The following is a 249,778-nucleotide window of genomic DNA, read 5'->3' on the forward strand; positions in this document are numbered from 1 at the left end:
CACAACCTCCACACACATCTGCATGGCAACCAACTTGTTTGTCTCCTTCCGTCTCTTGTCTTTCCTCCATTTGTCTTTAACTCAGGGTCATAGCAAGCCAGTAGGGCTTTGATAGAGGGAGAATGTGTATGGATGTGCATGGTTCGATTCACTGAAATCCATAGTTATATCGCCAGGTATTTACTGAAAGGGCAGGTATGTCTTTTTTTCTACCCAGAACTTAAAACGTAAGTGTTGTTTACCATCATTTATGATGTTGCATAGCGCGCCTCGACCGGTAGCTTTCCTCTTCAGAAACTCACCGGTCTGCCTCTGCTGCTCAGTGGGCTTAATTAGTTCCCTCAAGGTGCGCACAGGGCTTTAACATCTTTCAGCTCATGTTTTTGCAACTTCACTATCATCAACCCACTTCAATCTGATGCAGGCAGCTATTTTCAGTAAAATAAACGCTGATTAACCTGTTGTACACTATGTGCACTGCAGCAAATGACAACACGTGAAGTAGGTGATTAGCTGGTGAAGCATTTAGCAGGTAAAGAGCCATATATTTTTCTCCAGAGATGCTGTAGACCAAAACAAAGTAAAAAGAGTGCTTATTGCACATTGATTTACCAGGTGGCCAGTAACATGAATGCTAATGTTGCTTCAGGTCTGCTGGATGTGTAAACAGGCAGCTGTTTGATAAGCATTTTCACTGAGATATTATCCCACTCTTATGTTTTCAGCTTCTTCAGCTGCCCCAAGTGGCAAAAATGGCAAAATAAAAGAACAATTGATGCAGCTTTAAACTGAATAAAAGAAGACAAAGATGATTGAAATAAGAGAAACGATTCTGAAAAGATGAGAGGGGAGACGGAGACATGCAGTAGCAGCATGGTGCTTCATCATTTCAGGGTTTCCTGTTTATGACTGCTTCTGTCTGCCTAAGTCAACAGCCAGACAAGGAAAAAGTAGACCTGTTATGTGTTCTTTTTCCATCATACTCACACTCTCCCTGTTTGGGTTTTAATTGGCTGTCCCTCTCCCTTCTCTCTGCACTCCTCTTTTTATGTCATCACCATTTCCTTATTTCTCCCTACCCATCTCTCTCTCTCTGTGTTTTTCTTATTGTTTATTCTCTTGCCTTTCACCCAGCTATGTCTGTCAGTCCGTCCGTCTTGGTTTCTCTCTCCCTTCTTCCTGCAGAGGCACTGTGTTTGTGTCAGGTCTTGGCATGGGTGGCATGCTTCCATATGGAAGTGTTCAGGAGATGATATAGAACATATGTGACCCAAGCTTGCTGGCTGAGGACTCCGTGGATATCACACCGTGTCATTAGTGGCAGTGAGAACGCCAGCACTGCAGTGCAAGGGAGGAGAAAGGAGGATAAGGGCAGATATAATTAGGTTAAGGAAGGGGGAAAGGGCGAAAAAGGAGTAAAAGAACAAGAGATGGTGCTGAGTACATTGTGTCCTTTATGGAGCTCAGGGCTTGTGTGTGTGCTCTGGCCCCTAGCTGGTTAGGTCTGAGCGCTGATGTAAGCTGAACTTGGCAGAAAGGCCAGGTACACTCTCACGCTTCAGTGTGCATTCAGTGTTTGCTTTGAACCTGACTCTGTTGGGACTAACTTCAACAAACAGATTTTTCTCTGAAGCTTTGCGGAACCAGATCTGTCAGGATCCATTAACATACTTTTGTAAAGAAAAACAGTGCTTAGTTTAAGACAATACTTTCATATTATTTCCTAAAATCATAGCTTACACAGTTGTGAAGACATGCTGATGTCATACAGCTTCCTCAGACCTCAAAATGAAAACCAAGACTCTCCACATCACTCCATCTCTCCACATCTCCACATTTTCCACATAACCCTTCACAGTGTATGAATCTGTTCTGATTGTTGCTGTCATAGCATGCCCATGGAATTATTTGGTCAAGCCACAGTTATTTTGGTTCAGCTTGTGAAAGTCAGCAGAGCCTAACTTTGTTTCTCACATTGGCCATTGTACGAGGAATATTGTTCATATAAACCTGATTAATTTTATTTTCTGTGCTTTTGTATGGACACAAACATGGAGGTCTGACTTGGAGAGATAACAGCTGGTCTTATAGTATACATAGTGGAGGGTGAATGTCCTTTAGGCAGCCATAATGATAATCAAACCAAGATCAAAGTTTAGTTTTGATAATCATCTTCCAAGGAAGTAGATATTGTCATAGTCATTTTGATCATATGCATGACACTGTACTTGCTACACACCACTCTTTTCTTCTGGCAACAATAGTACTCAATTGTGGCCGTGTAATTTGCATAAACCTTCTACTGGAGTGCCCTGGCCAAGACAGCAGCAGCAAAAAATCTGGATTTAATTTACTGAATGCATGCTTATCTGAAATGTCAGGCTGTATCTTCACTTTCTCCCTAAACACTGAAAAGTGAACCCCTCACACTAGTGCAGCTATATTGTCTAGCTGGTTATCTAACAACATTACTGTTTTACCACCCAAATATGATAATAAAACTGTATTCCTTTCCAGATTTCTTTACAACAACCTACTCCATTCTCCCTGGTGGGTAATTTTACCTCATTTGCCTACTGTACTGACCCTGTACCTTTGAAGCAGGACCATCATATCTTATGCTCCTTTTCTTGGATCTGAGTGAACCGACCAGTTTCAGGCATTTAACGCTCATAAATGATCTTAAATTTGGAGGAGAATCAGGAGAAAGAAAAGTTGTGAGATGTGTGTAAAGTAACAAAAACACAACTTATTCTAATGGAGTGAGTGGTTCTCTTTTCTTGGCAACTTTGAGGTCGAAAACTTAACTCCACAGCATACTACCTGCCTCGTACTTACAGCTTTTGTGAACACATCAAAGTAGATTTTGTTTTCACTATACCACTATCATTTACCTGACTTTCCTCAAGTCTTCCACCACATTTTCACATTAAATCCACTCCTTAAGCCAGTCTCATACCTTCTCTGCTCCCCTAACCGGCCCCCTTGCTGTTTTCTGACTGGACAGCTGCAGGTCTGTTTGTGTTGCTCTTTCTAACAAACTATTAAAATAATCTTGTAATGCCTCAGAACTCCACTACCCACATTATCACTGCCCTACCCGCTCATGTGTCTACATCACACACGTCCTCCATGACTATGACCAGCTTCTAATTGCATTAACTTCAGAAACCTGATACTTATATCAAATGTCTTGGTGCACTCGAACCCCAGTTTTCTCCTCCTCCATGAATATGTACCACCCAGATGCATCTGCTCCTCTACAGGTCCGCTCACCATCTCACTTCACTTCTTCTTAAGGACACAACAACTAATTCTTATTTTCAGTATTAAAGGTTACACGGGATCCAGAGGACCAAATAGTTCTTTGCTGCTATATTAATGATGTGGATATCATATATAGGACCTATAAGTCAGTGGTTAGATGCACTTTAATGACACATATTTGTTATTACAAAATGAAAACACCTGTATGCTACTTCTGTTAATGCAACATTCATGTTAATAATACTGCAATAATATAGAGATGTTACCATTATAAAGTAACTCAATGTCTATTCAACTGACTGGATCAGTCACTGCACTCACTGCTTTTGGTTTTACCACTTATATACTTACTGTATATAATATGTGTAATGTTTTACTTACCAGTAAAACCAACATAATCACCTGAACTGAGCCAGCTTTTAAAATGCCTGAATCTTTCTCTAAACACTGAACTCTCCTATCATACAGTCAATCAAGTCAACCAAGAACCAAGATCATACAGTCAACCAAGAACCATGTGACAGCTGCTTCTAAATATGTATAATAAAATGGTAATATGAAATAGGCCAACTAGTTACCGTCATTAATCACATTAAAGGAGCAAATCCTATAGCTAGTGTCCCGGTTGTATCTGCGTGCATAGAGTCGGTGTTTCATGGGAAACAGCAGCTAATAACAGAGACTCTGATCCCATTAGTTATAGTTTCAGTTAGACAGCAGTTGCTACAAAGCAATGGAAAAGAGAAATGTGGTTTTTATGTTATGAGACAAAATCCCTATTAATGGTGCAGGAACAGAAAAAAGAAGTGGGGAAGAAGAGAGAAAACGAATGGGTAAGTCAAAAGCCTGTAGGGAGAAACAGTAAGATGAATAATTTAGAGGAAATTAAGAACATTTTAAAGTAAAAATTGGAGTTAATTAGTTGACAGAGTGCATGTAAAATAGTAAAAATGGAATTAAAGACTATATGAAAGATAGCGGGTCAGAGAGAGCAAGACAGTGAAGCAAGTATTATCCAACGGAGAGGGAAAGATGGAGTCTGAGAGAGACAGACAGAGCTTGTTTGCTCAGGCACTGATTCAGGGCCCCTCGAGGCTGCGTCTTCCATTTACCAATTTGTGTCTTTCCTTCTCTCATCCTCACCTCCGCCCATCTTCCCTCTCTCTGGCGGATCATTCATAGGGAACAAACAGCGCCGCTCGGGAACACCGGACCCTCGGTTGCCGGGCAACCACACACTGACTTGATGGAGTGGAGGCAACTTCAGAGGCCTCTGTGAGAACAGTATCAAGGTTGTTATTAGACCTGAGTCCCGATAACCCCCACAACACACACATGCAAGGACACACATGTGCGCCCATATGTGTAGCACACGTACGCATGTAGACAAAAACAACACATGTGGAAACATGCTAGAAATATGTAACTATAGTTTAAAAGATATATAATCTGTGCTACGGTTACCATAAAGCAACTGCAAACAGATGCATGTACCCTTTTATCATATGTATTAGTGACAGAAAAAGCAACGGATATGCAAAACGTGTTGGATGACTGCTATTACTGTTCATATGTCTTGTATTTTACTCTCCTGTTGAGGACGTTAAACTTCTCTTTCGCCACCCTCTCTGGTTTTTTATGAGGTATAGAGGGAGGACTTCCTCTCTCCTCCCCGCTAAAGATGAGGGTGGCTTTGGTAATAACAGAGACAGTTATTAATTAAAGGGGGAAACTTCTCCCCTCTTTAATTCACCACATGAGGTTGAAATGAGGGTGGGGAAGATATACGTGCACATGTGTATGTTAGGGTGGAGACCAAATCTTTCCACTTTTTACTTGAGGGTTTTGCATTGAACATGGACAAGTATCTGTGTCCACACGTGTGTATGCGTGTGTGTCTTTATGATCGGGACTGGGTGTGCCAGCTATTTGTAAATCCATCACTAACTTCGTTCTTAAAATCCTTTCTAAGTTTTTAACTACCAGCTAGTATCAAACATTGTTCCGATGGTGACGCCTATAAAGTGATTGATTGACTTTTTATTATTTTGTTGTGAGTTTATCCCAAGTCCACTCCATGTACAAACCCTAGTATTATTTGACACCCATGTTTTAAAATATAAACAACATACCATTTATATATATCTACATATAAATTCCTATCTCCTCGTTTCAAGGTGAAGGTGTGTTTCACGTACCCACACAATATGACCGTTATATCTTGCAAGACCGTGCGTCACCTCGTCTCGCACTCAAGATTCAACATGAGAGAACATAGCGGGCACAACGGTGTGTGTATTTTATAATTTGGTGAGATTCAATAGAACTTCTGCAGGCATTTGCTGACATGATAGCTGCTATTTTTACATATTTTAGTATCGAAATGACACGTAGGTACAAAAACTTTTGAAACTGGTCAAATAGATCACCTCGACTGGCAGCTGCAAACAGGCTACAATGGCTGTAATGTTATTTTTGGGTGCCATCCTTGCGTGTAAAAGCACTTTCAATAAATGTGTTTGTTTCTGGCTCAGATTGTTATTCAATGTGTCTGAAAACATTATGGATAAGGTCTGTACTGAGATAGACATGTAAGATTACTTTTGTTTAACCAGAAACAGCTATTGCACCATTTTGGTTCAAAGCCACCAGACTTCATTGACAGAAATGGTCATTTTAGCTCTCAGGACACTGGAGTTGCAGGTCTAATTACTGTGATAGTGTGTTACTGACCTGTGTTAGTTCATATTTATTTGACTCTTCTCTCTAAACGGGTCAGATGTTAGCAAGCTGATGTTAGCTTTGTCAGTTGGTTCAGTTGGCTACATGACCTGGCAGCTACATATTGAATTATTAACACTTAGTGAAACTTAATGAAAGAAGTACACAGTAAGAACTAATCTCTACCACTTTATGTGGTGCAGTTTGTTTTAAGTTACTGATATCTATCTATCTCAGGCTACGTCCATGACTCCAACACACACACACACACACACACACACACACACACGCCTGTCAGAATAGTTGGGGATCTGTGAAAGCTTGTGCAAAAGACAGGCACAGAACACAGAAAGGGGCAAAGAAAGAGAGACAGGCATCACTTAACACTTGGTCACTGCTGAGTGCCTCTGTGCCACTGGGAATGCCCTCCATTCTCCCTTTTTCTGTTCTACTGAAAAATACTTCAGCTTTAACTTTTATTACAGTGTCTAAATACTCCTGCTGGGAAACACAGAAGCTAAAGTAGGCCTTTATGGGCAAGTTAATGCATTTGTTACTAGCCAGAGGGAGAAGTATGAGGAATCTTGGCAATAAAATAGTGCAAGTTTAAGTTTGGGAATGGTGATTAAAGGGATGTGAGGCTATATCTCACTCATCTATAAGACAAGAGGTGTGGTGAGAGAGACAGATAGAGAGAAATAGGGAGAGAGAGAGGGATACAGTACCATGAACATAGTCTCCTCTACACTTAAACAGCTAAAAGAACTGAAGCAAGATTTTAATTTGTTTCAATTACTGTAAAAAATGGAAGTCAACTCCAAAAGTAGAACATTATCAATCACTTCAAAGACAGTTTCAGCTGGGCTCATATTTAATCGAAATGGGTCCCTAAAGAAAACAATGCTCGGAGAATTTCTTTTTTCTCCAGAATAAAAGAGGTGGAGACAGAGAGCGGTTTTCTTTTGAAATGCCCAAAATATGAACAGTGTATAAATAAGAATTTCACCCCTAAAAATCCTGTCCTTTTCTTTTTTCCCAAGGATTGAGTTTGTTCAAACTTTCCTTGGCAAAACTATTCATGCAGAAGAGCTGGTAGAAGAATATATTACTGCTTGTTATGAAAGCTACTTGAATATTTAAAACCATTTTCTTCTTTATTTTTACATACTGAATGCACATAACTGTTTTTCTTTCTTTTTCTGGTTCTGGGTATTTCTTATTTTCTTAAATGTGTCATTGGTAACTAACTCTAAGTGTCACCAAAGTCACACAATAACACAGACAAACTACCTGTTCGAGATGGCAGTAGAACAGCAACAATTGAGAAAAATGAGTGCTTTTGTCTATGGAGTCTGGTGGGTTTGAGTAGTGAGAGTTGCTTCAGACTATTAGATAAGACTGAACACTTTTAGTGGACGTACTTTGATCTGGCACAATTCCGCTGAAGGATTTTCATTTCAGCTGTTGTAGCTTGTTTGCTGGTCATTCTCAGCTGCTGGTGGAGGCGATCTACTGGACCAGTTTTTTGTAAAATTAGGGCTCGGATTTAAGGTTCCTTTAAGACTGACCTTAATTGAGCCTAGCCCAAACCATGAATCACAGTCCGAGACTAAAAGTACACAAAAGGACACATCCACATACCCATATAGACATAGCACACCCCTCTAGTTTTACAATTTGTAACATGTTTTTTCAATCAAAATGTCTTGCCAATAAATATTCATTGAATTGAACTGACTTCAAATAAAAGAGAGAGAGAAAGTCAAATGGATGACACACACCTGCGGTCCAGCTGCCATGGTCGAGACACATGAGGAGCAAGTGGAACGAAAGGTTAGTAAGTAGTCGTATCCTTAAAGGCTGCTCTCATTATAAACACATAGACAAACATGCAGAGGTGTGTTTCTTGTGACTCTGTGTTACTATGCATGCATGAGTCCATGTGTTCATTGTATGTGTGTGACCCCCTGCCCCCTCACACAGAGGCAGCTTAGTTAATGCAGGTCAATCCTAATTCATGTGGATGAGACATTACCTTTTCCAATATGAGTGGTGTTGTTCCAGTGACCTGGTCTACCCAGGTATTTCTCTGCTCTCCTCTAATACCTCCCATCATCCTCTTAGTGGGCCAAAGGTAGATTAACCACAATGAAATGTTGATGTGTTGAGGAAGGCAGCTGTGTGAGGGGTTAGGGTGTTGATCTACAGTCTGCAGTGCTGTGTGTTTGTGTCTGTAGATGCTGATTCGTGTAGCCAATAGGGGGTGACAGATTTCATACACCATGCTTAGCTTTTTCAAACCATAAAAACATATTTTTTAGTTCCATTTTTCTTGTGCCTTCCTGAAACATTGTTATAAAGTATTGAGAAAATACAACATTAGATAAGCAACAATTATCCAAAAGCCACCCCACAGGAATAGGATTTTGGATGGGATATTTAAGAGTTTGTATTTGGCAACCTGACTTCTGCAAGATTTCCAAGCCCAAGGGCACTAATGGCAAAGTTATCTCAAAACAGGAACAATCAGGATGTCTTACCTTGTGATTTGACATCCCACACAATCTCGTTTGAGGTGTTTTATGTATTTAAGTACCAGACAAAAATATGTATTAATATTTCAAAAATAACCGATAAACTCTGAGTCAGTGGAATTCAATGATTGTGTTTCTGTCTTTTCTTTTCTTTGCACCAGTTGCTGCTGGTCCAGCTGCTGCTTTTGGAGCAAGTTGGAAAGGTGCCAGGAAAAGAAATGTGCCAAATCCACACTGTTATTACAGACATGTTTGAGTTGAGAATGGTCCCTCGGCTGACCAATTCATTTAGCCCTCGAACATCTACAGCTTATAGGAATTGGGATAAGTTGAAGGTGGGGATATGATACTTAGTTCAAAAGCATTTTCATTATATTTCTTGAAATTCTCATAACACCAATCAATAATTCAAATGGATGGTACCTGTGGATTTCACAGGCCCATCATAAGCCCATCCAGAGCTAAGCTAGTGACACCAAAAATTTGAGCCACGTGTCTCACCAGCAAGTGAAAATAAAATGTGTGTGAACAATAGATGACACAAAGCTAACATAAATTTACAGAACAAAACTGGTCCAAGAACTGATCCCAAGACCGTCCCACCAAAGATCCTGCTGGAAAGGCCCTGTAGACAGAGAAATGTTAGTTTGGACACAAACCAGTTTAAATGACTCCAACCGATGCAACAGAGTGATCAGCTGTTTTACATGCAGAGCAGAGGTCAAGGTGAACTAAAACTGATGAATGACCAGCATCAGCAGATAAAAGCAATCCATTCATCACACTAAGTAGCACAGTTGCAGTGTTATGATGAGCCCTAAAACCCAAGTGAAACATCTCAAAGAGACTATTCTTGTTCTTGTAACAATCAACTCTCACTCGGTCTGTGATTTTTTTTACATCCCATTTTGAAGAAGTGTGTTCTTACCATCAGATGCAAACCAGTGTGTGAAGTAGTACAGATAAAAATAACCACATATTTTGAGATGAAATATATGTAGATGACAGCATGCAGGATTTGTCCAGGGTTATGGCGGGGCTTTGAACCCACTGATCCCGAATCATCTGTTTTATGTCATCCACTCCCTCTGCATCCCTCATCCCTCTCTCTCATTTTCCTCCTCCTCTGATTTGCTGTAAGCTCAGGGACACATCCACTCAGGGACAGTGACAGTGTACTACACAAAGGTTCAGGTAGGGTATGATTATTAGATTGAAACGGGTTGAATGACAAAGAGAGAGAAAAAAAGAAGGGTGGAACAAGAAGAGCAGAGACAGAGACGGCAAGTTCCACCCTGAGTGTATTTCCTGAGCGGGACATATAGGACTTGTATTTGTGGGAGGCCTCCCAAAGAGCAATGTCCCCAGATTGCTCCTGACACCCTCTATTACAGGGTTATGTGGTTGTCAACAGTGGTTTGAAAAGGGGGTCGATGTGTGAATGGAGGTGTTATGACAGTGTGCTAAAAAACTGAGACTATTTCACACAAAACATGGAGGCGAGAGACCCTCCATTTACCACAAACTCATCTCGCACTTTCTCTCACCCAAACCTCAAATGAAGCAACACAGCTCTTTAGCTGCTGCTGAAAATGTTCCAGCGTGTGACAAAACGTTCTCAATTCTCGCTGTTATTTTATGGTGACAGACACAAAACTAATCACAGTATGATGTGTTGTTTATTGCATTTTTGGCTCCACATAGATCGGATCGACTCTGCCGCTAGGATGCCTGCGGCAGATCAGCCGTTTGGCGGGGCCTGTTTTACCATGGCGACCCTGTTCATTTGCTGCGGAGCCCTAGGGGAGGCAGGAGGTGCGAGGTCAGGAGGAATTGGAAAACTGATCCCCCTCCAAAAACAGAGAAATGACATTCCAATAACCCTGAGACCCTCGCTTGGACCTGCCTCAGATAAAGGCCTGGGGCCACTGTGTGTGTCTGTGTGTGTGTGTATTGCGTGTTTGCATGTTATTAATACAGTGAGTGTGCAGGAACATGCGTGTGTGTCCCTGAGTATATCTTGTGCATATGAAGCATGCACAGGCCACTGATCACTATCCACTTAAAGAATGCCTTTTTGGAGCACATTCAAATGTGCTGACCTAGAATGCTTTATGGGTGCCACTTATAAAACCAGGGATAGACAAGCAAGACAAAGCAGCATTTTTTTGGTTGTGGCTTTAACATAAAAGATAAATTACATGATGGGGGATGTAAAAACAGCAAGTTGTAAAACAACTAAAAGATCAAGAGCCAGACAGTTTATGGGTATAAAGGCAATAATGAGCAGTACAGTGCATTTTTTTCTCTACTGCTGTTACACTGAACTCTTGACACAGCTGCCTGGGATGTTTGACATTACCAGGACAGGCAGTATGTGGTGTTTATGTTGTGTTGGCTGGACATTTTCAGGAATGTAATTTGCCTGAAAAGCTTGCAAAAACAATGTCATCAGTGTCATTACATTGTTTGTCAAAGTAGTGTCCAAATGCTTAACAGTTGCACTGTTAATGGTTCCTCAAGAAAAGTGTGTGTGTGTGTGAGAGAGACAGAGAGAGAGAGAGAGAGAGCAGATGAAATGACATCTGTGATGTATTTTATGTATGCAGCACACATCTATGACCCAGTACACGGTCTGTTTTTCCATCTTACACGTGTGTATGTGTGTGTGTGTGTGTATTGAGTTCAGTATGTCCAGCTGGCAGAGGACTCTGGAGACTCTGGGAAGTTAGAGGTTGAGTAGGCGTCCATTTAATGCTTGAAGGTGGATTTGATGTGTGCGTATATTTGTGTGTGTGTGTGTGTGTGTGTGTTTAGCCCGCGGGTGGATTCCCCATCACCTCAGAAGCAGCATCAAGTGTTTTACAAAAGGGGAAAAAAAAGCTGTTTGTATGTTTACACCCACAAACATTGTGTTTAGGCACTTCTGCTGCACCAACTGTATGCCCACTAAAGAGCAAAAAAGAAATTCTTATTAAAAGAAGAAAAACAGCAGCAATTAGGCAGAATGAGCATAATATGTAAAACATCTTCTGCTTCATAATTTCCTCAACGCTGACCTAAAATTGCATAATCATGGCATTCCTCTGCTGGGATGTAAGCATCATTTTTCCCAGACTAGGTCAGGTTTCTGGTTGCCAGACGCGCCTGTGGATCGCTCCAATTTTCCAGTATGGTAAAGCCAGCAACACTTTCCCCTAATGGTTTATATGCTTCTTGGATTAAAAAGACATTTTATGGTTCCTTTAAGTGACAGTTCAATGTTTCTAAATGTCTTTCAGAACTGATATAAAAAGAAGTACATATACAAAGAGTACTTAAATAGATAAGTTACATCTCCACCCCACACTATTAGCTGAATGGAAGACGATGCTTATCTGATGTGGATGACCCACCACAATTGGCCAGAAGCAGACTTATTATTAGATATTTTGTTGCCTTCACATCTGACAACAACCGGGGGTCCTTTCAAGTTGGGAACTCCTACAACACATGCTTGAGGAGGTTTTGACACTTGATGTGAATTTAGTGATGTTGCTAATGAAGGTGATGAGGTAGCTTTCCTGTATTCATTGTGCAGCAGATGCATCAGGCAGGAGCCAAGCCCAACTGTGTAAATCCACTCCATTGCGGATCATTTACTCTCTAAATCATTAGGGGTGTCTGGAGAGGAGACAGGGTTCCCTAGACGGGAACAGCAGGCCGACAGAACACAAACTTCAGGCGAGGTAAGTGGCTTCTGCTGTATGTTTACCCTCCTCAATCGATGAGTGTTGCATAACTCTTGGTCGGGCACTTACCTAACCGCTTGTCCCTTTTTTCCTTCTCCCTGCTGAGGTGCTGCCTCTTCATCTGCAAGGAAAGCCAACAAATCACACGGCCCAGAGAGCTCAGACCACGCCACGCTGTTCCCTCATCCACGCATGAGTTCCTCCCTAATTGGCAGCTGAGACAACATGTGGTTCACACTGGTATCTAATTAACAGCTGCAATTGAATAATTGATTGGAGGGAAGGAAAGAGGTGCTGGAGAGTAAATTTTAAATGTTTAGATTCTCATTTTCAAAGTAATTTACATTATATTTTCTCTCCACAGCTGTCTGTCTGCCTTTGATATGCATCAGTCTGTCCAGTAGATCTTAACAGGAACCCATCTGCAAATGTTGGTAGAAGTTCCTTAACCATGCAGAGTCCAGTAATACTTAAAGGAGACATATTCTGCTAATTTTCAGGGTTATATTTGTATTTTGAGATCCTACAAGAATATGTTCAAAAAACACATTCTTTTTCTCATACTGTGCATACTGCATACAGCTCCTTTCAGCCTCTTCATAATGCTCCATTTTAGCTTTTTAGCAGCCAAGCACAATCTGCTCACTTTGCTCTACCTTCAAGATCTTATTACCAGAGCTAGTGTTAGCCACACAGCAATGGTGACAGCGAGGTGGACTCAGTTTTTCCAGGGGGCGGGACTGGCGGCCTGCTGAAGGACTGAAGGAGGTCACATGTTCAACACATTCCCATGTGAGACATCACATGCAGGGCTAAAACTAAATCAAGCATTTTCGCACACATTTACTGAAAGATAAAGCAGGAGAGAAAGAGAGAGGATGGTCTTTTCTCATAGTCTGAGGGTCTCTAGACACACCAGGAACATATATTTATGTTGAAAAGGCATTAAATAGTCAGTTTTGCATAATATATCCACTTTAGGTTTCATTGGAAAGAAAATTACCATGATCAGATTGGTGTAGTTATTTTGATTATTTTTGTGTATGCTAGTTATGTTTTACTCAAAGTATGTCATGTACACCATGTACACATTATTTATCCTAAAGGTCCTAAACAAAAGCCCAATGTAAGTTATGTAAATGATACATCACCTGCTCCTAACTGTTTAAGAATACATAAATGAAAATCAAATGTAATGGATAACCACACTGAAAAACATAACAACAGTGACAAATGTTATACCGACACCACTGGCTTTCTTCGAGACTTCCTTCAAAGAGAAGTCAATCAAGTCATCAAAATCCAACTTCAACAACACAGAACGGGTCTTAACTGACTTTTTCTGCACTTTAGTTTATTTTTGAAAAAGTATTTTGCTTGATCAACCATTGCTTGATTGACCCACCCACTCCAAATTAATGAATTTTGAAGTTAATGAATTAGCATAGTCATATTACATATTATATTTCAATGTAGAAACAACAAAATCAATTCCTAATCATTTTGGTAACTTTCCCAACATAGAAATGTTAACCATGCAAGTTATTTAGGGCAGCTAACCAAGACTATTCCCTGAGACAGTGACCACCCTCACCCCCCTGTTCTCTACTCAAAATGGTAGAGTCTGAGTTCCCTCTACTACAAAGCCCATTGGAAGCTCTCACTTCCTGTTTGGACTCATGACCAGCAGGTAAAATGGATGATACACACCTTTTGGTTGCTTAAACTCAATTGTGACCAGTAAATGATTTTGAAATGAATGTATTAATTGAAGAGGTGAGTGGTAATTTCATTAACAGTATACGTGATGACAGTGTGCACACAAGAATGACCACACATTACTTATGTTAGCAGGTTAGCAGGTTAGCATGCTTTATCCACCTGTTCTTACAGAAGTCAGCCACAGAGGCCAAGGCTGCACACCTGAGCGTGTGCAACCTCCTCTATAATGCACGAGTTAGCACTGTGACAGTGGTGTATACAGTGATATTCTTATTGATGATATGTTGCACTCCACTGTACATTAGGAGTCTATAGTCGAGTCATTATGGGGAGCCTTTTTCTGGGTCCAGTCGGTCATCTCCAGGGACATTTTGAGGTGTTTTCACCTTTAAGGAGATACCAGACACAGTGAGCTTGATAAATACAGGAGGTGTGCAGCTGAATACATTACTGGACAGCCAGCACAGACAGGCAGGGATTTCATTTGCTCTGTGTATGTGTGTGAGAGAGAGTCTACAAGAGAGTAGAGGGAGAGAGAGTATGTGCATTAACATGTTCTTTATGAGTGTTTGTGTACACTGTACATTTCTGTGGATAATTCATCCTTTGTGTGTCTATACATTTGTTGATCAATACAGAACATGTTCTTTGTGTAGTCCTGAGCGTTAGTGGAAATCAGCTCTGTGGCGAAATGTAAGATAGAGGTTTAAATTGGGTTTATTGATGTCAGACTCTAGAGCCGTCTGTCTAAATCCCTTCCCAATGTGCATACTGTATGTGTGTGTGTGCGAGCCTATGTGTAATTGTCACCTATCCTCTGCCTGCAGAAAGGGCTTTAAGGATTTTAATTGAACGGCGCCTGTAGATGCAAAGTGTATTTCTCCAGAGAGAGTCACAACCCCTTTAATGTTCCTTGTTTTCTATTTAAAGGTACTGGATTTCAAAACAGGAGGCTAGAAACCTAAATGACTCCCTATTTGATGGTAGGTGTTTTAATACACAGACTTACACTAGAGAAATGCTAAATCCATGTTACTAATGTTTTCTGATGCTGTTAAAGGCTTGTTTGCTTCAGTAATGTTTGTAGACACGGTGTTAAAACTGGGCTTTGTCTTTCATATGTGCTTGATCTGAATGTTAATGTGACAGTTATCCAACATAACTTAATCCCAGATTATCAAATCAATCCTACAGTCACACTGAAATAATTGAATTGGCTGTGAGAAATCATTTGAGCTAACATCATATGATATATATAGATATCAGATATTCATATATATGAAGAACGAGGCAGGGGTCCATAATTTCTATTGCGACTGGTAGAGTAACACACAAAATGTTGAGAATGTGGCTGCTATTTTTATAGTCAAACATAAATTAATGATTGCATTGAATCAGTGCACTCACTATACTTCCCTTGAGATATCTCAACATTTCACATGGAACTCTAAACACCATTTACTCTGCTTTGAAGGTACAAAGATGCCACAAGTTTTAATTGATTATTTTGCCACACATTGCACCTGGATTATTTTATGATGGGCATTATTTGTATCAATGACTATAATGACCAAAAACATGAAAAAAAGGATTGATTGTTCGATCACATACACACTGTCATTACCTTTGACAGTAGCAAAAATACATTAGAGCTCTCAACAATAGTGTAAGTGTGCTGTCGGCAGACCAGTGGATGAAAAATAGTCACATGGAGCTCGCAGTTCAAAAATGAACAGTAGCAAATTTGGAGTAAGTTTTACTTCAACGCAATCACTAGCTAAAAGACTCCCAGACCAGAAAAAGAACAGCTATATTCTTGGAAGACACAAAACTTTTGGAAATTATGCAAAATATAGAGGCCAAATTCATCTAGAAGGACTGGAAGACTATTTCTTTTTAATTAGTTTTTTTTAACTGCATTGCTGTAAGATTTTCTCATGGTGAGATGTGGTTTTGCTCTTTAGACAACATTTATCAGAATCATAAATGCTGTGCATGGAAACAAATGGCTCATGAGAATTGCTTAACCTCAAGGCCCGAGTTGCGAAAAAATGAGAAATAACCATGTAAGAAGTGGACTGTATCTACGAGCCTGTTGCTGCCTATTGAACCTATGTGTCCGTGTACAGCATGAGTTTCAGGCTGCGTTCTGTATATGTTGGCAGCAGTTAGATCATGATGAATGAGCATCAGGATTGACCCAGTGTTTTTACAGCTGGAGAGTATTGCATTTAGGAATGAGGAGTGTTTACAAAAACACCCAACCCTACTTTGTCTTCATTATACAAATAGATACCACTGATTCCATAGACAGCCAGTTAGTATCAGTTTACACACACATGCATGTGCGTGTATGTACAGTATACACACAATGACACACACCCACTTGACAACAACTGGTAACTAAACTATTAAGACCACCCCAGGGCGCAGCACTTTCAAATTTTGTTTAAAGATTCATGTATTTTCGAATTTCCTAATTTTTCCTCTGCAGATTCTGTTTGCGTGTGTGCGTGCTCTGCAGTAAGCAGTGGAAGGGGCCAGAGGTCATTTGGCAGTAGTGTCAGGTGTGTCTGGCAGACAGCCTGCACCCCACTGGGACAAACCCTGTCTCTAATTCAGGCCCAGTCTGTTATTGGCGCGTGGATATAAGCCAATAACAATAATGTAATACTTACCGCCTCACACCGTAGATATTACAGCAACTGACACAACATTATCACTTCTGATCTGGTAGCTTTTATTACCCATTTTTCATATTTCATGATATTTGGGAATGAAATCATGGCGGTGGGTTGGTGAAGGGAGGCGCTGAGGTGTGATTAAATCCCACAGATTTGTGGAGCATTTTTTGTTATCTGCTTTACTGTGCTGGGTGCCTGGAAAAATCACTTTTAATTTAAGTGTGTAACAATGTGTTTTCTCTGGTCAGCAAATTCCTGAGCAACATGACCTTACATAAACTCCAGGTTTGTTTGCGTCTGGATATCTTAGCATTTAATTGTTGAATCAAATAGATGGGTGGGGTGATGCCTGGGGCTGGGTATCATTTTGAAAAATATGGTCCGATCCTTAAAGTGATACCAACACCAAAAGAGTACCTCAATAGATACCTTTTCTTGGTGCTTGATGTGGTTCTTTATCATAAAATCATGATGGTTACACGTCAGTGTTCTGTCCTTCAAACAGATGTAGTTCTGTGATGTCATCATTCTATTTAATGCACACCTGCTACTTGTTAGCTTGTCTTTCACAACACTGTTGACTTCTCCTGATGGTGGTTTTAAAGTAAAACCAAAAGCTGGAAACAACAAATATGCATCATTTGTAAGTTACTCTTATGTGCTCTAAATATAAGTTAATGTCCCGGAAAGTGTCTCTATTTTTTCCAGATTTTGTTAAATTACAGGGTAATATGAAAAAATGATTTAAGCTCCCTCAGTGAATTTTGCTGTTGAAACATTTGTCTCTCTCTCTCATTAGCAAAGAGCAGAGTGCAAAACATTCAGGAAGATGCTTCTCAGTTTTAGTTGACGCCAACCGTAGCTTTCACCGGTTAAAAAGACAAATGTCTCTAGCGGCAACTCATGTGATAAAGGCAGGCCAATTTAAACTTGGCTTTTGTTGGGTTTGTGTGTTCCCTGCAGCTGAGTTCTATGCCCAGCCAAAGATCATTTGTGTCCACTGTAAAACTGCAACTGAACTAAGTGTTTTTTTGTGTTTTTCCCTGCATTCTCCAGGTCACATCAGATCAGGGCACTTAAACAGAAAAATTTAAGGTAAGATTAAGTGAAGTAAGTTACTATAGACATAGGACATCTTGCAGTTAACATTAGTATTAAGCTAGTAGGCTATTTAGACAGTGAAGTTTAAACATGGAGGTTTATTGTACATGAAGTATAAAAGATTGTGTATCCAGGGTTATGTGATAAAAATATATTATATTGTATACATGTCCTTCCTGTAAGAACGTATAGATAGTTCTCAGTGGAAACAATCGATCCTTTTCAATAACAGATATCCATAAACGCATCTGAAAACTGGACAGCAGAAGTTGTGGTGAGGTTTTATCACAACGCTGTTAGCAACTTCCTTTGGCCCCAATCAAATCCTGTATATCCAGCATCCAGTATAATATTTACAAATTAAGCTAATCTTGTTCAATTGTTGCTGTAAGCCTATCAGCATTTTGATATTTTCTCTCTTTCACCTTTATTGAATTATCTTTGCATATTATGCAAATGTACAGCTTGTGTAATCACAGCCAAATTAAAATGCTGGAAGTGAAATCAGAGAGGTGTTTAACAGTCAGTCAATTGTTTTGAAAATATGAAAATAAATTCAAGGGTTTTCTTAAAAGGTTGATCCATTAAAGACCTTTTATGGAATTTGAGATAAGAATGGTTTAGTTAATAAAATGATGGCGACAAAACGGTCGGAGTCTGTGATGCTTCCACATGTCCTACAGATCCAAGGATAACTGATGTAATCACCTAAACATAGTTTATGATGGGGAGGCGGATTAAGAGGCTGAAGAGGCATGGCCTTGATGAAACGTTCCTCAGAGAAGCATTCAGACAAAAAGTACTGAGGGCAAAGACAGAGTACATCTGTCCACAGTATGTGCTATGGCAAGGCTTGTGTTTAAGTGAACAGTAGGCCGTGCGTGTTGTGTTTGTGGTCTTTTCTTGTCGCTTCTAGCTGCCAAGTTATGTTCTTTAGTGCTACAAGACCCCAGTGATCTTTATCTATGGCCACAGTGTACGTATGTGTGTGTGAGATATTTTGTAAGGGTTAGTCTGTGAACTAATATGAACTCTGGATCTTCCCGAGCTTTTATGGATATGGAAAACTAAATGGGAGAAGTACTGCAGGACTTACCAGTTCATCTGTTTATATTTCCATGGTTCCTCCCTCTGTCTCATTCGCTCCATTTCACTTCCACTATACATGATCTTGAGAAGTCTGGGGTTGCTCAAGGATGCTGGTCTCACCTGTCAAGTGTCTTGCTTATAGAGAATGTGTTGTTGATGCTTGCAGTGGCTAAGTGATTGTGCTGAATTACAGTTACTACGACACACACACATCAAGGATTCTGAGAGAGAAAGGGAGGTAAGATTAGTCAGTAAAGGTATGTATGATTCATGCTGGTCTGTCTTTGAGTCAGGAGTACTTAGTGAACTCTGGCTGAACTCTTAGATCACGTATGTGTATCACCTGCCACGCCAATCTTTAAAGCTGGTCTTTACTCCACTCTGTCCAAACTTGCCATATTAGCAAACATTGGCACAGCACAGCTCATTAGCCTTTTAATCCTCAAGTCCAGGACATGCTGGTACTTATAACTTACCTATAGACCTCACTGGGATTTACATTGAGCTGACATGGTCCAGTGATGGGGTTTTGGCTCGTTTCTTCTCTTATATACTCTAAATGATATGTTGATGAAACTCAGGATCTCCACTTTACACAAACTTTACTTCTTGACACCTTGTAATGACTTGAACGTGGCTGTATCTGGTTATCTTGGTTTTCTTGTGGATAAAAGATAAGTGTGCTCTTGGTTTCAAACCTACGTACTGTTGTGCACATGCACGTGGCAAGTCTTTGACTGTTCATGAGTAGTGATTTTCAGTGACTTATTTTATGTGATTATTATGTATATATAGGGCAGCGTGGTGGTGCAGCGGTTAGCACCATGACCATTTCACAGCAAGAAGGCTCCAGGTTTGAACCTGCTGGGGGCCTTTCAGTTTGTTTGTTCTTTATGCTTGCATCAGTTCTCTCCTGCCTCCTCCCACAGTCCAAAGACATGCAGGTTAGGTTAAGTGGAGACTCTAAATTGCTAGTAGGTGTGAATGTAAGTGTAAATGGTTGTCTGTCTCTATGCGTTGGTCTCGTGATTGACTGGCGACCAGTCCAAGGTGTACCCCGCCCCTCGCCCAATGTCAGCTGGGATTGGCTCCAGCCCCCTTATGTTATCATTTCTAATTTTGAAGTGACAAATGCTGATTTCAAAGTTGTTTGATGGGTCTTAGAGCTGAAAACGGTAGTGGCTATATAAAAGTATAAGATGCGTTAAATTATCAGACTGGTCTGGACTGACTGTATATAAGCACTGACACAGTTGACACAATAACACTGAGGGGCAGGTTAATACTGATTAGCAGAATACCACAGAGGATTTGTGATTCTGCTGCTGACAAGGACGACTCCTTTAGGACCTCTTGCTGTCTTTTATTGGCATCTCCGTCAAATGAATCTAAACCAAAGAGATGGGAAACATACAAAATTGCATTACCACAAGGTTACGTTTGAGAGTTTATCATTTAGCTCTTTAACCGTCTCTTCACAGAAATCATCAAGACCATTGTTTGGCGTTAAGATCTACGAGTTCTTGGTATGAACTCTGGCTCAGCGTCGACAAGAGCGTGAGGAAGTTAGATTTTCCTGGAATGACTTGGTGATGTGCATTTAAAGAGTTCATCAGACTCTCCTGTTGTTTGCTGATATAAACACATACACACACATACAGGCACATACAAACACACATCTAAGTCTGTACAAAGTAGACAATGACACACTCACAGCTCACAAACACACTTGAATTGCAGCCTTGGCAACTGTTTTTCTTTCTTTTTTAATTAGAGCAAAAGATCAGAGAAATACCAAGTGTCAATACCACAGAGAATGAGAATATGGCAACGCCGACCTTTTAGAGCTCCCTGATCTTTTATAATGTCATGGATGGAGCAGCTTGTTCTTTTCTGTCATAAGTTTATGCCCCCTGTCACGCCCTCACATGGAAATATAGAGAACTGCAGACTAATAAGGACTGTAGCTATTTTTCACTGTCTATATTTAGTTTTCCTCATTGGCAGAAATAGCCATTTGGCATCAGACGTATGGCTGATCTCACCAGGTCTTGAACCCTCTTGTTAGACTGTGTCAACAGACTTTTTAGTGGTTGTCAACATTGTGTACATGCAACAGCAGAAAGACAAATTAATAAATATTTCATGTTTGCTATGAAATGCAGCTGTGAACACCGCAGATTTTATGTCCTTGTAAAATTGCCTCCATGCATGTTAATTTCTAAACAAAAGCCAGACTACCGCTGTTAAAGTAAAAAAAATGTGAGTTGTGTGGAAAAAGACTTCTTTCCTTCTTTTTCTGTATCTTTAATTGGATCCAGTTTGAAAACAACAGCGATGCTATGAGGCATTTTTGCCACACTCTGCCCCAGTGGCCACATGCTCCTTTCCCACATTCCCAAAGCAGCAGGCAGAGGATGAGATAAATCACCCAGCCTGAAGGCCCACTGGCTGGGATCATCTCTATCTGTGCAGCCCCCCCCTCTCCTTCCTGTGGATGAAGGTGTTAGCGGTTAGCACGAGTATTAGCCTCAGGGTGTGGGACAAGGGAGGATTTCTGTGTGGCGCTGGTGCCGTGGTCAAGTCCAAGGCAGCCTTATCTCCTAATCCTGTTAAATAAATGGGCTGCATTTATGTTGTCAGTAGGCTGGAATAAAGGACAAAGTAAAAAGATATATAATAGCCTGTGAGATAAATGTGCTCTTTGGCCTCCTTTGTAGATGGTGGTGGAGGTGGTGAAATGATAGCGAGGGAACTCTATGACCTCCACCAATGTGTTTGCTCATCTTTTGAGCCACTTATGACTTAAAGCGATACATTTAAGCCATAAAAAGTACTCCATCTCCAAATGCGCAAGAGATACTGTAGATTTTCTTGCTAACATGATGAGTGCAGCAGCTGGAGAAAGATCCAGTAGAAGAGATAAAGAAAACTACAGCAAAAAGGACAAATTTATCAAAGGCTGCATTCGAAAAATTGAGAGTGAAAGAAAGCATTGCTTGAGTAAACAGTAGACACAGAGAAGAGTAGCGCTTGTGAGTGAGTCTGTAACTGCTAGGTGTGTGCATGTGCTGATCCATGTGTAAAGCTCATACAGTATGCGTGCATGCTCATGTGCATACATGTGTATGTGATCTCATGTCCACGCATGGCTGCCAGTAGAGTGGGCTGGCCTGGCTGTTGGCCTACGTTTGTTTAGCTGTGAATTCTTCCTCCTGATCCAGTGACTCACAGCCTGTGGCTTAGGCACAGTTTGTGTGCCCAGAAAACACTAATCTGGAGCACACAGACCCAGGACCACAGCATCACTATTACTTCATCGCTTTCAATGGACGTTTGGTTGCCGAGAATGCAAACAGGATTTGCAAGCTTTGCCTATGAAAAGTTGAAACTGGTTTGAAATGTAATCATTCATTCAAATGCATTTGTTGGTTCATGCAAAGTAGTTTAGTCAGGATGAGCCTTTTACAATTATGTATCATTTCATATATCATGTCATGTCCAAAAACATCAGTGAGCTGCTCTTTTTCATGCACCTTTTACAAACTCCCTCCAGGACTTTCTCTGTCTTTGTCTGGGCTGAGGATGCTGTGCCAGCTAAATCTGAGTTATGTCTAGCTTTATGTGATGGCTTTCATAGATATATCTCTACCCAACTGCATTTTATTTGTAGAGTAACAACTGAGTTTATTCTATCCAAATACAGCTGTATTATCATCTACTGCAATAAGCAAGAGTTTCGATTTTATTAAAAGCGCAGACATTTTGCTCGGTAGATTATTGAGTAAATATGATAAACAGCTTCTGTGATTCCTTGACTATGACCTGATGCATTACCAAACTGTTCCCTGTGGGTTTAAAGGGAAATTCCAGTTTCTTAGAGCCTCAGTCTTAGTTTTGTGGGTTTGGCCATCATTCCTCTTGGTAATAACATCATTGCGCTACTACTCCAATCAAGGTAATTGCTGAATCCTGCAAACAAGGCAACATTCCTAACAAGAAGTCTGACAGGAAAAAACACAGATAATCAGACAAATCATCAATCCATCATCAAACTTGCTTGGAAGAGAAACAATGGGAAATGGTATTATAATAATGATGATGATGATGATGATGATGATGATGATGATGATAATAATAATAATACTAAGGATAATAGTTCCTTTTACATTATACCCTCTTGCTCCCCTGTATGATGTCACTGTCCTACACTACATCCCTCCCATTAGTCTGAAAGACTCTAGTCCAGCCTCTTGATTTTGACAACCAACCACAATAATCAACAGGCACTCGGTTCAGTTCAGAGGACAAAACACCCAGTTATGTCAACCGCAGAAATGATGCCACTTTTTGACAGGTGCATCTTGCCTCTGTTACACTTTGTTTATAATCGCGGACTGTTTTGAGCTCCCACACAGCAGTTGTGCTTAGACATCTCAGCCTCCCTTGCTGATGACAAGTCTTGCTGGTAATTTCCTAAACCTAACTGTAACAGCAGTGAACAAAGCCAGTCTGAGGAGCAGTCATAATGCTGCTCTCGCTGTCATAGCTGCACAGCCAAAAGTGTTTGCCTGCCTTGGAGTCGTATTGCACATGCAACTTGTAATTTCTGTCCAGCGCAACAGCACTGAATAACTATCATATATTAGGAGTGCATTATTATTTGGGAATTGCGTGACAGTCATAGGTGGAGCATATGAGTGACAGAGAGAGCGAGAGAGAGACAGGAAGGAATCAAGAAAAAGTGATTTTATAAATAGTGCGGTCGTGTGAGAAACAGACTTTGCAAGGCCAAAGGGACATGAAGGGGGTGTGAGGAGCCTTACTGGCAGTACACTTTGTTATTGTGTGTGTTTGTGTATGTGTGTGTGTGGGACCCAGATGGACTGTGCTGAGGTTACTTGGAGAGAAGAAAAGAGTCGTGTTGCTTGGGAAATGGACTCGCCTAAAAAAAAACCTGTTGAATTCGCTACATCCTTCAAGAAAAACACTTCTGCAAAAGATGCTGTGCTGCATTGTATGATGTCAAACTTAATTTGTACTGAAGTTAGGATTAGACTAAGGAAGAGTAGGAGAGAAAGTTAGAGCAAGAAATAAAGAATAGGAGTCAGGAAAAGAGTTTGAAAAGACAGTGATACAATGAAAACAATTTAAACCCATTTCGTACTTCATGCTTATATTCAGGATGTAGTAGAGGGAAAACTCCCCACCCAATAAATGTTATAGTAAAAAGTAAAACCTTACCCTAGATCTGTTAGAGCACACTGCACGCATGCTTTGACCACACACACACACACACACACACACACACAGGTATACACTCTTAAGTTCGGTGTTACAGAAGTGGCTAGCTGGGTGGAAATCAATCAGGTAAACTAGGTCAGGGGAGGAGAGGAGAGGGAGATGCGGGAGGTCTCTGAGGAGTGGGCCTTTGTTCCACATAGGAGGTGGATACAGAGAGATGCATCAACAAAATGCCTCTGGCCTTCCCCTGAGATGCAGAAAACACATCAGGTACCCAGTACGTGTCTGCATATGATGCATGAACACATGTAGACACATCATTCCTCCCATATGTTTGGCGGTACCCGTGGTGCAACACATGTGCAGGTTACACAACATCTGATCTAGGCTCAGTTGATCTCTCTGTCTCTGAGGCGATGCCTTCAGACCCTGAGCCCAGTATTACCGAGGCATTACTGTCCTGACCACTCCTTTTCCATGGAAACTCCAATAAGAATCCACCACGCTAAGCCCCATCCAGATAGACGGATGACCATGTTATGTCCTCGGTAACCTAATAGAAGAGCCACGTAACGCTCAGCAGCTATGAACAGACAGGAGCAGTGTTGGGTAAAATCTATTCAGAACCAATTTCTGTGTATCATTCCTAATAACTGGTGTTATTGCATCCACAGCATTTGCTCGTATACATGCAGACATAATGAAGCGCAGAATCAAATCAATGAAATCCACCCGCTTTCATGTAATAGAAGAGATGCATTATAAGTTTACATGGTTATTCATGCTGTTCTTTCAATTATGCACTGTCATGTTCTCAGGATTTATCAATATTTATTTCTAGGCGTTGAATTTTAAATCACAAGTTATATAATAATTTGATTATACATCGACACAAATTATTTTGCATCCTCAGTCTTTGTGTGTGTGTGTTTGTGCGAGCGTTTGTGCGTGCGTGTGTGTGTGTGTGTGAGAGACAATCTGCTTCTCCGCATGAGCTGCAGGGCAGTTCCATAAAGTTTAATTATATGTTGCATTCCCAGTGGAAAGGCTGAGATTAAACTAAATTAAATTGTGTTGGGGTGCATAAAATGTTTCTGTGCTGCGGAGGATATGCACACTCTCACACATAAGAGCACACACACACAAACGAAGCGTGCCATCCTACAAAAGGGGTGGAAGCTATAGCACCGTTGTTAGCAGTTATTCAGTAAAAGCAGTTCTGGTAGTGATTCTGATTGGCGCGTGGCCGCTGTCTGTTTTGTTTGCTATTGCTGGAAATGACCTATTGCAGTTATTTAATAGACGTCTGTGTGCCTGAGTGTGTGTAAAAAGTTCAGATTTATTTCTAAAGAGGGCTGTCATACCAAGTGAGACCTAATTATTCCACCTTTAAAGACCGACAAAAGAAAACGTATTCGCCATGACATTGTACACACCTGCTAACCCTGGATTACATTCAGTGATGTTTTTGAATGATAATTACTTATGTTTTCAGCTGCTTATATACAGTATCTGTCTCAGATAGTCACATTAGAAAGTTGTTGTGGTAAATATGTCAGCATACAGTTGCATATAAGCAGCCACAGTATATCATTAGCATTCAGTTGAAGTTGTGTATCTGGCCAACTGCCAAATGTTGGTCAAATATTCACTATTCTTTTAGCTCTGTTTTGGTCTCCACCACCTCCTGAGAAAAAAACATAAATGCTGCAAAATGCACCACTATGTTCAGCAGCTAGTTGGTGACCTTGTCTGCTGTTTGTTGCTGGACTGGTATTCTACAGTGGGTTTATCAGCTTTTTGGCTGAAAACAGCTGCTTGTTGTAGTTGGAAAGGGAGCTGATGAAAGTAATCCAGCAGAAAAGCTTCAAGCTGCAAAGACCAAAACAGTGAGCTGAAAGAAACGCTCCTCAGATCTGAGGGGGGCAGCAGAATCAGTTGATAATTCTCTATGTATTCATCACTCCCTTCAAATAAAATGTAGTTATTTGATCTTGACTACACTCTAATGTGTTGAGAATCTGACATAAGAACTTTTCAGCCCCGTTCTTCCTCCCACCCAGTCTCAACAACTCAAAATTTGAACAGGATCAGTGTTTGATAAACACTAGGATCACGATGTTTGGTCACCCTTGTGAAATGCTCTTTTGTTCAGTGGGTTTGGTCTGTTTTTGGTTTACTTTCATAAATACTGGTATTCAAAATATGGCACAGTGTGCAATGTGAATGTCCCACTATTTTGAAATGGTATCAAAACACGCCTGGAGCTTAATTAGGATTAGGACAGTGATTATGTTTTATTGTCATCGCAATAGTAGTATGACACATTTTACATTTAGCTATGTTAATCCGAGGATAAGTATTTTTAATACAGAGACAAATATGGATTGGAACATTGAGTGCCTTTCACCACACTCTGATTGTTTGCTGTCCTCCTGTTTTTTTTTTTTTTAATTTATGGCTGGACTGTGACTCTCTTCCATCTTTGAGGGGCTCTTTTACATATTACACGTGTGTTCATGCCCTGTGATTGACTGGCAACCAGTCCAGGGTGTCCGCCTCTTGCCCAAAATCAGGTGGGATTGGCTCCAGCGCCCCCGCAATCCTCAAGGATAAGCGGTATAGACAATGAATGAATGTGTGCTCATTTGAATGAGTGCCTGTGTGTCAGTGTATAATTATAGAGGATCATTTTTGATGTATTCCATGTGGGAAGCGTCTGGTCATGGTGGAAGTTCAGCCGCCTGACAGATTATAAATGTCTATTGGCAGAACAAAGTCATTCCCCTTTTATGACCCAACTGCATGACGTGGCTCCCAAAGAGCAACAAAATACAGATATATGTTCATATGTATTGTTTGAGTGACAGGCCACGTTTAAAGTTGGGATATAATCTCTCATAGTTTGTTCTAGACGACTGCACGGCCGCACTAAACCAGCTGATTTTTACAGTGCTGTTTCCATGTAAAATGATGATGTGCGAATTACAAATTACAGTTCACACTAAATTAAGTGAATAATGAATAAAAGTTACTCTGTGTGGTCTCAGGTTGATAAGCTCTGCACCCTGTGATCACCTCCACTGTGTTCTCTACAGTGAAGGTGTACTTGTACTGGGTGTTCAGTACTGAAGTCACACACTAAAAAACAAACACAAAACTGGATTAAAAGTGGACCCAGTGTGGGTCAATGAAACACAGACAGTACTGGATTACTGGACTAAATGAGCCCTTTTATTGGGGGGTTTTCTACTCGTGAACTGCGTAAGTTAACCCAGTATTGTTCTGGTGCTCTATTGAACCACACTGGGTCCATTTTTATCCCACTGTTTTTTAAATGCACATTAGTAATTCCGATTTACATATTTTGTGAGTGTGTTAATCACATAGAGGGTTACAGAGGTGACACACAGTTGTCTTTTTGACTTTACTGTGACACAGCCCCCACCCTGTAGGGGAAGGTGCATGTCATAGTTTCCATAGATGGCATTTTATGACTGACAAAAAATGCATAGCAGGTGTTTTAAGACGTATCCACTCTGGAAAACTTTTGTTTTTTAAAGTTCTGTTTTGGGAGTACGAAAGCTGCGCGTTTGGTTTGAACAGAAGGTCACAACAGAGAAAAGTTAAGTTGGGAAATTTTGTTGGCTTAGTGTGAATGTACTCTTGGTTTGTGCTGATAATTCATTAATGATTGCTGGAGAGCTGAGCTGAGTTTTGCCTTTCCACTTCTCCTATCCTTTAATTATTCTTTCTCTCACTTCCACCTCTCCTGCTCACTATGTCATTAGATGTCTTGGCCATGTCCTCGCCTCTCCTCCGTCTGGTCCTCCATTCATCATTCTCTGTCCTCACCGGTGCCCTTATTTGTCAGCCAGCCACCTCCTGTGCTCACTCTGACACTCTCACTCCTTTAACCTTAGACCTGAGACCTCTTGGCCCTGCTGAAAGTGTTACCCAGGGCACAGGCCACAGTAAACACCTATCACTCCTGATAGTTTTACACACAAACCAAGGTTCTCACAGCTTGCTTATAGCAAGCCTATATTTGCTTTGGTAGAGAAATTTAAATTCATTTAGGATTTAGATATACTGCTGATATGCCCTCACAGCACAGTTTTTCCATTTAAAAAAATTACAATGACAGAAATAATGGAATTTTTGTAAAATGCAGTTGCAGAGACATGGATTTTTAAGTGTTTATTCCCAATATTTTGACTGGCAGGGACTTGGTTGGTAAGTTTTATTTTCTGTTAAAACAACTCAAAATGATTAAAATCATACATTTAAGTAGGCTCAACAGACTGTTCCTATCACTTTACAATGCATGTGCCATTACAATCAACTTCCTCTGTGCCACATTATATATTATATATTTATGTTACTGTATACGTGCATGTGCATTAAGTTGTGCTTGACTTGTCTTCTGCCCATCTATCAGAGACAGCATGTTGATTTTTCTTAGTGATGCTATGAAACTAATGGCTGAATCTGCAAGTGCCTTTTTCTAATGCACTGATTCTTGGCAGTACCAGATGCTTGCTTGCCAAATTAAAACAAATCACAACACCAGGCATTTGCAGGGCAACAGGGAAACTTACAAAATGGTTATGTGAGACAGCATGAGGTAAAATGACAGCTTCCTTCATTGCGGTGGAAATGACTGACAACAAAAGTTGAGTTGGCTAACTATATTGTGAGTGACATGAATTCATACATAAGCACACAAAAGTTAAGAAGTGACCACAGCAATCACATTAAAATGAATTGAGTTCAGTGCACTTTTTCAGTTTTATGAATGCTGTGTGAATGAACCCTAATGATCTCATACTAATATAAAATCATTTTCTTTTGGTGGGAGTACAAATTGTGTTCTGACACAAACAACCCACAGTTCAGTTGTTTTGGAACAAACCTTACAGATCACACACATACTTTCTTGGTCCAGAGAAAGTGTTAGCGTAACTGAATTATTAGGCAAAATGCTCCCAGATTTCACAGCTGTCAGTGTGAAAGCACCGTTAAAGCTGTAGAGACAACAAGACATTTTCTGTCTGCCACTGTGTCACCTATGTGCACTCTCTGATCCGATCCTGTGACAGGAGCTTTAAAAAGAACCTAGTTCAGTCTTTGCATTACTTCCTCAAATAGACATGGATTTTTGTTATTTCTTTCATTCTATCTCTCTGTGTGGCTTTCTCTGTTTCTCTGTCTAACCCTCTCACACACGTACTTTCCCACCGATAATTACAGTACAACAATAGTACTCATTCCTGGGCAGGACCTTGAGCTTCCTGTGGTCAGGTTAAATTCAGTGGCCGCTGCGCCACAGAGGTCAGGGAGCAGAATCTGTCTTCGCTGGCATGACTGCCTCTCTGTGGGATGAGGCACTGAATCACAGGCCAGACCTGCCCTTGATTGTCCAGGCCCGTTTTGACTTGACTTTAGGCAGCCTGGGAAAATCCACTTGCCCATTGCCCTGGTTGCAGGCACAAGCCAGATCCAAAAAAAGATTAAAATCACCCAGAAAAATAAAAAGAAAATAATCCTAGAATCCCAGGGGAGTGGAGGATTAAGAAATATTAATTTAGTGCTGGACAAAAGAGGGATTTAGGAAGAGAAAACAAGATGGCTTGTTTCCCCAACAGCTGTTTTTGGGGAGAGTATTTTCCGAGTGTAAAGACACACTGCATTACTCTATTTCTGTTAGATGTTAGTAATGCAGAAACAAGCGCTCCTCCATGCTCCAGATCCATGGTGATCACTTATCAGAAAGGGCACCTGGGCCAATCAGATCAGGTAGGGGCGTAAAGGGAAATAGGCCAAAGGCACCCACTGAGAGCTCAGATAACATATGGTGCATAAACAGTCAATAGTGTGTGTGTGTGTGTGTGTGTGTGTGTGTGTGTGTGTGTGTGAACTGAAGGTGGTCCTGCATTGGACGGCGGTGTATTGGCATTGCCAGTGAATAAGTAAAGGCACTATTGACCTGAGGGTTGAGCTCCGTGGGCTTTCATAGTACTCCACCCTATGAAAAGTGAAAAGTATTGACAGAATCAGTCAGTTAACCTTACTGTGAAAGCATAAAATTGCAGCAACCCTGAAATCAGTGTATGAGGCAGATTGCTTTATGCTTTTATTGTTCAGTGCTTTGTATGTGGCTCAATAGAATTATACACATTGTTCTCAAGATAGAGGATGCATGTATTTTTGCATGGACAAAATGCCATTATATCTTATCACTTGGTCATACTTTTTTTTGTTTGTGTCACACTCTCAAAATTCAATACCAATGCTGTTTCTCCTCCTCTTGTGTCTTGTGACACCACTTGGTGTCTGGAGATAAAATTAGTTTGTGGTATTTAAGGAGTTTTTTCTTTTGCCTTTTGATTGCTCCCACTGATATTTGATATTGATATCTGTTTTAAATATATCTGATTTTTACACATGGAGATGGAACCGTGAGCATCACAAGTTTGAGCTGGAGAATAATTATGGTAAAACAGACCAAAAGCAAAGCAAATAGTGCGGTGTGCACTCAGAGTCTGGTGCAGACCCTCTGTGATGAAGTCCAGCTCACTCATACAAAGTTTAACAAACATCCAACTCTCTTTATTTTACACCCTTTGCTTCCTGTATGGCTCTACTTCTACCTTTACTCCTAAATGAGATCACTTTAAATCAGCTTTTGTACCTTTACAAACAAACTGAAACTGCATTTGTGGTGTGCACATCTGCATTTTTGCACACATGCACTGGGAAACAAACATACACACACACACACACACACATAACTCTGTGTGCATTCCTCTCCATGTGGAGTTATGTGAATTGACTTTGAGCAGCTACTTGTGTCAGTGAGTTCATAGCTTTGGCCTGATGTGCTGTCATGGGGCTTTGATGCCTCATCGTGTACCCTTTCAGAGACACTGGGAACACCTGTCCTTGCACTTACAAGGCATGCTAATACATGCGTACACATGGTGGCCTGCTGCCTGACCTTGCTAGGACAGCAGGAGTCATTGGAGAGACAGGCCATAGCGGCCCTGCAGGACACAATATGGCATATGCTCACTCCGTATAGTCCTTAACACATGCAGCATAATCAAGTTGCTAGTGAGAGAAGGTGCATAATGCTCACAGTGACTACATCAACAGCACTTACAACACTTAGTCAGACCAAAAACACAAAATTGAGCAAACAAGAATCAGCGTATCTTTTGATTCCAAAACACCTTTTATTAAGAATATCCCTCAGAAATAAGATGATATTCCTTTTTCTGTTGGCAACCAGGCATAATTAGAATAAATGAATAATACTGTAAGAGCATGTGTGGGTTTTATTTTGTTCTTTCTTTTTGTTGTTGTTGATGCTGCATTCTAAAGTGCAAACAGTTTTCTAAGAATTTGCTTGAATATCACGACACAGAAGTGGAGGGGAAACACTTGAGGCAGTCAGCTAACATGATATCTTGTAATTAGATTCTATATTAACCACATACAGTTCTGAGACGACTCAACACATTGAGAACACAACAGATTTCCTCAACTTGTCTCGTCTGACCATGTAGCTCTATTTCTCCACTCACAATCTGTTTGCACATGCACAGGCAACGGACATCTGAACACCCACCTCCCAAAGAAATACACAAACACGTGTTTGCGCGCATGCACGCACACATACACAAACCTAGCTAAAATAACCTCCACAAACACACAAGAGTTTGTGTGTGTGTTTGTCTGGGATGAGGGATATTATTGTCTGTCTCTCCCCTGCTCCTTCCAAGTGCACTTTTCAAGGTGCAGGGCTTGGTATCTCCATGGCAACAGCAAAGCGACCAGGAGTCGTGGGAGGGAGGAGGCGGTGGGGACAGAGACAGGGGTAAGGGAGCAGGGTGACAAGTTGTGGGAGGGGGGGGGGGTGTTATGGAGATGATGTTGATGTGTGGAAGGGGGGGACCTCTGGTCACAGGTAGGCATGCTGGGTACATAGACTTGGGAACACTATGACATTTTTGTGTGTCGTGACGACGCTGACTGAAGGCAAACAGGGTGTGGCTTTCTGTAAGAGGTGTGTGTGTGTGTGTGTGTGTGTGTGTGTGTGTGTGTGTGTGTGTGTGTGTGTGTGTGTGTGTGTGTGTGTGTGTGTGTGTGTGTGTGTGTGTGTGTGTGTGTGTGTGTGTGTGTGTGTGTGTGTGTGTGTGTGTGTGTGTGTGTGTGTGTGTGTGTGTGTGTGTGTGTTCCATAACAGCTCTGTGGAGATCTATGCACTGAGAGCACAGGTGTGATCTCGATGCTTGTTGAAAGATGACCTCTCACTGCACAACACACACACACACACACTCTCTTTCTCTCTCAGTGGAGGGTCAGGTTTGGTGTTTATGTAGCAGACCTCCAGGTATTATTGGACCGTGTTTACATGAGCTTGTGTCCACGCTGGCCCAGTTATGTCCACCCCTGTACATTTTTATCCCCTTTTTGTCTTCCTCTCTCTTGACCTTTACTCTCTCCTGGCTACTTTTGCCTGTCTCTCCATCTGATTTTCCTTTTTTCAAGCCTTTTTTGATCCTTTTCAATCTGAATCGTTGTACCTTTCCATCTTGCTCCACCTCCAACTCTGCACTTCCCCCTATCTGCACTCTGTCTAAAGGCCTCTGCAGGTGTGTGTTGCATCTTTTCAGCCAGAGGATGGGTGAAACATAATGTTTTACAGGGTCTGTGAGGATGAATATTAGTTTATTTCCAGTGTTATTCAGTCTCTGTAATTACATGTTGCAGGTTTGAAAACTTGGACATGTCTTAGCCTCAAAGGCAGATGTGGTGGACAGTAAACCTGCCCAATGATTTATGTTCTCATGCCAGTACAAGAAGTAGTATGATGCTCATACATTGCAGTGAAAAGTAAAGGTGTGGAGGTCAGGGTAGAGGATGAGAACTGGTTGGTCTTTAACACTGGCTCAGTTGTTGTGTTGTGGTGCACCTGTAGTTTTTCTAACTTTTCTTTAGTTGACAGTCACAGATTTTGCAAGAATGATTGATTAAAAACCATCAGCCATGAGCACATTCATGACTGACACTCTGTCTTGTATGTTGAATAGAAACAAAATCACTAAATAAATAAGTATAATAAGTATTTTGGTGATGCTGCATAATTGTAAATGAATGTAATTTGCTAGTTGACTGAGATTGCATTCCAAAAAACTTTAACTTCAGAATGGCTTCACTCCTACTATGTTGTTGGCATACAACCCCTGAATAGTGCATAGTGAGATACTGGATGATTCAGGAGACGGAGGTGGAAATGTATTCATTCTGCTCTCCAGAGCTTCCCGTAAAAGTTCAGTGATGATGCGGCAATTGAGGAATCCCTGGAGTTTCACTTTATCCTGTTGTTCCTGAAACCACTCCTAATTAGGGGGCATGGCCATCACAAAATATAAGAAACTCAGAGTCAGTGTTGACACCACAAGGTGAACCAATAGATTGACATACTGTCTGGTCTGTGACATCAGTCACAGGTTTCTGAGAGGATGGTTTTGAGCCTTAGTTTTGATTTAATGGAACCACAAAGCCCAATTTGGTCAGTGGCATTATGGCTAAATGGAGGTGGGATGGGGTGGCCAATCAGCCACGAGGACTGAATGTGATACTTTAAGCTGAGAGACCTGTCAATCAAAGCAAACACTCACTCTAAACATACTTCTCTTGCTGTTTGTTGAACATACTTTTGTCACAAAACATGCAAATTAGAACTTGTGAAATTTAGTGGGTATACCACTTGTGGAAACAAGTGTACAGACACACTAGCAGCTCAGTGAGGCTGTAAACACAGCAACGCTTTAAGCTAACTGCTAATGTAAGCATGAGTAACTACAGTTGCTAAACCTACAGTTTTATCAGGCACCACTGACTGTTCAAAACTTTTTTCCGAGAAAAATGTTCAGCTCCAAGGAAAAGTGAAAAACGAGAACATGGTCACCTCAAATAAAACACATTTTGGCAGAAGATTCTAATTTCATAAATAGCATTAGACCCCTCAAATATCGACTTTGTGTTTAGCCTTTTGTTAAATGTCAAGAGTGGATTAGGCTGCAGTAGAAGTTAATTACAGGTCATAAACACGAAAGGCTATCTCCATCGTCTACACTCATACATTTTGTCTGTCAGGCCATTATATCCACAAGAAATGTGTATGTGTGTATATATATATATATATATACACACACACACACAAGAAGAGGATAGATGTATTATATGCAAATTAGATTAAAAAAGACCATGTAAATAACAGACAAACAACAAGCTCAATCATTGACATCTCAGTCACACATGTGGTAATGAGCAGGGAATAACACTATTTCATATTTGCTCCAACCAATTCACAGCAGTTAAGAACTGAACATTTTTACCAGGAAATGATGATAGAAATCAAACATTCAGCAGGGAAATAACAGTTTTAGTGTCATTTCTAGAAGCTGATGGCAAGGCCACCAAGACAATTAACACTTATTTAGTTACATATTCTCATTTTTTGGTTGCCTGTAGCTTCACTTTAATATTTAGGTAACATTTACTACACTCTTCCTTTGGGCTGCAAGCAAGCTGCACTCCTCTAGGGTTCCCAATCTGTGCAGAAACATCAGCTAATCTGATCAGAAAGTTTTCATCATCTTAACATAATGTTTTAAATTGACTTCCACTGAAGCAACTGATCAATTATTGGACCAACAAAAAAAAAAAAAGGTCAGTCAGTGTATGTGCAAGACGGCATTATTTTGCTTATTTATATTTGCTTCTTTGGAGCCTCTATGTTGCTCTAAGTTGCCAAGCAAATCTGAGCATAGAGGTAAAAGCCAACAGAAACTAAAGACTATAAATAAAGTCAGAGCGTTTTTAAAGTTGACATCCTGATATAGCTGCTTTTGGTATCTAAATAAAGTAAAACAAAAAAACAAAACAATTTCTGAAAATGTAGCCTAACTGGTTTTGCTCATATCAGTTGTTTGCCTTATGCTGCTCATCAGTGTTTACAACAATATAAAATGAATGGTCAAGAGGGGTAAATGATGTGCTAAATGAGGGCAATGCAGGTTAGGGCCAGTAAGACTCCTCTTTTTTTTTCCCTGTCTGTAAATTGGACCCTTGGGCCCTGCAAAATTGAGCGCGTTTCCGCCAGCGAGCCACACGGGGCGCTGCTGCTCACCGAACCCAGGACGCCGGACGGGATATTCAAAGTAAAACCGAGGCTGGCAGCGTGAGAGGGACCAGCGGGGGGGGAGTCCCACACTAGTTTTGACTCCAGAAGGAGCGTCCGAGATGCAAAAATCACTTTTGGGCGCGTCACGCAGTGGAGGTGCAATGAAGCAGCCTGCTCGTTAATTCCACTGCATGTCTGGTCCATGGGAGCTGTCAGTCAGTCAGTCAGTCAGTCAGTCAGTCAGTCAGACAGACAGACAGACAGACAGACAGACAGTCCGCAGCGCTCCTCAAACACCCTCTCATCTCACACAGCGTGTGGGCGCCCGGTGCCCGGTTTGTGTTTGCGCGTGTGCGTGTGTGAGGAGTTGTCAGAGCACTAAGTCAAAGAGTGGGGGGGCACGCACAGTGTGTGTGTGTGTGTGTGTGTGTGTGTGTGTGTGTGTGTGTGTGTGTGTGTGAGAGAGAGAGAGAGAGAGAGAGGGAGAGGGAGACAGGAGTAGAGTTGAGTGAGAGTGTGTGAGTGGGAGAGAGAGAGAGAGAGAGAGAGAGAGAGAGAGACCTTGGCGGAGAGGAGGAGAGAGAGAGGGGAGGCGAGCTCCGTCTCTCCCGGTGCACTTGGCAGTCTAGTTGCGGGCTGCTGTGCTGTTGCTGTCGTGGCGTGGCTGGTCGCGCCAGGCGGGGAACTTCACCACACTGGAGCCCGGAGTCCCACTCTCTCACCTGCGCAGTTCGGAGCTGCCATGGGTACCTCGCCTGGATTTACTGTCCTAATTATTCTACCGGCCTTTCTGCTGCACACCAGCGGCCTTTACATCGCCAGTAGCATTGGTACGTACAGTACAGTTAAACGTGGTCAGTGTTTATGTTGTTCTCTGTATCTGCTGATCTCTCATCACGGGGCTCTTCGTGCGCTCACTGGAAGTCTGGAGCTCAGCGGAGCGGCAAAACACTGTCCGCTTTTTCCCCCCTGCTTGTGCTCAGTTTTTTTTTTTTGCAAACAACAATGTAGGACGCATTTGCAACTTCTGCGCGTCCTGCTGTGGTGTTTTCAGGGGCTTTCCGGAGGTCCCTCAGCGGTGCAAGCACTGTTGTGATTTGCTTCCTCCCATCCAGGGGATAATGTTATCCGGGGTGTAAAGGGGCATCAGATGCACCGGTTTACTGTCGGATTTTTGCAGGGAAGTAGCCTAATATTATCTGATTCGCCCGCTGTCGCATCTATCGATCTGTCACAGGACGCTGGAGTCGGATGTCAGCCTATTGATCACACTATTATCAAATCATTCCTCTAACACGGGGGGGATCAAGAAATATTAACAGTGTGTGTTGGGTTTTTATCAGTCAGCAAACTTTATAAATTAGATATGACGGATTAAAAACCAAATAATAAGCATTATAATGATTGTGATAATGCCAAGTACACCTGAGTACCACGCATTAGGTGATAGCATGACTGTCTCTGACTCTGTGGTGGCATTGACACCGTAAAGTGGCCTTGGCTGTGTGTGTGTGTGTGAGTGTGTGTGTGTGTGAGTGTGTGTGTGTGTGTGAGTGTGTGTGTGTGTGTGTGTGTGTGCGTGTGTGTGTGTGCGTGTGTGAGTGTGTGTGTGTGTGTGTGTGTGTGTGAGTGTGTGTGAGTGTGTGTGTGTGTGAGTGTGTGTGAGTGTGTGTGTGTGTGAGTGTGTGTGAGTGTGTGTGTGTGTGTGTGGACGCGGAGAACATCGCTCAGGTCGCCTCTAAAATGCACCTGTGTGTGTTGTCACTGTCACAAGTGAACAGGACAAAATGTGTATGTTTAGCTCGCAGCACAGTAATAAACATGTAGTTAAGATACAATAATGATGATTAATGATGATGATGATTGGATAAATGATTGCGAAATACATTCCAATGTCCATTATATTAATCAAAAGCGTTTTATATGAATGCCAATGTCAGTGTCTGGTCTTTTTATTTTAAATTCAGTCGGTGTCGAGGTTATGGAGATATTTTTTCTCGGATCAAGCAGCCTGACGGTGAGAAAACACCGTGAGAAAGCCGCAATTAGCACCTTGATGTTGTACCGTCTTTCCTGTTGACGGTGGAAGGGCACAGAAGGTGTCAGGAGCGCAGCGCGCACTGCTGAGGCTGCCGTTTCCAAACGTGCACTGTCCCAGCACTGGGGTCGCCTCTGGGTTCATGGGTGGGGCTGTGTGTGTGTGTGTGTGTGTGTGTGTGTGTGTGTGTGTGTGTGTGTGTGTGTGTGTGAGAGTGAAAGGTTACTGCTTTTTTTCCTTTTATTTATTGTTGTGTTCCCTGTGATGCAGAATAAGGAATAAATAATTCCATTACATGTTTGGCATTTTTCTAATTCCTTCTTCTTCCTCCCACCTCTTTTTTTTCCATCCTCCTCTTCAACCTCTACCCATGACTCCCTATTCTCTCCCCTGCTTTCTCCCCCATGACTCTACCTCTCCCTCTCCTCTTCAACCTCCAATGTTCTTCTGCCCCCCCCCCCTTTTCCACATTTCCACATCTTACTCACCAAATAACAATCTTTCCTTCTCCCTCACTTCCTCCGGCCTCATCCTCTCCTCCCCTCTCCTCTCCCCCATCACCCCCCCCCCCCTCTCCTGAATTGTCCTTTTCCCAGACTCCCTGCAGCACGTCCTGGGGGAGTATGGACTGGTGAGGCCGATCAGTGTGGATGCAGAGGGCCGCTTCCTGTCGCACGCCGTCTCGGCTGGCCGCGTGGCAGGAGGGCAGCCCCGTAGGCGCCGGAGGAGGGAGGTAGGAGTAGGCAATGATGAGTGGGAAGAACCAAGAGGAGAGCCCGTGGACTCTCGGGAAAGGCTTTACTACAACGTCACCATCTTCGGCCGGGAATTCCACCTGCGCCTGCACCACAATGCCAGGCTGGTGGCCCCCGGAGCCAAGATGGAGTGGCGTGATGACAGCGACAGCACCCGGCACTCTGAGCCACTACACGATGAGTGCTTGTACGTAGGTGACATCACAGACACACCAGGAGCCACTGTGGCTATCAGCAACTGTGACGGCCTGGTGAGTAGACAACCTGAGTTGCCTGTGCTCTGCTCTTTCTGACCGCTGTTGTGTTCAGTGAGCTCTATGTGAAGGTCTCTGTGGACAAGATGACATCAAGGGACATAAGAACAGATGATGCATGTCTGCCTTTGTAGGGGTTAAAAGATTTATATATATATATATATATAAAGATACAACCAAATGGCCAAAAGCAAGAGATCTAACTCTGTCGCTGTCCCTGGTGAGTCTCTCTGGTCGAGCCCATTGCTCAGAGGTTGTCAGGGGTCAAACTTCTGACTTACACTGCTGTTCTCCCTGATGTCCTCTAAACTGGTTATAACACCAGGCCTGCCATGAGAAATACCTGAGTCATGTTTTCATCCCTCTATCCTCTTCCCCTTGTAGTCCACTGGTGAAAGGGAGGAGGATTTATTAAAGGAATACACAGATGCTTAACAGATAACCTCAGTAATTATGGCCACATCTCAGCACAATGCTTTTAGAATAACATTTAGCTGCCTTGTGCTGCTCACTACACATAGATACCAAAGCACTGGACAAATAGCTGACACGACAACAGCAACCAATTGCAACTGTCACCATAAAATATTTTGGTTGCACAACAGTTGCTCAAAGAGCCCGAATTGTAGATGCTTTTAATAGAGCTGACGATGAATAGAGGAAAAGGAAAAGGGTGGCAAACAGTTGGTGAATGGCTGTCAGCAAGGGAGAGAAGTGAGATATAGATAGTGTGAAGAATGTGCACAGGAACTGCTGAGATGAGAGGATGCAGAAAGATGGAGACCAGTGCCCGAGGAAGAGGAGGAGGAGCAAGAGGTAGCATCAGGACAGAGGAAAATAGGCAAGTGAATAGGAGTAAAAATGGGTAAAGGATGTGTACAGGGACTGATGAGTTTGGGTGGGGGGGGGGGTTCCCCTCATTAGGAAAAGTGTTCATTAGTCAGCCAGATCAGCCCACCACTGGAGCTGAGTAGCAGCGACTGGATCCGTTTAGGGTTGAGGACACAGGGGACAGAGTGAGCAGCTGAGAGAGCAGGCAGGGAGCCAGGACAGCACAGGCCTGACATGCCCACTTAGTCTGACACCAGCCAGCAGCAACTCACTGCTGCTGCTGCTGCTTGCTCCGGCCTGTCAATCCAGGGCCTGTTGGCAATTTCTACAAAAGATTACTGTCAAAGGGTAGTTGGTTACAGATAACAGATCACCTGTCCTACATGTGTACACTGAAACACCAGCGTAAGAGATGTGAGGGCATGGAATCCACAGTCTACAGAACTGCCTTCTTTAAGGCACCATTTATAGTTTAAAGAAGAAAAAACAGGGAATTTCTTATTAAGAAGAACATTTTGACGATATTCACTTTATTTTTCTTGAAGTCTCATACTGGCTTCAGGTAAACTTAAGAATATATTTTTTGCACAAAATAAGGACTGTAGAGTTTGTCCTACATCACTTACATTCTAGAGTTAAAACAACTGTGAAAATGTTCAAAAGAAGTATTGATCGAAATCTGTGCTGTAACAGTCGCACCAAACAGTGCAAAAAGAAAAAAAAGGCTTTTAATAATCACATTAGCGCTGTCTACTTATATTTAATTTGTATCTCCCTGCCCGTGAACTACTCATGTCGTTACTAATCAATTCGTACAAACCTCCTCAGGCATGCCAAGAAATGCAGCCAAGCTCTGTCAGGCTCTGCCTAAGCTCTGCCCGTATCTGCCTTTTTAAACCCAGCAGAGCCACGTAGCCCAGCTCTGCCCTGCTGTGCCCACTTCCTCAATGACCCAGACACCTGGTTAGAGCCTTTTCTGCCCTGCATTGCCACTCACAGCCAAAAACCTCTTGCTGGCTGTGATCCAGGGTGCGTGAGGAGGGTAAGGATGGAGCCAAGACAGGGGCAGAAAGGGTTCAAATGAAAATAGAAAAAAACAATAGAAAGCCAGAGGAGGGAAAATGCAGAGGGCAGAGGGTATAGATTTCAACTAGTAACAAACGACCAGAATAAATAAGAGAGTAGGAAAGAACACGGGAAAAAAGGAAAATCTTTGAATGGACAAATGACCTTTGGAGGGAATTGGATTTCTGTGAACAGAAGCTGTGTTCAGCTGGTTAGTTCTCTGGATGGTGGAGAGGAGGCAGCACACTGTACAGTATGAGAACCCAGGAGGGTGCTGTGTGTTTGTGTGTGTGCATGTGCTTTAGCTGCACTGCAAAATGAAATTAAACTGCAGCTGAGACTCTGTGTGTGCGTGTGTGTGTGTGCGCAGAGTTCAGAATCAAACAGAAATAAAAGTTTTCACCTCATGCATGAATGCTGGTACACCGTTTAGGTGCGTATGTCTGTCAACAACTATTTGTGAATACGAATTAGGATTGAATGTTTCCTTGTGGCTTTGAAATGGTCACTTAAGAATGACGGAATATCTCACAGGAGGAAAAGCACAGATTTATAAAATGAAATTACTGATTGCTGAATTCCATTTAGCTGCTTTGGTTTTCAGGGTCCTGGTTTTGTGCATGCTGGCTGCCTTGGACACTTTAGAACACCTGTGCTTTTCCTAAGACACATCCCAAAATGTGCTTATTGGTTTACCTGTTGTACTTTAAAACACAGAACTGCAAATAATCAGTCAGGAAATGTAGTGTATTCAAGTTGCATTCTTTAGTCCTCATTCGATATGGATCACTGAACAATTCCATGCAGCAACGTAGACAGATAATCTGTTGCATACAAGTCACTTTAGAGATGGTGACGCAGAGTGATTGAGGCTTGCATGCTGGATTAAGCGCCTTGTTGAACTGCGTGTATATTTCATCTGGAGTGATATTCCAGGTTTTGTACAATATTTTGTTGGCCTTTTCTCTAAATATATCTGTCTTACAATTGAACTGTAAGTAGCCGTTTTAGGTAGTATGTAGAAACATCAGCAGGATTAAAAGTTTAGCCAGTTTTATTTCGTATATTTTATTTTATTTGTATATAACGCTTCAGGATGTTTGACAATTATGATGCCATTGAAATTCAGAGAGGGTGGTTTTGTGTCCATGTGATAAGCCCTCTCAGACACACAGCCACAAAAATGCTAGAGATGCTGGAAACCTGCAGCTTTTTTTCTCGGCGAGAGACCTGTGTGTGTGTGTGTGTGTGTGTGTGTGTGTGTGTGTGTGTGTGTGTGTGTGTGTGTGTGTGTGTGTGTGTGTGTGTGTGTGTGTGTGTGTGTGTGTGTGTGTGTGTGTGTGTGTGTGTGTGTGTGTGTGTGTGTGTGTGTGTGTCTGAACCTCTGGCCACACTTGTGGTCTTTCCTTCAGCCTCACCTACAGTGTTTGTTCAGAGATGTGGAGGCTGTTAGTTGTGTTGGCCTGATTTTGTGCGCATGTGGGTGTGAGTTCAGGTGCATTCATGCGTGTGTGTCTTTTTGGGATCTTATGTGGAATGTTGAGTGTCAGCAGAGCTCCTATTTTTCCTCTTTCTAGAAGAGTCGGAGAGAGACAAAGTGATGGGAGATCAAGGTTTACAAAACCATTGCCACTGTTTTTCCACAATGACATTGTACTGAGGAGTTTAAATGGGGCCTGTCTTAGTGTACACAGTGTGCTTACACTGCCAAACACTCAGCTGGAGATGCATACATGTTCACTTTGAAAGTTTTTTTTACATTTTTATAATATACATTAGTGCCTCTTGTCTATTGAAGAATCTTCTGGTTTTGATGAAAGTTGGTACTTCTACTGTTTATGAGCCCTGTCAACTAAAGTCAGAGCATGTTCTCCATGCTCGCTGTTAATTTCCACCCTCACCCAGTCATGATTTAACAAGGTGAAGTGGTCTCATCCTTTCATGTAGCAAAAAGCACAGACAGAAACAGAGTTTCTCTTGAGAGTGATTAGCATTATACTTGACCAATTCTAAACTTTAGATGCTCAGCATGCACCAATGTGACCCAGCAAAAGTTTAAAAAAAGACAAATTGGGAAAAAATCTTGAAGAATAATCTTGAATAGAAACTAAAATGGAGAAGTGTGGATAGACATTCAATAAGTCACTTAAGTTTAAATATCCTCATCTTCCACCAGGATATACTTCAGTTTCACACCAAGCAATCAACAGTTAGAAATACACATTAAGCAAATAAGTAATGTCAGAGCTGTGCTATGATGTTTAAATAATGAAACCAATGGCCTTGATTAATAATCATGATTAAAATAATTACTATACTTGTGACAGGCTTAGAGACAAATACTTTACATGCACTCATTTGTCTCACACACACATACTCTCGTTATAGTGCTACACATCCAGGTATTTAGCGAGGTTTCCTCTTTTCCAGATGGGCCACAGCACTTGAGATAATCAGTGAGTTCCGGCAAATGGTAGGGCAGCCTCAGGTTACCGTGGGAACAGAGGGTCACACAGGTTTATGGCGTGGATACATGTTCACACAGGCCAGAAATAAAGTCCAGCTACATGAGAAGTAATCGTCAAGCCTCAGGGTTTGTCATAGTGGGAACGTGTTGCCTGTCACCTTCAGGGTTTACTCAGAGAATTCAGGTTGGTGCACACCAGAGGTGACTGAAAATTGATATCACAATATTTGTCACTTTTTGGACAGTGATGGTATTATATCACGAGAGTGGAGTAGCCTGTCCTGCCCCTTTATGTAAATAATGTAAGGATTTTCATAATAAAAAATATTGTATATCAATCTACAGTAGTCAAAATGCAGGTGTGATTTTTAGCTGCTGAAGCCCTTGGCTTGTTTTTCTGTTGCCTTTTGTTAAGTGTGGGGATAAAACTCTTTGTATAAAATTTAAGATTAATTAAATTGAGAGGACCAATACATGAAGCAACAGAGGAGACATTGAATATCAAAGCCCCATGCCTCCCACCAGAAGAGAGAGGAGAGATGGGTACCCAGAGGTGTACAGAGGATGACTAGGCCGAGACCGTTGCACCGCACTTAGATTAAAGTTCCGAATGGCAGGCCAGACCTGATTGCACAGACCGGACAGGACCACCACTCCTGCAGCAAGCGCACCCACCTCAGGTCCATGAGGTCCTCTGAGCGGGCCAGGAGTCACCTCTGTCCTTACATACCCCCACATGTGGAGGGGGGAGGGAACAGAGGCATTCACTCATGATGAGGCCCAAACTGGGGTTAAAACACGACTTTCACTGCTGAAGGGCAGCCGCTAACCTAACCGGCCACAGTCTCCGGTGGAGACCGATGCCTGCAGACAGGCCACAAGAGGCCCAGGCAAAGACAGACACCGCCCCTCAAAAGCAGTTTTAAAGAAAAACAAAAGCCTTTTTTTTTTTTAGTATTATTATTGATTTATCATAGAGATGATAAATAATGGTGGTGGTATTGCAAAATCTTATGGCACAGCATCATATCGCTGATGATTATGACAGTGGTGTAGCACCCACCCCTAGTGCACACCTGGATGACAAGGCTCGTGTTGCATGTGTCACACATGCATGCAATAAACACACTGCATACCTTTGCTGAAGTGGGAATCATGTGTTCCAACACACCTGCTGTATGGGCAGATGCTCAGAACCAGTGCGGGCACAGACAGCAGCGAAAGGCAAAGTTCCCCTGAACCATCTTTATCTCGCTGCATGACAAAAGCCTGTGCACACATTTCTCTTATTGTCTCCACCCCTTGCCTTTCTCGCTCTTTTCTCTCGCTCTATCTGTCTCATGTTTCTTGGCCAGCAGCGGTAGCAGCAAGCAGGAGAGCTCTCCTAATGATGGTATTAAAAGAGTCCGGAAAATGACAGAGAAAGAGAAAGAAAAAGAATGTGGCAGACAGCTTTTTGCTCCCCAACACCTACAGATTCAGAGCTCCGGCAAAAAAAAGAGACAGCGAGAGACAGTGTTCCTTTAGTGAACAGTCTTTGTCTGTTTTTAGCAGCAGCTCTGCTCCCAAGCGTTGATCAGACAAGTGGTTTTGAGGGTTAAGGGTATTGCCCACTGTCTATGCAGAAAAAAAAAAAGTTTAGAGCCAGGAAGCTGATCCAGATCTTACTAACTAGAAATTATTTGATGCCTGCTATTTGTTTAATATGGGCATGATCATTTGTTGGCAGATAAAAAGCCTTGATCCTGTGCAGGTGTTGCCCTTCGTATGTTCTGATATGCCATATTTATGTATGGCTGTGTGCTTCAGTCTGTTCATGTGTGTTATTAGTGCACAGCAGGAATGCTGGAAGGCTCGGTGTTATTTTGGTGCTTTCATTGAAAAGACTCAAACATCAACAGCAAGGAGAAATGCCAAGCATTGACAGGTGCTTTATTTATTTATTTTCTGTGGGTGGGTGCTTGGAGATGGCACATTCTTTGCAAATACTGTAAAAATTATCCTTCAGGGTTATAATACCAATTTAATGTCACAATGTTATGATTGTAATATGACTAAAATTAGAAAGGTTTTAAAGTTACTTGACATTACAAAGCCATAAAACACACACACAGTTGGGATGCACACATCACACACACAAATCTGTGCTAGCAGAGGGCTTAATCGTGTCAGAGTGTGTTGACAGAGGGGCAGGCCAATCACAATAATAGCCCCAGAACTACACTAAATGCCACCGACACAGACACTTGCGCCAGGCATGCCCCTGGAATACTCTCAGTCATTACCTCTGCATTAGGAGTCAATAGAGAAGGCAGCCCTGGGCTGAGCCAACTCATCCATCCATCCAGCCAGCCCAGCAGTTAAGCTTGGTCAGGCGTGGCAGCTCACTGGGCCCTACAGTGTGTTATTCCACCCCAGGTCACACGATAAGCAGCTCTCAACTGTAATCAGCTCAAATTGAAATGATGACATCAATTACAGCACGGCGCACAGCTGTTATTGACCCTAGCCCTCACTGGCTGTGTAGAGTTGGCTGTGTGGAAGGGTGATGGTTGAGGAGCGCCTGCAAGAACTGCATGACTGGAGGGAGGGCTGAGTGTGGAGAGGCCAGACTGCTGAGGCATGGTATGAATGGAGAGACAGACAGCGAGAGAGTGAGAGGGAGAGAGAGAGAGAAACGTGTTCTCCGTATCTGATTGCAGGTTCCACCCTGCAGTGTAGCTCCACTCAAACACACAATTACTCAATCTAGAGCTATTATCAGTCAGAGAGAGAAATAGAGGAAGAGATGGAGAGAGAGAGAGAGAGAGAGAGAGAGAGAGTTGGAGAGAGAGCAGACCCATTTTGAGGAACACTATACAGAGCAAAGGAGTGCTTTTACCAGAGCTGTGATTACTGCCGCTCACTCAGTGCACTTAACCAGCCCCCTTGACTCTCTTTCCTCTTGCTCTGTCATTCACAGAGTGCTTGCTCAGAGCACACTGTCTGTTTGAGTGGTTGAAATAACAGGATTCATCCGAGAAAATAGAGCAGTGGAACCCCAATGATTATAGGGAAACACTTCTGTGATGTCATGATTATTACAACTAAACTAAACTAAAATCAGCTCCAACACAACGGAATGTTGCAACAGTCGGAATGGAATATTGCACAGTACATGTGATGTCACAATGAAATCTGGGTATTGTGGAATGTGGTATTCCAGACTTGGTGCTTTATGTAGCAGAGCAGTGACCAGTGGGATAACAGAGGGTGTAGCAGCAGTGATTAGTGTAATTATCTCCAGTCACATCACTTAATTCCATACCATTTAAACAGCTTAGCCAGTCATAACCACATACGATGGAAATGATTCTACCTCCATCCCAGTGTTGAAGTGAGTGCAGATTCTCCAAGCAGGTAAATGATGTCTCAGCAGTAAGGCGTTAAGATAGGAAAGGCAGACCACATGCCTTTGTATGTTGTGTTTGTGTGTGTGGCAAAAGTGGTCACTATGTTTTATGTTTAAACACAGTTATCTACATTTGAATGCAGATGTGTTGTGGCTCTCCTCCCATGATTGCTATGTGCACACTGGAGGGCAAAACAAAGAATAGTAAATGAATAGACAAAAAGCATGTCATGGTCAGAACATCCATCATGTCTTGGCCATTTTAAAGAAGCAGGGGTTACAATAAGGAGAGCAAGTGTGACGTTTCAGTAACCAAAATAAAATGAATTCTCTGATGTCCAGATGGGCTGAAAGGGTTGGTATGCACAAAATGGATAACAGCATTATCCTGCAGAGTCAATAGAAAATAATATAAGTAACAGAATAGAGAACAGACCAGGCTTTGGTGATTTTTTTTTTTTCTTGCCTGCCGGACAGCCACCACCAGCTTGCATGTCAGTCAGTCCATCAGTCAGCCAGCCAGTCCCACAGGCCGCAGGGCCGTGCAGGTAACGGATCGATGCTAGCCACATCAGCAGTTCTCTTGCTAGCAGGCCCCAGCAGCCTCTGCGGAGGATCTTGGAAACAGGGCGAGACATCCTCCTCATGTTCCAGCATCTTAACAACTCTTCTACCTGCCTATCCCTGGCTGACCCGGCCCATGTCTCCTGTGGCTGCTCTGTTTTACCTCCCAGCCCCCACACAGGTGGCTTTGTACTGTAGAAGTTTTCCCCAACGATAATCCTTACAAACAAAACACAATATATGAGAGAGAGAGAGAGAGAGACAGAGAGAGAGGAGGGAGTGTGGTGAGGAAGCGAGGGAGGGTAGGTGGAGGAAATCGACAGAAGCACAAAAGGGGAGGGAGGAAGAACACGGTGGAATCTTAATGTGCCCAAACCTGAACAAGAACAACAGCAGCATCATAACCGTCACCACCTGCTCAGTCCGATGGGATGTGTGTGTGTGTGTGTGTGTGTGTGTGTGTGTGTGTGTGTGTGTGTGTGTGTGTGTGTGTGTGTGTGTGTGTGTGTGTGTGTGTGTGTGTGTGTGTGTGTGTGTGTGTGTGTGTGTGTGTGTTGTGGGGGGCTCTTCTAGATTAACATGAAGAATTGCGCTTTTTTATTGTCCCTTCCTCTCAGCTAAGGTCACTTGGCTTCTTCCAGAAGCTAGTACACTTCTCTGACTGATCATGGATATTTTATGTTTGCCAGTTGCTTTCCCTGCATGAGTGCATACTGGAACACTCTAAAAATATGTGTGCATTTTGTTTAAGCCTGATCTAATTAGTTATATTTGCTCATCCTCTGGGTTGAATTGTTCAGCTGTCTCGTTTTTTTTCTGTTTGCGTGGTCCTTAATGGAACAGAGCCTTTCTGTGTGTCTGTCTGTCTGTCTGTCTGTGTGTCTGTCTGTCTGTCTGTGTGTCTGTCTGTGTGTCTGTCTGTGTGTCTGTGTGTCTGTCTGTCTGTGTGTCTGTGTGTCTGTCTGTCTGTCTGTGTGTCTGTCTGTCTGTGTGTCTGTCTGTCTGTCTGTCTGTCTGCTAACAGTATCTATGGTTGAAAATCCTTTAGCTTGGCGCTTTGTGCAGCAGGCAGCGAAGCGGGAAGAATCGCACCTCATAACAGAAACTCACACCCTTCTCATCTTACTAAGGCTGCCTGTTTTTGTTTTCTGTAACAGAGAAATAATCATTTTGTCTCTCCCAGTGTATTATGTTTGGGGGTTTTTGCCAGTGCATGAGGACCTCGGGAATTGTTAGTGTACCAGCATATGTAATATATTATATAATAATATATTGTATTCTAATAACTGACTCTGTGGGGGCTGGAGTGAAGCAGCAGAAACAAAGAAACACATCTAGCACTTTGATCACTGTGACTGATCGTCTGCCAGTGTGTACAAGGAAAGCTTTGGATACTGCCTTACAATTATATAATCTGTTTGCCAAGATGTAATGGAGACTTTGAGATGACCTTGCCCATGTATAGCTCTGTGAGAGATTGAGTTACTGCATAGTTGGGCTTCCAAGGTGTGCTGGATGCGTCGTCTGATTTAGAGGCAGATAACAATCGGCATCACTTCTTTTGCCATTAAAAAGCAACAGCATGTGTATTATGTATGATGTATTAAAGGGAGGAAAAGCACTGTTGTCGCTACCTCGTGTATCCACAGAGGCTCTTTATGTTTAAGGCTGTGACTGTTGAGCTGTCGCTTCCTGTGGCGTCGTAAAAACAGTTTCCTCAAAGGGAGCGCTCTCAAATTTATCTGTCCAACCTCTGATAACCATATTGGTGCATAAAAATCTACAGTTGCACATAAATTAGGTGTATTGGCATAATTGACAAACTTTCAGCCGTGTTCAATTAACAACTCAGACAAGAACAATTGAAATATCTCAACACAACTAATATCACAGGTTGTTTCTCCAAATTCAGCACAAAATGCCACTTTTAATGACTACTGCAGTCCCAAAATTCTTCAACCCCCTGAATAAAATCACTCATAAGAGCACTCATTTGCTAATCAGTTGTTGTCTCAAGAACACCTGATGCAACTAATCAAAGGCCTTATTAGTTGCATCAGGTGTGCTTGAGAGAGAACACATTAAATACCCGGGCTGGTTAGGGTTAGGGCACTGAATGTTCTCAGCGATATTTTGGAACAGTAGTTCGCAAGTTCAAAGCTAAAGGAACACTGGCTTCACTACCTGGACGTGGCAGAAACAGGAAGCTATCAACGGCTGCCACCAGATGTCTGAGCAGACAAGTGGCCAAAAACCATCGAGTGAGTGCAAAAGACCTTTAGCAAGACTTGGTGGCAGCAGGCACTGAGGTTTCAGTTTCTACAGTAAGGTGCATACTAAACGCTGAAGGCCTCCATGCCTGAACTCCAGTGACCTAAAAGCCAAAGACGAGTGGGTTCCAATATGCTATTAGAGAACTGGAGGCCATTGCCCATGAGGAATGGGCTGAGATTCCTCAGGAACGCTGTCAGAACCTGGTGTCCGTCTGCATCACATTTGCAGCAGGTCATGACAGCAAAAGGGTGCTCTACTAAGTACTAAAGATAATTGTCAAGACGGGGTTGAATAATTTTGAGACTGCAGTAGCCATCAAAAGGGGTACATTGTGCTGAATTTGGAGAAACCATCTAATATTAGTTGTGTTGAGATATTTCAATTGTTCTTGTCTGAGTTGTTCATTGAACACAGCTGAAAGTTTGTAGATTTTGCCAATACACCTAATTTGCCATGTGGGTTAAATCATTTTAGGTGCAGCTGTATTTTGTGAAGAGGCTGTCCATGAAAAACTGCCATATGATTGCTTAGAAAGGGCTTAGTTTCTGTGCTGCGCTTATTGGTTACTGGTTATTAGTATCTTTTCAAGCAAGTCAACTTTTATTCAAATAGCTCAATATCACAATTTCCCCTCAGGGGACAACATCCTCTATTCTCAGACCCTCGATTCAGATAAGAAAAAAAGGGGGAAAATGTAAGAGATGGACACAGAAACAATGTAACTCATCAACAGCAGACTGAAGTTTCTGATCAGTGTGGTCGGTGGTTTACATCGCCGAGCCCTTATTATAAGTATGTGATTCAAATTCATATCGCCTCTGCTCTGTTGAAGTGTCCTTGACTTGCTTGTAGCCAGCCCTGACCTCTGGCCTCCATAGAAAGAGGAAAGAAAAGCAGAGCAGGGATCAATAAAGAAGAATGTTAATAGTAAGCTGTTTCCTGCTGCATGATGTGCTTATGATTGTGCGCTTGTGTAAGGGCTGTTGATACCTCCTGTGTTTGGATGTGTGTGGTGTCATGTGTGGCACAAGGTGCATTAATTGTTCAGCTATTACAAAGGGAATGAATGAGAAAAAGATAAATGATAAAATAGCTCTGCTGTCAGACTATTATTGGTTATGAATATGACCATTGCCAAAATTGTGCATCCTTGTAAGTGCTATACATACACACACACACACACACACACACACACACACACAGAGCTCTTCCTACAGTGCGATGATTGACAGCATCAGTTGGAACACAAAGGGAGATGATTTTTTTCTCATAAGCTAATCCTTTGCCTCTCTCTTTCACACGCACTGGCGCTCAGACGCAGACACACTGGGGAGAAGGGACTTATTGTCAGGTTGTGCTCTATCTCCACAGTTAATTTCTAATCCTCTTTCTCCCTTTCTGTACCATCTTCCCACTTCCACCCACTCCTCACACTCAACTACTACCACCGCCACCCAGACCTGTAGTCTATAGCTCTGTCCCAAGGCTGGGATTCACCACACAAGTCCCCATTGTGGCTAAATCGGGGAGACTGGCAACATGGGGAGTGTGGAGGGAGAGTGCTGTATGTGACGTAGGCTAGATGAGGAATGAGATAAGTGAAACACAATACAATACAATACAACTGGGGAGGAGAGAGTAGGAATAGAATAGGATGGGATGTTCCTTTTTTCCTTGCTTTATACTCTAGCTCTCTCCTCTCCTCTCCCAGCAGCAGGGTGTATGCTCACAGGGCGGGTGTGGCGGCAGCTGACTCTGATGCGATGTGACAGGACCCTCCTCTCTGTCCTTTTTGCCTGTGTGTGACAGCAGGAAGCTGCCATCCGCCTCCATCTCTTTTCTCATCCCATCTCTTCATTTCTCACCGGTTTGGGTAAACCGGCCTTCCTCTCAGACTGCGTCTGTCTGTGTGCATGGTGTGTATGGGCCCATATCTCTGTCATCTTTAGCCACTTTTTCAATTCAACTGAGCATGAAACACAAACATATTTAGGACCGACTCAAAATATGTCAATAGAATAAATAATGAATAACAGCTGTTCAATTATGAACCCATTAAAGATAATTCAATCAATTAACAGTCCAAATAAACACTGACAGTAAGAAAAAAGAGAGTAATCTCAGTGGCTTTGCTGTTACTGTCACAGTCTTTGCTTTTAAAGTATTGATTGGAGTTGCATATTAGGGGCGAGGTATTTGGGATAACATTTAATCTTTGGATAGCACACGCACTTCTTTTGAGAGCTGGGTGACCACCCAGTTAGCATGTCTGTAGCTGTGTTGTTTCCACAGCTATGCGAGGAAGACTGAGGCTCTGTCTGGTCAAGGAATCTTTCAGTTTAAGGTCAGTGACTATTGCCAGGCAATCTTCCACTGTATACAGCACTTTTAAGGCCAAGTACATTCTCCTTGTTTCTATTTCTTCCCAATGCCACTGATATTTTTCGTGCCTTTTTGTGTGGTTGTGCTGGGTTTGTTGGGTCTGAAGGAAGTGAGGCCTCTCCTGAAGTGAGCCCCAGGGCCAGCTGCCAGATGTACTGGGACCATTCACAATGTTCATACTCTTATAGTGAAGGTCCAAGTTGTGGTCGGTGTCAGGGATTACTGGTTTTTATAGCCCTTTTTCAAAGGTTGAATGTTAGTGGGTGCAGGCCTCACTCAGCCTAGCACGCATTGTTGGAAGCTGCTTTTTTTTTTTTTACTTCAAATGCTAAATTTGTAAATTGGAGTAAGTAACTACATAAATTACTTGTTGAGCCAATGTAAAGTTCAAGGTAGTTGTAAAATCTAGTGAGCTCATTTAGTCTGCCCCTTAATTTATATAGTTCAAATGTGGATTTGGAAATGTATTTTATATAATCCAAAGTGAAATCCTGTGTCTGCCTACACTTTGATGAATGTTCTGGATTAGTGTAAAATCTAAAAAAATGTGATGGCTTGAACCAAATCAGTTTTATTGAGAAAAGATTGCCAAAGATGACAATTCATAAAGACTGCATCCCAGATCGTTTATATCGGTCACAGGCGACAGGAAATACAGTAATGTCACCTTACATTACCTTACACCTGTTTAAGTCAGCTGCCAAATCACAGTTCTCTATTTTGGGGAAGTGTTTCATAGTCATGGTATGAGTCAACACAATCAGCTCTAAAATTGTCATTGCCTCCAAATGTTTCGTGGGATTCTGTATTACTCACACCGTCTTCGTTGTAGTAGTGTTACGCTAGGTCTGTCACTTCGGTTACCCGCCAAATTGCTCTAGTCGGAAAACAGAGTAGTCCAGCAATTCCTGCACATGGAGGTGACCAATTGATTACAGCTGATCATCAGTTCGGGATTTGTCTCTCTTGGGCCCTTGTGATTTTTTTTTTTTTTACATGGGGACAAGAAACGGAGAGCAGGATGTGAAATTAATTGTTTACATGTTTTTGGTAGTTTAGAATATCTTCTGTTTAGTTATTCACTTATGACAACATGAAGTGTTAAATCAACCTCTTACTAAATGTGTCCAGTGTTTGTTTGATGAGAGGACTAGATGGAGGCAGGGATGTGCTCAGATTAGGTTGACATTTTGGATTTCAGCACATTGTATCTGGTGCTTTTTTTTGTTGCTATTTTTCATCCCTCCACTGCCCATCCATCTTTATCTGTATTTTGCCCTCTCCACGTCTCTCCCCCTCCCTACCTCCCACTACAGTGTGTAGAGGTCATAGCCCCAGCTGAGCCACAAGCTGTTGTTGCCCTACACTGACTACTCTACCTGCTAATATAACCAGTGAGCCCAGTTTAGCACGTTACACTCAAGCTCTGCATGGGGAAGATCACACAGGTTCAAACAGCTTTACAGCTTTAGCAAGAAATGTGAAAAAGCTGGTGTGGCATTGAGCACCACACCTGGACTGGCACTGATCGTTTTTGTTTTAAAGTGAAAACCTGTCATCCTCTTTTTTATTTTGATGAAATATTTGATGTGAAAGACCATTTTCTATGAAAAGCAGATGCATCATCCAGACACAAAATGGACCTCGGATGCTCATAGTTGGATCCATAGTTTAACATATCAACAATATTGTATAAGTTCATATTAATTTGAAGAGTCAGTGAAGTAATATAAGACACCACCGGAGACACCTGGATGGAGCAGGGGTCAAAACACTGTCTAGCTTTCTTTCATTTTCTCAATATTACCTCATAATTATGTTGTTTGTTCATTTGTTTGTTAATGAAGAGTTTTTTTTTTTTAGTTTTAGGATTTTCACTGAATGTAAAAGCTTTCATGAAGTATTTATTTGAATGTCAGTGATTTTCATTTTCATAGAATAAATGCTAGTCATTCATTTTCTAAATGTCTTTTGATTTTCAGCAGAAGTATGGCAGCCAGGATTTTTGCTCGCCGAGCGCGTTTGTTTGCTCTCATTTCCTCTCAAATGCTGCTGGACATTGCTGCTGTCTTTTTGAGGCAGCTGTTTCTGAAGCTCATCTCTCAGTGTCTTCAGGAGGTGGGGGTTGGGGGGTAATTTGGTTAGGGGAGGTAACTATGAGATATGGCGGAGAGGGAGGCAGGCTTTTTGACACAGCCACTCGCTAGTGCTGTGCTGTGATGTATAATGGCAATACGAGTGAGCTGGCATAGAGCAGAATGGCCTGCATGAGCCACACACACACACAAACACATGAACCAACGGGCTTTCCTTCTAACATGTGAACTATCAAGCACAAGCCCTTGTGTATTCTCTGGATTAAGGTATCTGTTTGATCTCCACAAACGTATTACATGAAAAAGAATAACGTGGAGGAATTCTCTCAGCGAAACTGTATAGAACCCTTAGCCACAAGGAGCTCAAGTCATTTTTGCTCTCTTTCAGAATATGATAGTTTAAGTGGCTTTTGCTGAAGCCCTGGCTGGCAGCACACAGCTCAAAGCAGAAGCGAAAGGGGGCTGATTTCCTCCCAGACGATGTGATTGTATAAAACTGTGGCTGTTGACTCCGCTTCTAGGCCCCAGTAATTGGGGGCTATAGAGGAGCCTGGTGTTTCCCCTCTAGATGAAATCTCTGGTTTAGCTCAGACAGGGTGTGAATTACAATGTCTACTGTATCTCTCAGCTCAGGAAGAGGTGTGTGTGTGTGTGTGTGTGTGTGTGTGTCTGTGTGTGTGTGTGTGTGTGTGTGTGTGTGTGTGTGTGTGTGTGTGTGTGTGTGTGTGTGTGTGTGTGTGTGTGTGTGTGTGTGTGTGTGTGTGTGAGGAGAGGATGTTTATCGGCACATATTTATTTGTTTGAAAGTGGTGGGATTCCCCAGTGATTGACTTTTATTTTTCTGGTGGTGACTTTTCTCTGAGGAGACTCTATGTCTTTCTTTTCTAAGTGTGTGAATGCACGTGTGCATGAGTGAATAATGCTATAAATGGGATGACAGGCTTTGCAGATCATTTGCAGATCTGGGATTAGAGATTTCTGTTTTCACCCTGATATGCTGCATTATCAAAATCCTGTGGATCAGATGTTGTCACAGGGACGCTGTGTAGATGTGTCAGTGTTTTAATTGGCACTCACATATGTTTGCAGTACAACATAGACTCATGTATGCATTCACACACTCCTATAGCCTCAGGCAACATCCTTAACTCTTCTTCCCTGTCCCCTGTGTGTGTTTGCATACACACAGTATATTTCAAAGGCAGGGTGTAATTTTACCCTCTGTTTAATTAGGGTGAATATTTGACAAATATAACATTATTGCAGACTAACAAAATACAACAACAATGTTTTATTTGGACCAAACATAATTTAGAAATTTGCGAGAGCAATGATAATCAGTACTTATTTATAAGAAAGGTGAACTGAGTGTGCATTTTAAAGGGTTTGATGATAATAATACTTAATAATATAATCAAATTCAATAGTGTAAATACTGTAATGTCAGATGACTTTATCTCATTATAGCCTGTTTTTGTTTAGACCGTAATGCTCAGACCTCATGTCTTTCAACATCGTCCAGGACAACTTCTTGAAACGGAGAGAGTAGTGCTACAACAAAAGTCTGATGCATTCAGCACCATAACCACACTGTCAGTGCACATTCAGCTGCTGCCTCATAGTCTGCACTTCAGTTGTCTTGTTGTTGTTGTATTGTCCCAGCACTCTATTAATATTGTTCAGCTCTGTGTGCTTGTCCAACAAAGTCTCCATCTTTTCAAACCTCAGGTATGACAAACACAACTGAGCTGCTTTGTAATCCTAGTGTCCTAAGAGGGAACAGTCCTCTAAATAACTCTGCAAAAGTTTCTGGGCTTAACTACTAAAAAATGCAGGAACTAATCCACACTGAGCATTAAAGCAAAAATGTTAAGCCCTGCTAAAAACGGTTCCCTCTGTACTTGACCATTAACTGTACATCTCCAAGTATAGATTCTGAAACTAGCTGCTTTCTCCACAAACCCAGGTCTTTTAACAAGTGCCTCCAGGGACCGCCGCACGCTTTTGTAACAATAAAACTGCAGTGGACGGCCATAGCATCAAGAATATAGACATAGAATATCTGACCTGCTTCTGTAAGTCAGCATCACATTTCTGTCCTGACATCCTCTTTGGGTGTTTGATGAACAGGACATTAGGGCGTATTTTGCACCTTCGCGCATTGGTTTCCTCTGGTGTACATATGTGTCATTGCGCACTTTGGACAAACAACACACTGCAAAAATTGTCAAGGATGATGTCAAAACATACTACACAACAATAAATAGGAGCCAGAAATATAAAAAAAAACATCATTAGTTGCAGTTATAAACAGGTTGAAATTGCTTCAGGGTGGATTTCACCTTTGATTCCTCCTGGGGTAGAAACAGGATGAGGAATAGTGGGGGGAGGGTCGACACATCACCTCGAAGTTGTGTTCACAACACCTCCATGAAATCTTAGAATACTTAGAAACAGGCATACGTTAAAGTCTTGCTGACCCTCACCACACCCAATAACACACACACACACACACCTGTAAATTATGTACCTGTGTATAATCGATGGTTTATAAACATACAGAGATAAAAATCTCAATTTGTTTTTACCTTTCCATTTCTCTCGCTTTTTTCTATCCCTCAGCTTGAAGGACCTAAATATTCCAAGTGTTTTTAATACCTGAAGAGGAAAGCAATCTCTCTTTCTCTCTCTCTCTCTTTTTCTCTCTCACTCTCACACACACCCGCACACACAGAAGCACACGCCTCTCCAGGCAGAGAGAGTGAAGCTTGGAGCATGCCTGGGAATATTCTTTCTCAATTTGTGTGTCAGTGCTGTGGAGATGCGGGTGCTGGCGGAGGCCCTCCTTTGTCATGGAAACACCAATTTTTAATCTTGGGTCCTTAAACCAATGAATTCAAGCCTCTCACATTGGCTAACTAACTCACTGACTAATGCATGCACCCTGGTATAATTGATGCATCTGAAATGTCTGTTAGATCAAGCATGCTCACATTATATTGAAACCAGAGGTGTGCAGAGACGCAGAATAAGACGAGCTGAGGTGCAAAGGATCAAACAACACCTGAATTGTTAATAACGTGGCTGGATTAGTATTGCGGCGAAGCATGCTGATAACTGTTAAAGCAAAGTGCTAACTGAGACTTGGAAAGGAATAATACTTCCTTCACAGCATATGAAAAAAACAAAACTGTGATAGACCGTGGAGGGATTAGCAAAACCAGCTTTGCACGTTTGACACATAGGAAATGTTTTGTGAATTTGAAGGGTTTTTTTTTTTCTTCTTTCTAAGATATAGTAAGTATAATATCAGCTGATTCAATGAAACCTTAACAAGCAGTCCCACTGCTTTTAATTCATAGAAATGTGTTTTGGGTAAAAAAAAAAAAAAAAAAATTGGTCCTTAATTGTGGAATTTTTGACATGAAGATGTTGCCGTCGACCAACTAGACTTTGGCCACACCCGTTTTCTACATTTTCACAGGCGGCTCCGGCGGTATCCCTGGCTACCGCTGGTAACCTTGGTGATACCGGTGGAGATATGCTGCAGTCAGTGGGCGTTGCCAGGGCGTGATATGAAAGCATAGCTGGAGCTGTGTGTGTGTTTAGGTGTGTGTGTGTGTGTGTGTGTGTGCCTGAGATCCAGCCTCTGCCAGAGCCTTCATTTTGACGTATCCTTTGATGACGGCATTGGCATTCGAGCAGCAACATACACACACACATGCACACACACACACAGGAGAGGAGAAGGGGGAGAGAGAGAGGAAAAGCTGTGAAATATGAAACAGGAGCATCTAAGTTCAGGTACACCCTTGCATAAACATCTATTAATTAATTGTGGAAGCCGTCAGTTCGTCAGAGAAGAGGTTGTTAAGTGTTCATAGTTTATATATGTCTACTGCTGAAACTGTAGTGTGCTCATGTTGGGCCCCTGTGGACGTGTGAGGCCACACAATCAGGACTTCTGTCTCTCTGTGATTCATGGCCAAATAGTTGTGCCTCATCAACAGTATTGTATAGTGTATCTCCACAGCAACACTGCTACACCCCCTCAGTATGGTCACTACTTCTATATTTGTTTGCTATTAGGACTGGATAATAAGATAATCAATAGCGAAATTAGCATTTGAAACTACACAGTGCAACATAATGCAACTGCAGATGCAACTTTGCACTGCCGTGCTCCTTGGGGCACAATGTATTAAATCAGTTCTTTCTTTTTTTAGGCTAGTTTAGTACATTTCTAAGTATTTCACCCAGCAGTATTTTCTCTTATCATACTTAATTTTAGTTCTTAAAGTTGCCCCCATTTGCTTTTCACTTTGTGAGTTCAGTAATGATAAGACAACATGTGAAAGTCAATAATAATATTTATGAACACCAATGAGAATGTAGTGAGCTGACATTTTCTTTTCGTCTTGCTACTTTGTGCTAATCCTACACACTCCTGCCTTTTAATGTTCATAATCCCTCTCCGTGTTATCTCAGGCTAAAGTAAAAGGAATAGCACAGCAGAGTGGAGGAGATGCACTCGCAGGCTCAAGCTAGCAGCTTCCCAGAGAGGGTTGAGGCGGAGGCCAGCGATGTTCACTCGTCTGTCGAACACGCACACTGTCTGTCTTCCACCAGAGAGAGACTCCCTTGGCCTGGGCTGCCTTCATCAACACATTAGCAATATGCTGTGGCCAGCGTTTTTCGTCTTACTACAACAACACACAGACGTTATCCAGAGACAGAGAAAAAGTGGGGAGGTGGTGTGAGGAACATAGTCACTGACTGCAGACAATATGTCGATGACTTAATTGCCATTCTGTCTATGTTTTGCCTTGTTTCCTATTCCTCAATCTTGGTTTCACTTGTTTCCATTTTCTTTCTCTGCTACCTTTTACTGATCCTCTCCTCTCCTCTCCGCTCCGCTCCTCCCACCCCAGAAAAGAAAGAGGTCATTCTGAGATTCCCCTCCAGGTTCTTCATAATCAAATATTTGACCTAATGAAGGGATTTAATTACTGGTTGCCCAGCACTGGAGGTGTCAGATTACTGTTCCCCCTTTTCATTTTCCCAGCAATTTATCACCGCCCTGACAGCAAGGGTCTGTACGCATGTGCAACTCTGTGTGTATGTGTGAAGTACAGGAGTGTGTGAAAATATTCCTTTGAAGCAGCACGCTGAAGGAGTGAGTGTGGACCTGTGTACAGATTCGTAGTTAGCTGGCCACTTGAGACTGTGATGGCAGAATGACTTGTTGGAAATGGCATCTAAACTATGCTAATGCTCATATCTTTAAAGTACAAGTACAGCCACAAAAAAATATCATGATCCTGGCGGTGCACTGTTTGCTATTCAGGTGAGAACTTCCCACGACCACCTCAAAAAAGGAACATCTTCATTTCAATACACAGAGAAGTTGCTATGCATACAGATTAGACAGTCTTCATTTGCACATGTATGAAAGAGAACGAGGACATGCACATGTGCATGCACTCATGTATGCTTGTTGGACATTAGAGGGTGCGGGGTACGCAGTGGCCCTCCCAAGCGTAAAATGAATAGCAGTGGAAGGGTTATGTGAGTGTCCAGACCATTTAGATTTAACTATAAATTAATAACCAGACAGGATCACAGCGCTGGAAGAAGGGCAGGCGGCTGAGGGGGCGAGACAAAGGAGAACAACAGGGAGACGACTGAGGGGTGGAAATGACTCCTAAAGCCATTCTCTCAGCACGTTGGTGGGTGCCAGAAAATATTACGCAGGGAGGACGACTTCACTGCAAACCCTCAGCTTGAGGTGTCCTCATATATACATGATGCTTGCAGACAGATGAGGTAAAGCGGGAGAAATATGACAGTTACATGTTAAGCAACTTCTTTTAGATCATGGGTTTAAATTAACCAAGAATTTTGTGACTCTGACAAGGCCACAGTGAAAAGACTTGGCGAGCATTGCTTAACATGAGGGATTTGTCATCTAGGACAGCTGCTATCAACCATCTCTAATTGCTGTTTACTATTGAAAATGACTAATTCTTCATATTTAGTGGGTTACACTACAGACAAACATACTTGAGTCATAAAGTCTAAGAAAGTGACAGACTTACAAAAACACAAATGTTTTCGTCAGGCGAGTTAAGGCTGGAGCGTGCATGGGGAATGCTATAGCTTGTATAACATGTTTTTTTGCACCTTCGAACAGGAGCTGGATCTAAACTGCAGCATGTCACATTTGTGAATCCTTGTTAGATTAGATTAACATCAGTCCTCCATGTTTCTCTTGCTGAATATCCTGCACCTCTGTGTCCTATCTATGTACACTATAAAGTGCATTTATTTTAGGTGAACGTTTTTTTCTATAACTTCGCTTTAATCATCACAATACACTGCATGTTCTGTATGTGTGAATACAAATAGTGAGAATGCAGCAGTGGGACAGCACCTCTTAGGTTAGTGTGGCTGTTGGATGAGAAATTTCCAGCCAAGCTTTTTGCAGAAATTATCATCAATTAACATCTCATCAGTGCTGCTGGGGTCATTTCCACCAAATTTCTAGTTTAAATGTGTTACAGCTACCTCAAAGCAGCAACACGATGGTGACATAAGCATTGGGTCCTCTGCCAACCCGGACACAAAGATGCAATGTGAGTGGAAGGATGCTCTGTAGATCCAGTTATGATCCACTTCTTCATAACACACAGCCATTTTTTCCACTCATGCCCTCATCAGAGCCCCTTTCTCCAGTATCCAGATCAAGCCCCCGAGGAATGATCCTGTTCTGTCATTCCCATCGCTGCATCCTGACCGAGAGAGGGTTAACTGTGATGAATATGAGGGAGCGTGGCACTTTTCCCAGTCCCATTCCCTTTCCCAGGCCTGTCCAGGAATTAATAGCGATGGAGGTCATGTTGGATGTTGGATGGATGCAGACATGGAGCCAGTGTGTGTGTGTGTGTGTGTGTGTGTGTGTGTGTGTGTGTGTGTGTGTGTGTGTGTGTGTGTGTGTGTGTGTGTGTGCCATAAATGGCTGGCATCACTAAACTGCAAAACTACATGTACTCTATGCCTGACCCACTGACCCCTGTGTTACCATAGCAACAGGGTGCAGTTAAACACTGATGTTGCATTAATTTCCTGGAACTTATGGTGTGCTTTTAAAGGTTGCTGTCCTTTATCCACGCTTTCATCTGCAGCCCCATGTAACCCATTCAAAATCAACTGTGTAACTGTGAAATTGAAAACAGCTTTGTTTCTATGTTTCTGTTCTCAGTGTCTAAATAGTTGTGTCTTTTCAAAGAGGCCGGTTTCATTTGAAAGCAGTATTCTGCAACCTTACAGCTCGCAGGAATATCAATAGCATTACCACTGTGCTTTCCTTGACACATCTTGAAGCATCTCCTCCACACAGATAGCACAAGATTCTAGCTGATAGATGTTGTGATGCTTTTCAAAAGGCCGGCTGCTCTGACGGATATCTTTGCTGTGCACGCTGTGCCCTTCTCTCTAGTGTCTTGCCTGCTGTGCAGAGCTGTTATGGCTGCTATTCACTGGGTTGCCTTCTACAAGGTTTCTGGCATAAAGACGGTTTGACCTCCGGTATGCTTGTGTGTTTGTATAAGTGTGTGTGTGTGTGTGTGTGTGTGTGTGTGTGTGCTTGATCACTGAAAGACATGGGTCAAACAGTTAAGCAGAAATGCAGTAAAGCAATGTTTGTCTTTTCCCCTACCTACTGTATCCTCACGAGTTACTGTACCACCAAGTTATACAGTGTTCAGTGTTTTTCCCGCTCATTGTGCGCAAAGTTGATGCCCTGACCATGAAAAAACAGTAATATGTTATTATGTTATTTGAAAACTGATTCTGTATGATTCATAAAATGCCTTTTGCATCTGAAGTCATTCATATGTAGGTTGCATATGTAGGTTGCTCACAGTGTGTCTGTCATCGCTTACTATGATTGGCTGCTTGACCACAAGCTAGTCACAGAATAGTCAAGGTTGTGCTCTTGAGTGGATTTGCTTACCTTGGAAAAGCTAAACAGCTAAATGTCCCACTAAACATGAGCTGCTCATCACAGAGCATAAATGTAGTGATTCGTCTCCTTTAGTGGGATGAGCTTGAGGTTCAGTCCAAAATCTGTACGAATTACACACTTATCTGTCCACAACGATTTCTCACAGTTTCCATCAAAAGAAGGAAGGCCAGTGCGGGAAGGAATATGTGGCGAGGCAGTAAGTAAGTGTGCAGAGGTCAGGGTGGAGGGTTGTAATCTGGGGTTTTGCAGAATCATCCAGTATTGACATTCTTGTCAGTGATACGGTTGGAACAGTTACGGCAACAAAGATACAGCTGTGCTGTGAAGTGTGTTGATTTCAGGAAGTGGCTGATATGCAAAATCTAGTATATCACAGTAGATAGGTTTCTATTGCAGTGTTTAAAGATATCTTTGCAGTTTGTAGTTTTTATTTGAAAATCAATGGAGAAACTAGTTATGGATAAAATCATCACATGGATGCAAAATCATATAAAAATCCAATATTGCCACAAGATTACTGCTCATTGTACTTTCACCCAGAGTTAATTGGTATCAACAGTATGGATAAATGTCTGATGGCTGACAAATTTATATCCTCATATCAGTAACCTTAGTTAATGCTGTGGTGAAGTCTGTCCGGGGTGAGCCCCTCTTGACTCAAACTATAGCTCATTAAACACGTCTCTATGGGTAATTCAGAGCTACACACAGCAGTCTGCTCTACAATCACCATTAGATAACAAAAGACTATCTTCTCATCAGGAAGCTGTGAGTAAACAAAAGTACGTTTTTTTAGCCACATTTCCATCGGACTATTCTTGTCTTTAATCTGATGTGATGCTTAATGCGCTGACAGCAATGGAGTATTTTATCCTCCCATCAGACTCAATCTTTCACTCTCTCTGTCTCTCTCATTTTCCCTCATGTTCTTGATAATCAGAAGCACTCCATTTTGATCAGTGCGAATGTCACTCATCATACTGTATCTAGTTCATGCCTTCAGTACAGCATCTTGCTATTGTAAACGGAAGCAGTCTGAGTTGTAAACTGATGTAAAAGGGAGCAGACTCCAGATTTACATGATAATCTTTCAAGCCATGTGTATTTTTTTCACACGTTCTGCAGGACAAAATGTATGTAAAATAAAACATGTAAATCATTTCAACTTAGTTGCAGTGACATGTGAAGAACTTTTATTATTACTTTTTATGTGGATTAGAAGGTTGGCGCCAAAATGTTGATGGCAATGTTTTGCGTTTTATAACATTCATTGTGTGGTTGTTCGGTCGCTGTAGACAGTCTTTTACAGTAGTGTCTTTTTAGTAGTTTCCTGTTGCAGTTTACTTATCTTAGTGCTTGTTACAGCTGTCCTAAAGAGTCATTTATCTCTTGTGCATTACACAGCTAGAATGTGGAAAAGGGATGGCTTATAGATCTGGTTTTTAAAGCTTGTAGACCTCAGAGGATCATATCTAACCTCCTCACTGTAAACATGGAGTCTGTTGACTGTGTCAGAGGGCTTAATAGTTCCATTTGAAAATACTCCCCGAGGAACTCGAGATCTGATTTTATCACTTGCCATTTTATTTTCCTTGTTGAAACTTGGTCCAATGTTGATATTTCTCTGTGTGGTATGTTCTCAGGGATATATGTTTCTGAATAGACCAAGGTTATCTGCTCTGGTGCTGAAACGACGATTACAATTTTATCTTCAATTGATAAACTGGCATTTGATTAAGTAAAATATCAGCTATTTCTCCAGTCAAATGTTTAACTAAATCAGTATTGCCAGGAGAAGTACCCACCTCGATCCTATGCATTGGTGGAAAACTGAAGAAAGCTAATGTCCCAGACTATCAAAATTAGCAAGCTCTTACTTGTGCGTGTCCCGCAGCACCATCAGACAGGGTGTTTTCCACTTATTTTAAACAGACTGCGGACGCGTCTTCTTCCCGACCATGTGGACACGCTAACTCTTCTAAATATGCAGATTAGCCTTTACGAAGATGGGCATGTTACAGAAATAATGTTCCACCCCATAAGGAAGGGGGGGAGAGTATTGGAATAATGGTCGAATAGCTCACTGTGATTATCGAATAGTTTTAAGTGCACATCCTTAGCTGATACACTGACAGCTGACTCTTTATAGACTAAATATTGAATCAATGAGTGAGAAAATAAGAATTTATTATTTTTCTCTTTGAACCCTACTTCCATCTAGAGATGACCCCCTTGATTAGTTTCTATCTTATTGTTGTAAACGTCTCTCTTGTGATGCCTTCAGGTTGCTCACTTTGACGTATACTGATATTTGAAAATCTGTATTTTTCCTATTTTTTAGCTCCATCACCTTAGCTAAGTCTGATAGTGGGTGAGCGGTGTGTTTTTCTCTATTTTTGAGTTCATGTGATAAATGCAAACATTTTTAATCCATTATAGAAGTCTGAACAACCACCTTTCAAGCCTACAGGAGGTGAATATTTGATACTAAAAAGGCACACTTTCTTTCAGCAATCACAATGTAAAACCCTCCTCATGTTGCCTTTTTCATGCCAACAATGACAAGAGGAATGAAGGCTCTTTATTCCCTGCCAAACACACACTAACACACACATACACATGGAGAGAGGACCCCATTGGCAGGTAACTTTCTGTCTCAGTATCCAGTCGCCTTTGCTGCCGCGCCAACCGTGTCAAAGGCCTCCCAGTTGTGTTTGAAGTGCAACAAGCCTCCTCTGTCCTCGCGCATGTCGCAGATGGGAAACCTGAGCTTGGCATCAGGAGAGAGAAGCGGCATCCCAGTGAGATTGGTCACAGGAAACAGAAAAGCGTTCAAAAACATGGACATGTACAAAGGCAAAGCACATGGCACACACACAGTCAGCCACTAGTTTCATTGTCTATTACTGTTTTTCAGTCATTTCATAAGCAAAATTGCCAAAAACATTGACTAGTTCCAGCCTCTAAATTGTGATTATATGCTGTTTTTCCTCATTGCCTTTGAAAGTACATGGATTATCTTTAGGTTTTGGATCACCACTCTAACAGAATGAGCTATTTTAATATGTCAATTTGGGTTCTGGGAAATTGTAATTTTCTCTATTTCCTTAAATTTTGTAATCCAAAAGATTGTCAAATGAACAAAATGACCAGCTGACTAATTTGATAATGAATATATTTGTTAGTTGCAGTCCTAGTTTGATCATTCTATATCCATATACATACAAAAATCTACAGGATTTGTATTGTTTGTTTCTATTCTAAACTCATTTAATCCCAAGAACCTTTTAAATGAAATCAACCTTTCTTTAGGTCTGATATAATATGACCAACTATTTGTTTAAGAACGTTATACAGACATGCTAGTATAAATCCCATCATATTCGCAGGCAGAAAGTACAGACGGGTTGTGTCTGGATACACACATAATAGGCTCACTTAGGGAAACACACACACATAGTACATACACACAGTCAGACAGAGGAAAGATCAGAGATCAAATGTACACAGACGGTTCAGTGCAGACGGTGCCGCTCACATCTCTATTGGCGTCTGGGCCAGAAGAGGAGACATCAGGTAATTAAAAAGAAAAGTGAGAGAAAGAACTAGAGAGGGGGAGAGTGGGAGGGAAGGAGAGAAGGAGGTCAGTATGGAGAAAGATAATGGACAACCTCGTGTAGCTTTGCCAGAAAACAGAACTTGTCATTAGCAGTGCCATCAGCAACCGCCATGTTAAAGCTCGCGTGTGCTTCCACAAAGCCCGTCGAGGAGGCAAGACACCGAAAGTTCTCCTGGAGGGACAGCTCTCTGTTTTTGTCATCAGCGTCACCATCAAACTTTCCATTTTTCATTTGAACTTTTAATTTGATTTGCTGGAGTCTGCGCATGAATGCGTTTCTGTGCCTGTCCATCTCCACGTGCACAGTACGGTTTGCTGTGCGTGGGCGTGCATGTGAGAGTGTGCGTGTCCGTCCAGTGGTTAAATATTAAGGAACTGTCAGGGTTGCTCAGGAGGAACTTTGCCTCCAGGCACGTCCACATCAGGCACCCAGCGAGCAAGTGAGGAAAAATGAGAGGGAGAAGGTGAAGAAGTTCAATCATTTGTGGCTGAAGGTGAAAACAAGAACACTACTACAGAGAGAGAGAGAACATTTCACAGGGAAGGCAGAAACACAAGTGACAGATTTCTGTCTCTCTTCCCACATCCCTTGCTCCAGTCATCTGTCCAGTCTGAGGGAGAGAGAGAGAGACACTGAACTGTCATTATGAAAATACAGTATGTTTTCATTTTCTGTTTGTTTTCTGTTGTCATGGCAGCAGTAAATGAAGTTAGCTTGTGTCAGGTGCCTGTTGGTTTGACCCCCGTCTTTGAAGCTGACAAGCGCCCGGAAAACACACCGAGGAGTTTGGATGGTTCACTTTCACACACCCACACAGGCTCATACACATGCACAGGGAAGCTGAGCATACACACACACACACACACACACACACACACGGTAAACCAGATCTCAGATACTAAGTATGGCAGGGGTGGGCTTACATGAAAATATTGAAATCGTATCAGTCATGAGAACAACCTCCTTTAACACCCTCCACCATACATGAGGAGAGCCCATTTCTTCCTATAGGTGGATATTAACTTAAATCTAGAAAATACAGACACTGCAAAAGAAAACCGGGACAAATAAGTTTGTCTCTGCCCTTCTTCATCTTTAAACCTTTGCCTGTAAACAAACTGAAGCAAAGGTCCAACATGCCGGGGCAAAAATGAATAAGTAAAACAAAAAGTCACACATGCATATTATTCATGTGGTGCTGTCCATTGGACTGCATGTGCTGTTACCACAGTGCAGCAAAGAGGTAGAAAAGTGGCCCGGCTCCCTCTCTCTCTCTCCGCTCCTGCTGATCTGAAGTGAATGAGTCTCTCGTTCTGTGCGCCCTGTAAATATTTCAGCAGTTCAGGCACCTGCGCTCCGCCTAGCCACAGCGCTAACATGTCATTGACCATTAGTGCTAACCTGCTGCTTCTGCTTCTTAGCCTTATCCTCCCCTTCTTTTGTTTCCCACAACTTTATTTACCTCCTCTCACTCCTCTTGCTCCACTGTGTTATATGAAATGTATGAGCTTGAGAGGCAATACTTTGGTTGTTCATATCAAACATGTTTGGTTCAAACCATTTCAGGTGTGTTTGCCTGTTTAGTTTGGTATGAGTACTGTCATTCAAACTCTGGTGCTGACTTGGCAGTTACAGTAACCACACAGTAACTGTCCTGCTGCGATATGACTGCAAGCTGCCTCTTTTGTTCCCCCGTTCCTACCGGTTTGTTACTAATTCTGATAGATGAGGTGCAGGTTCAATCTTGACTAATAATTTTTACATTCAATTATTTTTTGTGAGTTCTTTGTGGCCACCAAGAGTGATATATAAGCACATAAGGGTCAGTGAAGTGCTGCATGACTTGTTGTAAATCACCGGATTTTGATTTTCCCTCATCGGTTCATTTAGCGCTGATGTAGAATTGGTACCTGTCAATCTTCATGTTTACTCCTCTTGGTTTGTTTCTAATTAGCCAGTGTGAACATGAACTAGACCAGAACTAAAAGGCGACAATATATATATTTTTTTCCTTTGTGCAGACCAAATTAACCGAACCATAGGTTTCCAGAAATCAATATGCTTCAGGGTATCGAGTCAGTATTTTTTGATACCTATTAAAATGTGCTTGTGGGTCAGAGTACCAAAACTATCAAAAGATGGCAATGAGTTCTTTGTAGGTTCATACTCTGATTTACTTATTTAATTCAATTTTATTGAATCACAACTTTTTGCCTATTTTAGGCTCTTTTATATGAGCTAACATTTTGAATGACTGATTTGTTTGAACAACTTTTAACATTTGAGAAGATTTTCTTCTTTTTTTAATTGAAAAAATGTTTTGTAGAAAAAGATCCATCTCTGTATCCCTATATATATATATATATATATATATATATATATATATATATATATATATCAGTACTAACTGAAAACAATATGGTAAAGTGGTAAATGAAACTTACACAAATCAAACCTTTTATTTCCATCTTTTATATGCACACACACACTCACATAACACAGCGGTCGGATCAATCAAGAGAACAACAGGTCTGGCTTGTCAACTGAGGCACAGTCTGAGTCCAATCGATCCAGAGGCAGATCTTATTGGTGTACACTCTATTTGGGCTGGAACACACACACACACACACACACACCGCACACACCACACACACCACACACACCACACACAGATACAGACCCCAACACTCCTCTGCAGACATGCACAGACTATCTTTGGTATGAATTTTATATAGTGGCTTTGGTCCTAGTTGCTAATCTGTCTGTACCACATAGATGCTGTTGTGGGGATGTCTGTGTATGAGTCATTTGTGTGTGTGTGTGTGTGTGTGTGTGAGAGCAAGTCTTTCTGGGAAATATCAAGGGAGTTGATGGATAAAACAGGCTGAGTTTTGCGCTTAACCTGCCAAAGATTCACACTGAAATAAAAAGATGTGGAGAAGATGGAGACGATGGAGAGGTGGTGGGGACCGACAGAGAGATGTGAAGCTTTCAGTGCCGCCCTCCCACTTATTCTCTTTGCTGGGTGTGAATGACCGTCAGACTCTTTCATGTCGAGATGCCCAAACAACTTGAAAGTGATTTGGTGTGTGACACATTTTCCTGACAATTTCGTCCACGTCTAGCAGTGCAATTCCTAAAAAGTGTTGCTGCCAAACAATCGACATAAAAACTCTAGAGACGCTGTTGAAATCCACTTAATTGCACTCACACTGTGCTACTGTGGAAACGAATGTGATGTTTATGTAAATACATCCATCCATCAAAAGCTGAAACAGACTTAAATACATTGAGCTTGATGTAGAGTTCATTCCAAACTCAAGGTTCACTTTCTGCTTATTTGAAGCTTTTGTTGTCCCATGAGGAAGGCTGTGGCATCGGTCAAAAGGTGTGGAAAAAGCTAGTAAGGGAACCTTGAGGTTAAAATGTTTTATCATAAAGTTTATGAAGTGTTTTTGCAGATTTGAATAGAAATAGAATCAAAGAAAATGCTAAAGTTCCAAATGAATTAAGTTCTGATGTACTATGGTATTCGGCCCTATATACGACACTCAGAACAGTAATGCAGCAGCAAACTGTTTGCCATGTAATGATACAGTGGAGTAATGGCCACCTTAGCAGAGAATGAAGTGACACTCCCCCTGAGCTTCTCCATTCTTTTGTTTTGGTGGCCGGTCCGTCCATGTTAGTGCTTGTGAAAGTCTGAGTTGCTCAGCTGAAGACGACCTTACAGAATGTCCTCTACCGAAGACGCCACATTGTTAGAGCTAAGAAAAGGTCTCCACTGCCTCCACGCAAGATGCTCCATCTGTGCGTCTTGCCCCTCTAGCTGCTCTGCCCCGGGATCCTCTGCGTCTACATCCTCACCCCATTTCTCTCTCTCTCTCTCTCTCCCCCAAGATGGCTGCTGCTGGTTCAAAACATGAAAAGTCGAAATAACAGCTAAAATGTACATCCTCTTGCTTGTCTTGTGCACTTACCTCATCACTTGAGTTTATTCACAAAAGGTTAACTGCTTTCCATTGTTCATCTCGTCAGTAGTTGCTGGTGCTCAAGTGCAGCTACTATTCAGTGGTTTAGAATCTAGTATCTACAACTTTTAAGGTCACGAATGCTCTCATTTGTTTGCAAGAGTACGAGCGTTACAAAGCAGCAATAAGTCAGAGTTGTGTGTTTGTCACCTTGATTTTGTGTTTCACTGGTGCGGCTTTTTATATGTCAGGTTCAAACAAATGAGAACCAATATACATTTTTTACAAACTCAGTGTGATGCGCCCCTCGTAACCTAATCCCAGACTAAAACTGTAAAGCTGACATGGCTCCATTCATTCACGGTGCCTCTGCAGCCTCACTAACAGCTGACTTCAATTTTTGTTTTTCGTGATAACGTTACCTAAGATGTAAGACAGTAGGATTTTTAAAAAGGCAGCAAACAGGCAGACAATTTTTACATGATTACAGATTCAACATGGCTTGATAGGTTCTTCCATTTTGTTTTAACGGAGAAAACAATTCCCTAATTTACGGCTTTGGCAACAGGGAATGCAGTGGGTCTGAGTGAGTCTGCGAACAGGCTTTAGTCGGTTGCACTTTTTCTCCCACCTTCAAAAAAACTGTTTCAAATTTGAATGAGAAGTGTTCATGGCTGTGTGTACGTGGTTAGTGTTAGTTACATGTTCTGTATGCCTGGTCAACTCCAGTCCAAGTTTGTTATCCTGTTATCCAGTGTGTCAGGCCTTATATCAGTCTAAATACCATCTCTCACTCATACTTCCATGTGTGCCACTCCCTTCTCAGGCCACCCAAAAGTACATTCCTCCCACTGCGTGTTTTTGGTTGGGTTTGATGATCGTCCTGTCTACGTTCAAGTGAGGCCCAAGTCTGTCTGGTGTGTCTTAGCTAATTAAAGATGAATTATTAATACTCTAGTGAATTATTCAGGGGGAATAATTAGATATAGAAACAATTGTAAACACAGGTACGGCTGTACAACAGAAGAAGAGAGGGAGATAGGAAATGAAATGGAGAGGGAGAAGGGGACGGTATGGCCTTTATTCCTCTGGCTCTCTGCCAGCCCTCTCACTCTGTGCCCCCCCCTCTGTTTCATTCCCTTTCCTCCATGTTTATATCATTCACATTACTCCTAGCCTGATGTCTCCGTCCTTGACTCTGCAGTGTTCATCTCTCTCTGTTTCACCCCTTCATCTGTCCCTCCATCCTTCCTTTCTTCCTCCCCGTCCGTCATTCCACCCTTCCTCACTCAGTTTCTTCCTCTCTTACCCCCTTCTTTCTCGCCTGTACCTGCTCTTCAATCCTCTCCTCTGTGCCGCACCCATTAGACTTTCCTTCTCCCTGTTGCTATGACATTAGCTAGCTGTAGCAGTGTCAGGCCGGTCTTGAGGGATGAGACTAAAGAGCTAAGTCTTGCTCTTTTCATTTAATTACTCCTCCCTCTCTTTCTCCTCCCTCTCTTTCTCCTCACCTCCCTCCCCCCAGTCTTGTTCCCCTATATATCACACCCTGCCTCACTCTCCCTCTCCCTCTCATCCTTGTACTTCTTTGTCTGTTACCCTTTCCCTACCTGCCTCTACCTGCCCTCATGCATGCATCCTCTCCCTCATGTTCTCTCTGTCACTTTTTCCTCATCTCGCAAAAAGATGAAGAGGAGGAGGAGGAGGGGCAGACTGGAGGGACATCATCACACCCACATCCTTCCGCTGAAAGTGTTTGGATCATGTGGGATCCCACAAAACTCCACCCTTTTGCTTTTTGCTTTTGTCAGTGTCTTCCTCTTTTTTTTGAAGGAAATACATATAACGCAAGGCTACTGATTTTTAGTGTGGCGCTAAACCCAGCTGTGCAAGTGTTTGAAGGTGTGTGTGTCTGTTTTTGTGTGTTGGCCTAGGCTTGACCTTGATTACCACGGTGACGGTGAGGCTCCTCATTAGTGCTGGACTGGAGGAAACAGTTGGGTAATGAGGGAGCAGTATTGTCCTTAGGCACACAAACACACACACAAGTGTATATACACACACACACACACACAGATGCCAATGCACCACTTTGTATTAGTGCTTGCATGCACCTGCTGACACCTGCGCTTATGCAAGATCTCATACATAAGCCTCATGCACACATACACACACATGCTCACACACACACTCCTTCTGAGTACATCTCAGTCTCATGGCCCCCCACTCAGTTGTCTCGCCTCACCTTCTGTTTAGTGTTTTTTCTCTCCCACACACATTCTGCCTCTACCCCCCGTCTCTGTCTTCCTCTCTCTGTTCTGCCCACCAGACAGACCTCGCAGACCTCGCTGCCCACTGAGTTCCTACGGGCCTTGAACATCACAGTGTCGCCCTCTGGTGGTAGCGCTCACACGACAGGGGGAAATGCTCTGAAATTTTCATACGGACTTTCATGAAAAACGATATCTCAGGCTAGACTGAAATATCAGCCTAATGATGTGACTTACATTTGATTTGTGTCAAATTTTAGTGGTTTTGAGTTCATGGAAATGCCGTTAAATAAAGGCTTTTCTCTAGACCAACCTAGTCACAGTGTATGTTCCTTTCACACCTGATTGGCCTCAAGATAGCACTGTTAATTTGTCTTCATTCATATTTTTGCCATAAAAGCACCTCCTGGCAAAAAAACCTGCGATTTTGCCATTAAAATCAACGTAACACATTTAACATGTAACATATAAAAGAACGTGCCACTGTAGCGCTCCATAATACAGGCTAGTGATCTTAATCTGTAGTTAGGTGTTCATATGTTTCATCGTTTTATCACTCTTATTTTTAAAAATGCTCTAATATACAGTGTATTTTCACACTTTTCTTATGTATGTGCTGAATTCCAAAGATAAGCACAGCAGGCCCAGAATGCATTTGAATTTCTCCAGATGTTAAAATGTAGAATGTTAAAATGTTGTAGTAAGAGTGACAGATAAGATGGACCTTCTAGTCTTCCCAAAACCAAACATACAAAAGCAAAAGTCTAAGGAATGGATTAGATATATAGACTGTGTATAAGAAGTGGACGTAGCCACCCTGACATCACCCACTGGTTTGTGGACTGCAGCTTTGAAGCCTTAGGGTTGGCTTTATGGGCATCGCCATCATGTTTTCATGGTTGCCGCCATCTTGGTTATTTGGAGCCATGAGTGATGTTCAAGTCACGGAGTCTACTTCTGATTGGTTGGTCACAAAGCAGTCCTGCCTTAAGGCATACCCTGCTTTATTATTGTATTAACTCTAAATAGAACCAAAATGTGCAAAACAAACATCATGTGGTATTGAAGAAGACTTGAAACTAGAGACTGAGACCATAAACTCATTAAGAAAGTGTTTACTGAGGTAATAAATCAAGTGAGAAGTCGGCTCATTTTCTCATAGACTTCCATACAATCAGACTTCTTTTTGGAGCCAGCGGAGTCGCCCCCTGCTGACCATTAGAAAGAATGCAGGTTTAAGCGATTTCCTCGTTGGCTTCACTTTTCAGACGAAGAAACCACAACCACTTCTTTCATACAGTCAATGGACACACACACTCTTTGTGTCTAGTCTAACTTAGATATGTAGCATGTCCTGCTAACTAGCTTACTACCTGCAGCAGCAATTGCTTGTTACTTCATAGGCCAAGGGGCACATCATGAACTACAAACATTACAGCACATAGTTAGTAAGGTTACAGGTTATATATTAAAAAACAACTGTTCATGATAAGCACATTGTGTAGTTTTTTTTCTCACTGTGTGGAAGCCAGCACTGGATGCTATCAGCGTTTAGGGCAACGTTAGCAGCTCTGACCTGCGAAATTGGCTGTTGCTGGGCAGAAATGAGAGGCCCGGTTTTGCCTGCCAGTTTGAAATCAAAGACCCATTATTTCAAAAAATTGTAAAATGTGCCATGTGAGAATGGAAAGCTTGACAGGCATAGTAACAGTAGGGAAGGGTGGTGGGGCGTAGCGAATGGTCAGCTCTTTCATGGTTTTGTGCCAGATGTGTAAATCTAAATATGGTGTTGAGGCTGTTGGGATGCAGTGTGGTATTATCTGTATAATCCTACCTTCTGCTTGGTCTTGCTTTATAGTTTTTCCATAACTGACCAGGTCTTATCTTCATAAACTACATATACAGTCACCCAGGATCATGCAGGGCAGGTATACTGTTTGCACAAAGATGTACTTGAGTTAAAAGGTGCATACTTTTGTCCATACAAGGTAGTTTATTTCGAACTTTCTTTCACTTGTGAATGTATAGATTCCAGTTTGTGTCTATCAGTGTGAGAGTAAGAAAGGAATAGAGGGTGAGTTAGGTGGGCAACAGAGAGACTCAGTGGTCCTTGTGGCCTCAGTTCACTGACACGCTATTATTTGCCTCTAAAGGCTCCAATAAGCTTCACGCAGCATCCGTCTGCAACCACTCAAGTATCTATAGTTGGTGCACTCTCGTCCTTGCCCTTAATGGGGCGAGTCGTCATAGTTTTGCTAAACAAGTGCTGATGTGTTGGTGTTAAGATGCTCTTTTTGCCTTGATGTACCTTGAAGTACATAAGAATATGGTGTGCTGTATACACAATCTCAACGGTTTTTTTTTACTTTATGAATAGGCCCACAGTCATTTTAGAAGATACCAGCTCTCACTGTCAATACACTAAAGGTCCATTTCACTGCTTAGGCACAGAAAAATGTGTTAAATAAAAGGTTGAAAAAGACTGACAACAGGAAGTACACATACACAGGGAGTGTACTGGAAATAGTTTCTGCAATAATCGGCAATAAAACTGATTAATGAATGAAAAACAATTCACTCTTCCAACTCCTGTCTCCTGCAGTGATCCTTTCCAGATTGATGACATCCGTGTGACATGTTAGGTTGAATTTGGGTCCAGTCCAAGCTGCAACCAGAGTTATGAGTGAAATAAGAGATGAAAATTAGTTTCCACCGTAGGCTTTAAAGGCTGAGAAGATCATCATGAGAAATAACCTTTGAGGGAACAATGTGAGGTAACTGAGTGCATCAGTACAGTACCACTGGAATACCATTAGCCACGTCGCAGTAAAGAGCACCGGTGAAATACTAGAGGAATGCTACATTGGTTCCTTCCTTTACTTCATGTTAAGTTAAGTTGCACATTTTGTAAATACATTTATATGTTAGCAATAGTAGTTTATATTTATATTTTTTAGATTTTATTTTATCCTCTTTTTTACCTGTTGGCATTCAGTGTGGATGGCAAAGTAAGTTTTCATTGTAGAGGGAAACCTGTTTCTGCACTGTACACATGATAATAAACGCTTTGAATCTTGAATTATTGTCATTTCTCCAGCATTATTAAAACCACAACTATAGCAAGACTATAGTTTGCTGGTACAAACAGATACTTGTGGTGTTCTTACCATTTTGTATTTTGAAGGACCTCTAATCAAGTTGCACACACCAAAAGCTGACCACTGACAGTGAGCCACATGCAGTCAGACTGAAATCTTAATCCTTAATCCTATCAAAATAGCAGATAAAGTTATCAGTTCTCATAAATAAATCTGTTAATACTTTTATTAATACACAGCAGCACAAGAAAGCGGACGTGTTTCAGCCCTAGGAGGCCTTCCTCAACGCTGAGCTGAGCGACTTCATTTGCTATTTTGTGGTGTTTGGGTCGGCACCCATAACTCTCTAAAGGTGTTTGAGTCAGATCTGGTCACCACCGCCACACTCACCACACACGCATAGACATACATACCTACTCATGCGCACACAAGTGGTTCATACAAAGCTACACAGGATTTCATACCTGGAATTCTTTGAATAGTAGTCAGAGGCCTTGGTGGTCTTTTTTATATTGGAAACATGGATATGTTTCTTTCTCGGCTTACGTCGCTTTCAACACGTCTATGATAGTGGGATTTGGAATTCCAAAGTTTGCAGCTCTGATAACCCATTAAATGCTGGTGATTTTCTTGACTAGTAAGTGGATTGTATGTTCGTTTGGGCAGATGAAGTCAAGGCACACATGAATGCAAATGTTTGTGGTAACATACGTGATGTGTGGACCAAGATGTTGCTCCCCTTTCCATGTCTCTCTTCCCTCTCTCTCTCTTCTCCCTTTCCATCTATCCAACAAGAGTCTGATTAGTTTTCACAATTGTCTCGCTTTGATCGCTGTCAGAGCAAGAGAGGAAACTCTTTCTATTCAAAGGTAGATAAGGGACTCCCTCCCTCAAATGCTGCCTTCCCCGTATCCACTTCCACAACGTTTTGACAGATTCCAGTGGAAAAGGAGAGGAATGTGAAAATAAAAGAAGGAGGCGAGGAGACAGGCCAGAGAAAATAATACAGGGAAGGTTAAGAAGAAAATCTGTAGAATAAAACAAATGCAAATGCAATTCTCAGAAATGCAATAAGTTCTAAGTTATGCATAGTGCAAAGACTCTTAAATGATTTAAAAATAAATCTTTTTCAACACACTTCATGGGCGCTCCAGATGCAAGACTTTCAGAAAACCTATGGCCCTACTCCATGTCTTCTTTTTTTTTGAAGATGTCATGATGGCTTCATGCTTGTGACAACTTAAAGTGATTGTGTCAGCAATTCCTTCAGTTTTTACGTAGGATTTTTGCTTCACACTTGTGGCTCTTAACACGGAAACACTCTCTCTTTAACCGTCATACATTTTATTCATCACCACATGCAGAGAGAAATAAATCGAGAAGAGAAGTTGTCTGCAGTGGTCAAAGAGACAGACAGCACGGAGGACATATTTGATTAGACCATGATGTTGGTAGATCTCCAACAGAGAAGAAATGGGACCAGACAGCACAGAATGATCTGGCCTTACAGACAGAGCTTGTTCTGATAAGATTGATTACAGTGTCCCTTTCCTGCAGGTCGGTCTTGAGCAGCTTCATGTGTCTCATGATGGCAGCTTAGTTGGCAGTTTTCATCAAATTCACAGTCAGCCACACACTCACATGTGTTATGTGTTTCCACAGGTAGCTTTCTTCACTTGGCTAATGAAGGAATGGTTGTTATGAAATCAACAGGCAAGTCAGCCCAATCCTGTGATCTCTCCCGGTGGCCTCAAGAGACTTGTGTGGGGGTGTGTGTGTGTGTTAGCATCTGTGTGAGGTAGTGAGTGCACAAGCATGCCTTATATGTGCATGCGCATGCTCGCTTCTTTGCCTGCATGTGGGGTCAAAAGGGTGGAGAGCAGGGGGGCAACTCCCAGTTATAGCAAACATTTGATTGGCTCTTGTTGCTGCCCTGACACAGTTTGATTGGCTGTCTGGTCCAGCAGTCAGAGTAGTGAGCAGGTAGGGGAGGGTCTTCACTCTGCTCTGTTGCTAGGTTACAGGTATACCCAATAGATGTGGAGATATAGAGATAGAGTAGAGATAAGGATGGGGATGGGTGTGGATCTGAGCATGGATCTGTGTGTGCAAGTGTGTGGATGTGTGTCAGGGCTTTTTTTAGTGTGTGTGTGTGTATGCGGTTGTCAGTATCAGGGTGGGGTCGATAGGACTGAGGGTCAGGGGGGTGGAGGGAAGAGCGAGACAGAAGGGGAGCGACAACAAGTGAGATATACAGAGGGATTTCTTGAAAGTGAGAAGAAAAAAATGGGTTTATTTTGTTCGGCGCAGAAGCTTGTTCATACAGACAAACATCATTTATCCACATTCCAACAATCCAAACTGAAAGCTTATCCAAACAAATGAAATAGACTGAATATGGAGAGATTTGAAAATACCAGCGTTTTCTTGCCGTTTCATTTTGTTGTTTTTAAACACAAATGACAGCAGATTCTTCATTTTTGAATGTGTAAGACCCAGATAACTTCAAAATGTCGTGTTTTTCCAGTGACTTCCTGAAGATGTCCAGGTGAATAGACGTAATTATGACTGGCCAGCTGATCCCAGGCCTGTGGTTGGCTTGTAATTCATTAAAGTGCTGTTGTATTAATCAAAGACTTCTCTAAACAACACAGCTCTGAGAACAGCTGTTCTGCTGCACTTAGATTGCAATCATAGAGTGGTCAGTCGCGGCTAATCGGGGTCATTTATCAATCCGGAAGACCACACGCACACACACACACGCTGATCGATGGCTGGGCTAGGCCGGTAAGAGGGATTGATAGGGGCTTGGCTGGTGCGCTTTAAGTGTGTGTGTGCGCGTGCATGCGTGTAAAAGTGTGCTGGCATGAGCACAGCGAGTGCAGGGAGCACACCAGGCTAAAGATCTGTAAAGATTAACCTTGTTTTGTCACTGCCCAATCATTAGCAACACTGTACCTTTTATTTTTCTGACATATTTCCACAAATTTCAGACTGAAATCTGTACAAATTCAGCACAGTTGAGTAAAAAAAAAAAAATGTGTCACTCAAGGTCTTACAACTTTCAGTCACATCTCATAACTCTGTCTATTAATCTTCCTACCTATCAAATCTCCATGGCAACTGAGCAAACTCCATTCACTCAGGAAGACCGTGAGATGTGATTGAGATCTCAGGAAAAAGCTACTAAGTGGACCTTAAGTTAAGTACATGTTTCAAGAATGTCCAGAATGAATTTTGATGATAAATGCACAAATACTGACATTTATTGTGTAAATGAACATTCCTGGATAACTCAGCCCTTCAGTACTCTACAGCAGCTTCACAGTAAGACATCCAACAAAAGCATGAAGAAAGGAGGCAACTCTTTCAGTAGCAGAAACATGACGTACATGGCGTGTTGGATGAAACATGCTTCTTTGAGCTGCATGTACATGGGGGGTCATTCATGTTTGAATATATCTTTGTAGAAACATATTGGGTAAATATAATGTTAAGTTCAGTCTGACTGTTAATTTCCTGTATCTGTTGGGGTCATACTTGTCTTGCAGAAATCACATATACCCCTAAACCTGTAAAGTACATGGAGGTCTCATTTTGTCAGGTTCCACTGATTTCCCAATTTACACAAGGTAAAATTAAGATTTTCAAGGCTTAAACAAACATTTCCTCAGAGTGCCTTTGGTGTGCTGCCCTGGGGTCTGTTTGGAGTTCTGAGCTTTCCTTAATGGCACTTTAGCATTGTTGGTGCTGCTGTAAATGTAACAAGAAATCGGCCGCTCTGAACCCTCCTTGTAGTAAGTTTGATCCAACAATCTATCAGCTTTATGTTACATAGCCTCTGGCCCTCTGCAGCAACCTGCCACCCCCTTTAGAAAGTAAAGACTCTGCTAATACCTGAGCCACAGTGAGAAAACACAACAGTAGAGACCAAGTGTGGATGCTTCTGATGATTAGATCTTGTAAACATTCCCTACACTTGTCCTGACTCCTCTATGTTGGTCAGGCCAAGAACATTTGGCTGTCTGGGGAAGCTGTCAGACTGCTGAGAGAAAAAGAACGAAAGGGTGAGACAGCGAGAGGAGAGAGAGGAACAACGGGGGAGGAGGGAGAGGAGGACCTTTCCTTCATTTTTTTTTATCTCTGTCTGTCTGTCCCAAAATTTGTTTCGGCCTTTCCTGAAACCATTCTTGTTTACACCGCTTTTCTCTAATTTTCTACTCTTGTCAATTCTCATCTGTCGCTTTCAAAGTGTTTAATTTTTACCTGCCACCTCTTCGTGGCTGGTTATCACACGTTTCTTGTGCTTTAACTCCTCTGCTCATTCTGTCTCTATTTCCTCTCCTTTTCCCTTCGTCATACTGCTGATTCATAATCTCTGTTTGGACAGAAAACAGAGGGATGGAGCTTCTGTCCTGATGAATAACAAAAGGAATTGGGAGAGAGAGAAAGCGAGAGTTGGATACTGAGGCAGCCTCCTTTGCAAACTGTCTGTCTGGCTGGCGCTCAGTCTCTCGGTCTACCGGCCAGACTGTCAGCGACTGTATTTCTGTCTGTGTCAACTCTCTCGTCCTGAACCAAAATTTCCACAGATCATATGATCAGGCTAACCAGGTTTGGGTCACCACTGCTATTCTTAGGCCCCTGCCATCCAGAGAGTGTTGAAATCACACCGCCTGTGCTCTCTTGTCTTTTGTCTGTCTCCTTTTTCCAACACCTGGGCCTGTCTTCACTCACGCACATTTAGAGTGCCCCCACCACTTAGCGTTATGAGAAACAGAAAGAGATGGAGTAAGCGAGGATGGGATACTAATGGAATTGTGAGAAAAAGATGGGGGGGGGACAAAAAGAGCGATGGGGGAGAATGGAGGAAAGCTGAGAGAAATGGGGATTACATGGCACCAAGAGGGGAAAGCAGATGAAGGAAGAGCGCAAATATGAAGAGAGCTGGTTGATCGAAGTGCACAAGTGGGGGTCTGACTCAAAAGTAGGAAGATGTTGGTGGAGATAACAGACGACAGCCTCAGAGTGGAGTCCTCTGTGAGGGAACTCACAGAGGGCCTTTCCTGTTTATTCATGTCTCCTCCTCTTCCTATAACTGCCGCATTTTTACAATTCCTCCTTTTTCTTTTAGGGGTCACAGACAGTTGATGTGTATGGGCCGGACTGGCGAGTTCAAACCTGAAATAACCCAGATCTGCGTGTGTGTTAGAGACAGAGTGTGTGTAGTTTGGCTGACATGCTGTGATAAAAAATGTAGGTCAAAGATGCACTATTTGCAAATGAGGTAGAGAAAGCAGGGAGAGAGAAAAAGAGGGTGACTGGGACAGGATTACCATGCATGTGTGTGCAAGTGAGGTTGTATAGGTGTGTCGCTTATGTTTTGTTTTTTTTAATTCTTTTTTTAGAGACCACTCTATGTAATAAGCTAAGAAGGGTGACAGGGATGGGATTGCACTGGTAAGTCCTGTACGGATTAAATCACACTAGCATCTGACTTCCACAACCTGACAGTGGCCGCGAGCTTGCACATGTATTTGCGTGTGTGTCAGTGTGTTTGAGCGACGGAGGGAGGACAGAGTAGAAATAGGCATGAGAAGATTTAAGTGTGACAAGGCCTCCCTCCTTTCATGTATTTACATTTGATGAATTTTGTTTGCTGCATCGGATTTACTCCCTTTCATCCTCTTCGCATATCCCTGATTAACATAATTGGGCAATCGCCTCGCTCTTCAGGACATTAAGCAAATAATTTAATTCACGTAATACTTACCCTTAATTGCAACTCTCTCCCTCTTCCCGCTCCTTCCGCTCTCTACCTTTTCTCCTGCAAGAGTAAAGCAGCAGGGACAAAGGGTTTTCTAAGGGTCATAAATGTCTTATATATTTAGTTACTGCGAATGTTTTGAGTTGCTTTGTTTCATGCCGCCTTCATAAATTTCAAATAAATCTACTTTTTTTGCCAGAGCCATATTCATAATCCAAATGCAAAACTTGGCTTTCTCAGTGCTTGGCAGGGGAGTATAAAGGTACAATTTGCCGCTGATGCGATTAAATAAAACGCTACTAATATTTGCAGTGACGTGTCCTCTTAATCTCCAGCTCTGAAGTGTGTCTAATTTTTCAAATCAGCCTTACTATTGTACGTGTCTGATTCTCTCATGACTCAAAGGGTGAATGAATTGGAGGGTTACACAGTATGAGTGAGTCACTATCAAAGCTATATTTGTGCGTGGATGTGTGTGTTTGTGTTTGTGCCTGTGTGTCTGCCCTGACTGCCTGCCTGTGGATGCGTGTGTGCAACTGTGTGTGAAGTTAGCCAGCAGTAGTAGGGTTATGAATCAGATCAAACACACACACACACACACACACACTCACTCACACACTCACTCACACACTGCCTGTGGTGGACTCAGCTAAAGGGCCCTGACCGGGTGTGACTTTGATCCTCACCACAACATCCGCTCTTCCACTCCAACACTGCTTTTCTGCTACTCGTCTGTCTCACGTGCCCCTCAGGACACTTACACAGGACTCAAGTTACTCCTTTCAGACCTTCAAATAGAGCTCAGTGTGCCTTCAAACACGGAGGATCCTCCTGTTGTAACTGGACACTCAGTGTGTAGGATCCAGATTTGGAGCCTACAGATGGGCTTCGGGTCTCAAAGGGAGGGTTGTGGTTAGTGTCACCATTTCAATGGCCGTGAGAGTAATAATAACCCAGTTATATCTGCTAAGTTGAGAGAATGTGCGGGTGTTTTGTTTGAGGATGAGCCAGATGTGAATATGTGCTGCTGAATCTGTTTTTTAATATATATATATATATTTATTTTTATGTGTTTACTATGTTGTATTTCTTAGATGTGATTTTCATTATCATTCCTTCTGAAGAAGAATTACTTTAGGAAGTGTTAAGATTGATTGAAATCTGACCTGAAATAGATCCGTAAGACATCTTTCTAGCTTTGTCTTTGTTTGTTAATATGAGTGGATGATTCTGACAACTTTGTCTTTAAAAGTTTACGTATGTTACGCAGGTATTGCTACTAGGAAGAATTGAGCAGGTGGTATTTATTCTATCACCGCTGTTTACAGTATATATTACCTCGACTGTATGCAAATAATCAGAGGCTGTGGTGGCAAGGAGACACGAACCCGGAAACACGGAAATGTATAATGGAAATCCATACGAACTAGATGCTCAGCTGTGACCTTTTCGGCCAGATGTGCAGTGATGCTCCTTGTGTGTAATGTGAAAATCCTTAATATTCCATGAAGATGATGATAATATGCAGAAAGCAACTGTGTCAGATTTAAGTGCCTCATGAGGGAAGTGGAGCTAATAAGCTAAATTTTAACACGTCAAACCTAATGAAACATCTTCAGGCTCATCACCCAAAGGAGCACATTGAATTTGCTGTAATAAGAGAACAGTAACTAGCAAGGCAGCTGATGCCGCAACAGTCCCCGAACAGGCAAGTTATAGAGGGATAATGCTACAGTATCGCAATTCAATGTGTCTGAGCGAAAATTCACAGCAGCAAATTCATTGCAGCCACTTGGCGGAAAGCCTGAGATTCTATCATCTGCTGTTTCACCTTGACTCACCTGACCTGTTGAACTTGATCATACCTCATACATAACTGAACACTTCTAATAGATGAGATGCAAATGCTATTTAAATGTAATCATTTTCATCATTTCTTTCTGACGGTGTCACAGATAAAATTGTAGCGTGAGTGTTTGACCATCAATGAGGGGTGTAAGCGAGTACGAATACATCATGTTAACGTAGTGTGCTCTGAACAGATACAAACAGCACTCACAGTTTCGCTTTCTTTTTTTCTTTTCCGATCACCCAGTTAACATAATTTACTGGAAACGTCAAACACTACCTCTCAGAGCCATGAAAACATGTTGGCATCATACTTTGCAGTAATGTCAATGGAGGATACATTTCAATTAACCAATTATGAAATGATATATAAAGGCCCTTCTTAAGGTAAAATTCAGACTTTTTTCAGTATTAAAAGTAAAACAGGTGACGCAGATCTGCCAAAATATAAACAAATAGACTATTAAAACAAAGAAATAAGGAAGAAAGGACAGGTTTATAGTTTGAGATTCTATTTAAATTTGTAAGATATAAGATGTAAAGTAGTCATCCTGCAAGGTTCCTCCTCAATAACATTTAATCAGCCTCATCAGTTTTCTCCATGCAGTATTTGCTTTGCAGTGCAGGATAAAGCTCGACTGAAGCTGCCCATGTGTTGTTACCTCGATGCCTGGAGCTATAAAAATCCTGCATGCCTTGACGGTAGAGGGGAAAATAACGAGCTGAAGTTAGGGTCCATCTTAAAAGTGCATGAAAAATGTCTAGGAGAACTTCAACATAGCTCCTACAGTAGTTAGAATCAGTTTAGATGTGTTTTGTTTTTTCTGAGATAGTCTTCAAATGCAGCTCATGCTTTATCATTTGCTTTATGTAGATGCATGGTTAAAAATATTACGTTATTCTGTAAATTTCAACCTCTTCTTGTGTAAATGTGGTAAATAAACAGATAAGGACAGTAACTTTGGCTTAAACCCCAACCAACGATGTGCGATCACGGTCGATCTTTACATTGAGCTTATCTCTATGTGGCCTTTTGCCCCGTCTTTGAATAACCCCGCTGGTGTTGGCACATTAAGGCTGGTGGTGTACTGCCGACGAATCTGAATTTCTCTCAGTTGCTCTGGACACAGTGCTTGGACAAGCCTCCCTGTAATCCCCTCGACTCGGACTTGGCTGCTCCTGCTTTAGAGGAGATGAAGACAATGCTTCTCACTATGGAAATGTGTGCAGACTCTTTGATGCTTTATTCACTTCGGCTTTTCAGAGGACGTGTCCAGTTCTTCGGCTCCCTCACACCTTCCCCGCTCTCTCACCCTCTGCCCCCACTATGCTGCCTCTGATCGATCCAACCATGTCTCCCAGTCCCACATGTCATCTTTTTTCTTTGACACAGCTCTCCTCTCCCCTCTGCTTGGTATTCTGGAGTGGGAATGCATGCACCATCGCAGATCCATCAGCTCCGATCGGAATGCCGCACCACGACTCGGGGAAATGGAGGGATGAGGAAAGAGAGAGCGGTGGAAAGAGAGAAAAGGGGAGAAGGGGGGGTGTAGGTCAGTGGCTTGTCGACATCCTTCCGGGACCAAAGCCTCAGATTGACAGGGAGAAAGAGGGAGAGGAATTGGAGAGGACACAAGGAAAGGCAAGAAAACAGACTCCTTTTTAATTTCTGAGGGGCCACTCCTGTTAATATCCATTTCCTTTCAAATCAGCCCTCTGAGATATTCAACGAGCGCACAACTTCTTATTCTCCACTTCCTTTAGACCTCAAAGGAATCAATAAGTAGTACGCATATTTACAAAAGATTAGAACAGGGTCTAGTTGCTTTCATAAATTAAAACTTCTCATACATATTGGTTCTCGAGACATCATGGACACAGATGTTGCAGTTGATGTGACCTCTCTCATCTCACACAGTGGGCCCCTGAGAGCGTCAGGTGAATAATGCACAGTGCAGAAGAATATATATTGTTTATCATACGAAGTCAAATCAATTTTATTCATACATTATGATGGCCGACACCGCTCACCCCACAGCAGCTTCAGAAAACACATGCAAACGGTCAAGGCAAGCAAATGATAAAACATCAACGACAAGAGCAACGAACGTCTCGCTGCACTATGATCCCCACAGGCCTCAATGACAATTTTATGGTGTATGTATAGTTTTTATGTATTCGTGTGATCCAATTCTAAAAACATTGATTGTAGAGTGGTAAAAATCAAAAACACTTTAGCAGGATTAAAATGGGAAAAAAACCGTATTGAGGAGCAACAGAGGAAGGATCCCGGACAGGCAGACGTATAATAGGCAGAGTGTATACATGGTGCACAGAGGTACTGTTGTAGAGACACAGAATTACAGGAAATAAAGAACACAACATGAAGATTTACTGTATTAAGTTAAAGGGTGCAACGTGTTTATCCTTGTCACCATAAAATTCACATTATTTCAGGTTGAAGTTAAGATCTGATGTGTACTTATGTAGTATACTCCTACAGACGTAAAGGGCTAATAGAGTCATTGTGGCCCAGGATGGGATTTCTGACTCGACTCTGTGCAGTACAGTCAACACACAGCTTTTAATGTAATGTACACTGTATTTTAGAATCAGCTCACTCTCTTCTCTTCCCTCATCATCCCTTCCTTCTCCTGTCAGAGCGGAGGGAGAGGCAGACAAGCACTGATCATATCGATATTTTTCTCTCTTCTTCATTTACTGCTGTCTTTCTTTAGCGCTCTTCCTCTCCAAAGCCTCTCCATCCTCTCTGTGTGTTCTCCCCCATGGCTTTCCTCTACAGCAGTGCGTTGCCTTGGTAATTACCAGTTGTCTTAAACAGACAGATGGAATAAGAGAGAGTGACGGGCAATTTTCCCAGTGCCTGTTTTCCCTGTGCATGTGCACGCAACTCCTTTTTGCGTGTGTGTTCTGTATGCACGCTTCCTTACTTCTCTTTCAGTCTCTTTCCTCACTCCTCTCACTCTCTCCCTGTGAGTTTGCGTTTGTGCATGGCTAATGTGTGTTTGCGTGAGTGTGTTGTGTAAGGCGGATGTGGGGAATTACCTGACAGAATGCGTTAGTCCAGGATTGGAGTGGGACAGTCTCATCTCCTGCTGTTGTGTTGGCCATTTTAGATGCCAGGTGTCACTCTGGACCTCTGCAGGGCCCCGGGAGGGATCACTGCTGTCCCCTCCTCTTCTCTTCCCTCCCAGCATGCCTCTGACACAGAAATGGAGTGAGGAAAGAAACTCTTTAAACTGTCAGGGCAAGAGAGGACGTGAAGGAAGGATGGACGGAGACGAGCGCGAGAGGCAAACAAGGGAGGAGCAGCAGCTGGGTGGTTACATGAGGGGCATTAACATGACGGACGCATATTCACGTCATCCCATTAATTCTTTGCGCTCTCTTTCAGGCCGGCATGATCAGGATGGAGCAAGAGGAGTTTTTTATCGAGCCGGTGGAGAGGAGCAACGGAGTGATAGAAGAGGAGGAGGAGGAGGGAGGAGGAGGAAGAACACACATCGTCTATCGCTCCTCAGCCGTAAAGAGAGAGCCCATCAGCAGCGCGGCGTCGGACTACCACTCCAGAGGTCAGTCTGTGACTCCCACTATGCCACATCTCAGCCTTCGCTCACTTCAACTCCATCTTCTCCATTTTTACTTGAGCCCATGAGAAAGTTATTTAATGACAATGATGGAGAATTCCTGATTATTCACTGTTAATTAAACCTACATAAGTAAGAAACACTACAGAGGCCATTCTCCCCTGAAATAAACCATCCCTCCCTCATACACACCTGATTATATAATCATATCAAACTATTATATGCAAAGACAGTCACAGCGTGAGCATACCCTGCTGTCAAAAAGATTACACCTACACACACTCAAACGCATTCTCCTGTCACCGCACTAATTTTCCAGTGGTAAAGACGTGACATATGGAGAAAAACGTGTTTGACTGGTAAGGTAGCACCCTCTGTATCTTTTATAGAATTATACGCTGCCTTGGCTGCCTTAACAATTAACAGCTGGCACTCAAATCTTTGGTTTCTCGTCGTGTCTGCCTCTATTTTCCACTGTACAGATGAAATAAATGAACCGAAACAACAAGATGGGCTATTATTTTAGAGGAAGGATAATACTTACAGTTAACATGGCATGTCAGCTCTAGGATTAGAGGGATGGAAGACAAATGTGTATTCAAATAGGCTTAATACTCGAGGTCTAAACATAATCATACAAGAGAAATGGCATTTTCCTCATAATAATTCATCTATTCACCTGTAAACCACTCTGGTTTCTTTACAAAGAATTGAGAAAAACAAATTCTGGCCTGTAATGCAGTAAAATTAGGTTGTTGTACTTGCTTCAAGCAATTGTCCTTAAAACAGTTTAACTGTTTTAGCTAAACACACAATAAATGTAAGTTTTGATCAAGTATGAGGTTGGGAATATGAATATATTCATATTTTATTGTATTGCATTTAAAAATTGTCTCTTTAATTCTACAATTCTCAGTCTAGTGTTTCACCTTCAAAAACACTTAATGATGCTGCAGCATTTCTCTGTTTTAACTCTCCAAACTAAGAAACACATGCGCTTGGATCTTTTCTTAATCATAAGCCTGGATGGAGCCTTAAATGTGCAGAAAGCAATAAGGATGCTGAAGGGCCATGTCATGATCTAGAGTGCAACACATATAATCCATTGCAACACCTAATAACTAAGACAAAAGAGCAGCTATTGTGCTTTCATTCAATACTTGTGCCATTTAGTGGAACACTTAATTAAGCTCGAATTAATGTCAAAATTAAATGAATATAGGAACCATAGAATTGGCATACATTGTTCATTTACAGCATTGGCTCATAGCAGGATATCTGGAGCCTACAGTGTGTTTAGTATCTGCTGTAAGAGCTGCCTATCAGATACACTGCTGTTATTTACCAAAGATTAGGGTTTTATTTAAATTACTTAATGGATTTATTGTGAGAAAAAATGCTGCTCATTATTCATTATTCACAACACTTTAGCCTTTTTTTGCGTTTTTTTCCTGGTATATAAGTAGTTTTTGAAACAGTGCAAAGAAAGAAAGAAAGAAAGAGAGAGAGAGAAAAAAATAGGACGTTCAGCACTGTCAGCTGTACTGTCATGGGTTTAGGAACTTGGCTTGCTGGGAAAAATATTGCTGCAAAGCCTCAGGCTTGTGTCAGAAGAAGTGGCTGCCCAATCATTTTGACTGATTTGATGCCCTCAAGTCAATCAATTTTGACCCCGACCAGCGCAAGTGTTTGTATCTCAACTAATCACCAAAGCAAAACTATTCTCACAGAATGAAGTCTGCCGTGTTGCACAGAGCGCTTTATAACGAGTGTATATAGCAATAGATGTGATCTGTGTCTTCCTATTCTGAGTAGTTGACTCAAGAATGTCTAATAATATACAGAGAGAGAGAGAGTTTCCATAGGAACACCCAGTGAGGACAGACTGCATTAGAGTAACACAGATCTGCTCCCACTGTTACTGATACCTGGCAGTACATCCACACACACACACACACACACACACACACACACACGAGCATGCACACGCTGAAAACACCTATAGGGAAAGGCACACACGCATACAGGATGTAACCACACGCAGCTTACACTACTCCCTTGATCATACATTTACACTTCTGAACACACATATGTGCTGCATGCACACAGACGTGCAGACACACACACACACAACACGTCTCACTGCCTTGTTGCCTTTGAATCTTTCTTTCTAATGAAGAGTGGGGTGCAGATCAATAGCGTAGGATAGAACAGGCCACAGTGTGTGTGTGTGTGTGTGTGTGTGTGTGTGTGTGCATGTATGGCGTGGGCATGAGTTCTGTGGTCGTCTGGCTTTGAGTGCTGGGATTTTCAAGGCTAAGCGCACAGACAGACTGACAGACAGACAGACAAGCAGGCATGTGCTGCTCCCAGTAGCATTTGATGTGGATCTCTCTCTTTGTTTCTCTTGTCTCTCTCCTTTTTATCTTTTTCATAGCTATTCTAGACCACACCATTATGTAAACATAGGTTTACCTTCCAGTTGTTACATCATACCACTGTAATATCACAGCCACATGGACACATTGGAAGCACATTATAGATCCTCCTGCCTTTAGTCTCTGCTTCCCTTTCCCTCCATCCTCCAGTTAAAATCAAACCAAACCTTGTCCTCTCCTCTTTTATTCTCTCATGTTCTGTTTCTCAAACAATCACCCCCCCCCTTGTAGATCAATCAGGGACATTAGCGAATTAATTAATAATCAATCAATCATTTCTGGAGATCTCCTTCGCCAAGCCTCCTTAATTCACAGCCAGTTATTGAATGTTGGACTCATTTCCTGGCTAAAGACAGAGGGAAGGAAGTTATATTTAGCAAGGTAATAGAGGAACTCAAGAAGGAGAGAAAGAGAGATGAAGAAGAAGCGGGATTGATCGGTTTCTTACACCATAAGCTGAGGAGGTGTGAATCAATGTCCTAAGTGGAGAGAGCAAGCTTTATTATTAATGTGGCACATTCGTCAATTAATTGCTCCGGCGATAGAAAACGAAAGATTGCCATTCATTTTTCGCCGGGCGAACAGAGCTCCATTCTTCAATCTGTCTTTTCTTCTGGCCCTACAATTTCATTTTATCTCATTCTTTTACCTTTGGTTTTGATCAATGTCTGTCGATTCTGATAATCTCATTTTATTTTCCTCTCTTCCATATTTCTGTCAGAGTTCACTTGTTAGTGTTTGCCCCAAACAAACCCTTATCTTGCTTCCCTTTGTCTACAGACATGTTTAGTAGGTTTAGTATTTTGTCTAGTGGGACCGGACTGTTTGTGGTTATGCTGCTTCAAGTGTGTGTATACAAGCCAGTGCAGTGTTGAGTCCAGGATACTGAGACATGCCCAAACAGATGGACTACCAGAGGGCTTTTTCCCATAATCCCCTTCACCTAGTCTTCTACCTGGACTAAGGTCCCACATAAATATCATGCATAAAAGTCACCATTTTCTTCTTTTCCTACTTTTTTCTTGTCTAATTACACTTTTTAATGCTACAAAAGTAACGTATAGGTTACGTATTTTGGTAATATGGTAGCTATAATTCAGCTGTGACTTCTGACACTTCTGACACAGTAGTGGACAGCAGGTTATACGGTTGTGTTATAAACATGTAGTCCTTTGCAGCTGATTTGTTTTCATTGACATTTCAGAGGTCTGTATTGTTCTCAAGGCAGAATGGCTCCCTGCAGCCTCTGGGGCAAAGCGATTGCAATTAGCCGGTGGACTGACACTGGGCCGAGGACCGAGGCAGCTACACAGGACCCCATGCCTCTGCACAAAGCCAGCGATTGTTTTCCCCCTCGGGCGCTGCCGTTGGTTTATGTTTAGTGCTGTACTTTATTGTGCTTTACCGTTCCGGGCTGATGTGAGCTGTTGTTTGGTCACTCTTGTGTTGCTGGTGTGTGCCACGTCGCACAGCAGCGATACAATGACGCGTCAGCTTCTGCCTGAGCCGAGAGGAAGCTTGAGAGGGTCAGACAGAGGCCAGTGGTGCTAGTCACTGTAGCTTAATGTCTGCCTCCCGCATTCCGAAAATGAAGGGGGCTCCCTCGAGAACCCACTCTCTCTCTCTCAGCCTCCGACTCACTTTACTCCCTCCTCTTCCTGCTCTGTCTCTGTCTCTGCCGGTGTGACACAAGGATAGTCATATGGTGCAAGGGTTTTTAAGAGGAGACTCGTGGCTAAGCACTTAGAGACATGAGTACACACAACACATAAATGTCCTGAACTCATCTTCAGTATGTAGCAGGCAGTCCCAGCAGACACTCTGCAGTAAAGCTTGGCTCTTGTTTGAATCCCAAATAGCCACCTGACAAACCCCGGAAAGGTGACAATCTTCTGATGTGATTATGAGGCTTATTTAAGAGATTGCACTAAGAACATCCTTTAAATGCTTTGATTTGGACCTGCACTACCACATGCTGTAAGTGCATGTGGGCAGCTTTGAAGGGAAATTCTGGTATCATGCAGCCCAGGTCATATTTCAGTACTTTTCGCTGTCGTTCCAATTCTAAAAAGAAGTCTGATGGGGCAAAAAACACAGACAGGTTTTGAACAAACCACCGACTTTGCCAGTAAAGATTACCAAAAATCTCTCTCACAAACCTCAATCACAGTTTAAAGACCAACTTTGACCTACTTTATGATGAGATGATTGCCGACTTTCCAGTGTGCTCACTTTTCGTTTCACCTCCAGATAAGGTGATTTAGATATTGTAGGTGTTGACTTGTTTCCAACTTGTCTGATTGTATGACATTGTAATAAAAGAGGAATTTTCCTTTAATTGCAGACACATTTACTCAATTATGTTCCTGAAAACACAGCTCATCTCCTTTCTAACTACCAGACTAATACTTTTCACTGAATTACCTGGGACACTTCTCTGAAGTAACATCTTACCATTTCAGCACAGTCTTCTCATTTGCCCCAAGGCAAAACTGCCCATCTAAGCCTTAGCAGGAATGAAAGCAGGAGTGTCTTTCTTGAGCATCTTTAGGCGTCTGTTTTAAGCTCTAAAAGCAGTAGTGGAGATTCCATCACCATATATAGCCTATGCAAACAATGTCATTTGCCAAGGCTTGTCTGAGGCTAACCCAGAAACCCAATGCTTAGTGGCAAATTCCAGAATTTGGAAACATAAACTTAAATGAACCATTATAGTGTGGCTAAATGTGGGCTGTTAGCCTCAAGATACCAGTGCAAAGTGTAAGTATAGCCCGTTCAGGGAGAAGCGGGTGTTAATTGGAAAGCATTTAAACTCAAACAGGATTCAGTGTGTGAATAGTTTACAGAATCCAACATATACTCTCTTTACCCCGGAATATGTTGCTCTGATCCTAAATTTCTTATTCTTTTATCAAAAAACATTTGAGAAATAACTTTATAATGATGATGATATAATAACTAAAAAGTTATTTTTATGCCACTTTTCTGTGGCATAACACCCACTGATTTTGTGGCCATCAAATAAAACTGGTTAAAACAAGGTACCGGTTTCAGATCAGCTGGTTGTTCAGTTCTGGCCACATTATAGCAGCAGCTGCTGCTTATTCCAAGTCGGCGGAGCAGCGGCACCCCACTCTGCTACACAGCTTGCATCATGTACGGAACATGTGCTTTATGTATGTAATAATGTGTAGTGCTATATGATGTTATGGCTGTTATATTGGCCAGCCGGCCTCCACTTTGGATCAGCATTAGATCTGCGTTAGCGCATACCTGCATAAACACGTGCACATGCAGTCGAGCAGAAACGCGCAAAAAACAAACGCATACACAGGTGCAAAAATACTCTCTCACACACACACACACACACACACACAGACACACACACACACAGACACACACACACACACAAGGATACAGTATATCTGTGTGAATGAGTGCTGGCCCAGGTGTGCCTCTGGGAGGAAATTACAGTGTTAGGAGGGGAAGTATTCCAGCAGCCAGCTGCTTCCTCTCTCCCTCTCTGTGGCCACTGGCTCTATCCCTGGAGAGCAAGACTGGCTTTTTACCACACTCCATGAATGTGTGTGTCTGTGCACAGTCATGCATTCCTGCATGTATGTGTGCTTCCCTCTGCATTTGCAGGTTTTATTTCTTGCCTGTTTCACTCGTGACTGACTGACAGCGTTTGTGTGCGAGTGTGTATTTGTCCGTGTGCCCGCACTGCGTCCCTCTGTGTGTGTTCTCCCTCTGGCTCGTCTGAGTCCTCACCTGCTAGTAAGCTCCCAGCAGGCCTTCCATTGAGCCATCACTCAGCGTGCCACAGCGCTGCCTTTAAACAGAGCAGGACTCTAGGGATAATAGCAGGGTGCGGCCGACCTCTGCTCCAGTCTGCAGCCACCGCTGCCGCACTGACCCACACACAGTTTGTGTGTGTGTGTGGGTTTTTTTTTATCTGTCTGTAAGAGAGAGTGAGCGAGGGGAGGATCAGGTGGAGAAGAAGGGAAGCCTTGGAGGGATGAAGGTGTATGGTGTTATTACAGTCTTAGTGATTGAGAGAGCGTCACTATAATCATGGTGATCATAGTGTTTTGACCAGATTATCACCTTTCTGAGCCTTGGTGCTGCCTCTGGTGTGGTCTTCATATTTTCAGTACCAGACTGTTGATGTCAAAATCCCACTACATAGCAAGTGTGCATGCACATGTATATTTTTATTTATGATTTATACATGATTTATATAACTTGCATGACATCACAAGATGATTGCCAGAGCAAAAAAAATTCTGTAAAGATGTTCTCTAATATGTGTTTTTTTTCTTTTGAAATACTTACAAAGACAAAATTGTGTAGAATTATTGTTAGACAAATATATTGCTCAAATGTTTTTTATCGTCCACTCAGCACATTATCATCATTTTGATGTACGCCGGCTTTAAATGCAGAGCTCAAACATGGCAGCAGGTACAACTGTGTGACTACAATTACGTGCAACAGACCTCCCTGGAGGTGACCAGTGTTCTGTGTTAGCATCAGTTATGTAACCAGCCAACCTAAGGGACAGAAGCTCATGGAAGATGAGGATGGCGTGTGACTTCCGTCCTCCCACTACTGTCACAGTCCTGCACACACACTCACATGCTGTGTTAAATCTGGCACTCCTCAGAGAAGTGTGGGAGCCACTGCCATCGCTGAATAAGCTTCCTTGATGTGCACGCTTGAGCAGGAAAATTTGACATTGTTTTCTAATGTTAAAGCATCTACAGAGCCATGGTGAAAAAAAATTCTGTTCTTTTTTGGCTGATTATGGCTCCTCTGAGGACTATGTGGGTGATCTTCTGTTAGTTTACTTGCGTCTGTTGGGGCAGGACAAGTTGAGCCTTTATCATCTTAATAAGCAGTGACTTCCAGTAGAGCTCCACCCAACATCACACTGAAATGATGTCTGATCAGCCAGAATAACTGACAACACCTGTGTTAAACTGAGATAAAATGGTCCCCGGTAAGAGCAGCCACTCACTAAAACACCATGTAGGTTAATGTAGTAATGTGTGTGTAAAGAGGATGTAACACTATGGCAGCTGATTCAGAGGTTAATGGAGCCTCTCATGTGAACAAGGCTTTCATCGCTCTGGAGACCCAAATATATTCAATGCTATTACAGCAGTTTTTCATTCTGTGTGTGTGCGTGCGTGCGTGTGCAGTAGTTATCTTCCTCAGGGAGAAATAAACATGTTCCCCAAGTGCAAAGTCATTAGAGTCATGGTGAAGTGTGTGGTTTTATGTGCCTGTGATAAAATCTTTACTGCTATGATAAATGTGTGTTTTGTGAACAACTCTCCCAAAGCCAGACACAAACAACAAAATATGGCAAGACTATGTGCATTCTCCACAACTCCACTTACTAACTTTTTCTGGAAGTTTCAACTGTGTCACATGGTCTTCAACAGCTGATCCAGTTTGCTCAGTTGTCATGGAGATGGATCTGTTGACATGCAAGCTCAGTAGTCGTTCTGACTTCATCCATATCACTTTTTAGGCTGTATTACACATATTAGCACAAACAAGAAGTCCTAATAGTGCCATGTTGACAGATTCATCCCCGTGACAACGAAGCAAAGTCCTTCTGCTAATGAAGATCATGAGATATGGATGAAAGCACCAGAAAAAAAGTTTATAAATGTATTTTGAGTTGGGATTGTTTTGTCAAAGTAGTGGTTTCCACGATGTACAAAGTGGATGATGTACTCTAAAAATGTTTGTTAGCTTTACTTCAAAATAAGTGTTAACTTTTCTGAAAATGTCTAGCAAACAATATTTTAAAGTGTTTTTTACCCATATTTATCAAACTTTTAATGAATAAAGTTGAGAATGCCATGAAGAGACAACTTAAGAGTAAAAAAATTCACTGTTCACTACAGTGCATTTATCAAGCAACAAAGTGGAAGAGTATCCTTTTAAGAGCAACACTTATACAACCACACGATTAAACACATTAGCCAGAGCCAATCAGACACATGGATTTACTCAGTATTGGTGGTATTGTCCTTTATTTTTTACCCTGTGAAATCTACAGTCTCCATTCACAATTACTGTATGAATCAACAACAATCTCATATATTTATATTACATAAATCAGAATTAATTATAGTATAGGTTTGTAGAAGTCAATAATTTTTATTTTTTATTACTTCAGTCCACAATTCTACTTTTCTACAGATATCGTATATAGTATAGTTCGCTTTTTCAGTTTTAAACAAGAGCCACCATTTATTTCTTATTGACCTGACAGACAAATTAAGCTCTCCTTTCCCAAGCTGGAATTACGTTTTCTTTAATCTTCTCAAACAAAGACAGAGTGTGTTTCTGTTTGTGTACACAATGGAAATAATGCACAGACATCCATAGTGAGAATGAAATTGTCAAAGTGGAGTATGCGCCCCATAGCTGCTGTCTGATTAGCAGAGTGATGTGTGGTGGTGGGAGGTTGTTAGGCTGCAGTTCATTTGCCGCTCTGCACCCTTGGGAAGTTTAATTAAATAAAACACAGCTCTGTGCTTCCTCATTCAACAACGGCTATAATGCTAGCCATGAGCATCGAGGGCAGACACACTGATCTATGGCTCAGACAGTCAGTAGGTTAAAAACGCATAGGACATACATGAATGTTTGTTTTATTTGATCAAGAACTGTTGGATCTCCATCTATAAGAGAGAAGACGGAGGGAAAGAGAAATTCCAGTCATCTCCATCTTCTGCAGTATGTCGTCAGCTCTTTGCTCCCACTGAGCTGGCTGACATGTCTTGTAGCATTAGTCTGATGCGTTCCGATTTAGCTCATATGAAAGTGGAGAATGGCTGTAGAGAAGAAAGGATGGAGAAAGGGAAGAGAAAATGCACATTTGTCATTCTGCTTACTGCACCCAATGAACCGGAGTGACTGTCAAATCCAGACAGGTCATGTTGTTGTTGTTGTCTGTCCGCTGTTGATCCCTGACCTTTTAATGCTGTGTGCTTGTGTGGAGCAAGTACAGTAGCACAGTGGTGGTGAGAGGCAAACTGCAGCTGGGGTTATTAGTCTTCATTTTCCAAAGCTACAATAATCTAATGATTCTTGTTAATTGTGTGTTCCGCCTCTCGCAGGCTGTGTTCACACCCCGTGTATTGTGGCTGCAGCAACATGATTTAGACACTCTCTTGCAGTTGAAAGGCCATGTAGGGCAAAACAGGGTCTTTCATCCATAACTGGATAATTAATTACAATTTAGTGGAATGCATTCTAATTTAATTTACAATCCATATCATTTATTATGGCAAATTATCGTTAATAGTGCTACAAAATTGAAATGACTATAAATAAAGATTATATCACCATTAGATGTGTGTCCCAAATGTTTATGTATGTTTTTTTTATGTTTTAAGAATTATGATTGTTTACCTATAGTTACTAACAAAATATAACAGAACAACAAATTTGTGGAGTTTAGTGTGCGTGTGCGTGTGCGTGCAGAAACAGGAAACACAACTTGGCTTGTAAGAACCAAAAACAGGACGGGTGATGCCACAGTTGTAATAACCACCTCCATGTGTGACCGCAAAAAACTAAACACGATAGAAAGGAACTAAATTTGACATCATGCATGTGCTTCTGAAGCTCTGTCTCTGTTCATGTTTGTATACTAATCTCAGTCACTATCATATGTTCATATGTTTCTTTGCTGCTTATTTGCTTTGATAACTATGCTTTGGATGAAATATAATTGCTGTTAGATGACGGATAATGTTAAACTTCTTCTAATCTAAGGATTTTAACATTCTTAAACTGGGTGGATGGTTCTGCATGTAAAGTGCAGGACTTTGATACTAAAAACCATTTGCAGATACTTAATAGTGCAGATGCAATATAAGTGTTTCCTTGTTAGGTTTATAATAAAGCGTTATCTGTCTGGCAGTACATCAACCAGAACATATATTATACTGCACATTTTTGTAATGCAAATGTTTCTGTGTGAAAACAGTGCTGATAATCTCATAATAACCTTATCAAAAGCTACACAAATCAGATCAGGGTCGGTTTGGTGTACTCAGTTTGTTCCACTGTGGGATAATCTGCCTCTGAGTAGCGTGTAATAGATAAAATTGAGCCACTGGTTTACACAGTCAGTTGAAACAGACAATGGAAGTCCTTTGCTTTTATGTAATGTGTCATCTGCAGCTGTGGTCACAATCACACTGAAACAACTACCGAGCACGCTTGCATGTCTTTGCTGCTGTGCTCTTTGTGTGTGTGTGTGTGTGTGTGTGTGTGTGTGTGTTGTCACGGAGCAGCTTATGCGAACTGTACCTCTTCTGCCATATGTGTCGTCCTGTAGCGATGAGAGGGAGATAGATCATCCTCCACAGCAGATGTGCTGACGCCAGAGAAAAGTTAGTTCACTTCCTTGGCATATTACCCACGTTCCCCCTGTGATCCTTAGCTTTCTGCAGACGCCCTGCCATTGCTCAGAACTCCACGAGATTTCTGAAAAGGTTCCCAATCAAGCTGACAATCCCCAGTGTTCTGGCTTCTGATCATCTATGTGTGTGTGCGTGTGTGTCTTCTGCTCTTACCCTGCTTATACACAGTAGCCAACCCCTCTATTTACTTTCTTTTTTGACCTCCGTTTCTCATCTTTTTCTTTTTGTCCTCCCATGCTTCATTGAACCATCTGTCCCTCCTTCTTTACTTTTGCCACTTTCTCTGCTTCTCTTTTTCCTCACTCCTCAAGCAGTGTTTTACTGCCCACTCTGGTAAAAGTTTCAAGTCTGTTTCATCTCTCCCCAGCATCACTGCTGGGTGTGGTTCAGTGTGATTAAAAGTGTGATCTGTTCCACCTCTAACTACATTGAACAGTGATATCATGGCATGCTGACACACCCTAGAGTAGATTTGTACATAACTGCAGAAAAGTGAATAAAACACTTGAGGTCAGCAAAACAGGGGCTATTAAGTTACTTTTTAATACTCTCCATATGTCTGACAGCTGTTTTTATGTATTTATGTGTCAAGGGATGGGGGTCAACGCATACTTTACTAACTCATGTATTGTTTCATGTGAATCCCCTATGTGTTTTAGGGCAATTTGGATCCAGTTGTATTTTCTCTCTGCTCTGTCAATCCTTACACTGTAGGTCATATTGTGAATCTGTAGGCACAAGGTGCTCATTAGCAGCAGACAATTATCTACACAATGCAACATGTTTCCACTTTCAGTGTAGACAGGAACTCAATAGACAAAACGACGGAAGTGAAGCACTTCCTTGTTGCTGAAACACGTTAGGGCAATATAAAGAGGTTACTACAGAATGTGGGGTAAATACATTAAATGGCCATTGCTGCAAAAATGAGTGCCACAACTGGGGTCTGATTTTATGAAAGTTTTAATATTGTAACTTTAATTTCTCACTCCTTCCCTATTTGCCCCAGAAACCCCTCTGGCCTCCCTGCTGCAATGACTTTGAGCCAGGTTTGAGATCACAGCGTGTCTGACTATGCAAAGAATGACTCACATGCAGTACAGTATGGGCCAAGTTCAGTTCTGGCTCCTGCTCTTCCACGTTTCCTCCCACTATGTCTCTCTACGTTTCAATTCTTGTATGGCATCAGTTTCACTAGAGCGTAGTAGATATTGTTGACCTTCTCATAACTCCACTTGTAGGTCATATTTCATCACTTAGCTTAGGAATGTTAAGTGTGATAAATATGCATATCTGGTATGCTTGCAGTGTGCTCTTAATCTGTCCTACAGTGTTTGTGCGTCTAACATATGCTGTTTGTTGTCTTTGGAGATGAACCAGTAATAAGTCAGCACAGTTTTGAAAGGTTTCTCTTAGTAGGGAGATGACAAGATAAAGCATAGAAATAAGATGTGTGTAGCGAATGAGCAGAGGACAGATAAGTGAAAGAGAAACAAGCAGAAGAGAGGCAAAGGGCCTCCTTGCTAAACTCCCTGTCACTCCAGTTCAAACCTCAGAGGCTGAAGTTCATAGCAGGACTATCAGTAATTTAACTGCTGATATGATGTTAAAGCCATTAAAAAGAGAAAACGGAGGGGAAAAAATAGAAGCACTGTAAACAATTAGAGTCTTCTTAAAATAACTGCTGGGAACACTGTTAAATGTTTCACCAACAAAGCTGTCATCGAGGCCTTTTAGAAAAAAAAGGAAAAAAAAGAATCTGCCATGAGGAGCTGTTTTCAGATTTCAGCGAACAAAACAGGAATATTGCTTTGGTGAAAGCAGCCACACTGTCACAACCTCTCTATGTGGGTTATTTTTACTCTGAAAGCAGATAAACACGGCAATTACTAATGTTTAGCTGAGCTGCTAAAACACCAAGCCTGCTAAATCCTGCTAATTGAGTCCAGAGAGGTAAGAATAATTCTGTTGAGATATAAGAAGGCATTGTTTTTTTAATTTCTAATCTGCTTTAATCACACTTTGATAGGTTTGTGGCTTTAGTGCCTCTACTCTATTGACACACCCACACAATCTAAAAATGAGGAGATCCCTCAGTATATCTCGTTGTGTGTTTGTGGGTATTTGTGTGGTGTTCTTTGAAACTGTTATTTCATGATACTACCGGGCATTTTTATTTCCTGTAGCAAAATGTACCCGTAGCACATGAAAAACACACACAGAGGTAGACACAGTGGCGGTGTCTTCCTGTGGCAAGCGTGTTGCTCCCTCTGTCTGGGTAGTCAGGGCTGAGATTGCCAATAAATAGTGCCCGGTGGCCTTCAGCATCACCAGCGGGGAGAGATTTGTGTCCTCATGTCTGATTGGTCCAGGCCTGAGGAAGAGAACAAACCATCTCGTTAATCAGGGAGCCCTGTGGGGACACAATGTGTGTGTTTCTGTGCCACTCACATTCGCCGCTAGTGGCACGTTGTCAAAATACTGCGTGTATATGTGTGTGTGAGAGAGACAGAGAAAGCGAGTGTTGTGTGTGTGCAATGTTATGTCAGGCGATTGAGACGGCAGCAGTGCAGAGCTGAACTGATGGATGACAGACGACCGGGTGTTAAAGGCCGCGGGAGCAACCATGACGCACACACACACACACACACACACACACGTGTGCGCTCCTGAAGCTGTCACATTACAATCCTACCTGTGCTTACATTCCTCCTAGCACCAATTTTCACCTTTAGGGCTGCCAAATAAAGTCTAGTGTGATGTCAAGTTTGAGTATCGTCACTCCGTCGTCTATTGCAGACCTGAAACAATGTGCTCAATTCTCTACTTTTTCCACATACTGAACTTTTCAGTTATAAGGAAAGCAGACAGACTGATAACTTGACTTTTTCAAGCTGTTTAACTGCTTTGTGCTCACATTAGGGTTGGAACTCGTAACAACTGTGTTTGCTTTCTTGGTCCTCTGTGTCCAACACACAAACTGTAAATGTATACCTTATGGTGTTGTTGGTTTTGCTTTTGTTCAAAAGCAACAAAACCCAGCATAATGCAGTTATAATCATCTAGAGAATGTGTGTTGTGCTAACATATGGAGAATAATACTGATTTAAAATTCAGAATGAGATGATGGAACAACACTGCAACATGGGATATACATTTCAGCAAACTGATTTCTGTGTCGCCATTCTAATCTCATATTTGCTCACACGAGGACATGGTTATACAGAAAGATGTATAAATGTAAATGTAACGCACCATACATACAAAAATATTGAATCTTCTGTGCATTTCCAGTGAGTCAAAACTGACTGTAAATCTTTAGAATAACACCTAGACGTGAACATTCCCACTGTGCATGTGTCAACATAACATCACAATGGAGTAAAATGTATTTTCCTAAAGTCTTTGTAACCAAGAGCTTAAGTCTCATACTCTGCCAAAACCTAGAGACTATGACTGTGATTGTATCTAACTATGTAATTACTGCAAAAAAAAAAAAGCCATCTTGTTCGGTGATGTTAAAAGAGTACAACACTAACTTAGCTTTGAACTCACTGGACTCACAATAGACCGAAATATTTTTATTCCACACATATTTCTTACTTGTCAAAACATTGCACCTACATTACCCAGAATCCAACTCAACAGCCGACAGTTCGGTCCGAAATTTGGGTGTGTTATGCTGGTAGCGGCTAATGTATCCTTGAGCTGCCTGCCTTGAGCAGTGATGAGGAGCAGGGTACGGAGGTCTGGTAAGCTCACTTCTGTCTGTCTCCACATCCCAGATGATTTTCTTTTTTAAAACGTGTAATCTTCAGCCCCGGCCGACGCTGACTCAAGTTACATCACTTAAAGCAATTTATCAGCTCCCTCTGAAGCCACAAAAGGCTTTATGTAACTTTTTTTCTACATTGGTATTAGTATTCCCAACACATTTTAACAGACTTTAATATGTCAAATCAGTGCAGTTTCCCTTTAAATTTGGCACAGTGATCACACTCATATCTCCATTTTTTTTGTTTTTTTACTTTGCAGAGAAAACTTCACCTTGTGGTCACCTTGGGAAGGAATGATTAGTGCAAGCTTGCAAACTTTTACAATAAGAATATCATATTTAACCAACAGCAGCTTTTGTTGTGCTGGACATTTCAGGGGCGAAAAGGAAAATGCCTGCCTCACTATAAACCAGATAATAAGACTGTGAGCAAACAGTCACTGGCTCTCTACAGCAAGACTGCAGAAGACGTCTGGATGGTCCCTGATTCAGAACTAGACTGAAAGATTCATAACTGTACTGTTACATGATAAAGCAGTCCATTGTTGCTGTTATCACACTAAATAAACCACAATACCACAAAGCCAGCATGGCCAACAGATTGATAGTTGATCATTATTGCCTTGTGATGCATTTTATGATAGCACAAAGTGCACTAAAGATAGCACACTAAATTACCCACCAAATGAATTGCATTCAACTTAATCAATTTGTCACATCTCTTCTCTTTCTCCCATATTCTCATATCTCCCTCTCTTTCCTCTTTTCCTTCCTCCTGCTCCATCACCCATTTTCTCCTGGAGGTAGCCCCAGGACTGCCAGGTGTGTGTGTGTGTGTGTGTGTATATATATATGTATGTCCATTCTCTCATATATATGTCCATGAATCATAATGTGTTTCATTGGACATTTGAACTGTCTCCACCGCTTCTTTGCTCCTCTGTTCCTTTCTCAAGCTGCAGCCGTTTCCCAGGTCAGGTCAGATAAAGTGGTGACTGGGTAGCATGACATTTCTAAAACTCATATATTGAAAATCATTACTTTAATTAGAAACAGTCCCATGGGAGCCCCTCAATGCATTTTAAGTACAAAGCAAAAGTATCTCCTGCTCAGATTCACATGACATCTTGACAACATCATGATTGTTGATGTTTTATAGAAATTGCTGGGGTCATGAGAATTTTGTGACCTAAGAACTAAGTAACAGGCCAGAAAATCATGGTCGCACATGATTAACAGCAGCCCTGTATCCTAGTGGTTGCTCGCACACACTACATACAGCTCGCCTTTGAAACAAGTGTTTTGTTATTGCATATTTATTAATGTATTCATTTAGATCAACATGTTGGCTCCAAAGCTTTCAAATTATAAATCCATTAGTGGCATTTTGACTGTAATCCCTAACTTCTTCATTGATATGTATATATTTTTATATGTTTTTTTAAAATAAATTCATGCCACTCAAACTGTTGACATACCATCCTCTGACACACAAAAAATCCAAAGCAATATTGTAGCAGGTCACTGTGAAAATAATTCTCCCCCATCTATATTCCCCGTCTGACATACCGAGCAGTCAGCCACGGGGTCAGTCAGCCATGAGAAAGGTGATGTGGTGTATTTAAACGAATGAAATATTAATAGTCAGCCAATTAAAATAAGGGCAGCTGGAGTGTCCCAGGAATCCAGAGCAGACGTTAGCACAGCCCTAATAAGATGATTTCCATTAGCCGTAGGCAGACAATGCAAGTACCGACAGCCAGGGCCAGAGAGACCCGGGGTCGGCGGGAGACTGACTTGTGCCTCTGCTTCAGGGGTGGAGGAGGGCTTGGTTGCGAGAAGGGTGTCGGTCACGTGGGAGAGGAGGAGCAGGATGATCTGAAAAGATGGGCAAAAGCAGGATAAGGGAGCGTATGTTGTATGGATTTGAAGAGATGCGTGTTTGCGTGTGTGTGAGAGTGATAGAAGATTGCGGGACACTGCTTATTTTCAATTCTTAAACAGTGTATTCAGTTACCCTATAAACACTGCTTACCTTTTCTCTTTCTCTCTCCACTGCTTTCTTTTCTTCCCTCTCCCTCCCTGTCTCAGTTCAGTTAGATGTAATTCATCAAGGAAATGGGAAATGTTGTAGGCTCGATGGCCGCATATGTCCACACACACACACACACACACACACACACACACACACACACAGCAGGGAACACACACCATGATACAGTATACACACACACACACACACACAGCAGGGAACACACACCATGATACAGTATACACACACACACACACACACACACACAGCAGGGAACACACACCATGATACAGTATACACACACACACACACACACACACACACACACACAGCAGGGAACACACACCATCATACAGTATACACACACACACACACACACCATCATACAGTATACACACACACACACACAGCAGGGAACACACACCATCATACAGTATACACACACACACACACACACACACACACACACACACACAGCAGGGAACACACACCATCATACAGTATACACACACACACACACACACACACACACACACACACAGGGAGCAGATATACACTTTCTGTCCAGTCATATAAAGGCAGAATAATCAACACTTATTTATAGAACACTGTTGATGATATTATGATATTAATCAGTGTTTGCATTTTAAATAAGTACTTAACAACCAAATAATTACAAATCAATATAACAGTAAGTTTCAATCCAATGCCAACAGAATTTTGAAATTGGTGAATACCTTTTTTCTGATTGCTCTCCATTTACCACATGAGCTAATGTAATTTGCTGACTCATCATCACCAAAGGACACACAGCTCGTCATATCACACCCTTCTTTCTACCCGCAGCCTCCCTTTCTCTCCACTTTCATGGCTACAGTATTGCTATTCTTAGCAGGGGGACGCAAAGTTCTCCATTACAACCCAATGGATACCGATATCTACTCATGCTTTTTGTTGGCCCCAGTGTGTGTGTGTGTGTGTGTGTGTGTGTGTGTGTGTGTGTGTGCTGTGTCCATTACTAAGCTAGCTTAAGCCAGCTGCATCTCACACGCCTCATGCATGGCTTAACTGAGCGAATGCCCGTCTGTGTGGGTGTTTCTGTATATTTGTAAGTCCATGCATTTGCATCTGTGTGTGTTGCTTATCCATGTTTAATTCTTTTTCATGTGTGTAGTATCATGCATGTCTGCTCATATTATCCATACACCCCCCTTACCCACTTGTTGTATTTTCTTTCTCACACACTGAAACACACACACTGACACTAACCGACAATGGATTTATCACCATATATTAACCTTTAACATTCTCACTGTTATGTAATTCAATCATTTTTAATTCACCTCAGTAATACAATGTCAGTAATCCTTTCGGATTGATTCAGTGTAATATGCCAGTGACAGGCAGAACAAATACTTGGCTCACACATTGTGAGTAGGCACACTTCCATATGTGCACACACACACATCCACGACACGTCAGCATGCACATATACACACACACGCACACACAATGTAATCAGCGCTGCAGCTATTATTAATGAGAGAGAACCAGGTCATTAATATTTAAGCAGTGTCACTGGGGCCACCGCCATGAGAGTGTGTGTGTGTGTGGTCTGTTTGTGTGTGTGTGTCCACATATAGAAGAGGGGCAGAGGGACTATAAGGCAATTTCCTCAGGCAGCGTAGTGAGACCTACTCCATTACAATAGGATAGACAGAGATGGAGACATATTACTCTTTTAAACAGAGAGGGAGAGGATGACCGAAACAAAGGAATCCGATTTTGTTCCTTGTCCTCCAATTGTGTGTGTGTGTGTGTGTGTGTGTGTGTGTGTGTGTGTGTGTGTGTGTGTGTGTGTGTGTGTGTGGTGTGTGGTGGGTGTGTGTGTGTGTGTGTGTGTGTGTGGTGTGTGGTGTGTGTGTCCACACTGCCAGCGTGAACCCCTCTAAATGAACACTGCTGGGGATTGCGACTCTTTGGTCTGTGTCTAGTCCTCCACACTGGGCATGCTCTGGTGACAGCACACACACATGGACACACACACACACACATGGACACACACACACACACATGGACACACACATGGACACAGACACACACACATGGACACACACACACACACATGGACACACACACACACACATGGACACACACATGGACACAGACACACACACATGGACACAGACACACACACACGGACACACACACACAGACCAACATAATGGGGTCTAAGAGTGACGGTGTGAATGGTTGAAGAAAGGACTTAACATAAAAACTGTAAATAATGACATTAGCTCTTGCCCTCCCTCTCTCTCTCTCTCTCTCTCTCTCTCTCTTGCCCTCCCCCTCTCTCCCTCTCTCTCTCTCTCTCTCTCTCTCTCTCTCTCCCTCTCTCTGTCTCTCTCTCTTTCTCTCCCTCTCTCTCTCCCTCACTCTCTGTGTCTCTCTGTCTCTCGTCCCCACAGCCTCTCTCTGTGTCTAGGATTAGTGGGCATTACTTGCTCTGCAGAGCGAGGAGAATGAGACAGGTCTTACTGCCAGTTCCTAGATTGGGAGAGCAGGGAAAATATTCCTTTATAATAACCTCTCTTTATTAAATCTAGCTGGAGGACATACAGCAGCCTGTTTCGCCCTCCCTGAGCCTGTCGTCTGTATGGCTGCCAACAGCTGCCCTGAGATAATGCCAAGTTTTTCTGATTGAGTCATTGTTAACACATTGATTGAAAGGAAATTAGTTAATGGTGAATCCTATAATATGGAGGGGATTATTTCTATGAATGGGATTAGTTTAGACAACATAAAGGAGATCACACTGCCGCTATCCATACAAAATAGTTCAACTTAAAATCTTTTATCCCCCACAATCCCCCACGGATCAGCATAATAACAGTCAGTCCATCATGCGATTTTCATTTGACAAAACTTTGGGGAATGACGTGGGTCACTACACCATTCCAGACAGAGTCACAGTAAACATGCCCCACTGTAAATCAACTTTTGATTTACTTTCAAAACTTTCTCACAGTAGCATGGAAATATCCTGGATAATTTAACAATACTATAGGGTCACCTTAAAATTTCATTTAAATAAAGATACATTTCCCCATTTCTAATCACATTTCTGTGTGATAATTGTTTAGTTCCATCTTTGGATGTGCCAAATATATCAAAATGCCTCTCTTTTCTCTTCCTATGCAATTTAAACTAAGCAGAGCAGCACCTTAGGAATATGCCTTTAAGTAGATATCAAGTGGCAAAAATGTGTTCACATTTCCGAAGAATGTGGTTGAAGCCATGTTTGAGTTATCCAATCACATTTATATCAAATCTCAGCCCATATATTATACTCACAAATGCTACACATCACATTACAGAAGCTACAAAAGCTATAGTCATAGATTGATTATAAAAATGTGAACTGAGAAATTACATTTTTTTATTGTCAGTTTGGTATATGATAAATTGCTTGGAGCAGTTTGATACCTATGAGCCGACAGTTGCTATGGTGAGACATCAGTTAGAGGTGCAAATCAGTGTTGTAGCAAATTCAAGACATATCATAATTACCTCACTTCCCTTAGCTTAACTTCTCTGTAACTCAACGCTCCTGAAGTTTTTATGCACATAGTTTTTCTTTGCCTTTCTATTGTGTTTCATTGCAGCAGCTAACCTTTTGTGACTCAACAGGGAGTCTTTCAAACCCATCAAAACCTTGGAAGTGCTTCACCTGCTCATAATATTGTCCATGTTATAATATAATATTGACACCAGTTCCCAAACCACCAGTTACAGTATGTCCTTTTTTGGGAATAGGAATTTTTAGGCAGTTAACTAAGAGCAATAGACAGGCTGCTACATATTTTGAATTTGACTGAATTACCATGTCTAAAATGTCACCTTACTTAAAAAATAATGACCATACCTAATTTCTGCTTATTACTTAGTCAAAGGAAGTAAAGACAACTTTCTAGTAAGGAAAGTAATTAAACTCATCAGCTTAACTCAAACATGTGAGTGAGGAGGAGCCATCCCCTCTCTTCTCTCTGAGTTGAGTTCTTGATGCTTAGAGACGTGAGCTTAAAAAATGTTGGCCTCAGTCAGAGGCCTGGGGCCTCAAGAGTCATGAGCCTTATTATGATTTTGAGTTCAATATAGTCAATTCTACCGCGATGACAAGAGTTTCCAAACGCAGTTCTTGTCAGCTTTAACGAGTTAAAATGAATGACCTACTTATTGCCATGCATTAGTTACACCAGTGTTGACAAATCATAATGTTTTCTGTGACAAAGGTCTATTCAGTTGAGGTCATCTGGTCATTTGGGTGGTGGAAGGGCTTGGCACTGCTGTAGGGGGCCCTGACTTGTCAACGTCAAGAATTAACAGGACTTAAACCACCAGAAACTGCTGGATGTCTGAAATAAGTCCTTTTACTCTACAACCAGTTAGTCCAATCTGCAGCTATATGTAGTAAGGATCATCATGTTATCGTGTTTTCTCAAGCGTCTCTGCATAAAACGTCATCAATGATAATGCTGTAAAGGACACATTGAGCACTTTGAACTCATGTAGCCACGTGTTCAGTCAGTTTTGGTCACGCTAAACAGATGCAGAGAGAGGATAAATGACTCATTGGTAAGTTTAAAAACTTTGTCATGATCCCATCGAAGAGCCCCGGTGGTTGTTCCTTTATTGGCCATCTGCCTGTGTGTACAGTGATTTGATTACCTGGGAGCTTCATTAGGATAGAGAGACAGGGAGGCCGTGCTGGTAGCTCCCCTATCCTCCCTACTCAAGTATAGAGTTACCTTTGCACGGAAGAGGCTGCATTGATTAGCCATATGCCTGGGAGGTTGGGGGGTGGTAGCCTCACCCTGTGCCATCAGGATCGCCTCAGGGGAACTGAGAGCTGAGGAAGTTGGATGTGCTGAGATATATTGTGCATGGAATAGGGATTGCTTTCCCCAAGTGCATCTTTGCATTAAGATCCTATCTACCTTGGTTACCAACAAAGCAGTGATAACCTGGACATTAATATGGGAAGCCTTTGCGAGGGTTTTCCAGGAAAGAAGCAATGCAGGAAACGGTGTGTCAATCAACAGAAAGAACAGAGATAGACCAGCACATGGCTTCAAAGTCAAGCAGACACATGCCATACTGACGACTGCCAAGGGCCCAAGAATGGACTTGTTTGTGTGATTTCTTTAGCATGTTTTGAAGCTTCTTCACAGCTTGACTTTAAACCTGTTCTTATCCTGTTTTTCTCCCCTGTTGTCACTTTTTCTGCACAGATTTTGCTTGAGTGGCCATGTGTTTGCTTGATAGACGTGCGGTGCGTTCTGTCCAATGGAGCTGGTTGGAGGTGTGATCTTTACATAAACATACCTCAGCTATGTCAGCATTAGCCTCTGTGAAGGAGTGCTGGCTGATTATGGTTTTGATTACATTTTATCAGCTTTGCTGTCAGCGCTGCTCCCTGTATGCAGCCAGCTTTGTAAGAATGATGAATGGCTCTTTTAATTGTTTCTAATTGATAACTGCTCTGAAAGACTTTGTTATGAAACACTGCCAATTTAGTAACACTGATACACTGTAGTGCCTTATTAATTCTCTCCCGTCTGGCTCTAGCGCTGTGCAATTCAAATGAACTCCATCTGTGTGTTTGTGGACCGACTAGGCAGTAATATCTCTTGGTGTAAGTGCATGCCAGTTTTTGAAATGCTAGAACACTTTTATTCACCTCCCTTTGTCCAAGTCTTTAGTGTCTTCAAATACTTCATGCCTTAATTGCTTGAAACATTACAATATCTCTGCTGATTTACTGCCCTGGTTATGTAGCTGGGCTAGAGATGGGTGTATAACCATGTTATAGCCCGGCTTACGTGTTTATCATTATTATTTATGATGAGGAGATATTGGATGATAAATCCTTATCCTGCCTCCCCTATGGCAGGCATGCCGGGGCTCAGCTCCGCTGGTGAACTGCTTGGAGAGAACATTTGCATACATATTGTCTCACACCTTAAGATAGACTTTCACTTCATCTCACCCACTCTTACTCCATATCTACCCTTTCAAAAACACGTTCAGAGGTACATTTAATGAAGGAAGCAGAGACAGAGATCAATGTAAAGAGAGAAGGATACTTGAAGGAAAGTTTGTAGGTGGTTGTTGGTCAGCAGGCTTATAGACTGAGACACCTGTATCCTGTTTGGCCATTCACACAGGTGAGCTGTTGTAGCACCTTTTGTTATTTGGCTGTTCCCACCTGCTTTGTCTGTAGGACAAGTATTTACTGGTCCACCTGTGGTTGTCTGGTCAGATCACCCAGGTGTTAACATGACACTTTGATCTATCTCTTTAGAAAATGTGAAATGAGTGAAGAGACAAAAAGTCAGGGGGATGTAGATAAAAAAAGGAGCGACTATAATATCTACACTGTTGACACACTCGTTCAGCACCTCTGTTTCACTGCACGTTGGCAGTTTGAAGCTTTAACACCAAGTTATTGCCTTTTGCCCTAGCATATTTTAATATGTCCTGTTTATAGTGTGTTAATAGTCTGTTTAATTGTCAGTTGGCTGTTTTAGAAAACCTTTGCAAATCAGCTGATTTCAGAAGCTGCCCAAAGGTGCTAATTAAAAAAATAGAAATACAGCCAACTAATGTATAACTGCAAAATTAAAAGAGAATCATCCAAAATGTCCAAAGTCAAGAATCCGAAATGAAGGCCAGAGTGAGAAATCAAAGCAATTCAATGTTCTGTAGGACAATTTGATCATTAAAAACAAATAGTGCTTGTGCATGTGGTGCCTCCAATTCATTACTTGCTTGCTGTTCTCCTTTCTCCACTTTTATTTCTCTCCTCTTCTGCTCCCCATCCCCTCCTCCTCCAGCGCCTCCTCCACTCCCTCCATCCCTACAGTGCTCAGGCTGACAGATGTTTGGCTGGCTGGCCTGTCATAATAACTGTGGTGCTGGGTGTCTCAGGTGGCTGGTGCTGGCTGTTCTTTGAGCACTTCAAGTCCAGGACAGGACAGGACAGGACAGGACAGGACATTTCCTGGGGGCTATGGGTGAAGGAAAAATGAGTACCCGAGCAGGAAGGACAGGGGAAACCAGGAGTTTTAATATTTGTTTTGTTTTGTTGTCGTTTTACTTAAGAACTCAAGATCTCTGTTACTTCCCAGTAAGCCCAACATGCCAGTTAATGCAATTTTGAATATGATTGAGGACAGAAGTGAAACAGAGGAAAGATAGCAGCAGAAGCTAGAGATGAAATCATGTATGGATGTAGGCACCCCTGCTTTTAAAACTGATGTTTAATACCTACAAATTTACCTTGCTGAGTACTGAGACTGATATTATACAGTCTCCATACAGCTACCAGTTCTGCTGAAGCCAGTTCATATGTACAGTACAGGCCAAAAGTTTGGACACACCTTCTCATTCAATGCGTTTTCTTTATTTTCATGACTATTTACATTGTAGATTCTCACTGAAGGCATCAAAACTATGAATGAACACATGTGGAATTATGAACTTAACAAAAAAGTGTGAAATAACTGAAAACATGTCTTATATTCTAGTTTCTTCAGAGTAGCCACCCTTTGCTCTGATTACTGCTTTGCACACTCTTGATGAGCTTCAAGAGGTAGTCACTCAAATTTGGACTCATCAGACCAAAGCACTGATTTCCACTGGTCTAATGTCCATTCCTTGTGTTTCTTGGCCCAAACACATCTCTTCTGCTTGTTGCCTCTCCTTAGCACTGGTTTCCTAGCAGCTATTTGACCATGAAGGCCTGATTCGCACAGTCTCCTTTTAACAGTTGTTCTAGAGATGTGTCTGCTGCTAGAGCTCTGTGTGGCATTCATCTGGTCTCTAATCTGAGCTGCTGTTAACTTGCGATTTCTGAGGCTGGTGACTCGGATGAACTTATCCTCAGCAGCAGAGGTGAGTCTTGGTCTTCCTTTCCTGGGGCGGTCCTCATGTGAGCCAGTTTCGTTGTAGCACTTGATGGTTTTTGCGACTGCACTTGGGGACACATTCAAAGTTTTTGCTATTATCCGGACTGACTGACCTTCATTTCTTGAAGTAATGATGGCCACTCGTTTCTCTTTACTTAGCTGATTGGTTCTTGCCATAATATGAATTCTAACAGTTGTCCAATAGGGCTGTCGGCTGCGTATCAACCTGACCTCTGCACAACACAACTGATGGTCCCAACCCCATTAATAAGGCAAGAAATTCCACTAAGTAACCCTGACAAGGCACACCTGTGAAGTGAAAACCATTTCAGGTGACTACCTCTTGAAGCTCATCAAGAGTGTGCAAAGCAGTAATCAGAGCAAAGGGTGGCTACTCTGAAGAAACTAGAGTATAAGACATGTTTTCAGTTATTTCACACTTTTTTGTTAAGTACATAATTCCACATGTGTTCATTCATAGTTTTGATGCCTTCAGTGAGAATCTACAATGTAAATAGTCATGAAAATAAAGAAAACACATTGAATGAGAAGGTGTGTCCAAACTTTTGGCCTGTACTGTATATTTCAGGGGCAAGTCAATGCAGTCCAATGAAAAAAAGAATCTCACATTTTTCGTATGGCAAAAAAAACTACAGAAAAAAAAAATCTGAAGGTCAAATTTCTTTTAGGCATCAGACCAGTCATATCTGTGAATGAATGATGAGCACAAGAAATCATTAAGGTAAAATCACGAGCCAACAGCCACAAAGGTCCACCCAAGTCAAACTCACTGCGTTTTGTAAGGGACACGCGACCTCATTTAAAACGAGGGAAGAAATGAATATGAACCTGTTCACTTTTTGGGACTGTGAACTTGTCAACTGTGAATGTGAACAACTTCATTTAAACTGGTGTGAATTGAACTGAGCAAAGTGTGAACTTGCAGAACACTAAATTTTTCTCAAAGTTTTCTCAAAGTAAACAGGCATCGGAGGTTGATAAGACGCTGATAAGAGATGCAGATGAAGAATGTGTCTTGTCTGCATACGCTGTAGTCTGCATACTGGTGCTGTTATGTGTTTATCTTCGTTGCCCTGTTATGACTGGAGATGTTTTTCTACTTTTTGATTTCATAAGAGACCTTTATAAATGTCTGGCTTTCTGAGGCAGATGTAGACAGACACAGGAAAGGACAGGCAGACAGGCACACAGACAGGTCAGTTTCAGACTGGATGAGACCTTCAGTAAGCCCCATATCAGCCTGGCTTTGCTGTCTTATTGGGCACTAAGGCTCTCCAGTTTACATCGAGCACTGTAGATCCAACCACGGAACGAAGAGAGAGAGAGTTTGGGGACATGATTGATCTTTGCCAACAATATTGCCTCTGTGGATGGCAATGATTGGATTACTGTGTTTTGAGATGTGTTTGCAATGTTTACATGTGCTGTAATTATTGACGCGACAAGAGGACTCGCTGGGTCCTTGCGGCTTGAGAGAAATATAGCTACCCAATTTAGGCTCATTTGTGACAACATGTGCAATCATGAGTGAGACAGTTTCAAACCACAGTAGAGTTTATTTCATTTGTTGGTTTTGCAATATGAGTGTGTAGGTAACTCTGCATACATTATAGACTTTATGAAAAAAAGTGGCTAATGAAACATGGTACAGCAGGACACAGGAGGAATCAGTGTGCACAACAGCACCTCCCCAGCAGCCAACAGCCCTGTGTGATTCTGACAGACAGACAGTTATGTAAGAGGGGAGAGCTAAAGGTTGCCTTGTCTCCTGAACCATCAGAAATCCACACAGACAGACCGAGCGGCGGTGAGTATAGGTGGCCCTCTTGCCTGTTAACGATAAAGGCTGCTTCATGCAATATTAAAAATGGCCCTCTGCTCCACTTCAGGGAGCACAAATACGTATAATGCGTCACTCTAAATATTATGGATCTTTGGACATGAAGCTCGCAGCCGAGGCTCGACCACGCAAAACATCTCATCAGCATTATAGAAATCACAGTTAAAAATAAACAGCCCTAACCTAAAGCGCTTATTAATAAATGGGCAAAGTTCAATGCTTGATGTATGAATAATTATTATGGTCTTTAGGGAGCTGTCCATGTAAAATTAGATTGCTGATTGCCAATCTAAATAATTAACGGAAGTCTGATTATGGGAAGCATAGTTCACAGTGTGTTCCACACTCTGTAGCCTTTACAACTGTCATATGGCAGCTTAGAAATAATGAGCATTCAGTATGGGGACATTGTGTGGGACAGTGTGGCATGTTGCTACCTGCCCAGACGCTAGCAGCAGCATTAACAATCCGCTGTCCAAGCCACTCATCACCATGGCAGCCCATAAAGCTGTCACCGGGGACACAAAATGTCCATGCCCTGAGCTATGTGGCCAAGGCGTGTCTGTAAGTAAATTAGTTCACGTGTGGATAATTGTGCCTCCCAGTGGACAGACAGCCTTGAACTCAGGTAAGCACTAATGACTTCACTGTCCCAACACCACTACTACCGCCTGCTGCCACTCAACATAACCGTAATACACAATAACGCTAAAGATTTTAAGCACCCCTGAGGGAGGACTATGTGTGTAGGCAGAGACACCCTCAAAGTCTCTTGAGTATACCAACATTTTCATGTTATTAACATGATACAATTTTATAATAGGCAACTATTAACTCCCACATTCCTACAACCAATACAGCAAATAATCTCTCATTATTCCTAAAGCCAGGACTTTTTTCTTCCTAGACTTCCCATAACTAATAAATACATATTAGTGCATTTAAATCACAGAATCCTATGTAATGTAGTAGACCTAACCACACTTTACCGCACAACTTAACACCGATCTTAATGTTCTAAGACTTAATTGTGTTTACTTTAAAGTCATGTAAGACTTCATCATGTAGTTTTTAGACTACACTTGTGGATAAAGGCTGGGCTCTGCCAGGCTTGCACTTTTAGCGAGGGGCTCACGGCGACAGTCTCTCCGGTCACTGATAGTGTCATACTTGGTTGTACACATGAAAAATGGCAGAAATATTAGTATAGAGAATGACAAAAGTGAGCCAGAGACAGAACCCAGCTTACTTTCTCACTTCCGCACACCAGATCTGATCATTGTCAATAATGTGTGTATGCCTGCGTAAACACTGTATTTACAGAGTCTACTTGGCTGCATAAATCACCATTCATGAGGCCCTGTGTTATGAATAAGCGACAGTTACTTTATTGTGTCGGAGATCCATGAAACATGCGTACTGTAACATGTATACTCATCGAAATCTGCACCTACATGCCTGCACCTACAGGCTGGTCAGAGCTGACCATTGTAAGGTCAAAGCCAGTCATTATACAACTAGAGCTCCTGAATGCAGAAGCAGAGTGGTGCGCCACATCTGACTGCCAAACAGTCACCTCAAACCAAAGACTAGCGATGCGGCTTGACCTGAATTATCATCACCATTCTCTCTCTCTCTCTCTCTCAACGAGTAACTAGACATTCTTGACATTTTGCAAAGGTTGAAAGACAAAGAACCTTTGTCTCCTAATAAGGCCGCTGTCTATACTCCACCTGAATGAGAATACTGGGAGAGAGAGGGCGGTGTGTGTCAGGAGGTGGCCATGTAGGGTTGGGGTGTTTGTGTGATGGTGGAGGTGGAGGGGGGACGGTCTATATTGGGATATACACCAAAAATGTAAATGAGGATTGAGAATGTTTTGTTAGGACCGGAAAAGGATCGGAAAGTTTCAGATAGGAGGGGCCATGAAGGGCTGTGTGTGTGCATGCAGGTAAGAGGGTGAGGAAGAGGAGGAGGAGGAGGAGGAGGAGGAGGAGGTTTGGGACTGAAATGATGAGAGGAAAAATGAACATTTTTTCCAGATAAATCCCCCGTCTGTACGTTTGGGAGTGATAACTGTTAGGTTTCAGAGGCTAATGTGAGCCACTGTGGTGAGAAACATGGCTGATGCTTCACTCGCAGTCACACAGACAGACTAGGATGTTCTGCAAGAGAGTGATATTCTCTATCATTACAATAGCTTGAAGCGGAACTCACAGCACCCAAGGTCCTTCTGGTCTCTTCTCATCTCTCTCTCTCATCCATCACACCCCCCAGCTCTACCTCTCACCTCCCTCACCGCCTCCCTCAATCTTTCTTGCACCTTATTCTTCCACAGTTTGCTCTGAAAAACTTGCTCAAAAACAGCTGAAGCAAAAGAAAAATAGTGTTCTAGCAAAATGTAAGCAAGGACAGAGGTGCAATGAAACAGAGAGGTTTAAATAGTGCGAGCTCGCCACCTGGTCAAGCCCCCTGCAACCGCTGGTTTTAGTCATTTCTTGTTTTACCCTCTGCCAGAGTCACTTTGGGTTATGTCTACCTTATTCCCTCCACTCATCATACAGCTGTGGCCCGGTGTTATGCAATGTCTCCGCATTGTCTCATTCGCAGTTTTTAAGGCACTGCAATTTTGCGAAAGGCACAGAGTTAAAAGTGAGAACACAATGGTGTTTTTCCTGTGTTTTGTCTCAACATTACATAAGCAAAAGGTAAAAATATCTGGACCTGTCTTTAAAAGCAGATGGTGTGGTTATGACATCAGGCTCGTTAAAGGCAGCTATAACTAGGAAGAGCCAAGGGTTGTGAAGTGCACTGCTTTAAATCCAGCTCACTCTCCTAACAAGGAGAAGTAAAGCTTAGTGTATGTGTGTGATACAAGCCATGAAACATAACAAAAGTATGTGCTGCAAAAATTCTCCTCTCATACTTTGCCCCCCCAGTCCTCTGTTTCTGTGTGTGTGTGTGTGTGTGTGTGTGGGGGGGGGGGGTATTCTGTCACTCACAGGAATGTGGGCAGATATGGGATCATATTCAGACTTCCAGATTCATTCTGCTAGCGACTCAGGAGCCAATATTAGCCACGCGGCCGTTGTTTTACCCATGAGCCCGTTGCCTTGGAAACATTACATAAGAGGGAGTGGGAAAGTGGGATGCCCCTTGCTGATTGGGAGACAAGGTGGCAGATCTCTCATTCTCTCCCCTTGTCTTCCCTGAATCTTCCTCATGTATCTTGTTCTTTTCCCTCCACTCAACACTTGTTCTAACTGTATGTGTCAAAACACTGGAGCTCCAGCTGTCCCTGCTTGCCACGAGTTGAATCAGCTTACCACCCTGCACCTCCACAGTCAAAAATGGCATATCTATTACAGTTAGTCTGCCCCACACCCAAGCTTCAGCTAAATTAAAGCTCCTGTTGGAACAGTGATTTATAGCCCAATTGGAAATGTTTGTCCACACAGTGCTCACACACAAGCACCTGCATACACACTTGCACACACACTCATGGCTCCATGAGCGGTGTTGTGTGTCATCCTTGGCTGTGGGAGGCCTTGGCTGGAGTCAGGGTGGATAGTTCTTTGTTGAATCCACTGAGACCACATGTTCAAGACTGCATGACTGGGCCCTCCACAGCTTCCATGCAAGCAAGGCAATGCTGTGTCTACATACCAGGAGGATGAGGGGAGGTGGGGGGGTCGAGGGAGGACAGCGAGTGAAGGGAAGATGGCCTTGGCTCTGGAGACAGGACAATTTATCTTCTGTATCCTCACCGACTCTGATTCTCTGCCAAGAAAAAAAAAAAACAGGATCAGATGAGACATTTAAACTTCGCACTGTTATTTAGGAGACAAGGACTCTCAAATGTAACAACACACTGTCTGACATGCCTGTAGGCAAAAACAGAGAAGTGATTAGTGATCTTAACAATTCAAGGCTGCTTTAAGTTGCAAACTTTCCAATGGAATAACCTCAAATTAAGTTTCTTGTGTAATTTGCATTTTTTCAAGCATGTAGCAAGCCAAGAAAGGAGCAGGGTGGGCAGCCCCTGTGTGAGGGAACTGTCTTAATCCATGTGTTTAGCAAGCACCATCTGCTGCTTTTATTCAGATGGGAGTAGAAATATTTGGTTGATTAGGAGAGGATCTGTGTAGGATAGCCGCACCGTTACCACCGCTAACAGGGGACACACGTGCTCGATTCTGTCAACTGGTGTCTTGGAAAGCAAACCGGAGACAGACACATTGACATCAACATGCAAGGGCTCAAAGAAGTACACATGTGCATATGGATGCGCACACGCTAAACACACGACAAAAGCGTTCAGAGCGTTAATGCTGTGGAGAGAGGCAGACATGTGGAGACGCACAGCTGAGCCGATTTGAGAGAATGCAAACACTTGCAGACAGATTAACAAGACAATTCTGCTGGTGAGGTAGCAATGAAGACACAGGATAATACACAACAATATGACCTGCATTAATTGTGCTGTACATGAATAAATGTTTAAATTAATTTGAGTACACCAAGGTACAGATCTACAGAGATTGTGTGATTTAGTCTTGCTTTAGTTTAGCTGGTAAAACACTGGTTTGTGACAACAGATAAATCAAGTTTAATCCTCTGAATAATGCTGGCTGACCTGGTGCTTGTCCAAGCGTCTGGCTGGTTACACTTTATCACAGATTACATGCTTCCATTATTAAAGTACTATCTTCTTGTCAAGAATTTGATGCTGTTTAATGATAGTTGTACACCAACATCTCAATCAGTTATACATTCCAAATAAAAAACAAAAGAAGTTTGGGTCTTTTTTTAGATTATCTGGCATTTTTTTACACCTGAAATATCCCAGTGTCATTGCATATGTTCACTGCAAAACTTGTGTGTGTTTTTCTATCTCTAGGTGCTGATCTCGGTGGTCTGATGGACCTGGAGTCTCTGTACCGCGGCGTGGAGCAGAGCATCAACCACACACGAGCAGGACGAATGCGCAGACAGAGCCTGGACAGGGCCTACAACATCGAGGTGCTGCTGGGCGTTGACGACTCAGTGGTCCAGTTTCACGGGAAGGAGCATGTCCAAAAGTACCTGCTCACACTCATGAACATTGTAAGTGTTGGTGGCCCGCACAGATACAAATACACCATGGTAATTAATGACATTTAAGGTTACATCTCAGGTATCACACCACACACACACAGTATGCTATCACACATACTTATAAATGCATCTTTATGTGCACCCCTTGTCTGTCTCTCAAAAAAACAACATCTTTAAATGGGAAAGGTCAAAGGAACAGGGTAACCCACACACGCACACACACATGCACAAACACAAACTGAATGAGGATTCAATTCCCTTCCTACATGTTCTCATCCAGCAATCAGCCGCGGGTAATCCTTTCTTCTCTATTTGAATATGATGAGATTTCATTTGTGTGTGTGTGTGTGTGTGTGTGTGTTAGGTGAGCCCAGGGCTCTGAAGAGGCTCCTACATATCATTTCATCAGGCTTTGTGTCATGTCATCATTCATCATGAGAGAGAGAGAGAGAGAGAGAGAGAGAGAGAGCTGCAGAAACAGCAGGCAGTATGCTTCAGGCCACAACAACACTTAGCCAAGTACTCAAACTCCCAGTTACGTGTGTGTGTGTGCACATATGTGTACGTGTGTGTGTTGGTGTGACAGTGAACACACTGCAGACTTTAATCTTTGCAAATTAAACCTGTGGTGAGAGTGCTGTTTGCACGCATTTGTACGCGTGCATGCAGGCATTCGTGTGTGTGTGTGTGTGCTCCTGTTTGCTTTTGCTTGTATTGCCGACCCACTGCGCAAGGAACCAATCTCTGACTGTTAAGCAGGTGCAAGCACACAGCAACAAATCCTACCACACCTCTTTGTCTCAGCTCAGCGCTTGAGAAAGAAGAAGAGCCGCTCAGCTCTCTGCCTCCCCTTTTAGATATTTGTTAGACAATATAGGAGAAGGGAATTCGCAGCCCTGTCGCAGCCCCCCTCTAATCTGTGGGGAAGCAATGGAGAGACAGAGGGAGAAGGAGTATTTTAAACAGCGCATTCGGAATAAATTACTGACAGCCAGATAAACAGAAATAAATAAATAAGGGCTGCCTCCCACGCGTGGCATCTGGGCGACTTTCTTCTTGAAAGTTTGCTTTGCTCACTTCAGGATGGGTGTGCGCGCTCTCTCTCTCTCTGTTTTATTTCTTCCCCTCTCCGTCTCCCTCTCACTCTTAGTCTCTCAGTAGCACTGAGTCGCTCTACGCTGAGCTCTTTTGCATTGTTACTCCTCCCTGACTCGGGTAGTTTATGGCAACAAATCCTCAACGATGTTAAAAAAACTTTCCAAGTATAACATGAGTGACAACACAGATTTTTGACAGAGATATTTGAGAAGACATATAAGGTATATTCAGGACAGGGAGAGAGATAATTGAGTGTATGTAGTTGCCACAGGTGCCCTGTAAAGGCATCGTTCAGTATGTAGGACAGGTTTCTAAGTCACTGTAAATGTATGGCCTCTTCGCCACATACAGAAAGATAAGGATTCTTTTCTTCCCTTTATTGCCTTTCTTATCCTTTGGAAAAAGATATTAGGAGGAAATAAGGGCAGTGTCTTGACACTTTTATGCCATGATGCCTCCTCTCTCACCCCAGTATTTTTTCTTTCTTCCATCTGTTTTTCTCTCCTTCAATTCTTCCTCCTAATTTCCCTCCTTACCTCCAGGCTGGATTGAGTGTGTCTGACAGAGAGGCTTCTGTATGCGTGTCCATGTTAACACTTTCAATACACCTACAAACAGAAGTGATGTTCTGTCTTTTGTTGCAGCAGCTGTTACGCTGATGTACAATCACCTTCAAAGGATAAATAAAGCACTGGCATTTCAGACAAATTACAATGTATGTTTTGGATCTCAAAGTCTATTTTAACTCCCTTAATTCATTTGATAATTCATTTATGGTGTTTTTATAATGCATCTGCATCTTCATCCCCTACTGTTTGCCTTTGTCTGTCTTTCTGTTTGTCTGTTTGAAGTGAGTTCAGGGTCAAGGTGGACAGTTTGGTCTTGCATGTACATGCGTGCGTGCGTGTGTGTGTGTGTGTGTGTGTGTTTTGGAGGATAAGGGGGCGGTACTGCTGTCTGCAGGACATCAAAGCGCTCCCACAGAAAACCACTAAATCCTGTCTGCCAAGTTCAATGGGAGTGTCAAAGTGTGTATGAGTGTGTGAAAATGTGTATGTTGAGTTAAACGTGTGTATTGGTGATTCTACTTCCCACTCCTTTCCCATGTGTTTACCTTCATTCCCCACGCAGTATTTTTGTTCAGTAACATCAATGTACAATAATGGGTCCAACCATGTGACTTAATTATTCATTAACCATCTCACAGTCTATCAATGGATGTGAATGTACATGCAAATATATGAGCAAACACACAAATAAACATGTAGAATGTAAAAATTAAAAAGGACTGCCAGGACCACCAGAAGTTCTTTATACTTCCTCCTCCTGTCTCTCACTCAATAAAAAATCAGAAAATGAGGATTTGATAAAATGAGATGATGATTTCTTTGACTGGAAAGATATTAAAAAGATCTGGGGAGACTGATGGATTAAAGGCAAATTTGGACAAATGGCCGTCTTCACCTTTATTGTAAAAAAAAAAAAAAACGTTTAGTAGAGGACATGTGAAGGACACGGGCTAAAGCTGGGAACACTTGTGTGAAACCCCACACTCTCCATGTTTACACACCATCACCACACATGAACTGATTAAGAGAATCCTGACTGAGCTCATTACCTGTAAGATCACTCAGACTCTCATTATCCAACGAGACGTTTGACCCTTTGCCCTCAGCTTCTTTTAACAAAGTGTGTGACTCCGACATATGAGACTGCTGCTTGCATGTCTTTTCCTAACAACAATCAATGCTGGATTCTTTAAATTATGGCCACTATTTCCCCCAAATCTTAACCAGAATATTTTTGTTGTCTTAACCAAATCTGATCTACAGTGGACTCAGATCAGAAAACTCTCATGAAAAAGTTTGGAGGACATGTTGCCGGACCCTTGCTCCGATGAACTGCCCTCTTCATTTTGAGAGAGCAGTTATCAGGCTACATTGGTTGATTGTTAATATTATGATTACATGTACATGAAAAAAGAATGGCATTGTACGTAGATTTACAAACATTTCTACAAAGAATAAATACAGACTAAATTATAGGAGTGGTTCACTGATCTTTTATTTTGAAAGACAAGAACTAGTAGTGTGTGACGTATATTGAATGGGATTTGGACGGAGATCACAGCACAAACGAGAAAAAAACAAACCAGAAATGCAAGACCATTACAACTGAGTGTGAGGGTAAAGACACAGAGAGAAAGAAAGGAAGAAAGGAGGAGGAAATGAATTGATAAAGCACAAAAAAAAGAAGACAAGAAATGGAAGAGGGAAGGGGAGGAGAAATACTGCGCAAGGCAGTTCTGCACATTGTGTCTGGCTGATATTGGCTCTTGAAAACAACAGTGTTGTGTAGCAACAACGTAGTACGTGGTAAATCCTGTGATGCTTTGTGCCAAATGCCAAGTGGAGGCCATTGTGCAGTAATCTTCCTGTGGAGAACATCATGGTGATAGATTCTGTGGCCAACAGTGATCTGTCTGTCTACCTGTCTGTCTCACCAATTAATGGAGACCTTTAGGGATATGCAGCAAAGTGTTAATCACACTCTCCAAGGATATGAATAGTTACCGCTGAGGAGGGAGGGGTGTGTGCGCTCACGTGTGTGTGTGTGTGTGTGTGTGTGTGCATGTTTAATTTTAATGATGCATACTGGTTTACTGAGTTGTGTTTTGTCTGCACCTCTACTATCCGATAAGCCTCATTTCTGTAAGAGCTGTCTGAAAGAGGTGCAGATTGCTCAGTCTTGTCTTTACCAAGGCTCCTTGAGGCAGCGAGCAGTCATATTAATATGTGGTAGGAAGAGCTGGGAATGGAGAGGTAGTCCAGGTAATAATAGACACCTTGTTAGCTGGAAGTGTCACAGATATGCGAGGAGCACTGTCAGACTGGGAGCTCAAATTCTGGGTCTCAGGTTTTTAAATATTCCCATGTGTGTTGACAAAAAGACGTTGAAAAGCTGTCCAGAGTCTTATCTAATTTATGTGGCGCTCTAGCCAGATTTTATTTGATGACTCAGTTCTGTCTCATCAGCAGCTGAGAGTGTTTTTAATGCATATTTTCAGATTGTTTCCCAACACATTTTAATTGCCTTTTGAATTAAAGCACACTCTCCATGATGAGTTGATTAAAACACATGAGCTCAGTGTATGAAGCACTGTGGAGCTGTTAGCTCGAACGCATTTTAGGCCTTTCTGAGCTTATTACTACCGTGTAGTGAGAAAGATGAATGAAAGAAAGAGAAAAACTTGACAAATCTAGACAGAAATGCACACTTTCTTATCTTACATGTAATTTCAATCGATAAATAAGGCATCGTTGTAATATTTACTGTAGGCGTGAACCTGTGGATGAGGCGTTAGCTGCTAATAAAGTGCAGATTACAAGTAGCAGCCTCCTGCTGCCCTGTGACAGAACTACTTGTGTGTGTGTCTATTTGAGTTTCAGTCTGAACTGTCCCTCCCTTCTGTGCCGTCCTTCCTTTTTATGCTGCAGATTTTAGTTTAACCTGTAACTGTAACTGCCCCAACAAGCAACAGCGGCAGCATAGAAGTGATGAGTGTTGTCTGATGCTGCTCAAAGGTTTATTCAGACACGCTTTGTTTGTAAACATGAGCAAAACAGACCTATAGATCCAATTATGATGCACATAAATAAATGATTCATTTTAAAGTAACACATTTGAATCATACATTCAAACAATTAATGCTTACTGTGCCTTTGATATCACTCCTTGCTCCCCCTTTGCCAATTCTCTCCCACCTTCTCAATTCAGTTCATCCTGCCTCTTGCAGAGTTAAGTGACAAACCCTGGCTGAGATATTAATCTGATAATAATGATTTTGTGGCTTGCTGACCTCTAGTCCTGCATTACTTACGACACGCACAGACAAATCTAGGCTACTTGCTACCTGTAGCCTGGGTGGTAAAGTAAGGACGCCTGGCGTCGCCCCTCAGAACCAGCAGCATTAATGACAGACATGCCTGTAAAGTTGTTAACAAACAACTGTGTGTTGTGAGTGTGGGTATTTATGTGCACATGCATTGGTAAGCACGTTTCAGTAAATATGTGGGTGTGTCTGGGTTTATGAATCACTATGCCTCATCTGTCCATCTGTGTGTGAAGTGTTCAACTGCATGCGAGTGTTAAAGTGCGCGAAGACACACAAAGATAAAGTTGGTACTGAACGGACACTACGGTGCCTCTGTGCATGTGTGTTTGTGTGTGTGTCTCATTAGAGTGGAACTTGTGGTGTTGGGGTCACCTGGAAGTCAACCGCCCCTAATTGGCCTAACAGTTGTCAAGGAAACGGGCTGGATCAGGCCAAGTGTGAACTGACCCACCCAAGTGTCCATGTCATGTCAGATAAACAAACACAGCTACACACACACACAGTCGTTGTGTGTCGCTTCCCCACGTATACTTCAGCCTGCCAAGATAACGAGGGAGTGAGACAAATGTTACCGAATGAGAGACGGAGGCAGAAATACCATTAGGTAGCCAGACAGACGAGAAAGATGAAGACTGCATACACACACACACACACACACACAGTCTCTCACTCTCACACACACACACACACAGACAGGGTTAAACTGAGAAAACAACAGAACACTCTGTTTGTTTGGTGGTTGCTTAGCAACTCTGTATCCTTTTTGAAGTGTAGAGGGAGCATCCTAAACATGGAGGGGAAAGTCACTGAAGGAAAACTTTTCCCTGTCTTCCCTCGTGTCCCCCACTCTGACACTCTTCCCTGCCACACCTCCATCCTTCACTCCAGGAACTAAACCCCACTGACACATACTCAAGGTCTATTAACAGAAAACTGCATTCGTTGTAGATATATTCACCCGATCCCCACGTTATCAGGCTTTCTATTGATAAGTGCAATCATCACACATCTGTCCCAAATATATGAACTAGTCTGGGTTTACTTCAGGTGGCTGTTGACCATTTATTTCAGTGAGCTGCTGTTGATGGAGCCTACTAGGAGCAGAAGGCCTGTTATCAGACATATGCAATCATGTCTTTCTGCATAAATAAGAAAAAGAAAAAGTGGTTGCCTTTGCTTATAATACCACTTTTACTACTATACTTTTGGTAAAGAAGGAAGTAGAATGATTTTTTTTACATTGCATTATGGCTACTTTTAAGTACGCCGTCTAAATATTTCTTCCCCAACTGTATCACACACTGATTATGTTGACAATATTTTTTAGGAGCAAATGCTATTTTATCAAGATGAACCTCTAGAGATGTTTTTAGTGGGTTCAGTGCATGTCAGAGTACCGTGCAAGAGAAAAGAATATAAATCAGTCCGTCAGGAGCACGTTTCATATAGCATTGATAGTGATAATAGTCCTGAAGTAAATATACGAGAAGCATCACTTGACAAGTCTCAGTTTTGGCTTTGAGTTTCAGATATGTGGCCATTGACTCGACAGGGAGGGTTTAACAAAAGATACATTTCAAAAGCACACATTGCATTGTGGGAAGAGTACGATGCAGTATTCTTTACCCATACAAGCAATTGTAACACAGGAAAACTCAGCCTCTTCTCTATCAATGTTGACCACTCCATCCATCCATTGTCTACACTGCTTATCCTTCAGGGTGGCAGGGGGGCTGGAGCCAATCCCAGCTGACATTGGGCGAGAGGCGGGGTCACCCTGGACTGGTCGCCAGCCAATCACTTAGAGACAGACAGCCATTCACGCTACGGGCAATTTAGAATCACCAATTAACCTAAGTGATATATAATCTGTCTCTTGCAAGTCTTTATATATATATATATATAAACTTTCTCTTGCAGTTTAACTTAATGGAAGTGCAATATCAAAATTGCTGGAGTGCTTGTTTAATGTGGCCTCACGATCACAGCTTCAAATATTACTCTTTCCCTCACGTAATGCTCTGTTCCATTCACAGCTGAAGGTCAAAAAGTCCCAGTTACTTCCACAGGCCCATTACAGCCTCTATTATTTCTACTCTTCCAGCCTGGAAAATCAACATGCGTATGCCCACAAGGTTTGACTTACCCAAAATAAAATGCTGCCTCCGCTGAAGCTGCTAATGTAATTTTAGTGACATTTGGCTTCATCAGCAAGTTGAGAGCTATAAACTTTACATTCCATAGGGTTAAGTAGTATATTTGATAATTTACCAGACACAAAGGCCAACGCTGAAAATCAAACCTGACTTGAAAATGATGTAAAGCTGTTAAATCTTTATGTTACAGCCATGTTTATATGTGGATGTAATCAAATAATTTGTTCCAGATGGTTTGCGGTTAACAAAGTAGGAATCTGACTTGAAGGATCACTCCACTGCATTTTTCCTAATAAGATGCTGGAATTTCCGACTTTACACCACGTATGGAACAGAGCATTAGGTTACTCCAAATGTCTCCTTTCTTCTTTAAAAACCCTTCTCCGCAGCGCTATGCTACATTTGTTTTCTAAGAATGCATCGTTTCCACTCTCTTTCAAGCTCTTTCTCTTTTCTCTCTCTCTCTCTTTGCCTCTGTGCTCCTTCTCCCTCTCTGCTCAGCGTCTTGTCTCTTTCCCTCTGCCTCTCTGTCTCTATTCAGAGCATTCCTCAACTCTCTCTCTCGCATACCTTTTCTCTCTGGGTGTGTCTCCAATTTTGTTATTCATCTCTGTACCTGTGTGTGTGTGTGTGTGTGTGTGTGTGTGTGTGTGTGTACTGAGTATGTGCGTGTGTCTTTCTCCACAGCGTGTCCATCAGCCATCTCATTACGGCTGTCTGTTTTTACATCCCTTTGCCTCATTAGGCACCGCACACAGCCACTGAGGACAGCAGGCCTCAACTCCTGCGCCAATTTACACTCCTTTCTTTCTTTCTCTCTCTCTCTCTCTCTCTTTCTCTTTCTCGTCTCTCGTTGTGTGCGTGTGTGTAGATTCACTAGTAGAATCCTGTCTGCGTCTCCCTCGTCGCACATTACCTTGTTTCCTTGCATTAGGCTCTTTCCTTCCTTTGCATCTTTTTTCCTTCATCTCCTCTCTGTCTGTGCTCATGGGAAACGGAGTTCCTTGCAATCTCCTCAACTTCCGTTTCTCTCTTTTTTGGCTCCTTCTCTTTCAGGCTCTCATATCACAGAGTTTCAGTCAGATCATTTTTTGATGGTATATGCATTTCTAAAAAGGCATCTCTATATAACAGGCTTATAATTTCTAACTAATTGATTTATTCATGGTTAAGCATGCCACTTAATCTTTTTTTTTTGGCTCTCTTTAATTCATCAAGAAAACAACTCCATTGGAGCAATTAGAGACTTTTTTAAAGGAATAGTTCAACAATTTGGGAAATACACTGACTGCAGGTAGTCACGGCAAACAGACATGATCACAGACAGGACATCACAACTACACATGATTGCACATAACCCCCTGTAAAACAACAACTTGTCATTTTTACACTTTGTTTGTACATGTTTTGTACATCGATTATTCAAGGAAGATATAATGCATGTTAGTGAGCTTTAGAAACGTTGTTTGGTGGCTTTTGTTTACCTTTGGACATAGATGGGCTAGCTGTTCCCTCATGTCTTCACTCTTGATCTTAAAGTAAACTTATCATCTCCGGGTTATAGCATATTTACCTTACAGACTTAAGAGTGGTATCAATCTTCTCATCTAATTCTCGGCAGAAAGGAAAATGAGGGCATCTCCCAAAATATCAAACTCTAATAATAATAATAACATTCACAACTGCAGATTTGATGGATTATTTGTTTAAAACCTTAGTATATTATGTATTAACATTTATAACCAGACCTGGTGGTTTAATAGAAAGTGAGAAAGCACTTAATGAGCTTTAATTACATTAACCAGCGGATTACTACCATCTCACCCTGGCAACTCAGAAGTCGTTATCATTATTGGCTCATAACTATCTATATCTATAGATCTATAAAACCTTATTGAGAGACTTAACCATTAACAAAGCTATTAGTTACAACTTACAAGCCCTTTAGATATTTGATTCGAATAGATTTTGTTGTATTTCTTCTGCTGAGACTTGTTTTCCCTCTTGTGTCTTTCTGTGCGACTCCAGGTTAATGAGATCTACCATGACCAGTCTTTGGGAGCAAAGATCAATGTGGTACTGGTGCGGATTATCATGCTTGGCTACGGCAAGGTAAGACCTGACAAGACATGAGGTGTACTGAAAAAGCAACTCAGACAATCACTCTAAGTACCTCCAGTAAGAACAGCCAAGTCGTATTCTCATAAACAAACACACAGACACATCCAGGCGCGCACTTATTGGCACGCACTGATGCCCGAAGCCTGTTATTCCAGTGGACTGAGCAAAAGAGGAACTAAAAGCATGCAGCATCCCAGGGGAGTGTTTTCAAGTCACACGCCTTCACAGTTCAGCACCAAAGCACACAGAAACTCTGCCCGTTATGCAATCGGCCTTCCTCCCAGTAGGCTGCAGCACAGAATCATGGGAAGTCCAGGCAAAGATAAACAATCAATGATAGCCCTCCCTCATTCATAAACAGAGAGACCGGACGATGGGGGTAGCATCCTTTTCTTCTTTACTGTAACTCTATCTGCCTGCGTGTGCTGGAGGGAGAAAGAGAGAAAAAGTGGAGGAGAGTGAAAAAGAGAGATAAGGGAAGACATGGCAGGACTGGAGGAGCGCAGGGATTACCCCACAGGACCATACAAATTATTTTATTGCTGGATAGGTGCTCTGTGATACACTTGTGCTTCTGTAGCCTTATCTCTTCCCCTTTTCTCTACATGTCTACAGTCCGAGTGGAGCCCTGGAAACACACACTCCCACACACACACACACACACACTCACTCCTACATTGGTCATTCTGGACCAGCCCCTATGCAGCTTCGGCCAAAGCTCCGGCTGTCCATCATCCCCAATTACCGTAGCAACAGAGCTGCACCCAGACAGCCTGCAGATTGGCTATGTGACCCTGAATGCAGGCGCACCCATACACCCACACTTCATGCACACACTCCAACACAACATGTAGCTACGACACACCATTACAAACACATCTTTAAAGATCCTAAAAACACACAGACATGCACCTGATGAACATGATGAAGCACACACACACACACACACACACATGCAGTGCGCTCTGTCTGAGGGGTGTTTGTGCAGAGGCAGGCCATATGTCGTCACTGCAGCACACTCACACCACACACACTCTACACTGCTTGATTCGGCTGTGCATTGTGCATGTGTAAAAACAGCAAGGAAATCTAGAAAGTGAGGAGAAAAGGAAGCAGTGGAAGAGATAGATGGAAAGACTTGTACAGCAGAGTGAAATGAGGAAGAGGGGAAGAGAGGGGATCCTAATGAGGATGACAATGAGAGGTGAAGGTGAATGGAAGGAATTGGCGGGTGTTTGTGTGGGTACTATGCATTTAATCATATGTAAATATTCTGTAATTGGACATGTTTTAGACTATTAGTGCATAGCTCATTAATAAGCAGCTCTGTATTCAGTTTCATTACTGAGGCCATTAAGATTACAGGATCCTAAGCATTATTTTGTGAGTACTGTGAATCCCTTGGAGTGTGTGTGTGCATGTGTGTATTTAAGTGTGTTGTACAACTCAGCAATTTGCAAGATGTGCTGACAATATATAACATTGTGACACTGCCCCCTACAGGGGTGAATACAATGTTGTTGTACCAGCACTACAACAAGAGGCAGGTTTAGCTCCCTGTTTTAGTAGAATCTTTACAACCTTTACTCTTATACTCTTAACCCTGTGTGTGTTTCTTTCTCTTTCCAGTCCATGAGTCTAATTGAACTGGGGAACCCATCTCAGAGTCTGGAGAATGTGTGTCGCTGGGCCTTCCTGCAGCAGAAGCAGGACACAGGGGACGCTGAGTATCACGACCACGCCATCTTCCTCACACGTCAGGAATTTGGCCCCACGGGCATGCAGGGTAACAAAAGACTTGAACATATACTGACCAGTTTCTATTAAACATATAGCACATACATCCAAACTGCAGGCCCAATGTCTCAAGGACCTAAACTTCGTGACAGAAAACTCCCCTCTTTCTTCCTTTGCTTCATGCAGCTGCATAGTGCAGAGTGGGTTTGGTGGTTGGTGGTTTTCTGTGCAGCAGAGTGCAGGCTAACAGGCAGGCCCAGGGGAGAGGCCTCTAAAGGCAGTGGCCTAGCTATCCAGAAGCCCTTCAGCTGCCCTTGGGCTCAGCCTTCAGCAGCAGAAAATCAATAGGCAGAGCAGGCCCAGCCACAGTCCCACAATTAAAGGCAGTGTGGGACAGACAAGCGCACAGGGAGTTGGAGATTGGCACATGTAGGGGTGGAAGGCGACGGTTTAGGGTGAGGATTAGATACACAAACATGCACATGATTGTGAATGTGTATGTGAAAGAGTACTATGAGAGTCTGTGTGTAAGTAGGATACATTATACACATTTTAAACTGATAAGTCTGAGGTCTAAGATAAAAACAAAACAAAAATCAGCTTAATCTCACAGATCCTTTGACTGTATTGAAACATACTTGATGCAGATGTGTATTTCAGCATAGGCCTAGAGACTGGCCTCTAATATTGTTCAAAAATTATTACATTTAAGAAAATGTATGCAAATCAAATAATTTGGCAATATAAATATGATGAGTTTATTGGGCTGATGCTTGTCTAAAAATGACAGATCTATTTTGAGAAGCCAATAGGTATCGTAGGGCGGCACGAAGGTGTGGTAGTTAGCACCGTCGCCTCACAGCAAGAAGGTGTCAAACCCGCTGGGCGGCAGCAGCCTGTCTGTGTGGAGTTTGCATGTTCTCCCCGCGCATGCGCTGGTTCTCTCGTCCCACATTCCAAAGAAGTGCAGTTTAGGTTAATTGGTGGCTGTAAATTGTCCGTAGGTGTGAATGTGTCTACTGTGTGTCACCCCTGTGATTGACTGGCACCCAGTTCAGGGTGTGCCCCACCTCTCGCCCAGGGTCAGCTGGGATTGGCTTCTTAAGGGATAAGCAGTATAGATGATGAATAGTTACTGTAATACCAGACTCTTCTTCTCGCTTGTTTAAAGTACACACTGAAATGAGTGAAAATGTATTTCAAATTTTCTAAAGAAACTTGACCTCTGACTCTGACTAGATTGTGTCTACAACATGGTTTAGCATTAATTTCACACATTGCAAAGGCATTTCTTGTACTTTCTTCCAGTGCATCACAACAATAAGTCTACAAATCATAACAATCATGTCTGTTTTCCTGGTTGCCAAGGTTACGCCCCAGTGACAGGCATGTGCCACCCGGTGAGGAGCTGCACCTTGAACCATGAGGATGGTTTCTCCTCTGCCTTTGTGGTGGCACACGAGACCGGACACGTGTAAGTGCACTTGCCATAATAATTTCTTCATGCCAGCTTTCATGGTGCAGCAAAATATGACAGCACAGTCACTTATTAGACTCTATTGATTACTGCAGGTTTGATCTATTGGTCACCTCAGCCACCTGGTTCATCTCGTTTCCCTTCACTTCTCTCTATCTCGCTCTATCTCTCTACAGACTGGGGATGGAGCACGACGGCCAGGGGAACCGCTGTGGGGATGAGGTGCACATGGGGAGCATCATGGCTCCGCTGGTGCAAGCTGCCTTCCACCGCTTTCACTGGTCCAGATGTAGCATGCAAGAGCTGGGACGCTACCTTCAGTGAGACACAAACACGCAGACACACACACAGTCTTGTTTCCATCACTTCAGAAGACATTAGATAGACTTAAAAATAATTTCCTGGAGACTTTCCCTAGCTCTAACCATAACCACTACTTGCTAAACCTAAGCCTAACCCTAAATTTTAATAATTTACATTGTGGGGACAATTTATAGACCAAGTTATTAATTAGGAAAATAATGATCAGATTCATCAAATAGTAAAGGCAACAGTTACTGCACAATGACATAATAAACAGAAGAAAGTAAATGAAGAAAATAATATTTGATCACATTTTGTTTTGGCTCCTCTTGTAGTTCCTATGACTGTCTCCGTGACGACCCCTTTGACCACAACTGGCCGTCGCTTCCTCAGCTTCCTGGTTTGCACTACTCCATGAACGAACAGTGTCGCTTTGACTTTGGTGTGGGCTACACAATGTGCACCGCGGTAAGAGATCCCCGTAGTCTGACAGTCACTTTACTAACATAGCTAGAGTTTACTAACACTAACTAACTGCACTAACATATGTGCTGAAGGCAGCTTCTACAGCAGTTGCCACCAATCAAGCTTCATCTATCTGACATGTATCTTTGATCTACATTGTAATGGTCACACATACACAACTATTCACATTCCTCTGATGTCCTCTGCTTTCCTCTCCCGGCCACTGGTGGGATTGGCATCTTGCTTAAAAGCAGGTAATTGGCTTTTATAGCTTTTTCTTTTTTCTGTTATTAATGGTAATTATGATAAAGAATCTGATTTCTTAACACAACACTTACCTTGATACCACAGTGCCTTTACATAAGCCTGTCACAAACAGTATTTCTGTAGACACAGTAGACAAGCTTCACCCAGCTTCAGCATCTTAACACCCCCTGTCACCCTCACTCACTCTATGACTGTGAAGCTGTTGGGAAGCTGTTGCTTGATTGACGAAGGGCTTGTTAAGGGGATTTGCACACATTGCTAGATTACCCTTTATTCTCTTGTCAAACCCATTCCCCTCAGCTACAAAAGGCGGGCCAGTCAGGAACGCAGGTAAGGTAACCCCACCTCCCGGAAGACATGTGGCCCGTCATTTGTTTTCTCAGATTTTCTTTTTCTATTCGTCCTCTGAAGTTGTAATTGTTTGTAATGTTGCTCCTTACTTTTTTTTTTTTTTTACTGTACTTTGTTTCTCTGTTCTACCCATCGTCATATTTTGGATGTTAGTCTGCAGGATTCTAAAATGCTCATTTTAAGAGAAAGTGGCTGTAAAATCCCTAAAAACACTGTGACTGCTACTACTGGTTCAGTGGCTATGATGCAGTTCAACAGTTGAACCGTACCATACCCCGGCCCTTATCCTGCAAAATCTGTGTTAAATCACGGCAGCGCTGGCAGGAAGAGCGTCATTATATTGGCACACTCACGACTATAAATGAGTGGAAAAGGTTGGAAAGATGTCTTTCCCATCCAAGGGTAAACGGCTGAGCCAGAACAGAGGCTGTTTTTCCATGTTTCACTTCAGCTTTTAGGATCCTCCAGTCTGATGTCATTGGTGATTACCTACCACAGTCTAGCCATTGATTCTGACTCGCCCTCTGACCTGTAAAGGTCCACTGGGGTCATGGTGGGTAGGGAAGTCTGTGGAGAGGAGGGAGAAGGGCACGGCCCCTCAGACACTGGACTGCGGGTCAGTTTGGTGGTATCCTCATCAATGGTTTATATCAGACAAGAAGGAGAATTTGGTCCTTGATCTATGTCTAGGGGCATTTTAGAGGTCAATGAGACCTCACCTTTTGGCCTTTTAACCTTTTGCCCTCTGCCCTCTGACCTCCCATGTGCCCTAATTAAACCACGGGCTGTCTCATTCTGAGAGTTTTGTCTCTCTTTCTCATCCTTTGGTTTAGTTTGCATGAATGGCTGTGTGTTTCTCAGTGCAGCGTAGTGTACAGTGCAGTGACACAGTACAGGGTTGGTGTTGTTATTGTTGGGTATTAAACTGTTGTGGTTATTGTTGTAGTGATATTTCTCTTCTCATCTCTATTTTCATTTCCTATTATCGGTGTTTAGTTTCACCCCAGCTATCTCATGGTGGCTTTTAATTGTAAGAAGGAGTCTCTCTCTGTGCCCTGCAGTATCGCACATTTGACCCATGTAAGCAGCTGTGGTGTAGCCACCCAGACAATCCCTTCTTCTGCAAGACCAAGAAAGGACCACCCATTGATGGCACCATGTGTGGGAATGGGAAGGTATTTATACACTATCCTATTCAAACATACACCCTATCAACAATAATCCAATGTCAGACTGTAAATAACAACTGTGTCTCATATTCTTCGCCTATTGCAGCATTGCTTTAAAGGTCACTGCATCTGGTTGACCCCTGACATCATAAAGCAAGATGGAAACTGGGGTTCATGGAGTGAGTTTGGCCAGTGCTCCCGCACCTGTGGTGGAGGAGTACAGTTTCGCACACGCGACTGTGACAATCCAAGGTATGGAACTGCATTTTCCCGGGTGTGTACAGTATATGTGCACGTATGTAAAAAAAAAAAAAATGCAATTGCAAGTATCCAGTCTGTGCTTAACTATTACAAATTCAAATTAGGGTCCAAATGTCTCTTTAGCAAGCATTCGTCGAGTTCTTGATAGTTAATTGAATGACAGTTGCTGCACTGACATAGTAATAATAGTGATAGTTGCAGAAAGGCAGTTTGCTCTATACCTAACAATGGTTATGTGTATCAGTTTTCAAACAAAGCTAATGAATTGTGAAAGTAAAACACAATAGACAAAGAATAATAAAGAAGTAAAATGCATCTTTTGCCCTGTAACCCTCTCAGACCAGCCAACGGAGGCCGTACCTGCGTGGGGGCAACTTATCAGTTCCAGATGTGCAACACCAACGAGTGCGAGGATATCTACAGTGACACGCGAGAGGAGCAGTGCCACGCTTGGGATCCTCGCTTTGAACTCCACAGCAACAAGCACCACTGGTTGCCTTATGAACACACAGACCGTGAGTGTACACCCGCACATGGGAAAGGGATGAAGTAGGTTGGTGGACACAGAAGATACCTGCCTGAGAGTGACAAGCCCTAAGTGATGATACACTGTGGAAGCTGTAAATACAAATGAAAGCCAAAAGGAGGAAGCAAACACATAATTCTTGAATGCGGTTGGGTTTTAGAGGGTTTTCTATATATAGGTTGTGTTCTGTTATGGTCATTGACATCTGGCTGTCCTGCTGAGTACAGCTTTGAGCTGTGACCACACCCTCCCACAAAAACACGCCATCTCTTTGAAAATCTCTTTAAAAACAATCTTCTTTGAACTTTGTGTCTTCTTTTTCTCCACCCAATCGCTGATGTCATTTGAACCTCACTAACCCCCTCTTCCACCTTTTTCTCCATCTCTGTACAGTATCAATTGGCACACATCGATAAACAATCAGAATCACAGTGGGATCCCATCCTAGAATTCTCCACTTAATATCCAAAACCTCTGTACGTTGTTGAGAAGTTTTAAAAAGTGTGTGTGTGTGGTTGTCCCTGTCTCTAAGTGGAGGTGTCACTGCCTCCCTGATAGGTATTAAATTATCATCCACTGAAAGGGCAGCCCTAGAGAAAAGTGCTGAGTTGTCTCCATATCTAATCGGAGGTCACGCTACGCACACTCTGCTAAGAGAGGCCTTGGCAAATTGTTTTTCTTCGTTCTTATCATTTCTAAATGCCATATTTTTCAGCAAGGCTTTGTCAGTCTCAAATTACTTTTCCGTGAGTGTGTGTTAGCTTGAGACCACAGATGTGCATGCCTGTGTGTGTGAGAGAGAAAAAAGTGAACAGGGAGGTGAAATTGAATTCCATTCATGCTCTGTCATCTCCTGAGTTCCAGATAATGCGAGTAGAGAAAAAGTGTGTGTCTACCCCGAGTGTGAAATTGTAGTATTTGTTTAGAGAGCATTGACACACTGTCGTACTTTGGTCTCTATTTGGGTCTTTTCCCAAGTCAACAGATATACTGTAAAATTACTCTTGAGCAAAGACAGAAGAAACGTAAGGCTGCCGTGTGTGTGTGTGTGTGTGTGTGTGTGTGTGTGTGTGTGTGTGTGTGTGTGTGTGTGTGTGTGTGTGTGTGTGTGTGTGTGTGTGTGGCTGTTTCGTCTATCGCATTAGATCAGAAGGCCCCAAATTGTCTCCTGTTTCCAGTGTTTTCACACAGATATGATCAGATGTCTAGCAGGAGTCCTCACATCCTTATTGCCCTTAAAGTCCAGTAAACATACAGTAACCCTTTCAACATGCAAAATAAAGGTTTTCTTAACCATCTTCATTTCACTAAAACACAAATTTAAAAAAATAAGTAATGCTCTTGGACTAAACTAGATTAGATTTTTGAAAACCTACTCGACTTAAAAAAAAAGAAATATATATATATATATATATATATATTTATATATATGTGTGTGTCACGTATGTAAATCTACCTACACTGGTAGTCACAAGTATAATTGCACTGGCTCCCTTGGTTATAATAGCGTATTTCACTCACTGTAGGAGAGAATTCATTCAGATCGCTGAGAAGGAAACTCGTAGATCGTTCCCGTTCATTCTCAGTTCAGTCTGAAAAAAGTGTGTTTTCTCCACATATTAGAGTTCTACAGTAGCACGTCTCCCACCTGCTTATTAGTGTCAAAGCACCACAAGACAAGGTCTCTGGATTATGTCCATCTGTAATAAACGTGATGAAGTAGGAGTGTTCATTCTCACTGGCATGAACTGCCAGGTTTTGTCTCTGGAGGCTCTTGCAGTCGTATTATGAGTCACACAGACAGACACAATGAGTGTCACACTGACTCATGGAGAGCTCATTCAGAAAATAAGAAATGTTCACATGTTGGTTGTAAAGATGAAATCATCCAAATGGATCGCAATTGTGCAACATTGTTCTCGTCATTTGAGTCATTTTTGCATATTTATGTTTCTCTTCCAGCTAACAAACGCTGCCACCTGCATTGCCAGTCCAAGGAGACACAAGATGTGGTCTTTATGCAGAGAATGGTCCTGGACGGCACCCGCTGCTCATACAAGGACCCGCACAGTGTGTGTGTGCGTGGGGAGTGTGAGGTGAGTGGTTTTATGTATTTGTATGCGCGCATGTGTGTGAGAGCAACACAGTATGCTGAGACCTACATGTGTCAAACTTTCCACGTCCTCATGAACAGAAAGTGGGCTGCGACGGTGTGGTCAGCTCCTCAAAGCAGGAGGACAAGTGTGGAGTGTGTGGAGGAAACAACTCCAGCTGTAAAACCTTCAAAGACACCATCACACGAACTGCCAAGAAACAAGGTAAACACACACTAACTGTCACAATAATCTCTATCTAAATCTGTGACACACTTGACTTGGTTCCATCAGCGTAGTAACTGTCTATCACACTGTTAAGTACAGGATGAATAGTGGGCCACTGTCCTTTGTTTATAGTTGGCACACGTTCCACCCCTGCGTTTAGTTCTGTGCAGCTAAACATCGCCCTCTAGAGGACGATTCATAGCAATGTCCAAACCTCAGTGAGTTCTGAGTTGAGCTTCGAGCACTGCCAAGAAACTACGTCAAACCTCACTCTGTTAAAATATTATCTAACTCTTGACGTCAGAACAGACCTACATTGCGGCACCAAAGTTCCCAGAATCAGATGTTTACTTTGGATGGAAATAATCACGACTCTATAACTAGTGAGTAGGGATACATGGTTGAAATGAGTAAGAGGTCTTAACTGAATCAGCCGAGGCTCTTTGTCAGGAAACCATAAAATGAGCTTCTGATGATGTCGAACCATGTCACGCACCATCTGTGTGTTTCCTTTCAGGTTTCCTAAAAGTTCTTGAAATCCCTAGAGGAGCGAGACACTTACTGATCCAAGAGCTGAAAGCAACCTCACACACTTTAGGTATTGTACAATGTTTTTCTTTTCAGCGTGTATTGTATTGTATTGTATTGTATTGTATTGTATTGTATTGTATTGTATTGTATTGTATTGTATTGTATTGTATTGTATACTTGGGTGTGCTACAATTATCAACGTATTTTTCTCATCCATTCACAGCTGTAAAAAATGTGGCATCAGGACTGTTCTTCTTGAACGGGGAAAATGAATACCCAAAATCCCACTCAGTTATAGAAAAGGGCGTTGAGTGGGAATATGAGAACGACAACGACAAGGAGACACTCCAGACCACGGGTCCTCTCAGACATGGAATTCTGATCATGGTACACACTGAAATGAATGAAGAATCTTTTGGTTTTGTCTATACAAAATCATTGTCTGCTCTCTTTCTAATGTCAGTTGTGCTCATTACATTTTCCCTCTTATTTTCTGATCTTTCTGTGTGTAGATGAAATTACACGGAGATGAGGATGTGAATTTGTCTTATAAGTACATGATGAACATGGACAGTGACTCCATTCAGAACAACATGCTGGTCGAGGACAGCGCCTATGAGTGGGCCCCAAAGAAGTGGTCCTGCTGCTCCAAGCCCTGCGGTGGAGGTACAATAGAGCTCAATGTGAAACTGTTGGGTGTCTGAGATCAACTGTGTGCATTTTGAGTCTGTCTTTATGTTTCTGTGTTTGCATTTGTTAAATGTTCCATCCCCTGTTGCTTGTAGGGAAGCAGTACCTGCGATATGGCTGCAGAAGAAAAGTGGACAGTAAGATGGTCCACAAGAGCTTCTGTAACAAATCCAACATGAAACCTAGAGGAGACACAAGAGACTGCAACCAGAAGCCCTGCCCTCCCCCCATGTATGCATTGCATTACATGTCACAAACTATAAAATCAGTCAATCCAAGTCCTCCCCCTTCCTCCTCTTTGTGACATTTTGAATGCTCTCAGAACTCAAATTTCTCTCTTTCCCGTGATGTTCTCCAGTTGGGTGACAGGGGAGTGGCAGAACTGCAGCAAAACATGCGGGAAAACGGGGATGCAAATCCGTGCGGTCAGCTGTGTCCAGCCGTCAGATGACAACACCACGCGCTCCATCCACAATAAACACTGCAATGATGACCGGCCCGAGACTCGCAGACCCTGCAACCGACACCCCTGCCCCACCCAGTGGAGAGTCGGACCCTGGTCACAGGTACACAAGCTGGACATGAAATCAAAACTAAAACAGGAAAAATGGAAAATAACGTTTGGCCGAGTTGGACTTGTGCAGGAAAGTCCTTGTACTGATATTTTTGTATTGAAGCCCAACAGCTGGTGTTTTTGTGAGACATTCTGAGTTTTAAATATCACCAGACTCTCTCAGAACTGTATTCTTGGCAGGTTTGACAGGTCTCTGAGAAACAGATCTTCACTGTTACTACTCACTGTGAACCAAGGACAATGATTGAAAAAACAGTCGTGATGCTTTACATGCCTTTGCAGTGCTTTCAATTTTGTGAGCTTCAAATGACTTTATTTTCATATTTAGCAGGTGATTTATAATAATGTATTGGCCTGTATTCATGTCCTGTGTGTGCAGTGCTCAGTGACATGTGGTAATGGGACCCAGCAGAGGCAGGCTCTGTGCCACACCAGGGACAACACCATCGGTCTGTGTCTGGACAGTAAGCCAGACACCATCAGAGTGTGTCGCCTGGATCCATGTCCCAGTGAGTGTGAAGGATTTTCTTAGCAATATCACCATGACTCAGCAATTACTTGTAAAAACTCTTGTAAATCTATCTTTGAATACAATAGAGCCCTGACATCAGTATAGAAAAAAAGTCCCCAGTCACTCTCTCTTCTTTTCTCTGCAGAGGGCTCATCAGACCTCAACAAGAACGGCAACATCCTGATCCAGTGGCTGTCCCGCCCCAACCCCAACTACCCGAAGATTTCCTCACGTAAAACCTCCCTCTATAGTTCCCAGCCTGGCCTCCACAGCAGCAGCCGTAGCTGCATGTCTGTCCTCTGCTGGGCCCTGCCCATTTCTGTCCTCCTGTCTCTTCAGGGCCGGCCCCGGCTGGCCCCCTGACCCGCCCCTCTCATACGCCCTGTGCCTGTGTCCACGCCCGTGAGCGAGCGGCAAAGCTTTCGCTTCTCTTTTGGGGGGGGATGTTGCCTCTCTCTGTGTGTGTCTGAGATGGCTCTGACTGGGGGGAGGTCTCTGGCTCCTGTGTGTGCTGGTTGATTCTCTCTTGCTCTGTCTCTTTCTCTATCTCTCTCGCTCCTTTGTGGAGCATTGTGTTGTAACCGCTGGCCAGTCGAAAACTCAAAAGATCAACAAAAAATGTGATGTGAAAAGGATTCGAAGTGGCGAACAGGTTTTCATTGGCACCTCCTGAGACGTGTCGAAGAGCCGTTCATGTGTGAGGGACCCCCTCTGCATTTGGCGGCCATGTTTTGCGCGAGCTAGCTGCGTGTTGTCATGGGTTACCACTCCTGAGATGCAGCTGCGCTTTTTTCTTTTTGTAGCGCGCTGTCATTGTGGGGAGAAACAGGTGTGAAAATAAACAGAAAAGGTATATAAATATCTATATAGAAAAAAAAAGTTATTACAAAAAATATGAAAGCTTTATTGTGAATGTGATCTTGTCACAATGAGGACATCTTTGCTAAAGTGCTCATCTGACATCCTGGTTCCATTCGGGGAAGAGAATGGTCTCATTCTACGTTCCATTCTCAGATTGACGGGAACTCAGCACAGGGACAGGAAGTGACATAAGTAAACCGTTGATTTTCGGGGGAGGGAACTGTGAGATGAAGAGTCTTGAATATGAGGCTAATAAAAAACAAAAGGAAAAAAAAAAAATACAGGGTAGTCTGACCGCTCGAGGTTGCTTCCCATTTCACCTCATCATCAGCCATCCTCTCTTTGACTGTTATACTAAAGTTCAATAAATGCAGCTTATTTGTGCTTGCAGACTTTAAACAAATACATCTATAAATATATTTGTATTTATATATACCTATAAATCTAAATCTATATAAGTAACAATAATATTAATAATGTTTTACCATGAATAAGCTGTAGCTTATTTGCCTAAAACCTTTGGACTGCTATTGATCGCTTAGATCCTTGACTGTTATGTGTATTTTTTTATTGATTTTACATAAATACAGATGAATATTTAATAAAGGTAAAGTGTTTCGGGGGGAAGGGGTTAGACCTATATTATGCAGGACTTGGTCAGTTAGTTGCCTCTCCATTCTCTCAGATGGATCAGTGGTTTACTGTCGCTTCTTGTTTTCTTTAAGGATAGGATCACGTTTTGTCATGCACATTTGCATCTACCATCTGTATGTATGTGTATATATGTGTGTGTGAGAGCACATCTGTGTGTGTGCGTGTCAGTGTGTATATATGTGCGTGGGACGTATGTGTATCTTGTGTGTAAGCGCAGATGAATGAGTAAATGAATGCGTGATTGTCAGTCAGTCTTGTCGGTGAGCGTGTGTTTGTGTGATTGTGTTTGCATGCGCGTCTGTGTGTGTGTGTGTGTGTGTGTGTGTGTGTGTGTGTGTGGGAGCTTCATCATTTGGGCTTTTACACATTGCGATCAGATACAGAAATACCTCATAAACTTTGATTTGATTGAGAGCGTCCGATGATCTCATTTTATTTTGATGAACATTAACCACATGAACAATGCCTTATCTTGGATTGAATGTAATGGCATTTATCTGTGAAAGAGATGGCTTTACTCATTCAAAGTTTCACTCGGAATAGAGGCAGCTTCAAACCAACTTAACAAACTCACACCCGCCAACCATCAAACCTACCAAGGTGATGTTGGACCAATGTCCGACTACTGGGAAGGGTTTACAAAGGGCCTAGGGTATCGACACATATGGCATCTAGAAAAAAAAAACACTTCAGACTTGTCATTGTATTGTGATCACATATTTCTGTTGTGACTATGTAGCGAGCTATCCAAGGTTTCCTTCTGCTGGAGTTGGACTGTATGAGACCAAGCCAGACCTAGCAGTGCGACTGTATATAACATTGGTGTTGACTGTATTTAATAATGTTCATGACTGTTATCTTCTTCTATAATATTCTATACTATGGGTAACTGTTTTGTGGCTTCACTGGCCTGCTGCGTGGGGCTGGCTAACGTTTGGCTAACGTTGAAGAAACATTCAGATGGACTACGTGCACTGCGTCTATATGCACTTTGATTTATCAGGGAAATTTTATTAATGTTTTGTAAATGTTTCATATGACACTTAATGTGCCATTCCAGTTTTTACATCATCATGGAAATTATGTATTTTATTTAAACAGCCCATATAATTTATGTACTTCATGTTTTTTTTTTCAATCGATAAAAAGATTGACTGGTTGATTTCCAAGTAATGAAGTGTTTTACCAAAGTGACTGTGAACTTGTAACTTTCGATACAGTTGAATTATTTTTCTTAAGAAAAGAATATATCTATATATTGAGCAGGGGGGGCGTACATCTCATTGTTTCAGTTACTGTCATTCTCAACAGCAAAGTTGTATCAATAAAAATGTTTTAAAAAGTGTGATCTTTCTCTCACCAGGAATGTTCACTGGGTAGACTGTTTGTCGGATAAAAAGTGAAAATGTCTAGCACTGCCAGGAGAACACGGTTATTTTTACTGGCATGGTACAAAAAGGGTACGAGTCAAGTGGCAGAGGATTAAAACGTAGCAACTGAAAAATGATGGACACCTGAAGCGAAGGCAACACAAAGCCGCATGAGAGAGAGGAAGTTAAAATTAGATATCAGATTGCTTAGATGAAAAATTCCGGCTTGAAGCATAGTTATATTTACAACACAAGACTGGCGACCCTTCTTTTTCCATTTCAGTTTCTCTGGACTAACCTCATGACTGCTTTTGATGTTTGGGTTTTTTTCTCCTCTTCCTTCCTGCATCCTCTGCTAATGGTCTGGCTTTACTACTGTACTCTGCACGGTGTGGAACCAACACACACACACACACACACACATGTACGTCATGTATAAACAGATATGCACACAAGGGCTAAATGCTAATGAAATATATTCTCATTGTTGCACATTATTTCACTTTCGAAGACATTTCCCAGCAGTCAGACACTTACACACACACACACACACACACACACACACACACACACACACACCTCTTCATAGTCTCTACCCGTGGCTGCGCCCAGTCTCAGCTCTCTGTTCTCTCCTTCACAGGCCAGCGTTGTCATGGAGACCGCTCAGTGTTCTGTCGTATGGACGTGCTGAAGCGCTACTGCTCTCTACCGGACTTCCAGCGCATGTGCTGCAAGTCCTGCAGCAATGTCACCATCACGGTGCCTCAATCCAACTCCACCCCCAGATCCACCTCCATTTGGCCCAGTCTTACTGCTCCTCCACCCACCAGCACCATCAGCTCTGCTTTCAGCACCAACCAGCCCACCAATGCTGTCACCACCACCATTTCAGCTTCTAGCATCAGTCCCTGGACTCATCTTCTTACCTCCACCACTGCTGTTCCTCATTCCACCACATCCCCGCCACCAACTTCTGCTCAAATGATCACCACTCATCCTCCAGCTGCCACCAGTGTCCCTGTCCTCCTCACAACCTTTTCTATGACGACCACCTCAGTCATTACAGCCTCTCCTAGTGTTACTGCACATCCCCTGCCTCTGCCTGCCCCAGACGAGAGCACAGATTCACAGTTACAGAGCACTACAAGTAGTCCAACAACATCTGGTATGATAACTACACACCCTCCAGCAACAAGCAGTCCAAGTATGACGAACCCAACAGAAAGCAGTACAAAAACAGACATCCCGCCAAAATCCAAGCCAAAGAAGAATATGTCGCCAAAGAAAAACCCCAAAAAGACAATTCCACCAAAGAATAATCCAAAAAAGAAGACAAAAAATTATACTCCAGGGAACAGCAGTCCCACAAAAAACAAACCAGAAAAAACAACTCCCAAAAAGCCCCCTACAGTAAAGACCACTGCCAAACAGCCCCCTACAGTAAAGACCACTGCCAAACAGCCCCCTACAGTAAAGACCACTGCCAAACAGCCCCCTACAGTAAAGACCACTGCCAAACAGCCCCCTACAGTAAAGACCACTCCCAAAAAGCCCCCTACAGTAAAGACCACTGCCAAACAGCCCCCCACTGTAAAGACCACTCCCAAAAAAAACCCCACTGTAAAGACCACTCCCAAAAAACCCCCCACTGTAAAGACCACTCCCAAAAAGACTCCTCCAATGAAGACCACTCCCAAAACGACCACTCTAGCAAAGATTACTCCCAAAAAGACTACTCTAGTGAAGACTATTCCCAAAAAGACTACCCCTGCATATACTAGCCCCAAAAAGACTCCCCTTGTAAAGACCACTCCTAAAAAGGCTACTCCAGTGAAGTCCACTCCCCAGGAAAAACCCAAACCCATGCAGAAAAAAGAGGCTCCACCAAAGGCCAATCTCAAAAAGGACATTCAGCCAAAAACAAAAGTGACAAAGCAAACTCAAATGAAGACAAATGCCCAAAAGAACTCAAATCCATGGTTCAAAAATGCCACAAACTCTCAGGTCAAGGTTAACCAAAATAAGCCCACAGTGAAAAAAACTAATCCGAAAAAGAAAACAATGCCTTTATTTTATACCACAGCTCCCACTCCATATACAAGTCCAGAACAACTGAGAGAGTACCTTTCTTCTACTATCTCATCCAGCACTAGTGTATACGCGACAGCTGCAGGCGCGCCTTTCTCCAGAATCAATGTCACGAACATCAGTAACAACACAGCAACTCCAGGTGAAACTCCTGTGTGGTATCCTGAAGCCACAACAACCAGCACTTTGGATGATGTCATAACACCGACTGGAACCGTTCATTTTGATGATGTCACCGTGCCGAGTGGAACCATGCCGTATAGTGATGTCACTATGACCAGCAGTGGTGATGTCACCGTAACCAGTGGGACCATTCTCAGTGGCGATGACATCACAGTGTCCTACGGCAACGGGGGAGTGGTCAGTGACACCATGGTCCTAGACGACGGCCTCACCATGGTGATCCCGACCATCCACAGCGAGGATATGACAGACCTCGCTTCCTCACCCTGGCTGGACCTGTCCGAGTACATCCCTGTGAGCATGCCTGTTCCCACGACGACCCCCGACCCGGCCACGGCCTCTCTTCCCGCCGCCATCACTCCGACAACACAGAAACCAGCCACCACAACCATCTCAACCATCACCACCTCTACTGCGAGACCTCAGCGAAGACCAGAGGAAAACAGCGACAACAACTCCATCGACGTCGTCTATAACAGGATCGTCAGCGTGGACAACGACGTCTCCCACAGCAATCTGATCCCAAAGCGGCGGGTCAACCTCAGAGAGAGAACCAGGAACAAACGCATTCAGGAGCTTCTGGAGGAGAAGCGGAACTTTCTCCTCAGGATGAAGAGAGGCCACGCAGCATGATAGACCAAGCCTTCTCATTTCTCTTATAGAGATTAACATTTTCTTAACAGACTTTTGTAAGCCTTGTTTAAACCTTTGATGCTTTCTATCAGGCTTTTCCTCAATAACACTATCATGACAATCAGGACTGTTGCAGAGAGAGAATATCATGGCCAAATGTTTAGACAGTTGCTTTGAATAAAGAAAAGCCTTTTAGAGTACAGACTGTTGTAGATTTGAAGCAAATCGCCTCGCCTGTGTAAACAAAATGAGAAACAGAAGGGATGAAAAGTGTGCATCCAGTTTGACCAGCACTTTACAAAGCCAAGCTTTTATCCCCCAAACCACCCACAGTCTTGTTTCAGGATTCAGTCATGATGTGGATAAGATGTAATATAGTTTGTAAAATGGTATTATCCCTAGTGGCACTTAAAGAGCAACAGAATTTACCACCTAGAATCCAAATGTCCATCTTCATATTTTATTATAGCCCAGGACTGCAACACGTTTCCCCACAAGCAGGTATTAATACCTCTCAGCCCTTAATAACAGCGTCTGTAGGACAAGATGAGAATGTCTCCTTGTTATGTGGCCAAAACATAATACACACTCCAAACTGGAGCTTTTGGTGGCCTGAAAGCAATTTGGTGGTGCTACACAATCAGGAAGTAAGCTTTTCTTTTTGGTTTAATTGATTTGTGAAATTTTACACTGCTTTGATAGTGTTGCCTTTTCCAAAGCAAACATGCACGAGGTCTCTCATCTCTCAGGAAGTGAAGATACAGTGTGGAAGACTGGTAAGGCATGTTGCCAAACTCTTGGTGCTTTCTTGATATCAACAATATGTTTTGATTTCTCATTAAGCTTGGTGGAAAAACAATAACTGAAGAGAAAAAAAAAAGATCGCATGGATTTTATTATTGGTACATCTCTAAGTTGCAGCAACTGCAAAAGTACCTACGGATCTCTCTGTACGATATCTGTACATATGAAAAAGAACTTAATGTTTAATATTTATTAAAGTTTAAGTGCTTGTGCGTGGTATTTTGCAAACTGTCGGTGTTGTGTGATTTTCTTTATCCTTTTGACTGCAACCAGAAGTTTTAATATCACTCAGTCAATCCTGAGCCGATTTAAGGTTAACCCATCGATAGAAACTACAGCACGCTCACAAGCAGTCTATATTTAGCTCTGAGTTGTACTGTAATACAATATCTGACACATAGGGGGAGACACAGCACTTGTATTTATGTTCACTGTATTCATGTTTGTACTCATGATAGCCTCAAACAAACCTTTCTATTGCATTTCACTATCTTATATATCAGAGTAGGACAGTCTTTGGACTGGTGTTATTTCCAAACTATAAAGTATTTGATTTTCAAATGGAATTTAACATAGTGAAGATCAAGCTCAGTTTTGATGGAGCAGCTCCAACATGAGTGACTTTACAAAAAATTGGACATCAGTAGAGTTGCTTCAGTAGCGATGTTTTCACCTATGGGATTCAAAATCTAGCTCAGGAAATGACTTGCCTACATTTTTTTCATGGCAAAGTCTTTTCTAAGATAAGTTAAACTGATAGTCCCCAGAACAGCTGTAATTCTACAAGCAGAAATTAGATGTAAAAACATTTAAACACCTAATGTGATTACCAGCAGTGCCGGAAATGTGCCATTACACTGCACTTTCTTGCTCCAAGATCAGGTTGGTCATGCACACAGATTGGTTTCATGAAAAATGTTGAGTCACTCCATTTAAACTCTGACAGTAAAAGTACAAAAAAAAGCAGTTCTCAATTTGTAACACTGAGAGAGAAAAACAACCACAAGGATTGACCCCTAAATGTGTTCGTCTCTCATAAGCCAATCAATTGTTTTTTTGCTTGTCTTTTTTTCCTTTTTGGTTGTATTCAAAATCTTCCATCAGCTGGCCTCTGTAAAGTGCCTACACCACTTTTGTTACAGTCATTAATGGTTCCGCTGCGTCTGTCGGTACCTCCAAACAACATGACTAACATCAGCATATATTAGATTACTCATAAGTTCTTGGAACACTGCAGAAACGTAGGACTGCGTGGTTAATGATGCTAGCTGTCAGTTACTGTACCATTTATGCCCCAGGGAGATAAACTAAAAACATAGTGTAGTGTGCAGCTAAATATCTGAATAATATTGAAAATAGAAATGACTAAGGTTTAACATTCGCATGCTAAAAAGTCATGTTGATGCATTTTAGTGGTGTGTGGTAAACTGAGTCCAAACTAGAGAGGAATATTTGTATAGAGTAGTGATTAATAATCAATATTTGTCGACCTTTGAGTCAAGTGCTCGGCTTGCTAATTTATTCAGACAAATAGGTAATAAGTGAGGAATCTATTCTCAATGTGATCTGATTCTAATCAATCACAAATTAAAACAAACAAACAAATAGATATATGAAAACAGAACAAAGTGATGAAGTAAAACAGCAGTTTCTCTCCAGGCACAAGGCGTCGAAAAACACCTTTAGCTACATAAATATAGATCTATTGCAATGTGATTTTATTTAACCACATTATATTGTAATTTGCTATTTGTTATTAACTTTGGTTAAAAAAATGTCCCCCAAACATATTTCAAAACAGCTTCTAAAACAGGTAGCTGCTTTTCTCAGGAAACTCCCCTCCCTCCTGGACGACGACTAAATGACCATTTCTCAGAATCCCTCTGGCAGCTGGAAGCTCAGTGATAAAAATCAATAACGAGGCTCAACAATCAGAGCCTTTCCAGTTATCCATCCTTCAACTCAAAGTGTCCAGCTCTCTCTACCTACACACAGAAGCTTTTATCAGCCATAAAACAGAAGCATCCTCCTGTATCAATGTGAGTCCTATTGAGCCCATAAGTGGATAAGAAAGAGGTTGAAGGCAGAGGGAAGAGGCAAACCGAACAAGACTGGAAATGTTTAACCCTCCTTTTGCCTTGTGTATAAAAGCATATTATCACCGCATCATGTTGTAAGCTAGGATAAAAGATAGAATTTGGTATTTGAAGGAGCATCTTTATCTCATGAAAGATACACAGAGCAGTAGCCCTCTGTCACCAAATACATTTTGACGTGTGGGAAAATAATAAGGTTAATGATAAATGAATTCCATTTAAATATACAGTCACCTATACAGCATACTCACACAGTATAGTGTGTACATACAGTACATCCTATGTGTGTTAAAAAGAAAAATACAGTGCTACATTATTTGATTGTTGAACTAACACAACAGTTACTTTATAAAAAAGACATTTCAGTAAAATGATAATGTTGGTCTATGAAAATCTTAAGCTAATTGTATGTTTCCATGTGTTTAAACTATTATTGGGAACTTTCATTTTCTGTCTGTGGACAAAACTGATTGCATTTCTCAGAATAAAGTGCCGTAGAGATCCTGATCTGATTTGCTTTGCTCGACAAATCCAGCTAACAGTAGGTCCGTTTACACGCTTGTCTAGGAGTTATGGGCCAGTTCAGGATCAGATTTGAATGACTAAGTGTTTGCCCATGCTCTATCACTGTCCCTTTCAGTTTCTTTTTTCTTCGCCGATCCTGCTCAAACATCGGCCTTAAACAGCCACAAAGTACAACACGTTTGAAAATGTAAACATATTGACATATTCAGTTCTGCATACCATAAATCATTGCACCTGTTTTCATGGGGTATCTAACCAGGGACAGGTATTTGGAATAACAAAAACTCTTCTCGCTGATGCTTTTTGGTTATGTAGGTCATACAAACACATCAAACAAAAATTGATTCCTAACCAGCTGAAACTCCTTGTAGCTGATTTAAGTGATTTAACTCAATTTCAATGCAGTTGTCTATGTATATATATACATTCTATATATCTAAGTATATGACTTTGTAGTGGCTGACTGTCTCGTTATATTACACATTCATAGACTGTATATACAAAGCAGATGTAGCCAATGCACTCTGATGAGTTGATGAAGTTAGTGTGGTGCTTGAGAGTGTGCATGTGTTTCTCTGTATGTGTGTCTTTGAGGCAAATTTAGTTCTTTGTGATTAGTCCATTCAAGGTCCATAAAAAGCCAGGAATCTTTTTATAGGTTTGATGCAACAAAGATGTGACTCATCTCATGTCATGCTGCCCCCGACAGACACTCACACTCTCACATGCAAACTCCATGAGACTGGAGGGTTTTTGCCCCAGACACAGGGGCAGATTGTGGACTGAGTGGCCTGAAGCAGGATATTCATGTGTATAAATCCTCTGGTGTGATCCCACACAAATATACACACCATATCGAAAGAATATTGACCGTGAAACTCTATACTATAATCATATATTTGAAATAAAATGTGGTTAAATGTATTAGCCTACAACAGAAATACATCATGACTTCTCCTTGTGACATGTATTCAATTGTAGTTCTCAGCACTAAACTAACTTCTGTTGTTTTTTTAAACACGCACTATACTGCAGCATAACAAATGCTTCTTGTTAAACCTGCAAAACTTCTAGTTGTTTGTGAGATATAATTTGTGAAATGAACACCTGTGAAATGCCACTTCCAACTGACATTGGGTGGCGTGGTGCATCCTGGACTGGTCCCCAGTCAGTCACAGCGTGGAGAGGACAATAATCCAGTTTTAAACTGTAATGAAAATCTGAGCAGGGGAAATAGATAAAGTATTGCTTCCATCCAACCACCTGCTGCCTCATTTTTATTCTCAACATGTTGCCGATAAGAAAGACATGAATAACAGTCGATTTTACTACAAAGCTACCCAGCGGTCAGTCTTTCAGTTTATGTAACTGTCTCTTTATGTCTGCCCCAAATCTGCTTTATTGTTATTCAGTGCTTCTACTTGGATCATCACCCAGATATTCAGCCAGTGTGCTTGTTACTGGTGGTCACCGCTCCCTCAAATGTCTTCGTGGAACTCAAGTCCTAATTTTCATGTGCTAGATGAGTCTACCAGGGTCAGAGTCTTAATGAGTAAATGTCAGTAAACAGTCTGCGAAACTTTAAACAGATGTTAAGTGTCTTTCTCAGATGAAAGATATAAATAATATTGAAAAATGTGAAATTCATCTGACAGAGGGGTGTTGTCTTCCTAAAGCCAGTGGTCCCATGACTTCAGCTATGTGTTGTGTGCAAACACACACACACACACACACACGTAAGAATGTGCAAAGCTCTTACATGTCATCTTGTCATCTGGACAAGGACTGAGTGATGCATGTAAGGTCAAACATGTTTACAACAGCTCTACAGTCTGTAGAGAAAATAAAGCATCATTTATTTTAGTACAGTGGGTGATTGTTCACTCACAGTCAGTCATTTTTAGAAATATCTTGAAAAAAATGAAGAGAAAGTAAAGCTTCATCTCTTTTCTTTTCTGTTTTCTGTTTTTTGGTTTTTCACTCTGTCTCATCTTTCTCTCTCTCACTCATCCCCCACTTACATTTCTTAGTCCTGTCCCTTTCTCTCTCTTCCCTCTTTCTCTCCCTCTGTTTTTCTCCCTCCATCAAAACAGTCGGCCAATGACAGTGCTGAGGCTGAGGAAATGGATGGTGTGTCTATTTTTAGAACCAGGGAAGGAGGGCAAACCAAAAGTAAGCTGGGGGAGAGGGAGGGAGGGAGGTGGGAGGAGGAGGAGAAGGAGGAGGAGGAGGGATGTGAGGAGAAGATAAATCTGCATTCTACCGCTGCCTCTGGTCAGAACAGTTGGATATACAGAGCGTGCTCAAGGAGAAGCAGCATCACTGGCTGGAGACACAGCATCATAAATAAAAAAGATATATTCAGCTGCAAAAAGGCTGCAGATTGATATTTGACATTGCAAGAGCAGAGGAAAGGCGAAAACATCATCTGGACAAAGACAAAGGTGAGTGGGGGAGCAAATCGTGCAGAAAAGCTTTATATAATTACTGTAAATGCATGAGGTGAAAATACACAGGGTGTCTATTCTGTGCTTCAGCCCAGAGCTGCTGCCGTGGAACCATTTTTAGCTTCTGTATACCGAAGGTGTGGTCTAAATTTAGCAATGGTTACACCTTGGAAGAAACTGGGAGAGGCTGGAATTTGGTTTGGCTTGCACTATTTTTGGCATGAGGTCGAGATGAAAATATATTGTGGGCTACACTCCGGGTTGCAACAATATGGGGTTGCATAACAAAATATAAGACGACACATTCTGTGGCTCTACATGACTGAGATGGCTTTTAAAATAGTAATCTATTTAGGCTGCGTCTTACTGCTCCTTGCTGGGATTGTTTGTATTTTGGGTTGTTTACACTGCCACTCCAAAGTAAGCAGGGGATGGAGGAGGAGAGTTAGGAGCAAAGGAGGAAGGATTATATGTGAATTCAATTTCTTTGTTACAATCAGGGAGAAAAAAAAACAGTTGTGTTTTGAAGTGCTTAAGCCTCCTAAGAGTTATTTATCACATGAAAAAATCACAGCCGTAATTGAAACATTTTGTCTGATGAGATATTTGCATAATGGACTCCAGAATTATTTCTCTCTGCTGTTGGATACGTAATGAGTATATGTTGTTACATACTCAGTTACAGTCTTAGAAATGCCATTAAATCAGTGTTTTCTTGGACATGTAGCACACAGGTGTGGCGAAATATCTTATTTTCTAATCAAGCACAAGCTGGGAGCCACACTTTTTTATTAAATCTAGTCAATCACATTATCAGTTTTTAGCATCAATATCATTGGCCAATCACTGTTATTACCAAATCCACTTAGTGTGTTTAAACCTCTAAAAATGAAAACTGAAAACAAATCAAAAGAACACGACTTTCCTGGGTCTTTTATATGTCTTATGCTCCCAAACATGACATCTTTCCTCCTTGTCTCTCTCTCAGCTATGCGGCCGCGGTCCAGGCTGTTGTCCAAGAGAAGTCTCCTGCTGCCTACAATAAGAGAGGGCACAGAGGAGACAGTGAGGGATTTGAATGAGGCCAACACACTCCACATTGCTGGCCACGGCCAGGCTGTCTCCTCAGAGGACTACCTTCTCTCCATCTGCCACCTAGCTCACCCCACTTTCCCCACCAGGGATGTTTCCCCCAACCACATCCACACACGGCAGCTGGACGCTGTGCACCAGAGGCTGCGGCTCTCACGGCTCAGTGACACTACATCAAGCTCGTTTGATTTCAACCCCACAGAGGAGGCACATGCCATCGATATGCAGCAGGGAGAGGGGAAAGTAATGAATGGTGAGCTGATGTTTGGCAACTCTGACCCCCTGGAGTATCTTTATGGACACCAGAACAACCTCTCAGGAGGTGTTAGGAGGGCATTCGTCGAGGGAAGGCGACATGGCAGCATATGGGAAGGCCAGGCTCGCTCCAGAGCTCACAGCATCCCCCGTGCTTCAAGCCCAGATCTTTCACGCCAACGCAAGAGCAGCTGCCCCGAGTTACACACCAGCACTGGCGCTTCTATTCCGAACATCTCCCCAAAACACAGCTCATCCAGGTGGGAGGCCAGGCAGGGGAGCCCAGCAGACATGGGAGCAGAGTCAGAGAAACATCATCCAGCTGTCAAACAATCCCTCATCTCCCAGTGGATCTCTGACTGCAGGTCGGCGTGGAGGGAGGCACGTGTACGAGCCTGCATGCTGCCCGCCATTGCTGAAATTTAGGACACAAATGGAGAGACAATGTGACAGAGGACACTCCTCAATGAAAGTATCCTAATCTTTTTCTGTCAGTGCATGAGACATTGACGTTAGGAGATGTGTAGATGTGTATTGTGCATATATATAAGGGATATGATTAAATACATATTTGAAAACATACAGAGGCAAGTAAATATTGTTATGATGGTGCATCTGTAATGTTAAATCAATGTCATTATTTACTATTACTGTTACCTAAGCTTAATGTATGCTGGTGGTCATACAAAATCATAAAAATGGACAAATCTGCAAAATCCTTTTATAGCTTCCAGTGTTTTGTGAACCAAGTATGAATCAATTAAACTGTCTTTTGATACTCTCAACCAAATAAGCGCTTTTCTTCGTGCCTTGATCTGTGTTTTCTTGCATGTGTAAATCCTTCGAAAATGAACTCCACTCTAGGCTCTGCTGGTGCCAGGAGCTGGAGTTTCTATGGTAACTGTCGTGGGATCCTGCTCTGGTAAATACAAGTGTGAAGAGAAACAGGCTGAGCAAAGATGACACCGCTGAACCCAAACAAGCAGGATGTAGGTCATCTGCTGCTGTTCGCCTGCATCGCCTGCATGTCAGAAACAAAAGCAGGGAAGCTGTGTGTGTGTGTGATAATGAGCTGACAGGTGGTGCTACTGATTCACATGAAAACATTTCACATCATTACAAAGGGCAGACGATTCAGAATTTAGTAGTAAGAAAAAAAAGGATTAATGAGAATTGATTTAATGTGAGTTTAGACAGAAAAGATACACAACACAAAGCAACCTTTGGATGTAGTTTGGGAGCTTAAACACTAGGAGGCAGGCTTATGTAGAAAATACTCCACATGAATAAACAGTCACAAGCTTCATAACCTCAAACCTCCTAGAAGCCATGAAGGACCATAAATACTATTTTATTAAAAACTGGCATATCAGAGATCATGATAAAAGTCGCAGTTTACCCAAATACCAAAAAATGGAACATATACAGTGCGTATAGGTATCAAACTTTATAGTTATTTGTTTAATTTTTGCTTTTTTTTATTCATTATATATATGGATTTCTGCCTCCACCCCACTACAATAAAGGTGAATCAAATTTTGTTTGTGCAGAAAATTTACATCTGAAAAATTTCATTGTCTCTCTGGAGACAATGTCCATGTGCCAAATAGTTTTATTGGGGGGCTATTTTGTACAGTCCCTGCTGTTGACAGTGTGAGGATTATCCTGAGAAACAGGGACACTGTTTCTGGAGAGTGGTATTGTTTCTAAAAGTCTATGAGCATTATAAAAAATCTATTTACTTCCATTGCATTGGACTGGAGGCAGAAATCTTAGAGACAGATATTATAAAAGTTACATAGCCAAAAAAAAAACCCTCCATGAATCAATACCATCAAAGTAAGAGGTTAAGGCTGGGGTAGGCAGTTTATTTTGGGTGTCATCAGGCAATTAAAAAACAAAAAATTGAGTTAACTCTCAGAGAGAAACCGTTCCTATTGACTGCTCTACAAATGCAGATGCAGATGTTCGTCCCTCCGAAATTTGAATTTTTCTAATTCTGGCATTTTTCTTCCTTTTCCAGAGAGTTGCTCAATATATGTTACTTGTTATTTGGGTAAAAATGACACATGACAATGTGGACGACATTATTACCCAAACAGTCAACTGACTTGTAAACTTCCACCACAATTAAAAGACAATATAAAAGATACAGATTTGCTGTGCAATGAAGGATTATCATCATAATTATGGGCACTCACTTTTGGTTTTACACCCAAATAAAGTAAGTAACAAAGTACTTCATGTGGCTGAATTGTTGGCTTGTTTACAACATATCTGACTGTCTGAACATATGTGTGTCTTTGACTCCTGTGGTTCTACAGTGTTGTCATAACCAATTGTTTACATTGTATCTATTCAAACAAAGTAGTCCTAATAAACCACAACTATAATTTAAAACAACTATCAGGAAGCTCACTAGTAAACACGTGGACATAGACATAAACCCTGAAGAAACGTGGGGGACACGTGCATGCTGGTGGTTCCACTGATAGAAAAACCATCTTCAGTGTCACAGGAAAATCGTTTTTTGGGGGCTGGAAACTCTCGAAAATGTTCATATCAACTCTCCTCTCTCTCTTTCTTTTCACACTTAACTGTGCACAGCACACATTGCTACCAACCTGATAGTTAGTAAAGTCAGGTGGTGCTGCAGCAGGATAGAAACTGTACATTCTGCCTGACTGACAGCATTTAGTTTGATTATTTTAATGCAATATTATAAACCTGTCTTCTGTCGGCTGTTTCAGACAAACTTAAGCAACTTGATCTTGGATGACTTCCCTTTGACAATTATGTTTTCATTCATTTGGTTTCATTATCTTCACTGCTCTGCCTCTGAGGCTAAAAAAAACTCCTGTTTAATGACGTGTAAAACATCATTTGTATCTTTAGCCATCATATTTTTGTAAAAACAACATGAAAAGGGACCTTTAACAAATAAGCTATTGTCTCGACTACGCTGTGGAAGGAATTTACCACACTTAGAAACCACACAAAGGAACGATCCTCAAAATATCAAACGATGAAACTAATATGTACCCTTTTGACCTTCACTATCCTCTTCGTAACATGAAAAGCTCCTTGAACAACAGCCTGAGGCAACTGGTCACTTACAATGCAAAGTTGTTTATGTATGAAGAAACTCATGTCCATGTGCAGAAAAGAGGCTGTTTAACTTCTATGTATAGAATAATATACAGGCTGTCCGCACTGTGTGCAGAGGTCCAACAGTCAGTGTACGGCCAGAGAAAAACAGAGAAGTACTGAGGTACTTGTGCTTTCCTTGAATATTTCCACGTTATTCTATTTTACTTTGACTACATTTCAGATAGAAATATTTTACTTTTACTCCATTGCATTTATTTGACACAAATGGTTGTTATTATCAATACGCATTATTCAATCCTTTACTTCAATCCAATCCTTTACTATCTCCCAGTTGTCACATTTCAGATGTCTAACATGAGTTAGTAGCAGTTAACAGCGCAGTGATTTACCCTCTAAATCGGGTGTTTCAACTGTTTGTGCCCAAAGTCCACCGTTACACAAAAAGCAAAAGGGAATGATTCCAAAAGTACAAATTTGTGCAGCAGAATTTTTTCTTCCTCAGTGATCATCTCATGACCCCAGATTTATGTTGTGATCCTATGGGGGATCCCTAGTTGGGAACCACTGGACTAAACTAACTATATTTAAAGTAAACTGTCTCAAACAGCTGCAGCAGTGAAATGAAACTTACAAATGATGTTAGTATTAACGGTCTAGTCATATAATAAGTCATTTTTCTACAGAATAAGTACTTTAATGGTTAATACTTTAAATAAATATAGATTTTAATACATCTCTACTTTGACTTAAGTAGGACAAGACTTTTACATATACTAGTGGGCTTTAACATTATTGTATTGCTACTTTTATTGAATGGATCTGAACACCTTTTTCACTACTTACTCTGTGGATGTTCATCAGCATTTTTAAAAAATATTTTCTCACACATTTCACTCAGTATTTCATCATAGCTTTTCTGATAATTGTAGAAATCCCTTTGAAAATGAAATGAGAAGTGCAACCACACTAGGCTTGTCGAACCAAAGTCTGCGCAGGAAGAGTCTGCTGACGTTGTTAGTTCCTGTCAGTTCATTGCTACTCAGGGTCACACTTAGTTCTGCTAGCTTTTGGTGAAGAGCTTTGCTGCTTCTCAAAAAGGAAACATGAATTATTAAAGATAGTTATGGCTGGTAATCCCCTTGCATACCCAAACCCACATTCACCCCCTGCACAGTCAATAGAGCAACTACAAAAAAACATTTTCATGCAGGTCATATATGCACTGCCGCTGAAAGCTGGGCCGTAGAGCCCCCCCTTTTTGTTCCTGTGTGTGATTGTTAGTGTGCACGGAGGAACACGCTGTACTTTACTGATGTGAGCTGGTGCTCTCTCCAGTCCCCAATAAGTAAAACCCATGAAATATTAAGTGAAGGAAACTATAAAATATTAAAGCTCACTAAGTACAGTCAGTCTATCAGAATGAAAATGGAGTTTGGAGGTGGCAGCAGAATACTGTACCACTGCAAACCACAGTGTGATTTCTAAATTCCCCAATAAGTCAACCCGAGCCCTTGATGTGACTGACTGTGTTCTACATTCAAATTCTGTGGGTTGTTCCAGGGTTTTTTTTGTGTTATTAGGTCTCTTTTGTAACCGTAGTTTTAGAGAAGTCACTTTTGCTGACCACCTGACCACTGTTGTTTAGTCTGTTCCATATGTAGAAATAGGTGAAAGTCCCCTTCACTGCTCCTAATCGCTGGGGAAGACTGTTGTGTCTTAAATTAGCACAGCTTGGGGGGGGTTTCTACAGGTTTCTAAAGAATTCAACAAATTGAGGCTGTATTTCAGAGATTAAAAAATATGTTTGTGGAACATCAAGCAAAAATATATTTTTACTGTAATCTAATTCTAAGTCCAGACACACAGACACCAAAAAGTAATTCAGGGTTAAGAATTATCTCCAAGTATGATCATTTTTAGGATGTGCTGCACACAGAACCCTTTCAAAACCTATTGAATTGTCTTACAAGCGTACTGTAACCGTGCTTAAAGGGTCAGTTAACCGAGTGTAAAATACTGTATACTGCGTACATTACAAAAATAGATTAGTTAATGGAACACACTATCTCACTAACATGGTTTCTAGTCATACAGATAGTTTCGGTTTTACTTGCCCAGGTTTTGGGATATCAATCTGTGAGACTTCTGCTTTCACCTCAACATAGCTCAGAGTGGCCATAAAGAGAACCATATACATACCAAGGCCACGTTTTACTGCACAAAAGTGCACAAAATGCTATTTCAGGTGCACAAAATACAATTTGTGGCTACGTTTTGATTAACTCATGTGTATATACCAGCACAACAGACCAGATCTCCCCGAAATACAGTCTATCCTCAGTGACAGCCGTCAAACAGACATCCTGCACTGTGTGTGAGCGGGACCGGTAAGGTCTTGTGTGGATTGGGGTTTCCCTGGAGAGCGCTCTACTGGCCTACTGGCCTACTGGCTGCTGAGCCTGATGGGCCTGATGGGTCACTGCATCAAAACATGTGAACGAATTATATCACATGCTCACGTAGTACTACTATGTGCTCTCAGTGTGGTAGAACATGGCCATGAAATATATTTTTCTGTCTGTCTACGGCCACTCAGGGGCTCCGTACAGGCTAGTGAAAAAATTGTGAACTTTTGGGTGAACCAACTCTGTAAAACAGGTCTGCTTTAAAACTTCTGAAAGCTGACATTTGAAAATTGAGATATATGGCTTTCACAGGACAGAAGCTGCTTTTATCAGTAATATGGCAATAAATAGTCACCTTCCTTTGACCTAAGGGTCCCTTATCATTCACACATGTTCTCTAACTGTACTATTACAGAAAAGTAGGAGATTCAGTACAATTTCAGTGTTTTTCACACTTAATCTTCCTTTTGTTTCATTGTATCTTTCTGGTCTGAGTACAGATGAAAGGAGAAGGATATCAAAAACAGAGAAGCAAAATATGGTTGGGATGGGATTTCACTCAATTAGCATTTCACTGAAGTGAAAGAGGACATAAAAAGTGAAACTAACATTTAGGCCACACTTTCTGCTGAATCCAAGCATTTCTTTCCAACCTGTGACCTTAGGAGAATATCAGATATCTGACATTAACACCACCATCTGTCTGTCATATCTAGCAACCAGTGATGGAAGATGTACTTGGATCCTTACTTTAAGTAAAAGCAATGTAAAAATACTCCATTATTAAGAGTCAACATCCAGCATGAAAAATCCTACTTCAGTATGTATGTATGTAAGTATGTGAGTATTAGCAGGAGACTGTAGGAAGCCTAAAAGCATTAAAGTAAAAGTATTAGTTTGGTCCCTCTTACTGATTAATTTGGAGGGAAAAAACACTATTTGGTGGAACTCAGACATCTGAAATGTGACCCTGACTTCACATTGGTTTTACATTGGAAGACATTTAAAGCCAACAAGGCTGGATAACACAAGTTTAATCTTTAACAAAGTATGTTGTGTTATGGACAAGTAACGAGTAACTAAAGCTGGTAGATAAATGTAGTGGAGTAGAAAGTACAGTGTCTCCCTCTGAAATGTAGTAGAGTGGAATTATGAAGTAGATTACAATGGAAATACTCAAGTAAAGTACAAGTACCTTGAAATTGTACACAAGTACAGTACTTGAGTGAATGCACTTTGCTTCTTCCCACCACAGCTGACAACTATAGATTATAGTGAGGAAAAGAAGAATTCATCAGATAATGCTGATATTATTGATTTATTTACACCACAAATGTCACGACAGTGTAACTAACGTGCAGCTACAGCGGAAAGCTCACATCACTCTTGCCTTCATTTTTTTTTCTTTCCGAATGCTAAAGGTGTTAACCACTGACCCACACAAGCTACACACACAACCGTACAAAGCAAAGATCACCAGCCCACCCTTTGTGTTTCCAAATGTAAAATTACCCACGCATATTTAAACTAATGTGAATTTAAATAATGTACTTTTTATTTTAAATTTAAAGACAATGAATAATATTTTTTTTCACTTCAATTAAAAAATGGAACCCACAAACAATTTCTTATCAAGTCTATCAGAAATATAAGATTGGCACTTGATGTACTGACTGTATTTTTTGCTTTATTTTCCTGATTGTGACAGAAGTGATACAACTATCTATTCTTTTTCCTTCATCATGGTCTTTTATTGTCACCTTAACATATTTTAATTTCAGTTGTGTCCTTGCTTGTGTGTGTACGTTTCCCAGCTCCACCAGCCACACACTCCTCCCTCCAGGTCTTTGTCTCCTGTTCCCTCCGTTCCCAGTCTCCCACTGCTGGGAATCTAATCATCACCCACTCTCTCACAATAAAACCCTGTTTTCAACTCACCTTTGGCTTCTGCATTTGCAACAAAATTAGACATTTGTATGCTTATATGCAATCTAATTTTAATTCAGCTCAACAGGAAGACACAAATGTCACACTGTGCTCCTATGACATGATCTTTGAGCTAACCTTATATTACAAATACTGAAGTGACCAAAATGCCATCATTAACTTTTATTCTTAATTTCTCACTTTTGTACTTTTTACATGACCCACTTGTTTAACCCATTTAAGTGTACAAAATGTCCAGAAAGATTTTTATCATATGACAGTTTACACAAACAGTGTAAGTACACATTTCACAAGCTGCGCTGATGTTTTTATTTTTCCTATTCTAATACATAATTTAACTTTTTATTTTACTTTTATTTTATTTCATTACATTTAACATTTAACTGTACTTTTAATATTTAAAAGTCTAAAACCTGGTTAAGATATTGGTATACAAAATCAGAGGGTAGTGACGGTGGAATGAGTGAGATTTTTGTCTTGTGGTGTGAAGTTTCACTTTCCAGTCACAAAAAAATTCCCTTCATCACAGGAAGGATGATGTATGTGTCTAAAGAGAGTATTTAAGACCACCTCAAGCCTCTAACCCTCACACTGCTTCTGCCAACAAACTCAACTTTCTTTGACTCTAGCTTTGCTCTGCACTTGTCCCAGCCTTACTATCATCTGCACTAGGACCAAGATTTTTTTCTATCATTGTCATCTTGACCAAAGAGGAAACCAACAATGTCCAGCATCATTAAAGTGTTCTTGCTCCTGGCTGTCATGGTCTGCATCTCTAAAGCCCAACGTAAGTTTTTATACTTTTTCCTTATTTACCTTTCTAATACTAGCAGCATGAGATTTGTTTTGTTTACAGACAATAAGATGGGAAGAAAAATAGTTTCTTTTTGACACAATTTGATATCTGTGGGCAGAAATATGTGCAGTGAAACATGTTTCAATGAAATGAAATTATTTTTTCCCTTGTCTGTCTCTCTAGTCCATGAACCCGGACAGCAGTGTCTGTGTCAACGTGTCAGGGGGCTACTTGGCCTGAGGTCTGATATAAAGGAGATCCAGATCTACAAAGCAACCATCTTCTGTAACAAAGTGGAAATTCTGTAAGATATACTAAAATCTTTGAGACTGCAGGAATATGGGATGTTAATGCAATAATGTGTTACAATTACAAAATGAGAGTCCCTTCTAGTCACCAGTCTACCTGCCTGAATCATTTATATATGTGTTTATTTAAGTAAGGGTGGGTTTCCTGAGTCACTTCACTTGAACTCACCCCTATCCTCCATTTCAACAGCGTCACCGTCAACAGCGGCCTTCGCTATTGCCTGAACCCGCAGATGAAAGCAGTGAAAAAGCTTGTGGCTAGGATCATGTGAGTATACTTACAGACTGAATACACTGACCAGAAGGCTACCACATAACACCATATTTGACAGAAAAATCTAATGTGTGTCCTTCTGGTTTTATTGTTATTTCTAGGACGAAACAGAGAGCTTCCACAGCCAGTCCAGTCAAGTTGACTCCCACCCCAGCCGCCACCAGCACAGCTCGCCTCTGAAGAAACTCAGTTGACCTCTGACCCCCAACACGGGCACCGTGAATGAATATAGGCATGGAATGAATTAAGCTTTTCGTCTATTTATCTTCTATTTATACTGCAGTGCACTTAAAGTACATCTCCGTTTTATTTCCTTTGGTTTTGTAAATAGATTTATGTGTTGTAAACCAAGTTTTCTGAACTCCCAATAAAAAAAAAATAAAAATCAAGCGAGCATTGGCTGGTTTTCTGTTCCAAGTCTGACACTGACTGTGCAACAGTGCCTCCTTGTGGTTCAGAGATGTGAGTACAACAAATGCAGTATGAGTGTCAGTTCACATATCCTGGGGTCTCATGAAGAATTAGGCCAAGCATCGAACAAGAGGGAGTTACACTCTATGGTGTCTTGCAGACATGATTAATGGGTCTTAGCAGTACTTACAGGTATCACATACCAGAGGACACCAAAGCTGCAGGGATTACCAGGTCAATAATCAGCCAGCACCATGTGCTGCTGCTCAACACTGACATGGGCGGCTCAGATTGGTTAAATCTCATAGGCTGTAGTCCTCCACACACACCCATTACACACACACACACACACACACACACACACACACACACACACACACACACTGGAATTTACTCCCATGACACCTTCCTTAACCCTAACAATGATATGCCTAATTCTAACCCTAATTTTTAACCAAAACCAAGTGTAACCCTCACACTTTAAAGGTTTCCTGATGGGGACCAGCTTTTTGGCCCCCGGTGTTAAGTGAGCATCCATTAAATAAATGACTGTGTGAACACATTTGTGTCCCCACAGAGGAAGCCATACAAAGGTATCCAAAACACACATTTGTGGAGTTTAATGTGCTTCATATGTAAAAATATGTATTTAAGGCAATGTTTGTAGAAATTTAAATTCTCACGCAGATTGTACAGAAAATCCTCTATAAATGTATTGCCTGCCTGCCTGCCTGCCTGTCTCAGTTTGAAAACAGCCCGTGACATCTGAATCGTGTGTTTTCCTTCGCACTGCTGCATATAAAACGGTGCTCAGTGCCATTATATTGCACCACACTCCCAAACAGGCTGCAGGGGTTTAAGTTTCGGATGATCACTTCCGCCGGTTCCGTTGCCGGGGTGGTGCGTTCAATGTTGCTGTGAGGAGGTCTGTGCGCTCTGTTTATTGTTTGCATGTCCAAAAGTCATGGATGGACCAACCGATGATCAAACACACAGCATTTGTTGGTTCAGTCTGTCAAAGCGGCGCGACTGTGAAAGAGAAATCAGTGCAGCTGTAGAGGGGAGATATTGACACCGTGAGGTAAGTCTTCAAAATCATGGCATGCATGAAGAGCTATTGTCCTTCATGTAAAACCTGCAAATGACATTTAAAAAATGACGCTGAAATTTAACGCATGTAGACATAATGAAACATACCAAACAATAAATTGTTGAAATACTGTTCTAATTATTTGGGTGGCCTCCCGAAAAATAAATGTTTGTGTTAATATAATTATAGTTTACAGATTCCTTTAGACTTTATTCCCACGCGTCCATGGCGTGACTCCGGCTCCTGTTATTGCAAGTCACTGTATCTGGCTCCCCATAGTGCTGACGTGAACAACAGCAGATGGGTGTCAGCTGTCTAAAAAGTCGACCAGAATACAAAATACCACCGACTATTATCTGCAAAGTCTGAATCCTGTCAGATTTCAGGTCTGGATTTTGCAGACCACCATTCAGATAAGTGAGGGAGATGCAGGTGGATTCCAGTGGAAAGTGAGCTCAGATAAGGCAGGTGAGCAGCACTGATAGCAGAGGTGGACAGGTTCATCATAACACACTAGGACAAAGTAATGAGAGTGGCTTTCTTTGTATTTTACACAAAAAGGAACTAACTGTAGAACCGGTTCCATTTTGTCAGCTTCATTTCCTGCCACGGTCAGGAGAGAGGCTGTTATGTGAGCGTGACTCTGACATAAACTGATATTAATGCCAGTCCTGTAACCAGACTCTGGTTCTATTTGGAGCAGGTCAGAAACACAACACTATGCAGTACGCACATTAAATACGTGTGTCGTGCTTAGACTGTTAAAAACATGCACACATAGATTTCTTCATTAGCCTTACTTCTTCTCCAAAGCTGTGGTGACATCAACATTTTGTTGCACTACACACTATGGATTGTCATAGGAGCAGGCTTTTTATCTGTCCCAAGTCCCTGTAACATTGTAAGATGTCATGTGGTGAAAGGTTCAGGTTTGGAGTCCAAAGCAAAGTGGAGTGGACCTCCACACTGTCACCGTCCAGAGTCTCTTGTGGTCAGCTCCTCTGATCTGGTGTCACAATGACCTCAAGACAGGGAGACATTCCAGGTAAGTTTTGATATTCCAAATTACTACACTCACATGGCATGTGTGATTATCTTTCCATTTTCTAACTTGTGAAATAGGTGCTGGTTTTGCTGTGATATCCAAAATAAACAGTTATAACATTTCTTCTTTTCTCCCATCCGTCAGCACTTGAATCAAGCACGCCATCCGGATTTTTCAGCGCCTTATCATCTCCCATTGGAATCACTCGCCGCAATATCAGCTATGACGAGCTCATGGATGCCACCTTACATTCACCACCTTCAGACTTGACTGTCAACATTTTATGGAAAGACCCCGTCATCCCACAGCACAAGTTCAGGAATACCACAGAGGTGCATTCCTGCTTGTTCTTACACAGTCTGATCCAAGTTGTTTTGAACTGGTGACCTGAACAAAATGCTGTTTGTATTAGCTTTTGTGAAAGTTCCTGAAGGTTAGCTGCTCGCCTGGACACATCTGATGTGCTCGCCTATTTGTTATGTAACTGGTTTGTAAGTTGATCCTGACAGTATAAACTTGTCTGACTAGGAAGGCGAGAGTGGAGGAAAGCTGCTGACTTATGAGGCGGCAGCACCAGTCAAGTCCCCAGTTCCTGTTGTGAAAGCCAAAGCCACCTCTTTGGTCAGCTCACTAATGATCAGTAAGTCAACAAAACCAAGTGAGTAACTAGATTTTAATAAATATCCAGACACATAAAGTTACAGAGACCTAGATATCTAAGTTTTCTTCACTACTCACTGAATTATGTAAGCCTCAGCTGCGATTGTCCAAATGGCTGCTGCCCTGGCTGCCAAATATGGATAAACAATCTTCAGGGTATCAGCGTGCGATAATGGAGTGCAGCATGGTGAAACATTGACTAATTTTGTCTCCAGTGTTGACTGTATGTCCATCTCCACTTAGAGCATACCCAGGAGAACCTACAGAGGTTTGAGAACCAGGCAGGACTGACAGATGCCGGCTATTCTCCCCACAAGGGGCTCTCTGCTGAGGAGACCCACTTTCGCCGAGTGCAGAGTGACGGCACACTGCCAGTGAGTATCAACAAATGTGATGTAGAAGCCTTGATGCGACAAGGAGCTAATAAATAATTATAACAATAAGAAGAAGAAGAACAATAGGAAACAATAATAATACATAACTGAAAAAATATAAACTATCTTCATTTAAAGTTTGTTTTACCAGCAGTAAACTTTTGGCAACATTTAGCGTACGAGATTCCAACAGGTTGGAGAAATGTGGTTTCTATATGTTGAATTAATTTTGTCACACATGCTCTGAAAATAGGTTTCCCTGATCCTGCAGTGCACTAACATCCCATGAACAATGAAAACACCAATAATGTTCCAGTCATCAAAATATAACTTGCATAAAAAGAAAACAAAAACCAGTTCTAAGGATTAAGCATGGAGCTTAATAATTTTCTACTTCACAGAGAAAGGTTCTGCGCATACACCTTTGTGCATGCACACAGCAGGCCTACCTGTGACTGCACAAGGTTGTGTTTTCTTTTCTGTAGTCCAGCTTTCCTGCTCACCTCCAGGTGCTCACGTTTCAGATGCTATCAACTGACCTGGCCCAATAAAACATGCCTCTGTTTTGTGATGGTGATCACACAAAATCACAAGCAAATTATGAGGACTGTATTCCTACTCAAAGAATCATGGTGTCTGTGTTATTACTCTAGATAAGGAAGCATTAATGTGAGGAAATACTGTGCTATTGTCCCACAGTAGCAGCCCCTGGAGTGGCTGCAGGGTAAACATCTTGGTAAACACATTACGTAATCAGCTGCTCTGGTTCCATAGAGCTTTTATCGGCAGCGTTGCCAAGCAACGCCCAGAAATGAACCGAGCCCCCGTGTTGTCTCAAACGGACCAATCACCGAGCTCCTTCCATGAGAAGCGCTTCGGAGGCCCGCTGTTGTGTGTACAGACGGCATCGTCTGTGTTTTCGAGAAATAATACCCCCTTTACCTGGTTAAAACAGCTAATTATGGACAAAATGAAGGAATCTATCGGACTGGAACGCCAAAGAAATCTTATCATAAAAAGGTATGTCAGCGAAGTGCTGTGTTAACCGTCAGCCGGTGGGACAGGCGGGCCGGAAACCAGGCCGTTAGCAAAGAGCCATTGTAGGCGAGCTAGCACAGCTACCGTTGGAGCTAAGAACAGTAAACCAACTCACGTTATGTTACCTTAGTCCTTTTCTAATGTGAAGGGTCATGTTCAGTCATCTAGTGTGTAGCTCGATATGTCCATACCAGAACTGTTATGTGGAACTGTTAGCTTAGCACCTTGCACCTGATGCTAGCGGTACAGTGAACGGTGTTACTGCTTGGTGAGAGAGAGGAGCTACAGTGAACTGTGTTACTGCTTAGTGAGAGAGAGGAGCTACAGTGAACTGTGTTACTGTTTGGTGAGAGAGGAGCTACAGTGAACTGTGTTACTGTTTGGTGAGAGAGGAGCTACAGTGAACTGTGTTACTGTTTGGTGAGAGAGGAGCTACAGTGAACTGTGTTACTGTTTGATGAGAGAGGAGCTACAGTGAACTGTGTTACTGCTTAGTGAGAGAGGAGCTACAGTGAACTGTGTTACTGTTTGGTGAGAGAGGAGCTACAGTGAACTGTGTTACTGTTTGGTGAGAGAGGAGCTACAGTGAACTGTGTTACTGTTTGGTGAGAGAGGAGCTACAGTGAACTGTGTTACTGTTTGATGAGAGAGGAGCTACAGTGAACTGTGTTACTGCTTAGTGAGAGAGAGGAGCTACAGTGAACTGTGTTACTGCTTAGTGAGAGAGGAGCTACAGTGAACTGTGTTACTGCTTAGTGAGAGAGAGGAGCTACAGTGAACTGTGTTACTGCTTAGTGAGAGAGAGGAGCTACAGTGAACTGTGTTACTGCTTGATGAGAGAGAGGAGCTACAGTGAACTGTGTTACTGCTTAGTGAGAGAGGAGCTACAGTGAACTGTGTTACTGCTTAGTGAGAGAGGAGCTACAGTGAACTGTGTTACTGCTTAGTGAGAGAGAGGAGCTACAGTGAACTGTGTTACTGCTTAGTGAGAGAGAGGAGCTACAGTGAACTGTGTTACTGCTTAGTGAGAGAGGAGCTACAGTGAACTGTGTTACTGCTTAGTGAGAGAGGAGCTACAGTGAACTGTGTTACTGTTTGATGAGAGAGAGGAGCTACAGTGAACTGTGTTACTGCTTGATGAGAGAGAGGAGCTACAGTGAACTGTGTTACTGCTTGATGAGAGAGGAGTTACAGTGAACTGTGTTACTGCTTAGTGAGAGAGAGGAGCTACAGTGAACTGTGTTACTGCTTAGTGAGAGAGGAGCTACAGTGAACTGTGTTACTGCTTAGTGAGAGAGAGGAGCTACAGTGAACTGTGTTACTGCTTAGTGAGAGAGGAGCTACAGTGAACTGTGTTACTGCTTAGTGAGAGAGGAGCTACAGTGAACTGTGTTACTGCTTGATGAGAGAGAGGAGCTACAGTGAACTGTGTTACTGCTTAGTGAGAGAGAGGAGCTACAGTGAACTGTGTTACTGCTTGATGAGAGAGGAGCTACAGTTAACTGTGTTACTGCTTAGTGAGAGAGAGGAGCTACAGTGAACTGTGTTACTGCTTAGTGAGAGAGAGGAGCTACAGTGAACTGTGTTACTGCTTGATGAGAGAGGAGCTACAGTTAACTGTGTTACTGCTTAGTGAGAGAGAGGAGCTACAGTGAACTGTGTTACTGCTTAGTGAGAGAGGAGCTACAGTGAACTGTGTTACTGCTTAGTGAGAGAGAGGAGCTACAGTGAACTGTGTTACTGCTTAGTGAGAGAGAGGAGCTACAGTGAACTGTGTTACTGCTTAGTGAGAGAGAGGAGCTACAGTGAACTGTGTTACTGCTTAGTGAGAGAGAGGAGCTACAGTGAACTGTGTTACTGCTTAGTGAGAGAGAGGAGCTACAGTGAACTGTGTTACTGCTTAGTGAGAGAGAGGAGCTACAGTGAACAGTGTTACTGCTTAGTGAGAGAGGAGCCTCAGTCCTCCTCCCGTCACTGTAACATTACAGGGATGTGGTTTTACTTTAACACCGGAGTGTCCCGATGCGACCTCAGCCTGCTGAAGGGAAACTAGCCTCAGATTATCAAGTGCTATCATGAAAGCTAGGTTAATGATCAGTAGAAGAGGGAGGCACAGATTGGTGCTAGCTTCACATGTAGCAGGTATTTTTAAGACCTTTTCCACACCAGCCTCACTTATGGCAGCCATGTGCCATCATTAAGTGATGATGGGTACATCTGTTAAACGTGTTTGCAGTAAAGTAGACCTACCTCTAGTATACTAGTAACACATGACATGCTATGGGTTTATCATGGAACGTGTTTGTTTTTTTCTCTTTTCTCTCACACTTTACCAATCACACTCAAATAGTTTACTGCTGAACTGGACAGCATACCAAATAAAACACAGGGGGTCAGAAGCCACGGGGGGGCTCCCTGGTATTTATCTGCCCTGGGAACATACACCATTGATATGAGTGTGGAAGGAGACTGAATGTTTGAAATGTTCCTCCAGAGATCATTACTGAAATAAATGTAAATGTCATGGTGAGTATGATTGAACATGTATTTTGTTTGTTAAAGAAATCTTGATCTAAGCTAACTTTCAGATTTTTTAGTTAATAGAATTTGAGTGATGCAAACTCATAGCAGGTTCTAATCACTTGGACCGGTGCTTTTACAGGTAGACCGTTTTTTGGCTCTGTGAATGTTATGAAAATGTATTTTCATATTTGATAGTGTGTCATCAAAGCACCATCGTTGTATCATAGAGCAGCCTTCCCTCTCCACACACACCACATGGTCATAAGTGATCTGTGACGCACTTTGTATTTATTTTTGATCTGAAGGTCCAGAAAAACACTGCTGACCTTTTGCATTGTGTATCTGGGGAGTGTTTGCTCTTGAAATGCGATCAATGCAGTCTCTGACACATCTGTCACAATTGTGCTGTCAGCCCAACAAGGATAACATGGGGGGGGGGGGGGGGGGGACGGCTTTAATAATAATAATTAAATATTAAATAATAATTTAATGTACAGGATGATTGTCTGTCTGTTTCATTGTTTGTTTTTTCTGTCTTTGCAGAAGTTGAGAATGCCAAGTGGGGACTTCAAGGAGGACAGGCTTATAACATCAGCACAAACCACCCCCATTGGCACCCCATCTGTCACCCCCTCTGCCACTCCCACTGTCACCCCGTGTGTTAGTCCCCACGCATCACCAGCTCTTAGTCGCAGGTAGGCGTCATGCTGCTCAAATATTAAGCTCATATTATTTTTTTTATCTCAACAGAAAATGTTGAAACGAGAATGAACCAGAACCACTGATCATAACTTGCTTTATTTCTCCACATGGGACACATCGTCCTTTACATTATTATCATTATATCCTTCCCGTGTATGTTTGTATGTTCATGTCTTGCTCTTGCTTGGCGGGAATACAGGGGCTGGTTCCAGCTGAGCTCGGCGCCTTTTCCTGCAACCCCAGAGTTAAACAGTCCCAACCCCGGCACAGACATGGGAGGAAATGAGGGAGGAGGAGGAGACAGATGGAGCTTCTTTGGAACTCGGTCTGTGGTACAGAAGTCCCCCACTGACCCAGGCTCTGAAACCAGCACAGGTGAGTGATTAATACTCGGGCCTGCATTTGGATTTTGACTGTACTGCATTTTTTTTCTATGTCAATGATGCACAGTAGATGGTATAGCTTGTCATAGCAGCAGATTGAACCCCGTGCCATGACAAACTGTGGTGAGGCCCCTCGTGCTTTGTTTTTTCCTGAATACAATAATGCTGGTTCACTGCCACGGATGAACTGTGGTTACGGCTGCATAGCTTTTTAAAGTAAGTGGGGATTTTACAGTGACAGAGGAGGGCGCAGTCACAATTTTCACTTCAAATGTAAACCAAAGGGATGCCGCACCACCCAAAAGTCAAGCCACAAGTATAAGGTACTTTTTTGAAGAGGAGTTAAAATAACTCTTGGAAATCATGTCATTAAACCTGTGTTTGTTTTCTTACTAATTGTCCACTTGTTCCTTATTCTACTGTTGTTTTTTTATGCTTTTTATGTATTTTTTTTTTTTTTTTACACTGTTGTTGCTTCTTGTGCTGTTGTTGCTTGTGTCTGGTGAGCCGAAGACAAATTTCCACCCTTGTGCACAATAAAGATATTCTATTCTATTCTATTGTATTTCCTATAAGTGCTACATTAAGTAATTAACGACAACATCTATCACTTCTGTCTCATGCAGGCTTCTCACTGCAGTCCTACTTCGGCCTGCAGAAGTCCTCCACCATGGATGGCACCAACACCCAGGTTAACTTCAAAGTGGACGACCCTGCCAACTTCATACCCCCCAAGATTGAGATCACGGGCGTCGAGGCCAAGCGTGTGCCTCAACGGCCCCACAAACTTAAACCCCGGGACATGAATGTTTTAACACCTTCAGGCTTCTGAAGCCACACCAGCTGTGTAGTTACACCTCTGTACTACATCTAATTTTTTTTCTCAGTCTGGTTGTTCATTTCCTTTCTTGCCTTCCTCTCTCCCCTCCGCCTCTCTGAGAATTCCCTGAGGCTGTGAGGAATGAGGACCACCTATAGTGTTAGCTCACCAGCCCCTGAAGCCTCACCGTACTGTTGCCCCTCCCAGCAAACGTGCTCGGAAAGATTACTCCCTCTCGTCCACGCCATTCCCTTCCCGACTCTTCCAACTCACTGGTCCAAATAAAACACCATATGAAGAAACTTAATTTGTCATCCCTGAAGATGGTCCTGCTTTGTATTATTATTGTTGTTCTGTCACGTAATGGGTGCTTTGGCATGCATTGCCTTGCTGTCCTCGTTCCATTGTCAGTGATGGCATGAGATTGAAGTTGTTGAAATATCTCGTCAGCCCTTTGCTCAAGTTAAACACTTTAGCATTGCCTCTCACACTAAAACTGACCAGCTATTTCAATTCATAATGCTCAGTTGCCTCATTTGTATTATTTTTTTAAATTTTATTTACAGATTTGTAGTTGTGTAGTGCTTTTCTCTGTTAGCATGCAGAGTACAGTGTGGTATGACTGATATTGTGCCTAAACTTGCAGCGTGCTTGCTTTTGGCATTCTTGCTATTTTGCTTTTGTTATTTTATTGTAACGAAGATCATCTTATTTTACAGTGTGAGAGAGTGTGACTGCTGACCTGAAGTGGTTTTGTTATTATTATTATTATTATGATTTCAACTGAAGTATTTCCAGATTGTTCTGCTTTAAATCAGCATTGTTCATTCTAAATAGTAGTTAAATTGAGTTTATCACATTTTTATATTGCATTACAATATTGTTTCAACATGCTATTTGGAAAAGTTGATGAATTCCAATAAGTAATTGCACAAGGGAAGTCAACTCCCACTAATATCTGTAAATAAATCTGATACTAACAAGCAAGAATTGTTCTGTGGTTTCATTATGCAAACAAATGTAAGTACAAGCATCCCACCCCTTACTATACTGTGCATTCCTGTTTGTATCTGAAGAGTTCACACACTCCACTTCACTGAATTTTCCATCGGCACATAAAAGTGAAATTTGATCCCTGTGGTGATAACGTGCAAGGATTTTACACCGACCTCTATATACAACCTTTGGCCAGAAGATGGTGCAATACACCATTCAATTCAACTCCATTCAACTGCTAGTTAACAGAAATCTCAGCCAATCATAAAGCTGTAACTCATACATTTAGGCATGTAGTAAAAACTATGATGATGTTAAAACCAAACCTCAGAATGGGGCAGAAGGCTGATTTAAGCGACTTTGAACGTGGCATGGCTGTTGGTGCCAGACGGGATGGTTTGAGTGTTTCAGAAGCTGTTGATCAACCATCTCTGGGATTTACAGAGACTGGTCTGAAAAACAGGAACCATCCAGTGAGGGGAAGCTGTCTGGGAGAAGGTGCTTTGGTGATGGCAGAGGTCAGAGGAGGACGGTCAGTCTGATTGGAGCCGGTAGAAAGGCGACGGTAACTCAAATTTCACACAGTGAACCCTGAAGCAGATGGTCAACAGCAGCAGATGACCACTTTGATAGGCTACCTTCCAGATGTAGAGGGTGTACATTCAATATAACATCACAGGGTTTAATTCTGAATAGGTTGACTTTTATATTTCATTATGTGTTTAGTTACTCAGACTATTTTATGTGATTAGAATCAAGAACAAAAGCACAGTCTGCACAGTATTTTCCCAAAATGAAATGTGTGATAGATAGGAAGTTAGTGCAGAGGTGAGGGGAAGCAGTAGCCGCTCTGTTGACAAGTCTATCAGGTCATCTGCTCTGTACACACTGATCTGATTAGTGTTGTCTTACTGTTGTCAGAGAGATAAATGATATTGCAACAGAAATGACACTGTCAACAATACCACATGAAAGCTGAATATTTCTGACTACCCACTCTCTTCTCTCCTCATCAAAGCAAACTTCGAGGCCATCGGACAATGAGCCAGCAGGTAGAAACAGCAAGGAGCAGAGTCTCTCCTCCTCTGGCTCAGCCATGAACTGGGCGCGTTTACAGCCTTGTTAAAGCTCTCAGTTGTTGTCTGAAGCTCTGCTTGTTGTGTGTGTGTGTGTGTGTGTGTGTGTGTGTGTGTGTGTGTGTGTGTGTGTGTGTGTGGTAGATTTATTAAAGGGTGTGCCTTTTGCCCTTGTTTTGTTACTCTCAGAGCCACACAAGGATTTAGAGACAGAGCATTTCTATTGTACTCTATGTTGAGTATAAATCATTAATGAATCCTTTAAACCTGGTGCTGCAGCTCTGACAGAAGCGAGGCCTCAAGTTGAGGCAAAACCTCACTTTCTTTCTCATCAACTGTAAATTTGGACTTGTATTTCATTCAGAAATTAGCTAACGGGAACACTCCTTTACTTAATTACAGGCTGCTGAGTGTCCACGTCTGGTTTTCAGGTGGTGCTACAGGAGCGAAGGCGAACATCAAATGAAACAGACAAGTGCAGACAGAGAGCTGTCAGTCAAAGCCTGGAGGTGGACACTCATTAGTAGAAAATGAAGGGATGGATAGACGAAAGGCAGAGAGACGATAGGATGCACCCACGGAGAAAGAAATTTGGTGTAAAATGCAAACACAGATGGAGCTATACAGTAAAACAGTATATATATATATATATATATATATATATACAGTAAACACACATAGCAGTGAAGTAAAGGCAGGAGAAACAGTAGGTGGGGGAGTCTGGGGAGGAGAGAAACATGGAATCAGGGAAATTGAAGCAAAGGGTGGAGTGCCTCGGCAGTCATGACATAATACAGATGGCTCTCTCTCTGGGTCCAACATGACGTTGACGTGTAGCCACCCCCCGCTCTCGGCTCCCCGCCCCCACCTCTGCTCTGATCCCACACAAATCATTTAGCTCACTCACAGATGTGCGACAGTGAGTACCACCCTGCCAGAGTCACCACGCACCAAAACAAACATGAGGGTCTCATCCGCAATCTGACACGACACACTCAGTTACTCACTTTATTTCCATAGACCGGTCTACCCAAATTCCTTCCTTAACAACCAAAAACAATGACTTTCATTCCACAGACTACATTTTAAGTCCTCACACCCTTCTGACACAGCTTAGACTTGCCTACCATGATGCAGACACATAAATAGGAAACAACGCCAGTGCCAGTTTACAAGAAACCACAGCATTTTTTTAAGATCAGCTTGCTCCACTGGCCCAGGTTTATGTGTGTTAGTGATACTATGTCTGGGGAAGATTGTGTGAACTTTAATCTAATACAGGTAGGAGTTGCACAGGCACTTTATGTCAGGGTGACTCCAGGAAAATGCTGTGAAATCCACTCACCAGCTCTTGAGTGCATAAATTCAAGAACAGATTACACAACGGCAGATATTGTCCTGCTGATAGCTGACATGGAGTAATTATCCTCCAGTGGTGGTTAACTCGCTTTAAGTCTCCTGTGAAATAAAGCAAAGCGTTTCTTTGGCGTTTTCTCTGTCATCTGTACAGGAGATGTTAGTTAATAAACTCTGACAGAGAGGATGAATTTCTTAAATTACACTCAACAAAGCTGTTGTGATAAGATAGTAAACTCTATAAGAGACAGATCATTTGTTATCGCTTGAATTGCATTTCATTTATTGATTTCACTTCATATTTACAGTGTCTCTTATCTATTAAACTCCTATCTCGTTTTGTTTGTAAAAGTGTAACAAGAGTTAATCTAGTTATTCACACCATGAGATGACACAAACAGCTGGGGGTAAAACTTGACAAAGGATTTGAAGGGGGTCCCTTGTGACGTTTGCTGCTGAGTGGGTTCCCTGTGTCGTAAGCTACGCCATCTGACGCCAGAAGCACATCTGGGGCTGATTCACGGTGAGCTGGCCTGGAGGTGAACCCACCAAGCTTAGGGGAGGAGGAGGTTGGGGGGGGGACCTGAGGACCTGAGCAAACCTGATGGCTGTCTTCAGGTATATACTGTAAAAGTAAACATCAATCACGGCCACTACCTGGGGATAAGGTACAGATGTAGGTCACACACAAATCAAATCACTGTGCTTATGTTACGCAATAACAAACTGCTGCACCTCATAAATTGTGAAGACACGACCTCTGTTACAGCATCTCCACATCCCTGAAGAGCTACTGAGGAAAATGTATGCATCTCTCTGCAGATACAGTGTTAAGGGAATGAAGAGTAGAGGTTGTATGCATCTGAGCAGAACATAGAGAAAGTACTATTTGAACATTTTCATATAGACACTGCTTTTGTGTTTTAGTACAGCAGGATGAACCGTATAGATGTGTGTGTCTTTTTTCCTTCTTTTGCTTGCCTTCTCTCTGCTCTCCATTCTTTACATGGTATTGGAAAAAAGACATTCTAAAAATAATCAATGGAATTGAACAAAAATTGTTACCTGTTTTATGTAACCTATTTTCCAGCCTCTGGCCATCAGGCTGTGTGTCTCTGCTCACCAGGCATTCTCCTGCCATCCCCCACAGAGAAAGAGAGAGAGAAGCAGAGTGTATTGTTGGGCCCTCCTGTACTGGCCCCTAGGACCTAACGTGAAACAGATGTGGATGGGGAGATCCCCTACAACAAGGTCTGAATAGTCAGCTGGAGGTGCTCAACTCACTACAGTCTCATCCGGTTGATGCACTCAGACTGTGGACATTCATTTAGAAGTCTAATGAAGAGAAATGACAAGGAAGCTTTTAACATTGCCTGCGTGTACATGCGTCAAAACCCTGCAAATGTGTGAGGTGATTCATTTCTTTGAGCGTGCTGCTATAAGGTTTATGGTGATCCCCAAGAGACGTGTTCTGCAATTAACCAAAGTACATAATAATTTATGATCTAAATCATGTAGTCCAGGCTGCAATGTTTCCTTGTGGAATCAAGCCAAAGATTAATATGCCTCTATCCCCAGTATTCTCCTCAACTTGGCCTTTGATCAGTTTTAATCATCAACAGTTAATTTACAGTTCACTTATCCCCCCTCCTGTTAACCTCCAAATATGCATCAATAACAACTGTTGCCATGGTCCTGGTTTGTGCATTTTCTACCTGCTACTTTTTATAATTAAAACTTTATTAGTTTTTTATCGGGTAAATATGGAAAATCCAATGATTATTTGTTTTTCTGTGATTTGGGTGTCAGAAGTCATCAGACTGTCGTGCTTGCAGGCTCAGTCACACTCAGCACACAGCACTTGTGTATATGGGTGTATCCTCACATATTTTCGACACTGTAACTGCCATGACATAATGACCTCATATGCCATTGTAAACACAACCTAACAAAGTAGACAACACAAGTGAAATGTGAAAGAGTCAAAAGTGAAAATGAATTAAAAAGCTGAACCACCCTGAAATTCCTTGATTAGCTGTGGCAAAACCTTGCTGTTTGCCCATCATTTTCTATCACTGTAGTAGTTAAGGAACCTTTGATCTTTGGGGTGGATCTCATTGGATAACAAAGTCATGGTGCACACGTAATTATATTACACTTATTAATCCCTTAAGCCAGCGGAGGAATGCAGCTCTTTGGCTTCTGTCACTGGGTCTCACTCACGCACAACCACAACACACCTAAACACATGTCAACATATTCCACAAAGAAAGATCTTCACAAAATAACAACTTGAAGGGGATTCAGATTAACATAGTAGTTTGACTATATACACAAACATCTGTGGTGTTAGAGTGAACATTTAGTGTAGGAAGTTCTCTAAAGCATTTCCTTGGGCTGAGGCTGAGACATTTTTCAAAACAAATATAAAATTATACTTTTCCGTAAACTCACAATAGACCACTTGTAAAAAAAAAAAAAAGGCCGTCCCTGTTCTCCTTCATCACGATCACATATGGGCTGATGTGGTTTGGACAAAGCGAGGTGAGGCGTGTGACTTGGCGAGACGCTAGCACATTCCTCAAGCAGAGACAGTAAGCGGACACGATGTGGTCAGAGAGAACACTGGAGCACCCATTTCATACTCCCCTCATATGACTCTAGCATTGTGCCTTTCTTTGTCATTTCTCTCTGCCTGCCTGTTTTATGCACTCTCTGCCTGTTGGTACCCATCCAAACTCTATATCAACAACCATAAGTGAAATGTAGATATTAAAATCATAGTTATACAAGGATTAAACTTGCCCAGTATCTTTCTTCTGAAAATGCGTATTATGCACATGCCATATATCCATAGAAACCTGTCAAAGTCAGTTCTGTCATTTATTGCTGGTTGCCTGGCATCAAATTTGAGGTCTGGCAAGACCTTTGCACAGGGAAAACTAGAAGCAGAGGGAGTAATCAAAGTGATAAGGTGGAAAGGGTACAGTAAATGCATGGCGTCGGTGCTGAAAGCTGTTCTCGGTTGGACCTTTGGTTTAGTAACTTGGTAATACAATCAAATGATGTCTGAATAGATAATAACTACCTCTGCTGTATAATTTGTCAAATCAACAGTTTTGTCATCTCTGTCAAATATTCATGTGATATAAGTCTGACCTGGCATTTTTTCAGGACGGTCATAACTGTGTCAGCTCATCAGGGTGGAGCTGTTTGATACCTGGGGCTTCTATAAAATAGTTTCCTGGTAGGATGAATATACAACAGAATAATATTTTTATATCAGCATAAACTTGAATAGCTGTCAATCTAACTACACAGGCTGCTAAAATGTTCCAGAGTCCAGGTAATCTTCACAGATGATAAGGAAGAAACCAGCATCAGACAGGTTAACAACATATGAGGAGGCAATGGACTCAGTTTGTCAGTGTCTTTCAAAAAACATATAAAAGGAGTAAACATGTCCAAAAGAGTCCGTTTCTGTCAGTACTTCTTGGTATGGGGTGAAATATGTGAATTCAAGAACACTGAACACCGGTGCCCACTGCTTCTGCTGATTCCTTGGAAATCATTAGTCAGTGATTAAAAAACAAGACGAAACAAGATAACAGAAGAGTTTCGACATCATTCTGTTTAAGTGGAAGTCTCTCCTGCCTCAACACAAACAGCAGCTCCTTGTGACAAAGGTGTACATACATTTGTGAGTTATTACCAGGATACGAGTGATGAACAAATTAGGAGCTAGCTAAGTAATGAGTGACTAAAACGAATTAAAAATAGTTAGCTCCTGAATAACACTGAATGAAGGACTGGTTACATTGGTGATGTATCGTTCATGAATGAGTCGGCTCTGAGATGCTCCTTAATTTGATCTGAACTGGTTCACATCAGAAAACCAATTTCTTTTTGTTTTTGGTAAATAAATACAAGAGCAAATAATGGGACGACCCTTTAGTGTGTTAAATCTCTAAACTTCTCACTTTGGTAATAACATTAAGACCAAAGAATAGTGAGACTTTTGTATGCTGCTTATGTCGCCAACATACAAAACATTGTTCAGTAGAAATAGTCAATACATGAGTTTTCATACTTTTAAGTTATTTAAGGTTTTTATGTCAAGCATAATGTCAAATTATCTATTTCTACAAATTCTAAGTTTTAGTATAACTGCAATTGATAAGTTAAGAAATATATGAGTGCACTTACCAATAGGTCAAAACATGACTTGTTATTTTGGCTGACTTCTAACAGCCAGACGGGTGCTAAACCAGGAGCTGATAGGGCCGGCTCTTATTGCTGAGCTGAGCCAAACGATCTGGCTCACTAAGAAGAGCCGGAATTCCCACCTCTAGATTACATGACCTAAAGCCACTCCGGCTAGGTGGAACCACGCAAAGTACAGGATTACCAGACAAGGGGAAGTATGGTGGGTAGCTTTGCCACCTGGGCCCACTACAGTTTGGATGCACAGGCCAACAGGGCTCTGGTGAACCTGAGTGAGCCAATTTCCTGCCCACAGTGGATTCAGCAGATTACAGAGACAACCACAATGCACCCACAGCTCTGGGGCCTGATAGAGAAAGCTGTTTCACACAGAATCAGTGGATAATGGTGAGTTATCGAACAATAGAACCATAAGTACCACGTCCATGAACCAGAGGACTAGTTCAGGAACCTGTAAACCTCTGATCAGGTGCACAATGGTATAAAACAGATAACTGATTAATACTTCTATGTTATTTCCAATTTTTGTTGACCATTGAGAGAAAAATAATACAACTGTCCTTGATGCAGTTTTTTAGGAACTCACCCCATTAATTAGCACTTAAATTTCCTCTTTCTTCCTCATTCATTGCCTGGTGGCTCCTGGTGCAATCAAATGTAACTTAGCTCAATAATATAAATAGGTTCCTTATATTAAATGTATTGCCAAATAAATTGTCCCATCCTTTTTTAACATTACGTTCAATTTAGATTCATAACTACTGATTTCAGGGATTAATGACTGTATATAGAGCACCAGATTTAAAAAAAAATACAATACAATCACGATGACCAAAGAAGTCAGGACCAAACCTTTATCAAAGAAGTGATCAAAGACAGAAATGATTGATTGGCAAAACAAATAACCATTTCAGTTCAACTGTTCTTATGTCAAACTGGCTGACAGATGCAAAAGGTGAACCATCACCTCTCAGTGCAAGTCGACAAACTCTTGAACAGGTGGTTTGACAAATAACTGAGTGAATAGGCGGCCATCCATCAATGCCAGATGAAGTGTTGGATACCTGTAAGGCAGCAGGACGCCGCTGAGCTGTCAGAGGAGGTGGGGCCGCTGCCTCTCCAGGAAACACCATTTCAATGAATAGTGGGAGTGTGCAGTCACTCCGGATTTAACACGGCAGAGGCAGAAGCATCACTCCAGCCGCTCTCTCACTGTAAAACGACAGCAAAGCTTGAGCCATGTGTGGTAAGTTTGCTTTTTATCGACCTTATTTCTTTTTTTTTTCAAACTTGTGGGAAGGAATTGCGCGTATCACGCACGAAAATTGCCTTGACTGGCTCCTGTAGTGTGAGTGCTGCCGATGTCCTGAGCGATACAGGCAGGAATTTTCAAAGTTATCATTTCAAACAGTTTGTCTCGGATCGTCATCGAGATTGTGTTGTAGCTTTGGTGGTAATGACAATATGAATTCTGAGCTGAACCAGTCGGATGGATGTTTTCTGATCTGTGTGGATGCCCGAAGAGCTTTTAACACAACTGCTACGTGTCAGTGTTTTCACCCGCTGGTGCAGACAACAGGACGGACAAGTCCTTCCAGTTGATGTCAAAAATGTGATGCCAGTGATTCCTACTGTCTTGTGTTCATGTGGTGGCTCACATCCGGCCGTCTCAACTGGCTTCATTTCAAGTTTCATAGTGCACATCGCCCTTTTTGACAGACTCACACGTCCCACTCACGATCGGGGACGTTTACAGCCGAAGGTAAATCTTTAACAGTGCTCCGGCCTCTCCTCGAGTCTGCAAGGAAGAGGCCAAGGCTGTGGGAGTTTACAGCAGCCTGCTTACCTGGCTGCTCCAACACTGCGCGCAATGTGCGTCCGTCAATGGCCAGCTGTGTGCCTGCGGGAGCAGAGCTGCCCGGAACATTCCTACACACACACACACACACACACACACACACACACACACACACACACATGCACGCACATGCACGCACACACACACACACACGCACAGCAGTCCCTTAATGTATACACAGTTATTTTAATCTAAGGATGCAGCAGCTTCACAAACTTCACAAACAAATTAAATGTAATGAGATGCCATTTCTAGTTCCTCTTCCAGCCTGTTGTGAGTTCCTGTCCTTCCCAAGCACATTAGTGTTAGTTGAAGAATACAGAGATAACACAGCTAGGTCTGGACCTCATTGATCAGCCGTGCTCTTCCTCAATCACCTATTAGTGTATGAATAGATATTAAAGTAACATTTAACAATTACTGGCCACCGTTTTTTCCGGTTTTTGATATCTTCATTATAGATTTATTGGTAAACTGAGCTCTTTGCAAACTCTGCGCTAACTCTGCCACAAGGTTTGAGCATCTCAGAGGATTCAAGTTCTGTTTCTCTTTTTCCCTCTCTAAAAGGGATCTTTGCCTACCTGAACTACCGAGTGCCTCGCACCAGAAAGGAGATATTTGAGACGCTGGTGAAGGGACTGCAGAGACTGGAGTACAGAGGGTACGATTCAGCAGGTAAGACACTCAGCTTCACAGCAATGCCACACACACACACACACACACACACACACACACACACACACACACACCATGCACAAAAGCGTATAGTGCTCCTTGGCAGCACCTGTGTGTCAGGTCTTTTTATGAGGCAACATTTGACAACATTCAAAGTATTAAGAAATGCAATGATCTGGAGTTGAATCACTGTGTTTGACTCTGAAACACTGGAATCATGTTTAACTGATAATAATAATAACTAATAGCTCAGATGCTCACATATTAAATCCTGGATCACTATTCAGATCACCTAAAATAACCTCCCCATTTGCTTTTTCATGAGGAAGTTGAATTTGACACCTCATCACTAATATATGGAAATCTTTGACTTCACTATAAAAGTATGTGCTTCACTTCTCTCCTGTGTGTTCGGAGGTGTCGCTGTGGATGGCCCTAACAAGACGAGCACCGATATCAACGGCAACACCATCTGCTTGATCAAGAAGAAGGGGAAGGTCAAGGCTCTGGATGAGGAGTTATACAGTGGGTTTATGCACATTGGAGTCATGGTCTTTAAAACACCTTGTACTCTGTCCGTGTCAGTAAAAGGATTGGTGTTGTGTTTTGCTGTGTGTGTTCAGAGAAAGACACACTGGACCTGGACGAGGAGCTGTACACACACTTTGGCCTCGCTCACACTCGCTGGGCAACACACGGAGAGCCGAGCGCTCTCAATAGCCACCCTCACCGCTCTGACAAGGATAACGGTAATATATACTAATGTACTTTCATGCATGTTCACATGTACAGTACAGTGTGTAGAACATTTAATACCCAAGTATAACTCTATGACAAAGTCAGTATTAATGTCTGTCTCAGGTTTTCAGTGATACACGGTAGCTTCAATTAGGAAAAAAGGAAGAATGTAGATCAACTTTAACATTTTCCGTCTGTGACTCCGTGTCACTTCACCTTCCTTCTGTTATAATTGCTTATACATCTTGTCTTAACATTCAAACTAAAGGTTAAGATCCTGTATCCCTTCACTTAACGCACATTCTATTCTAACCAAATATACACCCATCTCTTGTAGTGTATGTTCATAGGCGTGTCAGTAATGTACCTTGGCCTTAGACCAAGGTATGTATGCTTCTAAGAGTCCAACATGTGAAAGTCCTTATTAGAGATAAGGGGAAAAATATATTTTATTATGGTTTATTAGTATATTATATTGGATACAGGCCCTTTATTATGTGATTATCATCAATGATAACATACAGCCTCCTCTGTTTGTATCACTTTTGGCTGCTTTCGGTATCCTGCCCCCCCACACCAGTGTGGTAATACAAGTAACATTCTTTGAATAACAACAACCTGCCATACCGTACATTTAACTTATCACGATCGTGATCTATAGCCAAATGTTACAGCTCTGTTTTTAGTTTGTTCAGAGCTCACACCAAATGTAAGCCATCAGAGTGTGAATCTAGTCTGATCTATCTCATCGGGAGAGAACATGTGAGTGATCTTATTACAACTCACTGAGACTAGTGTTTGACTTTTAGTCACCTCTGTCTAATACGTTTACTCTTTTCTCAGAGTTTGTTGTCATCCACAATGGCATCATCACCAACTACAAAGAGCTGAAGGAGTACCTGGTGAGTGATCTTAAATCAGGAAGTCCTCCTGTACAAACAAATGTGCCTGAATCCTGTTCTGTGCCATTCTTAGACGCACCCTTCAGGTAAAGCTTGTAGCGGCACTAAGGACCTGAGTATTATCCAACTCGGTGACAGTTGTGTTACTGTCCCTTTGAAGTCATAACCTCCCTTAAATGAGTCATAAAAACCATATAATGTGCTGTCATGTGTTTCTATGTACAGGTTAGACACATATATATGTATATGGATGTTTTAGACTATATCATTTGTTATAAGGTAAGATAAGATAAGATAAGATAAGATAAGATAAGATAAGATAAGATAAGATAAGATAAGATAACCTTTATTGTCTGTCACAAGTAACAGAAATTCGTTTTTGACAAACTCTGAAATAAATTGATAGAAACACACAAGACACGATACAAACATTGTGCAATATATACGACAGTGCAGTGTATCTGGGTGGGACTTTAATTTGTTATTTTCAACTGTTTAGGGGAATAAAAGATTATGTATATCCATATGCAGGGTTTTTCAATCAGCCTGTCCACTGTGTAGGTAACCACTGCAAGCAAAGGGCCTACAAAACAGCAACAACCATATTAATCTGGGAAAATTTGGCATTCTCTCTCAAAACTCTTATTTATGTCAGTGTACTTCCGGGTCAGCTCAGCACCATGTAGCTTTCACATACCCTTAGGAGAACTTCATAGAATTTTATTTTGAGACAGGCCTCAAATATAAAGTACACTGCTGCATGGCTTTCCAAGCATGTGAAATTGGAGTGTATGCATCACAGTAGTGTGTGCACAAATATGCTGTTCTAAGTAGACTGTTGCACAGAAAACATTCGGTGTGAAATGACTTCATTGGCCTGTGTAACTCATATCATTACTTTAACAAATAAAGAACAGCTTACCTGGTCAGTTGACAATGAACTTAGCCAAAATTGCTGTTTTTTGAACATAATTAACTTTAATCTCACCTCAAAACTGAAAGCTTTTACCTTTGTTTGATGCTTGACATGAATTGTGCCTGGTGTTATTAAGCTACGGTTTTGATATTTGTACAGCCCTGCTTGTTTTTACTGCAGTTAATAAATGCATTTAATATACTATGGTGATAATTAACAGCACAGTGACAGCTGTCACTAACTTGACAGCACTTGATGAGAAGCAACCAGAATGAGAGATATAGATCTAATTTGTTCAATGTGTGTGAATATCCTCTGTGTTTTTATGTCTATGTTTATGACTATAAACTGTACCCCGTACCTTCCTCAGATCCTGAAAGGATATGAGTTTGAGTCAGAGACGGACACAGAGGTGATTCCGAAATTGGTCAAATATGTTTATGACAACCGCGAGAGCGACAACGTCACCTTCTCCACCCTGGTAGAGAGGGTTATACAGCAGCTGGTGAGTGGCTCATGCACAGCAACGCATACAACAGTGACTACTACCATGTCACAGAAACACACCAAGCCACTTTACAGCAGCGCAGGTAGTGTTAACATCTAGTATGTTAATCTTTGTTTTGTCACTATATTAAAGGTGTCATTCCATTTCTTTCTTCTGCCAGAGAGACACATCACAGTTTCTGGCTTTTTTTACTTCAGCTATATGTTGAGAGGTGGACATTTTCATAACCAGCTTCCTGGAGACTATGAAGGGCAGTATCGTGTAGCTTCAAATGTGTCATTAACCGGTCATAGACACACAGCTGCATTTGTTCATTATGCAATGTGTGAAACAGTTTGAATTTCCTGTCCATTAAAACTCTGTACGCCACCACAAAAACAGTCACTATAGCAACTGCCCCAGCAGCATCACCAGTGACATAATGATTTTTTTAAGCTGAGATTGAGCAAGCCTTTTTTCCATTATGTGACTTCCATGCTTCAGAGCTTCACTTTTTGGGTTGGAGTGGAGTTCTCTCCCCTCAGAAGGACAGAGGAGGCAAAAGCAGCCATTTTGGATTTGGAGTAATGGGAACCAGATAGTCAGACCCACTAACAGCCTGACGATCATGACACCCTCCCCTCCCCTGCCTCTCCATGATTACCCCCCCACTTTCAACACCACACACAAACACACTCCTCGCCAGTTCTGCCTTTAACCACCACAGGCAGCATTGCAGTCAGTGCTTTCGAAACACAGCTGATGTTATACAATAGAGGTCTTATTTCTCTTAACCCGCCCCCCTCTACCTCACTACTTCCCAACACTCAGCCCCACCGCAACTACCAAACATCACAGGGCCAGAAGAAATGATTGTTTTTGTTTAGAAAATGTTTCTTTCCAGGAATACACAGCTAACTTCAACTTTGCATTTAAATGTGTATACTTTGAAATGTCTCTCCTCCTTCCCCTCCCTAACAGTCTGCCTTAACACTGGTGTGTGTCAGTCGTTCATTAAGCTAATGTAAACTCAATGTTTCCCTTGCTTCTTTCTTGTCTCAGGAGGGGGCCTACGCTCTGGTGTTTAAAAGCCGTCATTACCCTGGAGAGGCTGTGTCCACCAGGTTAGTGTGCGCGCACACACACACACACACACACACACACACACACACACACACACACACACACACACACAACTCTGACATTTCACTTCACATTTTGGTCCAGTATATGTGCAGTGAGCCAGTGAGTCATCCCAATAATTACAACTGTGAAGCAATCCCAAATGTGATTTGAGGAGACTCCTTTGATTTAGTCATTGTGGCTTATCTTAGCTGACATCCATTAAATGTGACATGTTATGACTCTAAAGCATTTATGATGATGGGCAGTTGTGCTGTTTGTTAAGCATGTGCGTGAATGTGCGTAAATTCCCGTCCGCCAGCATGTGTCAGCCCCGTCTGCTTCTTAAGACCCAGCCAGAGAGGGGAGCAGAGCAAAGGTTGAATTCAGGTTCCCCCTCTCCCTCCTGGGCCTCAGGCCTCTGGGCTGCTGGCCCTATGCCGGCTACTCTGTGACTCATTAACAGAGAGACTAGAGAGTTTCCTGTTTCCCCTCCAGAAAATGCCCCTGTCAGGGAGACTCCTGGTTAATCACTTCTCATAATTTTATTTTACTTTATATCTTTCCTGGTTCAGTGAACTGTCATGGATCAGGGGAAAGGGAGATTGCAGGAGCAGGGGAGTAAGAGGGTAAGAGAGGGAACAAGGAGGAAGGCAGAGGGGCAGAGATAACTGGACCATAACTTATGCTTTATGCAAACAGGTTGCCTGGCAGTGCCAGTGTTTGCAGAGCGGTTTCTTGGCACACCTGCTGCCGAACTCGAGACACTTTGGCATCCCATATATTTATTTTGTGCTTGTAGTTTCTGAAGAAAAGATCCTGGTAGACATTATCAGTTCATTGTAAAGCTTTGGCCAAACTCTATGTAGTTTTGTGGTTAATTTGTTGAATAGTCAGCATTGTCTCCTAGGACGGAGGGATGGAGGAATGTTTGTAATTATCTAGTGATGCTAGTCACCACCCGCCCTTTGTCGTCACGGATCAATCTACCGGCAGGACTTGTCTTCTGCTCTCTCTTCTCAGCATCTCTTTCTTTAACTTTCTCTCCATCTATTGTTCTTTCATTCTCTTTCTTTCCGCCACCCTGTCTTTCACGTACTTATTCCTTACTTTTCTTCCCTCCCACAGGGTAAATATTGTACTGGATAGCGACCACATGTTTCTGTTTGCAAGCCTCCCTTTTCAAGCCCCACACCCCTTAAAACAACCAGCAGTCTTACGTCAGCATAGCCGAGCCCCAGAGAAAAGCTAAGCAGAGAAAAAGGAGGAATCCAGACAGAGAGAAAGAAATAAGGAGAGGCCTTTGGACGTAGTTTCTCAAGAGTTGGTGTCATAATAACTAACCCCATCGTGATGAGGTTTTGTTTTGATAATCTGTTTTCGCTGTGGTCACAAGATGAGTGTGGAAAGGTTTCATGTGTTTTAAGGTTAATCTCCTCACACCCTCCTCCCTCACCTGGCAGATCTACATGTGGTTGCACCTTCTTTGCCTTAACAGCAAATGCAAGAAGCCCACATGGAGTCAGTAGCCAATTAGGAAGCAGTGATTCAGTCCAGGAACTGGGAGCAAATCCAAGAGGGATGTAGACAAATGGAGGATAGGTTTATTGATATCTTTATGTTCAAGATTATCAAGTTTAGACTTGGAATATGTGGGAGCGTCTGGGTCCATGTCTGCACTAAAACGATGCAAGGTCACTGTGCACAAAATGATGTAAAACGAATGTTCCAAAGATTGAATATGAGGGGAGAAAAAATGAATAGATGAAGGAAAAGAGAGGAGAGATGATAAGTGCCAGGAAACTTCTGTTTTGTTTGGAATAATACAGTGGGATAGGATGTCAGGTTCGCATTCACCCATTTGCAAAGCACCACATGAGATTGTATGTATCTGACATCGGTGTGTGTCTACACAGGCTAATCCTCCCCTTTCTCCCACCTTACCCACACATTCTCTCCCTCTCCTTCTGTCTGTCTCTTCCTCCCTGCCTGCTTCACGCTTGTCTCGACAGGAGAGGAAGTCCACTGCTCATTGGTGTGCGAAGCGAGCATGAGCTGTCGACCGAAAACATCCCCATCCAGTACAACAGTGGTGAGCTCTGTTCCCTCCCTGTCTGCCATTATCCGCTTACACTGCACCCTAAGTCTCTGCCTACATGCACGCTCACACACAGACATACAGTAGGTACACACATTCTCAGCAGTATACAATAAGGTCGGATAAATTAACTTAATGTATGATTCATGCAGCTGAGAGAGTATTCAGAGTTTATTGGCATATGAAATCATCTAAAATACATAACCACCTGACCGTATCTGTGTCTCTGTGCTGCTTAAAGATCTAACACTCGTGGTTTTATTGGTTAGGTAAGTTTGCAAATGAAGGGACTTTGACTTATAAAGCTGCTTCCTTAGTCACAACACAGCAAAGAAATATGAAGAAATGAAATATGGACTACTGAGATCTGGACTAACCACCACAAAAGGAAAATATGACGTACTGCACTGATTTCTGGGCGTTTTGAATGACTCTATTTCACTACTGTTCAAGAGCTTCATAGCTATGTAGAAAATTATGATCAATTTGAAAGTCAGATAAATTGGGAATTTTTCCCCTCTTCACATTTTGTGTTTGGTTCTAAACCTACTTTTAAACACATCTTGGAGGATTACACAAGTGAAAACCCAAACTAACAGTGCATTAGTCCGTCTTTCATCCCTTTTTGACTTCCCCCAACCTGTCTGTGGCTCTCAGCCCCAAGCCCATTCATCCCTACTGAAATTGTAAGACTTAAAAGTGGGTCATGAAGATTTGCTTTCATCTTAGAAAAAAGACTAAATCATTTCCTTAAACACTTCCACTGTCGTTTTGAGCAAACTCAAACAGGAGTAAATATTTGTTGGGGACTATTTTCAGCCACTGCGGTAGTGTGTATTTACTGCAGTGGGGTGGTATATGTGCGATCGCCTCAAAATAAACTACAGTGCCCGTGTTCATCACAAGGAAGGAACACCGGTGTGACTGATGTATGGGTATACTTGTTAGTAGGATAAATTCATTGTTAGTTTTGGTCTTTTGATTTTTTGGGCAATTAAAAAAGTATATTACTAAATGTGCTATAAGTTAAAACTGTTTCTGATTTATCAAGATATGCAGAAAGAAGCCTTATACAGTAGTCTCAAAACATGTATCCTATCAGGGGGCATTTTATCTTTCTTTCTATCTGTCTCCCTGGATTAAAGTGTAATATTGCTCTAACTATTGATTTTCTCAGAATCCCTCAGACACTGACTCAGTCAAAGTGATGCTCTCGGCCAGCTGCAGAAGTAACACAAGATGTTATGTGGTTCTGTTATTGTGCAATAATTATTCTGCTAAAAACATTTCTTGGATAGCCATTCGTGCTGTCAGGGATTTCTGCGTGTAGACTTTTCGAATGTATTGGTCCTTTGGAGATTCATTTGAGTACTCCGTAAGAGGATGTGGTTCTCAGAGCTGGAGTTCCCAGCAATAGACACAGAGCCTAAGGTAGAGTTTCCCGTATAATCTTTCAGATACTTTTGTTAGCAACAACCTCCTTATTTTGTTGTTGCCTTTTCTTTTCTTCTCTTCTATGCTATCTATGCTTATCTTGTTACTTAAAATTTATGGGTCTCAGTGGTTCAAGTGAACCGAGTCCGAAGTCCAAGGCAGAGACAGGTGGTTTGGTGTCAGGAGAGAACCAAACTGGACGTCTGTTTTTTTTAACATTTTATATTTTATATTTCTGTTATCACACATCTTTTCTTTTTTTTAAATGCTGTATTATTTAAACAAGCCTGCGTGCCCTACTTGCTGGCATCCTCAAGCACATTTGTTTTATTCTAAAGAAAAGATCCATGGTAGATGGAAGTTAGCATCTTTCCATTGGCATCTTGCTGCCACTGCAGATTAAGCTGAAATCTTAAGACTGAAAAGACTATGTTCTCTTGTGATATACAGCAAATTGACAGATTTATCATTTATTTATTTTATTTATTATTATGTGTACAATTTGAAATTTCACATCTTTGGCGCCCTCAAACGGTGGCATTAAAAACGACAGAAAAGCAAAAAGCGACAAATCACCAGTCCCGCCAGGTTCATGTCATGTTTACTTGTTAATAAAGCAATATGGATGATTATTTATGGTCACAATCTGCTATGAATATTCTCTCTTAAATGTTTTCTGATCTTACCATAAAATCTGAATTTCACGTCACGACAAACCCATTTCAACAGCAGTGACCTGACAGCATCTGGAAGCTGAGAGGAAGAATTCAAGTGATGAGCACATCTTGATTGTTTTAGCCATTCAAAGTCACTGTGCAACCTCTCAAATCTGGCCTTTGACCTTTGACCCTGTAGCTCACTACAAGGAGGGAGTCCAGGAGAAGAACAGCCATAACCGCACTGACTGCTCCAGCTCCATCAACTCTGTGGGGGATGGCCGCGCTGTGGAGTATTACTTTGCCTCTGACGCCAGGTTGGATACTAATCAGTGTGTGTGTTTTGTGGTGAATCCAACATGGGACCATTTCATGGAATTTTTCCTTGTCATTTGACTAAGAAACAAGTGTACTGCACTTTGTAAACATCAGACTAGGAGACACCATCATCGGCTCACCACAGGTTTCCATCTTACCTCTACCCACAGTGCCATCATCGAGCACACCAACAAGGTGTTGTACATGGAGGACGATGACATGGCAGTGGTGACCGGCGGGAAGCTCTTCATCCACAGGATGAACCGGCAGGTTGGTGAGGATCCAGTGCGGGCGATCCAGACCCTACAGATGGAGCTGCAACAGATCATGAAAGGTTTTATGAACTATTTTGATATGTGGTTGATATGAAGACAGTACATTGTTTAGCTTAAGTAGTTTAGGTTAAAAGGAAATTGTTAAAACATTGTTAAAAAGATAACAGAAAAGAGGTTTTAAAGAAGACTAACAACAGCTTCGAAGAAATCCCATTGAATACATGGAGAACATACTGTGTGCATGTAGTGTGACCAATCAGATCCACTTTTTTAGACTTATATTTGCTCGCCCTCTGCTGGCTGAACATGAAAACATAATACTGCTGGCAGTTTTTCAGCTGGACCCGACCTCCACATACCTCTTACCCCTTATCCCCATATGTCATGAGGGGTATTGACCAGATGATCTGATGTACATGTATGCTCCTCCCATTGCAGGTAACTTCGATGCCTTCATGCAGAAAGAGATCTTTGAGCAGCCGGAGTCAGTCGTCAACACTATGAGAGGCCGGATTTGTTTTGACTCCAACGCAGGTAACTCGTGATCTTACAACCTGCCCCGCCCACAAAGGTTTAAGGACATGTAGGGTACACCTTGAAACAATATTAGCAAGAACCAGTTCAGGATACAGGATCTGAAGGTTGTTTCATCGTCTATTTGAATGTGGAATTTCATGTGGAGACTAACACATCACCTCAGTCCCTTATTTAAATGCCTTCTCTGTTACCCATACCTTCCAACATGGGTGAAGGATTAATGTTTATGTAAATGATTATAATTTCCTAAGTATGAACTACAAATTAGTTGTAGATAATACATGCAAGATAACATGACACACACTGCTGTAGCTATTAATGATGACCTTTAAGTGCTCCCACGAAAGCAAACGTGCAGACAATCAACAGTGTTCTGGTTTAACCATCGTCTTCTGTTTCCTCAGTGGTTCTCGGGGGGCTGAAGGACCATCTGAAAGAAATCAAACGTTGCAGACGGCTAATCATGATTGGCTGTGGCACCAGCTTCCACGCTGCAGTCGCTGTGAGTAAAGCTGTCGAAAACCTGAGAGAGGCACAATGATGATCGTTTTGTTTTTAGTGGAAGTGAAGTTCCAAACATGAAATGACTGTTTTGTATGGAGAGAGAGGATGATGGTGGTGGTGAACCTGCTGCTTTTGTTTCCCTAATTTTCAGACCAGACAGATCCTCGAGGAGCTGACAGAGCTGCCCGTCATGGTGGAGCTGGCAAGTGACTTCCTGGACCGCAACACGCCAGTTTTCAGAGACGACGTTTGCTTCTTCATCAGCCAGTCAGGTGAAAATACCACACAAAAACATGAAAACCCTCACTGTCCTTACTGTCAGTCCAAGCACATATCATTGTCTCTTAAGATCACTGACTTGAGTTAGTTAACAGTTATTTGATATGACGGCCTCTATTGAATATTGTGACCATGAAATTGGCTTTAATGAGAAACTTTCCTCACACTGGCAGGTCTGTTTTTTCCTCTAACAGTGGCCTTCTTGTGCTGTAATTCTGAATTGTAAGCATATCTTTTCATTCCCTCTGCTCCCTCAGGAGAGACAGCAGACACCTTGATGGCTTTACGCTACTGTAAGAGCCAAGGTGCTCTGACAGTTGGTATAACCAACACTGTGGGCAGCTCCATTTGTAGAGAGACAGACTGTGGAGTGCACGTCAACGCTGGCCCTGAGATAGGAGTGGCTAGCACCAAGGTATACTTTACAGCATACATCTCATATGTTTAAAACAGCAATTTGAACACATTTTTCATACTTAAGATTCAAAGTGTTTATTGTCATGTATACAGTGTAGAAACAAGTTTCCCTGTACAATGAAAATCTTGCTTTGCCATCCGCACCGAATGCCAAAGAGTGAAAAAGGAGAGGATAGAATAGAATATAAAACATATAAATATAAACTGTAAATATAAACTGCTATTGCTAAATATAAATATAAATATTAATATAAGTTGTCAGCAGTATTAACAGCACTTTGCATTTGATGATAAAATGCATCTATTTTAAGACTGGATGATAACATAGATCTGGTTATATGAGTGTCTCCTGTGTATGTGATCCAGGCCTACACCAGTCAGTTTGTGGCCCTTGTCATGTTTTCCCTGATGATGAGCGAGGACAAGCTCTCCCTACAGAAGAGGAGACTGGAGATCATCAACGGCCTCAGGGTGCTACCCGGTAAATCCAACAAACACCAGCAAATTAAAAACACAAAGCCTTTGTGGTCTCAACATGAGCACACAGCATCTTTAAAAGTTGACAGACCAATCTCTGTACCCATCAGCTATCATCTGATGATGATTAAGAGCAAGAGCCAAGTCTTCTGGGCTTCTGGGTGGACCCAGCGGATATCTGGATAGTGGATATGCAGGCCAGATGACAAGGCTGTTTTGGCTTATCTCTATATCTGCATATGAATGCAGTTACACTTTAAAAAAGCTAATGAAAGGCTAAGGCTGACATTGCATTTTGGGCAATGTATTCTGCCTCTTTTGCACTCCTTATGGACTGTTGCTCAAACGTGATTGGTCAACACTACCTGGACTACAAGCAGAAACCAGACCACCTATGACACCAAAAATCTTGTCCCTTGCCTAGAGATTCTGCAATTATATACAGATATCTGTTTATAGAGATCATAGACAGACAGTTGCTCAAACATTTTCAGCCACCGCTGTCAAATGAAGCGAACAAAACACCATCTTTTGTTTAAACATGTTCATTTATATTCTCACTGTTACTTACAACAATACCTCCGTCTTCCCCTTTTTCTACTCTCCTAGATCTGATAAAGAAAGTGTTGTCCCTGGATGAGAAGATCAAGGCCATCGCCAATGAGTTGTATCAGCAAAGATCTCTTCTGGTCATGGGCCGAGGTTTCAACTACGCCACCTGCCTAGAGGGGGCGCTGGTGAGTTGCCAAACAGCAATTCACTTATCCTAGAGCAACATAAAATATGAGGACGTAGAGGAAACATCAGATGAACGTTGATAAGTACATAACAAATGTCCATTATGCTGTATATTTTATCTTATTGTCCAGGATAACGTTCTGAGTGAGCTTTATTCTTACTGTCTGAATGCAGAAAATCAAAGAGATAACTTACATGCACTCGGAGGGCATCCTGGCCGGAGAACTGAAGCACGGTCCTCTGGCGCTTGTGGACAAAGACATGCCAGTAATCATGATCATCATGAGAGACGCCTGCTACACCAAGTGTCAGAATGCTCTGCAACAAGTCACTGCCAGATCGGTAGGTCTTGGAAAAACACTTTCTACTGCAACAGACCTGCAGGCGCTGAAACGCACACCTGCATTTTCACACTGATATTACATTCAGTGCATTACAGTACCGTGCAACAAACATAACAAATGAACTGACCGACCCACTAGTGTTGATGTTCTTGCTCGTGACTCCTTCTTCATCAGGGTCGGCCCATCATCCTTTGTTGCCAGGACGACCCTGAGGTGACTAAGAATGCCTACCAGACCATCGAGCTGCCCCACACTGTGGACTGTCTGCAGGGCATCCTCAGTGTCATCCCCCTGCAGCTCATGTCCTTCCACTTGGCCGTCCTAAGAGGATATGACGTAAGTAGTCAACACAATTTTTGACTCAAGCTATCTGTACAAATTTGTAATTTGTAAAGTGCTTTTTTGCTGTAACATTTGTTTTAAGAAGTTAGTTTAACCCAAAACTCAAGGAGATGTGTGGGACTTTTTGTCTTCTAATTTGATCTGAGCCTCAGAAATAACAGGGATCATTTTAGGTCAATATCTTTCTACTCAATTTTATCAGGACAAAATCTTAATTTTGAGATACTGTGGCTCTCCATGTCCAAATACTGTAGTCTTTGATTACACTTAATTAAAGCATAATGTCACTATTTGGCTCACTATGCTGGACATGAGTTTAGGCATTTATCACATCATTTTAAACATTTATCAAGTGATTTTGAAGGACAGAGTAAATATTATGCACATATTATCTACAACGTCTTGTGCTTGTGCTATTTGCTACTCAAATGCTTTTAGTTGCACCTGTTTGCATGTGACTTTGATATTTTTGCATGCTATTTGTAATGTCATGCTAAGTCTGACGTTCTGATCCATGCAGTGTTTCTAACATATTTCTATCTAGTGTAGTGCTGGGCAGTACAACATAACATTTATACCCATGTATGTTTTTAATCTAGCAACAGTTTTGAAAGTAATATTTTACTGGAACTTGTATGTGGAGCACAAGACTCTGGGACGCTATTTATTGCCTGCAGTTAATCAATTATTAACACACTGTACAGTGGTTGTGGAGACCAGCTTACCAAGCAGCACTTGCTAAAGCCGTGTGTATGTCTGTGAGTGTCTGTGGGCAGCATGTTTCACTTCGAAATGTGTCAGAGCCTTCATGTTTCACATACTGTCAATCTCCTGTTTTCACCCCAGCCTGAAGAGACATCTCTCTCACACCAATTTGGACAGGCACCATGTCTTTGCATAGTTTACACAGTTATGGCATGTCTGTCCAACACCAATGGTTTTTCTGATCATAAGCACAGGAACTGGTTAGTGACTCAGTTATCAATGGGTGCATTGTGGTTTTTCTTTTTAAACCTTTGTGAGAGTTGATCCCATCTCTGTAGCACCATTTTAACCACCCTTTCTTAGCTTGTTAACGCATCTTTGTTTTAGTGTAAAAGACAAGTGTAGTTAACGTTGTAGTTAAGAGTAGTGTAGTTCCTAGTTATCATACAGTGACTGCACTTTATGTGACACAACAATTAAGCCTAAATACATAAGGCCCATCTCTATCAGTGTGCCATTTATACTTGATATACCACATAACGATGTGACCTCCACGGTGTCATAGTGTTAAAAACATGTTCAGTCCAGCTTCAGTCTAGATCAGGGGTCAGTTGCTCTAACAAACTGCTTTCTCTTTTTGCAGGTTGACTTTCCCAGAAACTTGGCCAAGTCTGTGACCGTGGAATAATTACAGTTCACAGAGCACAGGAGCGGAGAAAGGAGGTTCATAGATTTACAGTGAAATTGTGCAATTGAACGTTCTGCGTGTGTGTGTGTGTGTGTGTGTGTGTGTGTGTGTGTGTGTGGTGAGGTTGGGATGAAGAAGGGGGCTGTGTGTTGTGTGTGTGCACAGATGAGGGTGTGTGTGTGTGTGTGTGTGAGCATGAGAGAAAGTGACAGATGAAAGAGGGAGGTATGCGGTAAAAGAAATGTGAAGTCCGACCAATACACTGCTGAGGAAGCGCCAGTGCCTTCGAGGTCTCGCGGAACAATCTATGATAACAACATTCAAACACATCCAAAGCAACATGCTGTGCCTTGTGTCTTATCTTGAGTTGAGCCAAAATCACATACAACAGGCTGAGCAGAAAAGCATCGATATGGTATATTGAAGTGTTTACAGTTGTGCAATATGGGGACCAAATGTGCATTATGTATGTACACAATCATGAGTGAGGTGATTAATTCTGTTCCTGTTTTATTAATTTCTCATGTCCATTGGCGCCTTCTTACCTCTATTTGAATAATGGGAAATGTAGGAATCAAACAGTCTTATTCCATAAATTTCTCTGAATTATAAAAAAAAATCTCATTTTTTACATTTCATTGCACATTCATGCCATCACTGTGCCTGGTGGGCCATTAACCGAAACCTCAATATTTTTAGCAGAGGCTACCAGAAAGAAGGTCCTTTCGTATCATATGATTACTTGATTCTTTTGATATGTTTTGGCACCATTTTGTTGTTATTTCATTTTAATTTAAAATACATTGTATGTTTATTCTGTGTAACAGAATTGCAGTTTCCAAAGTCAGTTCATGGCAGAACATGAACATTTTTTTTCCAGAATTTCTTTATACGTATTCTTGTCATAGAGTAAAGCATTCCCATAGACATGAATGACTTTCAATAATACTTTTGTTCTGTCAGCCATTTGTATGGGTTTGTATTAATGATAATATTCTGTATTTATCTGATTTTTATTTTATAGGGGCTTAAGAGAGGGTTTGATTTATATCCTTAAATATGATTGTATTTTATACTGTACGTTTTATAGACATAAAGAGGCACTATCAATCAATAAATAGATGAAACATTCTATTCAAAGTGTGCAGTTGTTTTTCCTCATTTCTCCATACCTGCCAGTATTTGTTGGAGTCGTTCAGTCTAGTCCCAGTTTGGGCCTGTAGTATATTATCATTATGAAACGCATAACATTGGGTTAGTTTAGTCTGTGGATGCATAGACAGACAGAAATGACAATAATCTAAAATCCATAACAGAATAAAAGTGTGAATTTTATGATCCCCACAGACCTTTAGATCTTTTGATCTACTCTTTTAACAGGCAGTTAAGCAAATCCTTATACCATAACTGTGCATCCTCTACAATGGTGGAATGAAACTACTGTTCAGTGAAATTATTCGAGCACGGTACTACTGCACAGCTTTGAGGGTCCATATCATGCTACTTTTACATTTACACTTTGACTCTGGCCTAAAGTTACTTTTCAGAATAACATTTTAAACTCTGAAGGAAAGAGGCTACAAATTATGAATGATAAATTAGGAGGCATTAATAAGGAAAATAAAGATAAAATAGCTACTTTTCTACGAGCTCTAACATTATTAGGTATTATTATCAGGTATTATTTACATGTTAATGCATCAGTAATAATAATCCATATATTATGATATGACATATAATGTGTACTTTTATTTCTAAATCTGAGTGCAGTATTTTTGTATCACTCACTTCAGAAATAATGATCTGACTGCTTCCTCCATGGCAGCTCCTTATACCGATATTTTAATCGATAACCTGCAGAACAAAAACTTTTTCTTACAAACTTTTAGTGAAGAAAAAAAAAGTTTCGCCTACGTAACCCGTGCGTGATGACGTCACCCGCACACTCGCTGACTGCCTCCGCTTGTTGTGCCGCTCCTCCTCCGCACCAGCCGTCCTTCCGCGCCGCCGCCGGAGTTAACCAGGAACCGGAGGGAGGACTGTCTGCCGTGACAGCCCGGCCTCCGTAACTTTCCCAAGTCCAGGTTGTGCCTGGAAGACGGAGCGAGTGTTTAATCTGTGTCTTCGATGCATGGGAGTGTCCTGGGAGCGGCGAAGGGAGAAGGTAGGTCTCGCTGCTGACGCTGCCGCCTCCTCTGCCGTCCGCTGGTCCGTCAGAGCTCCCAGTTCAGCCCCGGCCCGACTACCGCATTGCTGCCGACACAAGTGAAAAACACGGGGGCTGGAGGCCTGGGTAACTTTGTTAGATACCCGACGCGACGGGGATTTAACCGGCGTTTATGTTAGCGGGACTTGTGCTGTGTGAAGCGACGATTTCTGACTGTGTGAAAACACCCAGAGCCGGCGGTGCTGCGGCCGCGGTGTGTCATACAGGGGTGACTTCATACCTCAGAGTGTGTGTGTGTGTGTGTGTGTGTGTGTGTGTGTGTGTGTGTGTGTGTGTGTGTGTGTGTGTGTGTGTGTGTGTTAGAGTAGGCACGCTGCGTTTGGACATTATAAAAATGACTCCTGTGCTATCAAACAGGGCTGTCAGTGTGCATAGCTCACCCACAGACCTACGCTGATGTAACTACAGCCAAATGAATGACACTTGTCTAGGCCTTGTATCCTTAGGTCTTCAAACCAACACCACAGTTAAGGTGTAGACAGGTGTAGAGGTGATGAAAGCTAAAGCCAGTGCTACGTTTCACCTCACATCTAGTTTAACTGGCCTGGTATGACAGGCAAGTTTCAGCTTGCCATCAAATCAGGCAGCATGTGTACACGGGCTTAGTCCGTCATGTCTAAAGGCTTAGCAGGTAGGCAGCACAGTGGGATCATACAGTGTATATGAAATGACACACGTGCACACACATCTGAAGCATCCGTCATCCTCTTCAGACCGGTCGCACGGCCTCAGCAGACATCTCTGTAGTGCAGCAGCAGCAGCCTACATGTACTTTTAGCCGCTCCCATGTGTTTTGTAACTCTGCTACATCAGGATGAGATGCTGAGTCTTCGGGCCATGCTAATCACATATCATAGCCAGCCCACTGACTTCCATCCAGCTGCCAACTGAGAGCCCAAGGCTGCATTTGTACTGAACTGGACAGTAGTCATGATAATGGGTTGAGGACGATGACGCTGGTGTGAAGGTCATTTCTCTCTTCAACTCTTTGGCAAGAGTTGAAATTGACAGAATCTCATACCTGTATGACTATTGAGTTTAAGGGACAAGGAAAAGAAAACATTATACTTGCCTGCCATCTTTCCATTCATATTTATTCTAAATGATAAGGGTGTGACAAATAATGCGCTGCAGCGTTACATTATACAACAAGTTGTTCCCACCCATTGTCCCACTGTGTTGAAGTGTCCATAAGCAAGACACTGACCTCCACATTTTCTATAATGTATGAAATATAGCTCCAAACCACCACCTTGTCCTAAACATAAATGAAACTCAACTTAATCTTTGTATTGAATAAAAAAGTAAAACGTTTTTCTCCTATTTAAACTTCAGTCTGTCTCTCTAGCAAACTAAAAATGAAATGAATGGTCCCAAAGAGAAAGCAACTACAACGAAAACACTGTTACATTAAACTGGCAGGTTGCCTTTACTGTGGAAGTGATCTTGCACGCAGCTTTAATGATGTTTGGGAAGCAGAGACTGGTTAATTACAGCGTTCTCTGTAGAAATGTCTATGAACAGGCCGTTTGTACCTTAGAAACAGGCAGTTTACTCAGCAGCTTTGTTGTAAGTTCAAATTGTGACTGATCTGGTTTAATTAATCCTTGAAGCCAAAATGAATCACCATTATTATAAGGTTAATTGTCTACCCTATGAGTGGTTTGGGATATTGTACCATTCTGTGGGTATGCCCTCTTCCACATCGGGACGTGTAATTATAGGTAATAGTCTTGAATGTTGCAGTATTAGCTGTATCATGATACCGTCATTACAGGATCACATGATGTGATTGGACCGCTGTGATTAATGCTGTGATTACATTATCTTTACTATATGTCAGCGGTGGAATAAGTGGTTTAGCTTGTTTATTCTTTCTGTCTTAATATCCCATTAGTCTTTCATGTGTCCCACCTGTAGCCTACCTGCAATGACCTAGATTTCACTCGGGGACATTAACTTTCATCTACACTAATCGAATCCCCTTTGAATTTGAACGTATTCCTCAACGCCTGCTGGCTGCAGCTATAACAGGTGTCTGCCGATGTCTGTCTTGCCTTCTGAGCTTACATGCAATTTTCACCTCACTTGAGTTGCTCCCTGTCACCGTCCATGGAGCTGGGCTGAGTCAACTGTACATTTAGCCTTTAGTTGTGCCTGGCCTGGCAGCAGGTGAAGGATTGTACATGTGCTGTGCCCGCTGCAGCTTAAATGGGTTTTGGTTATGATTAATGGCCCCCTCGTAGCATTCCTTAGCTTGATATGTGTGTTGTGACTCAGTGGACCAGACGTCGAGGTAAAAAGATACTGGAGAAAAATATCAAAGTGCCACTGCTTTCCTATGCAGTTCCCAAACTAAAATAGCAGAGCCTTGAATTTTTCTCAGAGGGAAAACTATTGCAGGATATTTGTTGCACAAAGTGTTCATGCGCTTTGTTGACTCTGTGGCCTACAGTCCATGCTGCCTGCATGTCAAGAAGCTTTAATTTTATTCTAATGGAGCTCAGACAAGGCCTTTGCATGTTGCTTTTACTGCGCGTGCATTTTAAACAACTATGTAATCAAGTGGGAAAAGCTCTGTTTGCATGTCATATCAGAATATTCATCAAAAATATATCTGTCAGTACCTTTCAGTCCCTCGGTGGGGAAATCTTTGAGGAGGCCACAGGGAAGAAACTAGAAAAGGGCAGAGGAGTGAGGGAATGTCAGGACCATAAAAGAAGAACAAAGAAAGACAAAGCTGAGGAAAATGAAGAGAGTGAGAGAAGCACGAAGGAAGTAAAGGTCTTTGCAGCTCTCCCCTTGGGTGTAGTGATAGAGCCAAGCTGGACGCACATGCGAGAGGGAGGAGGAAAGTAGATAGAGATGAGAAGGATTCATTTTTCATATGAGTAATGGTGCAGTTGCAGATCCACACCTACTACATTTAAAGGCATATTTCTGGCAGCGTTTGTGGATTCACAAAGCAACACAGAAAAGAGAAAAGGTGGCATGTTGAAGAGACATTAAAAATGTATAAAAGAAACAAACAATTCAGAATAAATTAACATGTAAAATAAACAAACAAAAAACCCAGATGACAAGCAGAGACTGTAGCAACAAATAACACAAATTCAATGAATTCTTTTAAATGGATTTTTAATGTATTTAACCACAACAAAATGATGAATGAATTCTGACAGCAGCATGATAAACATTATTAAACTAATATTTCTCAGAATGACACATTATTGTTCCTGTCTATGCCATTTCCTTTTATATCGCATTTTTATATATAAATTGTCTTAAAAAAAAAAAAAAAACAAGAAAAATATTCACAAAACAATATTATACGATGAAATAAGAATGATGTTCTGGTGAGGAAAAGCCAGCTACAACAATAAATGTAGTGACATTTGTTAATCACAGATTTACTTCTAAAAATATGAGCTAAAGGTATGAAGTGAAAAATTGTGACCATGTTATCCTACTACTGCTACTATGACTATTACTACTACTAATAATGATAATATATATACTCCGTTATCACATTGTACAATATCATATTGAAACTTGATGCTTCCTCATCTTTTTTTGTAAGAAAAAAATCATTATTTGTCAGCTTTGGTTCCTCGGCAATTATTTCTAATATGAAATAATAAAAAACGGCTCATAGTTCTTCCCCTCTCCACCAATCGTTTCACATCAGTCAGTAGTCAAGTCAGCCAGCTGTGAGTTGTCCTCCTCTACTTGTTGTTGTGGCTCACTGCTGCTCTTTTTAATGCAGTTACAGTGTCAAAGCCGAGACTGAGCAGCTTTACAATTCAAGCAGCTTAAGTTGTTTTTTTACTCCGATCGATTATAACCTCCTCCCCGCTGCTGCTTTCCTTTTAGCACTTTGTCTGTTGGACCATAAGAATCAGTCAGTACTTGTGTCCTTGTTGGCCGTCAAACAGACAAGGCTAAAATATCAGACTCAACTTAACCTGTGGCTGTATTCTGAAGGAATGACTACTCGCTGTTGCATAGCTACATAATTGTGTGTCCTCGCCCGCCCGCCCACACACACACACACACACACACACACACACACACACAAACCCTGGCCAAGAATAATACTCCTCCTCCACTTCCTGCCTGAGGAATCAATGCAAACACGGACATATTTTTGATGAACTCACAGACACATCATGTGTTAACGTCTATTGACACGTATCACTTACCATGTGCTCATTCCAGGCCGATGGCGTATACACATTTGTCGCGAAACTGGATGCAAAGCAAAGAATAATAAACATGCTAAAGACTAATGCTGCCTGCGTCAGAGCATGTGTGTCTGTGTGTGTTATGTATGTGTTTACTGAGCATGAGTGTGTCAGCATGAGTTCAGAGATGGCAGTGAGAGCCTCAGGAACTCCAAGCTGTCAGCTTCCTCTGCTCTCCACTACACACACACCAAAACATTTACAGCCTCGACTTCAGTTCCAACCCGCTGTTACCTTTTGTCAGATGAACAAACCGGGCAGAGAGCGATGATGGATTGCTTGGCTTCAGACTGGGCTGAAAATGAAGGGAGTGATGCCAGGGACTGACAGATGGAACCATATTAGGCCCTGACATCCACTGTAGATCATTTCAGTTCTTTTGGTGAAAAAAAAGCTCCTTTTCAAAAGTGTAATTTCACCATTACACTGTGGGATTATTAACATGCAATAACTTGTTTACATTCTGCAGGCCATTTGGAGATGCTGAACTGTATGGCATGAATATCTGTTTTTCTTTTTGTTTTGTTGCCCCCCTGCAGACACTGCTGGTGGTCCTGACTGTTCAGCAGGATGAGTGAGGCGGAGGGCCAGTTCTACAGTGTTCAGGTGGGAGACTCCACCTTCACTGTACTCAAGCGCTACCAGCAGCTTCGCGCCATCGGCTCCGGGGCCCAGGGCATCGTCTGGTGAGAAGCTATACTTGTATTAGCATTGATGGGATCGCTTCACCAGCCCAGAGTGTTAATAATCTGAGTTCCTCGAGACTCGATGAACATTTCAGTGGCGGCCCACAGACCAGTTCTCTGGCACCACTGTGATGGCAAGATTTGTACCTGTTGATAAGAACAACCACCTTATCTAATATCATCTTCTTGTTGGCATTAGCACAGTAAGCATGAGCCGTTCCCATTTTGGACACTCCATGAACTTCCCCCTAGCTCTACCCTAAGGCCACTATTCTAGCATTCGGTTTAAGGCTCCTCATAATCTAACAGCTACTCTGCAATCAAGCTTGCTTGTACTACTGATAATGCTTCAAAAACAGAAACACTTTTCAAGCATTTAGGTCAACATTCTTCTTTGGGGATTTAATTACCTGCAATTTTGGTTTGTGTTGCTCCCTTTGCTGTTTAAAGTGAGGAGAGAAATATCCTTTGCACCTTTTTTACCTATTTTAAAAGATAAGTGACAAGAGATGGGTAGGTAGTTTTTTTTTTTCCTGTCAAGTTGATGGTAACTCAAACAGCAGCTTTTCTCTGTAGGACACAGGTGCTTTCTTGTTAACCTTTGTCTCTCTGTCTGTTCCCTCCTCTATCCAATATGTGACCAGCTCTGCTCTAGACACAGTCCTCGGTATACCAGTGGCGGTGAAAAAGCTGTGTCGGCCCTTCCAGAACCAGACCCACGCTAAGCGTGCCTACAGGGAGCTGGTGCTGCTCAAATGTGTCAACCACAAAAATGTAAGATTTAAAGGACAGGCTCACATTTTTAAGCGTGTCTTAGTAGAACACTATTGCCATGTGGCCATATTCACATTGAAACAGCTTGATGTAATCATACTTTCTCTTGAAACTAGCCATTAAGATCCTTTCCCAGTGTGTTTCCAATGGGAACAAAATCCACAGCCCTCGTGCAAAAAGTTTGTGTGACACTAAAGCAGTCTCAGTTACTTAAATCAAGTGGGTGTCACCTAAAGTAATAATTGTATTAGTTTGTAATTCCCCCTTTGTGTTTCCCCAGAAAATATGTCTGTGCTGAGCTTTGGAAGATACCCACTTGATTTTACTAACTCAGACTGCTGAGGCCTCATGTTAGCCTCAGCTAAAGGTAGGAATGTACTCTAGCTTCCAGTTTATTAGGTACACCTAGCTAAAACGAATGCAGCCCCACAATAAATCTTACCTTATACCTAAGGTTAATTTGAACTGTATGGTCATTTTGGGGGATGCAGTTTGTGGTGCTGTTGAACTGTGCTGTCTTATTCAGGCAGGTGTTTCTATTATTTTGTCCACTCTATTTATGCCAATGAGGGTCGGCTAAATAACAAAAACACCTCTCTGTATAATGCAATACAGTTGAAAAGCGCCACAGACTACATTCTCCAAAATGATCATACAGGTGAATCTCCACCTTTCTGTCATGAAGGGAGGATTTATTCCAGGACTGTCTCATTAGACCAGCATTGGGCACAGAAGAGCCCGTAGACTGTTAATGGCCTCTCAGAGCAGCAGTTGGGAACATTGAGAAGAGAGTGGACTCAGGTCCCTCCCCCTCCCTCTCCGCTGCGATTCAGCTCTGCCCTCCCTGCAGAGGAGACTGTCGTGCACCCACAGACTAACCTCGGCAGCTGCAGAGGCCAGATGTGCGGCGTCCACAACGGTATTAACACTGCAGAGCCGGCCACGGAGCTCCGGGTAGTGAGTGGGAGCCACAGAGCTGCTCAGAGCTCAGGGGAGATTGTGAGTCAGCCCACTGCAGGAGCCCTGGGCAGCAGGCAGGACAGTGGAAGTGCTGACTACTGACTCGCTATCTCCCCAGAGCCTCGAGTCTCCAGCCTGCTGCTGGCCGCTGATCTCCACGCTGATGAAATTTCAAAAGCTCATCCGCTATATTTATTAGAAACAGGTTATTGTTGCTGTTGCCGCTGTTTGTGATTGTGTTTTTTGAATTACAATTTTATTCCACACATTTGTCAGTCGTGTCTAAACGGAAAGCAAGGGACAAGACGCCCACACGCAGACATATGGAGACACATAGAGGTGGGGGTGTGGTGCTTTATGTTAGAGATTCATGAGGTTGTTGATAAAGATCAGCTTGATTAGAAAAGAGCAGAGGAGCAGAACAGTCGGACTGTTGCTGGCCCGAGAAACAACATATCGTAGCAGTTGTGCCTCCTGTGGGTCCCTGGAGTGAAAACAAAACACAAGTATACTCCACATAGCTAGAAATGACATATCTTTTCATTATTGGTGGTCGTTTCTTAGCCACGGTGTTTACAAAGCTCCTCCTGAAGATATTGAGCTTTAGTGAGAGCACGCACAGGGGAGGGCGGCGTTATAACCGTTTTATAGTTACAGATTAAATCCTTCTCTTTTTATTTGATGTGATTTACAGTAGGCTTTAATTGTCTGTTGAAGTAAAAATATTCAACTAATGTACAAACTTGAGAATAATAGAGAGTCAGCTCGCAGCAATGTGAGTAATTTCTTGCTTGGAGTGAGAGAACCCAGACAAACCCACTTAGTGCTCTGCCCCCAGTTGTCTAGCTCTCCACAGTGAAGTGGATGTAGATGGGAGAGTAACAGAGTGAACTAATGGCCTGTCTCTCTGCTTCCAGATCATCCATCTGATCAATGTGTTCACGCCTCAGAAGTCCCTGGAGGAATTCCAGGACCTGTGAGTGGCAGTGGAGTGTTTTTTTGTTATAACGATCTACTCTGTGCTTTCTGTGGGATTCAGAGATTTTCTCTGGTTTCTTCCATTACACTAGCATCTCTCCATTTATCTACCAACCTCTTCTATTGCACTATTGCTGTTCTATGTTCTCAGCATTAATTGCTCCTTTGTGTGTGTGTGTCACTGTTTCTTTATGAACTGCTTTACTACCTTTTCTGCGTCTTCTTTATGACTGCTCCTCTTATAATCTAATTTTTTAAAACCCTTTCCTCATTTCCTTTCATTCTTCCCTTGCTTTTTAGGTATTTAGTGATGGAGTTGATGGATGCCAGCCTATGCCAGGTGATCCACATGGACCTGGACCATGAGAGGATGTCCTATCTGCTCTACCAGATCCTCTGTGGCATCAGGCACCTGCACTCTGCTGGCATCATCCACAGGGTAACAGGACAAGCAATGATTGTGCTGTGGGTTAAATGAATTAATGAGGCAGACCACAGTGTTTCTACACAGAGCAGAAATATCTTAAAGAGTAATTTAATATCAGGCTGCAAAGCAGTGTTCACTGCCCTGTCTGGTCAAAAATCTCAAGTTTGTTAAGTCACTGCAGGCTGTGGGCAGAGGCCTCTCTTGCACCTGAAGCCACAACCATCAATGATGTCACGGTGTACCGGCACACTGGAGTACACTTCGTTATCACTGTTTTCAGATGGGGTGTTAAACCACCAAACCTAAGAATTTCAGCTAGTGTTGATTTGGTCATTAATTAGCCATTTAGTCGCGTGTTCAGTCCTAAATATTTATTACTATGTGAAAAAGTGACATTAGACAATTTCAATTTGTGCTGAAAAATCTGCTTGTTTTCAGGAGTTTTTCATAAACGGAGGATAATATTATTTGATTCTAAAATGTCATTGTTAACTTTGGAAGAATGTGGAGGTCTTAAATCCTTTTAATCCGATTGTTTAAATGCAACAGTTCTCTCCGAAATAACCTGGATGTAAATAAATACCTTAAGGGTAATGTTTTTTTGCATTTGCATTTCCCCTCAGGACCTGAAGCCCAGTAACATTGTGGTGAAGTCAGATTGCACTCTTAAGATCTTGGATTTTGGCCTGGCTAGAACGGCCTGCACTAACTTCATGATGACCCCCTACGTGGTAACAAGATACTACCGCGCCCCAGAGGTCATACTGGGCATGAAGTATAAGGAGAATGGTAAGGACGACCAAGCGTTACTTTATCCACATTAGTTGTAAAGATCTTGTATCTCTAAAATGTTGGCATGAGTTTAGAGGGATAGATGAAGGAAATGAAACTCCACTGTCAGCGACATTGTCATACTGCATACTGAATCACAGAGGTGGAACTCTTCATGTTCTTGTTGAGCCCGTTATTCACCTTTGTGACCAAGTGACACTGTTGATAGTAGTTTTTTTTTCCTTTCTAATGCTCCATTTAAAAAATACATTAGCTGTGGTTCACTGTGAAGCCTGATTGGTTTATGATACATTCACTCAGCTCAACTTACATATATGACAACTACTATGCAAAAAGATATTACATGCAGTGGAAAGTTTATTAAGAAACAGTGTCATCATCACATAGTTTATCTAACACACTCAGCAGCATTTGAGTAAGCAAGGAAACATGGAGGTGAGCAGATTGTGCAGGCTGTTAAGAATCATAAGTTCACAGTCACAAGTCTTTGATCTAGTATCAGTCAGCCTCTAGCTACTTATTAGTTATTTATTGGTTATATTAACTGCAAGATTTACAGCAACCAAACATGGCAGACAGGTTCAAAAACTTGCTGACTTCTCTGGGAACACACACAGTGACTCCTGTGCTGTTTAATGCATGTATGCCACTTGCTGCTATATTTAATTGTAGTAAATTAGATATTAATGATGACAATGGATGAGCTTACTTTGCCGCTACCCATCCTGCAGTGGTTTCCTGGAAAGGACTGTATCCTTACTCGATAGTCTCATTTTCCGTTGCTTTATCAAAATGAAGGCAGAACTCACTGAGGGGACATAGATGTTGTAGCAAAGAGGAAAAAAGATAAGATTATACATTTACACAGTTACTTCACTGCCAAGAGCATACCCTGCAGAGTCATTCAAGTCTACAATAAGTCCATGGTAGCCACTGGGATAAAGCCCAAGCTAAAGGGATACCCAAAGCTGTCAGTTTGTGCTACACAACTAGCAAGACTACAAACCACAGTTAAGGTGTTTATGTCTAACTAACTAGCTTCAGCACCAGTTAATACATGAAACACATAGAGGTAAGATTACAAACAGGAAGTATGTCAAAAGTCTTTTTGCCAGTCAAGAGTGTGATTACCCTGTTGGAGCAGTCACAATGAACAGTCGTGAAGGGATAGTTTAGTTTACGGTTTTTGTATTGTGTTTGTAGACTTGATCTGGAGACGTTATCAAACTCAAGTAGAGGGAAGAGAGGAGTTAATGGCTGTTTGTCACATATACATGCTCTAAAGCAAACAGTCAGCTCTAGGAGAGAGAGAGAAAGAGACAAACTCCATCCTGCTCAGCTAAGTGCACACAGGGAAAGTGCTGGCGAGAGCAACAGCTGTGCAAACTGATAAGCAGAGCTGCAGAGGCGAGGAGAAAGGCCTGGAAGGCTGCGTATGGTTCCCAAGCCAGAGAGAGAAAGGAAAGCCAGCCTGAAGATGAATATGATGAAAGCATCAGGCCATGGCACAGCTAAAGGATGGACCGAAATAAGGAGAGCTAGTGTTCTGCATTTGAATGCTTGTCAGTCAAATTTAAACCATGGAGCATGTTGTTCAGCTGTGCAGCCTCCATATGTCCTTTTACTGTATATTTAGTGTCCATATTGTGTGGTTGATGTTACATGAACATTATTTAATATATTTTGTGTGTGTGTGTGTGTGTGTGTTGTCCATGTTCTCTGTTCACAGTGGACATCTGGTCTGTGGGGTGTATCATGGGAGAGATGGTAAAGGGCAGCGTCATCTTCCAGGGCACCGACCGTATCCTTCACAGCTCTGAACGTCTCTGTAACACTTCCTCTGTCTTTCACCCTCCATCAGATGCTCATTAAGCACAGAGTATCTTGTTCATCTTGACAGTTTTCTTGTCTTATAGTTCTTCTAGCACTTGTCTGTCAAGACATTTCCCTGTGATGACCTCTAAACATTATGTGTTGATAGGACCACTCAAGATTTCAAGCACATGCCACTTAAAACACAGAGCTTTGTGTGTTTCCTGCCTTTTGTAATGATTGCAGAGTGGTTATCAAGGAAAATCAAATGGAAGCAATTCAAATCATTTACATTCATATTGGTTGTTTCTGTTTTTAATGGGTCCGGTCACCTCTTCACTCACCAGCTCCTTTCAGTGGTACTGTCCGTTTACACCTGAGTAGCTGAGAATGGGTGCAGGTTACTGCAGTTGAAAGTCAGTATGCTCACTGAATGTGCATATCTGTACTTTAGCTACACTAGTGATGTGGTTCTGGGGGTGGCAGTGTTGGTCTGTCAGTCAGTCTGTTGGTCCACCGCTTTTGCCCAGACTCACTTATCTCAACATTCGCTAGATGGATTGGCACACAATATTGTACAGACGTCCATGGCTCCCAGATGATGTATTCTACAATACTGGCTTTGCTGATCCCCTAGCTTTTCCTGTAGCACCACCATGAGCTTAAAAAATGTGGTTTTTAGTGAAATGACACAAAGCTGTTGGACAGATTACCATGAAATGTAATGCACACATTCCCATTTCCCTCAGGATGAATTGTAACTTTGGTTATCCTCTGATTTATCGTGTATCACCGTCATCAGGTTTCAGTGTGTCCAGTACTTTGGTTTATGAACAAATACCTTCAAAACTAATAACATTCCCCTCAGCTGTGCTTTGAGTTTTGTACTAATTAGCAAATGTTAGCATGCTACCGTGCTAAACTAGGATAGTTTCTGTGCCCTATCAAAGGTTCCTCTTATTTGCTGACATTTGCACATAATGCAGCTCAGTTTTCTTTAACAAGTGTGTTGTCCAGACATCGACCAGTGGAATAAGGTGATTGAGGTTCTGGGCACGCCTAGTCTGGAGTTTATGAACCGACTGATGGAGACCGTGAGGAACTATGTGATGAACAAGCCACAGTATCCTGGTGTCAGCTTTGCCGAGCTTTTCCCTGACTGGGCCTTTCCCTCAGACTCAGAACATGACAAACTGAAGAGTAAGAAATTTAGAGTAAAATAGACCAGAATTGTTTCATCCAACTGAAATGCTTAAAGGTGACGTTTCATCGCATAAATACTTAAAAATTGCAAGATTTCCTGATTTTTAAAACTGTGCTTTAAAGTGTAGATTTTTGTCAAACAGGGGCATTTCTCTGCAGTGTATTGATGTAACAAGACATTTCCCAATAAAATTACAAGGACAGGAAGCTGAAAACTGAAGCCCTTATACAACTAGTTCAGAGAATGATCTTGCAGGTCAAAAGATTTTCTGCCCTAATCTGTGGCATTTAGAGTTGGAGATCACATCACTGAAACCAGTGAACCGATCTTGACTTTTCCAGAGATGTTGCACAACACCGCAAGGGGGAAGTAATCAGTTCTCATGAAGACCACTTAAAAAGCATGATGTCATGGGCCTTTCTCCATAGTAACACTGCCCTTCCTCTGTTGCCATAACAGCGGGTCAAGCACGGGACCTGCTCTCCAAAATGCTGGTCATTGATCCTGAATGCCGCATCTCTGTAGAAGAAGCCCTCAATCACCCGTACATTCACGTGTGGTACGATCCTGCAGAGGCAGACGCGGTGAGGAGACTCTTCACTGTTCACAGACCGGTTCACTCTATCAATGTAGTGTCTGTGTGTGAGCTTGCCGAAATATGTATTTGTCTTTGTTTCACAGCCTCCTCCCCAGATTTCAGATAAGCAGCTGGAAGAGAGAGAGCACACCATCGAGCAATGGAAAGGTAGAATACACTGCCCTCTATGGAAATCTACCAGCAGTGCAGCTTAACCTTCTTTACATTTAGATTAAAACCTATGAAGAACCATGTTTCTGTTACATCTATACAGTATGTGGGAATACTGTACTATGATGTGCAAGGCATTTCAAGTTACAGCAGTCAACAACACTTTTGTTTATTTTCACTGTTTCTCATCAAAGTCCATATGCTAGGACCGTGTAGGCATACAAATGAAACCAACAAAAATCCCAAAACGACAAAGCTACTTGGTGTAGGTGGCAATACACACATGACATGCCGTGTAAGGTAACAAAGGAATCCTCTCTGTACTAGAAAAGTTTGCTTGTGCTGAGCACTAACAGAGTGTGCTGTATGTGAGGAAAATACCTGTTTTTGCCTCACAAGCATCAAATTGATTCTACAACTCTATGGGAGAGAAAATAAACTGTAGTTCACTCCTCCTGGAAGTTTTATTGTGAAAAATCAGCCTTTGATTTGGACCAATTAACAGCAATGGGTGACGTTTTCAAGAGCGCAGATAATCAAGTTTACAGCTTTGAAATTTCCTGTAACTAAGGCTACATTCTGAGTAAACAGTGTTTTTTTCACAGAGCTCATTTATGAAGAGGTGATTGACTGGGAAGAGAGGAACAAGAATGGACTGATGAAAGAAGATTGCTCAGGTACATACACGCACCATTTTCATTCATCATCTGCGATACTCGGCACCAAAGGAGAACATAACTAGCTTGGGCTTATGTCACTGTGGTTACATCTGTCCCACCAAAAATGCACCGTTTTAACACTAAATAATGTTCTTATTTCTACAATCGCCTAAACTTTGTCGTCTCCATTGTGTGTGTCACAAATCAGATGTGGTGTCAGGTTCGGCCTCCCAGTCCTCATCAGCCAACGACATCTCGTCCATGTCCACGGAGCACACCTTGGCCTCGGACACAGACAGCAGCAGCATCGACACACTGACGGGACCGCTGGACGAGAGTCAGTGAACACAGTCCATGGCCACATGTGTCTGCCTGCCTCAGTTCTCCCTTTCCATTCACAACATCCAAATATCAATCAAGCATCACCTTCCCCTCTTCTGTTTACTCCCTCACTCCCCCCATTTTCTGAATCAGTTGTCCCTTAGTGTCATGTGTTTCTCTTGTTTCCTCTTTAACCTCAATGAATAGGTCTATTTTTCTATTTTCGTTTTGTGTATGATTTGGTGGATCTTGTCGATCCTTTAAACTTCAGACGTTTGGGACTGCTGCCTAGAGGTCAAAGCTCTCTATCCTTCCTGTTGGGTCAAAGGTTGCTCTGTCTCTTGCTTGTGGATATTGTTTAACTTGATCAAGTATATATGGTGGAGGCATCCATATTGATTTTCAGGTTACCTGGAGTTGGTGGTGGATTGATGTTTGTCCTGTATGCCTTTTTTCAAAGTGTTTTTATTTTTTGTAGCAATTATTAAGTTGAGACCAGAGGTTAGTGTCATCAAAGTAGAGCAGACGCACACTGACCACAGACCACAGCTGCCAGCTGCTCTCATGCATGTTACGCCAAAATGAACAAACGCTTACCGTAAGTCAATCGCACCAAGCACCTGATGTCCATCAGATGATCAAGCACTCATCCAAAGTTTGATCGATCCTTCAGCTAGCTTGCAGTATTGAAGATCTCCACAGTGGTGTTTTCTGCACATTGTTTTTTAATTAATTGGCTTGAGTGATGTGGATTTTCACCTTTTCCCCCTGACATCTAAGGGAAGCTGTGGTTGCAGTGCTACAATTTTATTTGCTGATATAATGTACTGTATGTAAAGAAGTCATGATCTGGCACTCATTGTGGCTGTAGACCCTTTCACCACTAAAAGGTAAGATGTGCTTGTTTTGTTAAGAAACTCAATTTATCTGTAGAACCATATATTGCAATCATCCCATTTGACATAAGGTACTGACTAATAATGTGTATATCAAAAGAACATCATCCTCCTGTAAATTTGGGAGAGGCAAAAAGATACATGTAATATTTATTTTTGTGTTCCTGCAAAATGTTGCACACGATCACACTGAGGCTCTGGGTTAGATCGAGCCTCTGGTCAAAGCATTTCATCGACAAATCAGTGCATTGGCTGCTCCTTTTCTAAACCATTCCATTAGTACTGACACAGTAACAAATTTAATCATGAAACATGACATCATGTAGAAAACATGTAAAGGCAGTAAAACACACATAACAGTGTTTAACTTGCATGACGGCATTAAAGATGCCAATAAGATACTGTAGTTCTTGTTATAAAGAGAAATCCGTTCAGGTCAGTTGTTTTACTTACAGTACCTTGATGTTCTTGGTTCTAAAAGCCTGTTTGATGCAAATGTTGTTTTTTTTTTGCCTTGTAAGCCTATATGTGTGTGTGTGTGTGTGTGTGTGTGTTATCAAAACGTACTGTGCAGCGCTCTCCTTCATTATCTCCTTTGAATCGTCCTTAAAGACAGCAGTCGTCTGGTTGCAAAGTCAATGGAGGCAGTTGGTCCCTCAGCAAAGAGCAGACATGTTGTGGTTTAAAATGAGGATGTGACTGTGGAGTCCTGAGTGAAAATCTGGATCTCGGAACTCAAGATGGAAACTTAAAGATGAACCTTGGAAATAGACTGTGGAGCTGCTTTTTGCAGAACTGTTTGCACAGTGTGATGGACATGCAGAAGTCTGGCACTATGGAGTCACTGAGGACTTGAAGCACCATGTTGTACACTATATTTTTCCTTTTATAAACCATGACCTTATTCTTTCAGTCATGCCTTAAATGACCAGAGGAGTGGCCAATCCACTCCCAAAGATCTTATCAGATAAGGACTGAGCATTTTAGTGCTCAGAACATCTTGTGTGTTTACCATGTTTAAAAAAAAAAAAAAACTCCATTGTATGCACTGTACATCTCACATTTTTGTTCAGTTAGTTTCTCCTTTTATTTTCAGAGATGTCCTGTGTGATTGCAATGGCCACAATATTATCACTTGGCCAACATTTTTTGCCCTTATGTAACTAATAAAGTGGACATCAGTGATTCACTTTCCTGTAGTGACATTTTTTTGTATATTTCTCAGATTCTTAATGAACTGTACATCACGTAAACCGTTCCCAATGGGGGAAGGAAATATTCTGCATAGACGGTGACAAACTAGTTCCTAACTACAGTTTAAAGACTAGCCAGTCTTGTGCCTTGTGTCTTTTGTCCTTCACTTTGTACACACTGTTCATATCCTCACACAATTCACACATTTTTTCTCTCAAAAGCTCTTGACGATACATTCTGTCTTCTTGGCCTCGTTGTTGAGCTCCCCAAAGGTGTCGAAGAACTGATCCATCTCCCTCTGCAGAGTTGCATTGCGTAGTTCTGCCGAAGCCCGGTTCCTTTCGGACTCCATGATCTTTGCCTGGACAACCTGGTACCAGTGCCGCTGCTGTTCGAGGTTCGTTTTCAACTGAACGACCTCGACCTGCAGCTCTTCATTTCGTTTCTCTAGGCTGATGGCGAAGACACGAGGAAAAGGGGCAGACAGACAGGAATATCAAAATGATGGGGTGCATACAGAAGGCTGGGAACTGAATGAGCAGGAGTGAGAGCATGGGTCAGAAGGAACGTCTACAGTGATTGTTTGGTTTGATTCTTAATGCCTGATATAGTTGAAAAAAGCAGAACAGGTTAGAAGATCAAGTTAAATTGTATAATTAAATCTATGTCCTTCTTATACTCTGTCAAGCTAAAAGAATTGTTATTTCCCTCTTGTCCTTGCCAACCGGCGCCAATGACCGTACACTGAGACTTGCTCTATCTATATCAGTAATAAATGAGGTATGTGTTGTGTCTAGGTCAGCAACATGGCCCCTTAAATTAGCTCTCTTTCCAGTGCCATGAGCTGTTTCTATAGGTCACCCACACAGGCTGTGCTTTCTTTCTATTATATATTGGTATATATATTATATTATAACAGCTATTTAGCAACAGGAAACACTGAATTTGTCTTTTAGATCACTTTAAAAAATCCCATACAATATGGTACATCTGAGGATTTAACAGAATAACAAATATAACACTGTAGACTGAAAACACAAAGAATGGACAGAATGGAAATAATTATTACTTCATTAGTGATCATTTTAGTTCTGCTTGGGAAACTTGAAAGGAATCTTCTAACAGTTGTTGGTGTGCTCTGAACTCAACAGAATATAGGGTGAGGTTCGGGGTCAGCTGAGGCGTGGGAACATTGTGTTTCCCTTCGCTGGAATTACACTTAGGGCTGGGAAAAATTCTCACAAGCGAGTCTGAACTGAAAAGTGTAATTCTTGAGCATAAGCACATTAAATTTAGAACATTTCACTTGTCTTTTACATGGTGTGTCTAATCCCTGTAAAGTGATTAGGTACACTGTGTGGTTTGGAATGGAAATGCAAGACAAAACAGCATGAACATTACCTGATTATCCGTGCCTCGTACTCCTCCCTCTGTCTTACTATCTGCTGTTGGAGGCTCGTGAGGAGGCTGCGAAGGGCACTGGCAGAGGGGTCGGCCAGGGGTACGGGAGGGGGCACCCTGGGAGACCAGGACGGCTGCTCTGGGTGCTGGGCTTCAGCTGGATGCCACAGAGCCTGGCACTCACTGTGAGTTAGCTGAGGGGAAGGCACTGGAAGGTGTCGTTGAGGAGGTGACATTGGGAGCTTGAGACGCAGCATCGGGTCCCCCTGCTTAAATCCACAAGATCCAGAGTCCAGCTCTGGCTCCTGTTCATGCTTCTTATCTTGGTCTGGATTCTGGTCCTGGTTACCAGAACTGTTCTCAGCGAGGATGATCTCACAGGAGGACCATGGGCTCTGGTCCTCACTCTGTCCCTCGTTGTCTGACAGTCCGTGGATCTGCTCAGGGGCCCATGCTCGGTACATCTGCTCCTTCAAGTTCTCCTGGAAGCTTGTTTCCATGTCAAAGACCTCTTGGAGGCTGTCAGGGGTGACAGCATCAGGGAGGTTATCATACAGTGAGAGAGCGCTTCGGTGCTGCTCACTCTGTGATGGATCAGGGCTCTGGTTCAGATGAGCTCTGTCATCAACGCCCCATATACCTCCCTGTTCTCCTCCCTGTTTTCCTCCTCTTGGTCTGTTTATGCATGAATCCAGCTCTGCATCCCATCCCTGTCTTCCCAGGCCTCCTCTCCAGCTGCAGTAGCTGTGATCTGGCCAGGCGCCAGTCCCTCTTCCCCTACCGACCAGTGTGGGAACCTCAGCCACAGCTGGGGCCAAACCAGGCTGAGGGCTGCAGGGGCCTGGGAGTCTGGTTACAGGCGGGACCACAACCCCGCTGTCCTGTTCCTTTTCCCTGGCCCTCCCTCGCTGGGCAAAAGGTGGGCAGTTGTCGTACAGTGGGTCCGTGGAGCAGGAGCTGGCGGTGGTGGGGGTCTCAGTAGGAAGACAGTGCAGCTCCATGATCCAGCAAGGCACATGGGGGTGCTGAGAGCCTTAGATAACTGCCCTCCCCTCCTCTGTCTGCTGTAACTTGGGATTTGAGCCTTGGATTGGGGATTTGTGAGCGTGGTATGGTGCCTGTGCTGATGTGTCGTGGGGAAAGGAAGGTATAGGAGCCCTCCTCCCCATTGGCTGGCTTTCTGCTGTGCCCTTGAAGCTGCTGCCTAATGGTAGACAGGTTGTAGTCTATGTGTGTGTGTGTGTGTGTGTGTGTGTGTATGTCTTTAAGTAGGACTGACATCAGCTGTTACTTTAGCACAGCTTCTGAGGGAGGGACCAGGGTGTAATATAGTCTGGCTCATTCCTAAAGACAGTCACACATAACTGCAACCACAGAAATAGACAGTGGCTGTGGGCACAAAGTGTGAAGCACACACAATAAACCCCGTAATATGTACATAATATTTATGCAGTCACATCAGCCAAACACTTTAAGATTTTATATAATACCACATTAGTAACATTTTAAGAAATGCCACAGTGTTTATTGGGATAACTCCAACTTTTACTGCATACCACTTGTAGGGGCCCATTACTTCAGCTGGATCATTGATTTTCCTTCTCTGTTTTAATGCACTCAGCCTGCATTAACATTGTAGGGGTGTTAACAGCCAAGTGCTTCTACTGTAGACGGAGTTCACCCCAAGGAATCTGCTGCAGCGCATTTATCACATCTTTGAGAGCTGCTCAGCACCAAACCAGTGAAATGCTGCCATCAACAGCAGCCAGGTGACAAACCGGATAGTGTCACCTGGGATTATCAAATCATGGAGGTTGCAGATTTAATCCACACTGTCTCTTTGAGAGGAACATGGCTGTGGCTGATGATCATGAAAGCTTTTGTGCTTTTTTTTTCTTTACAAGTGACGGACAGAAAAGGGATGATGGAGGGAATCTGCATGAGAGTGGGAAATGGGAGAAGAGAAATAATGAAATACAGCTAAATCCTCACTAGTGTCACGGTCAGTGTGTCTTACAACCACAAGGTGGAGATATAGACAACATTATAAAAAGCTTTTACTGTAAAAGGGGCGGTGTACCGTAAAATCATTTAGGACATTTTGAAGACAAGGATGATGTCTCAGAGCTCTATTCAGAAAAATACAGTTTAATTTGGTGCTCAAATATTTTTGTATTGTTTAAGATGAAATCTTACCCACATATTGTTTTTCAATTGGATATTATATGACTTCTTTTTATCATTTGTATCCAAAGGTTCATCTTTGGTACATGTTTGAGTTAAAGAGAGGATTAGTTGGTGTTTGGAGCCTTATAGAGATCAGATAAGGCCTATTGATTTGATATTGATTGAAAACAGTCCAGTAAAGAAGTGCTTCATTGGTGTGATGCCATGGATGAACCACTATCAAAGGCATTTCTTCATGACAAGAGGAAATATCCACACAGGCGCTGTGTCCTTAAATGACTTCAAGTCAAACAGCGGAAGTACAGAGGAAGTGACATCTCTGACTGGTTTTTAACCATATGTGAGCGCTGGTGTACTCTACGTTAGTGAGAACACTGTGCTGAACACTGTGCTGAACACTGTGCTGAACACTGTGCTGAACACTGTGCTGAACACTGTGCTCGGAGTGTCACTGCAATGCTTCACAAATCAAGGACGCGCTGCAAACTTCATTCTTGAATGGGCACATTAAGCAGTCAGCTGTCCATCAACACTGATAAAACTCCACTCTTATCTGCCCTATGCAAATCACCCTGCGTCCTTCAAGGCTGCACAGACAGAGGAGGAATCTCAATGTTTTATCAGTTTGTGCAATGCAGGATTTAAATATGGCCAGAGTTTCCTCCTTGTGCCATCCTGAGCTAACGCAGGAGGATGCATTTGGAATTTGAGAAGAGTGTGGTCGTAGCACTCAAGGTGAAACCATAAACTAGATGTCCCCTCTGAGACAACAGGGCTACCATAAAACAAACAGCTGGAATAGAACCAGCTGGAGGACCACACGAGGTTTAATCTCACTCATCTCCCTCTGAGGCTTTGGCCTGACCTTCATCTGTCATTAAACAAATGATAGACATCCTCGCTGTCTTAACCCCCCCTCGCCCTGAACCCTGTGACTTATCACAGCTGGGTCTCCACCACGCAGAGGTTAAGCTTCCTCCAAGACCCCCTCCATCACCCTGGGCCCTCCCTTCTCCTTCGTCCTTCTCCACTTCCGGTACATCTGCGTAGTTGTTTGTAGCCATGACGACAGAATCCATGGCAACACAGATCCCCATGGTTCAAAATAATAAAGGTGGATGGATGTAGGAGGAGGAGGAGGGGGGTGGGGGGTGGAGAGAGGAAGGGCTCTGTGGTTATTTTAGCAAGTGTCTCGATGGAGAGTATTTGAGGAGGGCCCTTGTTAGCAAGAGACTGGGTCTGTTTAACCGGTGAAGCTTCCAAGGACAACAGACAGACAGCTTCTCTTTGAACTTCTGAGTGGTTACAGAGAGGCTTGAGGTTTATATGATCCAAATTCATCGCTGGGTAGAAAACTAAGACAAAGCAGGGAAAGAGTGTCTGCAGATGTCATGCGGAGGAGTGACAAGAAGTCGAGCATTGAGGCAGCAACTTGGACTGTCAAGGAGGGAGGAGAGATAAGAAAAAAGCAGACAGAGTTTGTCTGTAATGCAGTGGTGTATTCCTGCATGCAGGTGTGTTTTTCAGAGATTAACATTCCTGCCTCTCTTTCCTCTGATCCCCAACCTCTCTGTCTGTGTGTGCTTTAAAGCTGCAGAGCTACCTGAACAGATTATATACCATTTCTTTGCTGTTTACTCATGTTTTATTAAAACAACCATGGTTTCCTATGCAGGAGTCACCTCAGTAGCTCTCGTGGAAACAAACACCACATTGAGTCAGACTTTGATGCTGTTTTAAGTATGTTGCTTTAGGGAGGGAACCCCTTATTCTGCTTTTTATTTTATTCCAATATTTTGAGCCTCAGAGACTCAACAGAGTGAAAGCAATTAAGTCCATTTACTGGTACTTGTACTTGACACTGACAGAGGGTTTATTGTGTGATGAGCACTTGAAGTTTTGATAGGAAAAGTGTATTTTGTTGGGAATTGTAAATGCAATATTTTTACTTGCAATTGAGTTTGCTTGTTTTTTATTTTTGCAAGAGAGCTGTCATCATCAGTCTGAAATCTGAAACCCACAGGTGTTCAACTGGGTGACCATAGCAGGAGATTTTCATAATCATCAAACCATTCAGTGACCCCCCCCCCCCCCCCCCCCCCCCCCCCCCATGTGCTGATGTACATATGCAGCTGCATTGGTTATTCAGGGTTTTGCTCTTTAACTTTCTCTTGGTGTCCAGCATTGAACCCAGATCCTGTTTAACAGCGCCATAACTCTTTATGTCGTAAAGCGTCTGCACCTCGCTCTCATCCATTTTAAACAAGTGTCATTCTCAAGGTTTCATTCCGCACAGTGGATTATTTGAGAGCATGACCAAGGTGTCTTCAGGCAACAAGAGGCACTCGCTCACATGCATGCACACTCGAACAATCCCACATTGATACACTGGCGATGTGCGTCACTGGTATCCATGTGTGGGTAGGTTATGTTGCCGCCATGCTGAATGGGATTATATTGCTTTTTTAAAACCATCTCTCCACTAGACGCTTTCTCAATTAAAACCCTCAGCACATTTTAACTTCTGACACGTTCACGCCTGCATGTGAGTGTATGCAGGCTGTTTAGCTCATTTCATTAACATTTTGATTAGATAGCTCTTGCTATCATCTCTTGAGGCAGCTGTGATGTGATTATCTACCCAGTCGTACGATGGTATGTACATTTATTTGCAGGATTGTTTCTCATCATGGAGAATCACACATTTTGACAGTCAATTAACAGACCCGGCAGAGTTACCATGGGAACAATTTCTTTTAGAACAGAGACAGGACGATCAGGAGCAACACCGTCTGTCTTTCTGACTGAATGCAGCCACGAGCAACTGATGCATGTGTTATATGTATATATGCAACCACCACTTTGCATCACGCAGCTGTCATCCCAGAGCAACATGAGACAGATGTTCACTTTACTTGAGCTGAAAATGAAATGGAAAGAAAGACAATTTCAGTGGAAATCCCCTTTGAGCTGGGAAAGTATTATGAGTGTCCTCCTGTCAGATTCCTGTGTGAGCAGAGGAAGAGGAAATCTGTGAGTAAAAGCAGTTATCACAGCTATTTGGGATGGATGGAGTGAAGTGATGGAAATACATCGACAAGGAAAGAGAGAGGAACAAATGAAACAGAATAAAAGTTAGATGTTGAGAAACTGAAGGGAGTGAGGCATAGACAAAAAGAAAAAAACTAGGAGGGATGAATATATTTGCGTGCATAGAAAGAAAGCAGGACAGCACACAGGCCAGAATACGGAAGGTAAAAAGAAAAGCGCTGCTGATTTGATGACTTATTCAGGGTAGAGTTCTCTTCCAAGGATCTCTTTGAAAAGGAGCATGTTTGATGTGTCTGCATATGTGATAGTCTGTCTGTCAGTGGGAGGTGGAGCAGGGGTGGCAGAACAGACAGAAAGACAGATGTAGAGTATGAGGAGGTGAGATAGCGCGGGAGGAATGAGAGGGAAAGGATTGCTGTAAATAGAAGGAATGTGAAAGAGGAAGACAGCATATCAATACTCTCCTGTACACTGTGGAGGCCTCAGCAGGCGTTGGCAAAGTTAGAGCACGAAAGCAGTTTAGTAAAAGGGGCTAGAAATGATCTCTCACACTTGATCAGTGAAGAAAATAAATTCTAAAAGAAGTCAGAGGAGCAGGACGGGATAAAAAATGCTTTTATACCAACAGACTGGCTGAAGGAAGGAAAGGGGGAAAGAATACAGCATAAGAATGTAGGAAATAAAAAGCCAATCAATGAAAAAAAAGAAACAATGAGAAGAAAACAGCAATATGAAAAATTGTGATCCATAAAAGCTGGGAACTAATTTAATTGCACCTCAGGAGCTTCAGGGACTATCAGCTTTTCCACATCCTTGTGAGGAGTAAGGACATGTCCGACCTTCTAGCTGGCGGCTAATGGGCAAACAGAGGCCTGACAGTGTCTCGGTTTAACACAACGATCTGGGCTCACATTGTTGGCTTCCTGGCCTGCAGTGTGTGTGTGTGTGTGTGTGTGTGTGGCTGAGCACACATTTGAAACAAGTCCAGTTTGCACAGAGCACTGGGAGGGCTCGGCTCATTGGACAGCTCCACGGTCGCCGTGGGAGACGGTCCTGGGACGGCTGATTGGGTCTGGGAGAGTAAACAATCCGATGATGGGAATAGCCAACATGAGGGTCAAAGGTCAGCAGGGTGGATTACATGTATGAGCTGTCAGCTTCCTCAGTGTACCCTGATATTTTCATATACACACACACACACACACAGACCATACAGCAAACAAGCCTTCATGTAAATGCATAGCAGGCTTTTATGAGCACATTGTTCTTGGCTTTTTTTGCAGGTGTCTGTGTGTATATGTGTGTGTGTTATAGTGCTGAGGCAGCACTGCATGTGTGCACTGTTTAGGTTAACAGGCCTTCATGCAGCATGTGTAAAACACCTTTTTTACCCATGGTCCCTTTCTATTTATAGGCTGAGAGAAAGCCACAGCTCATATTTATTTATACAACTGATGCGCACTGAGATAGCAGAACGGAGGGCTGTTACACTGCAGATAAACAGGAATATGTGTATTTATGATGGCTATACAAAAGGATGCAGGGAGCCTGCAGCGTTGTTTGGATGTTGTTTGATGCATCTTAGTGATCGCTCTGCTTTTACATATTACAGAAAGTGGGAAACTGATCATAATGGCTCCACTGGCGGTGATTGTATTTGTACGGATGGTGTGTGGCACGCGTGTGTGTACTGTAGATGTGTTTCTGTTGCCAGAGCTGCAAGGCTCCCATCCCCCTCTGAGAGCAGTGGAGGAAGGCCGTTTCAGTGCTGTTTACACTGTAAACGGACAGGAGCTGTGCCCGGCTTTCATTATCACAGCAGACACACAGAACCACTGCTGCTCCGTGTCACACATCAACATACAGATCGGAGTTACTGTCAAAGGAAATATATGATTCATTACAACTTGGCCCTTATTTTTGTACATTATTTCTATCTGTTATTGTTAGAACGTTACGACAGAGATCTTTATTTGAAAAGTTTATCGGGGAACAGTTTTTGAAGGTGGATCCTAAAGTGAGCACTACTGATATGTTGGTGGTAATAACTCACTAAGACACAAACACAGCAGATCAAAGTTAATCCAAAAGTCACAATGTAGATTGTGATGGATGATTTTATAGTTAACCTTCATTTTCTCCTCCAAAATGACTCGGTATGGTCTATGGTGATTGATGGTTTGGTCTGAATGCTCAGCAGCATCTCTTTTATTCTTTCACTGCTGTCGCTGCTTTCCCACATCCCAGCTATTACAGAAACTTGATGAGTACAATGTTCAAAGTACAACATGTGTGCATAAAGCCCATGTTAAAGAAACTGTAATTACCTTTTAATGTCAAGATGAAGAAATGCAAAACCAACATTGAGAAAGGGGCGTTAGGTTAATGCTTAATGAAAGACAGTTAATGATAATGTAGAGCAAAAACAGATAATCTTGGCGGAAACGAACACACACAGACACACACAATGATTAACCTGCTATATGTGACGCCAAACCACACGTACAGCACACTTGTAAATTGATTCTTCTGTTATTATTTGACTATACGCCGGCTGCCTCACACTGCACACTCTACATTATAGTCACATACATTCTCAATATAAACTAAAACCTTTTCGTGTAATTCATGATCTAATTTCCTCATAAAAAAAAAAAAATCTACTGCATGATGGCATGAAGACATATGTTAATTACTGCAGAGAACAGGGATTATTTCTAGCTTTGTTGGTGCGATGCCAGCAGGTGTGTCATCCACATGTTCTCCCTGTGAGGCTATCATGGCTCACTTGAGCCCCGGCCGGTTTATTAAATGTGTTTGCAGCAGAGTGACTACAGGGGGAAACGCTCTCCATTTGGTCATTTGGACAACCTGAGGTGAATGTTAATGACACAACTGTTGCAACAGGAAGTATATCCATATTCCGGGCACAAACCTCTAAATACAATTGCTTACAATTTCCGGATTTTGAAATGAACAAATATTTGCTTCCTGAATAAAAGCTGGTGTGATAATAAAGATGACACATACGCAGGCAATGTTTTAGCTCCAAAGTGGACTGCTGGTTGTAATCTGGAGCTGTCTGTTTTCTTGGTTTATGTCTGTTTCTGCTCCACTGATGCTGTAGTGCAGAGAGGTAAACTAAAGCAGAGATTGGAAAGCAAAGATGAAGCTGAGTGAAAACATCACTGAGAAGAGCCAGAGGCATGTGCTCTGTGTCTCTATTTCACACCACTGTTTTCCTCAGTGGGAGAGCTAATGATCACATACTCAACTGTCTACTTCTGTATGTGATTCGGCACACCTACCACTTCCCACCCTGCAGGCACAGACATTTGCTATCTATAGAAAGACTGCTTGCTCTTTAATTCAGACTCACTGGAGACTTGTGCTACAAATGACATTAATAAAAGATTCACAGAGTAATCGTTTGCCTCCTTCTCTGGATAGTCATTCAAATTCCTGTGAAGGATGTGGAGGCATTTTATGGTGCATAGGAAGAAGACCAATACTCCATCTGTCACACATAATTCCTAAACCACGATCAATCCCCCCCCCGAGCAAATATCCAGGTATAAATGGAAAGAATCCTCTTCTACAAGATGTGGTTATGAGTGAGGAGGGAGACCATAAAGCGGAGATTTAATAAGCTGTGTTCTTTTAATGCACCTGCTGCTGCACAAGTCCACATTCATCAGATACTCTTTAAAATCTCTCACACAATGACAGGAAATGGGCTCATTCAAGCTCACAGAGTGTCCATATAAAATCAAATTATTGAATATAATGCTCTGCTTCTCTTCCCGCTTGATCTCTATCTCTCTGTCTCTCTCATTTGCACACATGAGCTCTCAATCTCTGCTCTCTCCTCCCATATTCTACTCTCTCCTTGTCCTCGTGAGCAGGCTTTTTGAAGATTTCGGAGATTTCGGTTCCCATCAGGAAATGTGTCAGGCAGAACAATTGAAATGCTCTTTCTATTTGCCTCGGAGAAAAAAAAATGGCAGGACGGTAATTTGCTTCCCCACATAAAGGAGGATCATTTTAGAATCTTTCGTATGTGTCGCCCATTTGCACTTTGGGTGCGAGAATGAGGAGAAGTGACAAAGAAAGCCAGACATCTTTAATCTATTTTTAGAATGAAAAAAAAAAAAAGTTCAGTCAAATTGCACAACAGCACGAGGGCACTCACATTTTACTCCACCGCTTTAAAGCAACGCTCCATGCTGACACTGATTTATACAGTAGCATTACATAATCCACATCATTCAGTGTCCCCTGTAAATTATCCTCGTCACAGTCATTACAGCCTTGTTACATGACAGTCAAGAGCCTCAAGTGTTACAATTACCTCGCTTGCTCTCTTCCTCTTTTGCTCATGTTTGCCCACCATTCCTCCGTCTATAACTCTGTCCCAGTGGCCTTTTTCACAGCAGATCATTCGGCTTGTTGCAGTGGAAAAAAAGCACAGGTGTTACTATTAACATTAGCAATGGCTCCATTGCATTCAGGTGAACCGCTGAGCCGTGACAGTGTGACAGTGAACCGGCATGCACGACATCAGGGCCCTGAAACTGAAGCAGCTAAATCCTGTCATATCATTAATTTGGTTATTTACTTTTGTGCTTTTACTACTTTGAATAATCTATCTATCTGAACATAACTGGACACTGGGCACCCCCCCATTCTCATGTTTTATTTTGTGTTATTTTGCATTTGTAATATGATTTATATTCAGGCAGCACTAGTCATATTTTTAGCAGGTTTATTAGTAAATATAATGAGTGAGTTCACGCAGGCACTTCTGGGCAGCTTAGGGGTCCTTAGGGTGCACAGGTAGCACACGTGCCCAAGCAGACCGAAAATGTCCGGAAGTAAGCGGCGCAGTAGTTGTGTTTGTGATTTTATACTTCCAGGTGAGTAAAAGTGATGAGACGGTGTGTAAACGTAGCGACACAAATATGTAATAATAAGCAGGTGAGAGGAACCGCAGACTCTTACTGCACATAAAGTAATATGTGGAAGTTAGCCGGTTCGCCTTTGCTACCAGGGAGGTCAGAAACTATAAAACTGGTATCCTGCTTTGGTCGTGATTGTGCGAGCGTGTTGAATATTTACGTGTGTGAATCAGAAGCACAGTGCCAGCGTACATTTATTGCTTTGTGATTTTGTACTTCCAGAATTAAAGACATGTTCATGACCCATGCACGCCTGGCAGTCCAAGTGTGCAACAGCTGCAAATACAGTATGTAATATTTCATTTATTTTTTTATTGTATCACCACTGTTTCATTACTGTTTTACTCTCATGCAGCTGTGAGCAGGTCCTTTTATCCTTTTTGCATTTCACTGTGCAACAATAGTGTCCATCAGCACCCCTGAAAAATCCTCTCTAGTATGCATACTGTGATCTTTGGATCATCACCTGTCACCTGTAGACACCGCAGTCTGCTCTCATTGGTTAGAATGAAATGCAGTGGATCAATCACTCACATTAATGCTATACTAATGATCACCTTGAAGTATGAAGAGAGTTTATTCTGCACAATTTTTACTCTGTGTGGGAGAAAATGTGTGTGAGCATACAGATACAGTCGGTGCAAAGGATCAAAGTAGGAACACAAAGTTGGTGTGTCGTTCACAGTGCACAAGTTATGTCATCACTTCAGTGTTTGAGTTTTTTTCCGGCAAAGGTTTTTATTTGGCAGAACCATTTTTGTCTTGTGCCCCTACTTAATGAATATAGTGATCTTATTGTAAACACCACATTTTTTATTACTTTTATTGTCTCGTCTTCTTGGTTGCTGAATCAAATGAAATATGAAATAATTGTATCAATATTTGCTCCAAAGAAATCGTGATCTTTCTTTCTACACAGCACAAGCTAGGACTGTTCTCCTGCATCTGCTGAGATGTATCCTCTTACCTTGGTTTGTGTAATTGCTTTCTCTGTTTCATAAGAGGCCTCATTAAAGGAGAGGCAACACCCAGTCTCGCACACCCTTAATGACTATTCCCCTGGATCTTATTAGGCCTCGTATTCAGGAAATCAATTAGGATCCAGAGAAAGATTACAGAGACTTCTTACCCTGATCAGGCAGCAGTTAAAGATGAGATGTGTAGTCATTATTTAACCATTAGATCCACGTCAAGACCGGCAAGGAGTAGAGGATGCAACAAGCCGGCCCCAATACCACAGGCAGAGTGAGAGTAATGATGGAAGAGAGAAGGAGAAGGAAGACAGAGGAGAGGGAGGAAGGCTGCAGAGCGCTGTCAGAGGGAGAAAAATCTAAATTGGCCTATAGAAGAGAGCTGGAGGGAGAGGAAGGCAGATGAGGAAGGACAGAGAGAGCAAAAACCATCGAGTATGTGGGCCAGGTCTCTCTAAAGGTTCCTGTCACATTAGAGAGGCCCCACTGTCTACAGTGCCTCCTCTCTAAAGGTACATCTCATTTGAATGAGCTATCATTTTAGACAGTTTGACTCCTTAAACCAAGATTCATGGCTTTTATATCCAAGAAACCAAATTCAATAGAGCACATCTCAGTGTGTTAGTGAGAGAGAGAGAGAGAAAGAGAGAGAGAGAGAGAGAGAGAGAGAGAGAGAGAGAGAGATGAAAAGAGTTTTTCTAAAGGGCTCTGATGTGATTTGGCCTGTTTCCTATCCATAGTATTTTACAGACAAAAGAGGAGCCCATGCCAACCCTCCTCCCGCTTCCTCTTCCCCTTCCTCCTACCTCCCCCACTGCTGGTAGACATTTCTCAACTATCCATTAACTGCACCAAATAGATGCCTGGAGGAGGAGAGGAAAAGGTCCTCACTCTGTTAAAGGGATTTTCTGAGAGATGGAAGGACGTGGAGAGAGGCAGAGAGGGAGAGTGAGGTAACAATGAATAGATGGTGAGAGAGAGAGAGAGAGAGAGATGGGGGAGGAAGGAATGGCTTTAAAAATGGTAGATTGGAGAAAAATGGAGGAGGTGGATGGATAGCATTCAGCTCGGTGGAAACACGATGTAGAAAATACAGAAGCTAAATGGGTTTAGCTACGGTACTGGAAACTAAATTTAGAGTACCTTATCATCTTGTCCAAGTTAAAGCAACGATTCTCCTGTAAGCATTCGGCAACTGTGCGTCAGATGAGTCAGACATGGGACTCTGTCAGGATACTTGGGCTGCTCCTCTGAATATCTGGGGGAACATTTCCTGTAAATGTGCAATTTTGCAATTCTGAGATTTTGAATCACCTTGAATCAGCCAAAAATGAAGCCGAAGGTGTCAGATGAGGTCTGGTTCTCATTCCTTTATGGACCCTGCCTTTAGCACAGGGAAACTGTCATGTAAAAAGTGCAAAGGCTGGAGAGTTGGAAGTCCATTATTGTCTGAAATATTATCAAAATAGCCTTAAGATTCTTTTTAACTGGAACAGAACGGCCAAGCCAAAACTGTGACTGTTTCAAGACACCATCTGAAGCAACATATATTAACAGTACTTTGTTTCACTCTTCTGTGCTTTGGCTTCTTTGGTCTCACCTACCGAGAATGTTGTCGTCAGTGATATCTTTGTTAGTTTCTCTCACTGTGTTGTTGTGAGTGGATCACTGACCTGAAATGTTGAGGTGTGATGCGCTTGTTGAGGGACATTCATGGTCCAGGGGAACATAAATACACTAAAAATTCTCTCCCTGAAGCACAGAGTGAATTTATAGCTCACTCATGCATCAGAAACTGGGCCGGATGCAGCTCAATCTGCTCTGTCACCCCTGAGACAGAGCAGAGGTTCAACACCTAATACTGTCTAATGGAAGGCAGAATCACACAGAGCATGTGTGTGCCCACATGCACTATCTACCTGAGGTCAGGAGTGGGACTATTACACTGTGCATCACCTGATTCCCATCACCACAACACATATACCCAGTTTGATGCTGTAGAAATAGATCCTCTGACTGCTAGTTAACTATTAGGCCACAGCCTGCAGCATCTGGATGTTAGAAAGGAGGGTTTTCTACTGGTTGGCAGCCAGAGCCAGACGGCTGAGAATGGCCTGGATCTAGATGCAAATCTGGGTTCAGACCCTAGACACAGTCAGTCTGTCTGCCTTTCTGGCCCCGAGTGCTTTCAGCCTCCTTTAACCTCCCAGACTGAAGTAATGGATGAGCTAAATGCATTTTTAGTTTTTGTCCACTTTCCCTTAAAAACATTTCCTCTGGTCAAGCCTATTGACAACCTGTGTCTTACAAGCTACTTCTTCAAAAAGACATGGATGACACGTTGATTATAGAAAAGTTAAGTGCTTTCAAATTGCTCATTAAGTGGGTATGAATGCGTAATGAGCAGCAACAAGGGTATAAAACGACGGGTTCAAACTCAGTCACTGGCAGACAAGGTTGCTATGACGACACGGTATTTGAAGCCTGAGGACCTGTTAAGGAAAAAAGGCATCACCCCGAATTACACACGACCTAAAAGATTAAGATGTGAGAACAATGTATTGGCTCAAAGTGAATTCCACTGTCCCGTGTGTGCGGAGCCAAACCCTCAGACAGACATTTGAATGTTTTGTTTTTCTATCCAGGTATGATGATGATTTATCAGATATGATAGCAGAGGTGGAGGGGGGTGAGACAGAGATGCAGGTGGGCTTTGTAGGTTTGCAGGAGAAAAAATCTCACAATAACAAACCATACTCAGGGGGAGGACACGTACAGTAAACAAATGATGTACCTCAAAATGGATTCACCTATGGTTATTCTCTGTGGAGCAACCTGCGAATTGCCATGATTCTGTATTCCCTTGTGTGTGCATGTGCACTATGTGTGCCTATGTCTGTGTCTTTGTGTGCAATATATACCCAGAATGAATTTTATGATACACAGGAAGGCAAAATTGAAGGATGTTGGCCCACTAACAGGACCTCGTGGGCCTTACTGAGATAGAAAAATATCTCTCTATCCTTCCTCTCTCCCCCCTTTGACTTTTATTCTCACATATTCAGCCTCCTCTTTGTCTGCTGGTCCTGTGCAGATGTCCTCACATACGCCCACATTTGATCATATTCCCTTCTCCTTCCTCCCGAGCGACCTTCACCCCCACACCTCCTCCCTGCCAGAGCAGCATTCAGTACAGCTTTCCAGACGACCACAGATCTGTAGTTTCGGGCCTTTGACTTCCCGTGCTTTGTCTCAAATGAACTGCAACGGTACACAGCTGATCTGAAATTGAAATGTATGTTTACCATCCAGTTCCAGTGGATCTGGAGTGGTGGAGTGTGATGTTCGCACAGAGGAGGTGTCAGAGGTTGGAGTGGTGGTGAGCTTGACTTCAACACCACAGGCTCGGCCTGGTGTCCTTTCTCACAATTCAAGTCAGTTTTGTCGGCTAAACATAACTATAAAAAACGCATATTGATGGGGAGGATGTGCTCGGGACGAACATTTTGTCTGGACAGCATATTTCCTTTCTGTTCTATGAATGTATAATGGTGAGTAAATGAATATTCGTCATAATCATTTTTCATTTTAGTCATTTGACATTGCCTTTTTGGGACTTGTTGGGCGCCATTTTTCACAACCTATAACATACAGCCATTATTCAGAGCAGCTTCACTGATACATTTCCTTTCAGAAAACTGCATTTTTAATTGGAAACATTTTGTCTGCTTTGTTGCTGTCTCATGTTCTCATGTTCTCATGTTCTCATGTTCCTTTGGTGAAGAGTGAAAACGCTGGTGCACATTCTCCAAGCCTCATGCACATCACTGAGATGTTCACAGTTCTCTCTTGACTGTGCTGAAACATGCAGTGCTTGGTTGTCTCCTCAGTGAAGATGTTGGTCATTCATGCATCCATGCACATTTTGCATTCCCCCTATCATAGGCCTTGTCTTCTCTTTCTCCCCCTTTCTTTCACATTCTCTTTGCAGTCATCCAGCTTCTGTGCGTCAAGCCTGGTGCAGCGGATCGTTTCCTTGTTGGAAAATCTAATAAGCATTTAGTCTGTTTATTAAATGCCCTGTGACAGAGTGCTTAATGACTCGGGGCTATTTACAAGTACATGTCAGCTTTAGCATGTGGGCTAATTCATCAACTGTCACACTGGCACTTCCATAGACTCACCCCCGTGGAGTTAGCGATTATAATGCTAATGCTATGGATTGAAATTGGATTGCCATTTTATTTTGGTCAGCTCAAGCAGTCTTGTACTAATACCACAGCCGGCAGAGACACTGCATTCTGCAACGGCTCAACTTATAAGCCAAAACACCACTGAAGGAGGATAAATGAGGCGGATCCAAGCTGCCTCTCATTCATATGACAACACTAAAGACACTGTTCCCTGCAGGCAAAGCAGTTTGAGCATCCCACTGTGAAGCAGGCTAATTGACTAAATGTAGTTTGTCTATGCAGTTCAGAATACATTTAGTGATACACATTTACATACAGAAAGTGCAGTACATGAGGCATACATAACTGTGTGTCTGTTTGTACTTCTGTCTTTTGAGAGAAGCAATTTAAATTGTAGACCTTTTAAACTGAGAACATTTTTGCACACTGATGCCATTTTGGAAGTTTCTTACCTTAAAAAGGGGGTCGTTTAAGGAATTAAATGGGTGGTTTAGTGACATAGGAATTGAGGAGAATAACAAGAGACTAAAATTTTGAAGCAGCACAGGTCAGGATATCCTAGCTTTTAGTCACCAAGTACAGGTCAGACTAAGAAAATGGATAAAAATTTCCCATGATTCAACCAATAACATATTTTTGTTAGATCCTCCCTGCCTGGTAAATCTTTCAACCTCCCAGTTTGTAACGGAGGTTTTTCCCAAGGCGAAATTACCTCTGATAAGATCATCAGCTAATGAGACATCATTTTATCAGACTTGACAAAGCTCCCTCCAGAACCACAGAAAAAATGATACCACTGTTTAAACAGGCTGAGTGGTACTGCCCATGATGAGTAAACTGACCTTCATGTGTGAGTTCCCGTTTGAGATTCAGCATAATTTAAAAGACCAGCAAGAGAGGAGTTAGGTCATAAAAAACACTGCACTTTTAATGTATCAACGGTGATGTAATAAATGTTTTACATAATACACAGTCAGCAGATGAGGATTGTATATGATGAAAATATAAGCTGAGAATGATCTGTTTTATTTGACATCTCCCACGAGCACCACCACATTCACTGCATGCTCTCACCAGCTCACTTCATATAGAATAGAAGCATTGCACGTACTGGATGAAGCTTCTGCTGTGTATGAAAGCTGCTGAAAAAGAGCTGTGAGAAATCTAAGATATCCAACGAGTCAACTATGGTCACTGTTAAAACTGATATCAGAATACTCTGAAAATTATAAAACAGGAGAGACACAACAACAACTTGAAGACCTCAATGATGTCACAGCTGATGGACTGAAAATGTAATTTAATAAGATTTATTTTATTTAATTTCACTACAATGGTCATTGTGCTCATGATGATGTCATTTACTGTTATGCATCTTTGGCCATAAGATTTGGGAACATGGAATGCATTATGCCAGTAAAGGTCCTAACAAATATAGAAATGTGTGTGTGTGAAGGAGACCACACACCGGAAATGTCAACATAATGAACTACAGTCTGATGATGACAAATTGGAGAGGAGAAACACACCCCTCTGTAAAATGAGATTACTGAGGCATTAGAGTGATGTCACGTTCAAAGGGTTGGTGCAGGTTATGAGGAAGTCATTACTGCTACTTCTCAGATGCAGAGGAACACATACAGTACACACATTCATTACTATTATAACAAGAAATTAAATAGTTATTAAAAAAAGACTGGGATATAATTTTGTCCTTGGTTTATTTATTCATTTACTCATTTATTTTGCACAGTGGTGGGCCGTCAGGGGGGAAAAGGGTTCGTCCGCCACTTTCAGGTCAGCAACTAGGAGCGGTACCCTCAGCTTACAGGCTCCGAGGAGCAGAGTGTGTTGCTGAGAATTCCTGGTGTTGGAAACTGAACGACTGTGTGTTTGGAGCCCAGTCGGTGGTTCGAGTGTTTGGTGACTTGTTGAATTCTTTTAATTGGGTTTCTTGCTTTAGTGATGTCATTCATTCTCCTAACATGAGACACCTGTCTGCGATGCAGCGTCCTGTTCTACTGCCTTTCTGTATAATACTGATGGTTTCTATAGCCGTGACGTCATAATGATGGTGTTAAGAGGTGGTTTGATTCAGGTAGGACACCACTGAAGGCCCAGGTGTAAAATGAACGGCCCCCCACTGATTTTGCATAAATAAGTTTTGAAGAATCTCTTCACTGTCAGCACTTTAATCTCATAGTCCTCATATTACACAATATTTACTATCCTCACTTGCATAACACACACACACACACACACACATATATATATATATCATCTCACTCAAACTAACTTCCACAGTTGGTAGCAAAATGTTCTGCTAAGTCTGCAGTCTGTTACATTTTCTTCCCATAAAATATTCAACTTTTCGGGCTGTGATAGTGCAGGAAATGTGGGGACCTCAGCAACATTTTTTGGCAGATAAATCTCTAATCTGTTTATATTTTGTTCAGAAGAAATGAGAACAAAGTGTGTCTCCGTTTTCAGTTCTCACTTCCTCTCTCTTTGGCCAGCCATGATTTTCTTTATGCCGTCCTGTTTCAGTGGCCAGATTGTGGTCACTCACTGACCCTCTATTCTCTCTCTCTCTCTCTCTCTCCCTCTCTCTCTCCTTCCTTCTGGACCAGATCATGTAATGAATCACACAGGAGCACAATCAGCCTAAAACACAGACCATAAATCTCCCTCCTTCTCAAACACACACACACACACACAGCAGGTTTCTTGTTGCGCTGGTGCAGCACGGAGGCTTTCTCCACTCCATAACAAGTGTCTGAGCAGCCTCCAGGCCTGCAGAGCTCCTTCTATACATCAGCCAGACTCCCAGGGGTTGGAGGGGGACATGAATAGCTTGTGTACAACAACTGTTCAGATGTTAAGCATGAATGCATTTCATCTGCCTGTATGCATTTCTGTTTTTTTCTCTCTATCTCCCATGTGCAACTATGCAGATGTTTCTATGTGCCTGATTTATTTATTTCTAAAAATGACTGCATAAGGGGGAAACCTGTATTTCCAAGAGGCCTACATGAGTGTTGTTGTTCATGTGAATTAGAGCCCACTTATGGGAATTGTTTCATGATTGAGCTGAGAGAGAGGGAGAACAAGAGGACAGGGGCTAGTTATCCACTTGCTGATGTGGGACCTCATGTAGGGAGCAGAATATAGCGGAGACTAATCTTTCACCCTAATACAGCGCTACCAGCTGCCTCCCAAGCCCCTGCAATGAAGACAGATGATAGTGAATTGCTATGATCAGTGGGAGCGGGAATTCATTTGCTAGTGTAAGAGAGTGAGAGAGAGGGAAAAGAGTGAGGGAGTAAGAGTGAGTGAGTGAGTGTGGGTGTGTGTGGGTGTGTGTGTGTGCTCCAGCTGTAGAGCAGTGATAGAGAGTAGTGAGCCATGCTGTTTTCACAGGCCATTTCCCCCAGGCTCACTGTGTGCACAGTCAGAGCCTCCGGACACGCTGCTAAGATAGAGACAACTATTCATGGGTTAAAATATTCAAGGTAATGGATGAAGCAAACATAATGACTCTGTGGTTGAAAATGGAGAAAGGCCGCTGGTCACATTACAATAAAAGTTATAAACGTTGATAATATGCAACAGTTTGTTCTCCTTTCAACACATTAACTCAGTGGGGGGCCGTTCATTTTACACCTGGGCCTTCAGTGGTGTCCTACCTGAATCAAACCACCTCTTAACACCATCATTATGACGTCACGGCTATAGAAACCATCAGTATTATACAGAAAGGCAGAATAACAGGACGCTGCATCGCAGACAGGTATCTCATGTTAGGAGAATGAATGACATCACTAAAGCAAGAAACCCAATTAAAAGAATTCAACAAGTCACCAAACTCTCTAACCACCGACTGGGCTCCAAACAAACTCGTTCAGTTACCAACACCAGACATTCTCAGCAACACAATCTGCTCCTCGGAGCCTGTAAGCTGAAGGTACCGCTCCTAGTTGCTGACCTGAAAGTGGCGGACGAACCCTTTTCCCGGCTGGGACAGGCTCGCTAGCTTCGGGGGGGGCCGGCATTTCCTCAAAATGTCCAGCTTTTCTTGGAAAGTCCGCCTTGAAAATGGATTTCTAAGTAGATCTGTGACCAAATGAACATCTTCTCCTCCATCAGCTGTTGTGGGTTAAAAAACTGCTATTAATACTTATGATGATGATAAAGTTTTAGCTCGTGCAGGTCGCTACAGGTAAGAATCGCTAGCTTTGGCTAAGCTCTCTGACCAGCCAATCAGAGGACATGAAAATACTGACGTCATCGTACGCCTGCTAGAAGGCCCTGGGGTCACCAACTGGACATCTGATTGGTTAAAGCAACAGTTTCATTGTGATGTATTTTAAGCTACGGGCGCCTGAACTTTAGATCCTGAAGGCCTCAGGGCAGATTTCTTTGACCCTGGCAACACATGATGGCTGAAATATGATTGGATAAAAGCTCTAATATAGACAAACACTGCTGGAAGCCCCCCAGCCCAGAGACACAGAGACACTATGAGATGAAGAGCATAGACTATTAGGAATAATCTAAAAAGATTAATGGGAAAATATTAAAACATAAATCAGTGATTCTGAGTTTAGGCCAGCAGAGAAGGCCTTGCTGGTCCTGACGGCCCTCCACTGCATTAACTACTAAGTGCAGCATTGTATTGGTATCATATTCTTAGCTATGTTCGTGGTGTGGAAATGCCAATCGGTCGATAGCTCAGTCCTTTGGTGTACCACCTTTGTCCAAACCGTATATCTCAGCAGCTGTTGATCGTCATCATGAAGTTTTGTACAGGATTACACTCAATGTCTTTGGAGATCCTCTGATTCTTCCTCTACTATCACCAGTAGATTGGCATTTTTTTGGTTTTTTGGTTCTCCATAATATTGGATGGACTGCTGTGCAGGCACTTATGTGGCCCACAGAATGAATTGTAACATCTTTGACCCCATTCTCTCGTGCCACTGTCGGGACAGAAATTTCAATTTCCCCTATATTTTGGTTTTGGACAACCTCACATGGCTGCTTTTCAGGATGAATTTTGCACAAAGTTTGACATCATCACACAATCATCCTCCACAGTTTCTCAAGTATCAGAGTTGCAAGAAAAGCATGACAGCTGAAAAATCTTCCTCCTTTTCTCCATGTTGATTATTCATACAAAGCACAAGGTCGCTGAGGTAAAAGTGATTTCATGATCACATTGTGGTTTATATGATTCATGCTCCTTGCTTGTCCAGAATTCACCACTAAGAACCTCGTAACTTCTGTCAGTCTTTCTCAGCACAATCAAATACAGTAATCCGCCTTGTAAATGCAATGTAATGTACTTGAGGATTTATAATGTGTCTGATTGTGGCAGCGCTCTAAGCTCTTTTATAAATGCAGCCCGAGGCCTTGGCAAAGATTCACATAGGCCATCTGGGTACATGTGAGGTGCAGCTGATGCCGCATTACCAGTCTCTCTCTCATTTACAAGAAATTCAATTACTAGTTAGGAGAATTAATTTCCTTTTCATAGCTGTTGAAAGATGAATAAATCAAAATATATGTATGCTCACGAAAAAAAAAAGAAAAATGTTTATACAAAAATTTTCATCTTTTGTTTGGAGACTAATCCATGAAATAAGGAGAAGCACAAATTTGGCTACTGTGTTTGCTCCCATTAATTTTCATGTTCTCCTTGTGTATCAATGAGGCAGTGAGAGAATAAACCTCACTGGTGTTTAATTCCCCCAGGAAAACATGAATGACACAGAACAGGAGGTTAGATAGTTATGCAATAAATGGAATGTCGAATAGGGAGATGCCCTTTTCAAATGCTCCCACTGCTCTTTGCACCTGTGGGACATTTCAGAGGCCTGAATCTGCTGACTCATTAATGCAACCAAGAGAATACTGCTTAGCACACACTCTATGGGATTCTGTGGCTATGCATCCCCGCACAAACTCATGCACGAGTAGACGCACGCACATTTTCTGCTAGTAATCCCCCAGCTCTATCTTTCCCAGCCTCAAATCAAATTGAGCAGCCGCTACAGTGAACACCACAAAAACAATTTGGCTCCCAGTTAGCTGTGGAAGTGGTGAACAATCATCAGATAACTGTGGCTGGAACATTTGTAGAGAATCTGACACTCTCCCTGCTCCGGGAATACGCACTGAGAGATGTACTGCAGACAAAGTAGGAGCAGGAGGCTGGAGATGACAGAGGCACACAAACAAAGAGAGAGAAATGTTCACACACAAATATGTGTACGTGCGTTTGCCTACACACTCATGCATGCACATATAGCATATTCTGCAGCAGCTCAAAAACACATGCACAGATAAGCACACATGCAGGGGATTCTGTGGAGACGTAGCTACACACCCACAGAAAATGAACACCCTCTTACCCCCCATCCCCCAATAACACAGCTCACACATGCCAGCTTGAGTGGATTTGAATAGTAGTTTGGATAAGCTGCCCTGACTGATTGGTGTGGGTGTGTGGGTAGTAGTGGGCACAGCATGTTCAAAGACTCATTGTTTAGAGATGAGATAAGCATGAAAACAAACCTCGGGACGAGGAATATAAACCTCTGTGCTTCATCCACAGATATATATATATATATTTTCTATAGAACTATGACAGCTATGCTGTTATGTAATCGGCTGTGTATTGAAGCTGTCAGAGTCTTTAGTGGGCTTCGAAGACACGCTCTATCCATAGATGCCTTTTTCTGTTCCTCCCGCACTGGGCCTACACACTCTGACTCACCAATGGCTCCACACTGATTCGCCAGCGTGTGTACCTTAAACATCGTCAGTGCAAAACTTAAGTGGCAAGGCAAAAATACTATGAAAGGAAGTCAACTGGGAGGTAAATCCTGCCATAATGAGAGAGTAGCACGGGGAATGCACTGTAGCACTGGTTAACAGTTTACCCGCTTCACCATAGTAACTACCTTGGTCTCTGCAGGAAGGTGGGTCATAGCTGGAGGCTGAGTAGAAATGACACAAACAAATGCACTGAGCTGAGAAAGATCCTGGAAGTTAAGTATAATTTCCTTTTCTTAGTCTGTGTTCATTTGCATCTCAAACTATGTCCTCAGGATGTGGCCATTTCAATACTAGGCGTGCATGTTACATAAGAAATCATGGTAGGACTACAGTATTTCCTGTATCATTCTTTATAACATGATTGTCACATACCTGCCACATGTCCATGAGAATGGTTCACCCTTATACAGTACAATCACTGGGTCCATCTACTAAAATGACAAAACACATTAATAAACCAATCACTGCATTAAAATGGATCATTGTGAGGGAAAAGCTGTGGCACTTTAAAGGTGATGTATATGGATTTTGGTGCCTCATTACGTAAAATCCTTTAATATGAGATGAGTTTTATCGCAGCGATAAATAGTGAGAGCCTTAAGGAAAGTCTTTTATCACTGTACAACCTGTTCCTGTGTGCTCAACATCTCTGCCCACACAATACCGGCAGGGGTACATGTGTATGAAAACACATACATACAATAAGCACACATACAAAAAGACACACATCCAAGCCCATATCACAAATTTAGAAATACGGGTTCTATTTCTCTGTGGGACCTGTTTCCACCAGGCAAAATATCTTATTTTTTCATCCTCCTCGGCTCCTTATCATTTCCCTCCACCTCGGTCTCCTCCAGTTCTTGCTCCATCCTTCCTACGTTGCGTATTTTTCTTTTCCTCAGTTCACATCCATGTTTTTTATTTTTTGCCTTACAAGAATCGGAAGTCTTCTCATCATGGCACAAATCAGATGAATAACATCAATGCAACACATGGATAACAGCAAACTGCATGTGTGTGTGTGTGTGTGTGTGTGTGTGTGTGTGTGTGTGTGTGTGTGTGTGTGTGTGTGTGTGTGTGAATGAGTGTACTACTGTACTACAGGTGCATTGGAATCATTCTTGTGCATTTCATGTGTGAAAAAACACAAAATTGCTGCCTTACTAACAAAAACTGTGTAATCACATACAAAATATTCTACCAATTATTTGGTAAAGAGTTTCTTATGAAGGAGAATCAATAGTGAAAAAGCTCTTCAGATCTTTTACTATAAGTAAGAATAGAAGTACTCCTTTACAATTCAATCCACAACATTCAAAATTTAAAGAGGAGAAGTGCTATCAGGAAACTATTGTAGATTAAAAAGTCCACAGTTTCCCACTAAAATGTAATGAAGTAAAGGTATAATGTAGCATAAAATGGATATACACAGGTAAAGCCCAGTCTACTATATTTGATAAAATCGACAAAAAAAAGAGAGAAATGAAAATAATAATCTGAAGTGGCCCCCGCTGCATTAAATCGGGGGTGAGTGCAGACGAGATGGCTAATGGGCAACCTCTTTTATAGCTGCCAATGGGCGTGAAGAAAACGCTGTGAGCTGGGGAGAGGGGCACATAACTGGAGAGCCTCACTTCCATTAAAGTAATTAGAGGTAATCAGGATGGGGACACTGCTATCCCCCCTTGTGCCAGCCCTCACACAGACCTGTTGCTAGGAAACCCAACAGAGGGCCTGTAGAAAGACCAAAAACAAACCATCCTTGTGTCTGATAATAAATTCCCTGCATCATGGAAGGTATCACTGAATGAGACACTGGCAAATGCAGACATGAACGTGATGGAACAATTGTAAAAGAGAGCTGATTGCATAAATTGCTCTTTCCCCAAGTAGAAAATACTGACTTTTGAGGGTTCAGAGAAGGTGTGTGTGTGTGTGTGTGTATGTATATATATATATATATATATATATATATGTGGATTTATTTAATGCATATTATAGTTTTAAATGTATCCATTTCAGTACGCCGGGTTAAAGAAGCAAGAAAAGTCAGCGGAAGCTATGAATAGACGATGACACGTGTTGTGTTTCCTTTGTGTCTCCATAGGAGTGTTATCAGTATCACTATTGTACATGGGGCCCTGTGTGTATCCATCCCTGTAATGATGGAGCAGCATGTTGGTAATTATGAAGAAGAGGGGAAGACATGGGTTAATTATCACACATAATAAGACGAGGTGTTTCTTCCTCAAACACATTTTCAACGTCTCCACCACTCTCCCATCCTGCCTTCCTCTCGCTATACCACTCTCTCTATCTAGCTCTTTTGATCTTCCCTCTCTCTCAGACTCACACTAATTAGTATACATTTGCTTTCCTAATTGCTGATTCTGCTGTCTTTGTAAATTCCCCAAGGGATGTGGAGTGAGAAGTCGTGCAGGCCCGGACGGCGACTGGCTGTACTGAAATCTGGGTATGAACGGGGGATGCTGGGCTAGACAAGGGAGAAGTAGAAAGATGGAGAGCAGGAGGTGTGACAGTATAGAGGGTGCGATGAAGCAAAGGCAGAAAAGCAGAAAGTGATGTTTCTCGTCAGGGTATGATTCCCTCCATCGGCGGCGGCTACCAGCAAAAGCAGCGATCGCTCATAACAGACTGTAAAGTTGTGTTTTGTTTAAGGTCGTCTTAAGTTTGTTATGTCAACTGGTTAAAAAGTGCGTCCAAGTGAATCCTGTATGATTCCCTCTGAGGAATAACTAGCCAGTACAGTAGATAAAACAACAGCAGGGTACTGAGCACGTGCTGGGGTGTGGTGAAGGTGGCACACACACATTATAGACATACACTAAATAATCCTAACTCAGATTGCACTGTCCATGAGTCATACTGTAGCAGCACTCTCATAACTCCTCCTTTTGCATAATGCACCGTACTAGAGGGATCATAGCTATACACCCACTCAATGTCTCTGAAGAGTTCTCTGCAGCTGTCCATGACTTGGAGCGCTGCTACAGTGATCTTCATGCTGCAGCAGGCAGTATTATACCCCGAGAATGGATCCTCTGGTAATGTGGAGCCACACATGTCATGGGTGACATGCTGTAACCAACATAAGTGGGGCCTCTACATCCATATCCTGAAGTAATAGCTTTAATGGGCAGTCTTTTTGCGTGTGTGGACATGAACATTGCTTGAATTTGAGTCTAAATCAATGCTGCATTTTGATTTCCACTGTCAGGCAGCATTCCTTTTCCCCTGCTGTCTGTCCGTGAGCAGGATCTGTACGACACAGTAACACTGAGCCGCTTTCTCTGCAGAAAGTACATCTTTCCTTCTTTCATTCTCATGCTGGTGGGACGCTGTCAGAATTAGTGATACATACATTGCTGACTAGCACTCGCCAGGACAACCAGTCGGAAATGTGCTTTGCGTGGTGGATTTCATGTACAAAATATTACCCACAATCCCTCACCTTTGACAATGCATTTTATCCTACTGTCACTCTTGAATGCTGACAAAATCCCCCAGGGTAGCAGCTCTACCGGCAGAATATTGCTTGAGCATGAGTGTTTCTGCCTTTTATTTTATCTCATTTTATCCTGTAAGTGCTGCGTCCTCCTTTGTGGCTGTCACCCAGAAGATCAAATCAAACCAAACCAAAAGTATATTTGTACAGATCGTGTTGAATTCTCAATAATAATAGAGAGACTGTGATGCAACATCTACTATTTTATTTCATTTTTCTATTAAGTTATTTTACACTATGATCATATTTGGCTGCATCACTGCTGTCTTTTGTGTTTACTCATCAACACTTCTGGCTATACATGTGTTTTGGTTTTTGGTTTTGGTGCATGTGTTACCAGTGTTGTACACAAAACAGAAGCAGGTTCAAACAGAAAAGCTGTTTTCAGGAATTCAACACTTCAACAAGCTCTCAATGAATTCCTCTCACATATTTGGAACCACCTCCAATTCATAACTGGCTCCTGATAGTTAACCATAGCTTGGAGACAACTTGTATGTGTGCATGTGTGTCTGTGTGTTTATGTTTGTGATTGTGCGCCCACTCCTATGCAGCCCTTGTGGATTATAGAGGTGTACGGAGAGTAACCAGTGAAGCTTCCTCCTCATGCTGCTACAAACAAGTCACCATGTGTGAGCCTCTGAAACGATGTTCATTAGACACCCATAATTAAACATGTCACATACCTGCTGAACCAAGTGGATGAACTGCTGTCAGATGTGACAGGATGCAGCTTGTGTGTTTGGGGAGGGTTATGGGGTATTTTTGTGCGTGCGTGTACATACCAAAGACGGAGAGTGTGTGTACACGTACCTGGCCCCTCATGACTAATTCGACAGTCACACTTGTCCACCTGGTTCCTCCTTCATTATCACTGCAGACGGCTCAGCGTCTCACCTTGTTCCCTCGTCTGCTTCTTCTCGCATATGTCTGGCTCCCTAAAGGGAGGCAACACTCACCTCCAAATACCGGCACACAGCAAATATGGCACCATGGAAATCTAGGGGCTAAGAAAAATTACCAACAAATGGTCCAGCTGTATAACAAGAACCTATACAAAGTAATATAGCCGTGGTTCAGGAAAAGAAGATCTGAAAGAGAGGAGAAAATTACAATTTGTGAGGAACCAGAAAAAATTATCAAAATGAATTGAAGTGTTCTTCTTTGTCTTCTGTCACCTTGGAGACGACAGACTTTCAGAGTGTTATCTCTGTTGCATCCTGACCTAATCAGAGATGAGGACCTGACCTCCTCCAGCTCTGACCTCACAGGAATAAGTACATAAGATAAGAACTTGATGAGCACTATTTCTATTAGTGTGTTTGTCAGTTTGTATGAACGCCTGCTCACACGTTCCACCAATGTTTGTCTGCAGTGTTTTGCTCTCATGTCTCCCCGTAGGAACTCACCACATCTTGTGAGTGTTTCCCCAAATTTTTATTTTTTCAGTTCTTTCTTTTATCGTCTGAATGTCAACCTGCTTCAAAGAAAGGAGGGAATGCAAAAATCTATGTTGTAGGGCTCCATTGTGCAGAGATCTGACAGACAAAAAGGGGTTTAGTAAGAAGAAACATTAATCCACTGACTAGAATGTGAATGTTTGTTTATATAATGAATACTGGTGTGTGCCAAAAAACAAGCATAAACTTATTTTCAGTAGCCAAAGTATATTGTGAACATGCAGTGCAAGTGCGTGTGTGTGCTTGTGTGTCTGTGTGCTTGTGTGTGTGTGTGTGTGTGTGTGTGTGTGTGTGTGTGTGTGTGTGTGTGTGTGTGTGTGTGTGTGTGTGTGTGTGTGTGTGTGTGTGTGTGCGTGCGTGCGTGCGTGCGTGTGTGCGCGTCTGTGTGTGTGTGTGTGTGTGCGCGTCTGTGTGTGTGTGTGTGTGTGTGTGTGTGTGTGTGTGTGTGTGCCAGGCAACTGGACAGCCGAACTGCTCTGTGACCTTCTGTAAGACATCTACAGGGTGAGGTAACCCTCAGGAGGCTGATAGGCTCCACTGACTCTGATTACTTTATATGTGTGTGTGTGTGTGTGTGTGTGTGTGTGTGTGTGTGTGTGTGTGTGTGTGTGTTTTGGGGCGTGTGTGTTGGTGTGTGCATTTTGTGGGTAAAGTCCGATGAGGTAATGTCACGCTCCATTATTCTCAGATAGCTCTCATAGATGTGTGTGTGTGTGTGCTCATGTGTATGTGTGAGTGTGTGGTCTTCAAGGAGAGGCTGTCAGGATGGACTGGACGTTGGTGCTAACAGAGCATGGGAGCAGAGACTCAGCACTGTTTACATTACTGAAATGGAGCAGGGTGAGGTGGGAGAGAGGAGCTGAGTTTAGGGCACATCTTTCTCTAAAGATCCCTGTCACATTAGAGAGGCACCACTGTCTGCCCTGTCAAAGTAAACCTCTTTACAGTGAACTACAATGTGTTTGGCTTTCAAAACCAAGTCATAGCTCTACTTCTGCTACAGGTGAGCTAAGTAAAAATATGACTACTGAAACCTGTATTGATTGGTATTTGTTATGTTATTGGGATGGGATGGGATAGGATAGGATGGATAGGATAGGATAGGATGGATAGGATAGGATAGGATGGGATGGGATCAAGTACAACTTAATTATCACCCCGGAGAAAATTTGGTTTGCATGCAGGCATTAACATGCAGATCACAGTCGTACACTGATGACAAACAGCTACAGTCAAGGATCCATCTCGTGGGATTGGACTGGACAGCAGGACAGCATAAGATCAGACCGGGTCCAATCAAAAAGGATAGGATAGGATTTGGTTCAGACAGGAGAGATGCCACAAACAAAGACATAACAGGTGTGCCTATTTAACTTTCACACAGGTTCACACATGCATGTGTGACAGTTTGAAAACACCAGTTTATTTGGAACAGCACATAGACCGTCTAGAGATGAGTCATTCTTCGCACCTGGTTCAGTATGGTAAATTCCCACATTCTGACAGGAGCGACCCAGGACCTGTAATCATTACTACTAGTGAAGGCACTAAAACAGAACATTAGAAATCAGCGATGCTAATAATTGATTCACGGTGCATGATGTCAGCGCCTCCGTAGGGAAACTGGCTGAAGGATGATGTCATGGACTCAACGCTAATCATGTCCAAGGCTCCACAATGGTGTCTGGGAGCCTGATTGGATTGGCGACAAACACAATGGATGATGTCAACCATCTCACTTGGCACCGGCTCAATTGTGCCATGGGTACAGCCTGTGTGAGTAATGAACTGTGCTAATAGCAACACTGTTAGAGCTGATGCTTAGTGACAAGGAGAAAGCCCGACAGAAGAAAGAAGAGAGCTAAACAAAATGAGAGTAGCTTTAACTGAAGTAGCTGCCTCTAGGCTGTTTTTTGACCTGTTCTGGTTGGTTTTGAATCAAAGACTCCTACCTTTGATAGCGCAGGCAGCCACAACACTGTGGACACTTAAAGCTTCCCTGTGTGGCAGAGCGGAGGAATATTAGGATTGTGAATCACGGACAGGCCCTCACAGGCACCAGCTTGCTTTTTCTACCAGCTAGCACCAACCAGAGAATGGTGTGTAAGATTGGTGTGGAGCAGGGTGTGATAGACTATGAGACACTGCTGCAGTTTGAGACATAAACAGACACTCGCTGTACACTGTTTGTCTGTATCGCTGTCATTTGTCATGGGAAGTGTAGGATTGACTGAGTCTCACCTACCCCTCTTCTCTCTCGCTCGCCACCAATCTGAAGTGACAGAGATGGAGACGGAGTGTTTCGGCACAGAAAACCCATCTGTCACCCTAGCAACGGGAGAGGTGGGAGGGATATTATCCAACAGAGACACAACACAGGCCTGTCAATCACACTGCCTCCTGGAGCCCCTGGTTGGGAAGTAAGAGGATGAAGAGGGGATCAATAAGAGGAAGAAGACAAAAATGTGAGCATAAGAGAGATAAAACAGTGAGTGATAATGGGGTAAAAGTTTTTACACATTTATTGTCCGCCCACTGTTAATTCAGATGGATCTAGACTGATGATGAATGTCTCATTCATTCCTGTCTCATTCAGTAACATGATTGCCAGTCCATCATTTTAAAGCTGAGCCGTGTCCAGGTGTGAGACAGAAATAGCTTCACCATTCGTTTCAAGTAATGTCTTCAAAAGCTGGTCATAGGTTCTTGGATAAACAGTATTTGGATCAAAACTCCCAATTTTAGAAATGCCCTTAGAAATAAAAGCTCTTAAAGTTGATTCTCTGCTTCAAATCATAATAGCTTATTGTGGCTTACATATCCAGGACATTTTGAACGTGAAATTAGTTAATCTACCACTCTAAAAGAATAGATTTTCAAGTTATGTAGACCAAAGGCACTTTATACCAAGTTATAACAGTTATGAATGGATGTATTTCTTAAAGAAAATGTATTTTCTTCAGTTATTATCTTTAATTTCAGTGATTAACAATGAGGCTATTGGCATGGTTCAAAGAAGTGCTATGAGACGAATCAGTTTGCTGAAGAAAGAAGAAGAATTCCAAAGGAAACAAGTAACAGCCATTCAATAAGAATATAAAGACTTCAGAGCTCTAAGTGCACCTTATGGTGTTGTGATTGACGCTTAAGCCTTTATGCTGAAAAGATCCTGAACACCTACCAAATGTTCCCAGAGGATGGCTCATAACGACTTTGGGGATCCCCCTTGCTTTACTACTAGCTCTGCCATGAGGCTGATATATATATATATATATATATATACACGTACTCATTATGTGAGTATGTAATTAAAAACATGTTGCCATGCTAGCACTGGCATTAAGTTCAAAGCACCACTGTTTCTAAGAACATCCTCACAGGGTGCCAAGCTGTTCATTTCATGTGATATTCATTCAGTAGAAGAAATACCAGCCAAAAGATTTCATTATTCAACTTTGAATGGTCTTCTTATTTGATCTGCACCCGTAATATTTTGTAAAGAGCGACCGCCAAGACACGGCGTATGTACAGTGTGTGTCTCTTGGGATACATACTGTCAGGACCAAAGCTGTCAACATGGATTCCTGGAGCTTCACAGCGACCTTGTATGAACCAATTAGTCCTGTATCCTTTCTCTCCATCTCAGTGTCAACATAAGGCATGACACATGTCAGAAACAGTTAGACACAAGCATGTCAGAGCAGCTCAAATAAAACATGCGCGTGCCCTGAAATCATTGTATGCACAAGCAAACAGCAGAAAAGATTCATGAGGCTGTTTGACAAACGAGAGTACATATCTTCTCCCCTTAGTCCTGCTAAATATTGCAGCTGACACGGATTTGAATCAATGCTGTTTCTGCGTCTGAGCCTTTGATGAGGGACACAGACATCAACGGAAACATCAAATAATCCTAATCTTATCTGAAAACATCTGAGGATCATTGCAACCCTGAAGATTCCTCAACGTGAATGAGTTTCATAGACACAAAGCTCTATAAGTACTTTGATAGATTTTTTTTTTAATTGTTGATAGTGTGTGGGAGAACAAAACTGAAAACCTGCATCCTCGAGCGGAGAGCACATTTCCCTCTATGCGTCCATGTAATCCCTTATACCCTGCTGATCCCAGAACCACAGGAAGAGTGGAAGGGGCTTCTAGCTCTGTCCTGGGCAGGGTAAACACAAACAGACCCCTCCACCCTGGGAGTCCCGCAGCCAGCATTAGAAGGATTATGATCTCTGCTTGGAAACTCAGTGTGACTGATGCCAAGGCACACACTGTACATGACAATTACATCATTAATTACATCTTCCTCTTTGACGGGATAGCAGGGGTAAGTGCTGTGTGGGAGGAAGAGTCTGTGAATAGATGCTTGTTATCGCAGTCTCCTCTGGTTGTTAATGACAGGTGACAGCATGTGCAGGTGGGGAAAGAAGTCTCAGGATGATAAAAGCTTTCTCATACACCCCCTCAGACACACACTCTATGGTAGATTAGAGATGTTGCACAGAATCACCAAGACAAATGCAATCACTTTCTTCCTCTTCCTCTTCCTCTTCCTCTTCATCTTTACTCATTACTCATCTCATGTTTTAGCTTCATGCTATCACACATCTGGGCATTCTTCAGTGTTAGCAACAAACCCACCGACACAGCTAAGTCACTTTAACTGCACTGCAGTTACTGTGCACAGCTAATATACTGCCCTCCAAATGACCAACAATCCATCAACTTGTTGCACATGCTAGTGGGAGGAAGGTGTAGGGCTGAAAACACAATGGTGTGCCCTTCAGACCAGGAAAAGAACTTGACAGTTTTCTGACAGTCCTGCCGTACTTCAGACATGGGACAGCTCTCTTTGAGCTTTCACACATAAAAGGTACCAGTAGCTTGTATCTCCGAACTCCCTACTGACAGAGTCAACATGGATGGTTTCTAAGACACAGACAAAACTAAAGTGATGCCCCAGAAACCAAAAATAACCCAGATTTAGAGATCACCAGATGGGGAGAAAGTTTTGCCAATATTTGACATGTTTGAAAACTAACTTTGCTTACTGTTTTTTTTTTCTTCTCTTCTTCTCGTCTATATATATATATATATATATGTATGTATGTATATATTGCAGACACTGCCGGTCCCATGTTGGCAGGATAATCGATCACAGAGTAGTTTTATGTTGCACTGATTAACTAAAGCGACTGTCTAGTCACAGTGGACTAACATGGCAGCTGTTCAAGCTTTGGGTTTTTCCTTGATTAATATGCCACAGGTTTGAAGGGTTGTGTCTTTTTGAGTCTGTCCAAAACCAAAAACACTAGAGAAAAACTGTAAGGAGCGGATTTAACAGTGTGTTTGTCTGTTATAACATAAACTGTGAACATATGCTAACTAGATTACTACTGATGCTGACACCCTTACTTCCAAAGCTAAAAAGCACACCACTAGCCAACAACATTATTTTGTAGGGATATAGGTTACATTAGAGAAAGACCCGTTCAGTACTGGGACATCCACTCTGAAGTGTTTACCCACATAGGAGCCTGTTCCAGATGCCACAGTGTCAGATTTCAGTGTGACACTAGTAGCTCTGTCCTGATTTGGGAATTTTACATTACAGCAATCCCAGCCCATTCATTACCTGAGATATTGCTACATTTACCCAACACAAGAGTTACACCTCATCCTCAAAGCCTTTTCTCCTGTAACATTAAAAGGAAAGCACACAGTGTGAAAACACTCACCATCGTGTTGTATTTCTATCATTCTATACTGTATGTTTTGAAAAAACAAAGCTGCTCCTTTATTTTCTTGTCCACTAAATAGATCACCTGCTGGTAAGGATACTGACCTTTTGCCTGGGATTCATAGCTTTAGCCTCAGTCTTTTAGCATGATGTCATGTATCAAGTGAATGTCCGACCCATGCTACAAGGTGGTCTTTTCAAAACGATCCAAAGACTGCTTTTGTTTAACTCTATGTGAAATCAAGGACTCAGGACTGAGAATCTTGAGAGGTTAATCTTACACCGTTATCACTGTAGACTGCATCACTGTAAACTGCATGTGCAACAATAGCTAAAAGAAGCAGGGCTTAGCAAACAGTGTGTTGCACTTTGGAGGACTGATTTATATGTGTATGTAACAATAAACACTCATATATAGCTGTAATCAACTCCGGATCATATTCCATATTTTCACTGCATGGTACCAATCATCTCTACTTGACTCTGATCGCTTTTGGCATTTGGCAGGGTGCTGATCGCCATAGCAATGCCACGTGAAACTGCCGTGTCACAAACACACACAGTCTTGTTGCTCCATCCATTTCGCTGGGTCCTCCACCTTTCGCCAGTTGACCGTGGTGTGATACTGCGGGCTGCCATTTCTTTAAAATCTGGGTTGGCTGAGTAGAAAAATCACTTCTTGTGCAGGATGTCCCATGTCACAAAAGTGATGATTCCCTCTGACCAGTCAGTAGTCTGCAGTGTTTTCAAACCACCTTTTAGTACGGGGCTCAGCTCATTTGGAACCTTGATGAAGGTGACACCAAAAAAGCACCACGTATCAGGTATTATACACAACTTTTAATGATGGAAAACCAAAAGACATAAACAGTTCCAAGCAAGTAGAGACAACTTGAGACGAGCCGTGGCATGCAGTGAAAAATAAGCATCAGAGTCCTGAACTTCTTTGTCTTAGCCCGGAACACAGTATTCTGGCTCACAGTATTGGTCACTCGAGTCTTGTTATTGTGTCTGTTTAGTCCTCACCTCTTTCCAGATTTGCCTGCTGGAGGGGGGCCTGTGGCTGGGAGTGTCAGACAACCCTCTGTCCTCCTAAACCACCACAAAAGAACACTCTTGTTTTGTCACCTCTTTCTGTGTATCCCCCTGTTTATTAAATACGGGACGTGGGATGGGTACAGACTGAACCATTGGACCGAGGAGACAGAGAGGCGCCTGGGGAAATGAGGACTGATTGGCCAGTGTGGCAGACTAGACTTGGAGCTGGCACTAACAGCACTTTGGCCGCTTTCACTCCTCACAAGCAGCAATGGTTGAACAAATGATGGAAAGCAAAGGTCTCTCAACTCTTGTAGAAGCAAAGGCTTCAGGAATCTGTCCTGTGAAGTTTCTGAGCTCCCTATTCATGCTACTCAATGTATCTATCTCTCTCCTGAATGCCTCTTCTCTTCTCTCTCTTTCCTCCCACTCATCCTCTGGCAACACACTGTCGTTCCGTCCTGTTGTGCACAGAGGAAGTTTTGCTGAACAGCCTCTACCAGAACATCCTCATGTTACATCACAGGCCCTCTTCCTTATGTGTTACAAGCATTTGTAGCATTAGATTAAAACAACTTAATTTATTTAGTGGAAGTTATAGCCCCATTTAGAGGTGATTTATATTTGTAACAGATGCAAAAGCAATTTCATGTTGTCTTGGTACAATTTCAGTGGCATAAATAATGAGTGTGCTCTTGGCAAGGCTTGTTGGGCACTGCAGGAGAGCCATGAAAACAGGGATGTTAGATAAAGACAGAGGGAGCGTAAACAGATGGAAACACTTTAGAACTACTAGAAGTCAGACACACAGCAATAGAAGAATAGGTTCCAATCAAAATAACAACTCTTTATTTAATATGGAAAGATTTTAAGGTCTTATGTTAATCAGTTATCCATTAAGGAGACATCTGAAAGTACCTCCACTGCTGGCAGCTACTTTTGTTGCTATATGCTTCATCTGGCCTGAGACTGACTGAGAGGAATTTGCACAGCCATGATTCTGAAATAGCTCCATCATTGTGCTAATACAATTGGAACACTGCAGTGTCTTATTTATGAACACAGTGCTCTCACCTATACTAGCTGTTAGGGCTTGATTTGATCTGTAACTGTCAAGTTTATTAACAGCACTTCTCTGGGATGTCATTCCCTCAAGCAACAGCTTTCGATAAAGGCGCAATGTGGGTGTTATACACTGCATGCAAAGAAAAGGGGGAGCAAACAAACTTTGAGTGTGAAAGCTGCAATCAGCCTCTGTCACTGCTACTGCTGCAACACCTTCACTGTATAATATTAGCCTATAAAGGGAGGGGGGGGTGAAAAGATGTGAAACATTTGAATGCGCCCGTGTCTGCTTCCTCTGCTACTCTAGAAAGGCCGCTTGGAAACTTAAACAAGAGCCCTTCTCACATGTGCAGTGGCACCACAACTCACTCTGTTGTGTAATCATTAGTTGGGGCTGCTGTTCAAGTGAATACACACAAACATACACGCACACACAAAAGACAACAAAGACAAGTGGCTGGTGAAGATTATGGACGCAGAGTAAGTGAGCGAATGTCTGAAACTCCGACAAACATCCTCATAAACAAACTAACCTCAACATAGTTTAAGTTTTTAATGTGCTGCCTCTCTCATGCTGGGTGAATCATCGTTGCATTTGTACGTGTATGTGTGTGTGTGTGTGTGTGTGTGTGTGTGTGTGTGTGTGTGTGTACTTGTATTATTCATGCCTGTTCACAGGTTCACACTGTGGGGAATCACCCTCCCATGTGGGGAAAAACACTTTATCACCACAAGCTTCACCAATAAAGCTTTTAATTAAAACATAGGTTTAAATTTGCCGTTAGACATTTGGTAGTTAAAGGTTTGATACATTTCTATGTTAGGATCACATTTCTGATCACAGATCTGCGGTCTACAGTTAGGGATATATGGTTATGGCTAATTAATTATATTAATTAATGAATTAAGCTAGAGTAAAGGGTAAGGTACAAAAATAAGACCTTATTGCAATAGATTAGAGATATTCTGTAAGGTTAAGGTACACTATATTACCAAAAGTATTGGCTCACCTGCCTTGACTCGCATATGAACTTAAGTGACATCCCATTCTTAAACCATAGGGTTTAATATGACGTCGGTCCACCCTTTGCAGCTATAACAGCTTCAACTCTTCTGGGAAGGCTTTCCACAAGCTTTAGGAGTGTGTTTATGGGAATTTTTGACCTAACCCATTCCTCCAGAAGGGCATTTGTGAGGTCAGGCACTGATGCTGGATGAGAAGGCCTGGCTCTCAGTCTCTGCTCTAATTCATCCCAAAGGTGTTCTATCAGGTTGGGGTCAGGACTCTGTGCAGGCCAGTCAAGTTCATCCACACCAAACTCTCTCGTCCATGTCTTTATGGACCTTGCTTTGTGCACTGGTGCACAGTCATGTTGGAACAGGAAGGGGTCGTCCCCAAACTGTTCCCACAAAGTTGGGAGCATGGAATTGTCCAAACTCTCTTGGTATGCTGAAGCATTCAGAGGTCATTTCACTGGAACTAAGGGGCCAAGCCCAGCTCCTGAAACACAACCCCACACATCATAATCCCCCTCCACCAAACTTTACACTTGGCACAATGCAGTCAGACAAGTACCGTTCTCCTGGCAACCGCCAAACCCAGACTCGTCCATCAGATCGCCAGATGGTGAAGCGCGATTCGTCACTCCAGAGAACACGTCTCCACTGCTCTAGAGTCCAGTGGCGGCTGCTTTACACCACTGCATCCAACGCTTTGCATTGCACTTGGTGATGTGTGGCTTGGATGCAGCTGCTCGGCCATGGAAACCCATTCCATGAAGCTCTCTACGCACTGTTCTTGACCTGCACCTGGACTACATATTTGTCTGTGTATAAGAGAAGGGACAGTTTCATCTCTGTCCTCCGCTGCAATGTCAGACCCATCCTTTCGATCATCAGGGCCCAGCAGCAGGCAACGAGGCTCCAGGGAGAAGCAGCTCACACACAGCCGCCTCCTGGCCCGACAAGGACCTTTACCACTGTGCATCTCATCTGCTTAATTATTTCTCTCCAGGTCCATGTCTCGCTCTCTTTCTCTACAGCACTTCCCTCCAAATAAATGACTGCCCTTCCATAACTTACAGCTCAGCCTTTCAAAAAACACAGTGGCAGTACCAGCCGGGCCAAGCAACATCTAATCTGTCATTCCAGCGTCTCACCTCCGCTCACTGGGGAGGTTTTGGACATTCCCCCATCGTTTTTTTTCTAAATTGGGTTAATGGTATAATTAAGTATGGCTTTAATGAAAATATAGTCTGGCTCTGAATGTCAGGGACTCATTTCCATAATCAGACATGGGGCTTTCATTCAGGTGTCACTCAGGATGGAGGAGGGTTTGCCTGGGAAAGACAAATTAAAAGAGTGTCCATTGTTTCTTGTAATCTGCTTACAACTATTAACTGATAACTTCGCTGGTCTGAAGCTCCTGTATAATGGGATGACTCATTAGCCAACCAAAGAACAATTTTTAATAATAACTTGACATTCCTGTTATGCCTCTTATATTGGCTATGAAATTAAAATGGATTTAAAGGCCCAGTAGTGAATGTACCTGGCATATGCCTCCATACATGTAACTGCACAGTAGAAGTGACACTGAAATGTGATACTGTCTTTACCCTACAGTCCTGTGAGCTGAGAGAGGTGGTGGTGTGTGGACT

General features: G+C 42.2%; 7 protein-coding genes across 8 annotated transcripts; 6 read left to right on the forward strand and 1 right to left on the reverse strand.

Moving 5' to 3' along the window:
- The first annotated feature begins 36,032 nt into the window (after positions 1-36,032).
- Positions 36,033-144,127, forward strand: LOC139206915 (A disintegrin and metalloproteinase with thrombospondin motifs 2-like). The gene is made up of 24 exons (XM_070836529.1): positions 36,033-36,120; positions 37,925-38,334; positions 85,423-85,600; positions 117,048-117,253; positions 126,422-126,505; positions 128,144-128,300; positions 129,620-129,725; positions 129,905-130,048; positions 130,367-130,499; positions 131,064-131,093; positions 132,176-132,289; positions 132,390-132,535; positions 132,884-133,059; positions 135,033-135,166; positions 135,265-135,388; positions 135,909-135,989; positions 136,146-136,309; positions 136,435-136,588; positions 136,708-136,843; positions 136,971-137,178; positions 137,566-137,695; positions 137,843-137,929; positions 141,223-141,992; positions 142,059-144,127. Exons 1-24 carry the CDS (start codon positions 36,033-36,035, stop codon positions 143,484-143,486), a joined length of 5,388 nt encoding a protein of 1,795 aa, XP_070692630.1. The 3' UTR covers positions 143,487-144,127.
- Positions 41,158-169,571, forward strand: LOC139206917 (putative monooxygenase p33MONOX). 2 transcript variants are annotated; one of them, XM_070836530.1, is made up of 8 exons: positions 160,824-161,038; positions 161,971-162,092; positions 162,237-162,424; positions 162,621-162,732; positions 162,996-163,126; positions 167,231-167,382; positions 167,589-167,764; positions 168,399-169,571. In XM_070836530.1, exons 2-8 carry the CDS (start codon positions 162,065-162,067, stop codon positions 168,602-168,604), a joined length of 993 nt encoding a protein of 330 aa, XP_070692631.1. In that variant the 5' UTR covers positions 160,824-161,038; positions 161,971-162,064; the 3' UTR covers positions 168,605-169,571. The 2 variants fall into 2 exon arrangements, with proteins under 2 accessions (XP_070692632.1, XP_070692631.1); XM_070836531.1 differs by lacking the exons at positions 160,824-161,038; positions 161,971-162,092 and adding an exon at positions 41,158-41,169 and having other exon boundaries at positions 162,625-162,732.
- LOC139207511 (uncharacterized) lies at positions 149,225-151,328 on the forward strand. The gene is made up of 2 exons (XM_070837247.1): positions 149,225-149,355; positions 150,347-151,328. The coding sequence occupies exon 2, from the start codon at positions 150,349-150,351 to the stop codon at positions 151,129-151,131; it is 783 nt and encodes a 260-aa protein (XP_070693348.1). The 5' UTR covers positions 149,225-149,355; positions 150,347-150,348; the 3' UTR covers positions 151,132-151,328.
- On the forward strand, positions 158,786-159,931 carry LOC139207456 (growth-regulated protein homolog). Its single transcript, XM_070837181.1, has 4 exons — positions 158,786-158,955; positions 159,148-159,268; positions 159,463-159,540; positions 159,648-159,931. Exons 1-4 carry the CDS (start codon positions 158,892-158,894, stop codon positions 159,724-159,726), a joined length of 342 nt encoding a protein of 113 aa, XP_070693282.1. The 5' UTR covers positions 158,786-158,891; the 3' UTR covers positions 159,727-159,931.
- Positions 169,572-177,376: 7,805 nt separating the features above from the next.
- gfpt2 (glutamine-fructose-6-phosphate transaminase 2) lies at positions 177,377-193,888 on the forward strand. Its single transcript, XM_070836686.1, has 19 exons — positions 177,377-177,490; positions 178,670-178,777; positions 179,195-179,302; positions 179,401-179,526; positions 180,359-180,417; positions 181,704-181,838; positions 182,883-182,944; positions 184,955-185,034; positions 187,330-187,447; positions 187,619-187,782; positions 188,162-188,257; positions 188,665-188,762; positions 188,916-189,036; positions 189,301-189,458; positions 189,827-189,941; positions 190,547-190,674; positions 190,850-191,017; positions 191,194-191,355; positions 192,710-193,888. Exons 1-19 carry the CDS (start codon positions 177,484-177,486, stop codon positions 192,752-192,754), a joined length of 2,058 nt encoding a protein of 685 aa, XP_070692787.1. The 5' UTR covers positions 177,377-177,483; the 3' UTR covers positions 192,755-193,888.
- Positions 193,889-194,745: 857 nt separating this feature from the next.
- Positions 194,746-209,503, forward strand: mapk9 (mitogen-activated protein kinase 9). The gene is made up of 12 exons (XM_070837442.1): positions 194,746-194,918; positions 199,765-199,911; positions 200,556-200,685; positions 202,563-202,621; positions 202,924-203,062; positions 203,674-203,839; positions 205,572-205,643; positions 206,672-206,854; positions 207,318-207,442; positions 207,540-207,603; positions 208,212-208,283; positions 208,474-209,503. The coding sequence occupies exons 2-12, from the start codon at positions 199,796-199,798 to the stop codon at positions 208,608-208,610; spliced, it is 1,263 nt and encodes a 420-aa protein (XP_070693543.1). The 5' UTR covers positions 194,746-194,918; positions 199,765-199,795; the 3' UTR covers positions 208,611-209,503.
- Positions 209,504-210,683: 1,180 nt separating this feature from the next.
- On the reverse strand, positions 210,684-213,293 carry LOC139207697 (uncharacterized). The gene is made up of 2 exons (XM_070837443.1): positions 212,078-213,293; positions 210,684-211,128 (listed from the first exon to the last, which is right to left on the reverse strand). The coding sequence occupies exons 1-2, from the start codon at positions 213,076-213,078 to the stop codon at positions 210,891-210,893; spliced, it is 1,239 nt and encodes a 412-aa protein (XP_070693544.1). The 5' UTR covers positions 213,079-213,293; the 3' UTR covers positions 210,684-210,890.
- Positions 213,294-249,778: the final 36,485 nt, after the last annotated feature.

The sequence above is a fragment of the Pempheris klunzingeri genome, chromosome 9, assembly GCF_042242105.1.
Source record: "Pempheris klunzingeri isolate RE-2024b chromosome 9, fPemKlu1.hap1, whole genome shotgun sequence".
NCBI lineage: Eukaryota > Metazoa > Chordata > Actinopteri > Acropomatiformes > Pempheridae > Pempheris > Pempheris klunzingeri.

Coding starts and splice junctions, on each gene's coding strand:
- LOC139206915 (XM_070836529.1), top strand. CDS start 36,033: ATGGGTACCTCGCCTGGATTTACTGTCCTAATTATTCTACCGGCCTTT. Junction 130,049..130,366: donor GAGCTGGGACGCTACCTTCA/GTGAGACACAAA, acceptor CTCCTCTTGTAG/TTCCTATGACTGTCTCCGTG. Junction 130,500..131,063: donor GCTACACAATGTGCACCGCG/GTAAGAGATCCC, acceptor CATTCCCCTCAG/CTACAAAAGGCGGGCCAGTC.
- gfpt2 (XM_070836686.1), top strand. Junction 189,942..190,546: donor CGGCCTCAGGGTGCTACCCG/GTAAATCCAACA, acceptor CTACTCTCCTAG/ATCTGATAAAGAAAGTGTTG. Junction 190,675..190,849: donor CCTGCCTAGAGGGGGCGCTG/GTGAGTTGCCAA, acceptor GTCTGAATGCAG/AAAATCAAAGAGATAACTTA.
- mapk9 (XM_070837442.1), top strand. CDS start 199,796: ATGAGTGAGGCGGAGGGCCAGTTCTACAGTGTTCAGGTGGGAGACTCC. Junction 206,855..207,317: donor AGAACATGACAAACTGAAGA/GTAAGAAATTTA, acceptor TTGCCATAACAG/CGGGTCAAGCACGGGACCTG. Junction 207,604..208,211: donor CACCATCGAGCAATGGAAAG/GTAGAATACACT, acceptor TTTTTTTCACAG/AGCTCATTTATGAAGAGGTG.
- LOC139206917 (XM_070836530.1), top strand. CDS start 162,065: ATGACCTCAAGACAGGGAGACATTCCAG. Junction 162,733..162,995: donor GGTCAGCTCACTAATGATCA/GTAAGTCAACAA, acceptor ATCTCCACTTAG/AGCATACCCAGGAGAACCTA. Junction 167,765..168,398: donor AGGCTCTGAAACCAGCACAG/GTGAGTGATTAA, acceptor TGTCTCATGCAG/GCTTCTCACTGCAGTCCTAC.
- LOC139207456 (XM_070837181.1), top strand. CDS start 158,892: ATGTCCAGCATCATTAAAGTGTTCTTGCTCCTGGCTGTCATGGTCTGC. Junction 158,956..159,147: donor CTGCATCTCTAAAGCCCAAC/GTAAGTTTTTAT, acceptor CTGTCTCTCTAG/TCCATGAACCCGGACAGCAG. Junction 159,541..159,647: donor AAGCTTGTGGCTAGGATCAT/GTGAGTATACTT, acceptor TGTTATTTCTAG/GACGAAACAGAGAGCTTCCA.
- LOC139207697 (XM_070837443.1), bottom strand. CDS start 213,078: ATGGAGCTGCACTGTCTTCCTACTGAGACCCCCACCACCGCCAGCTCC. Junction 211,129..212,077: donor TACGAGGCACGGATAATCAG/GTAATGTTCATG, acceptor CTTCGCCATCAG/CCTAGAGAAACGAAATGAAG.
- LOC139207511 (XM_070837247.1), top strand. CDS start 150,349: ATGCGGCCGCGGTCCAGGCTGTTGTCCAAGAGAAGTCTCCTGCTGCCT.